The sequence below is a fragment of the Barbus barbus genome (genome assembly GCF_936440315.1).
Source record: "Barbus barbus genome assembly, chromosome: 37".
In the NCBI taxonomy this organism is placed as follows: Eukaryota; Metazoa; Chordata; class Actinopteri; order Cypriniformes; family Cyprinidae; genus Barbus; species Barbus barbus.
The window spans coordinates 23,637,318-23,923,603 of record NC_136715.1 but is presented as its reverse complement, the minus strand read 5'-3'; the positions used below and the strand labels follow the sequence as shown (position 1 = coordinate 23,923,603).

General features: G+C 37.8%; 22 protein-coding genes across 43 annotated transcripts in view; 12 read left to right on the top strand and 10 right to left on the bottom strand.

The window, feature by feature from the left end:
- The window catches only part of LOC306856925 (phosphatidylinositol 5-phosphate 4-kinase type-2 gamma-like), a 15,884-nt gene extending 8,966 nt beyond the window's left edge, over positions 1-6,918 (top strand). The window contains exons 7-10 of the mRNA XM_079396481.1: positions 3,164-3,277; positions 5,110-5,374; positions 6,108-6,211; positions 6,415-6,918. Of these exons, the coding sequence (XP_079252607.1) occupies positions 3,164-3,277; positions 5,110-5,374; positions 6,108-6,211; positions 6,415-6,495 (564 nt within the window). The 3' untranslated portion in view covers positions 6,496-6,918. The remainder of the gene's footprint in view (positions 1-3,163; positions 3,278-5,109; positions 5,375-6,107; positions 6,212-6,414) is intronic.
- A 6,413-nt stretch (positions 6,919-13,331) lies between these two features.
- On the top strand, positions 13,332-25,812 carry LOC306856796 (ubiquitin-conjugating enzyme E2 variant 1-like). Its single transcript, XM_079396271.1, has 4 exons — positions 13,332-13,458; positions 15,568-15,716; positions 22,103-22,228; positions 24,640-25,812. Exons 1-4 carry the CDS (start codon positions 13,389-13,391, stop codon positions 24,784-24,786), a joined length of 492 nt encoding a protein of 163 aa, XP_079252397.1. The 5' UTR covers positions 13,332-13,388; the 3' UTR covers positions 24,787-25,812.
- Positions 25,813-28,262: 2,450 nt separating this feature from the next.
- LOC306856453 (casein kinase II subunit alpha-like) lies at positions 28,263-42,078 on the top strand. Its single transcript, XM_079395747.1, has 13 exons — positions 28,263-28,378; positions 32,155-32,361; positions 33,522-33,633; positions 35,091-35,192; positions 35,344-35,394; positions 35,476-35,535; positions 35,949-36,032; positions 36,340-36,450; positions 37,937-38,038; positions 40,293-40,393; positions 40,476-40,624; positions 40,757-40,846; positions 41,689-42,078. The coding sequence occupies exons 2-13, from the start codon at positions 32,261-32,263 to the stop codon at positions 41,802-41,804; spliced, it is 1,179 nt and encodes a 392-aa protein (XP_079251873.1). The 5' UTR covers positions 28,263-28,378; positions 32,155-32,260; the 3' UTR covers positions 41,805-42,078.
- A 2,199-nt stretch (positions 42,079-44,277) lies between these two features.
- Positions 44,278-48,392, bottom strand: slc2a10 (solute carrier family 2 member 10). Of its 2 annotated transcripts, XM_079396027.1 has the most exons (6): positions 48,191-48,392; positions 47,702-47,773; positions 45,670-46,884; positions 45,327-45,449; positions 45,093-45,228; positions 44,278-44,918 (listed from the first exon to the last, which is right to left on the bottom strand). In XM_079396027.1, the coding sequence occupies exons 2-6, from the start codon at positions 47,712-47,714 to the stop codon at positions 44,825-44,827; spliced, it is 1,581 nt and encodes a 526-aa protein (XP_079252153.1). In that variant the 5' UTR covers positions 47,715-47,773; positions 48,191-48,392; the 3' UTR covers positions 44,278-44,824. The 2 variants fall into 2 exon arrangements, with proteins under 2 accessions (XP_079252153.1, XP_079252154.1); XM_079396028.1 differs by lacking the exons at positions 47,702-47,773; positions 48,191-48,392 and having other exon boundaries at positions 45,670-47,350.
- Positions 48,393-49,825: 1,433 nt separating this feature from the next.
- On the top strand, positions 49,826-55,013 carry LOC306856722 (EKC/KEOPS complex subunit TP53RK-like). Of its 2 annotated transcripts, none has more exons than XM_079396138.1 (2): positions 49,826-50,090; positions 51,383-55,013. In XM_079396138.1, the coding sequence occupies exons 1-2, from the start codon at positions 49,862-49,864 to the stop codon at positions 51,865-51,867; spliced, it is 714 nt and encodes a 237-aa protein (XP_079252264.1). In that variant the 5' UTR covers positions 49,826-49,861; the 3' UTR covers positions 51,868-55,013. The 2 variants fall into 2 exon arrangements, with proteins under 2 accessions (XP_079252264.1, XP_079252265.1); XM_079396139.1 differs by having other exon boundaries at positions 49,831-50,179; positions 51,383-52,311.
- On the bottom strand, positions 52,771-60,079 carry serinc3 (serine incorporator 3). Its single transcript, XM_079396140.1, has 10 exons — positions 59,861-60,079; positions 58,820-58,981; positions 58,425-58,618; positions 58,144-58,223; positions 56,918-57,055; positions 55,042-55,211; positions 54,759-54,849; positions 54,344-54,545; positions 53,655-53,882; positions 52,771-53,508 (listed from the first exon to the last, which is right to left on the bottom strand). The coding sequence occupies exons 1-10, from the start codon at positions 59,891-59,893 to the stop codon at positions 53,370-53,372; spliced, it is 1,437 nt and encodes a 478-aa protein (XP_079252266.1). The 5' UTR covers positions 59,894-60,079; the 3' UTR covers positions 52,771-53,369.
- Positions 60,080-60,280: 201 nt separating this feature from the next.
- dgkab (diacylglycerol kinase, alpha b) lies at positions 60,281-74,852 on the bottom strand. 2 transcript variants are annotated; one of them, XM_079396328.1, is made up of 24 exons: positions 74,577-74,852; positions 74,060-74,141; positions 73,825-73,901; positions 73,181-73,325; positions 72,256-72,330; positions 72,006-72,055; positions 71,758-71,832; positions 71,105-71,221; positions 70,457-70,574; positions 69,936-70,024; positions 68,680-68,790; positions 68,447-68,536; positions 68,239-68,322; positions 68,052-68,125; positions 67,829-67,903; positions 67,529-67,614; positions 65,923-66,012; positions 64,312-64,472; positions 64,137-64,201; positions 63,927-64,017; positions 63,472-63,646; positions 62,997-63,117; positions 62,641-62,701; positions 60,281-61,436 (listed from the first exon to the last, which is right to left on the bottom strand). In XM_079396328.1, the coding sequence occupies exons 2-24, from the start codon at positions 74,124-74,126 to the stop codon at positions 61,362-61,364; spliced, it is 2,172 nt and encodes a 723-aa protein (XP_079252454.1). In that variant the 5' UTR covers positions 74,127-74,141; positions 74,577-74,852; the 3' UTR covers positions 60,281-61,361. The 2 variants fall into 2 exon arrangements, with proteins under 2 accessions (XP_079252454.1, XP_079252455.1); XM_079396329.1 differs by having other exon boundaries at positions 74,696-74,852.
- Positions 74,853-74,869: 17 nt separating this feature from the next.
- nabp2 (nucleic acid binding protein 2) lies at positions 74,870-79,018 on the top strand. The gene is made up of 7 exons (XM_079396327.1): positions 74,870-75,075; positions 75,259-75,370; positions 76,117-76,255; positions 78,026-78,097; positions 78,339-78,414; positions 78,519-78,567; positions 78,710-79,018. Exons 2-7 carry the CDS (start codon positions 75,292-75,294, stop codon positions 78,883-78,885), a joined length of 591 nt encoding a protein of 196 aa, XP_079252453.1. The 5' UTR covers positions 74,870-75,075; positions 75,259-75,291; the 3' UTR covers positions 78,886-79,018.
- A 6,276-nt stretch (positions 79,019-85,294) lies between these two features.
- On the bottom strand, positions 85,295-112,115 carry ankrd52b (ankyrin repeat domain 52b). 2 transcript variants are annotated; one of them, XM_079395931.1, is made up of 28 exons: positions 111,954-112,115; positions 110,388-110,471; positions 110,107-110,185; positions 108,775-108,845; positions 108,502-108,702; positions 108,261-108,348; positions 107,591-107,733; positions 106,576-106,788; positions 106,424-106,502; positions 105,173-105,287; positions 104,501-104,583; positions 104,273-104,336; positions 102,538-102,606; positions 99,958-100,098; positions 99,023-99,070; positions 98,819-98,930; positions 96,795-96,866; positions 96,248-96,449; positions 95,800-95,887; positions 91,632-91,749; positions 88,809-89,028; positions 88,600-88,687; positions 88,435-88,518; positions 87,794-87,939; positions 87,585-87,667; positions 87,410-87,492; positions 87,237-87,328; positions 85,295-86,550 (listed from the first exon to the last, which is right to left on the bottom strand). In XM_079395931.1, exons 1-28 carry the CDS (start codon positions 111,978-111,980, stop codon positions 86,357-86,359), a joined length of 3,087 nt encoding a protein of 1,028 aa, XP_079252057.1. In that variant the 5' UTR covers positions 111,981-112,115; the 3' UTR covers positions 85,295-86,356. The 2 variants fall into 2 exon arrangements, with proteins under 2 accessions (XP_079252057.1, XP_079252058.1); XM_079395932.1 differs by having other exon boundaries at positions 85,612-86,550; positions 87,798-87,939.
- An 881-nt stretch (positions 112,116-112,996) lies between these two features.
- Positions 112,997-115,769, bottom strand: LOC306856958 (protein canopy homolog 2-like). 3 transcript variants are annotated; one of them, XM_079396539.1, is made up of 6 exons: positions 115,692-115,769; positions 115,383-115,488; positions 115,047-115,162; positions 114,750-114,947; positions 114,465-114,561; positions 112,997-114,235 (listed from the first exon to the last, which is right to left on the bottom strand). In XM_079396539.1, exons 2-6 carry the CDS (start codon positions 115,480-115,482, stop codon positions 114,192-114,194), a joined length of 555 nt encoding a protein of 184 aa, XP_079252665.1. In that variant the 5' UTR covers positions 115,483-115,488; positions 115,692-115,769; the 3' UTR covers positions 112,997-114,191. The 3 variants fall into 3 exon arrangements, with proteins under 3 accessions (XP_079252665.1, XP_079252666.1, XP_079252664.1); XM_079396540.1 differs by having other exon boundaries at positions 112,999-114,235; positions 115,587-115,716; XM_079396538.1 differs by having other exon boundaries at positions 113,270-114,235; positions 115,056-115,162; positions 115,692-115,741.
- A 2,695-nt stretch (positions 115,770-118,464) lies between these two features.
- On the top strand, positions 118,465-126,598 carry LOC306857103 (uncharacterized protein). 4 transcript variants are annotated; one of them, XM_079396795.1, is made up of 5 exons: positions 118,465-118,834; positions 121,533-121,644; positions 121,756-121,875; positions 123,634-123,830; positions 124,009-126,598. In XM_079396795.1, exons 2-5 carry the CDS (start codon positions 121,533-121,535, stop codon positions 124,180-124,182), a joined length of 603 nt encoding a protein of 200 aa, XP_079252921.1. In that variant the 5' UTR covers positions 118,465-118,834; the 3' UTR covers positions 124,183-126,598. The 4 variants fall into 4 exon arrangements, with proteins under 4 accessions (XP_079252921.1, XP_079252923.1, XP_079252922.1 ...); XM_079396797.1 differs by having other exon boundaries at positions 118,784-118,834; positions 121,456-121,644; XM_079396796.1 differs by lacking the exon at positions 118,465-118,834 and adding an exon at positions 119,315-119,686 and having other exon boundaries at positions 121,456-121,644.
- nab2 (NGFI-A binding protein 2 (EGR1 binding protein 2)) lies at positions 126,440-137,230 on the bottom strand (the record flags this gene model as incomplete). Its single annotated transcript, XM_079396793.1, has 7 exons — positions 137,112-137,230; positions 133,561-134,478; positions 132,633-132,766; positions 129,940-130,003; positions 129,494-129,602; positions 128,963-129,148; positions 126,440-126,519 (listed from the first exon to the last, which is right to left on the bottom strand). The coding sequence occupies exons 2-7, from the start codon at positions 134,464-134,466 to the stop codon at positions 126,440-126,442; spliced, it is 1,479 nt and encodes a 492-aa protein (XP_079252919.1). The 5' UTR covers positions 134,467-134,478; positions 137,112-137,230.
- Positions 137,231-141,838: 4,608 nt separating this feature from the next.
- LOC306857105 (uncharacterized protein) lies at positions 141,839-155,561 on the top strand. 4 transcript variants are annotated; one of them, XM_079396799.1, is made up of 8 exons: positions 141,839-142,180; positions 143,135-144,452; positions 148,160-148,258; positions 148,349-148,455; positions 149,202-149,321; positions 149,426-149,586; positions 149,684-149,786; positions 152,512-155,545. In XM_079396799.1, the coding sequence occupies exons 2-8, from the start codon at positions 143,340-143,342 to the stop codon at positions 152,813-152,815; spliced, it is 2,007 nt and encodes a 668-aa protein (XP_079252925.1). In that variant the 5' UTR covers positions 141,839-142,180; positions 143,135-143,339; the 3' UTR covers positions 152,816-155,545. The 4 variants fall into 4 exon arrangements, 2 of the variants coding, with proteins under 2 accessions (XP_079252925.1, XP_079252926.1); XR_013783070.1 differs by having other exon boundaries at positions 141,842-141,909; positions 149,202-149,305; XM_079396800.1 differs by having other exon boundaries at positions 141,846-141,909; positions 152,512-155,561.
- A 387-nt stretch (positions 155,562-155,948) lies between these two features.
- Positions 155,949-166,836, bottom strand: LOC306856905 (inositol polyphosphate 1-phosphatase-like). 2 transcript variants are annotated; one of them, XM_079396449.1, is made up of 7 exons: positions 166,595-166,836; positions 164,410-164,651; positions 163,447-163,659; positions 163,282-163,342; positions 161,666-161,866; positions 159,479-159,653; positions 155,949-158,067 (listed from the first exon to the last, which is right to left on the bottom strand). In XM_079396449.1, exons 2-7 carry the CDS (start codon positions 164,410-164,412, stop codon positions 157,566-157,568), a joined length of 1,155 nt encoding a protein of 384 aa, XP_079252575.1. In that variant the 5' UTR covers positions 164,413-164,651; positions 166,595-166,836; the 3' UTR covers positions 155,949-157,565. The 2 variants fall into 2 exon arrangements, with proteins under 2 accessions (XP_079252575.1, XP_079252574.1); XM_079396448.1 differs by having other exon boundaries at positions 156,786-158,067; positions 164,410-164,648.
- LOC306856904 (microspherule protein 1-like) lies at positions 166,654-192,774 on the top strand. Its single transcript, XM_079396447.1, has 15 exons — positions 166,654-166,993; positions 167,233-167,292; positions 167,755-167,917; positions 168,009-168,147; positions 169,236-169,400; positions 170,410-170,519; positions 172,475-172,583; positions 172,720-172,858; positions 172,947-173,022; positions 180,393-180,421; positions 180,524-180,616; positions 180,735-180,817; positions 181,533-181,620; positions 183,401-183,528; positions 192,212-192,774. Exons 2-15 carry the CDS (start codon positions 167,283-167,285, stop codon positions 192,296-192,298), a joined length of 1,419 nt encoding a protein of 472 aa, XP_079252573.1. The 5' UTR covers positions 166,654-166,993; positions 167,233-167,282; the 3' UTR covers positions 192,299-192,774.
- A 1,312-nt stretch (positions 192,775-194,086) lies between these two features.
- On the top strand, positions 194,087-199,322 carry LOC306856903 (sulfite oxidase-like). The gene is made up of 4 exons (XM_079396446.1): positions 194,087-194,180; positions 196,233-196,299; positions 196,515-196,707; positions 197,714-199,322. Exons 1-4 carry the CDS (start codon positions 194,129-194,131, stop codon positions 199,190-199,192), a joined length of 1,791 nt encoding a protein of 596 aa, XP_079252572.1. The 5' UTR covers positions 194,087-194,128; the 3' UTR covers positions 199,193-199,322.
- Positions 199,323-204,675: 5,353 nt separating this feature from the next.
- Positions 204,676-208,154, bottom strand: LOC306856774 (tubulin alpha chain). The gene is made up of 4 exons (XM_079396233.1): positions 207,985-208,154; positions 206,318-206,540; positions 206,081-206,229; positions 204,676-205,962 (listed from the first exon to the last, which is right to left on the bottom strand). The coding sequence occupies exons 1-4, from the start codon at positions 207,985-207,987 to the stop codon at positions 204,982-204,984; spliced, it is 1,356 nt and encodes a 451-aa protein (XP_079252359.1). The 5' UTR covers positions 207,988-208,154; the 3' UTR covers positions 204,676-204,981.
- Positions 208,155-208,961: 807 nt separating this feature from the next.
- Positions 208,962-211,341, top strand: LOC306856860 (tubulin alpha chain-like). The gene is made up of 4 exons (XM_079396373.1): positions 208,962-209,039; positions 209,590-209,812; positions 209,901-210,049; positions 210,167-211,341. The coding sequence occupies exons 1-4, from the start codon at positions 209,037-209,039 to the stop codon at positions 211,145-211,147; spliced, it is 1,356 nt and encodes a 451-aa protein (XP_079252499.1). The 5' UTR covers positions 208,962-209,036; the 3' UTR covers positions 211,148-211,341.
- Positions 211,342-218,487: 7,146 nt separating this feature from the next.
- On the top strand, positions 218,488-228,754 carry LOC306856759 (plasticin-like). Its single transcript, XM_079396197.1, has 9 exons — positions 218,488-219,089; positions 222,639-222,699; positions 223,660-223,755; positions 225,050-225,217; positions 225,307-225,432; positions 227,036-227,256; positions 227,347-227,396; positions 228,119-228,189; positions 228,366-228,754. The coding sequence occupies exons 1-9, from the start codon at positions 218,596-218,598 to the stop codon at positions 228,444-228,446; spliced, it is 1,368 nt and encodes a 455-aa protein (XP_079252323.1). The 5' UTR covers positions 218,488-218,595; the 3' UTR covers positions 228,447-228,754.
- Positions 228,755-233,610: 4,856 nt separating this feature from the next.
- Positions 233,611-241,062, bottom strand: LOC306857084 (SAP domain-containing ribonucleoprotein-like). 5 transcript variants are annotated; one of them, XM_079396772.1, is made up of 11 exons: positions 240,144-240,405; positions 239,296-239,395; positions 238,737-238,774; positions 236,930-236,988; positions 236,738-236,789; positions 236,149-236,222; positions 235,562-235,599; positions 234,619-234,638; positions 234,458-234,520; positions 234,278-234,364; positions 233,617-233,801 (listed from the first exon to the last, which is right to left on the bottom strand). In XM_079396772.1, the coding sequence occupies exons 1-11, from the start codon at positions 240,210-240,212 to the stop codon at positions 233,760-233,762; spliced, it is 642 nt and encodes a 213-aa protein (XP_079252898.1). In that variant the 5' UTR covers positions 240,213-240,405; the 3' UTR covers positions 233,617-233,759. The 5 variants fall into 5 exon arrangements, with proteins under 5 accessions (XP_079252901.1, XP_079252898.1, XP_079252900.1 ...); XM_079396774.1 differs by having other exon boundaries at positions 238,737-238,771; positions 240,144-240,188; XM_079396773.1 differs by having other exon boundaries at positions 233,618-234,200; positions 234,245-234,364.
- LOC306857082 (cyclin-dependent kinase 2-like) lies at positions 239,608-268,992 on the top strand. Of its 5 annotated transcripts, none has more exons than XM_079396767.1 (8): positions 239,608-239,724; positions 241,315-241,487; positions 241,912-241,989; positions 242,236-242,356; positions 244,340-244,510; positions 250,219-250,320; positions 250,415-250,618; positions 268,077-268,671. In XM_079396767.1, the coding sequence occupies exons 2-8, from the start codon at positions 241,372-241,374 to the stop codon at positions 268,179-268,181; spliced, it is 897 nt and encodes a 298-aa protein (XP_079252893.1). In that variant the 5' UTR covers positions 239,608-239,724; positions 241,315-241,371; the 3' UTR covers positions 268,182-268,671. The 5 variants fall into 5 exon arrangements, with proteins under 5 accessions (XP_079252893.1, XP_079252892.1, XP_079252891.1 ...); XM_079396766.1 differs by lacking the exon at positions 239,608-239,724 and adding an exon at positions 240,215-240,292; XM_079396765.1 differs by lacking the exon at positions 239,608-239,724 and adding an exon at positions 240,267-240,644.
- A 7,070-nt stretch (positions 268,993-276,062) lies between these two features.
- LOC306857164 (matrix metalloproteinase-19-like) overlaps positions 276,063-286,286 on the bottom strand; it is a gene marked incomplete at both ends in the record, with an annotated part of 10,267 nt that continues 43 nt past the window's right edge. Inside the window, 9 exons of the mRNA XM_079396911.1 lie at positions 276,063-276,296; positions 277,911-278,038; positions 282,027-282,191; positions 282,358-282,486; positions 282,556-282,801; positions 283,046-283,255; positions 285,394-285,527; positions 285,827-285,918; positions 286,231-286,286. The exon at positions 286,231-286,286 is cut by the window's right edge and continues 43 nt beyond it. Coding sequence (XP_079253037.1) covers positions 276,063-276,296; positions 277,911-278,038; positions 282,027-282,191; positions 282,358-282,486; positions 282,556-282,801; positions 283,046-283,255; positions 285,394-285,527; positions 285,827-285,918; positions 286,231-286,286 — 1,394 coding nt within the window. The remainder of the gene's footprint in view (positions 276,297-277,910; positions 278,039-282,026; positions 282,192-282,357; positions 282,487-282,555; positions 282,802-283,045; positions 283,256-285,393; positions 285,528-285,826; positions 285,919-286,230) is intronic.

Here is a 286,286-nt window from a genome sequence, read left to right as displayed (position 1 = left end):
CATAATGCATGGTAGGCAAGCTTATAAACAAATATGCCATTCATTAACATAAATTAATTACTGGATCAATTAATTTCAAACAGCCTATTTATACATTCTCACAATCACAGTAGTAATCAGAATCAGAATCAGAATGAGCTTTATTGGCCAAGTATGTTTACACATACAAGGAATTTGTACTCCACTTGTGCAAACTGGTCAAGTTCTCCCATATTAAAAAGTTTCCTCCGCATTACTCTCCACAATTTTTCAATTAGATCTAGACTCCTAGCCACTTCAGAACAGTTTTTTTGACCTGATTTCATGCCATGCACACCTTACGGTCAGAGTTAGGGTTATCTTACCTCACCTTATCATCTTACCTTATAAAAGTAATTCTAAGATAGAATTTTATGCATGTGTGTATGCATGTGAGCCTGTTAATCAATATTACAGCACCACCATGAGGTTGAATTATGCAAGAAAGCTATTCCTCTGCCAAAAACAAAAATGTGTTCAACAATTAGAATAAGCCAATGCTATACCACCTAGAATTTGCCTCACTACTGATATCTTTAATTTGGTTCCATCTGTCCACAGTTTCATTTAATGAATCCTGGTCATTTTTTGTCTAGTCAAGTCAAGTCCCTTTATTTCTAGCGCTTTATACAATACAATGTCAAAGTAGCTTCACAAAGATAAATAGGAAATAAAATAAGCAATTATATAGCTACAGTACAGATTCTGCAGTAAACAGCTTTAGAAGACAATAGTGTCAGTATTTAGCTCAAGATCAATAACATTTAATTGTGTTAGCTAGAGGAAGTCAATTTAGCTGAAGTCAATTCAATATCACTGTCGATGTTGCAAGATGTGATTCAGCTGTAAAGAAGCTCTACAGAAAACAATAGTGCCATCATCAATTTAATTCAGTTCATCCAGCGATGTCAGTCAATGTGGTCATATTGATAAATTACTGAAAGTTACAGAGGTGGCCAAAATGATCAGAACACTAGTATTTTCACCAGCTCAAACATGATCAGTTATTTAGTCAGTTATTTCTATAATTTGCTGAAATGTGTCAGTAGGAAATATCAGTTTACATTCCCAAACATTCATTTTACCATTAATTGTAATAATCCAGTGAGACTTTTGTCTGACAGCAGCCAGCGCTCCACACAGAGATCTGATCTGATCATCATCAGTCTGTCTGGAATGACATGAAGAAACAGAACAAACTGAGACAGACTAAATCCAGAAGAACTGTGGCAACGTCTCCAAGATGCTTCAAGAAAGCTACCTGCAAAGATCCCAGAAAAACCAGGGCAAAAGCTGCTTTAAACACAAAGGATGCTCACACCAAATGTTGATTTAGTTAATAGAAGTTAATTGATGAAGAAACATTTTGACAGCATTTTTACACAAGTACCTAAAACTTTTAACAGTACTGAAGCGTTGCCACAGTTCTTCTGTCTCTAGTCTGTTTCTTCATGTGATTCCAGACAGACTGGATGATGATCAGTTCAGATCTCCGTGTGGAGCACAAAAATCTCACTGGATTATTACAATTAATGGCAAAATGAATGTTTGGAAATATGAAACTGATATTTCCTACTGACACACTACAGCAAAAGATAGAAATAACTGATTAAACCCATGTATATGTGGTGTGTAAATACTAAATACTAGTGTTCTGATTATATTGGCCACCACTGTAAGTGTATTTCCATCCCCAGCTAAGCAAACAGTGTAGGCCGTGTAGTCTCTACAAATGAGCTGATGAGCTGAATCATGTGATTAGTTTAATGTTGGTGTGTCTTCAGGAACAGGGTAGGGAAACACTATTGTAGACAATGCCAAATGCATTGTTTCCCTTGTTACAAAGCTCACAATTTTAGCAATAATGACTTCAGGTTTGTGCTTGAAGTCATTGGCAAAAAAATGAAAATGGTTGTTGCTCACTGTACAGTTCATGGAGAGCACCTCATTAGTTTGTGGCCATCGTTCACAGACATTTGGCTGTGTATCTGTCAGCAGACAGAAGTGTTCAACATAAACTCAACTATTGATGAATATTTTTTTGAGAGTTCTGTAGCACTATAATACCATTCTTTGTTGTTATAAACATACACAAGCCTGTGAGTCTTAGCAGTCAGTGTTGTGTCTCTGCTCAGTAGCAGTGTAGTAGCAACAATCCTTCATAATTCTTTCGAGCAAGGAAAGGTTTACTGAAAGTTCTTGCATAATACAGACAAACAAACTCCAGTTCTTACATTCTTAAAGGAAACACCCATTCTTAAAGACTCTAAAACAGAGCAAACCATTACAGAACAAAACAAGGGGGTTCTCAACAAATGTACATAGACAGCATAACCCTAGACATATTGAATAATATCTGCTTATATGTTTCTGCATTTAGTGTTACATTTTTAATTACGCAAATTATGACTCTTACAGGTTAACCCGTGCATTTAAATGGCGTGTCCAGCTTTTTTAGCCATTTTCTGTTCAAACAAACACGCATCTTATGCTGGGCAGTCAGATGGTGTTGAATACATTCTAGTTTATTGTCTGTGACGTGTGCATTGGAAAGCAATATTGTCAGCCTTTAGCCTAACTCAGATATATCTACACTTGTCACATTTTCTCTTGCGTTGCTTTTGACTTCGTATTTTCTCACACCGTGTTGGAAATCTTGTTTTTGTGAAATCTCAAAAGGAATCCTAAAGTGCATGGTAAATCTTGCCTTTGTCTCCCAACCATATTACGATGTATATTACAAATATACATTTCTCTTATCTTTTATTATATGTAAATTGTGTGACTAAACAACTTGGCTGTCAGACATTGTTTTGGTGACTTTTAGAGTTACTTCTATACCGTATTAATTTTCCACATTATCTTGTTGCAGAGGCATAAAATGTTGGATCCTTCATGTATTTCTTGAAGAAATTATGTTTACATGTGATCACTACAACTTGATGTTTTTTTCTTATGAATATTACATCTTTTTTCTTGCTGACATCTAAAAGAGTTTTGTCTTCTAATGAAGTATTTGCAGCATTGTATTAACTTGTACTTGTATTGTATGCGATATGCTTCTCAGTTATAAACTGAAATGGTTTTCTCAAAATGTAAAATTTGTTCTTGAATATAATTGTTTGAAAATCATTTGGAAACCCAGGTGAAGGAACTGCCAACCTTCAAGGATGTAGATTTCAGAAATAACATGCAGCGAGTGTATATCAGTGAAGAGGAGAAAGAAAAGCTTTTGGATAAACTGAACAGGGACGTAGAGGTGAGATGATTCACATATTATTACATTCGGCTCAAATGTACTGTTAACTATACTGCGTTACGTGTGAATATTTCTTTATAGTTTTTACCCGCTTTCAAACTGAGAAGCCAAGGTCATTCTTATACCCAATAAACCTTTTCACTTTCTTTTTCTCTGAAAACACGAGAAAGCATGTCTCAGTGTCCAAAACCTTAAGGAACATTTTCATCTGCAAATAGTAGTTTTTCATATGTTTCATATCAGACTATTTTTCGATTAGATTATGTATACAAATATGAAATTGTACCCTATATGCTGTATGCCCTCTTACATTAAGCAGAGGAGGAAATATTTTTTGTATTGCACATGATAGTATGTTCTGCTCAATTAACGCTACCTATATTATTTGCTATTGAAGAACTAGGGACATACTGAACAGTGGCGGAGCTAGACTTTTAAAACAGGGGTGGCAAAGGGGTGGCAAGGTATTATTTTGGGGGGTCAATAAGTGTTCAATTACACTAAAAATAAATTATTTTCCACAAAATGTATACAGATTAATTAAAGTTGTTTATTTTCCAAAATGTACACAATTATATATGTATTAACTATACAGCAAAAATAGAACAAGTATTCAAAGTGCTCCTTGGACTAATCAAGTCCAGTAGTAAACAAAAACTGAGGTAAACTTGGACCTGTCAAAACAAGGCATGCAGGACAAGGCAGTTGTACACATTCAAATATGTACCACAAGAATAATAATAGAACAACAATACAAAAAAAAAAAAAAACATAGCTCTTTAACACTGACTCTAATGATAAACTTCAAAAGTTGTACTAGGTATGACCTGCATCTACCCAGTGGTATGGTCAAAAAAAGAGAGAGGTTATTGAAGCCCTCGCCCCGCGGCAAATATCCAGATTACATAATTGTGACGAATTTAATCCTTTGTAAATTATCATTTTGTATTGTAAGATTACAGTTAACACCTTTAAATATTACATAAATGTATTATGTATTTTTATTAAACTTAGTGAGTGTATAAATGAGCAGCAAAAAGTAATTCGAAAAAGTAAGCGATTGAGTGAGTGAGGGAGGGAGGGAGAGTGAGTGAGAGTGCGTTCGCGAGCGAGTGTGTGTGACTGTGTGTGTGCGCGCGAGAGTGAGTGTGTGTGTGTGTGAGAGAGAGAGTGCGTGTATGTGAGAGAGTGTATGTGCGAGTGTGTGTGTGTGGGCTATATGAGTGAGCTTGTGTATGTGCGAGTGAATGAGTGTGTGAGACAGCTCGCGATGACTGGTCGGAAAACAACGTGTAGTCTGACATGTTTCTTGTCCACGATGTGACAAAATTTTTAGGAGTCAAAATCGTGTAATCTGACACAGTGACTATCGTAACAGACAAAAAAAAAATCGATTTGAATCGTAAATCGAGTTTTTTAGGGGAAAAAAATCGCCCAGCTCTAATTAATGCTAAGCACTACAGTGCAATGTCTCCCTTACTTCCCGTTAAAACAGTACTATTAAAACAGCAATACGCTCTTCATCGGTCCCGTGTGTGCTGCCGCGATGTTTTGGAGCCGTTTGGAGCACGAAAGAGCTGCGTGTCAGCTTAACCAATGAAAAGTGTAGCAGCAACAGCACGCTGCACTGCGTAAAAGGATGCATTCACGTCCGCTGGGAGATTTGAGAAATGTTCGTAAAAATCAAACAGTGTAATGTTTTCAGCGGGGTGGCAACAGGGGTGGCAAGGACTTCGTCTGGGGTGGCAGTTGCCACCCCAACTAGCCCTCTGGCTCCGCCACTGATACTGAAACTAACAGTCTGTTTGTATATCTGTATGTGTTTTGGCAAGTTTCTTGTGCGTTTGAAGATCATGGACTACAGCCTGCTGCTGGGCATTCATGATGTCGGGAGGGCAGAGCAAGAGGAAGCGGAAGAAATGAAAGACTCTTTAAGTGAAGAGGAGGAGGATTCAGAGAATGACCTATCCTTTATGGCTGTGGGGTCTGTTGGCACTTCCCCTGAGGGCATTGCAGGGTACATGAGCTCTTATAAACCTCTTGGTCCAGGAGAGTTTGACCCTTACGTTGATGTGTATGCCATCCAGAGTGCAGTTGGTGAGTCACATTCCAGTCTCAACACTGTAAATAAGTTTAATAGGTCAGCATTATTTGCATGTCAAGCTGTTCATGAAAACATTCAAAGAAATAATAGATCATGATAATTCATGCAAACTGAATAAAGCATAAATAAGTTTGGTAAGTTGTGGAACTTAAGTTGTTGTTTGGGAAGTTGTGGCCTAATGGTTAGAGAGTCGGACTCGTAATCCAAAGGTTGCGGGTTCGAGTCTCGGGCCGGCAGGGATTGTAGGTGGGGGGAGTGAATGTCCAGCGCTCTCTCCACCCTCAATACCACGACTGAGGTGCCCTTGAGCAAGGCACCGAACCCCTAACTGCTCCCCGGGCGCTGCAGCATAAATGGCTGCCCACTGCTCCGGGTGTGTGTTCACGGTGTGTGTGTGCAGTATGGATGGGTTAAATGCAGAGCACGAATTCCGAGTATGGGTCACCATACTTGGCCGTATGTCACTTCACTTTAGAGATACCATTCTCAACTTTTCTATAATCTTGAACCCATAAATCTTTTCATGAAGGTAATTATGAAGTGCTTTTAGTTTGTTGTTTTTTCATTCCTCCCAAAAAAATGTCCTTTACTAATTTTGTGTTCATTTTAAATGCCTGATGGATTTCGATGCAGATTCAGACTTGTTATCAAAGTGCATATCCTTTGAATGTTTTTAAATCCTTACATTTAATTTTTTATTCTTGTGTTTGTCTCTCCTTAATCTAGGTGCCCCACACAGAGAGGTATACTTCATGGGTCTCATAAACATTCTGAGCCAGTATGATACCAAGAAGAAAGCAGCGCACGCAGCAAAAACAGTCAAGCATGGAGTAAGTGACACTTTATGAATGGGCAACTGAGGTTTTATTGTGTAGTTATTTGAATATATGCTTTTTACACTTTTATTGTCAAAAGATTAAACTGAGCTGTAAATACTCTTATCGTTATTATTATTATCGGTATTGCATGTTACAATTTCTTTTAGTTCTGTTTTGCATTTTTCATTTTGCATTTTTTTTCTTTCAATTTAAAGGCTGGGGCTGAAATCTCTACAGTTCATCCTGAACAGTACGCCAAACGGTTTCGAGAATTCGTTGCAAACATCTTTGCCTAATTGACAGCATTTTAAATATATTCTTCCAAATCTAGTGGACAAAAAAAAAAAAAAACATTGATTTGGAGCTGGTGGTTTTTACGATTTCCTGATAATTAAATTATTTGAAAAGCATTATGTAATTATTAAAATGTTTAGCATTTTATGAATGATAAAAAAAATTCATAAAATCATGATCAATTGTCATGAATTGTACTTTAAAACTCTGATTTGCAATAAAAATGTAATAATGCAAATATAAAATTTGTACAATAAAACTGACTCCTGATATGGTCCAAGAAATGGATGTGCAGTCATACTGTGAAACATTACAATTTAAATAGTTTAAAATGTCACATTTTAGTCTGCAGGTTTTTCAAATAGTGAATATTTTAATTATTTGCATTTTCACAAAATAAATATGAAAGCTTATGTTTGTCATTTAACCCTTTTTGACTTTTTGATGTACTGCTCATATTATAGTCTTGAGTGTCCATCCAGTAAAATGGTTTTACTCTGTAGTTCCAAACTTCCACGAAGCAAATCTGCCCTTAATACTGTACTTTTCTTGTTCTCCCACTTATCATCTTTTCACTGACTATTACACAATTACTGGTCAGTCTCCAAGAGTATGTTTTTGGCACAGTACTGGAGAGAGTGGTTCCCTCTCAGCTACAGAATCACTTTTTTCTTATGTCAGGCGTTCATCCCCTCTACAGCACTGAGATGCATTATTACAATATTAAACAAAACAGAACATTCATAAATGCAGCAGATATTATTAATGTTCTTAATGAGCATTCAATGTAACAACATAATTCAAGATAAAGGACTCTGATTCAACAAGGAATATCAGAAGGCCAAGTCCTGACTGTGGACCAGAGGAGGAGCTGGCGGTGGAGGACATTAATTAGCTCATATGATAAAGCTGCTTAGTAATACTGAATATATATATATATATATACAGTCATGGCCAAAAATATTTAAAAATAAAAATAAAATAAAAATCACAAAAGTCTAAGCTTTCGTTGGAGAATAAGAATTTAAAATGGGGGGAAATATCATTATGAAATAAATGTTTTTTTTCTCAAATACATGTTGGACACAATTACTGGTACCCCTAGAAATTCTTATGAGTAAAATATATCTGAAATATATTCCCATTCATATTCACAATTTTGAGCACACCAGTGTGATTATGAACATGAAATTATCCAGCCATGGCTTTCTGTTTCACAGAAATATAAATAGGAGGGAAAACCAAGCCCAAATTCCCTTAGTCATCCATCACAATGAGAAAAACGAAAGAATATATTTCTGATGTGCAGCAAAAGATAACTGAGCTTCACAAATTAGTGAAGTGGCTTTAAGAAAAGAGCTAGAGCAGTGAAAATTCCAATTTCCACCATCAGGGCAATAATTAAGAATTTCCAATCAACATAAAATGTTACGAAGAACTGCCTGGAAGAGGATGTGTGTCTATATCGTCCTAATGCATGGTGAGGAGGAGAGTTTGAGTGGCTAAAGACTCTCCAAGGACCACAGCTGGAGAATTGCAGAAAATACATTTGAAGGAAAGCTTTTCCTTCAAATGCCTCCGCCGACCAGTATGCGGAGGTTAAGAGGGAGATCCTCGCCCGCGTGGGATTATCCCCTATCTGTGCCGCTCAGTACTTCCACGAGTGCGAATATAAGTCCCGTCTGCCAGCCCGTGCCCAGGCCGCCGAACTCACGTGACTTGCGCAACATTGGCTGTTGGAGGGGGCGTCATCAGCCAGTCAGGTGGTGGAACGCATGGTGAAAGGTGAAAGTGGGGCAAAATCAATGTAAATAAAAATGTTATTTATGTTATAATATGCAATTATTGGTACCCCTAGAAATTCTTCCATTGAAAATATCTCTGAAGTATATTCCCAATCATGTTAACTTTTTTTTTTTTTTTTTTTTTTTTTTTTATCACACCAGGGTGACTAGGAACGTGAAATTATCCAGCCTTAGCCTCCTGTTTCACATATTGTTCACATGAAGGAACGCAAAGGCCAAATACCCTTTATCGTTCAATACAATGAGTAAAATCAATATACAATATATAATATATTTCTGATGTTCAGCAAAAGATTGTTGAACTTCATAAATTAGAAAGTGGCTGTAAGAAGAGAGCTAAAGCATTTAAAATTCCCATTTCCACCATCAGGGCAAAAATTTCCAATCAACAGAAAATGTTACAAATATGCCTGGAAGAGGATGTGGGTCTATTATGCCTAAAGCAAGGTGAGGAGATAGTTTGACTAGCTGGAGAACTGCAGAAAATAGTTGAGTTTATTTTCATTTGTTCAAAAAAATGAAAAACATTTAACCGACCAGTATGCGGAGGTTAAGAGGGAGATCCTCGCCCGCGTGGGATTATCCCCTATCTGTGCCGCTCAGTACTTCCACGAGTGCGAATATAAGTCCCGTCTGCCAGCCCGTGCCCAGGCCGCCGAACTCACGTGACTTGCGCAACATTGGCTGTTGGAGGGGGCGTCATCAGCCAGTCAGGTGGTGGAACGCATGGTGATAGATCGTCTGCTTCGAGCCCTTCCCCGCTTCCATCTACAGGCGGTTGGAATGAGGAAACGAGGGGGGACGAGTTGTTGGACCGACTGGGAAAGGCCCGGTATATCTCGACGTTGGACCTCACCAAAGGTTACTGGCAGGTACCCCTCTCTGAGAATGCCAAACCTAAGACTGCTTTTACCACATCTAGTGGCCACTGGCAGTACCAGACCCTTCCCTTCGGCCTTCATGGGGCACCTGCCACGTTCCAGCGGATGATGGACATCCTATTGCGGCCCCATCAGTCGTACGCCGCCGCTTACCTGGACGACGTGGTAATCCATTCCGAGGCATGAGAAGACCACCTGGACAGGTTACGGAGGGTGCTCTCGGAGCTACGGAAGGCTGGGCTCACCGCCAACCCTCGCAAATGCCACCTTGCCTTCTCCGAGGCGAAGTACCTGGGTTTCCAGGTTGGTCGGGGTATCATTCGGCGACAGGAGAAGAAGGTGGAGGTGGTACGTTCCGCCCCGAGGCCCAAAACCAAAACCTAGGTACGAGCCTTTTTAGGGTTGGCGGGATACTATCGCTGCTTCATCCCTAACTTCTCCTCTTTAGCCGCCTCCCTGACAGACCTGACCAGGAAGGGGCAGCCGGAGAAGGTACTGTGGACACCAGCAGCGGAGGAAGCCTTCCAGAAGGTGAAAAGGGCTCTCACCTCGGAACCAGTCCTCCGAGCCCCGGACTTTAGCTGCCCCTTCCTGCTGCAGACGGATGCCTCCGACACAGGACTGGGAGCCGTCCTGTCACAGATCCAGGAAGGTGAGGAGCATCCTGTCATTTATATTAGCAGGAAGCTGACCTCGGCCGAGAGAAACTACGCTGCGGTGGAAAAGGAGGCCCTGGCCGTCAAGTGGGTAGTCCCAAGGACACCAATGCCAGGGTGACCCAATGGTTCCTCGCACTCCAGGACTTCCACTTCGTTCGGGCTGGTGCCGCGAACGCCAACGCTGATGGCCTCTCTCGGATCTGGGCAGCTTTCACAGGTCTGTCAGGGGTCACTCCCCACCCACCCCCTAAATTCCCCCTACTGCCTAATATTATCAACAGGACCAGGGAGACGCTTGGGGGGGGTGGGGAGTGTGTGACGAGCGTCCCGAAGTGTCATCAGCGTCGCCCTGGAAACAAGCGAGGAACACCTGCCCATCCTCATCACAGGCTGATCGGTCACAGCTGCGGCTCATCAGGCGGTGGCAACATAAGCCACGTAAGCCCCACACACAAGGGCTGTGTCCAAATTCAGGGTCTGCATCCTTCGGAGTACTCATTTGAAGGATGTTACGTCACAGCGCCGCGACGAAGGCTGTCCAAATTCGTAGGATCCTTCAAATGCGGCCCACAAATACGTCCTCCTTTTCCCCGAATTGGAAGGATGGGTGTGGTGGATCCTTTCCCGTCCTACCTATCCCATAATTCTTTTCGGCAGAGCGTAATGGCGGACGAAGCGAGCGGTAGCGGAGTGGGAGAGGAGTTTCTCTGACAAAACAAGCTAAAGTTTATGCTTCGGCTCAATGAATTTGTAGGAGAAATTAGTAGAATACTTAAAAACAAATAAAAATAGGCTATAATGGCTTACCTGGATGTGACTGTCTTGTAGTCTGATATAAAAAACTCTCCGACAACGAGCAAAGAAAGTATTTAATTTATTTAATTGCTTTATTTCTTCCAAAATAATTAAAATGAGGAGAATAACTCTTTGTTTGTCCATTTTCCCGCTTCTTGCTTGGCGCTGTCACGGTTGCTAGGCGACAGGATATGAGCAACAGGTAAGGGAGGGAACTGAAAGAAGGGTAGGCTGTCCAAATTCACAAACACCGACTTCCGGGTTTTGCGGACGTCGGAGGATCCCTCCTCCTTCAACCGGGTAGGAAGGATCCTAAGGAGGATGCAGACCCTGAATTTGGTCACAGCTAAGGAGACTACTCCATGAGACCAAGCACTAACTCGCCTTCTCGTTTCTCCCACAGACAGCAGCATGTGACCGACCAGCCCCACTGGAACACTTCACGGATTCACGTGATACTGATATATATAATTGTGCTCAAAATTATTCATACCCTTGGTATTTATGATCAGAGGGCTGTGAAAATACATCTGCATTGTTTATCCATTTGAGCTTTCATTCAAAAAAAATAAATAAATAAATAAAATCTAACCTTTAATTCTAACGAAAAGGTGAAAGTGGGGCAAAATCAATGTAAATAAAAATGTTATTTATGTTATAATATGCAATTATTGGTACCCCTAGAAATTCTTCCATTGAAAATATCTCTGAAGTATATTCCCAATCATGTTAACTTTTTTTTTTTTTTTTTATCACACCAGGGTGACTAGGAACGTGAAATTATCCAGCCTTAGCCTCCTGTTTCACATATTGTTCACATGAAGGAACGCAAAGGCCAAATACCCTTTATCGTTCAATACAATGAGTAAAATCAATATACAATATATAATATATTTCTGATGTTCAGCAAAAGATTGTTGAAGATTTAACAGGTCTCCACAAAGACCCAGAGCAACAAGGAAATATGCCAAGCTGAGAATTAACAATATGATTAACAGGTCAGTATATTTATGATAGTGAGGGTGTCATTTAATTTTCGTTCATGCATTTCTCTCTCTGTCCCATGCATGCATCCTACAACTCAGAATAAAGCGCTCCACTGACTCCTTAACCTCTGCTTTACTGATATTAATTTGCATTTCATATGCAAATTAGTGAAAACACTCAATCGTGAACTTGAACAAACACTTATACACACATGCAACTCAACCATCTTGAACAAGAGCAGAAGAAGCACAAAAAAAATTCTAAAGTTCTTTATAATCTAAAAGAATTACTTTCATTTTATCATTTCATTTGATCAGATTTTATTCTTATTCCACTTCTGCCCTAAAAGAATCTTGACAAAAAAGCACCGAGACATCAACATGTTCATGTCTTACAGATATTTAGCAAGAGCAGAGAGATTTTACTGACACCAGGTGGTGCTATAACATATGAATTTAGTTTGCTGATTTAAAGTTTTCCCATTTCTGCCTCCCAATTCTTGGCTGTTTTTCTGATTTTCACAAAAACTGTCATAGAGACTCTTCAGAAGGAAAAAGAAAGAAAGAAATGTGTCAAATCATCCCACAAAAAAAAATTATAAAAATAAATAAACCAGGAATGTTCAATCCTGCTTCTGGAGGGCCGCTGTCCTGCAGTCAGATCCAACCCTAATAAACACACCTAAACCAGTTAAGCAAGGTCTTCAAAAAACTTTCAGGCAGATTTGTTGGCACAGGTTGGAGCTAAACGCAGGACTTTGACCCTCGTGACTAACCCATTTACTTTTTACTGCACTTTTTTTATGTCCTTTTGCTAAGCTGACATATACGTCAACAACAAACAAAACAACAACGACTAGGCCTACAATCATTTAGGGTAAAATAATGATCAAATAATTTAGCAACTTTAGACCAGTAATGCAGATTTTAAAATAATAAAAAAATTGACTGGAATGTCTGGTGAAATGACCTGCCCAACCCGATCCGAGAAGATGGGTCTTTAGCCATCTTCAAGAAACAGACATCTCTTCCATCTTGACACTCTATCTATTCTATTTCTATTAGATCTACTTGTTTTCTTTTTATTTATTTAAAAAAAATTGACCCTCTAAAACTAATACTCTCGATTCTATCTGTATTCTATCCCCTTTTTTATTTATTAAAAAAAATTACCCTCCAAAACTAGTGTTCCCTATTCTTTTTCTATGTATTTTTTTATGACTTTGCATTGCTATTTATTTTTAAAGTTATATTTTTGGGCTTTTTATGCCTTTATTGGATAGGACAGTAGGTCTAGTAGAGAGCAGACAGGAAAGCATTGGTGGAGAGAGGGGGCGGGATCGGCAAAGGACCTGAGATGGGATTCGAACTCGTGTCGCCGTGAACACAGTTGTCTATAGTTCGGTGCACTAAGGCTATTGGCGCCAACATTTATTTATTTATTTGCTTGTTTGTTTTTTAGCCTTCTGCGTTTAAAAAAAAAAAAAGTGTAAAATCTTATAAAATGGAATAATTATATTTATACCAACCTCTTCTCTTACTCGGCATATTGGGTGCTTTAATTGTTTTATTTATTTGTTTATTTATTTTTACTCTTGACTCTCAAATAATAAATAGCCTAAATAAAAATAATATGAACATGAAAAACAAAAGTGCACAGACATCAGCAATTAATTTATGATAACATTTACTTAAGTACATTTACAAACTTTACTACCGCTATAAACGCAGTGTCTAGGTTCACTGATTATTTATCTCATGCATAATTCATGAGGCGATTGTGCACATTTGGCGCGTCCCCGCTGCTGAGCAACAAGATGGCGGCCGCCGCCGGATCAGGTAAATTTATGAAAAACTGCTTTTGTATTAGATCGTTTCTTTCTTTCGTATCCAAAACGAGTTTTATGAAATGTTAAAACGCGGAAGAAATATACTTTCATTGAAGTATTCGCTCGTGTTGCTGTGTTTGGGGTCCCAGTATTCATGTGGGTGTGTTTGCACAGCATTAGCCTGTCAAATCAGTGACATTTAACGCGTTTAAAGTCGATGGTGCTTATATTGGAGTCTGTCTTAAATAGTTTAAGATCCATATACATCGTTCCTAATGTGTATGGATTAAAGTGCAACGTGGTTTTACTATAATCTGAGTATTCAGTTGGTTAGCCATGTAGCTTATTCAACTGCAGCGTCATGATAGAGAAACGACGCAATACACGGGCTGTGTCTCAAAACCTAGTGGCTGCCTACCTAGACTAGTTTTATGCCCCACAGGCGTTTTCCGTGTCAGTTGAACTTTGTTAGTGTTTTAAACATGCTTTCTTTGTTGGCAGATCGTTGGGTTTATAACATGTTTGCCAAAATGCCGTATAGGAAGGAAGCTCGCTAATTTAAGACACGACCATTGACTTCGGTGATGTTGAAAACCCTAACATTTCATAATGTCTTCCATTTAAACACACTTACTAACATTAATAATGTCAGTTCCTTTGCGGACCTCTTGTTGAACATGTAAAGTATATTTAGTCTTACTATTTTATCATTTATTCCTATCCGTTCCTGAACTCAGTGGTCTGTAGCACATAATATACACCTTGAAATATACTTTTTAAAAATACACTAAAGCCCACTTCTGTTGAAATGTATATATTTTTAAAAAACTTTTTGGGAGCTGATAATTTTCTCTTGTGTTATTGAGTGCAGCTTTTGGTAGTAAAAATGCTGTTAATTTTCTTCATAGTGGATGTGATTTTCAATGATAATTAATAAACCTTTAAAACATACCAACTGTGAGTTACGAGGTTGTTAATTGATACTATATGTTTATGTTGAAGCCATTAGTCTGCATTTTTAAATGACTGTTTAACAGTGAAGTTTCCTGCGAAAAACAATGTGAGTCTGCAAAGAAATCTCCGCCAATCTCTTATTGATTCAGTCTTTTAATCGATACACATAAATTACACCAAAATATATATGAAGCTAATGCCATGATAGATTCGGTCTCCTCATGTTGACACACTATTTAAGTATGTGCATATTTTGCAATAAATGTAACATTGTTTCTATACAGTCACCATCTTTAAATCAATAGTTTTATAAATAGACATTGTTTTTAATTTGATTGTCATTTGCAAGTCTTGTACCTTTTGTCTTTTTGTCCAGTTTTATTATTTAGGCCTATTGCTTGAAATCAAAGTTGTGGGACACCTCGTAGCTGGTTTGCATGGCTAATGGCTTATAACTCCTAAAGTCCCTATGGGAAAAATGAATGGGTAAAAAATTCCTCCAGAATCTGGGCCACTGAAAAAGTGTGCCGGCGTTGTTGCACTCTTTTGGGGCTCATATTTTGCTGCTGAAGAAGTCACTGATTGAGTATTGTGATTGACTGAGGTTGTCAAATATTTCAGGTCAAGCACTGCTGATCAAATCTGAGCATTCAAGTACCGCCTCGTCCCCACTATTTCCCATAGTTCACTATAAACCTTTTTCAGCATAGAAATTCATTTGAGCATCAAAAACACATACGCCACAATAGTAGCATTTAGTAGTTTGCAATCCATTTTAAGCAACAAAGGCCCATTTGCACTAAAAATAATAACTGTATCAGCATTTGACATGATGTTCTGTTAATATAGTTATAATTTAATTTATTGTTCTGCCTTTTTTGCATTAAACGTAGAGATTTTTTTAAATGTACACTGCCACTCAAAGGTTTGAGATATACAGAAAAAAATAGTAATATTGTGAAATCTTATTGCAATTTCTAATATTGGTTTCCTATTTTAATATACTTTAAAATAAAATGTATTACTCCAGTCTTCAGTGTCACATGATTCACAGTTGTCATTCTCTGGCTTTCTCCTGCTAGAGAACTGTTTCCCCGCTCTGTGGTGTCTGTTTTGAACATTATTTCAGCAGCAAATGTTCGTTATTGTGCCTTTGTTTTCACAGGCGTGAAAGTCCCCCGTAACTTCCGGCTGCTAGAGGAGCTTGAGGAGGGTCAGAAGGGTGTTGGAGATGGGACGGTGAGCTGGGGTTTAGAGGATGATGAGGACATGACCCTCACACGCTGGAGAGGAATGATCATCGGACCCCCTAGGGTCAGTTCTACTGGCCTACTTGGCTCTATTGAATTAATATTAGGGATGCACAATATTATCAGACCGATATCGGAATTGGCCGATAATGGCCTTAAATATAAATATCGGTATCGACTCAATATGAACAATTATGCCGATATGTCTTGCCGATAAGAGGAATAGGTAAACTCACATGTTCAGGGTGTGCTAGCAATTAGATCAAGTCAGCAGTGTGACTCATTTTTGAAGCAAAAAAAAAAAAAGTTTTGCCTGAATGGTGATTAGATTCACTGCTTTGGATCCTGCTTTTAAACCGTAATAGCACATGCAGCGGCAGCCTCCCCCGGGTCCTAATGCCCGTTAAGCAACCAGTTTTAATTCCCTGAGGGGCGCTGTTGGCCTACTTTTAATAAAATGAAAGTAAAATACACAAATAACATTTAGACTTTCTGATTAAATAAAGCAGTAATTGATGTCATAAAATCATGAGTATGTTTTGATGTAAAGGTCAGAAGCTATAGCTTACATGAATGACAAAATCACAAACATGACACTTAATTTTATATATACTGATTATTCATTGTGTAATGTTATATTTTTTTTAAACAAATTATGAGCCCTTTAATTTTTTTACGAATTTTTCTACAAATGTTAAATCTTAAAATAAAATGTGAAGTTTACTATTGCATCTTTCTGGGGAAAACAATTCAGCGATTGACAGTTTATTTATAGTTATTTTCAAAGCTTCAATGAACTGTCATTGTAAAAGAATTATAAAATTAATTGTTTATTTAATTCTAACAAATACGCACGTGGTCAGAATTGTTGGTACCCTTGGTAAATATGATCAAAGAAGGCTGTGGAAATAAATCTGCATTGTTAATCCTTTTGAACGATTATTTAAAAAATTCACAAATCTAACCTTTCATTGGAGAATAAGAATTTAAAATGGGGGGAAATATCATTATGAAATATGTTTTTCTCTAATACACATTGGACACAATTAACGATAACCGTTTATTCAATACTTTTTGCCACCTCCATTTGCCAGTGTAACAGCTCTAAATTTTCTCCTATAATGCCTGATGAGGTTAGAGAACACCTGACAAGAGATCAGAGACCATTCCTTCATCCAGAATCTCTCCAGATCCTTCAGATTCACAGCTCCATGATGGTGCTTCTTCTCTTCAGTTCACCTCACTCATTTTCTACAGGGTTCAGGTCAGAGGACTGGAATGGCCAGCAGAAGCTTGGTTTTGTGCTCAGTGACCCATTTTTGTGTTGTTTTTAAGGTTTGTGTTTAAATTGTTGTCCGGTTTGAAGATCCAAACATGGCCCATTATAAGATTTCAAACAGTCACATATTGATTTTTTTATCTGTTGGCATTTGATAGAATCCATGATGCCATGTGTCTAAACAAGATGTCTAAGACCTCCAGAAGAAATATAGGCTCACAACATCAAAAATACAGCAGTATATATCATTGTGCACATGGGGTACTTTTTATCTCTGTGTTCACCAAACCCATCTTGAGTGTTTGCTGCTAAAAAGCAAAATGTTTAGTTACATCTGACCATAGAAGCCAGTCCTATTTGAAGTTCCAGTTGTGTCTGACAACTGACTATGCTGGAGTTTTTTTTTTTTTTTTGGTGAAAGCATTTTCTGTTCTTGTTTTTTTTTTTTTTGAAGCCCTCACAAACAACATGTGGTGATGTAGGTGATGTTTTTTTTTTTTAGCTTTTCTGGCCCTGAAACTCAACCTTTTTCTGCAGTTCTCCAGCTGTGGTCCTTGGAGAGTCTTTAGGCACTCAAACTCTCCTTCTCACCGTGCATTAGGATGATATAGACACACATCCTCTTCCAGACAGATTCATAACATTTTATGTTGATTGGAAATTCTTAATTATTGCCCTGATGGTGGAAATGGGAATTTTCACTGCTCTAGCTCTTGTCTTAAAGCCAATTTAAGTGAATTTTTGAAGCTCAATTATCTTCTGCTGCACATCAGAAATATATTCTTTAGTTTTTCTCATTGTGATGAATCATTAAGGGAATTTGTCCTTTGTTTTCCCTCCTATTTGTATTTCTGTGAAACAGGAAGCCATGACTGGATAATTTCACGTTCATAATCACACTGGTGTGCTCAAAATTGTGAATATGAATGGGAATATATTTCAGATATATTTTACTCATAAGAATTTCTAGGGGTACCAGTAATTGACGTGTCCGTGTATTTGAGAAAAAACATTTCATAATGATATTTCCCCCCATTTTAAATTCTTATTCTCCAATGAAAGCTTAGATTTTAGTTTTTTTTAGTTTATTTTATTTTTTTCAATAAAAGATCAAAAGGATTAACAATGCACATTTTTCACAGCCTCCTTTGATCATATTTACCAAGGGTACCAACACGTACGTAAGTTCTTGTTAAAAAATAATTTGCTCACAGGAGAGACTTGGTGTTGTTTCCAAACAAAATGGAATATATCGGCTATCGGCCAAAAATAGTAAAAAAAAAATATCGGCATATCGGCTATCGGCAAAAATCCAATATCGTGCATTAATATGTTAATATGTACATCTTCTTGTGCATGAGTAAAACTATATTTTTTTTCTTTCCAGATGTTCCTACTCAAAAAATGTTTATTCTGTTAGAAACACTCTACATGTTTCTGTAACGAACCAAATGCCAGTAACAGTATTACTGGGGGGGAAAGGCACATTACTACGTTTTGCATGTGCTATATGTATTATCCCAGATAATATCATAATTGTTGTTTTAATGCACATTATCGAGAATGTCACTTACTTTGCAAAACCTAATGTCTTCAGAGTGCAGAGTGCTCTGTGTGATCCAGCATGTTAGAATGCCCCCAGTATTCAAGATTCAAAATGTAAGAGTGCAGGTTTTCACAAAAATGAGCACGATTACAAATGTTTACTGAACTATTTTATAAAATCCATATCACATGAATTTGTATCATGTAGTGCTATATTAAGATCACAACGATGAAGTATAATCCAGAACAGCCACAAGGAATAAACACAGGAGAATCAACGTATTGGTAAGCCCCTCCCCGTGAACGCAAATGAGCCAATGGCAGTTGAGTATTAGATGCACAGGGAGAGGAAGTCGGACATCTTGAGGTTTCAGCGCCAAGCACGCATCGGTTTGATGGTGTTTATGCTACAAAAATGCAAAAACGATATGCCTGGTGTACTTTAGAGGATAGGCAATAGAATTTATTTTATTACATTTCCTAAACACAAACAAAACGGAGCAAAATCAAGCATTCAAACCCAATCCCAATGAAGACAAAAATGTTAATTTTCTTGTTGTCATACTCTCATTAAGTTAGAATTTTCATCTGTTCAAGCAGAAAGTTAATGTCATCTTGCGTTGCAGCAAGGTTTCTTTGGCTAAAACTAACGTTAAAGTTAGTGCGTCCTTGTTAACGTACAAACCTAAATAGCGGACTGTTCTCACACCTTGTACAGTGTAGGTCAAAAACACATAAAGGTCTACATTTCAGTGCCTCTCCATATTACACTGGTTAAACGTACATTAATTTAATCGTACCCTGTGATACATGAACAGCGTTGATCCTGCATGTTGTCATCCACGATCGTGATGACCGACCGTAATGAGACTCCTCCCACTTGTATTGTGGTCTGTAAACCCTCGCTTCGAGTTACCCATTGTTTTTAATTCTAAATATTTTATAAATCACTGTTATTCTCTAACTGCTAGCTTTTCTTGAAAAACTAACTTTCTTTTTTTCTATTCCATCTTGTATTCTAAAAAAAAAAAAAAAAAACTTGCTACATGTACTAAGCAAGACTTGTCATAGCACTTGCATGCTGTTGCTCTTATGTTGGTTTTGATTGCTTCTATTGTCCTCATTTGTAAGTCACTTTGGAAAAAAGCGTATGCTAAATGACTAAATGTAAATATCCCTCCATGGAATATTTAATTCGCAGTTGAATAGTGGCCCTTCGGTGTCCAAAATGGTTCAAAAACATTGTAGGACAAGGTTTTCACACTGACGGCTGTAAAAGAGTGAGCAGCTCCGTTGGTTTTCCGAGGGAGCAACAGTAACTGAGGGGGGTGGTGCTTACCGATCAATTGCAGGAGCAAGCGCAGTGCACACAATTGTAAAGTAAATAACCGGCAGAGAACAGAACAAAACGGGGAGTAAACATAATGGGTAAATTAATGAGATGCCCTGAAACGAATACCCTAACAAAGAAACTAATGACAAGATCAGTAACTAAGAAGAAACAAACTAAACCGGGCAGAGGAACAGAGAACAAAGAAGACACAGATATTAAAGGGGTGGATTGCCTTTATTTTATAATGTTCCATGCAATCCACTTTTAATGTTTGCTATGTTTTTTACATCAAGAGAAGTCATCATTTAGAAATAATTAGCCATTTCTCTGTTTGAAAACTGCTTAAAAGTGTGTGCCTCCTTAAGCCTTTAATTTGTATACTTGCTGCTGTGATTGGCTCAGATCTTTGCATATAACACTGAACCATATTTGGTAACACTTTGGGATAGGGACCAATTTTCAGTATTAACTAGTTGCTTATTATCTTGCCTGTTATTAACATATTGGCTTATTATTAGTGCTTATTAAGCACATATTCTACGTCCCTAATCCTACCTAATACCTAACCTTAACAACTACCGCTCTAACTATTAATAAGCCACAAATTACAAGATCGAGGCAAAAGTCGTAATTAATGATTTGTTAATGGCGAGAATTGGACCTTAAAATAAAGTGTGACTCCATGTTCTGACTGATGAACTTTACTCTTTACATTACAGTAAGGAAAAGACTTTTGTGAAAAGGATTTTAATGAAGTGATTTTTTTTTTCTCAATATTTCATGAAGTAACGAATGGGTTTTAGAATCAGACACATTTTAAAAACCTCTTTTAAACCCTGTATCTATATATTTTTTCTTCCCATGAATATAGCCATGGTAGCTGGCATGACATTAAACTATAAACAGACAAGCAAGCATCTTTGCCTGTTAAATCATATTTATACATGTGGAACTGTTGAAAGTTAGTTAATTATATTATTATATTCAATTATGTATTTTGTTATATTAGGGCTGCCCCTGACCAGAGGTGGACAGTAGTGAAGTATATTTACTTTATTCAAGTAAATTCAAAAAGTATGTGTTTTTCTTTGGAAAACTTTTACTTCACAAGCATATCAAAACATAATGTTGTACTTTTTACTGCAATATATGTCATAAATAATACAGACATTGAAAAGTACTTTTACAGCTGAGTAAAAATGCTTCACTTCTGCCCCCGACTAAAGTTTTTCTAGTCAACAAGACTGATCACATGTTTATATTAATTTAATTAATTAAATATTTACTGGGGTGTAGGCAACTAAACCATAATGAGGTTTTAAAATATAGCCTGTTCCACACTCAAGCGCACATAAAGCTTGCCACAAAGCACCAGCAAACGTAATGAGTTGTTGGAAAAAATAGCAAGGAGACATTTAAATTATTTATTAATAAACTAGTGGTTTCTGAGTCGGTGTCCACTGCAAAGATGAAGTTAGTCTCCGCAGTTCAGTGACGCAAGAGAAATGCATACAGATTACATAATCATAGAGTATTTGTTTTCACCCTGTATTGTATTATTTATATATATATATATATATATAAGTGTGGATGGGGTGTGGACTACATAGAGAGAACCTTTTTTTGTTTAATTTAACTAATAATATAAATTGTTCATAGATTCGTTATGGGACTGGAATCATTAAATTCCTTACGATGCATCAGCAGAGAAGTAGCATCCAGCACTTATCAATTGAAGAAAAAGCTCGAGTTCTTTGAAGAATTGTGTAGAAATCTACATTTCAACCACCCATTAAAGCCCAAATATGTGTTTCCTTCTAGTGTGCATGAATCACTCTAGAACATGTTTTTATTGGAGGGGCATTATAATTCTGGTGGAATTAATGCACTTAATCTGAAGGGGGTTCAAATTCCTTGGCAGTTGTATATTTATGTAGACTAATCAGGGCATAATGTTTAACAGATGTTGTTATGATCGGTGAATGTTACAGGGCCAAACCTGGCATCTACATTGTTCAACATTTATTCTAAAAGAATAGCAGATTCCAATATTGTTGGAATCACTATCAGAACAATTTTTTCCCAGCTGATGTACAATAAAAACATTGACAGTCAATCCATCCTGCTTTAAAGAAGCGTTTAAAGCGTCAAATGACAAAACTGAAGCAAAGGAACAATATCATGCATTTGTGTGGATGCTGTTGTAGTTGTTATCATTCTTGTTTTGAACAGGTCAGTTGTGTTGAATTGTCGAATTGTACTTTATAATGTTTTGTTGTTGTTTTTCATGAAGACCATCTACGAGAACAGGATGTACAGCCTAAGAGTAGAATGTGGACCAAGATATCCAGAAACGCCTCCTTTTGTTCGTTTTGTGACAAAGATCAACTTGAATGGAGTGCATAACTCAAATGGTGTGGTAAGTTCAACTGAGTGCTGAATATTCAAGTTCTTCCTTATCTGCTGCTTTTATCATATGCATGTTACGTCTCATTAGGACCGTCAGAATTCCTTTGTTTATCATACTGTCTATGTCTACACTTTGATGGAAGGAATCCTGAATTGCTAATGAACTGAACCTGCCTGAAATGTTCACAACCTGAAACTTAAAGACAACCCAAATATTTCAGTTTAGTAGGAATGAAGAGTTTTGTTTTTCTTGTGAGATTTTTTCCCATCTTTTCACAACTAAGTGATGCCAGAGATACTTTATAAAATGTTGTGCCAGTTTCATTTTCCTGTTGAGTTGGAAGAATATACCACCATTTACTTCACTCAACTAGGAATGCAGTAGAACAGATAAAGGTTATTTTGCAGGGGCCAGTCTTATATCAAATTACATTTTAACATTGTACTTGTTTCAGATTACATTTCATACTGCAGTAATGCAAATATACACAACACATTTACACAAGTACAATACAAGGTTTTAAACGCGTTCCTGCTAAGTGTGAGTGTTTCTTCCCCCTCACATCTCACTCTGGTGCCATTGCCTATTTTGTTCACTCAAGTCTTCTGATCTCATCTTGTTGCATTTGAGACAACAGGCAAAAGGAGAGTGTTTTCTCTGTGCTGTTACATACATTGAGAAATCTACCCTCTTCCTGTGGAAATCTTCCCACCCGCATTCAGCGATTAAAACTTGTCTGGACGTTTAGCTGCGTCAGGTCCTGCGTATCCCGCAGGAATGCAGACCTCTGGCCCAGGCAGTTCAACCCTGGTCTGTAGGGCCACTGGTTAGCTCCAACCCTAGTAAAACTCAACTAACCAATCTGATCAAGGTCTTTATTACAGGCAAGTGTGTTTGATTAAGGTTTGAGCTAAAGCTCTGCAGGCAGCTTACAGTACTTCTGCGAAACGCAGCCCTGAAAGTAACAGTTGACAGTTTTTAGGGTGTATTCACACCAGGAAAGTCTGCTAGTTCACTTGCTTTGGTCCGGACCAAATACAATGTTGATTTTTTTTTTTTTTTTTTTTTTTTTTTGGTGCGGTTCGCTTTCACACTGCCCTTTTTGCAAGTGAACCAGAAACTGTAAACGCAACACATGTGCTTACGGTCATCCATTCATTGTTTCACCCATTCAACCATACCAGAGTTCGTTTGGAAGCGGACTGAGACCACCTCTTCAGCTGGGTCTCGGTACGGTTGTTTGGTTTGGAGTGCGATTGCTGTATTCACACCTGCCCAAAAGATCCGCACCAAGGGGGGAAACGAACTTGAGTTCGATTCAGTCGAACCAAACAAGACAGTTGTGAATACAGTAAATTCTATAAATAATGTATTGAACATTCACTTTCCAATTTGCAACCTTGTCACAATTTGTTGAACTGAGTAGCCAGGCCATTTATATATGCTGGGAAAAAAAATCTTTCTTTTAAAGTGAGGTAATTTGATTTATGGTTCTGGTACTAGATGCAGGCAAATGCACAAAATGTGACTCTTGACCACAAAACAAGTCTTAAGTAGCACAGGTATATTTGCAGTAATAGCCAACAGTACATTGTATGGGTCAAAATTATCCATTTTTCTTTTATTTCAAAAATCATTAGGAAATTAAGTAAAGATCATGTTCCAGGAAGATATTTTGTAAATTTCATACCATAAATATGCTAAGGACTTCATTTGGACAACTTTAAAGGCCATTTTCTCAATATTTCGATTTTTTTTGCCCTATCAGATTCCAGATATTCCAATATCCGTATCTCGACCAAATATTGTCCTATCATAACACACCATACATCAATGGAAAGCTTATTTATTCAGCTTTCACATTATGTATAAATCTTACTTTCAAAATATTGCCCCTTATGACTGGTTTTGATCCAAGGTCGCATATATTAATAGATATGATGTGACACATCTGATCGCATATCACTGCAGCAACTATAGAGGACAACTAATATTAACTTTTTCTTACTGTACTCCTTATTACTGATGTCAGAGACTTGTTTCTAGCACAAAGATGTCACTTATAGAACGCCTTATGAAATCATTCTAATTTTTCCCCCCAAATTCCATGTTTTCCATTTATATTTTCTGGATTCGTTATTAATGGTTTGATTAAGTAATCAAAAAGGAATTCTAATCAATTGATGATAATTTACTCCTGTTATGTTGTGAATGTACTCTGCTGTGCTTGTTCGTGACCTTTGACCATGAGTGTTTTCCAGCTTTGCTGTGTACCCTTTTTTTTTCAAATTGAACAGACGTATAGGTCAATTCTGAAGGACTATTTAGAAAACATCCAAAATAAAGCAAATCCTCTCTCTGTCTTTATTATTATTATTGCACTGTTTAATGCGACATCTTCCTGTCTGTGCTTGATTCAGGTTGACATGCGAGCTGTATCCTCACTGGCCAAGTGGCAGAATTCGTACAGCATCCGTGTGGTCCTGCAGGAGCTGCGACGACTCATGATGTGCAAAGAGAACATGAAGCTGCCGCAGCCTCCCGAGGGACAGATCTACAGCAACTGAGCTCAGAGCTTCTGCTTCATCCTCTCTACCTTCATCCAGAACACATTCACACACGCAAGGCTGAGCATTCCTTCTCCTCCTCCTCCTCCTCCTCATCCTGCTCCTCTCTGGACTCATGAGAATCCCTCCCTGTTCTCCTCTCTATTCCTGACCACTCCCCATGTGCTGCAGCAACCAATGAGCAGTCCTGCTTCAGGAGCTCCCATTGGACAGAAACGATGGATGTAGTGGTGTGCACAGCAGAATACTGTACATCATTCTAATCTTTTTTTAAATGTTTATTTGTTATACATGCAAATTGTAAAAATAACAAATGATCATATTGAGTGTAATTTGTGTGCCCTCATTTGAGAATAGTTCTGCAAGTGAAAATGAATTTGTGCCATCATGTATCATGCTGTGTGGTGGGAATATTAAGATTTTATCTTTTTTTTTCCCATCTTTTTCTAGCCTTAGAGTCAACAGTCTTGACTGTTTAATCCAAGGCTTCTAGCCTGACCAGTCAAGGTTGAATCTTGAATGGTGTCTCTTTACTTCCTTCAGGCTCCCAGCTTAAGGTCACTTCAGTTAGTTAAAAGCAAAATAATAACTTAAGCTCAATAATAGAAAATGTTTACAACAGCAACGATGAAGTGTGCGATTTGTATTTTATGATCTATTCGATCCCATCTTATTATGCTGAGAAAACAATAAGACAGATGCTTGTAGGTTGGTGGTTCATTATTTTATTATTATTTTAAGTTTGGTGCTAGGGCTGCAGATTACACACCGTTTATTATTATATGTTCCATTGAGCTGTTCAGAGCTTTGACACCATGGACACTAAATACATTTTGTGGTCAATACATTCTAGACAAATTATATAAATTGGTAATTAAGATCTGCAGCACTTTAGGTTTTATAAAAGCAACAAGGTGATTACTGTTCGGTTCTGCTGTGCTGGACCGAACAAACTAACAAAAAACGGCAAACTTTGTGGGCAGTAAGTTTATATAACCTTTGCAGAAACGGCAAGTTTTAATAATTAAAAAAAAGGGGGGGGGGGTGGAGTGCACTGCCTTAAATATTTTCACTATTTCCACATAACAGATGTTTGAATATTGGACATAAGGATAAATAACGAATAACTGAATTGAGTCTCACAACTGTGTGAAAAACTGATTTCAGTAGTCATTGTTTGAAAGGGATCAAATATGCAGAAGATACTGGAAAAACAATGAAAATGGGACCAGGAGGATTTTCCTGAAGAACAATTGGTACAAGGGTAATCGAGGGTCTCGTGAACAATCACTAAACATACAACCACTGATCATTCAGCTAACAACAGTATAAGTAATCAAAGGTATGTCAACTTTAACTAGTTTAAATTCTGTTATTTTGTCTTGTGGACTCGATATCTGTGTTGTGAAATAGCTTTTTTGTGGTTGTATGGAGTAATTTAGTTTGTATCAGAAACATTTGCTAGGTTCTTCAAAGGGTGTGTAAACTTACAACTGTATTCAACACCTTACAAAAATAATCACAAGTGAACTCAAGATGTCTGATGTTGAAACAGTTCAAACTAAAGTTCGTTTCTTCATCGGAACAGATTTGGAGAAATTAGCTTTCTCACTCAGTGAATGGGTGCCGTCAGAATGATGGTTTTGATTATAAAAACCACAGTAATCCACACCACACCAGTCAATCAATTAACGTCTTTTGCAGAGAAAAGTTGCATGTTTGTAAGAAACAAATTCATCATTAAGACATTTTTAACTTTAAACCATTGCTTCTGACTAAAATATGAGTAACTCCATAATATTGCTTTCTCCAGCAAAAAAAGGTCACCTCATCTGGATCAGTGGAGGAAGTGTTACTGTGAATTATGGACTGATTGGTGTAGATTACTTGTGGATCATTGTGATGTTTTTAATCAGCTGTTTGACTCATGCTGACCACTGCAGAGCATCCATTGGTGAGCAAGTGATGCCACTCCAAATCTGATAAAGAAACACTCATGTACATCTTGGATGAGTACATTTTCAGCAAATTTTCATTTTTGGATCACTTGATGCTCTAATAGGGGACCACTAACATTCATTGGATCACTTGATGCTCTAAATAGGGGACCACATGCACAGAATAACAATTTTGAAAACGAGGCTAAAAAAAGTTGCAGGCACACACACATAAGAAATGAACCACATTTCTTCTCACGGAAAGACAGAAATGTGGACCAATGTATACCTGAATTCATTAATTATATATATATATCGTGTTTTATCATGTCAAAATGTTCCAAGAAGCATGATATAATTTTTGATGCAATATGGTTTTGACATAAAAATGCAATGACGTTTCTGCCGTATAAGAAATGAATCACTTAAATCGTTTATGAATTTGCTAGATATGTTTATCTAAAGTGATTTACATTGCATTCAGGCTATACATTTTGCATCCACTGCAATCGAAGCGTTTGTTAGCGCCATGCTTGTTTGAGAAAGTCAGTCAGCATCTATTTGTGATGTTTGGCGCGTGCGCTCTCAAAGCCGTTATCAAACAGCCATATTGAGTCTCTGAGACAGAAATGACTCAATATCCCACTGAAATAAGGATAAATATCTCCACAACGGGCTGAACATTAGCGCGTCAACAGGGCTGTCATCGGAAAGGTAAATGCTTCTCTGCATGCAGTGAAATGTGTGTAAAGCTGTGGTAAAGACTGGTGCTGAGATGAGGAAGCCGGTTCTGCTCATGGGTTGTGTGGAGAAAACTCATGCCATTTATTACACTGTGCTTTCAGAAGTGTGTTTGCATCACTGCTGTAACACATGATATGATCACTGAGTATTTGATGCTAGTCAATTCTTCATTAGTTTGCAGGTGCTGTGTGCTAAATAGCGTGCATCATATCTTTTAACCAATGGTAGCCTATATCTTATCTTTTACTTAGAAAAAGCAGGTTCTAATCACTTGCAGAATGTGAATTATAATTAATATTGGGCAACTAAAAATATATATTTTTTTTTTTCTGGCAAAATGCCAAGTTAATAAAATGTGTGCATCAGTAAGAATTCTGGGTATGCCTAATGCATGGAGTTTATCCCAATGATTTGTATCTAAAATGCAATTTCTATAAAAAAAATTTAAAAACTTGAATTATTGATAACATTAACTGAATTTTCACAGTTTTCTATAATTGACTCAAAAAGCAATGAATGATATTTTTAATTACTTGAAATGTGACTAGCCATGCATCCAGGTTGTTGCCCTGCGTACGGCCCGAGATGCTGGGATAGGCCTCAGCATCCATGTGACCGACACTGGACAAGCAGTTTGGATGGATTTCAAAGGAAGTTCTTACTTGTAACATGTAGATGCCAGCTACAACAATTACTGCACTGATATTAAACCAGTTTTTGTAACTGTAGTGAAAACAGAATTACGAATGCTTTATATTAAATTTTAACTAGTGAAAACCTTTGAAAATCTAAAAGGAAGGTGGAGGTTGATGATTGCATGGAAATTTCTCCCAGTTCCCTTCCTGGACCATTGTGAGAAGAGGCATGCTTGCAGTTTAAAGGCAGTGGTGAGGGTTCTCCATTAACTTCAGGTGATTATTATTATTATTATTAACATTTTACATGTACATCTTACTAGCCCTTTTTGTCCCAGTGTCCCTCTTCACACACACCCACTCCACTCGGGACGCTGCCCAAAGGTATGAAGGGCTTCTGTTCAGGGCCATAGCCAGGATTTTTCAAATACCGAGGTCATTTTTTCTAACCCCCCCCCCCCCCCCCCCCCCCCCACACACACACACACACACACACACACCGGTGCGGTGGCTTCACTTTTATGACGTCATGAGCTATCCAGTTCTCTATTATAGATCAGTGGATTCTAATGACAAATGAAATTTAGCGCTTGACAGTGCTGAACAGTCTGCCACTGACACACACAGGCTCACCTTCTCTCCTACTCTTTCCCTGCCCTTCTGTTGTTGGCTTTTTAAAACTTAATTTAGTTTGATGCAAGTTCCTCTTCATGTCTGCATTTCGCTCAAGACCACACTACGATCGATGTACTAGCTTACGTGAAAAAACATACGGCTTTCCCGCCTCTCTGAATCTGTAGCCTAGGTAACGTGACGTCAAGTGCCGCTGCCTGCAAAGACAGATAGAGGCGGAGATTTCACCTGAGAGATTAGACGGAGAATGTGAATTTAATTGGGAGAAAATACAGACGACATATATGGATTCGGACACGGACCGGGTTCTGTGTTTGGCATTGATCATCACTGCTGGATTGACTAATTTGAAATTTCGGGAAAAAATACCGAGGACATGACCTCGGTGTCCTCAATGGTAGATACGGCACTGCTTCTGTTCCGTCACAAAGAAGAAAAAAAAGACTCCCGGGAAACACACTTCCTTAGAATGTCGTTATATGTTGTAGTATTGAGAGGTTGTTCTCACTGGAATTATTTCAGTAGCCAAACTCATTAATCAGAATTTTCACTAATTAGGCCTCATTACTCGTCATTAATCACTCATTACTCAGAATTTTGCTATCTATAATTTATGTCCTGTGATTGATTAAATGTTAAACTTTACCTGATCTTAGGAAAGTACATATAAATAGTAGGCTATGCCAAATAAAAATGAAAACTCATGGTATTGATACGCACAGATTGGCTTTGGTGTGTATTTGCTAAGCGATGGGTAGGATTAGGGTTGTGGGGCAGATGGGGTAGTAGGCTAAAACTAAGTATTATATGCACGCCAAACACGTTTGTATCATATATACGCCAAAGTCCATTTTTGCGTATCAATACTACGAGTTTTCATTTTTATTTGGCGTACGCATTTTCATGAGACTGTGCTCATATAACAGCATGGAGACAGAAAAGCCTTCAAATTCATTCAGCTGCATCTTTTGATATTTAATTCTTTAAAACAAGTTTATTCGTTGTATTTAAACATCACATATGCTCATTTACAAAACCTCCACAGTTTCATTTATTTATTTTTTATAAAACATTTTACTGTTTTTAAGCATTAATTGTGCAATAAATGAGGCAGATCACGTCTAAGCAAAACTAAATTTGCTTACATAAAATTGAAAGAAACACACCAAGCTCTTCAATAGCCAGGGCCTGTTCATACCCCTACTGATCTTAATATTTAGAAACCATTTCAGATAAGAAAAAATGAAACCCTAGAAATGTCAAATAAAAACTGTACAGTATTTTTTATTTCTTAGATGACTCATGAACAGAGAAACAAGAAAAACATTGATTGTTGGATTTGATCCAAACCAAAATAACAGAGAACCTACCAAATCAAGCATTCATAGACATGTATATTTAACCCACAATTCAGTGCTATATATGGAGATGGGTTGTGAATTAATTTCAACTATTTATGATGTTTCTTCCTGGTTACGTCTGTTGATGTGTTTTGGCATTGAATAATTTGCCGTGCTAATGGCTGCAAATATGTTGCATGAGTGGAAGAAGTCATGTGACTGAAACAGATGAATAGAGCTTTTTAATCTATTATACACTCGAAAAAATGGTACTATATAGCACTAAAAGTGGTTCTTTGGCTCGTAGTCATAGGGGAACCACTTTTGGTGCTGTATAGCACCAAATCTTGGTGCTTCAGTGGTTCTTCAGCGGTTCTTCACCGGTTCTTTGGCATGACTGAGGGGCTATATAGCACCGCTACCATATACAGAACCTGTTAAGCTCCTGTATGGTTCTTCAGCGGTTCTTCAGCGGTTCTTCACCGGTTCTTTGGCATGACTGAGGGGCTATATAGCACCGCTACCATATACAGAACCTGTTAAGCTCCTGTATGGTTCTTCAGCGGTTCTTCACCGGTTCTTTAGCATGACTGAGGGGCTATATAGCACCGCTACCATATACAGAACCTGTTAAGCTCCTGTATGGTTCTTCAGCGGTTCTTCAGCGGTTCTTCAGCAGTTCTTCAGCAGTTCTTCAGCGGTTCTTCAGCGGTTCTTTGGCATGACTGAGAGGCTATATAGCACCGCTACCATATACAGAACCTGTTAAGCTCCTGTATGGTTCTTCAGCGGTTCTTCACCGGTTCTTTGGCATGACTGAGGGGCTATATAGCACCGCTACCATATACAGAACCTGTTAAGCTCCTGTATGGTTCTTCAGCGGTTCTTCAGCGGTTCTTCACCGGTTCTTTGGCATGACTGAGGGGCTATATAGCACCGCTACCATATACAGAACCTGTTAAGCTCCTGTATGGTTCTTCAGCAGTTCTTCAGTGGTTCTTCAGCAGTTCTTCAGCGGTTCTTCACCAGTTCTTTGGCATGACTGAGGGGCTATATAGCACCGCTACCATATACAGAACCTGTTAAGCTCCTGTATGGTTCTTCAGCGGTTCTTCACCGGTTCTTCACCGGTTCTTCACCGGTTCTTTGGCATGACTGAGGGGCTATATAGCACCGCTACCATATACAGAACCTGTTAAGCTCCTGTATGGTTCTTCAGCAGTTCTTCGGTGGTTCTTCAGTGGTTCTTTGGGGAGATTAAGGTGCTATACACCACTGCCGTACAAAGAACCCGTTAAGCCCCTTTAAAACTTCTTTACGAGTCAAAGAACCACCGTTGGTGCTGTTTAGCACCATTTTTGTTGAAGAAATACAATAGCACCTTTAAAGATATATAGCACCAAAAGTGGTTCCCCTATGATTACGAGCCAACCACTTTTAGTGCTTTTTTTTGTGTACTGCAGTTATGCAGCATAAATAATATGAAAGTAACTTTGGTCTTAAATAGATGTAAAATGAATGTAAAATGTAAAATCAAATGAAGTATCCATGACTTAAAGTTTGAAAGTCTCCCATTGACTTGCACCGTTAGAAAGTTCAGCAAACACTTGGTGCCATAATAGCCTGGAAAGCTGATGCTATCATAATGTTTTCCTCTTCCTTTTCTGAGAAAAAAAAAAGTTTTTCTTTTGCTTTCTATCAAGTGCTGGTATGTTCTTGAGAAAATGCTAATTTAACTGCAGACTTAAAAAAATAGAGATTGACATGATTTTATACAATATACTGAAGCAAATGCAGTAGAGAATTCACCTAAAAAAACATTTCATCGTTCATTCAACCAAAATAATTAATGAATAAAACTGGGTGTTTAACTTTTAAGTCAGATTTCAAGTTTTTAGTTCAAACACAACCTAATTAATGCAAAGCTTTGCTGCAGATGACACAAAGTTGGTGCAAAACTTATTCACCACACACACACATAAAAATATAGCCTACATGTGTGTGAAGTGAATTAGCTTATAGTGTCCTCTTGACAAAGTCTCAGATTTTGATTTACTTTATTCACTTTTTTCCCCACAGCATTCCATCTTCTATGGCCCCTTCCCTGTAGCCGGCACTTTCTGCAAAACGGTTCTCATCTGATTTTAAATCGCAGTACAGTAAACACAGTGCTGAACTGTGTGTCATGTCAGGACCTGTGGCGAGTCACGCCAGAGTCTACGCTGAGGTCAACACACAACGGCCCAGAGAATACTGGGATTATGAATCGCATGTTATTGAGTGGGGGTATGTATAACTAAATATATCTATTATTATATTATTATTATGTTATACAGTATATGGTTGCAAATATAAGCATGCTTTTTTCTTTTATTTTACTGTGCATTTTGCTCAAGTAGTAACACATTTAAAGTGGCAAACACAATCGATTTGTTGCCTTCATGTTGTGTTTGTGCTACTTTTTTTTTCGCCCTTGAGGAAAAGCTCCAGGAATGTCACCAGATTCGAGCGGAAAGAGGCGATTATCAGGGGCCCTGCACACTTGTTTTGTTTTTCCTCATCAGTTCATTGATGAAATGCTTCTGCAGTTTTCATTGTGCTCTTTTCACTGATGTGGTTCAGACTTGCCTTTCTGTAGCCATTTGCAGTTAATGCTTTTAGAAGAGCTCTTTTGACTCCTTTGAATTTTGCTTGATATTGTTGGCTGATCACATGCTTTTTTTCAGTGAGTTTTTTTAACAGTTGCTTGGACCAATTTTTTCGATACTTGGGTCACTTTTTCAAAACTCCTTACATAGTGAGCACAACAGTTGTCTATATGGGCTTAACTGTGGATCATTTATCATCGCTTTAGCACAGAATACATTCAGTGACTACCACTAAAACTCTATGAACCTACAGGTCAGTTTGCACATTTACATACTCTTTCCAAAACTGTTCAACTTAAATTCAAAACATAATATGAAACTGAATAAAACAGCTACATTTGAGTAATACCATTTTGAAAATCTAAAAAATGAAATGCTATTAAAACAATTAGATGAAGCTAAACACATACACAGGTGTTAGTCTTTAATTCCATCTATACAGAAGGAGAACACTTAGGAATAATGTTGTACTGTAATTCAAGCATGGACCATATTCTGCAGTGAATTCTAAACAGTAGACTCTGATATTCTTGTTTTTAAAATACATTTTACAAAAGAAAACGTAATGCTACCTGTTTCTGATTTTAGGTCAGTGTTTTCCAGCATAATGGAAAAATGAGTTGATTTGATACATATATAAAGTATTTTGGTAGTTTTGTGCACTTTAAATGTGAATTAACCGCCGTGCTAAGCTGAAAACTGTGTGAAGAGTTTTGAAAAAGTTACCTTAGTATTGATATTGTAAAAGCTGTAAAATGACCTAAATGCTTATTTAAATACTTAACATATATTTTCCAGCAATCAAGATGATTTTCAACTGGTCCGCAAGTTAGGCAGAGGAAAGTACAGTGAAGTATTTGAAGCAATCAACATTACAAACAATGAGAAAGTTGTGGTTAAAATACTAAAGGTAAGAACAGTTCCTCCTGATCCCGTGGTTAACAGAAATGGGCAATGCAAATATAAAAATTAAGGCATTTGAAGCCATGTTTTACTTAATTTGTCAAATATTAATGTGGCATGTCGGTGTACCTGTCCAGAGTTATCTGTGCCTTTAAAGAATATATTGTTGTTAACACAAATGACCTGTCAATATAAAAAAAAAAAACACGGTAACACTTTATTTTAAGGTGTCATTGTTACATGTTACATGTACTTACTGTTATAATAACAATTAATTATGCATAATTACATGCAAGTAACCAAACCAAGCCATATAGTAATTATATGTAGTTAATTAAAATTACTTAAAGGGGTCATGCCCATTTTCCACAAGTTGATACGATTCTTTAGGGTCTTAATGAAAAGTCTATAACATACTTTGGTTAAAATTTCTGGTAACACTTTAGAATACTGTTTCTTACTTACTGCATAACTAATAAGGAATTACTGAAGAACTAACAGGTAATGATTCATTAACACTTAACTCACTACTGTTAACTACTAAGGAAGATGTGTTAACCAATCAGTATGTAATACAATTTTATGATTGTGTTAAGTAACAGTTAGCTAATCAATAACTGAAGTATTTTGTCATACCTCCTGAAGAACTACTATAAATTATCTACTAGTTAAGTTTCCTTTAGCCGTGAAACTGGCTAACTAGCACATTATTAGGAAAGGTGAGCTGCAAAGATTCATAAAAAACCCTTACACTCACTTCATCTGTAGATGAAGCTGGATCACGAACATAGAAGCATTTAGGCAGATCGGGGATCGGCGCATTCACTTCAAAGTGAAAGTAACGTTAATCCTCTGCATCTTCAGCGGCTCAGATGTCGGGAGTAAATGACGACTGCTATATTCATTATTACATCCAACAACAAAACACCTCAATCTCTTAATCAGAGACATCTTGTCTTCCCCTGCACCGGAGGCGGACAGCTCTCAGCTCACTCAGGGCGGGTCTAGGGTAAGACGGCCTTGTCAATCAACTATGATGGGAGGGGTCTGTACAGAACTACATCATTCTGACAGGACTCTCAGAACAGCCTGATTTGAGAAAGGGGATTTTAAAATAGGGATTTAAAAAAAAACACTGGCTGGATTTTTATCATTATCGGATGGATGTGTACACACACTTCCAACACACATTTATCTTCAAACAACTTGAAAAGTGAATTTTGCATCCGATGACCTCTTTAAGTGTGTAATTAACAATGACACCTTAAAATAAAGTGTAACCAAAAACACAGCCAGAGGTGCCAAAAGGTGACACAGATGTACAAATAATCTACTCTTTTAATTTTAATTGATTTGTTTTTTTATGTAATCCTTTCTATTTTGAAAAACCACTGCAGCTGCATTTAAAAAGTTGTTACAGACCTAATAGTTTGTGGATCATTAAGAACTCTCTCATTTTTTTAGCCTGTGAAGAAGAAGAAGATAAAGCGTGAAATAAAGATTCTTGAGAACCTTCGCGGAGGTCCAAATGTCATTACCCTCCTGGACATCGTCAAAGACCCAGTGGTCAGTACTCAGAACCCTTGCTGGTGGTGATATTTGCAATACAACAATAACAATCAAATTATCCTGTAAAAACAGATTTTAGCACTCAAGTGTATTTATTTTGTTTGATTTTACCAAAGGAAATAAAACCTTTTTTTTTAACACATTGCAGTCCAGAACACCAGCCTTAGTTTTTGAACATGTGAACAACACAGACTTTAAGGTAAAAACCTTATTCTCAATCTCAGATAACCTCAAAAACAAAAATCTGTAATGTAATTAGTTTCATCTTTGTTTTCATCAGCAACTGTATCAGAAACTGACAGACTATGACATTCGCTTCTACATGTTTGAGATTCTGAAGGTGAGAATTGGAGTACTTAAAACTCTTTTAAAAATAAATGTTCACCAGAGACTAGCTTATGTTTACAAATCATGGTTTCTAGTGATTTTTAAATGTATATTTCCTGTGAATTAAGTAAATAATTAAATGTTTGTTTGGCCATTTTTCTTACAGTTTAGTAAAAACATTTTGGTTAAAGGTTGAATTCATCACTACAATTTGTGTAAAAATAAGAAAAACTAAACAAGCTTATATACTTGTCTTTCCCACATTCTGTTATTAGCATTTTACATTTTGAAATATGCAGCAAATCAAACATTAGATACGTACATCAGATTAGAAGTCTGTTCTGTATTGTCGTTCCTGTAAACCATTTGGATTCCTGTAATAGCTTTAGAGGTTTTGATATGATCTTATGTTTTGTATGTCTCTAGGCTTTGGATTTCTGTCACAGTATGGGTATTATGCACAGAGATGTCAAACCACACAACATCATGATTGATCATGAGCACAGAAAGGTAGTCAATGTTTACTTCAAAAGTTAACCTGTCAACACTGCTTAATATTCACATAAGAAACAACAACATTGATTTTTTTAGATGAAAGTATGTTAGAAACAATTATTAAAAACTAAGTAAGAAATAATGCTGCATAGTTCTAGGAAAGGGACATTTGTATGCAGGCATAAAACAGAGCCTTGCTTGGAGGTTTAAAGTTTCAATAAGCCATTGACGTTTGCAGCATGTATACATATCATTAGCATTATGTATACATATGGACAAACAGGCCGATGTCAAATGACTGTTGAATGCTGTTGTGTTTCAGTTGCGTCTCATTGACTGGGGACTGGCTGAATTCTATCACCCAGGACAGGAGTACAACATCAGAGTGGCCTCTCGCTACTTTAAAGGACCAGAACTACTGATAGATTACCAGGTCAGACCTAACATCTATCCATATACAGAAGTCCAACTGAAAATACAGTGGGGAAAAAAAATATTTGATCCCCTGCTGATTTTTTACGTTTTCCCACTGACAAAGAAATGATCAGTCTATAATTTTAATGGTAAGTTTATTTGAACACTGAGAGACAGAATAACAACAAAAAATCCAGAAAAACGCTTTTCAAAAAGGTTATAAATTGATTTGTATTTTAATGAGTGAAATAAGTATTTGATCCCCGATCAATCAGCAAGATTTCTGGCTCCCTGGTGTCTTTTATACAGGTAAGGAGCTGAGATTAGGAGCACTCTGTTAAAGCGAGTCTCAGTTTGTTACCTGTATAAAAGACAACCAGTCCACAGAAGCAATCAATCAATCAGATTCCAAACTCTCCACCATGGCCAAGACCAAAGAGCTGTCCAAGGATGTCAGGGACAAGATTGTAGACCTACACAAGGCTGGAATGGGCTATAAGACCATCGCCAAGCAGCTTGGTGAGAAGGTGACAACAGTTGGTGCGATTATTCGCAAATGACTCTCAGTCTCCCTCGGACTGGGGCTCCATGCAAGATCTCACCTCGTGGAGTTTCAAAGATCATGAGAACGGTGAGGAATCAGTCCAGAACTACACGGGAGGACCATGTCAATGATCTCAAGGCAGCTGGGACCATAGACACCAAGAAAACAACTGGTAACACTACTCTGTGAAGGACTGAAATCCTGCAGCGCCCGCAAGGTCCCCCTGCTCAAGAAAGCACATGTACAGCCCGTCTGAAGTTTGCCAATGATTCAGAGGAGAACTGGGTGAAAGTGTTGTGGTCAGATGAGACCAAAATCCAGCTCTTTGGCATCAACTCAACTCGCCATGTTTGGAGGAGGAGGAATGCTGCCCATGACCCCAAGAACACCATCCCCACCGTCAAACATGGAGGTGGAAACATTATGCTTTGGGGTGTACCGTCAAGGTCAGGGCATTGAAGCCAACCAGGGCATTGAAAATGGGTCGTGGATGGGTATTCCAACATGACAATGACCCAAAACACACGGCCAAGGCAACAAAGGAGTGCCTCAAGAAGAAGCACATTACAGTCCTGGAGTGGTCTTGCCAGTCTCCAGACCTTAATCCCATAGAAAATCTGTGGAGGGAGCTAAAGGTTCGAGTTGCCAAACGTCAGCCTCGAAACCTTAATGACTTGGAGAGGATCTGCAAAGAGGAGTGGGACAAAATCCCTCCTGAGATGTGTGCAAACCTAGTGACCAACTACAAGAAACGTCTGACCTCTGTGATTGTCAACAAGGGTTTTGTTAAACGTATAAAATCAACAGGGGATCAAATATTTTTTTTTCCCCACTGTATAGCTTAAGGTTTTTTACTATAGATTAAAATGTCTAGTCAGCCACTTGAAAAGTTTTTACACCCTTTAAAACTCTTTAGCGTTTTGGAAATCTGAAACAAATCACTTTTATTCTGTCCTTCCAGATGTATGATTACAGTCTTGATATGTGGAGTCTTGGTTGTATGCTGGCCAGTATGATTTTTAGGAAGGAGCCATTCTTCCATGGACATGATAACTATGACCAGGTGAATATTTTTATAAAATGATAAGCCTCACATAGATGATACATGTACCCCCTAAACATTTTCCTTATTTACTTTAACAATTTGTAATAGCCTCACTCTAACCTTGATATTTGCTTTAAAAAATAATAATAAATTACAAAAAAATTAATTAGAGAACCAGAAATAAAGGCCCACTAACACCAAGGACAATGACTATAACAATAACGATAACACTTTGTTTTACAGTCCGGGGGGCTGTTCCATAAACCAAGATTAGAGTATAAGCCAGGCTTATTTCGGTTAGTCAGGCTTATTTTTGGTAGATTCGGTTTCATAAATCAAACTTAAAAAAGTTCAAACTCAGTTACCCCGGCAACTTATGCTGGCAAACTAACCTGGTCCGGAGCAGGCTAACTGTCAGGCTAAGCTGAGCTCCTCTAACTCTGACCAATAGGAACGCATCCATATTACCACTGACTCTCTCACATACAGTCAGTTGAATTTATTATCGGTCCAAAAATAAAAGTATACAGAAAATACACCTTAAATAATCCAATAAATAAAAAATAGGCTACAACCAACTGTATTTAATGTATTGTGCCCAAAATGTAGGCGAATGACATTAACATAGTTGCTACTTGTGCATGCAGTTGATCAGCAGTTTCTAGCCATGCAGCCTTTCTCTCTGAATTTATGACAGCTGTACCTTTTATGGTTATTAGAACATTAAAACATTACAATCTAAAATGGCTCTTTAAAGCATTAAAGCATAAAAACACAATCAAAAGTTAAAATCACTGAATTAAAAATGTAAATTTATAATAGAAATCAGAGTACATTTTAACTGATAAGAGGAACACACATTTAACTCATTTGAGCTAGTGATTAACAGTTGCTGCTATCATAAAAATACACTTATATGTAGTAAAATTCTATGCGTCACATTTAATGTCCAACAACAAATATTTTAGCAGAATGTATATTTTATTCAGAATTCTTGCGCTAGTATTCTATTCTGCTCCGTCTGTGTAGCGCGCATGCGCGCCGCGGCGCTCGTTCTCTCGCATAAGCCTCGCCCACTCCTGACAGCTAAATGGATATATTTGCATGGCTTTCTGACATTTACAGATGTAAAAAATATACCTGTGACGTATCAGTTATGCACTGAGGAAAACACAATGTTTCAAATGCGTTAAACAGCACAAATATTCGCTGTTTGCTACGGTGGATCGATTTGATCCATGATCGACATTAAGGGCTGCTTCAGAATAAGCGTGTACGTCACATTATCCTGACTCACTGAACCTGGATAGCATTAGTCAGATTGCGTGAACTTGAATTGTCGTTTATGGAACCGCTTTAGTCCCGATTGATTTGTTAGGTTAGTTCAAGTCAGGTTTTGGACTTTAATCCCCGCTTTTCTTAGCGTCTTTTATGGAACAGCCCCCTGTTCTGCTTGTTCATACTATGTATGTATTATAAAAATTATAATAATCTTGTAATAACTAGGTACTAACCCTGAACCTACCCCTAAACCCAGCCTTAACCATGTAGTTACCTTATATTACCCAGTACTTTCTCAGGTAAGTACATAAGTACATAAAGTGTAACCACAATAACTGTAATTATAAAGTTTTAATAATCATTCTAATTCCACGAAAATAACTACAAAGAGGAACAATTCGAAGGAATCGGTTTAATTTTTTATTTTTCCAGTTGGTAGAACAATAAAAACACTGACAGCCAATTAGAATCCACCTAACTTTGAAAAGCTCAGGCATTTCTATAAACTGCAGTGTGTGCTCATAATAAACAGAACAGTATTGTCCTTTGGTGTGGACACTAATATAATTGTATGGTTATAGTTATTGTTCTTGTCATGAACAGACCTTAACTGTGGAATAAAGAGAAATGAACCCTCAGCAGTGCTTGCAATATAACACTGTTTTGAATTTGCTTATTTTTTATATGATAATTTTAGTTAAAGGTGTACTGATTTATATGTGATTTTGTTTTCTTAAACATTACAAGAAATTTAGGATTAAAGTTTGAAAATGTACTTAAAAGCCACTAGTCTTTTTTACAGTGTCTTTGTTATACATATCACATTACTATTAGCCTATTAATTATTATAATAAAAGCAATAACAATACGTAAGTTCAAGTATCTCTCATATAGTAACATGAGCACTGTGACGTATATGAAGGCAGTTGTTGGTCTTTACTTTTGGAGTTGTATTGACTGAATTGATCACGATGTTCCTATTTCTTCAAAGTTGGTGAGAATAGCTAAAGTTCTTGGAACAGAAGATCTTTATGATTGCATTGATAAATACAACATTGAGCTGGAGCCTCGATTTAATGACATTCTGGGAAGGTGAGCCCTCCTTATAACCTGGCATTGTTAGCACTGTCTTCTGTAATTTGATTTTAGCCAATTTACATTTACCTCATGTTAGACATTCCCGTAAGCGATGGGAGCGGTTCGTTCACAGTGAAAACCAACACTTGGTCAGTCCTGAAGCTCTTGACTTTCTGGACAAGTTGTTGCGTTACGACCATCAGACCAGACTGACTGCACGAGAGGCCATGGAGCACCCCTACTTCTGTAATAGCATTTGAAATATTACATTAGCACCAGGTCTATTGAATTACTGTGAAGAGAATTGCATTTGATTCTATACATTTACACTAACAAATACTAGTATATTTAATTATGAAATCTTGCCCCTTTCCTTAGTCCCTGTTGTGAAAGATCAGATTCGCATCGCAGGATCAACTACTGTGCCAACAACTAACATTGCAGTGAGCACTGCCACTATGATAACAGGTGAGCTATACCGAGCATATATCAAACTCTTTGCCTGCTTTAAAATGTCAATATAAAATAATAATGATTCAAACACACACCCACATTTTTGTTAGATTTTGTCCATAGAACTTGGCATGCTTTAAATCTGGAAAATTCATTTAAGCACAGGTCACAGAATCAAGAAAAACAGAATTATGATTTTATACCAATTAAAAATAAGCAAATTTATTTGTACTTTACAATGTACTTTAAAATATGCATTAATAGATCAAATGACCAAAACATTTTTACATTGGTACCCGATGAATGCATTCTTTATGGAATTAAGCTTGTATTTTTCATCCAAAGGATGAAAAAAAAGTAAAAATAAACTTTTATAAATGAGTCTATATCTTCTGAAATTTTTTGTTTAGTTCTGAGTTTACATCTCGTAAAAAAAAAAAAAAAAGGTGATTGCTTGTATATCTTAATTCTGACTTTTTTCTTGCGAATTCACATCTTATGCAATTTGGGGTTTATATCTCAGGATTCTGACTCAGAATTGCGAGAAAGAAGTCAGAATTGTGAAATAAAAAGTCTTAATTACTTTGTTTTTTTTTTTTTATCCCTTGGCAGAAGTTTCCATAGTGCATTTAAACTTAATTCATCGAGCATTTTCTTCAAAGAGCCCTGAAAGAAAATGTATCATGGTTTCCAGAAAAATATAAGGCAGGAACTGTTTTCAACACTGATAATAATAAATGTTTCTTTAGCACCAAATAAGCATGACCAAATTTGAGGAGAGCTCACATGTACATCCAAGGAATTGCTTGTGTCACTAGAGTGTTTGAGATTCCTCTTTTTCCTGACTGCTTCACCAGGAATAGCGGCGCTTCCAGCCTCCACAGCTCTAGGGGCCCTGACGGGTTCCCCTATTCTCATGGCCCCCAGCAGCCTAAACACTCCAGTGCCTACAGCCACGGGGGCCGCTCAGTGACGTCACCATACCTGTCACACCAAACCTGCTGAGGATCTCTGGGACTGTTGTTAGATAGAGCTGCTCGGCACCACCACCCCTCAGTTTACCCCGCAGGCAGTGCAGCATGAGTTTATCTGAAACTGCATGCACTTCATCATGAGATGTTCACCTTCATGCATTTACCTCAGGCAGACGTGCGCTGGATGTGTTTGAGAGCTTATTCACAGAAAGAGAATCATCCTGTGTGATATTACATACATTGTCCTGCCATTAAACAGCTTAGCTTTACTTGAAAACAGATGGACTATTTCTTGGGGCAAGTGAAGCACGTGGTAGCACAGTATTTCTGTCAGCAGTCAATGAGCAAATCCTCTCTCAAGTGTGAAATGATACTGCCGTAGTTCGGAGTGTGTATTGGTGCTGTTTACTGTAGCTCACATCAGGTCACACCAATCGCCTTGACTCAACACACAGCAGTGTCTTTAGCTCCTCTCACTGTAGACGTCCCGTATAAATGGCAATGCTGTGGCATTTTTATATACAGTGGGGGAAATAAGTATTCAACACTTGAACAAATTTTTTATTAAATACATTTCCAGTGCAGCAATTCACATGAAATGTTGACCAGATGTTGGTATTAACTCAAGAAATCTACACAGAGAAAAAATATTGAATATTACAATCCATAAAAAAGTTGTGTAATAAAGTGAAATGACACAGGAAAAAAGTATTGAACACACTAACTGAGATTATACTTAGTACTTGGTGGAAAAGCCTTTGTTTGCAATAACAGCTTCAAGACGCTTCCTGTATGAACAAACTAATCGTTCACAGTGCGCAGGTGGGATTTTGGTCTATTCTTCTAAACAGACTGTCTTCTAATCTTGAATCTTGATCTTCAGTTCCTTCCATAAATTCTCTATTGGGTTTAAGTCTGGTGATTGACTGGGCCATTCCAACAACTTTATTTTCTTCTTCTGGAACCAATTCCGAGTCTCCTTTGCAGTATGTTTTGGATCATTGTCCTGCTGGAATGTCCATCCATGTCTCATCCTCATCATCCTGGCGGATGGTAACAGATTCACCTCAAGAATTTCCCGGTACATGGCTCCATTCATCTTCCCTTCAATAACATGGATTCTGCCAGTACCATGAGAAGAAAAACAGCCCCATACCATGATGCTTCCACCTCCAAACTTCACTGTTGGTATGGTATTTTTAGGGTCATATGCAGAGCCATTTCTCCTCCAAACATGGCGTGTGGTATTATTGCCAAAAAGTAAAATGTTTGTCTCATCTGACCAGACTACATTCTCCCAGTAATTCACAGGGTTGTCCAAATGTTTTCAACATGCCTTTTCTTTAAAAATGGAGCCGTCCGAGGTGAGCGTGCATGGAGGCCGTGGCGGTGGAGTGCATTGCCTATAGTTTTCTCTGTGACAACTGTACCTGCTGCTTCCAAGTCTCTCTGTAGCTCTTTCCGAGTGGTCCTTGGCTCTTGGATTACTCTTCTGATTATCCTTCTGACTCCCTGATCAGCAATCTTTCGAGGAGCTCCTTTGCGTGGCAGGTTGATGGTGGAGTTTTTTTCTTTCCATTTGGACCCAATGGTGCACACAGGAACATTTAGGAGTTGTGAAATCCGTCTGTAACCACTACCATTTTTTATGCAGCACAACAATCTTGTTGCGAAGGTCTTGGGACAGCTCTTTGCCTCTACCCATTATGAGATGTTTGTATAGTTGCATTCAGAGGTGGGTAAGGCTTTTTCTAACTGATTAACCTGCAATATTCTAATTTGCACAAATAGGAGGTTGAACTAATTAGTGAAATCAGCTGTTGTCTTGCTTTGTCTTGCCTTGGTGTACTGCTTTTTCTTTGTGTGTTCAATACTTTTTTCTTCTCCTATTTCACTTCATTAAATATAACTTTTTTATGGATTGTAATTTTATGATTTCTTTATCTGTGTAGATTTCTTGCGTTAATACCAGCATCTGGTCAAAATTTCATGTGAATTGCTGCACTGGAAATGTGTTTAATAAAAAATGTGTTCAAGTGTTGAATACTTATTTCCCCCCCTGTATATATATATATATATATATATATAAATACAGTAATCCATAACTTCTGTATACCCATAATCCAGTAATAAAGAATCATTGCTTATCAAGTCTTTGTATTCAGTTCATTTGACTGAACCAACATTAACAGTGTGGCTATGGAAATATACCAACAGTTTTCATTAGACAAGCAATTCTGATGGGTTGCAAATAAAGAAATATATTGTTAAGATTTAAATATCATACTTTGAACCTGTACAAATTAGAGCACTGAAGTGGGCAATCATGAACTGTTCAGTTCCCAGGGAATGCATGAAATGATCAAATATATATATATCCTGAATGCAAAGAAAGTGCCAACATATGAATGTTCATTGACCATTTTAAAATTCATGCAAAGTAATTATAGTATTTATAAATGCATTGCGTTTAATAAGAGAGGGACTTTATTTTGCACTATGCCCTACTTTTCTGAGTGCATAATTTCTTTTTTCATTGAGCTGCAAAAAAGTACATATCAATTTCAGAAACTTCATTTATTTAAACATCTACATGAAAAATTTAAGATGTTCCTGACATTTCTCAATATCTCTGTATATTTGTTCTGTGTGCAATTCCACAGATCATCACACATCATTTAAACAATGTTTAAATTTAAATTGTACATTTTTTAATGTGCTCTGACACATAGATTTTGTCACAGACTACAAAAGCCATACAATAAGAGTAAAGTACGTGTAATGTATACTTATTCCAAATTATAATTACAAAAGTATTCCATGATTTCATAAAAATGTATCACTAGTAAATATCACATGCATGTGAACTAAAAATGTGAATCATAGTTCAATACTTCCTACAAAAGAGAAAACAAAAATAGATAGCCATTATCATTAAAACATTGAACAATATTATCCAGTGAACAGATTGATCCATATTGATGGTCAGCAGAGGGATTTCATAACTTTCTGCTTCATGTCATGTTGTTGTGCTTGTCAAGTGAACTCTCTGATACCCTGGGGAGAAATGTCTTCTTTGGAAAATATTGCAGAATTCCTCTCTGTGAATAAATCTAAAACAAAGAACAGATTTTGAGTAATGCATTGACTGGATGTTGTCAGATATTGCTGAATTGCATCAAGCACAAGTCAGAATCCATTACTATTCCAGTTCATTCTGACCAAATTACTTTACTCCAAAGGAAAAACCTGCTTTTCTGGTCACAACAGCAAATATGTTCTCCTACCGTGTCTGAGAGAGTTCTCTGTCAATTTTATGAAGAGATTTTCCTTTGGTTTCTGGTAACACGAGGTAGATGAACACAACTGCTGCCATTCCAATAACTCCATACACAACGAATATTCCAGATAGACCTATCACATCTGAGAAAAATGTCATTGAAATATGATGAAAATTATTTGCAAATACATTTCATATAATGACGACTGACCTTGTGTGTGGCCGTGGTGGTTGTGCATACCTGTTATACTCAAGAAAGAAAAGGTAACTATGAGGTTGGCCCCCACATTGAAGCAGTTGATGAATGAATAGGCTCTTCCCCTGACTTCTTTTGGAAATATCTCACTTAGCACAAGCCATGTCACTGTGAACCAAATATGCAGTTTCATGTAATTAGTACTAGCTGTTGTGTAGCATCAAATACTGGTAGATTAAGGAATTTCTGTGCCAATAGGCGCACCAAGCAGCTATTTGGACATCATTGTTTAACTGTATCAAACTGGTAGACAATTTTGTTTGGTGCTGCCAGTGACACTGCATCTTTAATCACAGTAAATTTATAGAAATACTCCAAGAAAACTTACTTGGTCCAAAGCTGACTGAGAAGGCACTCACAACTGTCATCATGCAGATAAAAATAATCCACTTATACATGTCCTCTGAGTGTGAAGAAAGATTTGAACCTCCGTAAGCATCATGTGTTTCATGTCCAGCAGATGGAGCACTTTGATTAACCAAGTTGATGCCCACATTTTCTTGATTTTCAGCTGGTGAGGTCAAATTTGAATGTGGTTCTAATGAAGTGCATTGTTTTGTTGTATCAATCACGGACTGTCCGCACAAGACACCAGTAAGTATCAATCCTATAGCCAGCACTGTGGATCCCCCAATCAGAAGTGATCTTCGACCAACTTTGTCTGAACATACCATTGCCAAAAGAGTAGCAATGACTTTGACTATACCCAGACCCACCGATGCAAGAACTGCAGATGCATTGCTCTGAAATCCCACCGAGAAAAGGATGGTGGAAGCGTAGAAGAGGACATTCGGCTGACCTGTGAATTGTTGACTGAGCACCAGCCCAAGACCAATGGCGGTTCTTCTGCACATGTTGTCTTTGGATTTGAAAAGGTCAAAGACACTATATTTAACTTGTTCTGTTGGGTGCTGAATTGATATTTCTCCTGTTAATCTATCAGATTGCAGACTATCGTCCTCCGTTACGAGGCTTTCAGAGGTACCAGTTGTCCGAGGTAAAAACCCAATGGACACCAACTGCATGAGAGATGGTATAATAGCAAGTCCAAACATGTACCTCCATCCTGCTTGGATTCCAGATAAAACGTAGTTGACCGCATAGGCCAACAAGATCCCAACTGTAATTCCAACTTCGTACAGGGTAACCATCAACCCTCTGCGTTCGGGAGCAACCATCTCAGAGACAAAGATGCAGCAGCTCATAGAAGAAATGCTCATTGCAAAACCAATGATGGCCCTACCAACCACCAGTGCCAAAAAAGATAGGCTTGTAGTTAGGATAATGGTGCCTCCCAGGATGAGGAGATTACTCAGTAAAATGGATGTCCTCCTGCCATGACGATCAATCAGCCAGCCACCAATCACTGATGCTGACAACGATCCGATCAGAAGAGCGCTAACCACGGCTTCCTGCTGGACACAACCCAGATAGAACTGAGCTTGAAGCTGCGGCAGAGCGCCGGATATTATTCCGAGCTCATAGCCGAACACTAGACCACCAAGAGTGGACGCAATGATAGTGAGCACCAGGACAGAGCAACCTAGGAAAGAGAAAGTAACACACAAATAACACACAGCTGGGATGGCCTGCTCATATGCTCTTAAAAAAATAATTATAATAATTGCATGAAGAACCTTTAACATCCATGGAACCTTCACTGCACAAAAGGTTCTTCCGATTATTGAAATATTATTCTATGAACTGCTAACAGAAAGGTTCTTTGTGGAACCCAAATGGTTCTTCTATTGCATTGCTACAAAACCTCCCTTTGAACCTTTATTTTTAATAAGAGTGTGGTGAACCAGGACTTTTCTTGGTTTTCTGAGAATCTGACTTACCTGCTCAGGATGTCTGTCTTTCAACCAGCAGTTAAAAAGGCCATGTATCAAATTACCATCCAATAAATGTGTTAAAAATGTAAGTAGCACATCTCCTCGGGCTGCAACCATGGGTAGCATATTTTTATGAGGCTGGACTAACCTACAACCCTAACTTGACTCCAAATATAGTGAGGGTAGATCATCCTGATAGATAGGTCAGATTTTCAGAACACTGGTCAACTTAAAACATAGACCAGTGATCTTTAAATTACAAGAAATAGAAAACATACATCAGGCCATAAACTATGAACTGCATATTATAATTATTGCTACATGTTCTAGATCAAGTACAACGATATCACCTAACTATTTCTATAACGGGCTACAACCAATTCAAAAACAGCCAACTGATGTTAAAATATGTCGTATTTGTTTGCTATAGAGATAACCATTATCAATTACAATACTTCGTTTTGTATTTTTCTTACAAATTACATGCAAAAACACAAATAAGCATCGAAAAGGTCTGACACTTACCCATTTTAAACATTATTTACAGAAGCTGGCTCATCAAATACGCAACAAGTCTGTCTCGTCCGGCAATATAATCTATTTCCAAAACAAAAACATAAACATAGCGAATGTGATCTGCGAGTTTTAAAGGACAATCTGTTGTTTATCTGTCTAGTCGTCCGGGACTGAACGCTGTCACCATGACAACTCCCGCGTTTCATTAGAGCAGAGCAAGAGTGCGTTTCTAATTAGCTATTAATCATCTGCAGCTGATGTTTCTAAACTGCAGTCCTGTCCTCAGAACTTCGAAGCCTGTGGGATTTATCTATTGCTCCCTGTAAAGTTTTCGGAAGCCATGCGTGTCAAAGGGAATTATAGTACAGTAGAATAACATCTTCAAGACCAACCAGTTATTTTTAAAGCAGAAGTGAAAAAAATGAAGAGGCTGGCGACCATTTAAACAGTAAGTTACTTAGACACCTAAAAGTAGCTACCGCTAACCCGCCTTCTCACCTCTGACCGATTAACATCCCTCAGACCAGATGTTTATCCCGATAGAAAACTGACTGGATCAAAATGTACATTGTTTAAGATTATACGCGGTCCACATAGTCACTGCAAAAGGAAATCGCTACTATGGCGCATAATAATCTGCTTTTTTTCTGGCAAAGTTCCCTGGAGCCTTCTCTCAGTGAAGTCTGTTCATCCAGGAGTCGCAGCTACGTGGCAGGAGGCTGCACTCTTCCTTAAACTCAGCGAGCCTTTGTAAATAAAGTTCTGAAACCATTAATATTATAATGTAACTGCATGTCGTATTGAGTCTTACTAACACATTTAATATAAAATAATATAATTAATGAAAAAAAAAACAGACACCATCACAAATTTTGTATTGGTTTTAATGGAAACTGGACCCTGTGGGTCTCTACTGGTAATTGATCTCCTATTGGTGACTTGTTAAAACCAATAAATCCTAAAACACACTACAGAAAACCATTTTTTAATGGTTTAAAGTTGATGGTAATGTTTGTATTTGTAGTGGAAACCATTAGACTTGTCTGTGATTCTATTGTTTTGATTTGTTTTCAGCAGGGAGTATAGTAAACATCAAACTAATTAACAATTAATCTCTAATAAATAGCAGTGCTATCTTTGTTTTCGATCTTTCTAATTTTGGTCTGATCGAAGAAGATCGAAGAGTGATGATAATATCTTGAAAGTTGACATAAAAAGCCTATACCACACATACTGAAAGGTTTGTTTGTGCTAATGCCTCTGTCCTGCTTCTGAAGCGGTGATTGTTTATTTGTTTATTTATTCCACAGTTCAAATATTCAAATAGCCTATTAGACTCGGACACTACGCTGAAAAAAATCTAAATTGCTAAAACATTTGTGTCGTCAGAGTGTAATACTACAGCATTGGAAGAGAGAGAAGACTGGTTCTGTGGGTAACAAATGCACTATAATGGGAATTTGGGTGATAAATTACAGTGTTTATGTCAACTGTCTTTTTAAAGGTTGTTGGACAATGAATGCACTAACGATACTAAAATGTGGAGAAAGAGTAAGAGATTATAAATAATAATAATAAAAAAAGATTATGTATAGGATATAGTTATATGTTCTGACTCTTACGCAGCAATATCGAGCTTTGCAAGTGGAGTAAAATCATCAAGGCAAGACATGATATATGAGATTCTTGCAAGTTTAAGAATAAGTAATCCTGCTCATGTGGGAGTGGAGGCCAATGAAGAGGTTGATAAGCTCTTAAACACAGAGAAATAGATATTCAAGTGACTCTTAGTAAAAATGAGATTAAAGGGAAAATTAAAGAATTCATAAACAATGAATGGCAAGAAGTATGGAAGGGTAGACGTATACTATATTCAGCAGCAAGTAAGAAATGGAAGAAGTGTAGGAATAGGAAAGAAGATATAATTATTCCTCGCATCCGAATAGGGCATTCTACTTTAAATTTAGAGTTATAATTTACTAATTACTCATTTTAATAACTTTTTTTTATTATTATTGTTGTGCTTCACACTCCAGTCCAGTTGGTGGCGGTAAATGCATTAAAAGTTGGTTTGCCATCCGCCTTAAAGTATCATTAGAAGAAGAAGAAGAAGTAGCATATTTTTTTTCCCCGGAAGTAGAGAACTATGTCATAGCGTCAGATTGGAACATGGCTCACTCAGACTCAGTAAAAGCGAGTGTCCCGTCGTATTTAAAGGAGGCACAGATGATTAAACAGGGCGCAGAAGCCCGCGTCTATCGAGGCACGTTTTTGGGTCGGTCCGTGATTATTAAAGAGAGATTCCCAAAATTATATCGCCACCCTGAGCTCGACGTGAAACTGACGCGCCGCAGAACCACACAGGAGGTGCGATCCATACTGCGATGCAGGAGAGCAGGTCCGTGCACAACCACAGCTACCAGTGCTGGCATATACCCTTCTCATTTCAGTCAGAATATGCTCTCATATTCACAATAACAAGAATAGGTATTATTTGAAATTCTACATTTGTAGGGCAGCATCCAGAGCTTTATTTTATATGTATATTCTTGTTTGAAGAAAATATATTTGACTAATCAAAGACTGCACAACATAACCTTAATTACAATAAGAGTTCAAATATTTGAAAGTATTTGGAAATTAAATTACCCACCCTCAAGTTGTTCCAAACCTGCATTAATTTTAGCTGTTGAACGCGAGATAAGTTATTTTGAGGAAATGAACCAAGCAGTTGCTGGAAGCCATTGACTTCCATAGTATGGAGAAATAATACTGTGGAAATCAATGACTTTTGGCAACCATCAACTCTGGTAACCAACATTCTTCAAAATATGTTTTGTTCATCAGAAAAAGAACAGGTTTGGAACAACTTCAGGGTGAGAAGATGATGACCGAATTTTCATTTTGAGGTGAACTGTCCTTTTAATGCTTCAATAAGGAAAATAATAATAGAACTTTATTTATATAGCACCTTTCAAGTGAGCTTTACATGATCAAGAATACACCGTTAAATAAGCAACAACATTACAGCCAATAAAAGAAATACATCAAGCATAAAGATAAAAAAGACCTACATACAACACATTCAATAGAAAACAATCATACATTTACAAAATAAACTAAAAGCCAAGTTAAAATATAAGGTTTTAGCTTCCTTTTAAAAAGCTGAGTTTACTAGCTTCCTAATATCTGATGGTAATGTATTCCATAGTTTTGGAACATAATTTACGAAGGCTGAGTCACCTTTTTTTTTTTTTCTTCTGGATGCATCCTGTATTGGATGATCTTAAGTTCTTGATGTAGTACAATTAACAAGAAAACTGGTTATGGAATTGGGTCCTTGCCCATTACGGGCTTTATACGTAATAAGAAGGACTTTATAATCCATTCAAGCCAGTGCAGTGTAGCTAAAACTGGTGTTATATGCACTCTTTTTTTTTTTTTTTTTTAGTTCTAGTCGATAGCTGAGCTGCCGAATTTTGGATAAGCTGAAGTCTATTAACTGATTTTGTGGATTTTTGATCTAGTTGAGTTAAAAGGGTCCTGTGGGGTGACAAATGACCTTTTTTCCATCAGACTGCATATGAGTGCAAACATAAATGTTAAGGTTTTTAATCTGCTAAATGAACAAATTTAAATGTAATTAACATCTACTCTATATGATCGACTTCTTCGTTTCCTTTGTCCCAGGTATCAACGCACCTGTTGTTTATTTTGTTGACTACACCACTCATTGCATTTTTTTGGAGGATATTATTCACTCCGTGTCCATAAGAGACCACATTGCATCGGCTCAAGTCTCAGAACAAAACCCACAGCATCTCCAGACTCTAGCAGAAAAGATTGGAGAAATCCTTGCTCAGATGCATGATGAAGATGTCGTCCATGGTGATCTCACCACCTCCAACATGCTTCTGGTCAGTGGAGCTGAAGACCAGAACATTAAGCTGGTTCTGATTGACTTTGGGTTGAGTTATATTTCTGCTCTACCAGAAGATAAAGGAGTTGACCTGTACGTGTTGGAGAAAGCTTTTCTCAGCACTCATCCCAAAACGGAGACTTTGTTTGAGAGACTTCTGAAAAGTTACACCGCTTCATCCAAAAAGTCCTCTGTGGTCATCAAGAAACTGGATGAAGTTCGACTGAGAGGACGGAAGAGGTCTATGGTTGGATAAAGTGTGTATTCTGGCATTGAAATGGTTTCACACAGGATTTGCTACAAGCTTAGAGCTGTAGTTTGATGTTGGAAATGTAGTCATCTTTGTAGTACATGAATGTGTAGGGTTTTTTGACACACTGAATATAATGTAATGAATGGTTTCATCTCAGATACTCCAATTCAGTGTGGGTGCATAATAGACAAATGCAGACCCTCGACTGAAGACTGGTTCACGCTTGGAAATCCGCTGATGCCTGGCCCACCTGATCAATTCTTAATGAATGTTGGTCAAAGAGTAACTTTTTTTTTTTGTACTGTTTCATCTATAGTTCAATAAAATAATTGTAGTGAAATAATAATTGCCAAAACAATGGCAGTTGAACTTTTGGAGCCCTACTAAAAGTACATGTGATGTTAAACATGTAAAATCATCATGTTCAGTGTGCTTCCAAGACCTGCGAAAGAAACCAATAAAAATAAAAAAAACATTCAAGTTTTGCTTTTGTAATGTGCTTTTAAACCAATAATATACAGTTTCTGGACATTCATGACTGATGGTCAAGTCAAATTAGCATTATTTATATACAGTAGTTCTTTATAACATACAGACTGTATGAAGAATAGTGATAAAAGATGGAGATGGAGAAAAAAACCTTTGCAGACACCAGGTTCAGTCGAGGGACTAGTTCTTGTGATGCAGCCTCATCAACATAAACTCACAAGTCAGAATTGAGGGTTAATGTTATTCAAAGAAATTGCAACAGACACTACATTGCTTCCTTCTGCTTGAAAATCAGGGAACATCATACCAGCATTAGTTGAGGAGGAGTTGTAGTCTGTACAGCAGCTTGAAACATGACTGTAGAGCTGCTTCGATGGTATAAAATCAATGACAAAACCATGCAACTACAATAGTGTCCATGATCACTTATTTTCAATTTAATTGATCTTAAATATGTTAATTCATTAATACATTGTACATATAATACAATAATTTTCCTGGTTATACAACATATTTGATAACCAAAATATATTTGCATCCTCGATGTCCATTACTGCCTATTGTTGTATCAGAAATGGGGTTTTTGTCACTGTACTCCTTGATTTTATGATGAAATATAGCATTTTTAAAACACAGTAAAGATACAAATAATAGAAAGATTGGTACATTTTGCCTGACCAACAGAGATATAAAACACTGTTTCAGCAAGTACAAAAGTACAAACGCAGCATGATAAAAAAAAAAAAAGTTTTATCTAAAGCAGTAAGCAGACATGGAAGAAATATAAAACGCATTGTCATTCCAACCGATGGCACAGAGAACATCCTAACACATGCTGAGGATATTAGGCAAAATTGTCCAAAAATAAAATCCATAAAAACATTAAAACTCCAATAAATAGGAACAAAAACAAAACAGTATCTTTATAATAGCATCAAGGCTGTAGGACATTAAAGATTCTCATAGCAATGAAATAGAAGAACCTTTATTTTAGAAGGTGTTCTGCAGAAATGCATCTAGGTGAAGTCTCTGTTGGTGAGAATCATCGGAGCAACCAGAGTCCAGGTGTATAATGAGAGACAGACCCAGCTGGATGAGATTTTCACCCACACTGCCGTCCACTTGCTCATCATGGCATTGTAGTCTGCATCAGGACTGGTTTGACAATAAAAATCAGTTATCATTTGCATATAATTATATAGAGTGCCTGCTGTTGCGTGTGTTTCTACTTTTCTGTTCAAAATGTTAAAACAATAAAAATTCTCCATCCTACTTTAGTGATAACTGGGAAATGCACACACCTGTACCAGTTGGTGAGAGTCATCATGATGTAAAGGGATGCCAGGAACAGCATGAAGTGAAAGAAAGCGTAGCTGTACTGAACAGTGTCCCGTTCGTTGTCCTCCACAATTGGTGTTGTGACCTCCTCTTCTGTCTCAGGACTTAATGTGCAGCTTTCATCCACGACTGTGCTATCTTTAGCTGCTAAGGTTAGTTTATTAACTTGACTGGTATTGGAAGAGCGTATACTGTGAGGGGGAAAAAAATGAAGCTCTTTATGGCACAAGTATTAGAACTTTATGTCCCATCTGGATACTTGTGTTGTGTTCAATATAATGTCTTCAAGAATGTTTATTAATATATAGTTAAAAGCTTGGACACACATTCCCATGCATGCTTTAAGGTTGTTGGTAAATTGGTCCAACAACCTACCCATTAAAAAAGGTATATGGTAAAGGTAAATAATGTACATTTATTCAAATATGTCTAGAGTTTTTACTGGCGGTTATAACATATGCACATCTCCAAAGTCCTTGATGCTGCTGTTTCCACCATACATAATGTTATCATGAAGTTTGAAGCCCATGATGCAGTAGCCAACCTCACTGTCAGTGGCCATAAAGAGAAAACTTGAAAATTCTTAATTATTTGAAAAAAATTGCAAGAATGCCAGACAACGACTGCATATATCACAGTAAAAACACTATACCTTGAATACAAAATGCAGAGAACAAAAATTGCCAATCCGACGATGCTTTGAGCATCCCACCACTGCAAATATGGGGCAGATGGTACAGTTTCCTCTATGTCTACAATGATGATGGCTGTGTGGTTCTCGATCTCCAGTGGTGCGACAGTGGAGGACGTGATCTGCTGGAAGATGCTGATCAGACTCGGGTTGCATGTGCGGTCTGGAGATGAGGGATGGACACAAACAAACAAAAAAAAAACATCTTGAAATTAAGCAAATTTATCCATTTGATAGCAAACTTGAGAATTTCTGAAATACGTTTTTCCAAGCTTATTGGAAGCCGCAAGGTCAAACATTCTGAATATCAAGACATGGTCTAATTTAGCTAAGAAAGAAGACAAATTAAATGGATAAAAACCTTTGTGAAGCTAACCTGGCTCATTGGTCATGGCTGACCAGGTGAGGTACATGGTGTACAAAGTCATAATGGATGACTGAAGAAGACCAGATCTGGGCTGGTATTCCTAGAATTATACACAGTCTCATTTCACTGGACTATAAATCACAAACAGACCATAACTGATTAACGAATACTAAACACAAATGAAAACTGTGTGGCTTAATTATGTTTATATGACAGGTACAGAGAAGCAAATGTCCCAGAGAAAACACTTGTTCCCTTGGCTTTGTAAAAAAAATTTTTTTACTGTAAATACCTGAATTCTGGGCAGTACAGACAGAGCAGAAGCTCCGACACATAATAACATGTTGAAGCAGATGAAGAACTTGTTCAGCACGCATCCTTCTGGCTGAGTGTAGATGTTATAGCAGAGAACTGCAGCCGTGAAGGACAGAATATAGTTCACTCCTGTTACCGACAGCAAGGCTAGAAGGAAGGAGTATTGAATTACTCAACATACAGTGCCCTCCATTAGTATTGGGACAGTAAAGACAAAATTGCTCTGTTGGCTGTGGAGTCAAGACATTTACAAATATTATTAAAAGATGAATATGAAACAAAACTACAGAATGTCACATTTTATTATTGGGTGATTCAACACACAGATGTTTTTCCAGCTCGGAAGTTCAGCACTTTTAGAGTTTCATCCCTCTATCTGATGTGAGCATAAGTATTGGAGCAGTTGCCTCACAGGTCTTTCTAAGTGATCAGCTGTGTCCTGTTGCATTAATTCTTCAGATATTAAAAGCAGGAAATGTGTCGTATCAGTTATATCCATTACTTCTGTATTCTGAATCTTGCATTCGATGATGACACACACAAACCAGGATGAAGATGAGGGAGCTGACTTTGAGAGAAAAGCAAGCAATTTGGATGCTAAAAGAAAAGAGGAAGTCAGTTAGAGCTCTAGCAAAAACAAAGGGCATGGAGAAATCAAGAGTTTGGAAACCACCAGCAACCAACAACTACCTGATCGGCTGAGAAAACAACAGTAGTTGATGACAGACAAATCATAAAAGCTTTGAAAATGAATCCTAAAAGACGTGTCTGTAAAATCACCAACAACTCCCAGAAAGCTGGGTGATGCTCTGACAATCTACTGTCCTCAGGAGACTTTGACACAGAATTACAGATGCTACACAGCAAGATGCAAACCTCTGACCAGCACCAAAAATAGAAAGGCAAGATTAGAGTTTGCAAAAAAGCACAAAGGTGAGCCAGAAGAGTTTTGGAACTGTGTTTATGGACCGATGAGACAAAGATGAACATTTATCTAAGTGATGAGAAAGCAAAAATGTGGAGAAAAAAAGGGAACTGCAATGATCCCAAGCATACAGCCTCATCTGTAAAGCATGGTGGAGGTGGTGTCATGGCATGGGCATGCATGGCTGTCTCTGGAACAGGCCCTCTCAACTTTACTGATGACTTAATGTATGATGACAGTAGCAGAATGAATTTGGAAGAGTACAAAACCATCTTGCCTACCAATATTCAAGAAAATGCCACCAGATTCATTGGGAAGTGCTTCATATTGCATCAGGACAATGACCCAAAACACCCTGCCAGTTCAGTCAAGGAATTTATAAGGGCAAAGAAATGGAAAGTCTTAGATTGCCCAAGTCAATCTCCAGATTTAAATCTGATTGAACATGAATTTCACCAGCTGAAGAGGAGAGTAAAGGCAGAAACTCCCCAAAACAAGCAACAATTGGGATTGCTGTATTAAAGGCTGGGAAAGTATTTCAAAGGATGAGACCAAGAGTCTGGTGATGTCTATGGGTCACAGACTCACTGCTGTGATTGTGCTCAAGGGATCTGCAACTAAATAATAGCTTTTAATCTTTTATATCTGCCTTATGTTCAACTGTCCCAATACTTATGCTCCCCTCAATGAGTGGGATGAACTCTAAAAGTGCTGTTTTTTTTATTTGGTAAAACATGTATGTGTTGAAACGGCTAATAATAAAATGTGACATTCTGTATTTTTGTCTCATATTCATCTTTTAATCATATTTGCAAATGTCTTGACTCCACAGCCAACAGAGCAATTATGTCTTTACTGTCTCAATACTTATGGAGGGCACTGTACATATTATAACAAATAGGTTTACACACGTAACATATTTACCTACCTATATACCACCTCTGTCTGTTTTCTTTTTCCATTTTATCAACCCAGGATTCGTTCCACGAGTGGGCAAAGTCAATAAGCAAAACCAGCTGAATCAGAATAAAGCAAAATGCTCCACAGCTTCCCACAATAAACCACACTAAAGAAAAAGACATAAATTAACTTAGATTTCTTGCAAACAAAAATTGAGCTGGGCATAAAGAATGAAGAACATGTGATTCACAGAGGCCTCCAAAAACTTGCAAAAAGCACTGTTTGTTTTTCCTTTAACCATTGAACGGAACTAAACGATGAAAAGCAATGCCTCTAGAGGTGATGCACAGGTAATGCTTAATAAGTTATTACATTATTAATAATAAACAGAATTTAAAAAAAAAATCCTCTGCAAGTACAAATTGAATGCTAAATATAGTTTGAATGGTTGTTTGGTTGCTTGCTCCCATTAACAACATTAAATCTGCAGTGTGTAATTTGTGCAGAACTGATCCGTCGCAGAGCCTCACACTAACCCCATTAAAAACATAGATGCTTATCACAGTGAAAAGAGTAAAGTCAACAGATCTGGTCCAAAAACAGCCATAACGCTCACTATACTCTGAACTCTTTATATACTACTACCTACTAGTTATCTGCACACCTCTATCATAACCTAAATCAATATTTAAATATTTTGTAACAATAATTTACCTTAAAACAATTAATGTCTTTACTGATGGTATACATGTGTAATGAGGGCTGGCATACACTATACTGCCAAAAGTATTGGGTCACCCCCTTCTAATGAACACGTTTGACTACTTTAGTAATTTCTATGAGTACAAATCTTAATGTTAAAGCATATAATTATATTCTAGGGAATTGTGTGCTTCTAATTTTATAGCAACAGTTTGGACAGGACCCTTTTCTATTCTAACATGGCAGTGCCTCTGTGTATAAGACACGGTTCAAAAAGACATGATTGATTCAGTCAGTGTGGAAGAACTTGACTGGTCTGCAGAAAGCCAGCTGAACACCTCTGGTATGACTTTAAATGTAGACCTTGAGCCACAAACTCATCACCAAACACCAATGACTTGTACATACACTATATGGACAAAAGTGTTGGGACACCCCCTTCTTTAGAACAGAACAAGGCACTTCCAAAACAGTAGCAACAAAGATGGAAGCATAATTCACACATTTAAAAATTGTAGGTGATCAGATTTATAAAATGAGTTCAATTCTTACTTCGGGTAAAAGGCCCCTCTGGAATATAGAAGGCACCAACAGTGACAGCAATCATGGCTGCAATCTTGAAAAACCAGAACCTAATGAAATATAGAGATGTCTCAGTAGTTTCATAAAATGACCAAATACTATAGTATTAATTCCACAAACTGTAGTTTAGCAATAAACAGATTATATGTATTATAAATCAAATCAACAAGAAGAATGTATAGTTTGGAATCAAGTAATCGACAGCTTGATTTTGAACAGAAAATAGGTCCACATCATCTTAATGGACTAACCCATTGTGGATTGCAGCTCTGGGATCTCGGCTGTTCTTCACATTGAACGTGAGCAGAGAGAACGTGAGAAAGAACAAACTCATGCCACAACAAACCCGGTACACAGCCTTATAGCCCAGAAAAACCTCACACTGAACATTGGCCTCAATTCCTGGTATACTGGATCCTGCTCCTCCACTACAGAAACCAGGGATCTAAGAATGAAGAAATTAAAATGCTTTCAGCATCCCGCTAAACCATAAAACGTCATGAAACTACAAACAGTATTTTATCTCCGCATCAGAGACAAGAATCTAATAATTTCATCACAATGTAAAAACCCCTTTTGGTCTACATTACTTGAGTTATTGGATTATTTCTAACTCTACTAATGCTTCAAAATAATTCATTCTTACTCTTTTAAGCTGTTGTTCAACACCAGGTGACAACATGACACAGGCAATGATGGTACCAAGCAAAAGAATGAAGGCATACGTGATTCGGGTAACAATAGACTTCTTGATCTGTGGGCAGCATCTGCACCTAAGACACCCTGCATGGTTGCAAAGGCAAGAAACCTTAAGGAAAAATAAAAAAAAAAACATAAAGAAGAATTACATAATTCTTTTATAAAGAAGAATGACAAAAAAAAGACAAATCAAGATGATAGGCTCTTATGCAAAAAGACTTTCTGCTGCATTAAAAGCAAAAAGTGCTTCAGCGGAGCATTGGTTGAGAGGGGTGCACATGGAATTGATAGATGTTAATGTTAAGACCGTTAGTGCTGTTAAAACCTCTGTCTCCAGCAGCAGCAGCAGGTCTAACAGGCACAGAGACGGTTTATGAATTAGACACTAAGATTTAAAGCAGCTGATGTGAGATCTGAGCTCAGTCTGTTGTAAACAACTTAATACTACTGTCACCTTGAGAAGCCATGTTCACAACGCATGCAGCTAAACCATGTGCTTGATGTTATTATATGCCAACACCAGAATACACCAGAAATTAAAAATGATCTCTAGAGTACATGTGTTTAATAATCTCTAGAATATTCTTTATAGACTTGTCATATACATTCTATAGAATTCACACGCTTAATAATAAAAAAGTAGGCTATTATGTAGATTGCATGTGTTTAATAATATTCTCAAGAATTTACCTGTGCTTAATATTATTCTGTAGATTTCATCTGTTGTTATATTATTCTCACTTACCTTTATTTAATTATATTACATTATGAACCTTTTGGTACGTAATTGATGTGAGGTAACTGCTGACTGTCAGAGGAAACAATATAATCCACTTAAGCAGGATCTTAAGTAACAGGTGATTTTCTTGACCTGTCCTGCTTTCATTACACATCAGTCAAATTTCTTTGATTTCATGAAAAGTTTCATTATATTTCAATCTGAACAAAATGGGAATTTATAGGTACATAAAAAAGCAAAGCGACTTACCCAACCAGCCAGGGCCCCCAACACAGCACCCATAATCTACCTACTTTCAGCAAGAGACACAATACCTCCAATCTCCTGTTAATGTTAATAACGAGTCAATTCAAAATAAGAGGCAAATAAATAAAAACAGGACTCAGGAGCTATCCCTTAGAAATGAACACCGCATGCTGAAAAATGTCATGCTGGCCTTAATGCAGGTGTCAGCTCCGATCCGATGACAGGTGAGACCCGTCACGTGACCAAACATCACTCATATTAATGACGCTCCGTGACGTTTACCCAACTTACCTTACTGAGTGGCTGGAAGAGAGACGGCCCCTGAAAAACTAGCCAATTAGAAGAACCCTGAAAAGCTTAGCTCATGAATATTAACTACTCTGTGTCTGAATGCTCCAGTAAGATTATGTCAATGACCTCGTTAATATTCAGGCAATATATATTTATTCATTCATGCATTTAGTACAAATACAGTGGAATCATTTTTAAAATGTGTTAATTGCAATCTTATTCACTACTGTCACAGTAATACATTTAACTCACATTTTTCACGCCATTTGAATAATGCACAGAGATTTCAGTCACCACTGAATTAGAGAAAGAGAACAAATGGTAAGATTATTAAATAAAATCATCGGTTTCACTGCTACGAGGATGTGTGTACTTAAATATTACACAAATTAAAATGAACTACCAATTAATTTTTAATAACAATAAAGTAACAGCATAACGAAGAACTGACATTATCATTGTCTAACATCAAACAAGATGAAAAACCGTCTGAGAAGATTCATAAATACACTATACGTCATTTGTGTATGTGATTTTTAATACATGTTATATGTGCAGATGGTCATTTTTACAGCCTTGTTATAATGTCTTACCAAACACAAACTCGTTACTTAGGACTACTTCTGTAAAGGATTCTTAATTAACAGAAAATACATCATTTATGTTCCAAACAAATGAGCAGTAATACTAAACAAGCCTAGTGCAATGAAGGCAATAAAAAATAACAAAATGGTCCCACTTTGTATTAGGTGGCCTTAACTACTATGTACTTACATTTAAATTAATCATTTGATACAACGCACTTATTGTGTACATGCATTTTACATTGTACTTATATTTTTATCTATATGTAATTACATCTGTAATTAAATGTATAATTACACCCATCCCTTACACCTTAACCCTCCCTTAAACCGACCCATACCACCAAACCTGTCCCTAACCTTACCCGTATCCCACCTCAATAGCAGCAAAAGTGTTTTACAATACAATATGACCACAATAAGTACATTGTACTTATTTTTTGATGTAAGTACATAGTAATTAAGGCCACCTAATATAAAGTGTGAGCAACAAAATAAATAAAGATCTTAAAATCTTTACTATCATAGTACAATATACAGTGTTCAATTACAAAAGGTATAATATTCTAAAATATATTCTCATTTCTCATCAACTTTATCTTCTGAGCTGTGATCTTCAAGCTTCAGTTTTACTTGGGGAAGCATCCCAGTGATTTAGCAGGAGCCATCAACATATTAGCCTGATTTTTGTGTGTGATATGGATCTACAGATAGACAGAGAGCAGTTTTAGGTTAATTAGGAAGTACATATAGCTACAGTAAATATCACTTCACAGAATGCAGCTTGAAATACACTTTATCCCGTATATTTCATTCAGCAATAATTAAATCTGGAGTATGATTGTCTATGATGTCAGATGGTGCAAGTAGCTGTGGTTTAGAGCATGGTTTTCAAACCCTGGGTCGAAAAGGTTAATTTCTCCCATTACTAAAGGATGGTGCTTTTTACAGTAGTGTCCCCATCACTATACTGGGGCATTAGGACCCACACAGACCTCAGGGTGAGCACCCCCTGCTGGCCTCACTAACACCTCTTCCAGCAGCAACCCAGTTTTCCCAGGAGGTCTCCTATTCAGGTACTGACCGGGATCAACCCTGCTTAGCTTCAGTGGGGGACCAGTCTTGGGCTACAGGCTGATATGGCTACCGATGTGCTTCTCATGCTGCTAAGAGGACCAACGTGGTGAACACGCTGCAAAGTTTTGGGAGTGACATCTGCATATAAATGGGGGATTCCCTCTCAAAATCCCAATGAGTTACATAGTGATAATCATGACAATGGGTCGCATCAATTTAAAAATAGGGTCGGTCTTAAAAAAAGTTTGAAAACCGCTGGTTTAGAGATCATCACAGAATAATCATAATAATCAGCATGTGGTAATGGAGGGGACTTACTCAGTTATTGCAGTTCATGTGATGCTATAATTGTATCCTTCTGTAGGCATTATTTTTAGCTTCTTTGTGTTTTTATTCAGGTGTCTGTTCCCAGTTTCTCCTTTAGGTTTAGCATTCTTTGTTGTCCTAGTTAGTTTCCTTAGTTGCTCATTATTGTCACCTGTGCCTCGTTTAGTTTCCACGTTATCTCTTGTGTACTGTACACCTCTGGTTCTGTTCGGTTCTTTGTCAGGTCTCATCTTATGAAAATGTGGTTAGTGTTCTTTGGAACTGATTCTACATCATGGCTTGAAAGTCAGTAAATCATGGGGTAATTTTCATTTTTGGGTGTACCAAATGGTGACTTTTTTTGGCCAGGCAGTGTATGTGACACCCACATTTATAACATACAATTAACGCATAATGAAACATTTCAGTTAATCAGAAATCACTGTAAACAAATGAACATTGATACACTATGATAAACTGAAATCCTCACAGATCATCTTTTGTTTAGGTTGTCCAAACACTTACCGTACAAGGAGGCTGCATCCACGGTTCTCCATCAATCTGCATGGGCAGAGTTTTATATGTTCTAGTGAAATTAGAAGAAAAAGCAATGCTGTATCATGTAGTGCAGCTCAACATACAATATTTAAATAACTTGAAATCTACAATGTTTATTCCAGTACAATATATGGCAAAATACATTTAATGAAAAATCATCTTGCTTTACCGTATGAGGGGCCATATAGGCTGTAGTTGATGCATTTACTAGTGTTCGTAAAAAGTTTTTCATAATGTATATGAGTGATTTTTGCTAATGCTAATCAAGGCATTAATTTCTCTCGGGTTTGTAAGAGGCATTTCTATACAGCTCCTCATATTACCTGATGGTGATGTGAGCAGCCTGAGCCAGACGATGTGCTTTACTCTTCAAGCCGGTGTAAATCTGACCCATTTCTACAACACTCTCCAGCCCAACAACCTCCAGGAGTTTATCACTCGTGTCTACAAGTATAAAAAGCATTTAGAATAAAAGAATTGATTATGGTGACCTTTTGCCAACCATGAATTATACAGCATTTGAAATCAAAGTATACGACTATATTTACTTGATTAACAGACCCTCCTGGTGTTATTGTGAACTCACTGGTTCATCGTATTTAAAAGAAAAATGTTTATTCTGACTTTAAAATGTAATCATTTTCTCTGAAGCAACTTTATTTCAAGTCACATAGAGCCATTTATTTTACAAATGTAAGCATAACAGCTCAAACAATGGTAAACTAAGCCTCTTAAGTGAACATCTAACCTAAGAAATGTTGGTGAGTTCTTTTTTACTTGTAATAAGCGTTTGTTTACCTTGTGAGCACACCTCAAGAGCATCAGGATCAACAGTGACCTCCTGCCACTTCTTTAGTTTCTCAGTACTCTTTGTTTCTCCCCACAGGTTTGAACCACCGTGCATGCTGGGAATGTTCAGGACAGCAATGCCCTCCAATGAGAATCTGCTCAGTTCGACTGGAACTCCACAACACTACAGTGACAGACAATGACACTACAGTTCATCAACCCCATTGAGAGCGAGATACATGTGAAAAAAATAAGACGAGCAGGGTTAAATCAACTCTTATGTCATTTGATGGAATGTACCTTACTAAAATAAAATGCGTGACATGTCCTGCAAATAAAAGGTGTCCTTATTTTTCCTGGGCAATAATGGCGAAAACATTTAATACATTTGTTTGTAGACTTTAGGGTAAGAAAAGTCAATGGAAATCTTGTTTAAATATTAAACATAATAATTTATCATTTACCTCAATGGTGAGACATTCCATGAGGTTCCTACAGGAAGCTGAAATGGTCTCAGATGTTGCAAGTTGAAAATACCACAGCTTATTTCTTGCTCTTTCGTGTCGTAAAACAGATAAATGTAGGACAGTTGGAACTAAAATTATTGTAGCAATAAATGCAAAAAATGTTGTCAAAACACAAGACAATATACTAAGCACATTTCAGATCCTGACCTACTATTGAACTTCTGTGGATGCTTCTCTCTCATAACATGAAACTGGTGTGCGATAGATGCATCCTGTTGAAGGAACCACCGAAATTACTGACATGAATACAATTCACGTGGCCATTACAGAAAAATAGCCAAATGACTCAACATCCATCAAGAGGAAATTAAAAGGTACTCACCACACCAACAGAGAAATAGTTGTTGATAATGTCATTAGGCACTGGGTCGCCCTCGTCTGCCATATCCACAGGAATGACTTGCAAACTCCAGCGATCCATCTGTACTAGTGTACTCTCTTCAATCTGCGTCATGATTTCTGTCAGATCAGTGCCTTCATATCCTGTTTAATCCAACACGTATGGGAATAATGCTTAAATTAACGACATTTAATTAACGAGTACCACAGCATCAATCATCTGGTTTTGCCAGTGACCAATTTTATTGGAGGGCCCTCCAGAAGTAGGAAATGTACAGTAACTATGACCAGTGTTGGGAAGGTTACTTTGGAAATGTAATTGGTTACAGATTACAAGTTACCCTATTTAAAATGTAACAAGTAGTGTAACTATTTCATTTACTTTATTAAAGTAATGTAATTTATTAAATTTGATTACTTTTTAATCGCTTTTCTAAATTTCTAATGTTTTCAACTGTTAATCATTTTGAAACCAAAGCAGGCAGGGTTAACCTTACAGTAGCACTCAACACTGATTACTGTCAGACTTTCAAAATCCTGCTTCACTTGAATTAAGATTATAAAAAATTTTTTTTTTTAAAGCACAGCAACAACAAAATCAGACTTTAGCACCTCTTTTTACTTCGAGATCGTTCTGAGGTTAAATACAGATTTAAAAGCATAACAAGTATCATACTTTAATAGCTATGATACTGTTTTTGAAATCAACTCTTTGCATAGCTATGACAGGAAACACTAGCATCTAATGATGCTTTTGAAAAAAAATAGTTAATTTAAAAATGAACATATACACAAACATAGGTGAAACACAGGTGTCTCATATTTTAGAGCAGTTACTGCAATTTATGAAAGAAGTTAATTAAATCTGTATGTGGGTGTGTGTGTGTGTGTGTGTGTGTGTGTATGAAAAAAATTCAGATGTAACCCCCTTTGTAATCATTAACATTTTCACAAGTAACTGTAATTTAATTACATATTTTTTTCTTAGTAACTGTAACTAATTACAATTACATTTATTTTGTAATTAAATTACGTAATTCCGTTACATGTAACTAGTTACTCCCCAACACGGAGTTTGATATTTTTTCCCTGTCAGCTACTATTTAGTTTTAGTGAGTCTGATAAAGTACAGCTTCACAGCATGGGTGCAGTCATCGGTCACTTCGATTTCCCAACACATATTGTGCATTTGTGGTTTTTTGCCAGCATCTTAATAAATCAATAGCTGGCTCTAAAATATTTACAAAGTAGATACTACATTTGGTTTGAAATTTACTTCACAACGTTTAAAAAAAAAAAGCATGTCCCATATAGTATGGGTAATATGAATTCAATCTGTGGCAGTTCTGGCATATCATGGTTGGTTTGTTTAAAGTGTTAAAGTGAACAAGGTATTGTTGTTGTTATTAGTTGTGAGAACTCAACTGCATGACAGAGGTTGTCATGTGATATCAACCAAACAGCACCTAAGATGCAACCACTCACCCAGTGTAGCCTCAAACATGTGCATCATACATTAGCAGCATGAAGAGAGCATGTGGAAATACCCCAGCAGACAGTAATCATGGACTAGGCTGTTCAAGAGGAGACTCACCCCCTCCCCAGTGCAGACACCGTGCCAAATCATTTCCCGTCCCAAGAGGAAGGATTGCAACTGGAGGGCGAATCACCATATCAGCTTTATCTGTAGTAACAAACAAAACAACAGGTCTGCTTAAATCAACTCATTTACTTAATTATTACATTATTAAATACTGAGAAATACATACATTTATGACATTGTATTCTGTTAAATTTGTAATGAAATGCAAGATCGTTACTTTCATATTGTTATGTACATCTCATCTTATTAAAAAGAGGAAAAAAGTGTAGGGTGGGCCTTTATTGAAACAAAATAGGTGAGGTGAAAACAGAACGGTTAGTACGGAACAGTAGTGAGATTAACAAAGGCAGTGCAGATATAATAGTCCTTGCAGATTGGAAGTGGCAACACGAAGAATACAATAGTCAAGCAAACTTGACAAGGTAACAGGAACACAGAGATGAGAAAGACTGGAGTAGTTTGGATGAGACTAGTTTTCCAGGGGCCATGAGAGAAATCCACTCCAGAGGACCAGGACCTCCAACCCCGTCCATGCAGTGCAGGTATGAGATGGAGGAACCGTGTAGAAGTTGTTCAGTAGGGTCGGATCCAGGATGTCACCTCGAGGTACCTAGGAACTCTCCTCAGGACCATAACCTTCCCAGTCAATGAGGAACTCTAGATGATTCCTCTGATGCCGCGAGTCCAGGATCTCACGGACAGCACAGGATCGTCTAGAAGCAGCACTGGAGGAGGATCATTAGACCCATCAGGCTCAGTGAAGGGGACAAAGAAAGATGATAAGGCTTGAGGAGTAACACACAGAAAGTGGGTGCAATATGGTAGTATGCTGGGAGGTGTAAATGGAAAGGTGACTGGGTTGATTTGTTTCTCAAGAGTAAATGGACCAATATTGCAGAGAATCATCTTCTTGCAGGGCAAATGAAGACAGATATATCTAGGAGAGAGCCAGACCTTCTGTCCTGTCCTGTATGGTAAGTAGGTGTTGCTGTTCTCCTCTTGTCTGCCCAGCTCTTCTGACAGCCCGTTAGAGATGGAAGTGAGCTAAGATTGAACCTGGGGCCCAATGGCTCTCCGACCAGGAAAACAGGGACAGCCGAGTACGCATTGGAAGGGAGTGTGGCTGGTGACGGGATTCTTGCGAGAGTTTTGTGTGTGTTTGGCCCACGCAAGGATTTGGCTCCAGCTGTCCTCATGGTTGTGGTAGGATGTCCTCCTGATCTCCTGGATCAGACAACAGGCACCAGATGACAGGCCTTAGAGAAACGTTCGACCACGACCAAAGTCTTATTCCAGCATATCGGTAATGAAATCCACTCCTCGATGTGACCAGGGTCAGCGTGGCACTGGGAGCGGAAAAAGCTTGCCAACTGGGAGATAATGAGAATGGCTGGAGAACTAGATGACACTCCTACAATCCTTTTAAGGCTTACATGGCTCATGCACCTTACCAAATAAACTACAATAAAAACCTCAAAAGCTGACTAAACAAATGGGTCTAGGTTTTAATAGGCAACAAAATATTATGTTATTAAATAAAAACTATGTGCATACCATGACAAATCTACAGAGATGTGCATAAATTTGTGTTTCTCACCAATAGCATCCAAAATCCATCCAACAGTACCGTCTCCTCCACAGACCAGGACTCTGTATTTATGAAGATTTTGAAAGAACTGGAGCCTGAAATGCATACACATCCATACACACATAAGCTTTTGTACTGTATCTGTAAAAAAAACATTGCTACATGTACTTGCATATTATAGCTGTTTTGATTTGATTGCTTCTATTGTCAGCATGTGTAAGTAAGTCGCTTTGGATAAAAGCATTTGCTAAAGGACTAAATGTAAATGTACCTATAACAGTGTTTGTCCACACTATTTATAAGTCATACCCTGGATTTGGACCTCCATTGTCAAGATTGTACACCTGCCGTGGGTTCAGGAGGTACTGAAACTTTCTCAACACCCTACAACAACCAGATGATGATATTAAGCATGTAATTTTAATTGTAATTATGTAAATTTAAAAGAGGTTTTTGTTCATTTACAACACAAAACAGCCATGAGTAAATGTTTTAACGAACAGTTCTTTAAAAAGTCAATAGAGAGTATAACCTCTTTCCCTGTTTTCCGCCACTCTTTGGATTTACAAATACCAAGAGAGGATGTGTGTCCTTCACAGGAAATATCTAAATAGTCAGAGTGATAGGAAAATGCACATGCATACACATTTATCATACATTTTGTAATATAATTATAATATTTCAATTCAAGATTGGTTTAAATGTAAATGCCTGCTTGCCTGCAGAAAGTGTCCATCTGAATTTATGTTCACCAGGTAATTTTCTCCCAGACTGCTTCCTGAACTACAGTCAACTGGATCCATCTATAATTGAACATGAGGGGAGGAAATGCTATAATTATTGTAAAACTGAAAAACTGCCTATGTATCAACAGCAGCAGCAACGACAATAATAATAATATTTTATATTGTTCTAGTTGTTGCTTACAGCACATATGGCCCACGGCGGAAGGATGTGATGCTGTAATAGTCCACAGTCACAGTGTGATGAGCCCAGAGGAACACAGTCACTGTGGCGCTACATTCAACATCACAAGCAAAAAACATCAGCATCTAAACATTTACTGTATACAGTACCAGATCTCTCTAAATAAAACAACTAAATAAATGTCTAATAATAGTTCATTCTGGTAGATCTGGACAAAAATAATCTGCACTCACCATGCGATGACACCACGCGCAGCGCTTTCCTGTGAGTATTTTAATCTTTTTGTGGCAAATCTCACATTTGTTGGATTCACAGTCAGCACTGATCCAATCATGAACTAAACACTGGTGAAGGAAAAAAAAAACATACAAGCATTAACTTGCATAGTTCAACCAAAAATTTAAATTAGCTGAAAATGTGCTCACCCTCAGGCCATCCATGATGTAGATGAGTTTGTTTCTTCATGGGAACAGATTTGGAGAAATGTAGCATGGCATCACTTGCTCAACAATGGATCCTCTGCAGTGAATGGGTGCCATCAGAATGAGAGTCCAAACAGCTGATAAAAACATCTTGTGAAGCAAAAAGCTGTGTTTTCTTAAAAAATTATTAAGATGTTTTTAATTTCAAAATGTTGCTTCTGGCAAAAGATAAAGTAAAGCTATCTCCAGTGATAAAGTCATCGGTTTGAATCAGAACATTCACATGCAGATCAAGCACCCTTTACAAGCAAAAATAGTCCACTTATAAACAAATATGTCAGTGTATTTTGTTGTGAGAGGACAACAGGAGGCGGACTTTTTCACTGGAGGAAAGGTTATTATGGATTATGGACTTAGCCAGGAGCAACACTGTAAATTTAAAATTACTTAATGCTAGATTTGTTTCTTACAAACACTTCTCAGCTTTTCGCTTCACAAGAAGTTAATTGATGAACTGGAGTGATGTGGATTACTTGTGTTGTAAAGGACAGGTCTTGACCTCTTACCCCATTGTGTTAAATGGTTATTGGTTATATTGTGTTAATTGGTTATTGTATTTTGCTTTATTATTTCACTTCTTTTCTGTGAATGCACACATGTATTTCTCTTCTGTGAATCATCTTGTAAACACTGTTTTAAAAGGTGCTATACAAATAAAGCATTACTAATTTTTATCAGCTGTTTGGACACTCATTGTGACGGCACCCATTCACTGCAGAGGATCCATTGGTGAGACAGTGATGCTACATTTCTCCGAATCTGTTCCCATGAGGAAACAAACTCACCTATAGTACATCTTGCATGGCCTGAGGGTGAGTACATTTCCAGCAAATTTTCATTTTTGAGAAAAATATTGCTTTAATGCCTTTTGTGAACAAATTTAACACATTAAATATTACTTAATGCAGAACATAATATGATATTAGCCAATATTAGCTTGCAGGTGTATGGTACAATGTCACTTATGAACTGTGAAACCATTAGATGTTCTTTTTATAATTTCTCACCCCTATCTCTGATTTGGACCTGACAAAGGTCCTGACACACGGTGTGCGGTTTTTGTTGGCACAGCTGCTGTGGACGGTGTATTTGCAAACTAGAAATCAACACAAGAAGAGGAGCAACACTGACAATGTCAATAAATTACAAGTAAGCCACAAGTAAGGGCATATACAAAGACACTTGACAATCTGTTCTGAAATCAGACAAGATAAGGCCGTACATAATATATTCAGTGTCACAAGCCCAAAAATGTTTCAGAATGATTTTTTTTCCAGGTGATGAACAATAAAAACACTGACAGCCAATCAGAATCCATTCTGCTTTAAAGAGCTCAAGCATTTAAAGCATCAGATGACAAAACAGCAACATGCTTGTAATGAACAGAACATTGGTCTGGATGCTAATATATAGTTATCTTATAAATATCTTGATAGTTAACATTCTTGGTGTGAACAGACCTTAAACCTGTACATTGATATTAAATAAATATGCTCATGAATTAAATTAAAAAGATTAATTAACTCACAATTGCATGACAAGCCCTGTTTTCGTAGGCCCAACATCATGTTCTGACAGACAAAGCAATATGTGGGCCTGTTGAAGTTCTTCAGCCGCCAGACATGTTGGCCATCTTTATCAGCTACCTGAAGATAATGTTTTTTAAAAAAAACGAATTTGTGACCCTGGACCACAAACCCTGTCATAAGGGTAATTTTTTTTTAATTCCATTGATATATGGTTTGTTATGATACAGTATTTGGCTGAGATACAACGATTTGAAAATCTGGAATCTGAGGGTACAAAAAAAAAATCTAAATATTGAGAAAATCGCCTTAAAAGTTGTCAAAATTAAGTTGTTAGCAATGCATATTACTTACCAAAAATTAAGTTTTGATATATTTATGGTATGAAATTTACAAAATATCTTAATGGAACATGATCTTTATTTAATATCCTAATGATTTTTGGCATAAAAGAAAAATCTGTAATTTTGACTCATACAATGTTTTATTGACTATTGCTAAAAATATACCCCGGTGACTTGTGAATGCTTTTGTGCTCCAGGGTCACATACTGTATAATGAATTCCACACCATATGACAACATTGGTGTATGATTACATATATATATATATATATATATATATATATATATATATGCAAAACTTATTTACCTTTAATCCAAGCAAAACCAGTAGAGGAATGCTCTTCAAGCCACCTTGTATCCATTCTTGTTGGGTTACAGTACCACTGCTGTCTATGTCTATGGCTTTCAGCATGTCTCTAAGCATCTAAAAAATGAACAATGTATAAAAAATAAAAAATACTGTCCTTATATTTAGTGGGGTATTAAGACTGGGAGAGAGAGAGAGAACAGGACTTGATTTTCCACATCAGTTGTTAATGAATTGTGAATGGTGGATGGATGTTGTTTAAAAAGAATGAGTTAGCAGAGAAGACCCATGTTATAGAAAGAGAAATGTATGATATGCTGATTAAAGATTTTGAAGGTAAAAATTGTATAAAACATATGGATAGATGAACTATTCACAATTAGCACAGTAAAAATAAAGATCGAATCCGATTTACTGTGTGCCAGCTTAAAAAGTGCCACTGTATGTCATCTTCAAAGACAGCTTTATGTAGTATTGACTGAAAGCTGGATCTTTTTTCCCCAATGATGGTCACACTGATGAGGAAAGTGTGTGATAGAATCTGGTGTGGAGTCATCCATGGCAGATTAATTCAGATATTAGTCATTTTATTTTCTGTAATGCTGCTTTGAAACAATGTACATGACAAGAGTTACTTGTATGGATGAACTTACTGGCTTTAGTTCTGTCACATCCCATCCAAGGTATTCTGCAGCTTGCATCATCTGTGTAACAATTTTATCAACTTCCTTTTAAACAAACACAGACAAAAAAAATCATTTATTATAATAAATATTAATTATAACGTATTTTAAGAGGCTAATTAGAACCTAAGTAAGCTACAATGGGAATTAAGAGGGTAGCATTAGACAGAACTATCAAAATATACATAGACATATCAAAAAAGTATGCCAGTTGTTACCTTGCTATCAAGAAGTCCATTGTCATCTTTATCATATAACTTGAAGGTGTCTGCCAAATAGGTGTTATAGAATTAATTAATACTTTGCATGTATAGACTACATTCAATTACACTTGAAAGCAAATGGCAAGTTTATATAATAATTTAGATTATTAAAAAATGATTCAACTCATTTTACATTAAATGCGGTATTAGTGCATAGTGTTAGTGATATTATCTACTAGAGATTTAAAGTCAATGAATGTCTTACACTCTAGTTTGTCTCGTGGATTTCCATCCTCCAATATGGAAAAGTAACAAGATACAGCTTTAAGAGAGACACAACCTGAAAGAGGAGATCAAAGATTGACAGCAAACAAATAGCATTAAATATCAATGTAATTATCACCAAAAAAAAAAAAAACTCGATTTCACTTTTTTTCTGACTTTTGCAGCCCAAAATGGCTAAATTTGCTGCAGCTTTTCTCTAAAATTTGGTTGATATTTATGGCATTTTTATTTTGTAATGTAACTAATTTTATTTGATTACTTTTCTAAATTTCTAATGAATGTTTTTAACTGTTAATCATTTTCAAAAATTTTGTGCAGGCCATAAATGGCCTTTAAATGGCAGGAGGCATAGTGCAAATCAAAAACAGGCAAAGGAGCAAATTAATTTAATTCAACATATCCTAGCTTTTTATAGAAATTATTCAGATACAACCCCCTTTGTAATCTTTAGCATTTTCTTAAGTAACTGTAATTTAATTACACATTTTTTTCTCAGTAACTAATAGATTACAGTTACATTTACCTTGTAATTAAACTACATAATCCTGTTACATGTAACTAGTTACTCCCCAGCACTGGTGAAAACCCACAAATAATCATTATGCACTTGTGCAATTTAATGTTAGTGACCGTAAGAACACAATTACCTACTATAAATTTATTTTTGTCCATAATTACTGAAAATTATATTTCATAATTCAGAAGTGAGTTATAGATGCAGATGCTTGCACGTGCTGTAGAACATTATTATATTGTCTTCTGAAATATAATATATGTATATAATAGGCGTTAGCTCTCTCATGAAGTTTGGATGTGAAGAGGCTAGAAAGACAATAGACAAGTGTATTTTGAAACATTTACTGAAATTCTGTAGTTCAAGATGACTGCTTAAAAAAGCAGCTTACCATCTTTGGTGTGAAGACTTTGTTCGGGACAAGACTGCTCAGATCTTTGGAAATACAAGTAGAGACGCTGGCAGAGATCAGCTGGAAAATCTTCAACCTCAAGATAATTCTTGAGGAACAGAGAAAACCCTGTTGCATCTATGTGCTTTAGTGAGGAAAATGCAAAGAGAATGTCATCAAATAAAAAATAATCTTATTCATATTCAGCATTCTAGATAGTAATCTGTCCCTTGTCCTACACATTTTTTGCATTAAAAGTATAGTTCACCCCAAAAATAAAATTCTGTCATCATTTAATCATGTCTTTCCAAACCTGTGATAATGTTGTGTCGGACCCCATTGACTTTCACTGTATGGGCAAAAACTGATCTCTTTCTTCAGAAGAATACAAAGAATCAGAAAAAGAACATTATACAGGTTTGGAACAACATTGAATGAATGAATGAATTTGTTTCTGTTTCTTGTTTTCATTCTGGGTGTGAACTATCCCATTTACACTAAGCTATATACTTAAGCTACTTTAAATATAACCAAAATCTGGCTAAATATAAAACAATCCACCCCCAAACTTATATCATTTTTAACGTGATGATTATATTGTTCATGGACAAATTAACTATTATTGGAGCCATTGTTAAGCTTACATCTCCAAACCTGTGGCGGTCCAGCTTTCCACCAGCATTAAATTCCTTCATTGCATCTTTCGCCTTTATCCTGCTGTCTAGGAAATTCCAAGCAAAGAGGAAAAAAGAAACAAATAATGAACATTTTTTGCCAAAGTCTGTTCCATGATTTATGTTGTTATTCTATCATGTATGAGTCAATGAATAATTATTCCTCATAATATTCTGGATGTAGCTCTTTATGAAAGACACTTACATTCTATATAGTCCTGCAGCTGAATGAAGTCAACAGGACTAATCTCATTTTCTGAATCTGTGGCCATTTTAAAACACTCAACCTGAGAAATAAGGACGGAGAAGGGTCAATGTACATATATATGAATGTACTACAGAATAAAAAATTAAACTGCTGGTGTGTTGTTGATTTGCTACAAGACGTCTTTATTTCCACAAGTGAATAATTTCTGTAACATGCACTGTGGTGTTGACACCGTTACTGTAGAAGCACAATAGATGAGCAAAACTAATAAACATTAGCATATTAGTGTGATGTAAAAGTTTAATGCTGAACAACCGACGAGCGCCTACGAATTCGTTCAAGGGACTACATTAAAGAAGTAGTTTTTCAAATAAATTTGTAACATTTCTATTTTATTATTATAACTATTTTCACTTCTGAATAAGCCCAGCGATTTAAAGTTGACTCTTTATGTTGTGAAAGCGTGAAATATTTCAAAACGCACCCTAAACACACTTATTTTAATTAATCTTACCTTAAAAAGTCGAAAACTCGCTCGGATCAAATGAAAGAGGGATTAAACGCGTTAAATGCAGCCTACCGTTAGATATCCAACAACACGCATGTATATTACAAATATTTCACTAGAAGGACCGTACAGCTCAAGTCTCTAAAAAAATTACCTGTAAAAACCTAAATATTTTTCACATAAATATTACACATTTTCATTTAACTCTTGCAGATAATTCTACTTTCAAATTACGTGTATGTTGTGCAGGTCGTCTACGTGCGGATTACTACGTCATGACGTACGGAAAACATTGCGTCATGACGTTTAAGGAAAATAACGTCCACCACAGTAATCGGTAGTTGAATGCTTGCTCACGTTAACTGTGATGATTGACAGCTCGCGCATTAAACAACATTACGAGCAGTGAGTCTGTTCAAGATTATTCACACAAAGTGCTGCAGATGACGAGAAATAGTAGGCTACTATTAAAACAGAAACGGCAGTCATAGCTCAGTGCTAACCAGTAAGTGTTTACATTAGTTTCCTGCTTTAATAATGTTGATCAGCTGTCAGTGTGTTGCGCGTGCATGTATCATCACAGCGAAATTAATATTTGTTTGCAAAAAAATAGTTTGCATGCATGCATTCTTAATTCGTATTGTCTTACATGTGATTTGAACTAGTGAGTGTAAATGTTGTGCATCAGTTTTTGCAGCATTTGGGCAGAAGCAGACTGATCATGAGCACTGAGACTCATGTGAAGGACATTAAACCTGGACTCAAGAATCTCAATGTCATCTTCATCGTGCTGGAAACAGGTGTCCAAACAACACATTACATGAAGTGCATGAACAAAAGGAAGAAAAATTTGAATAATTTAACTGCATTAACATTGGATTATTTAGCAGATGATTTTTATTTAAAGTGACCGATATATCAGGAAAACCAAAAGCATTTTAACATACAGGAACCAACAATGGCGACCCCACAATACTGAATTTCGAGAATAACCGGAGTGCATCTAATAGTGGCTTAATGCATTATAGTTACTCAGTCCCTTAAAAACAAGTTCTGTGATGGTACTATAGTACACTGTAAAACTTTTTAATATTTTAATAAATGCCCTAGTGTTGTTTTAGATCTATATTCACAATGCACTCATGAAACACTCATGAATTTTTGTACTTTTTGTTATTGGCTCCATTTGTCATTGACATTGTTACTTTTTAAAATATATTTAAGTATATTAATTAATGTAGTATAAATAAAAAATCCATGAAATTAAACTGCGGATATGGTTGCCCGAATGCTAAAAATAAATGAAAAAAGACTGAACTTAATTTACTGTGATTGTATATTTTATGAACTGAAATGGGGTTAATATACCACATTACTATTTTTAACCTATTATAATATTATGACAACCACCATTATACAGGTGGTGAAAACATGACTCTAAAATAATGCAATAAACACTGTAAATGATCATATTTTCTTTTGTGTATTTAGCTATAAATACTGTAACAGTCGAATCATCTGGACTCTGAATCTTCTCTCATTCAAGGACGAGTGACGAAGACCAAAGACGGTCATGAGGTGCGCACATGTAAAGTGGCTGACAAGACGGGCAGCATCAGTATATCGGTTTGGGACGAAGTCGGAGGCCTCATCCAGACTGGTGACATCATCAGGCTTACCAAAGGGTGAGACTGTGATTGGTCAGTGTTACACATTGAAAGTCTGTCAAATGTTTTCTTTCAGACATTTGAACATATGCTGACTATGCTCAAAAGACGCATTCATTCAGCAATAATATAAACAATCGATTATAGTTTTATAGTAAATATTGCTAAAACTTGATAAACAGTGGATATAAAAAGTCTACACACCCCTGTTAAAATGCCAGGTTTCTGTGATGTAAAAAAATGAGACCAAGATAAATAATTTAAGTACAACTAAATTAAAAAACAAACTGAAATCTTCTAGGAAAGGTGGAGTAAAAATAAAAAACTAAAATAATGTGGTTGCATAAGTGTGCACAACTAAGGATGTGGCTGTGTTCAGAATTAAGCAATCAGATTCAAACTCATGTTAAATAGGAGTCAGTACACACCTGCCATCATTTAAAGTGCCTCTGGTTAAACCCAAATAAAGTTTAGCTGTTCTAGTAGGCTTTTCCTGACATTTTCTTAGTTGCATCTTACAGCAAAAGCCATGGTCCACAGAGAGCTTCCAAAGCATCTGAGGGATCTCATTGTTAAAAGGTATCAGTCAGGAGAAGTGTACAAAAGAATTTCCAAGGCATTAGATATACCATGGAACACAGTGAAGACAGTCGTCATCAAGTGGAGAAAATATGGCGCAACAGTGACATTACCAAGCACTGGATTTCCCTCCAAACTTGATGAAAAGATAGAAGAAACCCGGTCAGGGAGGCTGCCAAGAGGCCTACAGCAACATTAAAGGAGCTGCAGGAATTACGTAAGTACTGGCTGTGTAGTACATGTGACAACAATCTCCCGTATTCTTCATATGTCTGGGCCATGGGGTAGGGTGGCAAGAAAAACATCCAGATTTTGCAAAAACACATTATAAGTCTCCCAAAAGCATGTGGGAAAATGTGTTATGGTCTGATGAAACCAAGGTTGAACTTTTTGGCCATATTTCTAAAAGGTATGTTTGGCACAAAAACAACACTGCACATCACCAAAGGAACACCATACCCACAGCGAAGCATGGTGGTGGCAGCATCACGCTTTAGGGCTGTTTTCATTCAGCTTTGTCAATTAGTCAAGGTGGAGGGAATTATAAACAGTTCCATATACCAGTCAATATTGGCACAAAACCTTCAGGCTTCTGCTAGATGGCTGAAGATGAAGAGGAACTTCATCTTTCAGCACGATAACAACCCAAAGCATACATCCAGATCAACAAAAGAATGGCTTCACCAGAAGATGATAAAGTTTTGGAATGGCCCAGGCAGAGCCCAGACCTGAATCCAATTGAAAATCTGTGGGGTGATCTGAAGAGGGCTGTGCACAGGAGATGCCCTCGCAATCTGATAGATTTGGAGCATTTTTGCAAAGAAGAGTGGGCAGTTTGGGCAAATATTGCTAAGTCAAGATGTGCCATGCTGATAGACTCATACCCAAAAAGACAGAGTGATGTAATAAAATCAAAAGATGCTTCAACAAAGTATTAGTTTAAGGGTGTGCACACTTATGCAATCACATTATTTTAGTTTTTTTACTCCACCTTTCCTAAAAGATTTCAGATTGTTTCTTAATTTAGTTGTACAGGTTATAGTTTACATTAAAGGTGGAAAAAGTAAAATCACATAAAATGATTTATCTTTTTTTCATCACAGAAACCTGGCTTTTTGACAAGGGTGTGTAGACTTTTTATATCCACTGTACAAGACTAAAAGTAAAAGTCTACAGAACTATTTACAGTATATTTGTATTTTGCCGCAGTTATGCCTCAGTTTTTAAAGGCTGTTTGACGCTGTACACTGGAAGGGGAGGTGAACTACAGAAGATTGGAGAGTGAGTCGATTATTGATTATATTATTATTAAGAAGTTATTATTTAATCATTCTTTTTTTTTTGTAAATGTCAGTATAGTTATCATGGCAGTATATTTATTTCAATATGGGTTGTTTTGCATTCAAAAAACTATAATATCAATAAGTACAAATACAGACAAATATATATATATTAAGTAAACTTAATCTTGCCCAAAATATTTTATTTTTAATGAATTAATGTTTTGTATCCAATTTGTAAGATTCTGCATGGTGTATTCAGAGGTGCCAAACTTTAGTGAGCCAAATCCAGAATATGTGCCCCAGACGAATAAAACGGTATGTCTAGATGGATTTCTGTCTTAATAATGAATCAAATCCTTATTAAAATCTTTTAAATGACTGTTGGTCATGTTAATTCACTAATTCTTGTTACCTGTCAGGGACTGAATGACCAGAGCAACATGAACAGCAGCACTGCTACACCTGCAGGTATAATTTTAATGTGCAACGTGCTTTTTGCAGCTTTTGTAAGAATTATAAATCCTTTAGGGTTCCTAGTTATTTGATAAACCTATGTATATAATGTATTCCTTTAATGTATGTCTTCACAGACATTTTTTACTCTTTTAAGGTACTGACACTCCCAATGGAAATGGGGTGAATTCCCAAGGCTCTGGCAACTCTACTAATCCACAGCCAGGTGGACGAGCAAGTAGTGGAAATGGAAACAGGTCGACACCAAGTCCAGGTGTGGGAGGAAGTTCTGTGAGCAATGGCAAGGAGACACGGCGAACGGTCAAAAGATGATTTAGTTCAATAATGAATCAGAATACAGTAATAATTTCAAAAGGGTTGTGAGCAGCTATTTGTCATGTCTCTTTTGAAGACATGTATTGGTGAACTTTGAGCTTAATGCTTTTTTATATATATATATATATATATATATATATATATGTATACTGTATATATATATGTATGTATATATATACACACACATACCACAAAACCAGTCATAAGGGTGAATGTTTGGAAATTGAGATGTGTACATCATCTGAAAGCTGAATAAATATGCTTTCCATTGATGTATGGATATGTTGATGTGAAAACTTTTTGAAAATCTGGAATCTGAGGGTGTAAAAAAATCTAAATATTAAGAAAATTGCCATTAAAGTTGGCTGAATTAAGTCCTTAGGAATGCATATTATTAATAAAAAATTAAGTTTTTATATATTTGCAGTAGGAAATTTACAAAATATCTTCATGAAACACCGTTACTTAATATCCTAATGATTTTTGGCATAAAAAAAATCAATAATTTTGATCCATACAGTTGCTTTTTTTTTTTTTTACTAAATTATTGGCTATTGCTACAAATATACCTGTGCGACTTGTGACTGATTTTGTGGTCCAGGATAACACACACACACACACACACATATTTGTTCAACTCTATGGATTGTCCAGTCTTGTAAAGTCTGTTTTTGAGGTATTGCTTCCTGTTTTTGTTTTTTTTATGCTTTCCAGAATGAACACACTGAATGAACTATTATAGTTTCTAGCCCAACTTCTGATTGTTAGTCAAATTTTGATTATAAGTTTCAACATTAAACGTTTTTATAAGTTATAGTGCCCTCTAAGACCAGAATCTGATCACATTTGATATGTTTCCCCAAGATCCCCAGACGTTTTGAACTTAGAATATTGCATGGCAGTAATTTAGTCATTATGGGGTAAGGTTGACAAATTTCCACAAAAATTAGATAAGCATCCTGTGATGAGTTTTGGAAACAACTACAGCTAAACATTCTTCAAGCCAGAAATGGAAAACTATGTGATCAATGTTTGCAATTTGATAAGAGAGCCTCTTGGATTCCTAAACAATCTGATGTTTCACATGAGACCCACTCCAATTTCATAAACAGTTTACATTGTAAATGTTGTCCATCGCAAAGGAACAGAAAAGCCAAATAAAAAGAAGCTGTTAGAACATTTATTCCTAAACACTGAAAACATGCAACCATTAAAACTTTTTTATTTGCAGATTTTCCGCTATATTTTGCCAGAAAATTCTGATATAAATAAAAAGGAATGCAAAAAGGTTTGTTTCAACTCTTTTTTTCCCCTTGTTTTTTTATGCTTTGCTGATAGGACATTGACAAACATTACAAAAGATGAGATGAAATAGTGTCTAAAGCACTGATTGTTCACCATGATAAAGGTTGAGAGGCCATTTTCAGCCCATTTATGAATTTCAAGTGCATGGCATTACTGCGAGAAAAGATGGAAAATAATGTGAAAGGCAGTGCCTCTGTTACACTATGACTGGCTGATTATCTTAGTCTGATAATGCTCATCTATCCTATTCATAATAGGTCAGCAAACTGGCCACAGTGGGTCAAAGTGGAGGAATGTAGGGACTAATTGTGGAGCCAACAAATGGCTGTAACTCAGCAACTTTAATATCAGCAATTACTTATATTAACAGTACCAGGAATGAAGAACTAAACATGGCAAGAACAGGATTAGGTTTATTACTAATCTACTGTATACTGTATAAAGTGTTGTTGATGTGTTTTGAAAGATGCATGTTCCAGACACTTCACGTCAGTTCATGTGATATTTCATGGTGTAACGGCAAATGTGACCGTTCCTTAAAGCACATGGGATTTCATGTGCCTTTAACCTGCAAACTGTATAATTTGTATTCCAATATAAATTTCTCCACATTTCATAATTCTGCCATACTTTTAATGGTTTGAACCACAAAACTTTTGATCACTAGCCAAGAACCACTAGCCATTGAATCATGTTTGTGCACCTGCAAATCTTATGACTGAGGAGTGACAAGCATCAACACAGGTGCAAGCACAGTAGCACTGCCAGCTAAGCTTATGTAGTAACAAAGACGTTATATAGTAATGGAGATGCTGGAAAGCACCTTAGGTACATAACCTTACAGCCGGTGGGCCCAAACTCAAGGCAGGAAGTGCTCACTTAGAGCATTTGGAGGTCTCCTACTCACTTGACCAATGCCAAAGCCAAACAGGAGGGAGGTCTTGAGCGAAAGTGGCCGATCAGTTCAGCCATCAGATGTGGATTAAACAGGGGGCCTCTGAGGGCCCTGACCATGGACAGGTCTGGGACTGTGTAGAGGCGAGGTGATTTCAGCCTTCTAGCCCCCTTCAGGAACTTGACTATTAAATCAACTGAAATATAGTAGTCCACAATAGCTGCCACATATAACTTGAGCGTGGATGGGGTGCGGCCCTCATCTAGCAGCACTGGCGCCAGTGCAGGTCCACTAAAAGGATCAGTCCTCCCTGATTCATCTGAGGTAGGAGAGCTACATGGGGAGAGGCAAAAAGGTGCAAATTTGGCCACTTTTGTGGGCTAGCATGTCCTTCTCCCTGGACAAAGAACACTGGGCACTGAGAGGTCTCTTCTGAAAACTTCTGTTTGCCTGAAGATGCTCCAAATCATCTGAACCGTCTGGTGGTGACATCTGGCCCCTGGTTCAGTTTGCCCAGCATGTGCACTGCTCTCAGAGAGCAGAGGTTGTGATATGCCCACAGTAGGAAGCGCTTCCTAATGCCCCGATTTTAGCACCGATTTTCACTCACCGACAGGTTTTGTGAAATCACCAACAAATGGCAAAAATCGGAAGCAAATCAGTTCTCGTTCACGCAGTGTGAATTGTCGTGAATTATCAATCACGCAGTGTGAATTATCAAAGACGCGATCTAAGAAAATCGCAGACACGTTGCCGACGCCCATAAAATATTTGGCATGCTAAATATCTGGACCTGTCGGCGATTCAAAATCGCAGACACTGAGTTCTGACATCGGCGATGACCTATAGCCAATGAGAGAGCAAGATATAGGGCAGCGGGAAATTCGGGGAGGAGTTATAGACCACAATATCACAATAACCATTTGCTCCTCCATAATATTTATTTCTTTTTCGCCCTTTCGTTGCACATCAGTTCATAGAATCTTCACTGTCTCAGTCTCTCAAGCAAAGGTCAAGAAGGAGGAGGGCAGCAAGGTCCACTCCAGCTCTCCCGGAGCCCACTCCAGTCCTTGAATCTGCGCCAGAACCCGCTCCAGTTTATGAGTCTGACCCAAGTCCGGAGGTCTTGGAGGACCTGACTTCGGTGATCTCAAGTCAGGTGGTCCTGAAGGACCTGACTCTGGTGGGCCCGAGTCTGGTGGTCCTGGAGGATACCGACTCTGGTGGTCTCAGAAATCGCCACAGAACCACCCAATTTCACTGCTGCTGCCATAATCATTAAGGCCGTCTTTGCGTTTGGCCTCTAGGCTGTTCTGCGTACATGGGAGCATTCAGAGTCCACTCCAGAGCCTGCTCCAGCCCAGGAGCACTCTAGAGTCCACTCCAGAGCCCGCTCCAGTCCAGGAGTCTTCAGAGTCCACTCCAGAGCCCACTCCAGTCCAGGAGTCCTCAGAGTCCACTCCAGTCCAGGAGTTCTCAGAGTCCGCTCATGAACCCACTCCAGTCTGGGAGCCCTCAGAGTCCACTCCAGAGCCCGCTCCAGCCCAAGAGCATTCAGAGTCCACTCATGAACCCGCTCCAGCCCAGGAGCATTCAGAATCCACTCCAGAGCCCGCTCCAGTCCAGGAGTCTTCAGAGTCCATGCCTGAGCCCGCTCAAGTCCAGGAGTCTTAAGAGTCCACTCATGAACCCACTCCAGTCTGGGAGCCCTCAGAGTCCACTCCAGTCCAGGAGCCCTCAGAGTCCTCTCCAGAGCCCGCTCCAGTCCAGGAGCCCTCAGAGTCCACTCATGAACCCGCATAAGTCGTCGGCTCTGCCTTTGCTGTCTGCCAGGCTCCTGGCTCTGCCCTGGTCTCCTGCAGGGGTTGTTGTTGCCGGGCCTGCCCTGGCCTTATGCTCTGCCGGCCCCGTCCTAGCCTCCCTCTGTTTCTAGACCTTTCACTACATGGACCTGGCCCACCATCCCTCCCCCTGGTCCGCCTCCGTTTCGCTGCCCTTCGGGATTTCATTGACTTTTTGGGAGTGTCTGGTATCCGCTCTTTAGAGGAGGGGTAATGTCACAGCGTCTATTTGGTGTGCCCATGTAGTCACTAGAGGGCACGCTACTTAGTTTTGTTTGTTTCTCTGGACTTCAATTCCATCACCCTTTGCCTTGACTATCAAGCCTCATTACATTCAGCTGTGTCCCATTTACCTTGTTAACTCATCCATATAAGCCTGGTTTTCTTTGTCTTTGGTTGCTGGTTTATTGTTTACTGTTACGTGTTTTCTGTTGCTTTCTTTTGCCCTTATGTGGATTACTCTGTTTGTTTTTTGGACTCTACAATAAATGCTGCATTTGGATCTTCTCCTTTTGGAGCATTCTGTGACAGATCAATCATGCAGTGTGAACACAGCAATAACTGAATACTACCCCAGATAGTCGTGCAGTGTGAAAACAACGGTAATCTGACGACTTTGAAAAGCATGCAGTGTGAACTCGGCATAAGTTGTACAGTAGGCAAAACCTGGGACCCTCTCTGTAGGTTTATATAGGCTACCACCGTCATGTTCTCCAAACAGACCAGGACGAGGCACCCCTTCATATCTGGCAAGAAAGCTTACAGCGCCTCAAAACTGCCTTCATTTCTAGTCAGTTGATGTGCCAATACCGTTCCTGGACCGACAAGAACTGATCCTGAACCCCAGGCATTTCAAATGGCTGAGGAGCACGGACCTGTGCTCGAATAGCTTGCACTCCGACTGGGGTAAAACTAGCCAATCGTCAAGATAATTCAGGATGTGCAGTCCCCTCTGCACGGTTTTGTCAGGCTGCTGGGTCAATGAATGTCTTTCGTGATCTGATGCAGCTGACCTGCATAAGGGGTGAGATCTTTACCGAAAGTGATCTGCGACCGCAGTGATCACTCAGAGCTCATCCGAGACATGCGCCACACACTTGACACAACATCTTGCAAAAGATGTAGCAGGAAATATGCTTTAATGGTCTCGCTGGATACTAGCCACAGGGAAGAAGCACTGTTTTCAGCTAAAACCACTGTCAGTGCCATAATCCGCACTCTTCCACAGTGAGCAGGATGTCTTCTTCGTGTTCTTCTTCAGTGAGTCAGTGAGATGATCTTTGTGCTGAAGGAGAAAGATTATGATGAAATGGCATTCAGTGCTGACTCACATAGATAAATGGCTCCGCCCATTTTGCCAGTTGATCATGCAGGTGCACAAATGTGATTCAATTAGGCTTCAGCATTTCAGAGAAACTGAGTTTCCCCAAAGCATCAGCAACTTCGAGCGAAGCGTATTGATAGGGACCCTATCAAAGTGGGTTTTCAAAGGGAAAATTTCACATCAAAGTGGCTTTCTTCTGTAGTACCCATGTGCTTAGTAGTTATAAAGTACACAAATACCATCATGTTTCAAATCTATGTTGAAAAATGTTCCAGTTTGTATTTAGTATTAAAATGTGATTTAATGTGAAAATATGTTTATCTTTTGTTCAGTTGTTTCTGATAATCCACTGAACTTCACTAGTTCACTATTACTTAATTGAACTATTAAAACGAAATTTGCAAATGAAAAGGAAAGCAGCCTTCAAAAGGCAGAAGAACTGTTGGAAAAATTTGAGCAAAACACCTGGAGATATGCTGATATATAAAAAGGTAAAGAAGGTAGTAGTTCCCTATAACATGCAAATATTCACATATCGCAAATAATTTAGATATTTTTTTATCAGAATTTAAAGTGCCCCTATGATGGGTTATGAAAGGTTCATATTTTGGTTTTGGGAGTCCCTAACAACAGGTTGACATGCATACAAGGTCAAAAACACTTATTTTCTTGTAATATGCATTTATTTTTACCTTATTTGCTCAACGACACCCAAACGATTCGTTCAACGATTAACTTTTTCCAAACCCCTCCTTTGCGTGACGCTAATCTGCGGTGATTGGTCGATTTCATTTAAAGCAAGTGTTTGTGAGCACAGTGTTGCTTTGTGTACAGTCGTTACCGGGGAAACAGCTATTTTTAATGCTCCGAAAGCTGCACCTAGTGGCAAAAAATGAATTTGCATTTTCATTCACACCAATGCGAAAATCAAGTTTTCCCAGGTCTGCGCGCACAACAAGTGGGCGGGCAATATACTTATGTTTCATGTTGACATCAACATGAAACGCCTTGGGATTAATTTTAAAAACGACTCTTTCTTTTGAGAGAAAATAACTTTATACACGGTGCAATTTCAGATGTAAAACTTTGCAGGATGTTTTCATTCACTTAGAGCTGTGTTACAGACTGCATGAAAGGTAATTTTCAAAAATCTATAATAGGGGGACTTTAAATGTCTATATCAGGATATATACATTTGTTATTTGTTTTTCTGCAATATGTTTTTCTCCAATTAGTTTTACTCCAATATGTTTACTCCAATTAAAAATGTAAAAATTATTTTGCTTTAAAATACATATTGTGCAACTCTACTGAAGTTAACAGTATGAAATGATGATTAAAGTCTACTAGAACTGTTTACTAGCAAGAAATTATTATTTAAACAAATAAAAGCACAGTGCTGCTTTAGTGTTACAGCAAACACACATGAATGGCAAGAGTGATACGGTGGCACACAGTTGTCTGTGACAAACTGTACATTTGTGTAATTTAGTTTGTTTAGAAAGTGCTAAAAGTGTTATGAATTTCAGTTTTCATGGGTATGCATGCCTGTAAAACAAGATTCCAAATATGCAAAAACCTAAAAGCTCATAATCCGTGAGTGAGAAACATTTATTTTTATGGAATCACGTCTTGTTGTTTGCAGGGTGATTAAACATTGTTTACTTTATGCTTTTTTTTTCCTCAAAATTTGCCTCTTCAAAAATACAGAAAAAGTGTCCAAAGAAAGCTGGTAAATGTATCAGTAATAAGCTGAGATAAAAAGTTCATATTTAGAGTACCCACACATGCAAACACAAATTAATACATTTCTGTCCATGTATACTATATGATGCTAAAACAGTAGCAGATATTGTACTCTAATAGAAGTTGCTTTCTAAAGCTACATATAAAGGAGGAATTCAGCACATAATGGAATGGAGCAGTTAAACATGTACTGTATTCCAAATGAATATGTCACAGACAATATATACTGCATGATGCTAAAACAATAGTATTGTATAATATTGTACAAAAAAATGACATTCTAATAACTTCTGAATAGATAAAAGGAGTTCAAAGTCAGTGGCGGAGTTCAGTATATTGTTTGGTGTCCACTCAGCTCTATGGTTCCTCTGTAATCAGTTGTATAGGCACGGTGTTGGACAAGGGCTGATGGGATGCAGCAATGCCACAGTGCTTCATCAGACTGATGCCGCAGTTGGTGCCACCAGAAAAAGGCATCATTGTGGAAATTATAAGAGCCAAGCAGTCTGCCACATCTTTGTTTGGTGCACATGCCAAAGCTGGAATATGTCCTAAAATGTAAAATTAGTCAAATGTGATACCAGCAAAGTAGCATTCTTTTCACAATACATCGATACTCATTGGCCCTTATTACTGGAAATAACACAGTTGGAAAACAGCTGAGTTACTGTCGCAGTGCTGATAAAATGTAATTAAGTTAGTATCTTTGTTACTTTCAGTTAGTTTCTCCTCAACACTGACACTGTATTTAAAGAAGACAGAACAAATACACATTATTCTTCTAGTTTAAGTTCATATATTAAAGGCAATGTGACAAGTTTACATTAATCTTATCTGTAAACATTTTTCTTTCCACACTAAAAGCAAAAATGCTGCTTGATATGCAAAATTGGATTTTGGGCCAATGGGATTCCACTGTTTGAAGGGCTAACTAAGTTAATGTGGCAATTCAGAAAAATAAATAAAGTGACTAACAGAATGTATTGTCGCATTTGAGACAAAAGCTTACATTAACATGAAAGAAAATTGAGTACTTGTCACTTTAAAATGGCACAACACGTTAGGACAATGATGAATCAGAAAATCATTGAAGAGATTATTTAACTAGCAATTGGTGAACAGTTGGTTTGTGTGTCTCTTCACTCACAAAATCTACAGTACCTACTAGTCATTACTATTGGTAAAGTTAATAGTTTTGTCCCTCTCTTGGCAATGTGATGGGCATGGAGAAACTCACCATCTTGATCAATGGCCAGAACCGTTGCACCTCGAGTAAGCAGCACCTCAACCACAGTGGCAAGACCATTTCTTGCTGCGATATGGAGAGGTCTAATGGTATGGAGATAGAAAAACTTGTGAAAACAACCAAATAATTGATGCATATACACCTATGCAGATGTGAACGCTCACGTTTGAAGTGCACTGTTTGTGGTATTGATGAGAGTCGGGTCGTCAATCTCCGCCAGAATGAGAAGAGCACACATTTCATGACTCTGTTGAGTTAAACGTGATGATCAATTATAATGAAAACTCATCGCACCCAGCATGCTGTTTAATAGGACACTATGAGTGATGGGGTAATTACTCTTCTACAGGCGATATGAAGTGCTGAGTTCCTGTTGATGTCCAGCAGTGCAAGGTCTGCCCCAGCCTGATGAAGCAAGATATCTACAACCGAAAAAGTCTGAGCTGATCACTAAGACTACTCAATAAAGATTACACATCTTTTAAAAACAATGTTATATATTCAACATGATATAAAGCTCTTTTGACAAAAGATTTAACAATACAAACCCACAGCAGAAGTATGCCCATTCTCAGCAGCAACCATTAATGCAGAGCACCCTGTATAATCGACTGAGTTTACATCTGAGCCGCAGGTCAACGCCAAATGCAGTCCTGCGACATTTCCTGCATACGCAGATGCATGTAAGGGAGTCCTGCAGATAAATTACACAATAAACAGTGTTACGTCTGCCGAAGTATGTGTATGTATTTCTGAGTGTGTCTGTGCAGGAGAAGGTGTTAGGGAATTTAGAGGGTATATTAAAACCAGTTCTTTTTGTTTGTTATTTTGACCTTGTCCACTCCTGAATTTGTCCCCTTTGTTACTATTTTTCATTATAAATTTGTTAATAAATCTACTCTTTGTTTGATACTATTTTGGGAGTGAGTGCACATTTCATTAATGTTATGGATGGCCCTAGACAATGGTAACATAAATTGGAGGCTCGTCCGGGATTTGAACCCAGGACCTCTCGCACCCGAAGCGAGAATCATACCCCTAGACAACAGCAACCACAACAACAATAATAATTCTTAAATATTGGTGGCTTTTTGAAATCAGCTTTTAAAAAGGGAGCCTCTTATTTGTCCAAATTAGTTTTTTTGCTATGTTTGGAAAAATATTTGAAGTGGACAACAGACATACATACCTTCCTTTGTCATCTATGAGGTTCATGATTTTTGTTCCCATAGTTTCAACAAGCAGTCGAGCAGCACCATCATGACCAGCAATTCTGTGGCAAAAGGAAGAATAAACGGATCCTATCGTGGAAAGTGTACAGAAACGTTTTGAAGATGAGGAGAGGTTCACTCACAGTGCACAGTGCAGTGGTGTGAAGGTGTTTCCTTCCTGAAAGCTTGATGGCCTATATTCAAGTAAAGCTTCTAGACAGTCATTGTGCCCTTAAAATAGAACATAAAATACAGAATGTTTCCTTATTTTTATGTTGCAAACAAGAGATTTGTAATTCGTTAGTATAATTCTCAGCTGATGTTTCTGTACTGGAACGGAAAGGCATCTTACCATGGTAAGCAGCCCAGTGAGTAGGTGTGTAGGCACTGTAGTCTAGCAGAGAGTCAAGGGGGTCTGAGAGTGATGTTGCATCTAGTAAAGGACGCAACAGCCATGCGTGACCACAAGAGGCAGCCAAGTGCAAAGGGCTTCTGCCATAAACATCCCTGCACAGAGCGAAGGCTCCATGCACCAGCAAAGCTGAGACACACTCGTCACTACCAACTACTGCCTGAAACACACAGAGGAGACCGAAATTCAGTTTGCTGAATAATGCATTACAATTTTCAAGTACGTTTGGTAGTCCCACATTTGATTTGATCATATCGCTATAAGGAAACTACAAATCGTGCAATAAAAAGCAAGTCACTACTCAGGAAAATGTAGAAATACAATTCTGAAAGAATGTCTTGTTTGAGAAGCCATCTAAATTGAGACTTTTGGTCAACATAATGTTGATATAATTTAATGACTAAAAATAATTTGGCAACTAAATCTTTCATTTTAGGATCTACCTTATTGATTCCCACATGATTTACACACAGATAATATATGAAATTGAAAACACTCAGTGGAGGTTGTCTGGTCATGCTGGCTTAAATAAGAGTCAGCTGAATCTTCACACATTATACATCCTGTCCAAGATTAACTGATTCTCTGAGGATGATGCACTGGTCAGTCATTTGCATCTTCACATTCAAGAAAAACATGAATGCATTTCTTTACACAAACACACACAAAACTTATTTTAAGCTTTCATCCTCCCAATGAGATTTCAAGCTGGTTTGGTTCTGCAGCTACCTCATTTATAAAATGTTGCGCAGAAACCATCCTAAATTTGATCTTACATTCATCTCTCGAATATGCGTACGTGTGATTCATAGAATGAACTTACAAACAGAAAACGCACGTACGCCTCTCTTTCAGATGTGAAATCACAAATGATCTTGAACTTGCACGTAACTGAATGGTTTCAGCTCTCTGCCTTGTAAACGACTCCTAATTAATGTCATTAACATAAAAGATCACCAATCATCATAATTTAGAACAGCGAACTGCAAGAACAGCTTATATTTGAAAAAAACTGCAGAACTCCGAAAAGGAAAAAGTGTGTACGTCTGCTTTAGACCCTGACGTGACGCTATGCACTTTTCCACGTCAAAGACAGTTATTACAAGTATGAACGTTGGCATGGATTTAAGCGTACGCACACTCTAAGATCAAATCTGAGCGTATGCACATTTTATAAGTGAGGCCCAAGTCACCACCTACTGTATTTCACCTATTTGAACCAGTTCAGAGCAGGTTGAGACATTCCTGTGACCACCTGATATGATTGCAAAGCGCTTTGGGTGTACAGTAGTACATAAAAAAGCACAATATACTTCAAATGCGTAATTCATTCATGCAACCTAATTATCAAAGACAACCTTTTTCTGGTGGCTCATAAAAAGGATATGGATATTCTGGAGTATGTTTACCAAAGCAATGGCACAATTCAGCTGCTGGTGTATAGCCAAGGAATAATATACTACTGGCCAATGTGACAACTAAATAACTTATTATTATTATAAGAATGTATTATTGTATTATATTATATTAGAAAGCATAATTTAGTAAAATAAAATATTTTCTGACATTCATTCAGTACCTGCTGACTGTACCCTCATTTTATTATAAAGCTGCTTCTCACTTTGGCTGGTAATGACAGTAGGCGAAGCAAATCTTTACCATGAATATGAATGAATGTTTCAGCTGTCATCACAGAATAGGAAGTGGCTCGTAAATCCAGTCTATTTAGAGGTCAGTAGACCTATTTTTGTCTTCAGTTCAGTCAGTAGTTGCAAAGCACTCCTATAATAGGTTGTGGAGTCAGCATGGCTAGTTGAGCTATGGTCCTACTTTGGCATGTGTCAAATGTCACTGATTGTGAAAAAATATGCCCTGTTGATCCTGTAGATGAATTTAATCTAACCTACCTCCTACGTATGAACAGTATGTTACTGTAGGTTACACAGCAATAACAAATTACCTGTTCTTGATTTGCATGTCATGTAAAACCCTAGAACTGCATTCTTCCACCAACCAATTTAATGAAATAAGCTAATATAACTGAATACAAGCAACAAGGCACACAAGACCTTTTAGTGGAGCAAAGATTTTGTGAATTTTTTTTTCTTCATCTAATATATTATTTAGGAATTCAAAGAAGTTGCTCTCTGTGCGAAGAGAAATGAGAGGAACAAGAATCTATCAAAATAGATTAACAATGTGAGAAATAAATGGATATTTCACATTACAAGAGCAACCTATTACATATGACATTTGTAGCTGTGATATGTGGTCAGATGAGATTCAATCGTGATTTGATCACAGAAAATACAGGTCAGTGTTTTTCACAAACACTGAAGCACCCCTTCAAATCCATTGCACAGCCCATGACTCCTATAATTAGACCACATGTGTTGACCTGTCCTCACTACAGAGCTTAGATCTGCTGACACCTTTCCCACATTTAAACCCAAGTGTCCTAAGTTAAGTTTGGAGATGATTCCAATTCACAATGTGTTGCCAAATGTGAAACATAGAAGGGCTGTTCAAATGAAATGGATATCTCGTAGGGATTAGTTAGTTGCAATGACTGAACTCTGGGGTTGTACAGTATAAAGACCAAAGAATATGATGCCCTTTTGCAGACCCAGATGTATTCAGTGCTGCCAACACACCTTAAATTTCCTTACAATATTGCCAAATTCCAGCACAATAATGTGCAAATATTCATATACACAAACCAAACACATGCATACGTACTGTACGTGCAAAACATAAACTTACCGCGCGATGCAATGCAGTGCGGCTTCTTCTGTCTCCAGTGTCTGGATTACTTCCTCTCTCAAGCAGCATGTGGACACAGTCAATGTGACTGCCCAGTGTAGCCAACATCAATGGAGTCCTACAGATAACATCAAACTATGTTTACAATAGCAATACTTCAAACTATTCAAAAAAGGAACAAAGAGAGAAAAATGGGTTAATCAATACATTCATGGATTCTCACAACATTCTGATCAAGCATATTACTGAATGTTGAGCTGTGTCATCAAACAGGAAAATGAGACTTGAATGTGCAGTTTTGAATGCTTGGCATTGCACGTGGATATGTGAGGCTTGCATGCAGCTGCTCGGCCATGGAAACCCATTCCATGAAGCTCCCGGCGGACAACTTTTGCCAGTGGAAGTCTAAATCTGCAGAGCATTGGGGACTTTTACGCACCATACGCCTCAGCACTCGGTGATCCCGCTCTGTGACTTTACCTGGTCTTCTGCTTCATGGCTGAGTTGCTGTTCAAAATGCTTCCACTTTCCAATAATACAGACTGTGGAATATCTGGCAAGGATTCAATTTCATGAACTGACATCTTGCAAAGGTGGTATACATGCCTGAATTCATTGAGCCCTTCAAAATGAACTATTTTATTCACAAGTTTGTAAATCCAGACTGCATGGCTAGGTGTTTGATTTTACCTGTGGTAATGGGTGTGATTGAAACACTTGAATATATATGTATACAGCGGTGGCCAAAATTATTAGAACATTAGTATTTTCACCAGCTAATAAATGGTCAAGTCAGTTAATTCTATCTTTTGCTGTAGTTTGTCAGTAGGAAATATCAGTTGACTTTATCAAACATTAATTTTGCCATTAATTGTAATAATCCAGTGAGATTTGTGTTTGCACAAGGAGTCTGACAACAACCAGTGATACACACAGAGATCTGATCTGATCATCATCCAGTCTGTCTGGAATAACATGAAGAAACAGAACAAACTGAGGCAGACTAAATCCAGAAGAACTGTGGCAACGTCTCCAAGATGCTTCAAGAGACCCACCTGCATATCTAATTTGTGCTCTGCCATTTTTGCAGCGGCACCCGGAGAGCAACTGGGGGTTCGGTGCCTTGCTCATGAGACTGGTCATTCAGTTCACCCACCTACATTTCCTGCCAGTACTGAGACTCAAAACTGCGACCTTTGTGTTACAAGTCCAACTCTCCTACCATTAGGCCACAACTTCCCCAGGAACCGCAAGATTATTACCTAAGACTAGCAACATGGGCACTATCTTCTCTAATACATTAGAAGCTGTTGCCCCCCTCAAATTGAAAAAGGTTAGAGAAAAACGTACTGTGTCATGGTACAACAGTTACACCCATTCTCTCAAGAAAGAAACTCGTAATCTTGAGCGCAAATGGAGTAAAACTACTGTAACTTAGAAGTTTGTAGAATTGCGTGGAAAAACAGTATGTCCAGCTATAGACAGGCTCTAAAAGCTGCCAGGGCAGAGCATATCCGCAAACTCATAGATAATAACCAGAACAATCCAAGCTTTTTATTTAGCACAGTGGCTAGATTAACAAATAAACAGACACCACCCGATCTAAATATTCCCTAACAGTTTAATAGTATTGACTTTATGATTTTCTTTACTGATAAAATAGATAACATCAGAAATACAATATCAAATGTAGATTCTACTGCGTCCAGTATTTCAGCTTCATTCATCGCACCCAAAGAAAAACTGCAGTGCTTTACAACTATAGGACAGGAAGAGCTAAATAAACTTATCAGTGCATCTAAACCAACAACATGTTTATTAGATCCTGTACCCACTAAACTACTGAAAGAGTTGTTACCTGTAGCAGAAGAACCGCTTCTCAATATTATTAACTCATCGTTTTCTTTAGGTCACGTCCCAAAACCATTCAAGCTGGCGGTTATTAAGCCTCTTATTAAGAAACCACAATTAGATTATAATGAACTGGCAAATTACAGACCCATTTCAAATCTTCCGTTTATGTCTAAAATTTTAGAAAAAGTTGTGTCTGCTCAATTGTGCTCCTTCTTGCAAAAAATTATCTCTATGAAGAATTTCAGTCAGGTTTCAGGCTTCACCATAGTACAGAAACTGCACTTGTTAAAATTACAAATGACTTGCTTCTTGCTTCAGACCAAGGCTGCATCTCATTGCTAGTATTACTTGATCTTAGTGCTGCGTTCGACACTATAGACCATGACACACTCATAGATCGATTACAAAACTATACTGGTATTCAAGGGCAGGCTTTAAGATGCTTTAGATCCTACCTGTCCAATCGCTACCACTTTGTTCATTTAAATGGGGAGTCATCTCAATTATCACCAGTAAAGTATGGAGTACCACAAGGATCTGTCCTCTGCTATTTTCAATATACATGTTGCCGCTTGGTAATATTATAGCATGCTACCTGTTTCTGATACAGAAAAGCTAGTTCATGCATTCATGACCTCTAGACTGGACTATTGTAATGCACTGCTAGGTGGTTGTCCTGCATCTTCAATAAACAAGCTACAGATAGTAAAAAATTCAGTGGCTAGAGTTCTTACCAGATCAAGAAAATATGATCATATTACCCCAATTTTACAGTCTCTGCACTGGCTACCTATTAAGTTCCGTATCATTTACAAAATATTATTACTTGCCTATAAGGCCCTAAATGGTTTAGCTCCTGCGTACCTAACTCGTCTTCTACCACGCTACAATCCAACCCGCTCCCTAAGGTTGCAAAACTCTGGACTTTTGGTAGTACCTAGGATAGCAAAGTCCACTAAAGGAGGTAGAGCTTTTTCACATTTGGCTCCCAAACTCTGGAATAGCCTTCCTGATAACGTTCGGGGTTCAGACACACTCTATCTGTTTAAATCTAAATTAAAGACAAATCTCTTTAGCCAAGCATTCACATAATGCATCTTATAATCTTGCACTGCAGTTATATCTGATCAAATGTACATTATTATTATTCTTTAGCTTGGGTTGAACAAATTTTTGCTTAGATGGAACAGCAGCTACGCTAATTATGTCTCTATTTGTTTAACATCCCGTGGTAACTAGGAATTACAGAAGCTTCAGTCTGGATCCAACCCTTAAATGATCTGGGATGACCGAACACCTGAGAAAAGATAATGCCAACCCCTCAGAGGATGCCGATGCTCAGACAACATACAGAATTACCAAATTTTGCCATAAGTTAAATATATTAAGGTTCTGCAATATATAAATATATTGTGGAAACTTAATTTCCTGTAGAGCTGCTTTGCAATGATTTGTATCGTAAAAAGCGCTATACAAATAAACTTGAACTTGAACTTAATAACCCCTTTCTCAGATCAAGCCATTCACAGATTCTAGCCTGATGAGCGTCACACAGGCCAAGGCCCCTCCCACGATTATTGACACGATTATTTTAATGTAGACCCGCCCAGAGTGAGCTGTCCTCAGTCCGCCATTGTTTTGACACTGGAGCAGGAGTAGACAAGAATGACTCCTAAGCGATTGAGGAGTTGTTGGATGTAATAATGAACATGGCAGTCGTTATTTACTCCTGACATCTGAAGACGCAGTGGATTACATTTGTTTTTGAAGGGAATGCGCCCCCCCCCGATCTACCTAAATGTTCGCGCAAATCATTCGTGATCCAGCTTCACCTCCAGAAGGAGCAAGTATAAGGTTTTTATTTATTTTTGCAAATCGCCTTTCCTAATTATGTGCTACTTAGCAAGTTCCACGGCTAAAGTTAACAGTCTCTCAAGAGAACTTGTCACCCCACAGAAGAGAGGGGCGGGGTGAGCAGAGCTCATTAGCATTTAAAGAGACATGCACTGAAACAGGTCGCTGTGAACAGAGCTGTTTTTGACAAGATAAAAAGGTTGTTTTACACTACCATTGAGAACTTTTAACCAAAGTATGTTATAGACTCTTCATGAAGACCCTAAAGAATCATACCAACTTCTGTAAAATGGGCATCCGATGTCCCCTTTAAAGCAGTACTGGGGTGATGCTCACTGACTCGTAAACTTCCCTCTTCAATTTCTGTGATGTTCTGCTTAATTTTGTAAATGCGGTGTATGATCATGCTATATATATTGTGATGCTATATCACTGAAATGGATGTTGAAATTGCACTTACTGTCCATATATGTCCAAAAGGTCAATTATGTCATTTTTTTCGTCTCTTTGCAACATCATGAGCAGGCAGTCAGTTTGACCATTGGCAGCTATGAGGATAAATCAATGGGTTAAATAAAGTTAAAAATGTGATCTACAGTCTCTTGTACCAATTCATAGTTTGGCCCTCCCAAAGCTCTGCAATGATGTACATCTAACTGAGCTTTAACAAACCAAAATCATCAAAAAATGTTTTAAAAACATGAAACAATGTTTCAGTTATACAGCACATCATTCCCAAGAATACATAAGAGCCTTGATAAGACTATAGCACAAAATATAGCACAAATTTGTAATATTATTATGCTATGTTAGTAGAGTGCCTTTACTGATTGAACCTTTTAACTAACTTTTCAGTCGTTACACTTTACAAATTCTTTGTTCCTTTACACATTAATATCTTTACACACCTGAAGCATGTAATGGTGTCCATCTGTGGATGTGCTCCCTGATGGCATACGAGGCCCCTAGAAGCAGAAGCAGCTCCACACAGGGGCCGTGACCTCGCAGAGCAGCCATATACAGAGCTGTATGGCCCCCGGGATCCTGTATGTCTACATTAACCAATGTTTCAGACAGCACCTGAAGAGCTTCACTGTGACCATTATATGCCTGATAGAAACAATTTATCAGGGTTGGCCAAAATTCATATCTTGTTTTACTATCAATTCATGAGTAATTTGAATAGAATTGGCTTTTCCACACAGAATGGTTTTTGAATTGAAATGATAGAGAGAAGAATTTACTGAATTACTTCAACTGGCAATGGTTTATTTTTATGTTTCAAGCTAGGCTCAAAGTATGCCTTTGCCAATTTCCCTTTGCTAGTTAACAAAAAAATACATTTGTAGCAGTTCCATGAATTTAAATTCATTTTAATTCTACTTTTAATTTGTAATAACGACTGCATCAGAGAAAAAGAGAGAAAGGATATATGACTAGAGACGGAGTACTCACCGCTAAGTGAAAAGGGCTCACAGGAACACAACTCTCCACATCTTCCACACATTTGAAAGACATTTCTATGAGCTAATAAGAAATGTTTATTGCCAGTTCACTCAAAGTGACATACAGTACAAGGTAAAAGTAAGGAGAGCACATCAGTTTCTCAAAAAGCCTTGTTAAGTCTTGTTATCGACAAAGAGAATATGCGTAAAAAAAGTCTACAGTCTACAGCCTGTTTCCATCCAACTGGACTTTTACAGATAAAATGGTGTGCGTGATGACGTCATCCCTAAAAAAAACGAATTGTCGCATAAGTTTTGGTGTATTGAGCTGTTTCCAAACATTATTTCACCTATTGCGTAAATTAGCCTGTTCTTCATTTGAAACAAAACTTAATTCTATAGCCTATTATTAAATTGTATAGGCCTACATAAAAATTTTTTTAACAAGTGTGAGTTTTTTTGTTTGTTTGTTTTGTTCTTTTTTATAGATAATTTAGATACTTGATCATAAAGCAATAATCCTAAACAGGTGCAGTTGTATTATTATTATTTTTCTGATTAACTTTTATTAGGAAATAGGAATGTTCATTTTTGGTTATTTTATTTCTCCTAACCAACGGTCGTTAAGCCATTATTAACCATTAACTGACAAGATTATATTAAATTACAATTTGAATTAATAGGTGGCTATGACCCATTAAAAATACCTAAATTTGAGCAACACCATGAACACGGACGCTGCCTATAGGCTAATTCTGTCATGTGACAACACATTTATTTGCGTTAAAGCCCCTTTTCTCGATGAAAAGTGTTTCCAAACAAATTTTTGTGACATTTTAAGTATCGATATAGAATTTATGCGCTAAAGTTAAACAAAAATATTGTGTCGACACATGAGAAATGTTATCGATAAATGGCTTTTGGCTAATGTGTGCCAGCCAGAGCATTAGATAACAAAATACCAAAGAAATTGGCATCAGCAAACAAATGATGCCCAAAGAGATTTTCTCAGACATAACTTTGGTAAACTAAGCCAAGCTACTCGGTTCGCCTCAAGAGTAACCACAGAGTAGCAGAGTAACCACAGTTATAGTTTACCTTCGCATTAGTTATGGGCATGTTTCATTAATGTTTGACAATAACAATGTGTCTGAATTCTTTTTGTATTCAAAAAACAATTATGCGCCTGTGTTATTAGTAGAATACACTCAACTGTTTATCATCAGTTCTGCTGTAACCCTAAAATTTTGCATTTCTGAATGATTTCGAGATGATTTCCAATGATTTTGTTATGGGATTGCAATCTCATGCTAATGTATTTCTATCATTTCAAACTTAAGAAACTTTTTTGGTTTCACTTTATTTTGATGGTCCCTTTTGCTCATTCTGTTGACTATATGTAATGCTGCACCTAGATGGCGCATTAGTTGACTGGTAGAGTTAGGGTTAGAATAAGTTGACATGTACTTGCAAAGATACTGATAGTCAGTGGAATGTCTGCTGGGAGACCATCAGTATAAGGTGTTAGCAGATATTAGACAGGCAGTCTACTAATACTATAATAAGTGTTAGTTGGCACATAGGTGCAGCAAAACTTATAGTCAACAGAATTTTCAAAGGAGACCATCAAAATAAAGTGTTACTGCTACTTTTTGTGAAATGTTTTACTTAACATTTGTGCTTGTGCTTTATTTATTTAAAATAAAAGCCACTTTATTTAAAGTCGGCATGGAAAGGAAATTAATAATGTATTTTCTAATTGCATTCTGCTAATCTCTACTGTGAACGATTCATCCATGCATACAGTTTCTTTTCTTTTTTTTAATCAAAACTCAGTTCTGACATTCAAAATGTCAGATCTGACATATGCTGGACTTCTTATATGAGTAATATTATTCAGTTTTTTTCCACTAGACAAAACTGGCAGGTGTGAAAACATCAAACTACATATCGAACTAAAAGCCACACAAAATTCTACTCACATGTCCCATAATTCACATAATATATGGTATACCATTAAAAGAGTTTTCTTACCAATTTTAGGTTGTGTCTGTCACCACAGGCAGCTGCGTAGTGGACTGGACTGAAGCCTTTACTGTCACGCAGTGTTGGATCGGCACCACTATGCAAAAGAAACTCCAGACACCTGTGAGAACATGTAACTCATAAGGGGTCATGTACTATTAAGCTTATTAACAGTTATGTCATTTTATTTTCAAATCCCAAAAGATGCTTTACCACTGAGCTTCTTCATCAGTCTCACTGTCAGGACAGTTCTGTTCAACTCTATTGGGGGGAAAATATACACTAAGGTAAGTCATATTTGAAATTATTGAATAAATAAATATGAATTTGTATATACATCTCACATTAAATCGTCAACGGTGGATTTAAAGGTTTTCGGAAAATAATTAACATTTTAGATCTTTTCCTATGGCTTCTGAAGACTTTAAATACAGTGAATTAATTGTGTGGACTATTTATGCATTTATGCACTTTCATTGAGAGTTTTCCTTCCACAGATAAAACACACAAGTTTATTATATTATTATTATTATATAGGTTGTATTATATATTATTATTATATAGGTTGTATTTTAATTTATGATTACACATGGACAAAATCAAAACACCCAAATAAATTAGCCCACTGATTCTACTCATTTCAGCCACAGTCCTGTGTTTATTGAACAAAAGACCAGGTGAGTCGAGGACCAAAATTAAGGGTCAGTATGACTAAGAGAGCTACCAGAGTGAAATCGCAAAGGGAGTGCAGTATCTGGGCACATGCACATGTCTATAACCACAAGGCGTGACAGACCAAGGCTAGAGGAAAACTAGAGAATGGACAGAGAATGGCAACAGAGATGTACAGGACTGGGCAAGACACGAATAGACTGGACTTAGTCTGCAAAAATAATCTTGTACAGACACAAAAGACAAGATGGTAATAAAAAGCAGAGAGGATCAACATGAAGAAAAGACAGGTGACATATTATTAGCACATATTCAAAGTTCTCACAAATCTACTCTGTCATCATAGGGTATGGAGTGTGTACCGATGTGATGAAGCATTACAGCATAGGGCTGACAGAACAAGAATGTGGAAAAATGCAGGGGTCTGAATACTTTCCAAATCAGCTGTACGTAGGGTAGTGATATAAATGTTATACCTGTGTGAGGTTTGGGCAGCAGCTGCATAGTGCAGTGGACTGCATCCATTCACATCCAGTTCATTAACATCAGCTCCAGCTTTCACCAGAGCCACTGTACACAGATATGAGCCGTTCACTGATGTATAGTGCAAAGGAGACCTGTGAAGAATTAAATTAAAGATTTTACACTCTTTCTTTGTAACTAAGCCAACGTGAGAAACTTTATGACACTGTCCATTTAAAAAAGAAATCTGATTTCCTTTGTATTGGTGCTATCAAATGATTAATCGCATCCAAAATAAAAGTTTTTGTGTATATAATATATGCATGTGTGCTGTGTATATTTATTCTGTATATATAAATACACTCACATGCATGTATATATTTCAGAAAAGTTTATATATGAAATATATTTATTTATAATTTAAATGATATTAATATAAATATAGACATGTAAATACATGTAAATATTTTCAAAATATATACTGTAATGCATGTGTATATTACGGTTTGGTTTCGATTTAGTTCCTGTTTGTCCTTATTTCGGTTTCCTGTCATTAGTTAATCATCGTTTATTCCTTTCACCTGTCTTGTATTAATCATCTTGTTTCCTCATTAGTTTGTGTTCTTTATAAGCCTTGAGTTCTGTAGTAGTCTTCGCCGTGTCTTAAAGTTATGTTTATGCGGTTATCTCTGTTGTTGAATACATTCGTACCATTAAAGAACCTCATTACTCTGAATCCCTCATCTTCCTGCCTTCTACTGCAGCAACGCGTAACAGAAGACACGACCTACACAGAAGATGAGGAGGCGGGCTGATTTTGGTTCCCCGCAAGGGAGGTCCGGGGTTCATCAGCCTGCTTCCGCCGCCCGATGATGGTTCCGCCACTCGCGACGATGATGATGCCGCCGCCCGCGGCGATAATGGTTCAGCCACCCGCGGCAAGGTTTACGCCACTGCCCGTGGCTCTCCCAAACTCAAATTATTCCTAACTTGGAGCTTCTGGATACGGCGATACCCCCTGATTTCCTGGCTCCTGTCCTCTCCCCAGAACCCGCTCCTCAACAGCGCCCTCCTGTGCCCGCTCCACCCCAGTGCTTTCCAGTGCCCGCTCCTAGTCAGCATTCCCCAGTGCTCGCTTCTCCAGAGCCAGTCTCTCCAGTGCCCGCTCCTCCAGGGCCAGTCTCTCCAGTGCCCGCTTCTCCAGGGCCAGTCTCTCCAGTGCTCACTTCTCCAGGGCCAGTCTCTCCAGTGCCCGATTCTCCAGGGCCAGTCCCTCCTGTACCTATGCTGACAGAGCGCCCCCAAGAATTAGCGCTGCCTGAGCGCCCCCAAGAGTCTGTGCCTCGCAAGTGCCCTCCAGTGCCTGCTCCTCGCAAATGCCCTCCAGTGCCTGCTCCACGCAAGTGCCCTCCAATGGCTGCTCCTTGCAAGTGCTCTCCTGCGTCTCCACTGATCCCGTCCAGCCCTCCTGCGTCTCCTACATCTCCGCTGGTCCCGTCCAGCTCCGTGCTTCCAGAGCGCCCTCAAGTGTCCGCGCTTCCAGAGCGCCCTCCTATGTCTCCGCTGGTCCCGTCCAGCTCTGCGCTGCCCAAGCGCCCCCAAGTGTCCGCGCTTCCAGAGCGCCCTCCTATGTCTCTGCTGGTCCCATCCAGCTCCGCGCTGCCCAAGCGCCCCCAAGTGTCCGTGCTTCCTGAGCGCCTTCCTATGTCTCTGCTGGTCCCATCCAGCTCCGCGCTTCCAGAATGCCCCCAAGAGTCCGCGCTTCCAAAGCGCCCCCAAGAGTCCGCGCTTCCGGAGCGCCCTCCTATGTCTCCGCTGGTTCCGCCCAGCTACGCGCTTCCAGAGCTTCCCCAAGTGACCGCGCCGTCAGAGCACCCTCTAGTGCCCGCTCCTCCTCAATGGCTCCCAGAGGGGAACTTCCCCAAGAAAATTGGGGGGGGGGGGCGGGGCATACAGTCACAGCCAAGGGCCAAGGCCACGGAGCTCCCTGATGAAAAAATAATAGGGCCATGGCCTCCCGAGTCTCCAGTCCCGCCATGGCCTCCTGAGTCTCCTGATCCGCCCTGGAGGCTTTCCTTGTCTCCTCCATGTCCTCGCCCGCCCCCCCACGATATCTGTCACGGTTTGGTTTCTGTTTAGTTCCTGTTTGTTCTTATTTGGTCGGTTTCCTGTCATTTAGGTATTCATTGTTTATTCCTTTCACCTATCTTGTATTAATCATATTGTTTCCTCATTAGTTTGTGTTCTTTATAAGCCTTGAGTTCTGTAGTAGTCTCCGTCGTGTCTTAAAGTTATGTTTATGCGGTTATCTCTGTTGTTGAATACGTTCGTACCATTAAAGAACCTTATTACTCTGAATCCCTCATCTTCCTGCCTCCTACTGCAGCAACGCGTAACAGTGTATTTATATATACATAATAAATATAAACAGAACACACATATTTTATGCAAACAAAAACGTTTATATGTAATTAATCGCGATTAATCGATTGACAGCACTAGTAGGTAAATATATATATATATATATATATATCAAATGTGCACAAGATTCACACTGTGAATATATAACAGAATTTCATTTATAAAGATTTTACCTTCCAAAGTTGTCCTTTTTATTCAAAGCAGCGCCACTGTTTAACAGCAATTTAAGACAGTCAACATTTCTGTCAGTGAACAAAATGGAAAACAAAGGATGAATAACTAAATTGTATATTAAATACAATATTGTATATTACATATTTTGTGTCTTTTCATGTGACAACACTGAAGAAATTACACTTTGCTACAATGTAAAGTAGTGAGTGTACAGCTTGTATAACAGTATAAATTTGCTGTCCCCTCACAATAACACACAGCCATTGTGTGTCAGCCAATGTCTAAACCGCTGGCCACAAAAGTGAGTACACCCTTAAGTGAAAATGTCCAAACTGGGCCCAAAGTGTCAATATTTTAGTTACCATTATTTTCCAGCACTGCCTTAAACCTCTTGGGCATGGAGTTCACCAGAGTTTCACAGGTTGCCACTCGAGTCCTCTTCCACTCCTCCATGACGACATCACAGAGCTGGTGGATGTTAGAGACCTTGCGCTCCTCCACTTTCCATTTGAGGATGCCCCACAGATGCTCAATAGGGTTTAGGTTTGGAGACATGCTTGTTCAGTCCATCACCTTTACCCTCAGCTTCTTTAGCAAGGTAGTGGTCGTCTTGGAGGTGTGTTTGTGGTCGTTATCATGTTGGAATACTGCCCTGCGCCCCAGTCTCCACTTCAGTAAGTCACAGTACATGTTGGCATTCATGGTTCCCTCAATGAACTGTAGCTCCCCAGTGCCGGCAGCACTCATGCAGCCCCAGACCAAGACACTCCCACCGCCATGCTTGACTGTAGGCAAAACACACTTGTCTTTGTACTCCTCACCTGGTTGCCGCCACACACGCTTGACACCATCTGAACCAAATAACTTTATCTTGGTCTCATCAGGCACAGGACATGGTTCCAGTTATCCATGTCCTTAGTCTGCTTGTCTTCAGCAAACTGTTTGCAGGCTTTCTTGTGCATCATCTTTATTAGAGGCTTCCATCTGGGATGACAGCCATGCAGACCAACTTGATGCAGTGTGCGGCACATGGTCTGAGCACTGGCTGACCCCCCACCCCTTCAACCTCTGCAGCAATACTGGCAGCACTCATACGTCTATTTCCCAAACACAACCTCTGGATATGACGCTGAGCACGTGCACTCAACTTCTTTGGTCGACCATGGCGAGGCCTATTCTGAGTGGAACCTGTCCTGTTAAACCGCTGTATGGTCTTGGCCACCGTGTTGCAGCTCAGTTTCAGGGTCTTGGCAATCTTCTTATAGCCTACGCCATCTTTATGTAGAGCAACAATTCTTTTTTTCAGATCCTCAGAGAGTTCTTTGCCACGAGGTGCCATGTTGAACTTCCAGTGACCAGTATGAGAGAGTGAGAGCAATAACACCAAATTTAACACACCTGCTCCCCATTCACACCTGAGACCTTGTAACACTAACGAGTCACATGACACCGGGGAGCGAAAATGGCTAAATGGGCCCAATTTGGACATTTTCACTTAGGGGTGTACTCACTTTTGTGGCCAGCGGTTTAGACATTAATGGCTGTGTGTTCAGTTATTTTGAGGGGACAGCCAATTTACATTGTTATACAAGCTGTACACTCACTACTTTACATTGTAGCCAAGTGTAATTTCTTCAGTGTTGTCACATGAAAAGATATAATAAAATATTTACAAAAATGTGAGGGGTGTACTCGCTTCTGTGAGATACTGTAAGTGGTAGACATTTAGCATACCTGCCTGAAGCAGCTACATGCAAACATGTCCTTCCCAGGCTGTCCACGGTGTTTATATCAAACCCTGCCAAGAGAAAATGTTTGTTAGACAAACATACATTTTTAGACGGGTGACATAAATCTGGTTTAAAAGCAATGGGGTGGATTCTTGTCAAAGCAATGGGATGGTGCTTATGCATTGTACATCATTTTGGACATAAGCATCTGCCATCTGTATATGATTTTTACCTGAGGAGAGTAACTTTTGACAACAGTCTGAAAATCCGTAAAACACCGCCAAGTGCAATGGAGTCGTGACATTAATGTCTTGCCTATATGGTGGACAGTTATTGTAAAAGCATATTACAATTTAAATAGGCATTTGTACATTTTAAACATATTCTCAAGATAAACTGAAGATATGTCATGACTGAAACCATCACATTCGTACTGTAGCCAATAATTACTTTCAATTCATTCAAAGGCTCATTCTATAGAAATATAGCAACATATTGTTTATTTTTTTCTTCATAAATGCTTAAATTTAACATATTAAATACTGACTAAAGGCCATTGGACATTGAGTCGGAAATTTTCACATGTTTAAAAAAAAAATATGACCTCACGTTGTGTCAATCATGTTTACACACTGCCTCCGAAACTTTCCTCCGTCATAAAAAATTCGGATCAATTTCGATTTTCTGCATTTTCGTATTTGTAGCAAGCATTTTGATAGGAAAGAATGACGAATACAAAAAACAAAACAAATAAAAACGCATAGGAACTCAAGGACCTTAAGCCCGACTAAACTGCTTGAATCCACATACATGCCAACTACAATAAATGGAAGTGGACACAAACTCTAAAGTGTCTGTTCTGCTGCAGTAGTCTCTGTGTTTGTATGGGTTTGTGAAGACACACCTGGCCACATCCGCACCGTTATTCAAGAGTATAGTGATGAGCAACTCATGACCATGTTTAGCAGCAGAGTGAAGAGGAGTATTACCATACTTATCAGCACACTCCACCTCTGCACCTGAAAGAGAAAAAAATAAAAGACTGTTATTACAAGATTGGCAATGGCTTTAACCTTACAACACCAACTTTGACAAACAAACTGCAGACTAGTAAGCATGTGATGCCATCCCTACCAGAAAGCATGATGGCAGCTTTCAGTTGCTTTTTTTAGCAGCACGAAGATTTTATGAAATCAGTGACAGAGCCAGAGAGGTGCCACCCCAACATATATCTTATTTTACCTCTTGTTGAAAGAAGCATTTATTTTGACATGCAGTGATGGTGAGGCACATTGTTAACAAATATTAACGTTGAATTTTAATATAAACTTGAGTATTATTTTGGTATATTATTACCCACTCAACTTTTGATCCATTAACAGAGAGGTAATCAGACAGGAGAGTTCCTAACATACATTGTGTTTGGCAATGCAGTGCAGTCACAGTGTCATTGGTGACAGTATAAGAATGTTTAGTTAATGCGAGTTAACAATATGAAGTAACCCTTTACAGTTACTAGCGATTATCGTCAATTTGATTTCACAGATACTATTTAAACTATTCAATAATGAAAAGCCTTTAACTGAAAATTGAGTGTTTAATCGTATTATTATACATTACTGACACTCTATCCTCCAATTTGATACTGTTAAGTGCTTTGACACAATCTGTATTGTTAAAAGCGCTATATAAAATAAAGGTGACTTGACTTGACAAAGCCTTAAACAGCATTGCTATACTAGTCCACCAGTGAGTCAAGTAAAGTCATTTCGGTAACACTTTAGAATAGGGAACACTTATTCACTATTAACTACGACTTTTCCCTCAATAAATTCCTAATTTGCTTATTAATAGTTTGTAAGGTAGTTGTTAAGTTTAGGTATTGGGTAGGATTAGGGATGTAGAATAAGGTCATGTAGAATAAGGCATTAACATGTGCTTAATTATTACTAATAAATGGCTAATATTCTAGTAATTTGCATGCTAATAAGCAACTAGTTAAGAAACCCTAAAGTAAAGTGTTACCGTCATTTCTAATCGTACGGAGCTTTTTACAGTGTACTTTGTAGCTCAGTCGCTCAACAGGAAAATACTGCTGTAAAATCTGGTCTAACTTGTATTAAGCTTGACATTTGTGCTTTGAGCATGGCTTTACCATTTTGAATGAGTATCTGGGAACGGGTGAAGTGTCCGTGAATGGCTGCCATATGCAATGGACTCTTCCCGGCTTTATTCTGAAATCAAAACAAGAAAGGTCAGAGAAAAACACTGCAATAATCACCTGCTCATTTCGAGTTGTCTACTGACCAGAATGTTAACATCTGCCCCGTTATTGACCAGCAGCTCCAGACACAAGGCTCCATCAGCGGAGGCAGCAGACAGGTGCAGCGGTGTGCAGCCATGCACGTTTGATCGGTTAACACTGGCACCACAGTTAACCAGCTCACTAGCTACAGCCCTTTGCCCAGCGTAACAAACCATGTGGAGAGCACTGTTACCAGAGCCATCTGCTTCATCAATCTAACAGACAAAATGAAAGACAAAACAAAAATCACAATGGCTTCTGTCTCTGGTGCACAATTCATGAGTTTACATTACTCCAAAAAAAAAGATTTGTAGCTTACTGTGGAAAAAATTGGGTTTTAAAAATGCAACTAGTTTTTATAATTAACTCCTTGTTCTGTTAAAACCTTAAAGCCATAGCTCACCCAAAAATGAAACTCCCCCTTGGATTGACTCAGCCTCATGTCATTTCAAACCTGTATATATTTCTTTCTTCTTACAACGGAATGTTTTTTTCTTCTTCTTCTTCTTCAGTAGAACAGAATGTTGGAACTCACTGACTTTCATTGTATCGATAAAACAGTTCACATTCTTTAAAATATCTTCTTTTCCATTCCAGTGAAAATAGTCATGCAGGATAGGAACAACATGAGCTAAGTAAATGATGACGCAATATTTGACTGTCCCTTTAAGAATTGATTTTTCATGATATGACCCCCTAACAAGATTAAGCCATAGTTCAATTAGGACATTTAGGTAATTTTTATAAACATGCCTTAGAAAAAAGCATTATTGGCATGCATCTTAAGATAAAACAAAGGCACTGACATGTTTTAAGATCAGTCAGTGCAAGTTTCTTCTTTCATTTTAGTCTAGGACTAGGCTTAAGCCTTGTCTGTGAAACCAGGGGCTAGTATTTTTCTGTGGATGCTCAACCATTTGGGGATCGGCGCCCATGTGACAACACAATGACCCGATGAAAACGTGACACATAAACAAGCAGGAAACAGAGATCTAGCACTAATATATGATCCCTCACCTCTGCTCCATGTTTCAGGAGGTACTTGACCACTTCAGTGTGTCCACCAAGAGCAGCCGCATGTAGAGGAGTAAACCCCTGCTTATCCCTGCAGGACACATCAGCACTGCAGGCTACTAAGAGCTTGACAACCTCCAGATGCCCTGAGAAACAGACACAACCAGATAACACACTAGTGAAATTAAATATATTCTGATCAGACGTCTATATGTTACTCTGGACCACAAAACCAGTCATAAGGGTCAATTTTTTGACATTGGGATTTATACATCCCCTGAAACCTGAATAAATATGATGTATGGTTTGTTAGGATAGGGCAATATTTGGCTGAGATACAACCGTTTGGAAATCCGGAATCTGAGGGTGCAAAAAAATCGAAATATTGAGAAAATCGCATTTAAAGTTGCCCAAATGAAGTTCTTAGCAATGCATATTACTAATCAAAAATTAAGTTTTGATATATTTACAGTAGAAAATTCACAAAATATCTTAATGGAACATGATCTTTACTGATTTTTGACATAAAAGAAAAATCTATACTTTTGACCCATATAATGTTGGCTATTGCTACAAATATACCTGTGCTACTTATGACTGCTTTTGTGCTCCAGGGTCAAATATAATAAACTTATTAATTGAGGCAGGAATTCAGAGTCAGAGGACCAGATACCTAGATAAGCAGCCAAATGGATAGGCTGCCTGTCCTTTACGTCTCTGGCACTCATGGTGGCCCCTTTATTTAGGAGCAGGGTCACTGTCTAAGAACATTATTAATTAGTTTAAAAGAAAATACATTTTTTTCTTCTTCTTTCTTAACATGCACACCTCAACTATAATGTTTAAGGAATAAAGTGTTTCAGATAAATCTTCTATGAAATGTCCACCACATTCAGTGTCAGCTCTTGCCGAACCTCTGCATGTCCACTGTGGACTGCGTGATGTAAAGCGGTTCTCCCGAAGCGATCTGTTGCATTCAGACAGCTCATGTAAGGAATCAGAATATCGACACACTTCATGGCTCGGTTGGCTGCAGCTACATGCAGCGCCGTCTGACAGAACCTGTCCTGCGCGTTCACCTCAGCTCCCTTTCTCAGCAGCAGCCCAACAGACCCCTGCATTTAAAATAATACAAAATGAGAGACGACAACGCAATAAACAGCAAAGAGATTTTTTTAAATCCTTACTTCATTCTGTGAGGCAGCTGCCCGATGCAGAGGAGTCAGCCACTCCTGGTCTTTAGCGTTAACATCAGCACCTGAGACCACAACATCACAGGCAATCAAAGACAAAATACAGTGTTAAAGACTAAATATTGTAACACTTTAGTATAGGGACCAATTCTTGCTATTAACTAGTTGCTTATTAGCATGCCTATTATTAACATATTGGCTGTTTTGATTTGCATAACACCGCCCAAATGTATACCCAAAGAAAGAAGGCGTTTATTCTCGCTGTAGTATTGTTGCTGTCGCCGGTGCCATGTCCTGGAGACGCTGTGTTTCATTGTGAAAGCGAAACTACTTTGTTTGAGCATCCAAAAGAGGACTGAGAAACGGCATCACTATATGGTGAGGGGCGTAACATTTCCGTCTCACGCTTGAGGTATTCAGCCAATCACAACGCACTGGACAGCTGGCCAATCAGAGCACGCCTCGCTTCTCAGAACGATGAGCTTTGTAAAAATCGGCGCGTTTAAACTACATAAACACAATGCATTACACCAAATTCACAAAATAATGTTCCTTTTAGCAACGTCATATGACCCCTTTAACAACTACCCTACTAATTTTTAATAAGCAGCAAATTAGGAGTTTACTGATGCAAAAATCATTGTTAAAAGTTATTTAGTGGTGAGAACTGGACCTTAAAATAACATGTGATCCAAAATATTCTACAATGAATGCTTAGTTTAAAATGAATTTAAATCACTTATACACATTAAATAATAACTTTTTTAATGAAGAAGTCTCTTGTACTCACCAAGGCTGTATTTATTTGATCAAATGCAGTAAAAAGAGTACTGTGAAATACTATTACAATTTAAAAGAGACATTCTCTATTGATGCTATAACAAAGCTGAATTTTCAGCATTACTCCAGTCTTCAGTGGCATATGATCCTTCAGAAATCATGCTAATACGCTGATTTGCTGCTCAAGAATTATTATTATAAATGTTGAAACAAGTTTTCCTTGCTCTTTGGAGTGTTACAAGCTGTTTGTGCATAGACAAGATCCCTGAAGTTGCAAAGACTAAAGTCTCAAAAGCAAATAAATTTTCTTTATAAAAGTTAAGACTCGACCACGCCCTCCTAAAACAGCTCATTCAAACACACCCCACATGTCTACGTCACGTGTGTAAAGATTTGCAAGTCACCGCCCAAATGTTTACGCAAAGAAAGAAGGCGGAACTATTATTCTCGCTGTAGTATCGGTTTGCTGTTCATGTCTATAACTGTAAGTCCGTATTAAAACCTCAGTATGCAATATTTTGCACAACCTGAAATTCCTGATCTCACCTGAACTGATGAGGAGGTCCATGATATAAACACCACCAACATAAGATGCAGCATGCAACGCAGTGCGCCACTCTTGGTCCTGCAACAACAAATGACTGTACCTCACGTTGTAATTTCCAAGAAAAATTAGAGTAATCACTCTACAATTTTAATAACAAGCATTTCATAATTTTAGTTATCAGGTATGTGGATGTATGCTTTAATAAAAGGAGTAAAGGAATTTTTAAGAACCATAACGTTTCTTCAAATAAGACTATTTCTTCAAGACAAAACCCACGTACCAATTCATTGACTTCTTCATTTTGCTCCAACAAAAATTCTACCATTTCAGCATTCTGGCTAAATACTGCCTGGACAAGGAGTGACTAAAAGAGACAAAGACAGAATCAGGATCAGTATAATTACACTTTAGAGAAGAAAGTATTAGGGGTAGGAATTCTGGTTCAAAAACATTGCCTAAACATTGCCCTGGCTTTAAGTATCTGAAATATAATGGAAGTCAAAATTGGAACTTTTTATGGTCCTAAACTTGTATCTTGTATTCCATATGGTATGGTATTTTCCTCAACTGTTTGGTAAAATATCAGAAGTGTTCAGCAGAAGAAAGAAATTTAGGTTTGGAACAACCTAAGTTTCAACCAAGTTTCATTTATGGATGAAATATCCCTTTAAGCCTTTGGTCAGTTTCATTTCTGTCTGTTTGTTTGTTTGTTCATTTAAAAGTAGTGAATCAAAAACAAATGTTTTGTAAACGATAAATACAAGTATTTTGCCCAGGGTGTCCGTGGGTCCTTAAAAAGTCTTAAATTCAGATTCAATGGGTCTTAAATGTTTTTGGTCACATTACCGCTAAAAATATCTTCAGTCTGACGGACCTAATGACCGTTTACATCATTGAACATCTCCCCCCAAAACTGCAAAGTATGCACCCCCCCCAACATTTCTTATTTGTATATTCATAAATGTTATTTAAAACATTATTTATTGCAGTTGTAATTTTACAGTGTAATTTATTTAATCTGACTGCTAACATTATTGCAATTTATTGATAAATTGTAATAATTTGACATAAAATGTGATGCATACATTTAAAAGGTTTTTAAAAATATGCAGATTTAAGTATGTAAAAGCTGATAGAACACTGATGAAAATATTGCTTCAGAATAATTGTTTACACCAGCAGAAATCTTGGTGATGTGATAGTTTTGTGGGGATATTTTGTGTGCAATATTGTCTGCTGATATGAAAAGTCCAGTGTTTATCATAGTAAAAAAAATATATATAATTTATGACAATGATTTTTTTTTCTTCTTTTTTACATTAAACATTCAATATATGTATGTAATATAATGTGCATTTCCATTATAGGTTTAGGTCTTAAATTTAAAATAAGGTGGTATTAAAAAGTCTTAAATTTGACTTCATATCTGTAGAAATCCTGTTGCCATTTTAGAGGCAAAATTAGTGTAGTTACATTTTATAATTTGTCTCAGCATTAAGTAAACATAGACCAAAAACAAGTCTTAAATAAACATACTCAAAATATCTGCAGTGTTGAAAATGTAGCACTTCTCCCCAATGCAGGGATACACACTTAAGTTACTATATAATGACTTCAATCCACTAACGTTACTAAAGTCAGCTAATGACCGACATGTGGTTTTTCACTGACAGCGCAATAGGTTACTATTACCAGGACCTGGGATATAACTAGTTTTGCAGTGCCAGTTTTCCTCTGGCTGTGTATATAGGAAGTATATTAAAAATCTAAATGAAGCACACTAGAGAGAGCAAGTCCTTCCATGCTGCTGAGAAAACTAACGCGAAAAGCATTTCTAGACGCTTACCTGCTCGCTTATCTTTAATGCTCCCATCTCCACAGATTAGTCAGGTCGGGGTTTATTCATTAGGATATGATCATGAAGAAATGATTCCGTTTTTAGGCCGTTAATAATGAACGGTAACTAGTGAGCGGATTCACTAACGTTAGAGCAACTGCGCTGTAATATGAAGCTGCTGGTTTACTGCGCCATCTACTGTTAAACAGAAATAATACCATATAATTCAATTATATAATTAAACATAACACTAAACATAATTTCAGATACAGAAGTCCCACTGTTACGTGTATGCATCAATGTGAATACATTTAGTGGTTTCAGGGCTATATGTTGATATACGAAGATATATATAATTGATGATATAAATTATCGGATAACACTTTATTTTGATGGTCCCTTTTAAGCGTTCTGTTGATAATAAATAACTCTGCACTTACATGTCAACAAACTGCCATTAGAGTATTAGTAGATTGATTATTATCTGCTAAAACTTTATTATGATGGTCTCCCAACAGATATTCTTCTGACTATAAGTAACTTTGCATTCTACTGACTATAGGTCAACTTTATTTTAACCCTAACCCTACCACTCTACTATGGGCATGTAGGTGCAACGTTACTTATATTCAACAGAATGTTTTAAAGGAACCATCAAAACATAGGACCATAGGAAACAGCGTTCTAGTTAATGAAGCAGGACCACAGCAGGCAGGGGATGAAAACCTGAGGGCAGTCCACAGGCAAAAAAAGAGGGAGAGTCCTTCATCAATAACGTTTTACCTATGTCCTCTCCACCCCCAACAGAAAACAGGCAGAAGAGAGAGAGAGAGAGAGAGAGAGTTGAATGACAAAAAAAAATGTAATTCCAAAGAAAAAAAAGCCTTCAAGCATTTTTTTTTTTTTTTTTTAATACAAAACCAGCAACACCAAGTTTTGTCTGTCATCAAAAAGCAATAAACGCTGAATTTTGTCTGCTTTCTGACACTAGTCATGTCAACTGTTCTATCGGTATATAAGGCAGGGAAGAGCAGAAAGCAGGAGATGAAGTTATGATAAATGAGCAGTTTATTGAATAATCTCGGTTGCATCTTTCCTGATGCTCCATTTGACTTTTTGCTTAACAAAAACGAAACAGACAAATAACATAAAATGAACATAAGAAGTAAATTAAAGGAGTTAAAGAATAGAGAAACACAACTAAGTTATAATATGAAAGATTTAAAAACAAACAAACCACATGTATAAGATTTAATGAGTATTTTGATGCTCATCCATAAATGACTACAAAAGACATACTCCCGAGACATTTTTCTTTTTTTTTTAATGAAAGTAGCAATTACAGCTGTACGTTTCTTTTGGTAAGATTTGTTTTGCATTGTACATCTTTATGCTTGAAATATCGTCCCTAAAAGTTTAGCCAAATTGAGCTCAAGTTCTAGGTTTTTCTAGTTTAAAACTTAGGACTCCCCAAATTGAGGAAAATATGAAAATATGTAGATTTTTACCCATTGACAGCTATAAGGCTCGATTGTGTAAACTGGGTAAACAAAAAAAATTGTCCTTAGCACACAGATTCACGCTTGACCACTGGCTCTCTAATTATTAAAGTACATTACAATAATAAAACAAACAACTACAAATTAACATGGTCCTCAATGGATACATAAACAAACGAATGTTGACAAATCTGGAAGCAATAACCAGTGCCATAATGTGTGAGAAGAAAACAAGTGAATACATAAAAGTGGGTTAACTGATGTTCACTTCCATTCAAAACGGTGGTAACCTAATTGGTTAAGACTTAAGGACTAGTAATCTGATCAGATTCATGACCTGAAAAACATCAAGACACAACATCACCACTAGATCCAGGAACTCCAGAGTGCTTATAATAAATATACTGCAAGTTATCTTCTAAACTAAGAACTAAGTGCATCCAAGGACATTTAAATATAAAAGTGTACCATTGGAGAGACTCATAGAGATCTCATTTTTAGCTGTAGAAAGTCAGTTTTAATTTATGACAATGAACAGTTTTGATGGTAACGCCATTAATACAGTTGAACATGTCAACAGTTAACCCATAGGGTCAAGTACATATGCAATGCTTTGCCTAACATCACTTAAGTAGATCTCTATGTTCAGCGTCCTCAGCAAGTAAGAGAATCAGACTGTTTACTGAAGTTGAACAGGTGAACGCATTGTTTTCCAATGGTAAAGCTGTCATGGTGTGCTCGGCTCATGTTATAACTCGTCATGAGGTATCTTCAGGGCATGGTCACAGAGATCTGTGGAAGGAGTTCAAATAAACTATTACATATGCAAGTGTAGTCAGAAACTTCTGAATATTTCTTCAATATTGTACGTGTTAGCTACGCTTGAAAAGATGTTGTCAATGTTTTTAACAAGTAAATGCACGTAGCTTGTGACTACGGTGAAATAAAAGAACTGTCATGTGAAGTTCATAGATAGGTTTGAAATGAAAGAATACTGAATCAAATGTGTTTACAGCATTACCTGTCCTCTTACTGCAGAGCTTGTCTTTAACGTTGTCCGTCTCATGAGCAAAGAATTCAATAAGTTCATCCTCATGCTGCTCAACGATTGTTTCACACTGTGAAAACACACACATGAAGAAAGACCATTTCTAAAACCCATCAGAAAATTCTGACGTTTTTCAAACAGCATTTCATAAACGGTGTACAATTATTGCATCGAATCAGCAGTGAATTGCATCATAAATGCAAATACAATTAAAGGTTAGACTTGAAAAATAAAGACATGAAAAAAAAGCATTCTCACAGCAAACTTTAAACTAGAGCTGACTCTGGAGTCAAAGGCCACATCAGAAAGGTCCATGGCAGTGCCATCACGGGATGTATGTCTCACGTATGTCTTCCGATTGGTGGCAGGGTCAACCAGTTCACCGTAATCCTTCATCTTCTCACAAACCTCTTCCATTAGTTCCAGCAGATGACTCTCAGAGCGGGAAAAGGGAACCTGAGCACATTAAAACAAATGCATACAAATCTGTAAGTTGGTATCAAAAAACAATCAAAACAAACAAAATGATGTCATTATGAAACTCAAATATGTCACCTCTCTTACTGACTGACTGCCATCAGGATTAATCCTAAATGATCCGGTCTGGATCATTTTCTTGGGATCTATTTGTGATATGGCCCAGTCCATTTCATCAACTAATGCCCTGCACGCTAGGGGGAAAAAAACATGTGCATGATGCAATTCAGAAGTACTCCTTAATCACAAAGCACAACCATTTATTAAAACTGTTTGATGATGCATTTATGAAGGTGTGTAACATTCCTGATGTTTCTTTGTCCTGCAATACAACTAACCCACAATGCTTGTCTAGGTATAAATATATATATATATGCATAGTAAATTATAAAATGTTTGAAAAAGTTGAAATACCTCCACATTTTATGTCTTGACCCTGTCTGGCTCCTTGAACTAACAGTAGGTGCAAAGACATCAATGCACAGACGATAAACATGTAAAAATGTTTTTCCATCCCCACCTACAAAACCAAATACAAAGCAATGTAAGGTTCTTGCATAAAATTTATTTTATTGCAGCCTTCGATAAGACACAGAGTGGCCGGTTAGCAGGACTTACCTTTCACGAAATACAATCAAGCAATAAAATCATGCAATGTAATAATGTATTCATTATCGAACTGAATTGCATGCATATTTTAAGACAGAGCGTGAACTTACAAACCTTTTACTTTAAATGCACCGCACACACGCGTTCACGAACTGATGACGTGCACACAGGGATAATTGTAGTTTAGGAGCTGACCTGAGATCTGCCGCGAGCCTTGTTTTTCTTCTTGAGATGCGTTGGCTGTCTTTGGTGCATTACCGCCACCAGCTGAACTGGAGTGTGGAGCAGTGAGAGGAAATGCACGTGCGCCCTCTACAAATACCCCTTGATAAATCTGACCCTGGACCACAAAACCAGTCATAAGCAGCACAGGTATATTTGTAGCAACAGCCACAAAACATTGTATGGGTCAATATTATTGATTTTTCTTTTATGCCAAAAATCATTAGGACATTAAGTAAAGATCATGTTCCATGAAGATAATTTGTAAATTTCCTACTGTAAATATATCAAAACTTAATTTTTGATTAGTAATATGCATTGCTAAGAACTTCATTTGGACAACTTTAAAGGCGGTTTTCTCAATATTTGGATTTTTTCGCACCCTCAGATTCCAGATTTTTTGCCTAGTTGTATCTCGGCCAAAAACAGTGCCCTCCACTAATATTGGCACCCTTGATAAATATAAGCAAATGTTTCTATGAAAATAAATCTGCATTGTTTATCCTTTTGATCTTTCAATAAAAAAATTCACAAAATTCTAACCTATCACTGAAGTAAAACAATTGAAAGTGGGGAGAAAATCTATGAACATTTATGATGAAATAAATGTTTTTCTCCAATGAATGTTGGCCACAATTACTGGAACCCTAGAAATTCTTATGAGTAAAATATCTCTGGAGTATATTCCCATTCATATTTACATTTTATAGCACACCAGTGTGACTAGGAGCATGAAATTGTCCAGCCATGACTTCCTGTTCCACAGGATTATAAATATGAGGAACAAAGGCCGAATTCCCTTAATCATCCATCACAAGGAGTAAAACCTAAGAATATATTTCTGATGTGCAGAACAAGATTGTTGAACATCACAAAATAGAAAGTGGCTGTAAGAACAGAGTTCAGTATTTCGATGGGGAAATAGTTTGTCGAAAGAGTGTCATTCTCCTCTGGCCAGACAAAATCAGCAGTTTAAATCTAGGCTAAAGCAGAGTCAGATTATGCAAAGGACTCATCTGGTTCCTGTGGTCTTGTCCCGGTGGCTGTCTTGGAGACAGGGTCTTCACTGGGGATCAGTCTCTGGGCTCATCTAGTTGTCCTGGTCTCTGCTGATCTGGATACGGACCGGATCCTGGTGGCTGCAGTGACCATCTGATCTGATCCATACACAATCAATCTCTGTCTGCTACCCAGTGTCCCAGACAAGGGTGCCCACTTCTGACTGGCGTCAAAAAGAATGAACAAATGATTGTCTTAAAAACGCATTGCCATTATAGAGAAAGCGAAATTTGAGAGAAATCACCATCAGGTGCAAAATGCTGACAGACATGGTTTGCGATAAGCTGTTCTGACTAAATTTGACCTTGACAAAAAGGCCTTGTGTTGGAAGGCAGGGTTTGGCCATAGACCAATATGGTTGTCCAAAGGAATGCTGCTAAAAGTGTATAAAAACAATTGGCATAGGGTTCTGGTTCTGGTTGTATGATACAACACTTACAGGAGTAGTGCACCCAAAAATGAAAATTCTGTCATTTCTCAGCATGTTGTTTTAAATCTTAACAAGATTTAAAACAAATCTTAAAAAAAAACCTTTGAAACACAAATTAAGAGCAGCCCAAAGATGAGGAGGGACACGGAAAGCATATCAGCCCATGATGAGTATTGAGTGAATGGCTCATCTACACACAGATGATGTTGATGAACTTGGATCTTTGCTATAGCCAAACTCTTCTCCACTGAGAGAAAAGACCAGGTCTGATTGATCTGGAATCCAGATCCATGCCCTGAAAATGTACTGAATGATGCGGAAAAGGTAACCAGTCCACAGATAAACTCTCAGCATCTGACTTTTGCTGAGATGTGGACATTGACTCAAAGTGGAGGTTTAAGCAGACTAAATGATTGGAGAAGTCCTGCATACGTCACCAGAAAGAAGTCTGTTGTTTTCACCAGAAGGTCCAGTTATGACATTTTGATTAAACATCATTTTTTTTAATTAGCTACATAGACTATGCACAACTGAATCCTTCACAACAAGTTCTACAACATGGTTTTATTAAATATGTAAGGTGAATTTTCATTTCATTCTTGGTTTGTGTGTATAAAAATATTGCAAAATGTTGAGCTTAACAACTAGTTTAGCCTATTGAGGACTGCATCTTGCACGTGTAAAATAGCGCACCCTATCATTTGGGTTTCTCTTGATGAAGGTTCTGCACTGGTATTTCTGCAGAAAGTTATTTCAGAAATGATAACTGTGTGAGCAAATAAATTAATGAAAGGCAGGTATCTATCAATTCGATTCAGACTTTTCTTCACGCTGTCATTGGTGAAAATGAAGAGGAGACACAAACATAGGCATAGGCTCAGTCAAATAGTGGCATAAAGTTGGCTTGACGTTGGACGTTCGATATTTGCATATTTAGGGACCGTCTACATATTGGTATACACTTTTCTAACTTCAAGAGCATGAGCAGAATGATTTACAGTCATAAAAACAGCTGTAAACTGTTCATCTAGGTGCCAACTATAATGCACACCTTTTACATTTTTATATGTTTATTAAAATAAAGTAAATCATGTGTAAAAAAATGCTATTTTTTATTTAAATGACACAATTTTGCCACCCTACGACGTAACCTTATTTACGCAAGCAGTAACGCCTGGAGTGTGGACTAGGGGTGACCCCGAATAGTCGACGATTCGATGCTTCGATGGGAGGAGCCTGATTCGACTCCCAATCTCACAGTCGCGGGGTGTTATGATCATGCATTTTGGAAATATGGGGGTGCTCAAATCTTTGATTTCACATAAAACTACCAGTTTTCTCCCAATAAGTTAATATAGCCTGCTGCCTATTAAAATAATGTTGTAAATAAGAATCTGAAAAGAAAGAAGCTTCAAATAAATATTTTAACATGCGTGAATAAATCCAATCACCCCTAGTACAAATTTAAGTTTCACTTCCATAATCCGTGACCGACAGAGGAGCATTTTGACACAGGCAGACTGAAAGACTGTATTTCTTCGATCAGGTAGGGTACAATTTACCGAAACATTTCAGCCGGTTAATATATCGTGTATATATTATTTATCTCGTTTATGATGCATTTGGTTGAGTTGCCCTGCAGTTTAGCGCTTCATTGAGGTGTGGTGAATATCTCTTCAGCGCGCGCAGGACAAACAACAATGAATGCAGAATATGAATAACTGGGTCTGGGATGTCATATACATAACGTTATAATCGAGCACTATTGTAAAAAAAAAAAAAAAAAAAAAAGGTTGTGAATTCTTAGGGTTTCGCTGACGTTTAATGCTAACTATTTTTTTATCTAAAAAAAACAAACAAAAAAACATGACACTTAATAAAAATTATTTTATGTAGGCCTATACAATTTAATATAGGCTTTTTTTGTTTCAAATGGATGAAGAGCCTAGTTTATAATTTACACAATAGGATAAATTATGTACACACCAAAACTTATGCGACAATACATTTTTTTAGGGATGACGTCATGACGCACACCATCGGTAAAAGGCTGGATGGAAACAGGGTGTAGACTGTAAATTTCGCAACGTTTTTTTAACGCATATCTCTTTGTCGGCAACAAAACAGCGCAAAATCTGGATGGAAATTTGAAAAACCTTAGTGTGGACTCTACTTGAGTTGCAGCTGTGCTCTGTGTCTGTGCTGGTCACTTTAAAAACAAAGACCCAGGGGGAGGTTCCTGTTTGAGTTCCTGTTTTTGATTTCCTGGCACATAAGTTACTGATTGCTTTTTTTAGTACATTTTTCGCTGGAGAGCATATACGGCATCATCATCAGAGAGTGTCAGACGTAAATATATCTTCAGCTGTATCGGGTTGATCACGGATGTTTGGATATAGTAAGCATGTATATATTATATAGACTGCTATAAGTTCTTCCTCTTTATGCTTTCATTCTGTGGCCACCGCAGTGCACTGTAGAAACCTACTGCGATGACAGCACAGAGCACAGCAGCTGAATGTTTCTAGGAGAAAGTAACGTGTTTATAAGTGTTGATATAATTATAGTGATACTGAATCTATTTCCGAGGACGTACGCAGAGTTGTTTGCTACATATTGTTCTTGAATGTCTAGTGGTACAAACAAAGGTTACAAATGCTACTGTGTAACTTGTGGTTTCGGTTGATACCTGTGGTTCAAGTATTGTTGCGCGACAGATTTGAAGTGTGCCAATGCTACTATCTATCTATCTATCTATCTATCAATCAGTCCACTGCATTCATCCAGCAAGAAAAATCACCTCCTCTGAAAATGCAAAAGTGAAAGATTGAAAAGTTGTTCTCACCTGACAAGTTGTAATTTATTCATGTCAAATCAAATGGGTAATCATTCAGAGGTTATTTTACAGTACCTGGTCTCCTATATTTCTTGATGGTAAAATAAACAAAAGAATTATGTGACACCCAGAAACCTGCAATCTGTATGTTTAGGCTATATTTTGTATATTTCTGTTTACTCCCTCTTTCTCAAGTAATTTAGTTTTGTTCCATAGAGAGTACCAATGCATTTTCAAAAACTCATAATTGTTTTATTGTTATGAGTTTGGAAAAAAAATAACAGGCTTTTTAATGACAGGTTTCATTGAGTCAGCTTGCCACACTAATCAATGAAATGTAATTTTGTACTTTTTCTGAGATGGTGCTCACTGCAGAACACACGATCCAGGGGGCGTGGCTGGATCTAGATCCAACTCCTCCCACCTTACATATACCTAAACCTACCCGTCTCCACCCCCTGATCCCTGAACCCACCCATATCCACCCCTAACCTACCCATCTCCACCCCCTGATCCCTGAACCCACCCATATCCACCCCTAAACCTACCCATCTCCACCCCTTGATCCTTAAACCCACCCATATCCACCCCTAAACCTACCCATCTCCACCCCCTGATCCTTAAACCCACCCATATCCACCCCTAAACTTACCCATCTCCACCCCTTGATCCCTGAACCCACCCATATCCACCCCTAAACCTACCCATGTCCACCCCCTGATCCCTGAACCCACCCATATCCACCCCTAAACCTACCCATCTCCACCCCCTGATCCCTGAACCCACCCATATCCACCCCTAAACCTACCCATCTCCACCCCTTGATCCTTAAACCCACCCATATCCACCCCTAAACCTACCCATCTCCACCCCCTGATCCCTGAACCCACCCATATCCACCCCTAAACCTACCCATCTCCACCCCTTGATCCTTAAACCCACCCATATCCACCCCTAAACCCACCCATCTCCACCCCCTGATCCCTAAACCCACCCATATCCACCCCTAAACCTACCCATCTCCACCCCCTGATCCTTAAACCCACCCATATCCACCCCTAAACCCACCCATCTCCACCCCCTGATCCCTAAACCCACCCATATCCACCCCTAAACCCACCCATCTCCACCCCCTGATCCCTAAACCCACCCATATCCACCCCTAAACCTACCCATCTCCACCCCCTAGATGTAGATCCAACCCCGCCCCCTGGATCTTTGTTCTGCAGTGAGGGGCTACTGCTTCTTCTTGCTAATAATTATGAAAATTTCTTTCAATATTTTTTTTTAGTGAATAGTTTTCCTCATTTCTATATGATCTTCCTGTACAGAAGTCTTCAAGACTGCAAGCTCAAAGACTTTTAAGTAAGGTTTATTTTTAATTTACTCAACTGATAACCGCTCTTAGATGGAGGAGGCGTATGCAGCACTGTACCAGCAGTTTGTCCGTCTCCAGTCACTCTGCTTAAAACAAGCAGCAATAATACAACATCTCTCTGACACACTACAACGACAGCAAGGTTAGAAGACTTTTGCAAATAAACTACTGCTAATTACTTCAATATTAATGTCACCGTGTATTAAATTAGTGTATACACTATGATATGTGATATAGTAATGTTCACTTTCAGGTTTGGCCACGGCTCCAACTAGGAACTTTGAAAAGTCAGGACACCGACCCCATCCTGCAGAACGCCATGAGCAAGAACCTCTCAGAGATCTCAATGCACCACACATACTGGGCTTTCAAAGTATAGTATTCTCCCTGTGTCTGTTGAAATTATCACTTCTGAAGTCTACCATTGACTGAAGGCCCATTTACACCAAGGACCATAACTATAACTATCCACCTTGTTCTCCACGTAAAAATGGGCCATTTGTAAATTCTACGAGTCTTGCTTCCGGTCTCATTTGCTCCCAGCTATTTTTGGCTGTACAAATCCACTCGTTTTGCTGCTTGATACTGCAAATTGTTGCATCTTACCATATTATTTTAGTGTATTATCTTAATTACAAACGTTTATTGCACATTGTTATTCTCGTTATTTCTTTATATAGCGGCTAATGGACCGGATGTCTCGCTCATGGGCTTCCGCATTTAGGAATAAGGTGGATATAGTTTTAAAAATCATTCTAAATGTAATTTTAAGAATAGCAAATTCTTCATCACAAGTATAATGATAAAAGCACAGGGGACTGTTATCGTTGGAATAACTTCCAGAATGATTTTGTTTCCGGTTTATAAGGGCAGTCGTGGCCTAATGATTAGAGAGTCGGACTCGTAATCCAAAGGTTGCGAGTTCGAGTCTCAGGTCCGGCAGGGATTGTAGGTGGGGGGAGTGAATGTACAGTGCTCTCACCACCCTCAATACCACGACTGAGGTGCCCTTGAGCACCGAACCCTCAACTGCTCCCCGGGCGCCGCAGCATAAAATGTCTGCCCACTGCTCCAGGTGTGTGTTCACTGCTGTGTGGTGCACTTTGGATGGGTAAATGCGAGTATGGGTCACCATACTTGGTCGTATGTCACAAAAAGTTGACAGCCAATCAGAATCTATCGTGCTTGGCTCAAGCATTTAAAGACAACAGAACTGCAGTATGTGCTTATAATAAACAATGTTATTGTGCGAAGGTGTGGATGCTAATATAGTTATCGTTATAGCCCAGCCAACAATGACCTGTCGGTCAGCCAGAATTTTAAAAATAAAAAAATCATATTGTTTTCTAAACTGTTAATCATTTTCAAACATTTAAAGCAGGCAGGGTTAACCTTACAGTTGTACTCAACACTGTTTACTGTCAGATTTTCAAAATCCTCCTTCATTTGAATTAAGATTATAATAATTTAATTTTAAAGCACAGCCACCACAAAATCAGACTTTAGCACCACTTTTTACTTTGAGATCAATCTGAGGTTAATTGCCCAAAAAATAGCTATGATACTGTTTTTGAAATCAAATCTTTGCATAGTTATGACAGGAAACACTGACATCTAATAATGCTTTTGGGGGGAAAAAAACAAAAAACTGTTAATTTAAAAATAAAGCATAAACATAAACCCAAATAGGAAATAAAACCTATTCTTGTCCTATTCTTTGTCCTAAACTCCTGAAACATTGGTGTCTCATATTTTAGAGCACTCAATGCAATTTTGGAAAGAAATCAATCAAATCTGTATGTGTGTGAAAATATTCAGATGCAATTGTTAACATTTTCATAAGTAACTGTAATTTAATTACACATTTTTTCTCAGTAAACGAAACTTTAACCGTTATTTTGTGATTAAATGATATAACTGTTACATGTGACTAGTTACTCCCCAACACTGGTGGCAAGCAGATAGTCGGTCCAGTTATCTTCATTGTTGTTGTTCTTGGTGTGAACAGGCCTTAACACTAATATCAGTTTTCCATTCCAAATCAAACTTTCTCACTTTTGTCTGCAATTCTGCATCATTCGACCTCAAGCATCAAAACAAGGTTTCTGCTATGCATATGTTTGTTTTTCAGCTGGTAATGACCTCGGTCATATTAATAGAGGACTAGACAAACTGCATCTTAACCTGGACATGCTAGATCAGAAACAGGATAACCACGATAAAGCAGTTTTCCACAATCCAGTAAAGATGGCAGAAAGCAGTGCCTGGGATGACCTGAGGAGAGTCGAGCAAAATTATTATGCAAACCAGCCTTCACAAAGACTGCGGGTTCGTATCACACCTGTGTTTAGTGTGCGTTGGTTCACTTCAGTTTCTTTTCTTTAAGCTCCCAACTTGAAAGACTTAATTTTTTTGTGTCTAGTCCTGCTTGTGATAACACCTGCACGTCTTACACAACATAAGCAACATCTGACATGTGTGAGAAGGCTGTTTCTCTGTCCCACAGAGGCCCTGGTCATCCTCGTTTCTGGACAGTGAGTTGGTCAGTCAAGCCGGAGGGCTGTTCATGTCTGGAGTCACGCTGCAGTCGCAGGTGTGTGAGTTCTGTCACGCTGTGTTTCCTGGACACACAAGCACCCGTGGAGAGTTTCTGCGTCACCTCACTACACACATGACCTGAAGGAAAGCAGTGCTGGGACTCAAATTCATCAAAAAATGAAGATGAGGTGATAAGTGAACACACCGATAATGTCAGTAATGGACTATCATATGTTTGATTTTGAAACTATTGGAGGTTTGGTCAGTGATGATCTAGATTTTTTTTTATTAAATTGTAAAGCACACACAAGTTGTAGTGCAAGTACTTAATATAAAGTGAGAACAGCAACAAAAAATGTTATGCGTGCACATGTATTTGTTGTTTCATTTTATAATTTTATGATTCATCGCCTAGTTTGATCTTGTAATTATTTGGTTCCATCACAAAAAGTGTCTGTTTTGTACCAGTAGAAATGTATGAATATATCATTTTTTTAGAATGATTTACTGTTTTTGCCCAAATGCTGAATTCTCACTACCATAAAGCACAATATGAGTATAGTGCTGTCTAGTAATTAAATAGTAAATAAATTAAAAAACTTTACAATGTAGAGCATCAATGGACCATAGCAACTGGTAGCATGAATGCTGTAAAACCTCATTAGTTTATAAGTGGTTATGTTTAAATGAACACCAGTGCTATGATAATCGACAGAAAGGCATTTTTACATGACATGGGCAAATCTCTTTACATCCTACTTAATGTTACTTTTTAGTGTTCACAAAAAACTGGTTTGTTGCCTTGAAAAAGGCCACATTCAAGGCACTCCAGTACACAAGGATATGCTCTTACACAACACTTACAGTGTACCTGTTTCAGGTTCTTGCAAAGAAATATCCTTAAGGGATAGTTCACTCAAAAATCTGTCGTTCAAACTGTATGATTTCCTTTTCCTTTTCGCAAAACACTTGAATTTTTTGTCACAATGGTCCGAAACAACTCCTTTGACGTTCATTTAATTTGAACAAAAATAAAGCAAAGTATCTTTCAAAATATCCTCTTTTGTGTTTCACAGAAAAAAGGAAAAAAAAAAGATCTTTTTTGGTTATCCCTTTAATTATAGGCCTTCTCAAGCATATTACTCAAATGAAATCAATTTATTGATTAGCGATTAACTGATTGAGTAAATTTGCCAACAGTGGCACCAAACAGGCAACTGAAACAATAACTATTTTTTCCAGACAGTTTTTCTTTTTTTACTTTTTCCCAACCACTTCCCCATCTGTGAGATTGACGATGACGATGACGATGATGATGATGGCAGGGTAGGGCAAGTGAATCACAGGCATCGTCTGTCTTGGTTTGTTGCGATGAGACTAGGGTGAGTGTGGGTGGTGGAACCGTGTGTCAGAAATGAGACAGAAACATCAAAATTGTCCATACATTTTCATGTACAATACTTTAAGTACCTTAAACAAAAGCATTGGATAAATAAAAGTTGTTGTAATACACAAAATTTCTGTTTTTACACTGTTAGCAAAATAAAAGTAACAATCTAGAGAAATAAACACGAGAAACATTACAATATAATTTATTGAGAAATTAAAAAATAAATAATCTGTCATTAAAGAGGCCACAGATCTATTTCTAACATTGTAATGCACAATTCATACTTACTATTCTCATTAGCCATTCAACCTTTAAACAGTGAGAATATTATTCCCCCCCCCGTGATTCATTTGAATCATTTACATTTTGTAATTTATGAAAACTCATTTGTGCATTTAGAGTTGATATATTCATATTTACTGCATTAGTATGTTACTAGTGTAAGGGTTCTTAATAGTCCATTTCAGGATTTCACATGTTAATATAATCCAAAACTTGTAAACGTGTTTTGCTCGCTGTGCATAATAATGTATTTGAGCAGTTTGCTTATTCTAGCATTGTGATTGGTTGGATTAAATAAACATGTTCCTTCCAAACTTTTCTTAGAACTCCACCAAAACAAGAAACTGAGAAAATGGAAAATGTCTCACAGCTCCGCTTAGAACGAGAAGCAAGTCATCTATCCTAATAAATTAATGTTTAGATAATGCAATTTCATTCTAGAATTAGCTCGACACAAAATTAGCACCATTGAAGCTTTTTACTGACATTATAACCTGACAGAGAATATGGAATGTATTTGTAACACTTGTTGCTTGGACTAAGCTGTATGTGCTTCAAATTTAATTTGTCAAGACACAAGAACTTTCCGCCACTTTCTAGAAGAACATTATAAGGTGCATACAAGTTTTGTAGAACAGGACAATTCAACATAGCGAACCAAACACCACGGCTGCATTTAGACATGATATCCAACCTGAGTTCAACATGGAGACTTGCAGATTGTCAGTTATGGATCATCTTTTGTGTTTGCTGGACTGCTGCTTCTGTTACTCGATGCTGTCCTCTCTGACACTTTCTCCTCCATCTCTATGAGAATATAAACAAAGTTTTTGGATTTTAAATTTGAGAATTAATTTTTTTAAATAATAAAGAGTGTCAGGAACACAATACGGTACTTTATGGTTTTTTATTTTCATGTCGCTTCGAGCTTAAAAATCTTTTCATTTGAACAAATTTGGAGACATGTAGCATTCCATCGCTTGCTCAGCAATGGATGCTCTGCAGTGAATGGGTGCCGTCAGATGAGAGTCCAGTCAGCTGATAAAAACATCACAATAATCCACACCACTCCAGTCCAGCAATCAACTTCTTGTGAACTCAAAAGCTGTGAGTTTCAAATTCATTAAGACATTTTTAAATAAAACCATCGATTCCAGCGAAAATACGAGTTCTCTGTGCAATATTGCTTTATGCAGTAAAAAACGTACTCTCATCTGAATCAGGAGAGAAATATGCACTGCAGATCAAGCACCGTTTACAAGTGAAAACAGTCCAAAATAATCCTAAACAAATAAATTGGTAGATTTTGATGTGAAAAAGGGCATGGACAAGTTATGGCCTGTTACTTATGGATTATGGACTCATATTTTAACCAGAAACAATTATTTAAAGTTAAAACGTCCTAAAAATTGATTTGTTTGAACTTTTGACTTCACAACCGTTAATGATGGACTGGAGTGGTGTGGGTTATTGTGATGTTTCTATCAGCTGTTTGGTACCCATTCATTGCAGAGGATCCATTGCTGAGCAATTTTTTTCTCAAAAATGTGTTCCTTTGAAGAAACAAACCCATCTACATCTTGGCCTGAGGGTAAACTATTCCTCTAAATATGATCTGCTCATTAATGCAGTTATCAAGAGACTCGAATTTGGAACGGGGAGAATCAGCATTTGCATCATTGGGGTTTCCCACTGCATTTTTGAACATCGCAATTCCCACACTTCGGCAGACATTAATAATACATTACAGCAATGCAATAAAACATGTTAAAACTCGTATTATTATGTGAAGCCAGAACAATGCTGAGAAATGACTGTGTAACTGCAGAATGACTGACAGTGCAATGAAATGAGGAACTTGCATTTTCGCTTGAAAGAGACGACACAAAAAAAATACAAAGACTGATTAAAGCTCATTTTTGGCCATTCCACTGAACTGAAGCACTAGTGTTTGCTCATTAAGATCGAGAGAGAGAGAGAGCGGCTGCATCTTTCACTGCCCACATGGTTTATTTTTACTCCTTCTCTCTGAGTCAAAGCGACGCCCTTCTCACTCCCTCCTACTCATTCACCCCCTCTTTCTCTCCATCCATCCATCCGCCCTCTTCTCACACATTTTCATAAGCTTTGACGTCAGACAGGGAAGGGGGGCTCCAATTTATCACCCACACAGCACTTCCTGTGGCCCCCACCACCCATTCGCATTTTCTCTTCTCCTTTCTCTTTTATTCTGCGGTCCCCAATGACGACGTCTGACTGAGATGTTTGCCTCTGAAAGAGCTTCTCGAATCTGATGATCTCTGATTCATTCCATCCTTAAAGGCTAGCTAGATTAGCTCTTATATATTCCTCAGAGACACTTCAAGGTGTGCTAGTCTCTGCACTATCATCACTATCAACCCTACAGACTTTAAAGGAAATTTTCTAAAGGGGAAAATTCTGTCATAATTTATTCACCCTCAAGTTGTTTCAAATGGATTTTTTTTTATTTTAGTGCAGTGAAAGTCAATGGGGTCCATTGTTTTTGGAACTCAAACATCATCTTTTGTTACATAGAAGAAAGACATACAGGAACAACATGAGGATGAACTGAACTGTCCCGAACCGATCTGTCCCGTTCTTAAGAGAATAAAGGCACACATACTTTGTTCTTTAGACAGCTTGACCTCTTTAACATGAAAAATACCTGGGAGGTTTTGAACTTGACTGTATCCAAACAATTACAATCATACAATGCCATTATTCTGACAGTTGTGAAACCCAAGAAGTAACACACTTATGACCCTTTCTATAGTACAATAATCTCTTTTAAATAAAAAATCTAATTTTAAATAAATCTTTAAATAGCCAAGCTTGTTAACAGTTCTGACGTAGCATTTTGTACTGTAACTAAGCAGCAAAAATACACACTTCTTATAAATTATACAGAAAAAGTTACACTTTATTTAAAGGTGATGTTGTTACAGTGTAATTACACATAAGTGGAGAGTAATATTACTAAATTCTTAGGGTTATGGTTTAGTTTAGGGTTAGTTGCATGTAATTATGCATCATTTCTTGTCATTACCATAGTAAGTACATGTAACTACGTCACCTTCAAATAAAGTGTTACAGAAAAAAATGAAGGTAAGCATCTCTTATTTTTCTGACCCTAAGTTTACAATGGGGATGCAAATCCAAACTCTGTCTTGTTCCCCATTTGTGGTAGGTGCATGAGAAGTGTGCGTGTTATAAAGCATCTAGCATTCACCTGAAATCTGTCTCTTTTCTGACCCTAGGCTGACTTTGCTTGCGTGGTCACGTGACACCATTCTAGCCAATCTGAGGCCCTCATCCATGAGAGTTTGTTGCATGAGCTGGCGACTCCAGTTGATGAGGCCAGTGGTGTCGGTGAGGGGGTGAGGGGATGAGGAGGGGTGCAACTGAGGGCTGATATCTATCAAGACACACAGAATCAGACAAACATGCCTCTCAATCACCTGTTACGGTTTCTTTCAGCAATGATGTTTTTCCCTGACATGAGTATGAATGGACACAAATTTGCTTTCTTATCTTCTGCTTGATCTTCACATCATCTCAGAGAGGGAAAATAACCCACTGTGATCACTTTTTACGTGTGAAGTGATCCTTCATGGCTTTGCCATTTGCAACAAATGCAACATAGAATGTGGGACAATGATGGTTTGAGGTCACTAACTGCACCAAGATTTACTGACATACACTGGACATTCATAAATATATCAATGTTTAAAATAAAAGCAATGAAAATAAGGAATCTTACCTTGTGATAAACTATCTAGACTTTCTCCAGAGAGGCTGTTGTCATCCGCTGTAGATCTGTTGTCACTGTTGGCTACTGGATCCTTAGACAGTCTGTCAGAATCTGTGACCTGAAAGAAGTAGTACTTCTAATGAAAACGTTACTCGTTTTGTCAATTGTAGTGGGTTTGTTACACTATAATTACAGATATGAGTGCAATAGTACTACAAAAGGAGTTCACAACTTGACATCCAATGTAAGCTCCAGTGTAACTCTCAATCCAGCGATTTACATCTTTATTTTAATCCTATAAGGGAACCAGTTCGTTTTCTTATCATTTTGTAGCTATATACTCAAATCACTATTAAGTGTAAGCATCTGCCCAAGCTTCATCTGAGTATATTCCTCAAAGTCCTGTTTACCATCTATACAGATTTATATATAGATACATATCTTGATGTACTTACATCAAGCTTGATTCTCTTCTGAGCAGAACAGTCAACAGCGGCAGTACAATCATCTGAGTATGTCCTGAGATGATAATACAAAAAAACCAGCTCAAATTCTGATCAAATAAGTTTAATTGTAAAAAAAAGTCACAATATTGAAGGAAACAACACACAAGAGGTGGCAGGGCTAGCTTTCACACGGGTATTTGTGAAAATGCTTATATCTCAGTAACTTCAAGAATTTAAGTGAAATGTCCAATTGGCCAAATGTGTTTCTCCATGAGCTGAAAGATTATCAGATGGATTTATTTTAAATATTTGGTAACACTTTATTTTAAGGTGTCATAATGCAAAGTAATTACCTAATCACATACTTGGTAGTAGCCGTTGTATTAACATGAAATAAAATGTACTTACCATGTGACTAAGTTATGGAACAGCCTGTACTTACGTTTGTAATTATGTAGATGTAATAGGTAGTTACTGTTACACACATGTAACAGGCAGAGTCTGTTACACAGCTACTTGTACACTTAAGTACAATCTTGATACACTTTATTTTAAGTAGCTTATGTCTGTGTACTTACATTTGTAATTACGTTGTATAAAGTCTGCAACACATAAGTAACAATCTTTTGGTTACATAAGTAGCTGTGTAACACACTCGGTCTGTAACATGTGTGTAACAGTAGCTGCCTATTGCATCTACATAATTACAAACCATAAGTACAGTCTGTTCCATAACTTAGTTACATGGTAAGTGCATTTTGTTTCATGTTAGTACAACGGCTACTACTAAGTAATAACTAGGTAATTACTCTGTATTATGACACCTTAAAATAAAGTGTTACCAAATATTTTCTTATAAAATGTAGCACATCTGTTACCAGCCATAAAGGTCTGGTCACACAAATAAGAACCTTGGTCCAGAAGAACCACGCTGCACTACTACCTCCAATAAATTCTTCTCTGCACAAGGACCAGTTTTATGTCTTGAATACATTATAGATTTTGCTCAGCTAAAAGTCTAACGCACTGGTTTTGAATGTACTACATAATCAATTATATATAATCAATTCCACTATCATCATATTTTTGCTTGAGCTGTTGAATAAACAGCTTGAACTCAAAAAGAAAGAACTTTATGGTAAATGTCTGATCTTCAAATTTGGGGTCTCTTCCTCAAACAGTCTCACACCACCAACAGTTCAAATTTGCACTTATATTTTTATTTCTCTACATGGACCTATGGACATGGTGCTGATGACACATACCAGGTTTCATCATGAATCGCCAATGCACTGTGGTAAACTGAACAGTCTCATTGCATGTCTCTTTTGTCTCACACACCCATTTTGGAACCACTCTTTTAGGCCAAAACAATTGTGAAACAAACCTTGTTTTTTTTTTTTTTAGATTTCATCGCCAGTAGGTGGCGCTGTCTCCAAACTGCTCAGGTACTCTCAGCTTGGTTGTGATAGCAAACCAAATTTCATTGTTATTTATAGCATTGCGAAACTTACTTTGTTTTTTGTGTGCTTTCTGTTGAATTACTGTTTTGTCTGATGAATTGTTACATAAGTGTTTGGCACATGAAAAAACCTTTGAAAATGATATGAGCCAAGTTTGGGGAAGATCGAATTAAAATTCTTGGAGGAGTTTATAAAAAAAAAGTCTGTTTTTCAGAAAAGTTGGGTTGAAAATAAAAACATTTGCTTTTGTCTTGGCATGAGCCTAGGTATCAGAAGAAAAATGTATTTCTGTGGATTTATTATTTATGTGATTTATTTCACAAATATTGATTTTCAAACTCTTCCCAAGTTAAAACAATAGTATCAAGGTCTGAAAGCACTGTATCGTTAATATTTTGACCCAAAGTCATTTTCAGCAAATGAATGCTATAAAAGTTGTGTTGATTAGTATTATTTGAAACAGTATTTTGTTGAATAAAACATTTACTTAAAGGGTTACTCCACCCCCAAAATTAAAATGTTGTCATTAATCACTTACCCCCATGTCGTTCCAAACCCGTAAAAGCTTTGTTCGTTTTCGGAACACAATTTAAGATATTTTGGATGAAAACATATTATGAAGCTAAGAGAATACTTTTTCTACGCAAAGAAAACAAAAATAACGACTTTATTCAACAATTCGTCAGCGTAGCGCCAAAGCGTAAATAAATGTAAAAGACCAAAGTGGTGCGACGCTGAGGAGACTAATTGTTGAATAAAGTCATTTTTGTTTTCTTTGCGCACAAAAAGTATTCTCGTAGCTTCATAACGTTACGGTTGAACCACTGATGGCAGACTGACTATTCTGACGAATTCTTTCATACTTTTCTGGGCCTTGACAGTGGTAATTGTTTGGCAGTCAATGGGACAGTCACAAGCCTCCCGGTTTTCATCCAAAACATCTTAAATTGTTTTCAGAAGATGAATGAAGCTTTTACAGGTTTGAAATGACGGGGGTAAGTGATTAATGACAAAATTTTCATTTTAGGATGGTGTAACCCTTTAAACATTCCTGTAAACAGTATATTCAGAGAAACGGCCAATTTTGTAGTGGTCTCTTAATTTTTTCCATTGCTGCATATACTGTGTATATGTGCATATTTTAAATATGCCTGTAAATATCTAAAAATACCTGTAGCCACCTCATCTGGATGCAAAATCGGAAACAATTACAAAATCAAGATGAAAGTAGTTCCTGACCTGTTATGTTTAAATGTTGACGTGTAGGCACATTCTCTCGCCACTTGTCGTGCTAAAGAGAACAGTTCAACTCTACGTAACAACAGAGCATTGTCACGAATACAGAACTGAGCAGCAGCCTCATTGATGAGCATCTGAAAGTGGAAATATCAAAATTAAACCGGATCATCTGAGCTCTATGAAAGTCAAGGCATTTTGACAACTATAAATGCATTAAACAACTCCTGTAATGTTTATAGTAGCCTAAATATTTACAACTGGTCATTTAAAATTACAGTATGCTATCAAATATTACTGTGAAATCTAGGAGTTGCAGTTAGTTCTTTAAAGTTCACCATAAAAAGTCTTGTCAAAACACATCCAAAGACTTGTGGAATAATAAAATAAGTCCTCTGGAAATGAACCGAAGGAATTGCTGGATTCATCTAAACCAGTGATGTTTTTTAAAGGTTTATAAAATGGGCTGTAATCAAAAGATTGTAGAATCAAATCTTGCTTTCCTGTGCAAAAGTCATCGCCACAATGCTGTGGGTGGTTGCCATGCAAAGCAGTTGCTTAACTTTTCTGTGTTTTATGCAGTTGCTAGAGTGTTACAAGTCGTTGCTTTGGGATGGAAATTGCCCCATTTCATTGTCTACGATAAAAATTGTAAATCTAATTGCTTATTAAAGTTATAGCACACCTCTCCTTCCTTTGAGTTGTGTATACTATAGTAATATTGTTTACGGTTTTATATACTGTAACAGTAGTCATTTTCGAGTACTAAATGCACAATGTCTACAGCAGATTAGCTTAGTTTGAATTTAGCAAATTTCACTGTAGAGATACAGGATAATACTTTAGTTGTGTGTTTATTACAACTAAACTTGAGAAAAAAACATTTTTGTAACATCTGTGCAATTTGTTCAAAATGTTCTCTTCAACAAACCTCATGATGGGTGAGCTGTTTCCCTTCCCTCCTCTTGGAGTCAAAGCGGCCATAGATCAGGCTATATTTGCGAATCTCTTCCTCTTTGCTCTTGTTTTGAGGTTCCAGGTTGAAAATGTGTCCCACCGTCTTGGCCATTTTCTTATTGAGTCTCAAAAGCGTCTTCACCTCGGTTTGATCTGCTTGCGGCATGGTTCTTAACAGCCTATCAATGCTTTCCTCCACGGCTTTAATGGTCTCTGGGTCCAGCTGACCTCCAGGCCACGGAGAGGTCATAGTGGAGTAGGATGAAGAAGAAGTTGGCGTCGGAGGACCAAGAAGACGCGACTGGCAAGCGAAAGGCAGAGGGGTAATGGGCTGTTCTTCATCTAACTCAGCGGCTCCATACATTTCAGGACTGAGCCAGTGGGGATCCATGGGGGACAGTTTTTCTCTGTACAGATGGTCTGAAGGTACAGGAGAAGCCTGTGAGCAGGGGCTCTTTGGACTGTTATCCCTGAGCGGCGTAAGGCAAGATCCTACTTCCTCTCTTTCACACGGAGAGCCTGGCTGACCGTTGCTTAAAGATTTTCTGCCACCTAAAACCCCTGAGCCAGCAGCGCCGGCGCTGTCGATCCTAAGGAGAGGGATTCCACAAGGGGCCACATTGGTGGCCAGAGGTTGGTTGAACAGCGTTGGGTTTGCCGCCCAGTCGCGCAGAGCCTTCTGCAGACGTCGCACATGCAGGGGTTTTGTGGCCATGCCGACTAGTGCCATGATCTCCAGAAATTCCTCTTCGCCAGCCTCGCACAGCTGTTGGACATCATCGCCTCCCTGCTGGATGAAGGTGTCATAGTACATCAGCAGGTTGGCCCTTTGTAAAACTCGGTAGAGCTGTAGCTCGCCCAGCGTCCGTGGTAATGACATCCTGATGCTCGGCTACAACAGGATTGCCACAAAGCTTGTCATTAGTATCCTTTAAAAACCACACACAGTATATAAATAAATTTTACACACAGTAGTCAACATTTGAAGTGGATCAAAAGCTTACATCAAAGTTGTCCTAAAGCCCAAATGTGCTCTTGTCTTAGGACAACTTTGGTGAAATTTTTTGATCCACTTCAAATGTTGACTACTGTGTGTGTGTATTGATTTTTCTTTAATGCTAAATATCATTAGGATTTTAAATAAAGATCACATTCCATGAAGATATTTTGTAAATTTCCTACCGTGAATATATCAAAACTTAATAATTTTTTTGTACCCTCAGATTCCAGATTTTCAAATAGTTGTATCTCGACCAAATATTGTCCTATGCTAACAAATCAATGGAAAGCTTATTTATTCAGCTTTCGAATGATGTATAAATCTCAATTTCAAAAAAATTGACTTTCCCTTATGACTGGTTTTGTGGTCTAGGGTCATTATATATATATATATTGTGTGAATGTATGTATTTATGTATACAGGGCATATGAAGTTCTAAACAAGTAAGAAAACATGATATCTTACAATAAAAACATAATGAATAAATGTCAAACAGCCGACACATTTTGTGCACTGTTAGCTCTATTTTAGTTCATGACTGAATAATATTCATGAATACAGTTTTGAAGATGAATGTGCCATTCACCTCACTGCTGCAGAGGTCTGCTCAGCAGCAATAGAAACGGTTTCTATTAATAATAAATTACAGTAGTTTCTGAACAGACTTTAAAATAACTGCTCCATGAATGAGCTTAATTTAATATCTGTTTAGTGGCAAACGGTGTTGATGTAATATGTCGTGGGTGTTGTTTTCTAATAAAGAGTATGTATTTATCCATAATAAGTAAAAAGTAAAAGCGATAGTAAAAGTGAGGTAATAAATCTCTATCCCAAAACGTTTTAACTATACTAGTCAACATTTGAAGTGGATCAAAACCTTTCATCAAAGTTGTCCTAAACCCTAAAATGCATTCTTGTCTTAGGACAACTTTGATTCACTTTTTTGATCCGCTTCAAATGTTGACTACTGTATATACACAGCCCTATATCTTAACACTACATGATTCTTTTTCTTTTGTGGTTTTATGAAAATTAAATCTGAAATTACCAAACACCCTCATTTTAAAACCTATTTTTACTACCTATTTTTAAATGAGTAATAAATGAAGTATGAGATATTAGTATGGGATAATGTAGTGAGCCAGTCAACTTGGATGCCCAACACAAAGTAGAATAACCAGAAAATACAAGAAATATTGACTTCATATAATGATTTCATCTGACTTCAAGTGATTGCATGGTGTAAGAAGAAAGAGTGGAAATGTTGACTAAAATGGAGTTTCGGAGGGGTTGCAAATAAAATGAGACAGTTAATGCAAAGCCGTTAATGTAAGCACAGCAGAAGCATAACTATGGTGAGAAAACCTCTGGGTCTGAATTTTTCTGAATAGATACTACCATTTTAGTTAAAGTGAGAATCCACCACCACCAACAAAAGCACTATTTAGCAAATGTGCAAAACACTAAATCAACACTTTCTGAGGAATAAGTCACTCTCTGTGTCCATAACATCTTCAAGGCTGGTTCACACAGAACACATTTTTGCGTTTCACATCCAGTGGAACACAAAAACATGTTCTGAAAAGAAAGAAGTGTAACTTCAAGACCCTGCCTTCTTTTCCATTCATCAGTGCTGTGTCTCAGTTGGATATTGTTCAGTGTCTCGTGTTTTTAAAAGCAAAAACACGTTTCATTGAACAGTTCTTGAAAGAACCATTGTGTGAGTGTGTGTGTGTGTTAAGAACAATAATAATAATCTAAACAACCTTGAAAGTACAGTTTATGCTAAAGATTCTATGGATGTTAAAGGTTCTTCATGGATCCATTAATGCCACAAAGAGCCTTTGTTTTTTAAGGTTCTTCTATGGCACTGCTGCAAAAACACCTTTTGGAACATCTTTTTTAAAGACTATCCAAGAGCCAAGTTGAGGTGCAGTCAAATTTCCTCCTCCTGCAGTGTAATATGAAGCCTCTTAATCTGCAATAATGGATCTCTTATTTCTTCCACTTTTATCTCTCTCTCTTAAAAATAATAGCTGGAGACAGATTTGACATGTGAAAGTTCCATCATTGCATCCTCCTTCAACTACACTGATGATGAATATAGCATCTAAAAATCGAAAAGTTTTGGGTAGTCCTACAGAAAAAGAAAGAGAGAGAGAGATCTGTTTTAATAAAGCTTTATCAAATTAAATAACAGCGTAATGTTTTATCTATCTATATATATATATAAACTCTTAGCCCTAAGTTGCATGTCTTGTGCATGCCATATAAGCTACAGCGAAAACATTTTGCAGTCACGGTAGCTGTAGAATGTTTTATTTTCAAAACACACTCATATCTTTTTTTCAGCTTGCATGTTATTAAATTTCACAAATAATGCGCTTTATCTACGAAATTCCCGCATGAGGTGTTGCGGAGTTAAATATAACCCGCAGTAGTAGCTTTCCTCTGATCATTTATAATGAAGAAAAGTAGCTAATTGCTCAATGTAGATGACTCGTCAGTAGTTGTGTACCACTCACCTCGAGAGGTTTCAAGACAGAATCCAGGACAGGATCCAGCAGAACACTTAAGCTTCCAGCAACCAAACGACCGACTCTGTCAGATTCTGGAACTCAACTCAAAATCAGACAAACTTTTCCTTCTATTCAAAGATCTTTGCGATGTAATTTATTTTTGTTTTCTGTGCTTGTTAGACCTTATTCTACAGATGTGCGACTGGTCTAAAATGTTCTTGAAACTCTGGTGTTGTCTCGGCAATGCTCTGCTGTGCTGGCAGTAGCGGTGAGTTAATGACGCTGCTTTCGCTGCCTATGTGGGCGCGAGAAACGCGTGGGCGGACTGCGGCACGCCATCTGACCGAATAAGAGCCTTCCTCTCCGGTCTGAGCGCAGGGGGAAGCGCCTCTCGCGTCAGGATGTGGATGGACGGGGAATTCTGTCCATTTCACAGTTTAAGCTCAGATCTGTATAATGTGAAAGCCAGCCGTTTAGGCGCTAAACAGCACGACGGAGCCCCACTATAACGAGTAGCAGATTTAATGCATGAACAAACATGATTACAGTCAATCGGTTGTGTGGAAGAGCGCCGGAGATCACCGAGTCTGTGGGCGGTGATCGAGCTCAGTGACGCGGCTTGAGCAGCGGGATTCCCCGGCACCTCAGACTCTGACTGGTTGATGTGTGTGTGTGTGTGTGTGTGTGTGCGCCTTACAGTCTTTTTTTTTCATACACCATTCTTTTTTATCCTTTTCATGTGGTGTGTTAATTATGTATTCATTATGTATTAGTTTTAAATAGAACTTTACAGAATATTCATAGAATACGAATAGAATGGTTTTATTTTTGCGTTTTTGTATATTTAGGACACATACCCACAGAATGGGTATGTGTCCATAGATACATTAATCAATAAACTCCGATACATTAATCAATAAACTCATTTAATCAAACTCTTTTTACTTTGACTTTATGTTTTCTTGCCTTTTAGGCTGAAAGAGGAGTTGACAGTTAGGATATCAGAAAAAAAAATGTAGTGTTGACCATTTTGGGGTATCAAAGCCTTTTGACTGATTTTGAGCATCAAATAAAACTTGGATGCAGAACTCTGTTAATAGGTTTTGATTTCCAGGCAAAATGTGTATAGCCTATGTTCTGACAGGATCTGAAAAAACAACTAGATTCAATCTTTATGTCTTCTGTCCATATTAGTTCAAGAAGGCTGTAATCCAAAATAATTTCTGTATTTTTGTGAATTAGCTCAATTATTTAAAAAAGTTATCAATTATATAATTTTCTCTAACCTAATATACTCAAAGATTAAGTTAGTAGAAATATATTTTGTACTATATGTCATTTGAACATATCTTGAAATATTGAGTAAACTAAGTATAATTTGAGATTTTTAGGGAGAAAAGAGGAGCAGTCGAAACACGTTAAATAACTTTTTTTTTGCTCCATGTGTTTTAGCATCCTCTTCAATCATATCAAATTACAAGGATGTTCTCCAGACAGAAACATAGGGGTAAGAATTTTAACTTCTGCCTCTCTTTCACACTTCTAGTCCTTTCATGACTGTAAAAGTGAACACTGATATTTCTTTAATCTGTGCTCTATAAAGAGATATTTCATAACATGGTGTCATTCAAGGTTTCATGCAATTTAGAAAAATGTGTCAGGTGCAGTAGAACCCCATTGCTTTAGGTGCTGTCAACCCAGCGTCTAAGAAGAGAAGCAACAGTCATATTCAATAAATTAATGAAGACAAATTTAAACTAATGTGGATATTTGTAATCTTTCAACACTTCTAACTGACATGGTTGAACAATGAAGCACTTTGAGAAATATGTCAAATGAATTTAATAGTATTTATATTTTATATTCATAAACTCTGCAGTTTATTTAGAGAGCGAAATTATGAAATAAAAATATATGTCGGCAGATGTAGGGAAAAAAATGCTGTGATAAAATAATTGATCAATATTGTAGTGATTAATTATTCTTAATTTTAATTGTTAATAATCCGTGGGCTGTTGTTCTGCTAGGAAACTTTCCACTGTAGGTAGCAGGCTTTTATATGGGCTTGAATAAAATGAGGAGCTAAAATGAAATTGTCACAGATCACCAGTCAATCACAGCGCACCCCCTCACCTGAATTCTAATCACCTGCACCTGTATCAATGGCAATCATCCCGCACTCCTCAAATACTCAACACTCCAGTGTCCTGTCTTGTTCCTATATGAAGAGGACTATAGCGATCACATCTCTATGTTTGATACGGACTGTCTTGTTTACTTACCTGCTGTGTTCCATCCCAAGTCTGTCAGCTCCCGAGTCTCGTCCTGATCCACTGTGTTGGTGAGGTGTGCAGTTACTCCGTTTCCGTGTCTCCTGTTTGGATAAAGATATTCAAGTTCCCATCCCTCCTGAACACCGAAGAATCCTAGTATCATCACTTACCCGATTCATTCCACCACCTCTAGTCTGTCAATAAAACCCTTTCACATTACGTCACTCTGTGTCCTACTTCTGTAACAGAAATATTCATGTAAAATGGCTTTTTAAGGCATTTTAACATTTGCTGTAAGTGCTATTGGTTTTAGGCTACATTAATGCATTATGGATGAGTGGACTGGAACAAATGCACTTGTATTTATGACCAATTGTGGGAAATAAAAGCTATTTGTAGACATTATTGATCAATTTTATTTTTAGGCAAGACAAGTTTATTGATATAGCACATTTCATACACAATGGTATATTCAAAGTGCTTTAGGAAGTAAAGTAATCATAAAAAATATAATCACAAGGAATTAAAAACTTTTTTAAATTGATTTAATATGAATTAAAACCGTTAAGAATAGAAAATGCTTATACATGAAATATAGTGCAGTCAGTTCAGACGTAGCACAGCGCTCATTCAACAAATGCACAGCTAAACACGTGTTTAGAGTCTGGATTTAAATGTGACTAATGTTTTAGCACATCTGATCTCTTCTGGAAGCTGGTTCCAACTGCGGGGGGCATAGCTAAAAGCGGACTCCCCTTGTTTTGTGTGAACCCCAGTGTTGGGGGGTAAGTAACGCGAGATACACAGATTACTTTTTCAAATAACTAGTAAAGTAACCCGTTACTTTTTAATTTGCAAGAAAATATCTGAGTTACTTTTTCAAAAAAGTAACGTCAGTTACTTTGTTTTCCCATTTATTTACTGACAAGTCTACTGTCCCCGTGTTGGGAGAAATCAGAAGTACAGAGGCGTTGTGTGTGAACATGATGTTACTGTAGTTCTAGACTAAATGTGAATGTGCATTAATTCTTCTCACTCGCAAAAAACAAAAAAACTGATTTAGTATTCATCAAAAAGAAACTCAGAATATGACGCAAACCTGCAATAATTAAACATGTTAAATAACACAAATGTATCTAATCCCATTTTATTAACCAGTGTCTTTGCTGCTGATCCAGTTCAACCATACTAATAAGAAAAAATGACTTTAGATAAACTAACAATTGTGCTTCATTGTATTTTATTGCTGAAGAGTGTTGAACTTCCTTCTCCTGCGTTCTACTGTACAGACATGGATTTACTCTTCCTTCAGTCTGAGGTTTATTCATTACACTTTTTGGTGTGAAAGGGCTTTTACATATGCTATAAATAGAACTTCTTATATTAAAAACAATCAAGCCCGGCTAATATTTAAAAAGTAACGCAAAAGTAACGTAACACATTACTTTCCACAAAAAGTAACTAACGTAATTAGTTACTTTTTTAGGGAGTAACGCAATATTGTAATGCATTGCTCTTAAAAGTAACTTTCCCCAACACTGGTGAACCCTTGGTATTTCTAACTGACTCGATCCTAATGATCCGAGTGCTCTATTAGGTTTATATTCAGGGAACATATCCGCAATGTATTTAGGTCCTAGGTCATTGACTGACTTATAAACAAGTAAAAGTACTTTAAAATCAACCCTAAATATAACTGGAAGCTTTTAATATATTAATATAACTGTCCTTTTAAATACAACATTAAAGTATTGAACATTTACACATTTTTGAACAATTACAATTTAATTTTTTTTTTTTTTTACTACACATTCTGAACAATTATAGCTTTAAGCAGTGAGCAGTTTAGTTAGTATGCTACACTTTAGTTAGTATGCTACACTCTAAGAAAAGGCTGTACAAATAGGGCACAATCTATGTTTATATGAAGGAATTTTGCATATTGATTTTTCACAGGTTTTCACCTGTATTTTAAATTACGCATTGTGTTTCGTGTGGTCGGGTTACAGGGTTAAACTGGATAATGAACAATGGATAACGGATAATGTCCTGGGAAATTACTAGTTCCTTTTCCATTTTTCTAGATATTTTTCTTACAGTGTACTAACTGATCAATAGTCGCAGGTACGAGCAACTAACAAGGTGTATCATAAATGAATAATTATTAATTTATTATTATTATTAAATTGAATAATTGCAAATAACTTAATTCATGTGATGCGTGTACTGCATCTTTGGTTTCCTCGCGTGTAATTTAGATGGAAAATGTGTGCCTATTTTATCAAAAGTTGCTATAAGTAGCCAAATAAATGGTAAAAATGGCAAAATTTGGTGCTAGGTGCTTTTGGAAGTAAAAGTTGCAAGGGTAGTCTGAAAAGTTGCTAAATTTGGTAACACAGTGACCTGCCCATCCAGTTAACAGAAGACAGGAAAGGGTTACTTAAACGGAAGTGACGTCTCGGCGCTTGTGCTGTACTCGGAAGTGAACAAGAATGAAGAGAGAAGGACAGTGTGAAAGCAGCTAAAGATAGGTGAGGAGATAGGCTGAGCTGCTTCAAACTCATCTTACACCCGAGATAAACTTTCCTGTCTGTACACTGCTCTTAGAGAAGCAATGCAGCAACGCTTGCTGTGGATGCTCTTCTGTTAGCATGCATGCTAAAGCAAAACAGCATCGTAAAGGAAGAGATTAAACAAAGATTATTAAACATAAACATTTACAGCAGCAAGCGCCGTCTGTAAACCTCACTGAGCAGCTTTTGAGGAGTCGATGCTTTGCACTTTATCAGGACGGAGTGTTCAGTAAGTTACAGACATGTGATGTTTGCATGTTTACTTGTCATTCTCTGGTACTTCCCTCATGGGTGTCATATGCTTTTATTGCAAACAATAGGAATGAATGTTATGTAGTCTTGACATGTAGGTCAGCTAACTTGCTGACACTAAAGTGAAAGGTCTTTTGATAGGAGTCACTCATCAAACTGCTAAATTACCTCTTTAAATTCTATAAACAACAATTTGTTAATTTCACAAATTGTAAATGCATTGTTTGGTTGTAAAAACACACAAGCCAGTAGGTTTCATGTGTATATTCGTATTTGTAACACAAAATATACCCATATTGATTATCCACAAATCTGAATATAGAAGGCAACAGTAAATGAAGCATCTTCCATTCAATTTTCTCTGTATGATATTACAAAATATCTTCAAGTTCCAAGACATGAATCGAAACTCTGAGATTATCACAAACATAGAATCGGGGGGAAATATAAAAAAGTATTTGGAAAATGAGTCTGCTCTGTGAACATGCTCATCGTGATCGAATCACAATGGTGCGATATAATATTTTGATTATAGGGTAAAAACAGTGCTATATCAAGTGTATTGCATCTCTTCAGGAATATCAGCTTATTTCCCATTCAGAATAATTAGAAATTACTTGTGGTTTCTACAGAAACATCTATCAGTGCGTAAATCACAATCTGGATGGTAAGTCTTTGTTGAAAAGTTGATATGTTATCATTAAAAATTCTGTGGAGGAAATAAATGGGATTTTTGCTTTTTGTTTTTACCCTATGGCTGTGTTGATGTTTGTGTTTGTTAAAAAAAAAAAATATATATATATATATATATATATATATATATATAATTTTTTTTTTTTTTTTTTTAAATGTATGGTTTAAAAAAAATCAGGACTAGGTTCAGATGAGCTATTTAGTGTACATTGCTAAAGTTTCTTCTTCTCATTTGCAGGGGTTCAGAATGCCGCCGTGATTTGGAAACGTCTCTTATCGTCTGCCATGCTGGACTTGCTGAAGACCCCATATTGTGTTTCTTTTGTAAATATGAGACTGTTGTTAAATACAGTGCATGCATGTCTAAGTTTGCTGCCACCCTGAAGCTCATGATGGATCTCCTCATGACTGTTTTAAGTGTGACGGAGTGACCCTTTGGATATATGAGCAATATGGAAGAAGACATGGCTGTACAATGGGATACAGTGGAGCCGCCCATTGTTTCTCTAGCCAGTCCGTGTTATGGAAATGACAGCCATGTGTTATCGTCTCAAACACCTGAATGTGAACATGAGACGCTTGATGATTTTGATTGTGAATTCCCTGAAGAAGACTTTGATTTGGAAGTAGACGAGAATGAAGAGCAAAATACCAAAACTGAAGATTTGAATGATGATCAGGTGCAAGATGGGATTTCCGAGAAGGACAAGGAGAAATGTGAAAGAGGAGGAAAATTTGAGCTGGAGAGTGAGTTTACAGGCAATGGGGAGTCTAGATCTCGCAATGCTGGAGCCGGTAGGAAAGGAAAGTCCAAAAAGAGTGGATCAGGGCAGGGGCCTTGCGATCAAACACCATCGTGGACATCTCCATCTTCCATGTCTCACAAATCCTTCTTTGCATCCTCTGGGCCCAGCAGACACAAACAGGTGAAGCGACGAAACCACCATCTGCACAATCATAGCCGCGTACGAAGGGAAAACGGGATGCAGCTGGTCGTGGTGTGTCGGGATTTTCTGGCAGATTTCGTCAGCCCCTGGTGCATTTCCTGCATCCATATTGTCGTGGATCTCATCATCTCTTTGACCCACCGCTGTGGGGTTGCTGTTGAATCATCTGCACTTGCACTATACGACTTTGGAGCACACATGCTTTCCAAAGTCACAGATATTCCAGGCATGACGCATGATTTGAGGCGAATCCTGGACTGGAGCTGGTGTTCAGGTGTAGCTGTAGTAGAGAGCGTTGGCAGGTCTGCTCGTTGTGCTCGACATGCTCTACTTTCTTGTTGGAGATTTGTTTGTGCTGCACTAAGCGCTGGCTCTCAGATGTTGAGGTGTATTGTGGGAAGGGTGGCTGGAGAGAGAGGCAGGAAATGGTGGCTTGCCCTTCAGAGCAGCAGAGTTTGGAGGAAAGTGTCAGATCTGACCACAAGTGTTCATGGGTGTTTCTTTAAAAAAGGCGTCGTGAATGAAAACTCGAATCCAGAGTCTCCCAATAGGGGGGCAGACAAGTGGCAACCTGGCGAAGAACTGCAGAGACTGCTGGCACTGGCCAAGGTATTGATGTGTGTGCTCACAGAGATAGAAGCATGAATATCTGATAATATAAAAGTTATTTTAAATCAGAACTATATATTGATGTCTTTGAAAATGAATGATTCTATTTTGATTTGGGAGAAAACTGTATCCTGATCTGAATGATCTTATGTTCTAAAACGCGATTGCAGCATCTGAGCAAAGCTTATGGCTAAGTATATAGTATATATTTACGAGTATACATGTCTAAGTTTATACTTCCTTAGTATAAAAGGTGTTACCTGTGTAAAAACTATTTATACACACACATATATAAAATATTTCACACACACACACACACAAGTATATATAGTATGTGAAATGTGTGTGTACAAATTGTCACTATATATATATATATATATATATATATATATATATATATATATATATATATATATATATATATATATATATATATACATATACACACACACACACACACCCCTTTATCTTCAATGTTAGAGGATATTATTTTTATTTATTTTTTTACATTTTTCTGTCACACCATAGGAAACATTGATATGTAAATTACCCATATACAGTATATAGTGACATATTTATAGTGTGATATCCTAAATTGTAACCCCAGTTATAGTACATTTATATTTATTATATTTTGTTGCACAAGCAAACAGTTTCAGTGTAACAAGAAATCTACAAATCTATGCGTGTTGGGGGGCCCTGCGATAAGACGATGGGGTGCGAAACTTTCTCATTGTTTTCAATATGTTCGGGCCACAAGAGAAACATTAAGGAAATAAATAAAACAGTTTTATGCCGCATATTAAGTAGGAGATTAGTTTCTCATCGTCTCTGAATATGCGCCGTTAATGCATACGTCGACAAATGCCGAAAACGCCGCCAGTGAACGTCTTTCAACATGAAAGTGAAAGTAAAAACTTTCGGCGGAGTGTGTGACTTTTACTGGAGGGAGGAGCGGATTTTTTAAAAAGCCGGCGTGTCGTGGTTTTCACTCGCTCCAAGAGTGGTCCACCCTCACCTCGTCACGAGTAGCATGCCAACGAGTCATAATATAACTGCATATTTAGCAAGAATTCGCATGTTAAACATTTAGCTTGCGTGATAGAGAAGGATCGCTCAAATCAGAAAGAATGTGAAGGACGGCAATGGACATGAACGGGAAGTTATAGTTCAAGGAATTTGTTTGTTCCTTCTAGATACTGAATATTTTCAAGTGAAAGCATCATTTAAACAGGTACCACACTTATTCACACGCAACCGCTCTCTCAGTAATCATTCAAACAAATGTAATTACAGTGCTACTTCATCTATATCCGATTTCGAATGAGCAGAAATCTGTAAGAAATGCAGCGATCGGTAGGTAAAATAACTGATGAAAACAGTCATTTTCATCACAAACAAAATTTGCACTGCAAAAAGCAGCAATTATATATTTTAATGCTGACAACCATGTTATTAGATTGGCATGTGAAAAATTTTTGCACAGTGTTCCAATAAAACGTATTTTATTTTATTATATGCTACGTTATGATATTTCAAACATAGGCTACTTTAGACGCGGAGAATACAGAGCAGTATTTCTGATATCAGTGAGCGGGAGCGATTATTATGCACAGAGGGTAAATTGTTCTGACCGGCATTAAGTCTTGCACAAACTTTGTACGTTGCTTGTGTGATATCCACTGACTTGCCTTCACGGTTTAACCCTTGTGCATCAAAAAAAAAAAGTTACACTTAGGTCCAAAGTGGACAAAAATGTCCATGTAAAAAAAAAAAAAACTGTCATAAGTCTGTGCTCCCAAGCTTCCAAATTTTAAGTTTCGTCTAATTTTAAAGAAGACCCATGGCAGATTATTGTTGAAGTAAAAAAAAAGTTTAAAAAGTGAAACCAAAAAAAAAAAAGTTATACAGGTTTAAGTTTATGAAAATGATTTATGAGCAATATTTTATTTTATGAATATTTTATATATAAAACATGTTGAACTCTAAACCTGCTAGAAAATCAAAGCCATAAATCTAAAGAAGTTGTGTTCCAAATTTGAGGTTGATGTCTCAAAAAACGAGCTCTCAGTAAGATTTTGTTTGGGCGCAGCACCAAATTTTCCCCATTAGATGCCAGCAAAACTCTGCTGGTGCACACAGTGGTTGGATTTGTGATTTACAGTAGAGTTTTTCTTTCTCAAATATTAGAAGCACACACAATTTTTATTTTTTATGACACACATACAAACCACACTCTAACATCTATACCAACACACCCACACAGTTATAGCTGCATTATTTATCCAATTGGCTCTATAATATGCAGAAAGCAGGACTAAAGCGAGTATTTGCTTTATAGACCCTTTATAGACCAAACCTGAAAAAATGGCACCACCTGGTAAAAAAAAAAATAATTTTGAAGCCTTGCCAACAGAATGAAAGCCTATTAACAAAAAATGTCATCATTTTACAGTTAAACGGCACTGCGATTTAAAAATAGCGGTTTCAATGGGGACATTTTTGTCCAAAAGGTGCTGAGTGTTTCACTTTTTTTTGTGCCTAGTGTAAAATAGATTTAAAGGAAATGAGGGTGGAATATTAAAATTCCAATAAAAATACACACCTGAGCCAAACATTTATGCAGTTAGCATTAACACAGGCAAAATTATAAAAAAAATAAAATAAAATGGACAAAAATGTCTATACGGGTGCACAAGGGTTAAGACAGAAATATTTCCAATATTGCGACGCATCCCCGCAAATGCAACGCAACCCCCAAACAAACACCCCCCACCCCCGGACCGGGTGGGGGCCTCTGACTTGTGGTTCACGGGGGGCCCTGCAGATTTGCGCTACGCCACTGATGTACATCACAATATGGAAAAAAGATCTTTCGCTACTTCCTTTTCATCATGACTTTTACAGTCATATTTTCCGATTAGTAATGGATAATGTACAGTCAGCTTTGTGATCCATGTGAGGGTTTGCTTTATTATTAAAGACTGACTGACTGTCTGTACTTTATCCCACTTGCACAGTTACTTACCAAACAAGTGTATTCATTGACATAAAATACTGATTTGAGATTGTTTTAGTGCAGAATGATAGGATAGACCTGAAACTAGCACAGCGGAGTAGGAAATGTGCTTGAATATACCAGAAACATTGACCGATCACAATCACATACCCTGGAGAGCCACATTATGATATTGCATTCACATCATTTTAGACTGACACCTAATTATGACGGTACTCAATTACGGCACCTAATTTGTTTGCTGTTTGACTGTTTTCGTCCTCCGACAGAGTGCTGCTTGTTGTTGTCGATATACTTAAGCATTATATTATTCACTTTTGTGTGAACAAGGCAATCTAAAGGCTACTGTCATATTTCATAAATTGAAATATCAAGCAGAAATATGTAGAGGTAGCTATTTGTTGCCATTTTTAGTTGTTCTTGCATGATGTCACACGAGTCTGAACTTTTATAAAATCCATTTTACAATTTTAATGGTATGTGTTTGAAAGATTTTTTTTTTTTTTGCTATTTTGTGGGGACAGAATCTGTGCAAGCCTGTAATCATTCAGTAAGACCTTTGAAATGTTGAAATATTAATGTGTTGCTTAGTGATTTGATGTTGGAACTGTATAAAGACAGGTAATGAATCTTAGAAACTGAAGTGCACCTTAACTACTGTATATTATCAACTCTTGCTCTGGTACAGATCCCTGAAGAGGAGTTGGACCCATTTAATGTTCTGGGAGTGGATATTTATGCCACTGAATCAGAACTCAAGAGAGCTTATAGACAGCTGGCAGTACAGGTGAGATGACATAAAATCATTGCCCTGAAACATGGGATGAGTTATGGATGGTATTGATTTGTCCAGGTTTAATGTATTGTTTGTGTACAGGTTCATCCAGACAAAAACAAGCACCCAGGTGCTGGCGAGGCCTTCAAGGTGTTAAGAGCAGCGTGGGACATCGTCAGTAACCCAGAGACTCGGAGAGAGTATGAATTGTGAGTGCTGTTAGATAAGAGCAAGTAGATTGATCTACATCCTAAATTAAATGTTTTCATGAAAAAAATGGCTTCTGTTATTTTGCATTGACAATATTTTCATTGTGACAATTAAACACTTTTACCTACGCATTCTTTTTCTAATGCAAAACAATTTTGTTCTCTTAAAGGCTTGTGCAGTGCTAAAAGTCCTTTACCTAATTTGGTGTTCCCAGTCAAAAATAACCAGCCTTTTATAAATATCTTGTAAATCTCTCATTATGCTATATTATCATTTAATCTTAAAAAAAAAAAAAATACACTTTCCTGGTCAAAATGACTGTAACATAACTTGAAAGTTAATGTAATGTGGAAAACAATATGGGAATGGGAATATACAAATGGGAATATGTTATATTGCATTTCATGCTGAATTTAATCCCCTGGTTTCACAGAAGGTTTAAACCTAATCCCAGACTAAAATCTAAATATGATCTGTTTCACCTGAAAGAAACTTGCTCTGACTGATCTTAAAATATATCAGTGCCTTTATTTTGTCTCAATGCACACCAGTAATGTTTTTTTCTAAGGCACGTTTATAAAAATGACTTAAATGTCCTAATTGAATTATGGCTTAATCCTGTTTTAATCTGTGAAACCGGGACAATATTACTCAATATTACAAGAATTTTTAGAAAGGTGACCTGGACATGTTTCATGTAACTATGAGTCTTAAGCGATTTTATATTTGGGTTCTGTGTCTGCAGGAAGCGTATGGCAGCTACGGAGCTTTCAAAGTCCATGAATGAGTTTCTCACCAAACTGCAGGATGACCTGAAAGAAGCCATGAACACAATGATGTGCACTAAATGTGAGGGCAAGCACAAGTGCGTATTACAGATCATCGTTTCAGCCTTGTCATTTCATACAGATCTTGTTTTGCATTCTATGCTGCGTTTCCATGTTCATCTGAGCATGGCCTCTTCCACAGGCGCTTCGAGATCGACCGCGAGCCTGGTGAGGCCCGTTTCTGTGCTGAATGTAGTAAGTGCCACAGTGCCGAGGAAGGAGACCTGTGGGCTGAATCCAGTATGCTGGGACTGCGCATCACATACTTCGCCTTCATGGATGGCAAAGTCTTTGACATCACTGGTAGTTCATTCACATTCCCGCTCTCGGATCGTTGCAGTGTTCGTATGTTGTTATGCATCTGTTCAGATCGTTGAGACACATCTCTATGTTCACACAGAGTGGGCAGGCTGTCAGCGTATAAGCATCTCTCCAGACACGCATCGCGTGCCATATCACATCTCTTTTGGCTCTAAAGGTAGCAGCGGAACCAGCCGCCACAGGTAACCACTCTTTCCTAAGGCTGATGATACACGAGGCAACTTTTTCAGCAATGTTGCCGGGCAGCTTTGGTTAATGTTGCCATCAACGGGCAACCAGGTGAGACACAAGGGCCCAAAACCGATCTGAAGTATCCAGATAGAAATTTGTTACCCATTCTTAGTGAGAAAGTGCCCAAGCAACATTGCTCAAAAAAAGTTGCCCAGCAAAATTGCTCAAAGTAGCCCCGTGTATCATCAGACTAAGACCCTGTTTGCACTAGTGCAGAAACGATCTCTGTTTACACTACACGACTGAAAACGCATGTCACATGACCACTCATGCAGGTACAACCATAGATGTGTGTGGGTAGATTCCTTATTATTTAGATGGCGGACACTTTTAGGTGCTTTGAACGGTCGAATGGGGCATCTACCTAAACTATGAGTAAAACTATGAGAATGATTTTCACTTTATTTGTATAGCACAATTCAAACATGTTGACCAATGTGCTTTACATAATTTGTACAATAACATAAATCACACCACACTAAGCCACATAAAAGTCAATTAATGGTTAAAAGCAATATAAAACAAGTTTCAAGCTGTAATTTAAATATGTATTCATTAGTCAAGTCATCTTTATTTATATAGTGCTTTTAACAATACAGATTGTCAAAGCATCTTTCCAGTATCAAAAAAGGGAATAGTGTGTCAATAATGTAAAATGACAAGATTAAACACTGAATTTCCAGTTTAAGGCATTTCATTATTGAATTCAGTGATGTCATCGTCCAGCTCAGCTCAGTTTAAATAGTATCTGTGCAATCAAGTCGACAATATTGTTGGAAATGAAGTGTCCCCAACTAAGCAAGCCAGAGGCGACAGCGGCAAGGAACCAAAACTCCATCGGTGACAGAATGGAGAAAAAATGGTAATGGTTAAACTATTGACCGATTATTTTGCTCAGAAATATAATAATGGTTAGTAATCATGTATATTGACATTTGAAGCTTCTTTTTTTTTTCCTTTACATTTGATTAGAATTGTTGCACTTTTAACTCGCATGGTTTGCTTGCAGATTTAGTTGCAGTTGCAGCAAACAAAAATAACCATGTCAAAGAAAACAGACTGGCTGTATTACACTTTTATTTGAGCAATGTAGAGAGAGAGTGTGAGAGCGCATGCACATGGTTGCCAGATTTGGAAGCTTAAGTAAACCACTTGGAAGAAAATGTTTCAATTTATAAAATGTATTTATGCATTTTTTTTAATTTTTTTTTTGAAAGCTTGCTACTAATGAAAAACGCAAATTTCAAATTAAAATGCAACATTTTCAGCATAAATGACCAGCGGGCAAATATGTCATATGATTATGCTTAAAGGATTAGTTTACTCCAGAATTAAAATTTCCTAATAATTTACTCACCCCCGTGTCATCCGAGATGGTCATGTCTTTCTTTCTTCAGTGCAGTTCAGTTTCAGTGCAGCTTCAAACGATCCCAGCCAAGTAATAAGGGACTTATCTAGAGAAACAATCAGTCATTTAAAAAAAAAAAATAAATAAATGTATGTACTATTTAACTACAAATGCTTGTCTTGCACTAGCTCTGCGATGCACGTCCACGACTTTATGCGTTACGTACCGACTCTTATTCCTCAGCTGGGATCACGTAGAGCAGGGATGCCCAATCCTGTTCCTGCAGAGTTCAGTTCCAACCCTGATCAAACACACCTCTCTGTAATTATCAAGTGCTCCTTCAGATCTTAATTAGTTGGTTCAGTTGTGTTTGATCAGGGTTGGAGCTGAGCTCTGCAGGAAGGTAGATCTCCAGGAATAGGGTTGGGCACCCCTGATGATTGAATCTGCAACTTGGACCTTCAACTCGTTGGTCCCTGTTGAAGTCCACTATATGGAGAAAAACTTGACAATGAAATTAAAACATTTATTAATCTCAATGTTAATTTTTACTAATACTAATTTACTAATACAATAAACTAATAATAATAAAATGTATTTGTTAATATCTGTGCTAACATGAACTAATAAAGAACAGTTGTATTGTTTTATCAACAAACGGCTACAAGTAGTCTTGACAAAAAAAAAAAAATAATTTTGAACATAAAAATATTTGGGTTGAAATTACCCATTACACAATAGACAAAGTGTTTGAATGAAGGTCTTTAAGATCATGAGAAACGCATTCAGTCAGGTGTAACCAGACTGGAAATATTTTTAATATGCAAATGTTTAATAATATATCTCATAATGTAAGTGGTATATGTTGCCTACATTTGTAGCATTTACATTTACAAAAACTTGCACATGCTTTTATTTTTTTAACTAGACTTGTGCACTTTTCTTTGTGATTGATCAATGTACAAAACAACGGTTGAATGGTGTCTGTGAATATATGGGTTGAAAATATAGATGTAGAGTTAATGTCAACACTTCATTTTGGTGTTAATATACCAAAACCCTGCAGAAATACAGCTTCAGATCCAGACAGGCATCAAGTTTGATGATATGTTTTACAAAAACAGCATGAGATATCAAAAAGTTCTTAATTATAGAGGTAGAGACCCAAATTTGCTGCAGTTTATGTTCTGGCTGTCCTCTATCCATGTGCCATATTTCATAACTTTCCCACATGAAGTTCTATGGGCTGCCATAGACTCAAGAGCAGAAGACTAACAAAAATGTGTGTTACTGTAATGACAGTCTTCATGTTAAACCGTGTCCTCTAGATCCCCCCCAGAACACGCACCAGGTGGTGGCTCACCTGCAGACCTACAGGACTTCTTCAGCCGCTTCTTCCAGGGTGGAGCTCCCAGTGACATGTCTGCTAATGGAGGATTCTTCCCAACGGGAAACCCACCGCCTCATTCCTCCGGAGCAGCTGCAGGGACTTCAACAATGTTTTCAGGATCTTCTCCACAAACAGGGTTCTTTAGCCCAGGGGCCCAACGGGGCGACCCCAGCGAACACTGGACTGACGGAGGAAAGCCCCCACGCCGGCGCAAGAAAGTCCGCAAGCCATTCCAGCGCTGAGCAATGCAATGTTGTGCAGAGATGGAGCGCTGTCTGTTGCCATGTTCTGACAGGATATTGGCCAACTAGACGAGGACAAAATCTTTTGACCTCTGTTGAGCATTTCAGTGTTGGCGCTTTGAAGCTTCCTGATACAGAATGAAATGGCAAAATCAAATTGCTTAGAAGGGCAAGCAAAGATGGATGCAAGAAGATCTTTGCTTTTCATGTTTGAAGTCCTTTTTTTGTTTTTATGTTTTTTTTTTGTTTGTTTTTTTTTTGGCACAAATTAACCTACATTCAAGCATTTGAAATAACATTCTTTCAAGAAACAGAAGGACTCATGAGTCATGAGTAGATTTTCTGGTGTATCTGAAGAATAGTTGACCCAACGTTAAAAATGGTCACTATTTACTCACCCGCATGTTGTTCCAAACATTTACGCCTTTTATTTTGTCATCACAGCTTTTTTTCATTACAATAGAAGTATAGAAAATATCCCAACATCATAAAAGTAGACCATGTGACTTGTACATCAGTTAGCTTTGTGCGACAACCAAAGGCCCAAATTAAGCAAGTCACTTCAGATTATGTTCTTCTCCAACTTAGGTATTAAATTTGGCCCAGGCTTGATTTGATGGATACATGATAACCAATGGTGTTAAGTATTCTGAGCGTCAGTGGAGGGGAGCATTACCAGTGGATATTTTTATTTTATTTTTTTTTATTTTTTAGATTGACAGATGTGGTTACTATGAACCGCATGAGATTCTTAAATTTTACCACAAGAAAAAAAAACAGTGGCAGAGTTTGAAACGACATGAGGGTAATAATGGCATTTTTACTTTTGGGTGACGTTTAAAAAAGTTTCTGGTTTTGTCAGGCTTGAAATGGTGAATCTGATGGAATATTTACACGATGTGGCTGAATGTTTTGTAGTATATTAACACGCAGACCTCAGGGATGACTCTTTCTTCATCTGCTACTAGTAAGAGAACAGGGAAAAGACTTCGCTGAATTATCGTATAGAGCTCATGCAATCCAGAGGAAGCATTTTACCAGTTGCTCAAGCAGTTCATCATAAAACCAGATTTTTTTTCTTCTGTTCACTTTTTTTAGGAGAGAATTACTTCAAATATGTACAAACATTTTACTGTACAAAACAATACACGATATGGCTTAATATTCCACAAATTGGTCCTCAATCGTTCATGTGATCTGAATGGAGCTTCAGAAGATGAAAGAATCTAGAGGGATTTTCACATCAAATGCTCTACCTGTTCTCTGGAGCTCTTGATTGATTTGGTTTGTTTTTGTTCATGTAGTGCATCTCTAGAGCTGGAACAGCCTCCAATGTGCATTGTATTTTAGAGTGAGGGAAAGAAATGATTAAAAATTGAAATTTGACTTAAAGCACAAATATAATCATGTGAAAATCTTATGTCTTGATGAGTAGAAGTTTAAAAAATGGGTTTTGATGTGAAAATCCCAGAGCCTCCCTTTAAGAGGAAGTCCTCTTGTCACTTTTGACCACTTTTTATTTTTAACACTCAGGAATCATTTTAAAAGAAAGTTGCTTCATTCATCCACTGGAGACATTGTTCCAGGCCGACAGATTAATTCGTGTCCAAACCTGACGTTTTTGGCTCATGTTGTTTTTTTCGTTATTTTACAGTAGACCCAATATACTTTAAGACACAAGACTGTTTTCCCTCTGTACAGCCGGACATCATAAAACCGTACTAATACATGCGTGTTCAGTTTTATGTGTTCTCAGAGATGCTTTCCGGAACTTCCTGTTCAGTTTGACTTAAAGCTCCTGATAAAAGCGCTTGTATAACAACAGCAATTCCAAGAATGGAAGATTTAAAGAGACTCCAGAAATAAAATCAAATGGTTGTTTTGCTGTTTGTCAGTGATCTTTCAGCCAGTGGCTTCAGATGGAAGAAGCAGAAAGATAAAGGGTATAATGGTTTAACGTGGTTACTCAATCATTTAAAATCTGTGCATGGTAAAATAGCAGCACGTTTACCTCTGAAATGATCTCAAAGGCTAAAAATGGCTGGCCACGCTACACCTATAGTTGACCCAAACTCAATGCTTCTTCCGATTACGTCATTACTGAATCTTTAGTGTAAACTTGAGTTCTGTAAATGTTTACCTTCAGTCCGATTTTCAGACTATTCTAATGATGTTGGGATTTTTTCTTTACAGCAGAAGCTTTCTGTTGACGATGGCAAGTGTTATTTAATTTCTGTGCACAGCTGATTATTGAAGTGGTATAAAAGAAATAAAACAGACAGTTTATTATTGCACTAAACTTCCTCCTGATGTTAAGGTGTTACTGACCTTTTGAACAAAATAATGGGTTGCTTTAAATCGACTGGTGTCTAAACATCAACAAAAATGAGTAGCTCGTATATTGCTTTTGTTGTTTGATGAATGCATTTGTAAATTTCATTATATATGTGACAATATTCCACTCGCTGTTTCAAGAAATGATGGGTATTGTATTCATTACATACACTGTACTTGAGAGTTTTAACAGTCTATTCGAGGTGCTGCATCGACACAAATGTATTTAGGGATTACATGAAGGTTTATTCCAGACAGATGTGATCTAAAAATGCTCTAGATCACTCTAGATTCAGACAATCATTATAAGGGTGATATTGCGCAGGACACTTTTTCCATGATTTGGTATGTTGTTGCCTCTCACCCTAACACTCCTATATTAAAGCTGATTTCCTCAAATGCTGTGCTCTTCAACATGTACAAGTGTAACATCTGTGCATTTAACTCCAGTATAAAGTTCATGTTCACCACAGCAGCTGCTCAGTGGTTTCAGCCATAGATGCTGCTCTAGAAATATTGTTTCCATTTCTATCACGTTCCATTTTTAGTTACAAGTTGACAGAAATGTGTGACCGTGCAGAAGTTGTTAAAGGTCGTATGCAGCTCACATTTTTTGATTCTGCTCAAGATGTCAAAATACACCTTCTTAAGGGTAATATTTATTAGTTTCACCAAAATTAGCTTATTGATGGAAGCCATATGATTTGCGCTACCGCTGTGCAACACTTTAGTGACTGTAACAAGAAAAGAGTAAGATAAAATCTTTAACACTTTTTTTTTTTTTTATATATATATTTTTCAGCACTGTTTTGCGGTGTGTACACACACACACACACACATACTATTTAATGCCTTCATGTCCATGGTAGCTCATGGTTTAATGAAGGTAAATGTAAAACTTTTTAAGACCAAATAAAGAACATTTAAGGAGCACAATACATCAATGTACTCCCAACAGATACCCATTACTTTTTTACATTTCAAGTACAAATAAAAAATAGCTAAAGGCATGAATTACTGTTCCCAACCACTAGAATATGGAAATAACTTGTATTTTCTGATCACATGCACTGAAAGTGATGTTCTTCCTCAGTACTTATTCAGTATTTTCTATAAATTCACTCGAGTCACATGACCTGTATGTGTACAGTGTGAAGTGACACTTTGGATCCTTTTCTAGTCATTAGCACACTGGGAAAGACACAAGACCAAGAGGGAATGAAATGAGGATCTTTTTAAACAGCTTTTGCACATAAAAGGGCATCCATGATCATCTCTGTGCTCTTTAACACACTTTCCCCGTCAGCCCCTTAGCTCTCAAAGTTTTTCCATCACAACAAATACTTTTCAAATAAAAAGATTTCATTATTTAGTATTTCAGTAAATGAAGACTGTTACAGATTATGATGAGCCAACAAGGGTTGCAGTATATAAAGATATTAAGGCTGCACATCTGCTTTTGTGTGTATTTTGAGCCACACTGCCAGTCAAAAGTAAATTATTAAGAATAATTAAGATTTGTTAATGTTTTTGAAAGAAGTCTCTTATGCTGAGCAAGGCTGCTTTTTTGCTCATCTGATTAATTCTGTTACAATTATTAAGCAGAAGAAGTTGTTTTCAGTAAGGATAAGTAATTGAGGACCATTGAGCAGCAAAAGATTTATTTCTCAAACATTTTTAAAAAAAATCATAACTTTGGACCAGTACTGTATTATAACAGACCTAACTGAAGAATCTAAAAATGTACAATTATTTTATTACAGCATTTACTGAATTATTTTGTAAAACAAAAAAATATATATAGTCAGTACCTTAAAAGTTTTGGGTTTGAAAGATTCATAAATGCCCGTAAAGGTTTAGAATGAGACAGAAAAGGACAACTCAAGCCAGTCGAATGTCTTTCCTGTGAGAGACTTTCACGGCACCCGTTTTCTCGTGATTCTGCCAGTCTTACAGTAAAGTATGGGGGGGGGGGGGGGGTGCAGATTACCAAAAACAAAAGGTTCAAAACCTTCACCATAAAAGGGCCTAAATGTCCATGTAATATGCATGATAGTTTAGATACCATGAAACCCTGAAAAGTTTCAGTGTATGGGTTTTCTTTTATTTCAGGTGATCATCAGAAACTGTAAAATGTGATATTATCTGTAACATTTACACAACATTACAATGAGAATGAGGCAAAACAGTAATTGCTTTACTTTTTGTCTTCCAAAAATAAAACTTACTGATATATACATTGTAGATAAGCATTATAATATATATTTTGTCCTGAAAAGCTACAGCCTTAAATTAATATTTCAATATGCCACTACATCTTAACATAAAAATAGCATCGTAAGGGACATAAGATTATGCATACAAAAATACACTTGCAAACACTAAGCTCTTGCATTTCAGTTTCATAACATTTTTATTATATCTTTCTAGCAAGTGCTGCCACGACTTTATCAATTACGCTGGAGTCCAAATACGCGATTATTCCTCCTCGGTTCGCCCATCTGTCCACACCTTGACTTTGGTTGTGCGGCTGATGGTAGGTGAGTTCAGCGGTGTGTCCCTTGTTTCCAGAGACATGGGCACGGATGCACTCGCTCAGGTCCGAGACGCCGCCGCCCAGCGCTCGCAGGAGCGCATGAGGAGCGCACGAGTCCCACTTGAACGTGCTGCCCTCAGACAGCACATACACATCCACCAGACCCTGGACCACGCACAGGATCTTGTATCCCGCACCGGACGCGTACATCAGCGAGCTTCTGGGAATGGCTGCTAGAGCGTCCTTCACAGCCGGCCTCTCGCTGGAGCTCAGCAGCACAGACAAATCATCTTTCTTTTGCAGACATGACGGCCTGCAATGCGTGGAGGAGCAAACGTTCACATCTCCATAAGAAACGCCCCAGAGGTGCCTTCCTTTCCATCTACAATCACGACAACATGAGGACATTAAGAAATGCAGTGACTTACAGAAACAACAGGTCAGGAGAGACCTAGTAACTAATTACAAAAACGTCCGTTACAGTACTTGAGTACATTTTTTTTTCTACTTCCATGAGGAAAAGAGAAATCAATGGCACTTTTACTAGAGTTGAATAAAAATATTATTCAAGCACAACATAAGGACTTTAAGTAATACGCAACAGGTCAGGATTGCTTCAATCGGTCTTATTGCCCAGGTTAAAAAATAAAAAAAGTACACTTCCATAATGTACTTAAAGTGCCCTATTTCCCACACTAATTTTGTACTTAATATACTAAAAAAATATTCTTTAGTACTTAAACGTAAGATCATCTAAATGTACTCAACTGTGCTATTTTGGAATTCCATGAATATGAATTAAAATGTGCTTTTAACATACTACCTCTGTATTTAGTTATTTAGATGGCTTCCCGTCTCATCCACGTCCAGTTATTTTTAGCTGTACAAAACAACTTGTTTTGCTGCTTGATATTGAAAATTGGTGTGTCTTACCATATTATTTTAATGTATTATCTTAGCTATGAACACTGGTTTGTAGAGCAAACAGTTTTACCATTTACTGCACGTTGTTATTCTTCTCGTTTATTTCCCTAAAGAACTATAACGTCACTTTGTAGGCCAATCGGCTATTAGCGTCACTGGTTCAAAAGCCAATAGGATTTTTCCAAAGGTTTTTGAATTATTGCAAAAAATAAGCTCGTGTTCAACCATAGTTCATGATACTTACACGTTGTCCATCAAGATAATCCTCACAAAATAATATAACTAATGAATTTTGAAGCCTAAATACAAGGTCAATTTAGGCTATAAATGAACTACACCACGGTCTCTCGCCTTCAATGTCACCACCACAGAGCTCCCAACAACTTTCAAACTTATTTTTAGAAACATATTCAGTAAAAAGGATTTACTCTGTGGATGAATTTATCCACGTTACACGAACCTTTTCATATCAAAACTATAAATAAATACAAAACTAAAGCCAAACTAAGACTGAAATGAAACAATAAATAGTAAGCAGTGAATAATTTAAATAATCATAACCAAAGCACATATGAAAGCATTTATTTCTGTCCATTTTGAAATAAGCATTAATTGATGTGTTTTATGTCATATAATAAAACGTTAAAGTATCTTAAGCTTGTGTTAACCACAGACCTTATTTTAGGGGATTTAACCAAACTCCCATTCAAAAAAAAACACTGACTGGGACGATGGAACCGGAAGTGCTAAAATGCTAACTCGCTTCTGGGTTTTGTGCTTTTTTTTTTATATTAAAACTATATTCTCAACACATTTTTGTGGACCACATCTGAGTTTTCTTTTAAACACTGCAATAGCAGCACTCGTACCTTTTACCCATGGTGTCTTTGCGGTTGAACGGCTGGTTTATGACACCCATGACTGGTTGACCAGTGGACCGCAAGTAAACCCCAATCAGAACCAGAGCACATGGGAGACCGAATGGACAAAAGCCCTCATCTGGCTCTTCTTCCTCTTTCCCTTCAATGTACTGACTTGTTCCATCTATCAAAATAAAATAGACAAATACACGTGTTGATAACCTGAATAAGTCACACACCAGGAAAAAGAAGTCTGGCAAGCATAACTGGTTCGGTTTGTTCATTGTTCAAAATCGAAAAATATTTCCAGTTTTAGCTTTCACAGCTCCCGTTTCACTTTAACGTTTTTCACATGAAAAATAACTGGTTCTGCAACTACTGATAGGGCTGGGTATCGTTCAAAAATGTTCGATACCGATACCAATTTTATGAAAACCGTTTTAACAAGATTACATTATCTAAAAAAACTTTGGTTTTATTTTTTTCAGCTTGACATGTATACAGACTCAAAGACTCATCTCCTGAGCCACTGCACAAAGGAACAAAATATAGCCAACACAATAAATCAGTGCAAATTATTTTAATAAAGCTCAAATAGTTTTCAGTTTACACTAGTGCGTGCTCGTTTTAAAACGCATAGCTCAGACAGAATCATCATTTCTATTCATTTATTCTAGGTTGTTAAAGACTTCAAGAAATTTAAAATCTTTATCCACTTTCATAAGTGGATGTTTTATTTTCTTTCACAATATGTTTTATTGTTATTAAATTCTATGTTGTAGTATGTCTAATTATTTGAATGCATAAAACTAAGTTTATTCAAATTTATTCTTAAAACAGCCTTATGAAATGTTTTCCTTTTCCTCAGAAATTCTGTGTTCTGTATCTGGTTTTCAAATGAAGGCATAAAACATTCATTTAATTTCTCTTTTAAATTATTGAAAATAAAACTATTTTGGCAAACAAAATTGTACTATTAAAATTAAAACATGGAAGAAATGTTGTGTGATCATTAATTAAAAAAATAAGAGTTTTAATAATTTAATAGTAGCAGTATGTACACTCTGCTGAACAATATTAATATATTTCTGCCGCAGTGTTTTACAAGTTAATCCGAACTTTTATTTTGACGGGTTTCCGGGAATACCTTTACAGTTCTGTGTGTATATGATATGACGCAAGTTTTACTCGAATCAAACGGTAAAATGCTCATGAAGTGACTCTCAGAGCAGTTCTAGAGCTGTTGTTCATGTGTTTATGTCCTCATTTAGTGAGACGGCAGACGCTGAAATGTCACGCGAGCTTCAGTCTGTGTCAAGTAAGCGAAACTGCGCCATATAGAGAGCAGACTGCTCCGTACGCTTTCGAATCGCTCTCGCGGATATCAAACACTGATCAATCAGCACCGCGTCACTTCTAGTCAAACACACCTAGTGCTGCAGGATTATTGGCTCACTGACGTTAATGAGATTAACCCCTTAGGTATCGAAATTTTGTACCGAACGACAAGACGTTTTTCGATACTCGGTGGTATCGAGGCAATTCGGTCTGTGCCTAAAAAGTATGGAACTCGATACCCAGCCCTAACTACTGACACACAAAAACATACGACTTATGTACAACCTCAGATCTATCAGCAAATATCACCCCCTTAATTCTTTGGTTTATTAAATCTTTATTCCATGCTATATTGAATGTGGAATAAATATAAAATGTAATGTTGTTGGTTATACGCTGAACAGCTTAATGTGTGTTTAATGAGTAAGCCCACAATGACCCAGCACACTTTACATGATCTGTGCTGATTTCAATGCTGCTGAGAACACAATCAAATTAGCCAAAATATTTCATAAGAATGTGAATGACGGGTGTTTTAGCGGAGTCACGATATGGCAAACGCCAACATTTCCATGCCTATTAAATTTTTATTTTTTTTGGCTGATCTTAGTGCTTAATGTACATTACAAAAAAATGCAACAATACCAGTTAGGGCACACACGTATCACACTTTTGAACTGAACATCTTACAAATTACACTCCCCTTGTATATTTTGTTTAGTAACCTTGTGTACAATAAACATGATACTGTGAACTATGAAATGTTGGCTCTCTTTTTTTAAAAGTCTGCTAAATGAAATGTAAAATTAAATAAATTAGCCAAGTAAAAAGCTGGACAGAAAATAACAAATACAATACCAATGGGATCAATCCAGATGCCTACATCGGCTGGGCTGATTGACAGCTGCAGAGATTCAGCCATCTCATCTCTAATCGGAAGGTCCTGGTGGATCACCTTGGTCAGGAGAGACGCTGCATTTTGATCCCCATCCAGAACTTTAGCCAACAGAGCAGTTGTGTCCTCTTCCTGAGCGCATACTGTCACAGTAACACTCTCCCCTGAAAGAAATACAAACACAATCAACTTCAGTCAAATGGTGTTATTTATTTGATTAATGCATTGCCTAGCTCTGAGTTTGAGTGTTCATGGCCATCAGAGAGGCATAAACATACAATATAAGAAGTAAAAGCATACCTGCAAACTCCAGACTGAAAAAAAATATTTAGAAAATACATGGAATGATAAACCACACATTTCAGCCTAAAAAATTATGTTCTGTGATTAACCCTGTACACCAACAACGCTGAGCTTATATTTTTTCTTTATTAGGCATTGTAAAGAGGTAAAATGAAAAGAAAATGCCATTTAATCTTTTCTGAAGACTCTCAGTTCTCTTCAGATAAACTTTCATATAACCATCTCCCAAATAAAACCTCCTTGGATTTACACAAATCAGGTGAATGGCCTATTTCAATGTCAGAAGCACGAATTTTCGCAAATTCGATGAGTTTGCATGTATGAAAAACAGTGGAAGAAAACCTTAATTACACATTATTCTGTGGCATATCCTGAACACCCCAAAACAAACAAGCATTTCAATCTCATGCCAAGTATTTCTCAGCTTCTATTTATTATAATCATGCAACCATTTGCCTAACAGGTACCACAGCCACAACCTAACCACTGGCTTTATCCCATCTAATTTTAAAATTGTTTGCATAACCCCAATTCAAATGACGACATGTTCACCCCCTCAACCCAGGATAAAAACTGCTTGAACCCAAATTGACAGCATCTTCACTGTTCTCATTGTGTTGGATCTGTCTGCTTCAATTCACCCACCGCTGCTATAAACGGAGAAGCAAATATTTTTGGTGCTTTTAGACTGCCTATCCTATTTGATAATTGGACCCATCAAATGCTGTGGTCATGTAGTGAGCAAGATCTTAAAAACCCCTGTGAAAAAAAAGCAGATCAGAAAGCCATTAATTCCAATTTAATGTAAACAGGGTCTGTCGCTGCAGTTGCAAAAGATTTCTTTTCTACATCTTGCATCCTAATAGAGAGTCCCACAGGGCTCTGTACTTAGCCCATCCTATGTTCTCTAAAACAGAATGCTTGGCTCCTTTAAGAAACCATAGTTTCTTACGCCACTGCTTCAAGGACAGCACAGCTCAACACAACGTACCTCAACTATAATAAAATTATCTGAATATGCTTTAACCTTTAAACAGTTTTAACGTTAACAATTTATCTGATTTTACTTTTCCGTGTAGTCATCAAAAACAACATCTGCCATGCAAAGAAACATGTATTTATGTTGTTACATGATCTACAGCTTTCCATATTTCAATGACGCTGAAAGTCAAATAACAACGCAACAAAAGTGGTGAAAATTTGAATACAATTGAATTGCATACTGAAATCCTTTCAAATGCAGCACAGAATCAAAGCTGTTCTTGGGGTGACTTACCAAGTCCATTCTCAAACTTGTTTGACTCCTCTCCATGAATAAATCCAGTCAATTCTGGAAACTATAAAGAAAGAATGGAATTTTTAGCCATCAAGATGACAACAGAAACAGACAAACTTGACTAAAATTCATTTTGATTTTAGTGAAAGCTTTATACTTAAGAACCTGGGCACAAATATCATGGCGAATCATTTCCTGTATCAACACATCAGCAAGCGTCTTAAAGTCTTGGACAAATTTCTTGTTTTTGTCAGCTCCTGTCTTTTCTTGTACCAACAGTTCAAAAAGTGGTGCTTCCTGTCGACAGATCCGCGCCACATTGGCGGCTTTTTCTGCCACGCTCAGGACCAACCGCAGCAACTCTGCCATACCGGAGGCCTGTGAATCACATAATAAACAAGCCTGGTTCTATATATTGGATAGGCAATGGTACAGTTTTACAAGTAGGTCAGTAACATTTCAGCTCACTTAGGAACTAAAAAGGTCAAGTGAAAATCAGGTCAAGTTGCAAAAATATTAGTAACCTAAAAAAAAAGACTCATTAACTAAGTGGGACACAAAGTTTAAGATTAAAGCACCATGATGAATGCCATAATAAAAATAAAGATTGTTCTGCAAATCACAGCTTGATAATGAAATGCTTCAAAGAGGTCCACATAAACACAGAGTCTTGAGTATCATGAAGCTTTGATTCAAGTCATAACCCTGAAAACAAATGTTATGTGAATTTGGAAATAGTGAATGTGTTTGTATCAATGTTCAACTTTGGACTCAGATACAGTGAATGGTGCAAATATATGCAAATAGACACAAATGTACATCAATGGACGTCCTCTAAATTACAGGGATAATGAAGGATAATGTCTACTTAAAATTATATTTTGATTATTTATTTTGCTAAGAATACAGCTTTGATGAATGTTACAAAGTTCACATCATCTCTGTGGTTTAGACCTGACACCAAGGTCCAGAACACACACAGAGGCAAAATACATAAACATTTATACGCTACATGAAGCACAGATACAAACAAACAAAAACACACACCTGTGGACAGATTCAAATGCTTTCCTTAATAGAAGACAGACCTAACAAGCAAAGGCAAGACACGATAATTACAGCTCATACCATTGAAATAATTCTGCAGTGGTTAGGTGTCCTTGAGTTGAATGTGAGCGCGTCCTGTACGTCACAGTTCTGTGCTGGTGCTCTGTCTGTAAGCGCGAGCACACTTCATCTCTGCTGCTCGACGCCAGCGTATTTAACGCAGAAGATATTTTGAATAACAGAAACGCCTCGGAAATGAGAGCATTCCCCCTCTCATTGCGTCACAGTAGAAGGTAGAGTTTGTTCATGAATACCGCCCTCTGCTGGAGTCAAAGATACATTTCAGATAAATAAAAATCAAGTTTTAATATACCATGTCAAACAAAAGGTTGCACATCCTCTGCTCTCCACTTACTTTTGCCTGACTTTTGCATATAGCATATAACTTTTTGCATATAACTTAGCATATAGGACAATGCACACTGAGCCATATTGTGCCATCAGCCCATTTTTCTCGGCCGTGACAGAGTATACGTTAAAGAGACATAAGGCCTTGAAATATGACATAATGCCCTAATAAAAGCCACATTTTGAACACTTTTTCTACAATAATATTATTTATATAGACCCTTGAACTTGGCAAATAGGACAATGCACACATCAGCCCATTTTGTGTAATGGTTTGTCCGCCGCTGCAAAGAATATGCTAAATTGGACATTAGACCTTGATATTAGAGGAAAACCAAATTTTGAGCAGGTAGATCTCTATTAATTAATATGCATCCATGCTCTCGCTTCATTCATATGTGATGCACAAAGGAAATAGGTTATATAAAACTAGAATTTGTAATGCATTTCCAAAAAAATTCCCATGCGCATGTGAATATAGATTCTCGTGGGCACAAAAATGTTTCTTGTGTGAATGCAAAAGTCTGTTTTTTTTACTATTATAATTTATATTTTAGGGGCTCTGTATGTTGCCACTTTAATAAAATCAATGAAAAAAACCCTGAAAAAATACAAATATTTACAGGTGACTGTACTATGTACCACATATAAAGCTTAAATAGTGCTGTTATGAACCATGTTAAATATGGTCCGAAAATCGAGTTCGGAGTGGTTCGGAAATTTGAGTCTGGAAAAGTAAGGAATATTGAAATGGAAAATGCGTAGGAACCCTGTCATGTGTACAACAGTAATCTTGTGGGGTAGACTTGTGGGAAGTACCGTAATCATCTGGATTTAGCCAAGTTTCTGTCAAACAGAACACATCTAGGTTATGATCAGTGATCATAAGAGTGACACCACCCTTGGAGGGATGATGACATTCTCTTTTTAACAGGTCAGGTCTGCCCCAAAAATCTGTCCAATTGTCTATGAAACCTATGTTATTCTGCAGGCACCACTTAGACACCCAGCCATTGAGTGACGACAGTCTGCTATGTATCTCATCACCCTAGTAAGCAGGGAGTGGACCAGAGCATATTACAGTGTCTGACATCATACTTGTAAGTTCTCACACCTCTTTAATGTTATTATACGGACCACCACAAACTCTCAGCCTTACCATTTTGTGCCACTCCTGAATTTTTGACCAGAGAGATTTGCAATTTGTGATTTGTTATAGTTTGTGTACATTTGATTGATGTTTTTTTTTTTAAAACCATTTTTGGATCATGAGGACTTTGTCACAGAGACACAGCATAAAGTCCACTCCAAAGGGAGATATTCTCTGTATCAGGGGTGTATAAAACAAGGCTAATTTACGGTCACATACAGCCTGATCTCTCCGTTGTTTAATCAAAAACTTGCTTATTCAAAGTATGGCGGTTTAAAAAAACACACCTGGGAATAAGTTGTCAACCGAGTTTTCCCACAATGCACACACAAGCCATTCTCAACAGAACGCCAAACAGATGGAAAAACGTTTGACGAGGGAAAAACAATTATTAAAAATAGTAAATGATGTTTATCTGAAAGTGTAACAATGCAAACAGGTTTTCTGTAAGGGGTTGGGGATTGAAAATATCTTTGGTAATAAAAGTCTATGGAAAGTCCCCACAATTCACAGAAACAACCGTGAGTGTGTGTTTAATTGATTTAATGAATTGTAATACTTATAGTAATGCAAAAAGGAGAATTAGATTGAATTGCTTCTAATTTACATAGTTTGCCAAGCCCTGTCTAAATCACACAAGCACTCTATATTAATAAAAGAACACAAATTTTACAGACCTTCATGTTTAATTATATTTGATTAACTTACCTGAAAACATATATTTGGGCTGCGTATTCGTTGCATTCACACGGTTTTGACCAGCAGGAGGTGTTTTGAGCGCTTCGAAACCGAAGCAATTGGTTTATTTGATTTAGAGCTTCGAAAAGCTTCGTTTCTCTCATCACTAAAGTTTAGGATATTTAAAAATGCCATACATTTACCCTATCACAACAAATGCAGTCACGACGGTTTGGCAGAGCTTTGTTATGCTCTGACGACATTTCCTTTCTAACCCGGAAACGCTTCAAGCTGCACAGAAGCCTCCAGTTAGCTTATCCTGATTTAGCATTGTCGCTTTATTTTGTTAATCAAATAAAGGAATAAAATATTAAGTTATTTTTGAATTTGATCAGAGTCAGAGCGCAAAGATAAGTTACTCATTCTAAGGTAAAGCCTGCATTGTCTGAATTCTCGATTTTAATGTAACTTATAACCTGAATATGTTGTTGTGGTGTCACGGTTGAGCTATTAGAGCTGATAAAGCATTTAAATCATAACAATATACATCTAATGTAGAATTACCCGATATATAAGAGCGTAGTATTGCACTAGTTTTAAGGTTGTAGTGTCTGCACTGCACATGTATTAATAGTGTTTATTATTGTTCATACTCTGTCTGCCTCCAGTATTCATGATTCATCGGGTTTCTCAGTGTTAAACAGCTGATCAGGAGATCATGGAGAAAGGTAAGACAACAACCAGCGATTGCTGAATATACAGTACAATAGCAGTTTTTATTTCAAAAAGATTTTTGGTAGCAATTTTCACTCAAAAAAAGGGGGTATTTTCTGTGACCTATGCTATCCCTGCTGAAAAAAACAATAGACACTATCACAAAATGTGTAATGGTTTTACTGGTTATGATGGGACTTGTATTGGTTTTAATGGAAACTGGACCCTGTGGGTCTCTACTGGTAATCGGTCTCCTTCTATTGGTGGCTTGTTAAAACCAATAAATCCTAAAAGACACTACAGAAAACCACACTACATTTTTTAATGGTTAAAAGTTGATAGTTTGTAATGGTATTTGTAGTGGAAACCATTAGGATTTTCAGTGATGGTTATATTGTTTTTTTCAGCAGTGTAGATGAACGGACAGTGTGTTTAGAGTCATGATGTGTTCTGATGGATAAGGTGTTGTGTTGCAGATGTGAAGGCAGGCATCCCCTCTGGCGTGGCTGCAGAAGCGGCGGCCGGACATCTGGTGTCCCAGAGCCGATCCGAGGACGAGGAGTCCACTGCTGTCAAGAGGACAGCCGCTCAGGCCTTCAGCGGAGCCGGAATGATTCCCAAACGCAGAAGCTCCTCCAGGTGAAGAGGAGTCATCTATTACCATAGCAGGCCTCTGGTTCACTGTGGTCAGTTACATATGTCTAAAAGCTGTCCAATCATTATATTTTAGATCGATAAAGAGAAAGAAGTTTGATGATGAACTGGTTGAGAGCAGCCTTGCGAAATCTACCAGTCGGGTCAAAGGTCAGCCAGTCATCGAGCCAATCAGATGCCCTGGGAATGACCTTGCATCTAGTGACAAGAAGAAGGTAATGAAGGTTATTGGATTGTATTTCACAGATCTCTGGAATATTTGATTGCGGTGAATCTTACCTATATTTTCTGGCCAAGAACCACTGTATGATAGACCACTGAAAATGTATGTGTGAGAAAGGAGAAGAATTCTATAGCTACCTGTCAAGAGTTTAAAATAGTTATGATTTAGGGTTCCATTTGTAATGTATTGCTGTGATCAAAGCTGAATTTTCAGCATCATTACTCCAGTCTTCAGTGTCACATGATCCTTCAGAAATCATTCTTAATATGCTGATTTACTGCTCCTCAAGAAACAGTTGAATACAGTTTTCGTTTTGATACAATATCATTTAAAAGTTTGGGATAAATATGATATAAAAACGAAATGATTACTTTCATTCCACAAGGGTGCATTAAATTGATCAAAAGTGACGGTAAAGACATTTATAATGTCTGTTAAATGCCGTTCATTTAGAATCCTGAAAAAAAGCATGGTTATTTTGAACTGTTTTCAGTATTGAAAATATTGAGAACCATTATTAATAATTGCGGACAAATAATAAAAAATAATTTAAAAAAGCTGAGCTTCAAATCAGAATATTAGAATGATTTCTGAAGGACTGTGTGGAAATTCAGCTTTGCCATCACAGGAATGCATTATAAAATATATTCAAATAGGAAACAGTTCGAAATTGTAATGATATTTCAAAAAACTACTGTTTTTACTGTATTTTTGACCAAATAAATGCAGCCTTGATGCGCATTTGAGACTTCTTACAAAAGCATTTAAAAAAATCACATTTTAAACTGCAAACAGTAAGCAACAAATTCTCTGCATAGTTGAAATAAGACCTTTCGCTTTTAATATAATAGAATCATTTTAGTTCATATATATTTCTTTTCTATACTTGCGTATGTGTAATACAGTCATTACATGTTTTATATACAGCGATGGTGTGTTTTTCTGGGTTTTAAAGTAAACATGCATGTTGCTAGTAGATTTGTTTTACTGATATGTAACATCTGTATTTTAAGTGTGACATTAAACATTCTTTACCTTTTAAGTTGATCTGCTACTCCAAAATTTGTCTCTGAACCATAGGGTTTAAAGTCTGGCAGCTCTCTTACGCCTCCTCTTGCCATGGTGATCGCGCCTTCATCAATGACCAAACGAATGAAGAAAAGCAAGCAGCCGTTACAGATCACCAAAGACCTGGGCCGCTGGAAACCCACTGATGACCTGCTGCTCATCAATGCTGTTTTACAGGTCAGCTGCCAGGTTTTAGCAGCTTAATAGTTTAGAGAAGTTCTGCTGAGATGAATTGGATTGACGTACATGTACAGTTGAAGTCAAAAGTTTACACCCCCCTTGCAGAATCTGCAAAATAAGAGGGATCATACAAAATATGTTATTGTTTGTTTATTTAGTACTGACCTGAATAAGATATTTCACATAAAAGATGGTTACATATAGTTCACAAGTTGAATTTATAAAAATTAAACTAAATGTTCAAAAGTTTACAATCCCCTTGATTCTTAATACTGCGGTGTTACCTGAATGATCCACAGCTGTGTTTTTTGTTTAGTAATAGTCATTCATGAGTCCCTTGTCCTGAACAGTTAAACTGTCTGCTGTTCTTCAGAAAAATCCTTCAGGTCCAACAAAGTCTTTGTTTTTAGCATTTTTGTGTATTTGAACCCTTTCCAACAATGACTGTATGATTTTGAGATCAATCTTTTCACACTGAGGACAGCTGAGGGACTTATATGCAGATATTACAGAAGGTTCAAACGCTCACCGATGCTCCAGAAGGAAAAACTATGCATTAAGAACCGGGGGGTGAAAACTTTTTGAATTTGAAGATCAGGGTAAATTTATTACTTTATTATTTACTTATTTTGTCTTCTGGGAAACGTGTAAGTACCTTCTGTAGCTTATGAAGGGCAGTACTAAATGGAAAAAAATATGATATTTAGGCAAAATAATAAAAATTTATTACATTTACATTTATTCATTTAGCTGACGCTTTTATCCAAAGCGACTTACAATTGCTATATATGTCAGAGGTCGCACGCCTCTGGAGCAACTAGGGGGTTAAGTGTCTTGCTCAGGGACACATTGGTGTCTCACAGTGGATTTGAACCCGGGTCTCTCACACCAAAGGCATGTGTCTTATCCACTGCGCCATCACCACCCCAGATCTTCATTTTGTTCAAAAGTTTTCACCCCCCGGCTCTTAATGCATCGTTTTCCCTCAACTGTACTTTGTGTTCAGACTACAGATCTTACATCAGTTCACCTGGGAGTGAAATTCAGCTGTCGCTTCACGCTGCGGGAGATTCAGGAGCGCTGGTACGCTCTGCTGTATGACCCTGTCATATCAAAGTGAGTTTCTGACCAAGTCATTCTTCTCATACAGTTATAGTTCCTGTTTTAATCTGGTAGAAAAGTGAAATAAAAAAAATGCCATCACCCTCATGTCATTCCGAACCCCAAAGACTTATTGGTTCCCCAGAACACAAAACATTTCAAGAATGTATGCCATGTTCATTTCATAATAGCATCATAAAAGTTATACCTCTTTGTACTATTCATTCATTCGGTTCATTGTAATTGAACACCAGGGACAATATATAAAATAAATACAGTTGATATTTGGCTTTTTTTTTTTTTTTTTTTTTTTTTTTAAAGGGGTCATATGATGCGATTTCAAGTTTTCCTTTCTCTTTGGAGTGTTACAAGCTGTTTGTGTATAGATAAGATCCCTGAAGTTGCATAGATTAACGTCTCAAAACCCAAGCGATATTCTTTATAAAAGTTAATACTCTTCCACGCCCTCCTAAAACGCCTCATTTAAACACGCCCCACATTTCTACGTCACGGTGTGGGAAGATTTGCATAACACCGCCCAAATGTATACACAAAGAAAGAGGGCGTTTATTCTCGCTGTAGTATTGTTGCTGCCGCCGGCGCCATGTCCTGGAGACTCTGTGTTTCGTTGTGAAAGAAAAAGTACTTTGTTTGAGCGTCCAAAAGAGGACACAACTAGAAATCAGTGGTTAAATTGTATTTACAACACTGTTCCAGAACAGTTCAACTCAAATATTAGAGTGTGTGCAGCGCATTTTACGGAGGACTATTTCCTGAACCTGGGAGTAGCCTACAATGCAGGCTTGCACAAAGGCTGTTTCTATAAAGTGGGGCAATTCCAACTTTACAAGGACAGTCTGACACTTCTGACTCGCAGCCTGTAAGTACGTTTCTGCCACTGACTATTCAAACGTGAGTTTTGAGCAGTGTAGAGTAGTGCTTTTTGTTTGTCGTTTCTCCGATCACAAATGCAGACATGGTAATGTTTACGCAGCGCGATGCAAAGCCACGCGTAAAAAGACAGTAAGTCATTATAATCAGTAATTATGTCCTCACTGGATGCAACAAATGCCTCGTTTATAATGGGTCTTATTGTTTTTGTGTCGTCGCGCCGGGACACGGCATCACTATACGATGAGGGGCATAACATTTCCGTCACACGCTTGAGGTATTCGGCCAATCACAACGCACTGGATAGCTGGCCAATCAGAGCATGCCTCGCTTCTCAGAATGATGAGATTTGTAAAAATCGGCGTGTTTCAGAAAGGCGGGGCATAGAGGAGCAACAATAATGTACAGTATGTGGAAAATAATGTGTTTTTTTAACCTTAAACCTCATAAACACATTGCATTACACAAAATACACAAAATAATGTTATTTTTTGCAACGTCATATGACCCCTTTAATGACTGTATCCACCAATACTTTGGTTTGGTCAGGTAGTGTTGGAAAAGGAGAATATTATTTTGATGCCGAGAAGCCCCAAGGCAACTATCTACCTCTTAATTAGTTTCCTCTCTTGAACGGTTCTACCTAATTCTAAAAAAGCAAACGCTTGAATAATTGATCATGTACAATTTTCAATTACTCTCATACAGTCTGCAAATGAGCAATTATTTAAACAAGTCTTAGAAAATATTAATCTAATAAAATGAATTCCATGAACCTCAAACTCTTAGTTAGTTTTTTTTCTTAATCATGTTTTGTGAATTTGTTTTATTATAATAGGATTCTAGAACAAAACCAAGGAGAAGTTGATATCTGAAATGTAAGTCTGTGTGTATTGATGCTTTTAAATCGATTCATGTTTAAATGAAAAGCTCCTCAGATTTTCTTCTCTGGAAGGGTTTGAAATGACATGAGGGTTAGTAAAAAATGACAGAATTTTAGTTTTTAGTTGAGTTGTTTTACTATTACCTGAACATACGATCTGAAAGTACATTTTCGAAGGGTTTTGTCTGTTCCTCAGGCTGGCGTGGCAGGCCATGAGACAGCTGCATCCAGAGGCTATCGCTGCTATTCAGAGTAAAGCTCTCTTTAGTCAGACAGAGGAAGCCCTGCTCGCTAAGATCACCTCAGTGAGACATTCATTCTTGAAAGAGATCAGCATTTTGATGACGTATTAGAGTGAATGCTTTCTAGATTTTATTGTTGCTGTTGTTGTTTTAAATGTCACCGCTGTTCAGTTGATCCTTGCTTCATGTTTGTGAGTAGAGCAGTCAGCCTAAGCTGGAGGTGTTTCAAGATTTGCTCAACAAGCACCCGAATGTGTTTTACCCATCACGCACTGCTAAGAATCTGATGGTCCATTGGCAGCTGCTCAAGCAGTACTATCTGCTGGAGGATCAGAGCGGTGAGATGCTCTCGTGTATCAGTTCAGTCTGGTGTTCCTGCATGCGGTGATCATTATCATTTACACAACTCTTCCGATGTGTTTCTAGTTCAACCTCTGCCTAAAGGAGAGCAAGTGCTGAACTTCTCTGATGCGGAGCAGGTGGTCGATGATGCCAAACTCAAGTAAGTAAACCGTTTTTTTACTTGTGTTATAAGTTAATTGACAAATATTACTTCACAATAACACATTTTTTTTTATATCAGTTTTTATACAACAACAAAAAAAGCAGATCAAACTGAAATCTCACATAATATATACCACGAACAGAACAACCAAAAAATACACATACCCGAACACACTCCAGATACAATAAATATAATCACCTAATACAAAACCGTTCATGATCCTAGGCAGCTACAATATTGAAAATGAGGGGAAACTGAAGGGTAAATTCTGTTAAGTTTAGCATTTGTACTATAATGTAACCTATGTATCACTTTATCCAAAGCGACTTACAAATGAGGACATAAGAAGCAATCAAAACCAACAAAAGAGCAACAACGTGCAAGTGCTATTACAAGTCTCAGTTAGCCTAACGCAGTACAGATAAATACTATTATTATAATTTTTTTTTTTTTTTTTTTATAAAAAGACATAGATAAAATAAAATTAGAATAGAGAGTGCTAGAGTTAGAACTGAATTCAAGTTGAATATTTTTAGTCATGCTGCAGCTCACTGTTCGAAATGCCACTCACTAAATGTGTACATGCACATTAGAAAACTGTTTATTGTGAGAAAGCTTCTTTTCATGCATATATGTGACCCTGGACCACAAAACCAGTCTGTTACAACCTCTCATTAAAAGGTTCAAAAAGGGAGAGATTATGTAACATAAACAAGAATGAGTACGATGTAACTGTTCAAGACTATTTATTCACTCACTCAGCATATAACAATTGGGACCAAGTAACAATTTAACAGAATGGACAACAACTAACAAGAAAGGCAAAACAAAACAAAACACACAATAAAACTCAAAGATGCTGTTTGCTGGCCGGCCCACAAGAAGCTGTCATATCTCATTTTCTCCTCCTCGTTGGAGTCTTTTAACTCCTTTCAGTCAATCACTCTCGACAACGAACAGGTGCGTCCACCTACGAGAAAGAGAGCACGCACATACACGCTCATAGAGTAAACTCGACGCCAAGAAAAACAAGGGAAGGGCAACAAAAAAGGTAAATAAGACACTGTTCAAGCCACCGACCGCAACACAGTCTTAAGTAACACGGGTATATTTTGTAGCAATAGCCAACATACATTGTATGGGTCAAAATTATCGATTTTTCTTTTATGCCAAAAATCATTAGGATATTAAATAAAGATTATGTCCCATGAAGATATTTTGTAAATTTCCTACCGTAAATACATCAGAACTTAATTTTTGATTAGTAATATGCATGGCTAAGGACTTCATTTAGGCCGCTTTAAATGCGATTTTCTCAATATTTTGATTTTATTTGCACCCTCAGATTCCAGATTTTCAAATAGATGAATCTTGGTCAGAAATTGTCCTATCCTGATAAACCATACATCTTATTTATTCAGCTTTCAGATGATGTATAAATCTCAATTTTGAAAAAGTTTTGTGGTCCAGGGTCACGTATGCATATTCGCGGTGTATTCTCAACTCAACTATGATTCTTACACATTTTGTTCATCAGAAAAAAAAACACTGACTTCAGGATGATGGAACAAGAAGCGTCAAAATATTGTTCCCTATCGATACTCCACTCGTACTGCGTCTTGCTAAAGACGCTATGGGAAAAAGCCTTTTTTCTCCTTTACTGAAGCCTTATTCAATCACGCAGTGAAACTGCACGATCATTGGTTCGTGCAGTGTGTTAAAAACGAACCAATGTGTCGGCAGCGGAGCTGCACGAGCCTATGGCGACGGAGCCCGCCAGATCCCGCCAGAATGGGCGGGGTTATCTGGCTATATAATCGGCCATCTCGCCATAGGATCCTCCGATTTCTTCTCCTTCAGAGACGACATCTCGCCTTCGCTGATCCCAAGAAGCCGCCCCGCCGTTGACACGCCTCGCAGCTGAGCCAGAGACCTCCTGCCAGCTGAGATGCCGCTTTCACCACGCTCCAACCCCGCAGAAGCCCCGGTCTGTTCGCTGCCGCCATCATCAAGCGCGGACAGCGAGCGGGAAGAGCGAGACTCATACTCGAGTGCTATAAAAATTTATATTTCTCGGCGTTGTTGCAAATGCCGCAACAGCGAGTATGGCTCGTGCAGGGAATCCTGCACGATGCAGAAGAGCAGTGAGCGTGCGCCGTCTGTCTGGGTCTCGCCCACGCACTGAATGCGCGCTTACCGAGACGGAATGCTCGTTCGAGTATGAGTCTCGCTCTTCCCGCTCGCTGTCCGCCTCTGTGGAGGCAGCTCCGCTCTCCCGTTTCTCCTCTCTCAGCAAAGCTCGGAGAATGAAACATCAGAGCCACGGAGCTTCCTGCAGCGCTCTGATCCGCCGGTGTTCACACGTGAGAATCAGAGCTCCTCCTTCATTGAGCGGCTCTATTCTCTTTGGCAGACCGGAGTGGAAAGCTATGTGTGTGCGTCATTGAGACTGCGCTCACACAGGCAGCCTGCTTTCACCGAAAGCCGGGCTTTGCCCTGATTTGCTCGCGGTCCTCTATGTAGCAGGCCCCGCCTCCCCCGCTTCTCTTCTCCCAGTCACCTCGGAGACAGGAACAGCAGCTCGCGAGGCTGAGCAATCAGGTTTGAGTGATTTTTCGCGCCGGCATAGCCCCGTGTGTTTCACTCTGCATACAGCGCTTGATGAATGAATGAATGATGCATTTATATAGCGCTTTTATTGTGTATTGCTGTACACCCAAAGCGCTTTACAATCATGTGGGGGGGTCTCTCCTCAACCACCACCAGTGTGCAGCATCCACTTGGATGATGCGACGGCAGCCACAGGACAACGGCGCCAGTGCGCTCACCACACACCAGCTACAGGTGGAGAGGAGAGAGAGTCATAGAGCCAATCAAGTAGATGGGGATTATTAGGAGGCCATGATAGACAAGGGCCAGTAGAGGGAATTTGGCCAGGCTTGATCTGCCAGCGCATGTGGATTAGCGCCTCTCATTACATTGAGTGGCTCAATCCTTCTGCGCGCATTGTAAAATGCTGCGCTGGGCGCCCCCCCCCCTCCCTCTCACGTTTCTTTTCTCCCAGTCACCTCGGAGAAAAAGACGGTAAAATCGCGGGACTGGGCGTTCAGGCTTGAGTGATTTTTCGCGCTGGCATAGCCCCACGTTTTTCACTCTGCATAGTCTTTGATCTGCCAGTGTGTTTACACTAAGGATTAGCGCCTCTTGCAGCTCTTTGATCTGCCAGCGCTACTTTCATTATGAAAGCGTCAGTCTGTCCCTGCCGTGCTCACGGTCCCTTTCTTTAGTGAAGATGGCCCCTTCCCCTCGTCCACTACGAGCGGATCTGAGAGGATGCGCGCTGCATTTTTGATCTGCTGGTGTGTTTACACAATGGTAATTAATACCCCTCTTCTAATGGCAATGAGTTTGTGGTAATACTGTTGTGAACACTGGGCCCTTTCAAAAAGCGACCACACAACTGATCGCTGTTATAGCAAGGAAATAAAACACAAATATTTTAAAAGAGAGCACATTCCTCTCCCTCTTATCACAAGCTTCCGTTCCCCGCTAGGCGGCCTGCCACTCGAAACAAATTCAACCCCTGACCACACGGGCCGAGGCCTGGCAGGCCATCCGTGTCAGAGTGGGATATAAGGATAATAGAACAAGGCTATGGGTTTCCTCTTCCTCCTCTCACAAGCTCCCTGCCTCCGTGCAGTCGATCGCTCAAGTTTATCCAGCCCCTTGCCACGCGGGCCAAGGCCTGGAGGAATGGAGTGTCAGAATGGGTTATACGGATAATAGAACGAGGTTACTCACTCCAATTCGCTCGCAGACCCCCACGCTTCAGTGGCGTGGTCTCCACTTCTGTAGACGGCGAGAACGCTCACGTTCTACGTTCAGAAATGATGACGCTGTTGGAAAAAGGAGCCATAGAAATGGTTCCTCCAGCCCAGAGCGAATCAGGCTTTTACAGCCGTTACTTCCTCGTTCCCAAGAAGGATGGCGGCCTCCGGCCCATCCTCTATTTCAGACGCCTGAATCGCGCCCTCATGAGAAGGTCGTTCAGGATGATCACACTGAAGCAGATCCTCTCGCAAATTCGCTCCGAGGACTGGTTCTGGTCCCTGGACCTGAAAGACGTATACTTTCACGTCCAGATAGCCCCCCATCACAGACGATTGTTGAGATTCTTGAGAGGGAGTGGCTTATCAGTAAACGGTCCTTCCCTTTGGACTGTCCCTGGCCCCACGCACTTTTACGAAGTGCATGGAAGCGGCTCTTTCCCCTCTCAGGCAGATGGGAAAAAGCATTCTCAATTACCTCGACGACTGGCTCATTCTGGCCCAGTCAGAGGTACAACTACTCTCACACAGAGCCCTCCTCCTCAGCCACCTAGAATGCCTGGGGCTCAGGGTCAATTTTGCCAAGAGCGCGCTGTTTCCCAGCCGACGGGTGTCGTTTGTGGGAACAGTTTTGGACTCAGCTCAGATGAGAGCTGTGCTAGCGCAGGAACGCGCTCTGGCCATTCAAAAGCTCGCAGCCTCCTTCCAGAGCAGCACCGCTCGCCCCGTTAAAGCGTTTCAGAGGATGCTGGGCCTCATGGCCGCAGCATCGCCGGTGCTACAGTTGGGCCTGCTTCGCATGCGGCCCCTTCAGCGCTGGTTGAAACCACGGCTTCCGCCCCACGCATGGCGACACGGTCGCCTACATATCAGGGTGAGCCAGGCCTGTGTAACAGCCCTGGCCCCCTGGAAGAACCCACGATGGTTCAGAAAGGGTGTGACCATAGGGATGGTCTGCAGCAGGAAAGTTGTCACGACAGACACTTCTAACATGGTTTGGGGGGCGCTGTGCGAAGGCAAACCGACCTTTGGCCTTTGGTCGAACGAGGAGCAGAACCTCCACATCAACTGCTTAGAAATGCTAGCAGTGTGTTGAGCCTGCCAGTTTTTCCTGCCAGAGCTAAAGGGACGACATGTGCTGATCCGCTCAGACAACATGTCAGTGGTGTCCTACGTAAATCACCAGGGAGGTCTCTCCTCGAAGCGCCTCTTCCTTATGGAGCTACTTCTGGAGTGGGCTCAGCTCAACTTGCGCTCGCTGAGAGCAGTACATTTGCCAGGCAGATTGAACCGAGGAGCGGATATGTTATCACGGAGCAACGTCCCCTCAGAAGAGTGGATGCTCCATCCGCAGACTGGTTCGAATGATCTGAAGAATCTTTGGCAAGGCCGAAGTAGACCTTTTCGCCTCCAAAGACAACTCTCACTGCCCAGCCTATTATTCGAAGGTCAAGGACGCGTTGGCCCACGACTGGCCCAACCTCCTCCTATATGCATTCCCTCCGATCGCTCTGATTCATCAGGCGAATCAGGGAACAACGACACAAGGTCTTGTTGGTGGCCCCCCTGTGGGAGAACCAGCCTTGGATGTCAGAGCTGACCCAGCTGCTAACCGCAGCCCCCTGGCCCGTGCCCCTGAGACGAGACCTCCTCTCTCAGGCGAACGGTTTATTGTGGCACCCTCGTCCCGAATTGTGGGCGCTTCACCTCTGGCCGCTCAACGGGAGCCTACCAGCCTCCCGAGTGCTAAATACCATTTCTGAGGCTAGAGCCCTGTCTACGAGACGCCTCTATGCCCTTAAATGGGCGGTTTTCTCCGAATGGTGTCTAAACCGCGGTGAGGACCCCCCTACATCTTAGTTGGCAGTGATTCTGTCCTTCCTGCAGGAACTGCTGCATAAAGGACGCTCTCCACACTCAGGGTGTTCGTATCGGCTATAGCGGCCTTTCACGCCCCTATCGCGGGGCAATCAGTGGGCAGGGACAATGTTGTCGTCCGCTTTCTAAGGGTATGCCAAGAGGCTGAATTTGCCTCGGCCCCTTACTGTCCCTACGTGGGACTTACCCACTGTGCTGCTTTTGAGCCGCTCCAGTCCACGATCCTTCGGTCACTGTCGCTGAAGACTGCTCTGCTACTAGCACTAGCGTCAGTCAAGCGAGTAGGAGACCTGCAGGCGCTCTCTGTGAGCCCTGCCTGCCTGGAATTTGGGCCAAACGACTCCAAGGTCGTCCTAAAACCAAGGCATGGATACGTACCTAAGGTACTTTCCACTCCGTTCAGAGCTCAGGTCATCACACTCTCCGCACTTCCTCCCTCCGAGGAGGGCCGGGAGTTAATTTTGTTATGCCCTGTTAGAGCCCTACGGATCTACTTTGAGCGTTCCGCCTCCTTCAGGCACACGGAACAGCTCTTTGTTAGCTTCGGTAACCGCGCCAAAGGGCTTCCGGTCACGAAGAAGAGACTCTCTAAGTGGATAGTGCATGCCGTTACGCTGGCTTACTCTTCCTTGGGCCTTCAATGCCCCATTGGAGTACGAGCCCATTCGACTAGAGGCATTGCCTCGTCATGGGCCTGGTCTAGCGGTGTGTCCATTACAGACATTTGTGCGGCGGCCGGCTGGGCCTCGCTGTCCACATTTGCAAGGTTTTATAAGCTGGATGTACTGGCCTTGCAGGCCAGGGTTCTATCTGCTTAGATGAGTATGACTTACGTTGTGGGAACAACCCTAATGGAGAACTCTTGACTGCACGGGCACTCAAGCTCTCTGATGGGTTCCTTACATATCTCAGCCCTGAAAGTGCTGAGTATGCGAGGAATACATGGAATGACCCGGGCCGAGCTCAGCTCGCTTTAGCCCCGAGTATACTATTATACTTCCCTCTGAGCATGGAATGCTTATGGAGCTATTTTACACAGTCGTTCCTCTACCATAGCACGGCGTGATTGAATTGTGTTCCCATAGCGTCTTTAGCAAGACGCAGTACGAGTGGAGTATCGATAGGGAACGTACTCTGTTACTATCGTAACCTCGGTTCCCTGAGATACGGAACGAGTACTGCGTACTTTGCCATGCCAGGTAGCTGCACCACTCAGTCGTCGCTTCAGTCGAAGTAAACCTGAGGATCCTATGGCGAGACGGCCGATTATATAGCCAGATAACCCCGCCCATTCTGGCGGGATCTGGCGGGCTCCGTCGCCATAGGCTCGTGCAGCTCCGCTGCCGACACATTGGTTCGTTTTTAACACACTGCACGAACCAATGATCGTGCAGTTTCACTGCGTGATTGAATAAGGCTTCAGTAAAGGAGAAAAAAGGCTTTTTCCCATAGCGTATTTAGCAAGACGCGGTACTCGTTCCGTATCTCAGGGAACCGAGGTTACGATAGTAACCGAGTACGTTTTCAGGTTACAGGCCTACAAAAAATGTCATCCCTGCAGAACTCAATATTCTGCTTCATAATGTGTCATTAGCCCCCTTGCAACCTTCTGTGACAATTATGTATGACTGTCTAGTTCTGATCATATATTCTGTTTATCAGGGACAGCAGAGATGAAGTCTTAGAGCACGGTGAGTTATTTCATACAGCATCTTGTTGTTTTAAACGTGCTTAAATATGTTTCAGTACATTTTCTTGTGTCTGTCTATGAAATGTTATTGCATTTCTTGTAGAGCTGATGATTGCAGATAGACACCAGAAGCGTGAGATCAGACAGCTCGAGCAGGAACTTCCTCGCTGGCAGGTTTTGGTGGACAGCATCACAGGTCAGATTTATTCCACTGGCTTTTTGTGTAGTTATCAGAAGGATGTGATTGCTTTGTCTGATTGTGTGACTGTTTGTGTTTTGACTGATTGCTTTGTCTGATTGTGTGATTATTTCAGGCATGAATTCACCAGACTTTGATAATCAGACTCTGGCAGCTTTACGTGGACGAATGGTCAGATATCTGATGAGATCTAGAGAGGTCAGTGAGCATTTAATGTCATGCATGCATGGGAGCTGGATCTGGCAGTCTAATGGTGGAGTCCCTCACTGAATGTACTCAAACCATAAATACACTGGCTTGGGAAATGTTATGAAAACCATTACCAATGCATGCCAAATGTTTAAAGAAGTTGTAGTCCTACATTTTTTTTTATCTTTTGGGGAAAAGGACAAACCACATATACACAGTGACCCCAAAACATATTTTTACACTACATAAAATTGCAATTGTAAAATGTCTGAAAGTCGCTGTATTAGAGAACAAAATATTGGCTGCACTTCATTTTACAGTTTGTGCACTTACAGTGTACTTACCCAAGAAAGTACTGCATGATAGAATTGCACTCAACATGGGTTCTGGTTTAGTATCTAGTTATAACCCAGGTATTGTGATTTAATATAATAAAGTAAGTTGTTTGAAAATGCAGATCAGGACTGTAAAATAAAGTGCTACCAAAATATCTTCTGCTTCTGCTGTACAAGCTTTTCTCAGAACCAAACCGTGATCTGTCTGTTGTTTTAATAACCAGCAGACTTTTTTTATGAAATGCTTCACTTGAAATGTGTTTGTGCTATTTAAAAAAAAAATAAAGGCACTTACTTGCTTTAATATTTAGTTGTTTAATACAATATGAGGCAGAATTGTTTTAAAGGAAGAGTTGACTGATATAACAAACTCTTTTGAACCGTTTCAGATCACACTGGGACGTGCTACTAAAGACAAGCAGATAGATGTAGATCTGTCTTTGGAGGGACCTGCATGGAAGATCTCCAGAAAGCAAGGTCAGATGGTTGAACATTCATGTTGCGCATGGTGCTGTGTGATCAGTCCTGCTCCTTGATGCTAAGTTTAGCTTTGCATCACTAAATTTTATTACAGCATAACCCTTGTTTACCTTTTAAAAGGGAAGGCGTTATGTGATTTACTGATTTTGAGTTATCTTCAGCACCCGTTAAACAGTGCACTTTCTTCTACCATTCAAGTGTCACATTGCCGCTGGCTATCGGTAACAGCATCCCGTTTGTTTTTACTGCCGTTACGTCAAAGGTTTCTATTTACAATAGAGATGTGAGGATCAGCTCAATCCTTGAGAAGTTGAGATTGTGTAATCCACTTTGATGGTGCTTGCATTATATTGTTCGGGTTTTTTTTATTGCATATGCTGTTTGTTTGGGTTTCATTTGGGAATGCATATAAAGTCTCACGCGCTTTGTTACATTGTTATCGTTTACAAGCTTGGAGCATATCTCCATCTCAGCAGCTCGGTCCACACACTCTACCTGAATTCGTTCATCTGCGAAAACTCACTAGATTTATAAAGTAAATCTTTTAGAAGCCCATGCAAGCACAGGAGAATACATCAGCATATTTCTATATGCGATTTGTTGTACATCGAGATTTCAAAATAAAAGTTTAAACCCTCGCTCTGAGTTTGCATGTGACCAAATATTTCAATTATATGGATTTAAACGTCATTGAATCACGCTGCAAAGTGAAACATCACCTGGTGCCCTCTGCAGGTGTTTGTTATAAACTTATAATACTTACTTTAGTTGGTTATGTTCATATTATGTAGTATAGGCATATTGCTTTGTATTTTAACAGTGTTGTTCCAAATAGAATTCTCCCTTTTTTTAAAGGGGCAAAATCCATTGTTGTAACACCACAGACATGAATTTGGGGGAGACAATTTTTTTCTTATATATATATATATATATATAACAAAATATGTATTCTTTAAACAATTTAATAAAATTGTACATGTTAAATAAAATCTATATTAACACTTTATTTGTGTTAAAAATGTTATATTGTTGCAATTACATTCCATGATACATCTCTAAGGTATGGCGGGAACATCCATATTTTGTTACAAATGCAATCTCTAAAACGCAATTAAATATGTATTTAAAAATTTTTTTTAACTTAACAGTGCATAAATTGTTTACCCTACAGAATACAAACATGCAAACATTTATTGGTATTTAAAGTTTATTTGAACTGTTGTAAAGTAGAGGGACACACCACTTGCCACCACAAATGAAGAATGACCCTTATTATATATAAATGTAGTCAATATAAAGCCTGTTTTTCACTTAGGCCTATTTTTATTACTTAAAAATATCAGATTACTCAATTGTCAAAATAATTGTTAGTTACGGCTATAAATTAGTTTAAATACTTCAAAATACAACTATATTGTTTCGTAGAGCTCCGCATTTTGCTTTTTGTGATTAAAAGACAAATATTTTGTCATTGAAAATTTCTTAAAAATAGTATTAAAATATTGTCTTGTTCTAGTGAACCAAGTGTCCGCATTTTGATTGATTTAATGATTATTGATTAATGGTTATTGATTAATGATTGGTCTTATACACTTGTGACCCACCTGCAATTAATCAGAATGTATTTTTTTAGTTGTACAAGCTAACTAGTTGTTACTGGGCCACTAGTAAGATGCATGACTGATGCAACACTGCAGCTCTATGGATTTTAATTTAAACATTAAAGTAACATTTTAACATTTAAAGTAATGAACTAATGTTTGTTTTCTAACTCCAGGGATCATTAAACTGAAAAATAATGGAGATTTCTTCATCGCTAATGAAGGCCGAAGACCCATTTACATTGATGGACGACCAGTTTTGTCTGGAAACAAGTGGAAACTCAACAACAACTCTGTGATGGAGGTATGGGTCACAAGATCACCGTTTGGAAAAATGACTGTCAAAAAAGAATGATTTACCACATTTACACCGCATATTTTGTATATAGTATATAAATAAATGACTTTTGTATGTCTACATCTTATCAGTATATAATATTTATGAAATTTACAACCTTTTTATGATTTTTTTTTCAAGACCCTTAATTGCATGAAAAGTACATAAATTGTTCTTCCAAAAAAATATAAGCATTGAAATGAAATTATATCCACACACAAGTTTTAAGCAAGGCATTTCTCATTTTGACTAAAAATATAATACTTTTAATTGGCATTTCATTACCAGTGAATGTGATATGTATTTGTTTTATGTTATGCCCACTGTAAAATATTTTGTCAGCTATAACTGCTCTTTGTGTGAAATCTCTGTAATTTGTTTTTTAATCTGTCATGACTCTCTCCATGAAAAATCATGGAAATTAATTTGTCAAAGGGGGTAGGAATAGTGGAATTTATTTACTGCCCCTGATTCATTTTTGTATACAGTTCTAGAATATTTATAGTATCAACTCCTAAATATCAGAGAACAGTTGCTGTCACATTCTCCTCTATATACAGCTACTGTTATAATCAGTCACCAAAAAAGTAAAGGGGTTCAGTTAAAGCTCAGTTATTATTGTGGAGGCCATTAGAATAATTTTGAAACTGATTCACATCCAGATTTTTCAACAGCAAAATGTTTGCAACTTTGAGGCCTGCGGGCTAAATCCGACCCGCCACCTCATTTCATGTTGCCCATGTGTTCATTTCTGAAACCTGTAACTGAAAAATCTCAGTTAGTCAAGTCACCTTTATTTATATAGTGCTTTTAACAATACATTAATTGTGTCAAAGCACTTAACAGTATCAAATTGGAGGATAGAGTGTCAGTAATGTATAATAACAAGATTAAACACTCAATTTTCAGTTAAAAGCATTTCATTATTGAATTCAGTGATGTCATTGTCTAGCTCAGTTTAGTTTAAATAGTATCTGTGAAATCAAATTGACGATAATCGCTAGAAATCAAGTGTCCCCAACTGAGCAAGCCAGAGGCGACAGCGGCAAGGAACCAAAACTCCCTCTGTGACAGAATGGAGAAAAAAAACCTTGGGAGAAACCAGCCTCAGTCGGGGGGCCAGTTCTCCTCTGGACAGAATTTTATTGTTTATTTATTGTTTAACTATTGATTTAATTAAAATTTAAAATTTATTATATTTCTATTTTTATATTGTTGCAATTTCTAACAATAATAGTATTATGTAGTTAGGTTAGTAGAGAATGAGTGGAATTGTTCCTCAGAGGATCTATAGTGCACTATCTGATGCGATACTGTAGCTGACGGCTGCATGGTTACAATTTTATCTCTGATAGAATCGATCTTGGAAGTAAAGTAGTTCATAAAGTCATTACTGCTGTGCTTTTGGGAAATGCCAACACCTGTTGATGCTTTTTCTTCCGTTAATTTTGTGACTGTATTGAATAAATACCAGGGGTTATGTTTGTTTTCTTCTAGAAGAGACAATAAGATCTAGTAATAAGATCTAGCAGTTTTTAATGCTTTTATGTAGGATAGGGTACTTTCCTGCCAAGCTATACGAAATACCATCTAGTTTTGTTTTCCTCCATCTGCGCTCCATTTTCCGGGCTGCTCTCTTTAAGGTGCGAGTGTGCTCATTATACCACGGAGTCGGACTGTTTTCTTTGATCTTCCTTAAGCGTAAAGGAGCAACTGTATCTAAAGTGCTAGAAAAGAGAGAGTCCATAGTTTCTGTTACATCAAGTTGTTCTGAGCTATTGGATATGCTGAGGAATTGAGATAAATCAGGAAGATTACTAACAAAGCAGTCTTTTGTGGTAGAGGTGATGGTTCTACCATACTTGTAACAAGGAGTAGAATTTACAGTTTTAGCTATATGGAGTTTACACAAGACTAGATAATGATCTGAGATATCATCGCTTTGCTGCAGAATTTCAACCCCACTAACATCAATTCCATGTGACAATATTAAATCTAGAGTATGATTTCGACAATGAGTAGGTCATGAAACGTGTTGTAACCCCAATAGAGTTCAGAATGTCTATGAATGCTGATCCTAATGCATCTTTTTCATTATCGACATGGATATTAAAATCGCCAACAATTAAGACTTTATCTGCAGCCAGTACTAACTCAGATAGAAATCAGCAAATTCTTTAATAAAGTCTGTGTGGTGCCCTGGTGGCCTGTATACAGTAGCCAGTACAAACATCACAGGGGATTTATCACTAACACGTGTTTCTCTAGATAATGTTATACGCAGCACCATAACTTCAAACGAGTTATACTTCAAGTAGGGATGTAACGATTACCGGTTTGACGATAAATCATGATAAAATTCCCCGCGGTTAGTATTACCGTTTCATATTTTAATTATCATTAAAACCGTATTCGATTACCGTGATTTGAACAACTAGCGATAAATAAATACTGTCCAGCATAAAGCAGAGTTTTCAGTAACAGTCTCACGTGCGCACAGTAGTTTCGTTCTGAGTGAAAACAGGGCGGAAAAGCTGGGAGGTTTTAAAAGAGTGCTGAGGGAATTATACAAATGAATATATCAATGAATTAATTATATGAATGTACCTCTGAATGTTCTGACTGTCTTCAGAAACGATTTGATGGCATTTTGTTTTCATCTTCGCTCCATGTAATACCTAAAGGAAGTGTTCGCGGAGTTCACGGGAATCAGCTGTAATTCAGCTTTTCCGTATAAAGCGCCACCTGCTGTCAGTGAGTGGATTTACAGACACTTATTTACATTCAGCTTGTGTGCAGTTTCTGGCTGGCCAAAAAATGGACCAAATTTGCATGACCTGCTGTAAATTTTAACCGGTTGATGAAAAACAAACTTATGTGGATTCTACACATTTAAACAATTCAGATAAGCTATATAGAATTATTTATGGCGCAGATAAAATACATATAATAATTTATTAATCAATTATCATTTTGACTTAACTCTTTTCTTTAAAGGCTGAAATGTGAGGTTTACCTTTATATGAAACTTTTTCAAAGCTTTATTAGAACATTTACATTATTTATTTGAACATGCTATTAAACTGTTGTCAGTCAAATTGTCATTTAAAATCCAGACCTCATTGGTAATGTTATTGTTTTAGTGATTATGCAAACAAAAAGTCATTTTATTTGCTGTTTGTTGATTTTTAAGTATGAAACTTGGTGAAGTGATTTATGTGTCGGTACTTTTTGAACATCTCCAGCACATTTTAACAATACCGTGATAATACTGATAACCGTGATAATTTTGGTCACTATAATCGTGATTAGAAATTTTAATACCGTTACATCCCTAACTTCAAGCCTGCCCTCTGAGAAATACTGAGAAAATTGCTGTAAATTGTAGCAACACCTCCCCCTTTACCGTTTGGACATGGCTCATTTTTATTGCAGTAATCTTGGGGGGTAGACTCATTTAAAGTAATGTATTCATCTGGTTTTAGCCATGTTTCTATCAAACAGAGCACATCTAGGTTATGATCATTTACAAAAAGTGCTTTTGTAGAAAGGGATCTGATATTCAGTAAGCCAAGCTTTATCAATTGTTTCTCTGTATTGTAAACATTTTTTATTTGTTGAACATCAATTAAATTGTTACTGTAATTGTAAAGCTGCCCTGCTGCACGGGCTCAACCGGAACCGAAAAATGTACAGGACTCCCTGAGCTAGTCGCATCCAAAGCAGTATCTACAGCCCTCACATTCTTACTGTCCTCAACTACAGTTTGGATGTGTGTCTCTAATTCTAAAATCTTCTCTGTCAGCCTAACTATTTCCCTGCATTTATCACATGTGAATCCCTCATCGCCGACAGAGAGAGATAAACTATACATGTGACATGAAGTGCAAATAACAAGAGAAAGAGCAGCCATTACTCATCGTGATAGAGGAATGATTTACTTACCACTGTTGTTTGATGAACTCGCGAGTTCAAACGGAGCGAGAGAAATGAAAAGGAGCGAGAAAAAAGAAAACGATAATAGGCGCGAATAGAAATGCAAGTGGAAACGCGAACGACTAACAAATTCTAACACATGGCACACGTGTTGCACTCGCGGTTTTAGATTAAATGCGAACGATCAAATTAGTCAGATTAGTTTGATAGATAATATCAGAAATATGGAGGGAATTAAGTTTTAAGTTCTATATATATATATAGATAATATTCATCACTTTAAACAACAGAGAGTAATAGTAAAATTCAGCAGAAAGCGAAGCTACACGGAGCTACAATAGCAAACCTCTCAGCAGATAGGAGCAATCAGTGCTTTCCTTGTGAATATGAACCCATTTGATGTTTATGATCACACATTAGAATGTTCAGCGCATGATGTGATCCAGCAAAAAATATTGGCAATATTTGATATTTTCGCTTCTGGTTTAGTGATGGTGATTAGTTTTTGTAGGTTCATCTCTTTCTTTAGGTTCTTTATACCAGCAGTTGACAAACAGACTTTTTTTTTTTTTTTTTTAAGCAATGAGTATTTTAGTCATTACATTTTTAAAAGGACTGCAGCAAACAGTTAGAATTTTTTGACAGCTCAACAAGACTTGTGTCTTAGAAATAAGAAGTAAATGAACACAAGAACAGAGATATCTTGACATTTCAGGAATTCTGGAATCAATCAGCCTTAGCGACACGGTGACGGTGTTTTTTTTACAGAGAATGCACACACTAATGCACATGAAAGTGTTTGACAGCTGCCAAGTCAGTCAGGCACTAGTTCCTCCCACCTCTGCTGATTTTCAGCTCCCCGCGAGCGTCTGGGCGTGAAGGAGGTGTGGCTACTGTCTTCGAAGACAATTTTAAATGCTGACTTTTATCTAGAAATGATTATTCTTGTTTTGAACTACAGTTATTTTTAATTGAGTTTACATGCCCTGTGTTATGTGCTGTTGTTTACCGTCCACCTAAATACAGTAAGAATTGTTTTCAAGTGTTTTCTGAGTTTTTAGCTGATGTTGTCCCTAAATTTGACCAACTCCTGATTTGTGGGTATTTTAACATCCATGTTTTCTGTCCGTTTGATCAGTTGGCCACTGATTTTAAACGACTCCTGACATCTTTTGATTTATTCCAGTTAGTGGATCGACCCACACATCTTATTGTACACACTTTGGACCTTATTATTTCTCATGGGCTCTCTTATCTCCCTTACTGAAATATCTGAGACTGCCATCTCAGATCACTTTATTGAATTATTATTGAATTTCCAGTCCCACCATCAACAGCCAGCAGGTCTCCTGCTTCACCGTGTTATCGCCGCGTTCTCACCTCCTCAACAGCTGAAGAGTTTACTGCTGCGTTACTTTTATGGACTCTAAACTTTGTGCCCTCCATGGATCTGTCTCTCCTGCATGCCCTGATGACCTTCTTTCATCTTTTTGCTCCACTTTTTTTCTGGAATCTTGGACTCTATTGCCCCTTATAAGCACAGATCTTCTAAGCTAAGAGCAGATCCCTGGATAAATGATGCCACCCGTGCCCTTAGGCAACATTGTAGACAGGAAGAAGGACAAATTATATGTCTCTGGAAATATTAAGGGGCCATCTTTCTGATTATCAGAGGGCTGTGAAGGAGGCAAAGTCCATTTTTGCCTGATATTATCACCAACAGTGGGCTTTGTCCCAGGGTGATGTTTAACACAATTAATTCTGTTGTGAACCCACGCACCTGTCCTCTGATTGATGCCTCAGTCTCCACTTGTGAGAATTTTTTTATTAATAAAGTGGAGTCTGTCAGACAACTCACTAGTGAGAGCTCTGGAACTGACTTAGCTGTCGCTGCAGCACATTCTGTGGTGTTTGAACAGTTTGAAGCGGTCTCACTATCATTTCTTAATGAAGTAGTGCAACATATGAAAATTACAAACTGCTCCTTGGACCTTGTTCCAACCAAACTGCTAAAAGAGGTTTTTACCACTGTAGGGCCTTTTCTTTTGGCTTTTATTAATATATATTTTAGCTCAGGATCTGTCCCTGTTGCTTTCAAACATGCTGTGGTTAGGCCTCTTCTTAAAAACAAATCTGGATCCCTCAGTCTTGTCTAATTTTAGACCAGTTTCCCACCTGCCCTTTCTTTCAAACGTTTTAGAAAAAGTTGTTTTTAATACAATTACATTCTTTTTTTAGAAAATAACTCTATTTTTGACAAATTTCAGTCTGGATTCAGATCGCAATATCTGCACTGTTAAAGGTGCAGAAAGATATTGCTCGGTTTGTTGATGCTAAGTGCCCTGTTATTCTAGTGCTACTTGATCTCACGGCAGCCTTTGATACAGTGGACCATGAAGTCCTTCTGTCTCGCCTTAATCATGTTGTTGGCATTTGGGGTACTGCACTATTTGATTAATAGAACCTTTTCTGTAGTGATTGGGGACGTGTCCTCTTCCACCACTTTTCTCTCTTGCAGGGTGCCACAAGGCTCTGTTCTCAGACCCGTTTTATTTTCACTTTACCCGCTTCCCCTCGGGTCCATTATAGCCAGGCATAATATAGCTTTTCACTGCTATGTTGATGATTTGCAAATTTATTTGCCTATGAGAGCAAAAAATGCTGACGCAGCTGGATCGGTAATTGCATTCATGACATTAAATTATGGTTAGAGCAAAATTTCCTTTGAATATATTTTATTTGGAGAGTCTGTAACAGCTGACTTCCAAGCTTAGACTAACTGTCAGAAATCTCGGTGTGACTTTTGATAGTAGCCTGAAATTTGACAAACAGATTGACATCTTTTGTCCAAGGTCAAACCTTTTTTGAATCACTCTGACCTTGAGAAAGCTATTCATGCTTTTATCAGTTCAAGATTAGATTACTGTAATGCACTTTATGTTGGTGTCTCACGTCCCTCAGTTGCCTTCAGCTGGTGCAGAATACTCCAGCGCTGCTGGAGGCGGGCTGTAGATTAATGTAAACATGTGTCACGACGCTTGCGCGTCTGCCCTAAACACAACAACGATGCAATGATGGGTCTTTTATTAAACTTGATAAATTATTACACGTTTTTAGATGTTATGTATTGTCATAATTTGATAAAAACCAAGGTTTATTATTGTATGTTCTTTTGGCATTTCATTTATTGTATACCTTTTCAATTTGCTTATTGAAAGAACAACAGCAGCAGTATGATGTAAAATTTATTAGAAACGCATATATTTGGTACTTGCTACCTTATATCTTTACTCTTTCGTTTCATTCTTTTCATGGCTTTGTAAAACTTGCATCTGATTCTCTGCGTCGTCGACACCAAGCTTCGTTGCAATTTCTTTCTAGGAATTAAATGCTTTCTCTGAATCTTTAAAGTCTCTCCGTAAGCGATCGTACAGGTGCGGATATACTTGTGGCAGCTCAGCTATTTGACAGTGTATTTATGTTGCTAGTGACTTGGAGATGTTGTTCCCCTGCCTGACCTTTTGTTGAATGAGAAACGAACCGGGAAAAAAAAATTGCACGTCAAAGAAGCTGGAGCTCCAGAACACACCCACCGATTGCGTAATCGCCACGGACCAATGGTAGCTCAAAGGCGTTTAGGAGCCAAAACGAACTCCCCCAGAAAGTTCGCTTTGGTGAGCTGCCGAAACAAACTCAAAAACAAACTTTGTTTCGGCCTGACTTTGTTTGAAATGACGTCATATCAATTCCTGCTTCGATTTCGTTTCAAGTTTATCGGGGCCTTAAAGCTAAGCTTAAAACTTTTATTTATTTACACTGGCTTTTAATATCTAGCGATGTTGTGACATTTTTGTGTATTTTAAGTATTTTTTTTTTGTTGTTGGCTTGTATTTTTTTTTTTTTTCTTGCTCTCTTTTTATTGGAAAGCACTTTGGTTCACCTTGAGTGTTGTAAAGGGCTGTATAAATAAATGTTGATTGATTGATTGAATATAATTACTTGTGCCTCAGAGCGAGCAGATGAAACCCAATAAATGCAGTCATTGCTTTTGGAGGTGGATGCCTGCAAGACAGTTCTGGGAGACAATTATACAGAAATACTTTGATGACAGACTTTGGCTTAAGTATTTCAGAATGACCAAAACAACATTTTAGATGCTGTGCAACAAGGTCAGGTTAGTCAAGTTACGTCATCCGATCGCACAAAGTCACATGCCTTTTTTTGATGCACATCGTGGAATTTATTTGGCAAGTACGTTTCCATCTCCCATTATTCACATTAACAATTTTTCACACAAGTCAAAGGACACCTCAAGTGAGTGTGAACTTTTTTTTGCGAATTATGGGGATTTTTTTTTTTCAAAATTTTGGCATTTTCATCACTTGTTTCTGATGTGATACTTCAAAATGTGCATAAAAACAGGGTGACGGAAACAGCTGTTGTGCTGGTACCAGTTGCTACCAAGGTTATTATAGTTTTGGTTTATTTTGTTTTCTATATCAAAATATAGAAAACTTGTCTTTACATATTGTTTTTATAATAAGTCACAATGACCAAAATTTACTATGCATGATAAAATGTCAGAATGTTGTGCCCCTTACCCTTAATTGTAATAATGGTATTGCATATAACATGCTCAGCAGTTGTTTGCACAGTGATTCTCTAGAAGGAATGAAAAGCTGGTCAGTAAAGCACGTGTGTTTGTTTTATCCAGATTGCAGGTCTTCGCTTTGTGTTCCTGATCAATCAAGAGTTGATTTCTCTCATTAAAGCTGAAGCTGCCAAGATGAATCAGCCATGATACTGAAGTCACCAGTTCACGAGCGGTCAAACACCATTCAGTCTGAACACACAGCAAGACAGGAGCTGGACTGTCTTATCTTTACCTCCGAGTAAAGTCATATACAGGAGACCTTTCAGCACAAGATTATAGTGGCTCTCATGGCAACAACTGAGCTCTGATCTGTAGCTCAGATTGGAGGAAAAAAATCATTTGCAGAAGAATTGGACATTTATATGCCTGTTATTTAAGGCACATTTGGACAGAAAGAACTGAATGTTTTTGTGTGTGCGTGTGTGATTGTAGATTTCCTTTTTTTTTATTATTTGAATTAGAGAAACTGTTACTGTTTTGTTGACTTGTACATTTTTTTGGTTGTTTATACTTAAAACCCAGTAACCTTGTATTGCCTCATCAAAGACAGTTTGCTAATATTCTGCCATGACAGAAATGGTGTAAAAATATTCATAAAGACTGATTAAAGTGATTCAATGATGTATCTGTGTATAAGTCTAGTAATGCACTGTGCGATTCTTTGTGTTTGTCATTGACTTTAGCAACCACTGAAGATTTTAGAGTCAAGAGAGGCGATCTGGCGATCTTTGCATGCATTACTTTGGCCCTTGACATGAACTAATGTTGCAAACCCAGAGTGGATACAAGTAACCAACAATGCATAAAAATACATTTAAACTAAAGCTTCAGATCAAATTATAATGCACAATTACTAACTAAACTACAGGGCAAAATATTGTTTGTTTTAAGTCTTTTCTGCTCACCAGCTGCATTAATTTGGTGAATCATTTTTTAATAGTTATATTGAATTTTATTACATTTTAAAATTATTTTCTATTTGATCATGTGACACTGAGGACTGGATGTATGTACACAACTCCATTACTTGAGTGAAAGTACAGATACTGCTGGTCAAATATTACTCCATTACAAGTGAAAGCTGTAAAGACAGATTTTTACTTGAATAAAAGTACAGAAGTGCTTAAAAGAAGAGAAAAAATTAAACCTGCTTTAAAACCCAGCAACACAGATGTAGCTGTATAACTTTACAACTGCTTTAACAAAACAGCAAGATTTATTTCACATCAAAACAAACATTTTAAAAATGCAAATTTGAAAAATTTTGCAAAATCAGACATTTTTGTGTCTAACATATACCTAACTTCTTACTTTTGAATTGTTAATATTACATTTGCAACTGGTTGGTGTTCAAATTATGCTGGGAAATAACTTCACGTGATTACTGACAGACTGAAATAAAGTCACGTTATAAAGAAAAAACTGACTTTCAAAGCTTTCTACTTCGAGGACCTTGATAGAAATGTAGTAGAGTGAAAAGTAAGATATTTGTCTTTCAAACGTAGTGAAGTTAAAGTCATAAGTTTCCAGACAAAACAATACTCAAGTAAAGTACAGATACTCAAAAAGTGTACATAAGTACAGTCCTCAAGTAAATGTCCCTCGTCCACCTCTGTGTGATACTACAGGGTCAATAATATATTATTATTTTTTTGAAGGAGACAGTCGTGTTTGCATAGTTGCAAATGAGTTTTAGGTCAAAAGCAGAAGAAAGTCCAACAACGGGAAGTCCCTTAATATTGTAACCCCCCCCGACATCAGCAGCTGAAGCCGACCACTTTCACTTCAAAAATAACCAGATGCGAGAAAGGCTACTGAACATATGTATACCTATACAAATATGATCTGGAAATCTGATGTTTTGGGATGGTGTAAGCAAAGTAAACGTGGTGCTTGTGATGATGCGGCAGGCTGCGTCCACCACGTCACGCTCGTGAGTCTCGTGAGGTTTCCAAGCGGCTCGCGCAGAATCTGTAGATGGACATCAGTTCATGGACGCTGCTTCTCCGAGGACTGCATGTTAATTACAGTAAGATCACAACTCTCCTAGCAGTTTATAGATCGGGAAGCCGGCAGTGTTTGGAATTCAGAGCGGCGCTGTGTGTGTGCGCGTGTTTGTAATTCATTGGGTTGGGTTTGTTTTTGTATGTGGCACCTGACTATTTTTTAGCCTGCTGTATACAAACGATTCGATCATTTTCTAATTTAATAAGGGTGCTAATTATTTGATTGGCATATCAATAATGGTGCATTTCTGTTTATTGTATGATTTAACTCTTTCTTGTTTACAAAAGCATATGTTTGACGTCTTTGATTGCAAACTACTGCAGATGTGGCATAATTATATTTGTTATCAAACCGCAGCTTTTTATAACATGCATGCTATCTTGTTTAACAAGTCAATGAGATTCAACTCTCATAGAACCTCCTCAGGGTTTAAAACCATGACCAGTGCATCCTGTTTGGGCAATGAAACCAAAAACAGATTTAATTCATTAACATCCACTGAATGACAAGTGAGGGTGTGTTAGATGCACAGTTCTAGAAAGATTCACTGTCACTGAATAGCAACTGTAATATTTCCAAACCACTGGTTGCACTTTTTGTTGTTGTCAGTAAGACAATTCTTATTTGTAAAATTAAGCATTCGAATGCATCCTATCTTTGCACCACAGTTACAGAAATGTGGCAAATCTTATTACAGGATTACACATCGAGTTCCATCATTTTAATCCATTGTAAAGCTGCCTAATAATAGTCTCACAGTTGGCTTTAATTTTGATGGTTATAAAGCAATAAGCTGAAATAAAGTCAGTAGGATTTGTTATTGGTCCTTTCAATGAAAAGACTGAGAAGATTAGTTGGTCCTAACAGCAAGGTTCATGTTTTCTGTACACAAGAACTGAATGGACCAAAACATGCATTATGACGCAATCATGTCATTCCAAATATTTGAGCAACAGTGACTCATTTCAAACCGTGAACCATTCTTTGGTTACATGACTGTTTGGTGGTTCGTTTACAACAAGGCTCTAGTTTCATAGTTTTATTGCCAAGAGATTGTTTCTATGCAGAAGTCTTTATGCCCCTCTTCTTATCTTGCAAATATATGTTAATGACAGGTCATAAACCGTTTTAAAACCAGTAGCTCATGCAGTGCATGTATCGCTGATATCAAGCTAATAGACTGCAATCTTGTGAGGTCTGGGCTGATATGTAATGCTGGAGTCCGTAAATACATGTTATGATGTTTACTGGGTTTAAATCATTTTGAGGCGCAGTGAGATATACAAAGTTTTAAGAGACTAGAGTTTGAATTCTCTTCTCTTTGGTCATTTTAGGACCAAATGTCATTTAGGGCGTTTAAGGATTTTTTATTTTTTGGTCATTACCCAGCAGCCTTACATGTGGTTGCAGTGATAAGACAAATGTTTAGGTTTTGATGAGTCATGATGGTGGTTAGTCTGAAAAGATCCATGCAGTATATTTTAAATTCACCAGATGTCTCATATTTAATACATTGCTAGTAAACTGAAAGTGAAAAGAAAAAAAAAAATACGCTATAAACTTACGCTATAAATACTTGCAGCTGCAGGGGTCTTAAGCTACTAAAGTTTTCCAGACAAGAAAAACATGTCCTGTGTACCTTGTACCTTGCGTTTTGTTAGTTTTACTGCCATGCATCTTGTATTTTTAAATGCAGTCAGTAATCATGTTCTGTGTTAGTGACTTCTTTGACAGCAAACTTTTTTGATGTCTTTTTTTTTTGGCCTAGAGAACTGACTGTTTGCATAAAATTCACATATTTTTTTTTTTTTATTATATATTTGTATTTTTTCACTAAGATGCCTTATTGAATTTTCCATGCATTAAAACAAGGCTGTGAGGGATAGACTGAAAAATGTCAAATATTAGAAAAAATATTACAATCCTTATGTGTCCATCTATTATTTTGTTCAGAACAAACGCTTATTTTATCCATTGTATAGCGTTTGACTGGATTCACTCTAGTCATCAAACTTTTAGCTTTTAGACTGTCATCGTACTTTGAAATTTTATTCTTCTTTGTCTCTTTTCTCAGAAAGAGCAATGCAGCACCTAAAGCATTGCCAAGGTCTTGCTCAGGTCTTCCTTACCAGGAGTCAAAGGTAATTCTGCCATTTCATAAACCTTAAACTGTTGTTCCTTATCATTTTAGCATTTCCAAATAAGACGCATGAAAGTTCATCTGTCACTTAGTCTGAATCCCCCAAATGATTTGCTTGAAGTGAATGATTGAAAAGACATGGCCAGATTCTGTCAAATGCTCTTTAAGAAACTTGAAAATGTTTGTTATAATGAAATTCTTGCTTAAACGTCTCAGTTCCAGACTTTCAAAGAGCGTTATCCCATCACTGTACGTGTGGGATGGTCATCTCTCTTGTCGCTGGAGGAGCACTGGTGGACATGGAAGACAGAAATACTTTAATAACAGGCTGCCGAAGTTTAGATTCGCTCTGGCAGGGCTGCTGGCAGGTACTGGAGCTGTTTTAGCCTATAAGCTCCACCAAGACAAGGTGAGACACCTGATATGTTGATTCCTAAATATGAAAAATCTCTAAAGGTGTAACCAGGGGAAGATATCTACAGCAGTGGGTGCTGCAATTTTCATTGGTTGTCAGACATTGTTGTTATTTTTAGTAGATTATATAAATCTCACACGACCAATGAAAATAACCTTTCCACTCAGGGTTGATTAATTTGTTAAAAATGCACAAAATAAGTCACAAAAAAGATCGCTTTGACATTCTTTGTGTTTCAAACACATTTGGAAACAGTGCTTCTGTTGCTAAAGGCTTGTCATATTTTTCTCAGGAATAGCAACAAATTAAAAAACGAATAAAGATGTAAGTGCGCATTGTCATCACTCATACTTGTTGAGAATGAGGGTGAAGATTAATCATGTTTTGCAAATATATGACTTTTTTATGCAAAAACTTTAATAACAACATAAGTGAATTTTAAGAAACACATTCAAATGCCATGACCCCTTTAAATTTAGTGTGTAAATAAGGATGTCAACACAGACTGCAAAGTCAAACCCTGTCAGGGTTATTACTAAAGTCTTACAATATCATACAGACATAAAAGAACATTGATGCCTGTAAGATCTGTAAGATCTCACCGGGCTCATATCAAACAGTCTGACAAGCAACAGTTGTAAAGGACATAAAAATTGCAGTGTGCCTAGTGCTTTATACGGTGGCTGAGAGAGCACCAAGTGGCATAGAAAAAGGATAGGTGGCATAGAAAAAGCACCAGCAAATCAAGAAAACATCATCAGTTTGACAGCAGGTGCTGCAAATGCTCACAATACAATCAAATAACGAACTTTATTTGCAGCATGTTTCTTTGTTTGATTGTGTTGTGAGCATTTGCAGTGTGTGTGTTGTAAAATTGACAATGTGTTGTTTTCTTAATTTGCAGGTGTTTTTTCTCTTTGCAGCGCGGTGAGCTCTCTCGGCCACCGTAGCTTTAGTTGTCATTGAGCAATCTTTTTTTTTTTTGTCAATTTTTGTTCAGGTTCAGTGGGCTGCTACCTCAGCACAGTTACGGGTAACACAGACTTCAGATCTTCCCGTTTACACCCTAGAAGAAGTCACAAAGCATTGTTCCCTTGACCGTGGTGTGTGGGTCACCTATAAAGGAGGAGTCTACGATATCACTGAATTCGTGTCCATGCACCCTGGTGGTGACAAAATACTTCTGGCTGCAGGTGGATCTCTGGAACCGTACTGGGCTTTATACGCTGTTCATCAGCAAGACCATGTCCTAGAACTCCTCTCTGAGTATAAAATTGGTGTTCTTAATCCAGAGAGTTACAAGAAGCAAGAGAGTGCCAACCCTTTAGACCCTTACTCTGCTGAGCCAACACGTCACCCTGCTCTTCACATCAACAGTCTGAAACCTTTCAACGCCGAACCACCTGCATCTATACTCTCTGATAATTATATCACCCCTTCAGTCATATTTTTTAAGCGTAATCATCTTCCAGTGCCCAGGGTGGATCCTGAAGCTTACAGGTTGGAGATCGAGGGTCTCCGTGGTGGAGTGGTATCACTTAGTCTAAGTGAGCTAAAGTCTCGTTTTCCAAAACACACCATTACAGCGACGCTTCAGTGCGCCGGGAACCGTCGTTCTGAGATGAACAAAGTCAAGCAAGTCAAAGGACTCAATTGGGGCATCGCCGCAATAAGCAACGCTACATGGACAGGTGCACGTCTGCGGGATGTACTGTTGTCCTATGGCTTTAGACCAGAGGTTGCAGCAAAAGCTAAACATGTCCAGTTTGAAGGGTTAGACAGGGACGTGACGGGTACAGCATATGGTGCATCTATTCCACTGAGCAAGGCTGTGAGCGAAGAAGGTGACGTTCTCCTCGCGTATGAGATGAACGGCGAGGACCTCCCACCTGACCATGGCTACCCTGTCCGTGTAGTTGTACCTGGAGTTGTTGGAGCCCGCAATGTCAAATGGTTGGGGAAAATTGTTGTAAGTGACGAAGAAAGCAAGAGCCACTGGCAGCAGAATGATTACAAAGGCTTTTCTCCAGGCACTGATTGGGACACTGTGGATTTTAAATCAGCACCAGCCATCCAGGAGCTCCCCATACAGTCAGCCATCACTCACCCAGCAGAGGGAACCTCAGTAGACCGCAGTGACAGGGAGGTGACTGTGAAAGGCTATGCGTGGAGTGGGGGAGGAAGAGAGGTTGTGAGAGTGGACGTCTCGGTAGATGGAGGGAAAACGTGGCATGTAGCCCAACTTCGCACCAGTGATCAAGGAGAGCACCCTGCTCCTCCTCCTCCACCTGGAAGAGCCTGGGCTTGGAAGCTGTGGGAGATAGACGTCCCAATTCCTCAAAGGGCTCAGGAGCTGGAGATTGTGTGCAAAGCAGTGGACAGTAGTTACAACATGCAGCCAGACACTGTCGCTCCAATCTGGAACTTACGAGGAGTGCTTTCTAATGCATGGCATCGAATAAAGGTCAAAGTGAGCTAGGATCTCAAATACCAAAAATGAACTTTGTACATGAACGTAAAATGCATATAAACAAAATTGTTGGAATTTTCTTTGGTGCAGGTTGGGTTGTAGCTTTGCAACTGTTTTGAGCTTGTGGGTTCTTGAAAGTGCTTGAAATTATTTAGATTTTACTTGCATAACTGGCTTGATGGATAATTCCTGGTGTTCAAGACCAGGACACTTGGTCAAATCTGACTGTACCAAACAAAGTTAACAATTGTCATTCATTCCCAGGAGAAAAAAAAAACTTCCATAATGTGCTTAAATTGCACACTCTAATTTTGTACTTAATATACTAAAAATTATTCTCATTACTTCTTAAGATAATCTTAAAAACATCTAAGTGTACTCAAATGTGCTAATTTGGGACACCATGAATATGAATAAAGAATAATTTTGAATATATTAAGTACAAAATTAGTGTGTGAAAATAGAGCACTTTTAAGTACATTATGGAAGTGCATTTTTTTTTCTCCTGGGTTGCTATCATGAAATCGTATATATGTAAACCACTTGGTTCATAATTGCATCAACATAGGCTTTTAATGATGAAGGCCTGCATTTCCACTAACAGCTGATTATGTTACATAAACTGCCTACAAATAAGGTCTGTTTAAGAATTGTATTCTTATTTTTTTAATATATATATATATTTAATTTTTTTTTTTTTCTTCAATTAAAATTATTTAACCCCCAAAGCCTGTATAGCAATTTACAAATGTAAGCTTTTCTGAAGTTTATATGTTTAATGACATACTGAAAGTGACCAATATGTAATGTAACATCAATATGTAATATTTTTGAGTTGTAGGTTATTTTTTTCCCCCCCTTAATGCAGCTTTGTTTGAATTATTTAGCCCGTTTTAAAGGAACACTCCACTTTTTGGGGAAATAGGCTCAACTCCCCTAGAGATAAACAGGTCTTAGTGCACGATGTAACTACAGAAGACTCAAGTTTTAAATAGGAAAATTATCGAAACTCTTTAGTCATATTTGAAGACCAAATGCTAATGGTCTAATCCAATTCAATGATCTATGCTAAGCTAAGCTAAAAGTGCTACCGCCAGACCCGGAGATCGGCTGAATGAATTCAAAAACGGTAAAACTCAACTGTTTATCTCTAGGGGAGTTGTAAAATGAGCCTATTTCCCAAAAAAGTGGAGTGTTCCTTTAACATTGCTGTTCTTTACATCACTTACTGGTATTGCAAGGTGCAAATTCATAATAAAACGAATTCAAATTTTGTGACCTCTGTTGCAACACTTACTGACCTTCAACTGTGACACATAAAATTAGCCCATGAATGTTGCAAATATGGCCCTACATGTGGGAATTCATGTCATCGGTCACATGGCCAAGACATCTTAATCCTAGATTTGATTCCTAGCTCCTAGAACATATTTTATATTTACATTTAGTCATTTAGCAGACCCTTTTATCCCAAGTGACTTACAAATGAGGACAATGGAAGGAATCAAAATCAACAAAAGAGTAATGATGTGTGTCAACCTCATGGTGGGACATTGAAGAATCTCGTTTCTCCACACAATATAGAGCATTTGGTTTTTGCTGGTGTCTTGCTTAGACAATGTAAACTTCATTTTGGCCCTATCATAATTTTATTAAGATATTACATAGAACGGTTGGAGAACGGGTGACCAGGAAGATGGAGGTGGCATCGTTATTCACCTTTGTTCCACAATAATAATTTTTTATCAGGTAAAAAAACATTTTACTGTCCACAGTGGGTTAAATGTAAAGTAAATTCCTTTGGTGACATTTATGATGACAAAGGCCTGAAATCATTTCAAGATATTAAGGCTCTTTTTAACCTACCAGGAACCTCCTTTTTCATGTATCTTCGCATTAGGTCAGCACTTTGCGCATATGGAGTTCCCTGGGATGCACGAGTACCTGTACATCGCTTGCAAAAAGTAATTCTCCCAACTGATAATTCTGTTATTTCTGCTTTAATTATTTACTCTTTTCTCCTCAAACAATCATACAAACCATTATCCATAACTATCTGGTCTAAGATATCAGTGGTGACTTCCAAACTTTATTTTCTGATAAAATTTTGGAGACAATAACATCATCCTCAAAAAACCCAAATCATCAGATGATCCATTGGAAATTACTACATATACTCTATTTGTCCCCTTTAAACCCTTCTATATGCATGTGTCACCTTCCCAAAATCGCAGTTTATGTCCGCAGGGGGCACATATTTACATTTTTTTTAATGGGAATGCACTTTCTCCTTTCTGGTCTCAGCTTGCTCATGACATATCATTCCTATTAGAAAAGGATGTGGTTTTGACTGCAGATCTTTTCTTCTTAAATAACTTTTCTGAATTGGCTCTGTCTCAGCAACAGAGAAACTTACTTTCAGCTGCAAATAAAATGTTAGTCAGTCGCTGAGTTTACATGCATCATCACTTTAAACTATTCAGCACTCGTGCGCTCTCCAGTGTGCGCTCTCGACAATTGCCCCATTGTAAAAACAAAAGTACATAGCATGATCAAACATTTAATTACATATTTTTTTTGGGGGGGGGGTCTCAAAATTCCCCCCTCCACCACTCAAATAATAATAATAAAAAAATCCTCCCTCCCACAAGAGTCATCTAAGAGGGAAATTCACCCCATTTTCAAAAATGAAACTCAGGACCTGAATGAATGTCTGTAAAAATCCTGAGTGGAGAATCACTATAAATAAGTCTATATGTTAAAAAGAAGCCTTTTTGTATCATGTAGATAAAAACAGAGATAATAGAGTCCCTCTAAAACATAGAGGGACACTCTCTGTTAGGAGAAATCATGCCTGCTCCCTGAGAAAGTCATTATTTAAATCTTCTTTAATAAAAATAGGAAATCTCTCTCTCTCTTTGAAGGGCCTTTTTATTTGAAAAATGTGCTTTATGTGCCTTTTTCTGTTTGCTTGGAGGGATTTGTAAACTGCAGTAATAAAATAACTTGAAATTGTCAACATCTTTTTACATCATTTATTTTTGCACAAAATTATAGAGAGTAATATGGATAACTGTATTGATAAGTATCGTATCAGTATCGGTAAAATGTAAACGATACCCATCCCTACCCCAGAATCGATTGTAAAATCCACCGATGGGGGCCCCTCCAGGAACACTAACGCCCGTCTTTGCTGGACATTGTTTCTATGGAACTATCTACAGCTCGTATTCATGGAGCAAAGACAAAAACTTTGAAGACCTGGAGTGCCACTTTTGACATTGTTAAATCTTGTTTCTTCTTTTTGATGTACAATTTATTTAGTTTTTGTTTTTTCTTCTTGTGATTATTACACTTTGTACTTTTCTCCACTGCAATGTTTTGTATTTTCTTCAGCACAATGTGGGTCTGCCTGGTGGGTTGGTGGGTGGGGGGTATGACTGCAGTCTAGATTGGAATTGGTGTGTTGTGTTTTGGGCTATACTGAACTGACTGCCAATAAAGTAATTGTTCACAAAAAAAGAGCAATGATATGCAAGTGCTATAACAAGTCTCAGTAAGCTTAATGCAGTACACGTAGCACGGTTTGTTTTTTTAATTATATAATAAAAAGAAAACAGAATAGAAAAAGAATAGAGCAAGCTAGTGTTAGATGCCTTTTTGCGTTTGTTAATTGTATAAAAAATAAAAAGCTAGTGTTAGTATTTTTTTAAGAATAGAGATAGAATAGAGAGTGATAGAGTTAGAGGTTCAAATAAAGATGGAGGAGAAGTGTTTTTAGCCGAAGATGGCTAAGGACTCGGATTGAGTTGGGCAGGTCAGTCCACCAAGGAGGGAACATTTAATTTAAAAGTCTGTGAAAGTGATTTTGTGCCTCTTTGAGATGGCACAATAAAGCGACGCTCACTTGCAGAACGTGAGCTTCTAGAGGGCACATAAGTCTGAAGTAATGAATTTAGGTAAAGGGGTGCAGAGCCAGTGGAGGTTTTGTAGGCAAACATCAATGTCTTGAATTTTATGCGAGCAGCTATTGGTAGCCAGTGCAAATTGATGAACAGAGGTGTGGCGTGCATTCTTTTTGGCTCATTCAAAATTAATCTTGCTTAATTGTTCTTGATTAATTGTAAAGGTTTGATAGAACTGGCTGGAAGACCTGCCAAGAAAGCATTGCAATAGTCCAGTCTGGACAGAACAAGAGCTTGAACAAGGAGTTGCGAAGCAGGCCCTTTCAGAAAAGAAAGGGCCTGATCTTCTTGATGTTGAATAAAGCAAATCTGCATGACCGGGCAGTTTTAGCAATGTGGTCTGAGAAAGTCAGCTGATCATCAATCCTAACTTTTTGAAGGAGTTATTTGAAGGAGTTATGTTTGATGAGCCTAACTGGATGATGAAATTGTGATGAAACGATGGGTTTGCTGGAGCCACAAGCAGTTCTGTCTTGGCAAGGCTGAGTTGAAGGTTATGGTTCTTCATCCAGCAAGAAATGTCTGTTAGACAAGCTGAGATGCGAGCAGCTATCATCGGATCAAGATGCAATGAGAGGTAGAGTTGATTGTCATCAGCATAACAGCGATATGAAAAGCCATGTTTCTGAATGACGGAACCTAGCGATGCATGTATAGTGAAGAGAAGTGGTCTAAGAACTGAGACCTGAGGCACCCCAGTAGTTAGATGTTGCGATTTAGGTACTTCATCTCTCCAAGATACCTTGAAGGACCTATCTGAGAGGTAAGACTCAAACCACTGGAGTGCGGTTCCTGATATACCCTTCACCACTAGGGTTGACAGGATGATGTGGTGGTTAATCGTGTCAAAATGTTTTATTATATCAAGTAATTATATTTTTATACCATCACAAGCGGGCTTTGATTTAGTTTTTTTTTTTTAAATACATAGTTAAGATGTGTAAAATTGTATTACAAAATCTGAATAATTAATAATTAAATGTTTGGAATGAAAGGAAAAATAAAGTGGCTATAGAGGCTGTTCATTGTGGTTAAAATAGAAACAAATGTAGAACCACATTGAACTGGCTTCAGAACCATGTTATTGGAGTATACTGGACTAAAATTTAGAGTACGACCGTGGCATATCATGACAAATGTAGGTTGCCTATATTAAAATTACATTTTACAGTCCCACTTTTTTTAATACTTAAGTAAAATGACATTTGAAAGTTTATTTTTTAACCATTTAAACGTATTGTATTGTAAATGCAAACCTTAATACAATTTGTAATGTGAATGTAAATGATATTTCGTCAATACTTAGAAGTAAACACTCAAATGTGTTAAATGAATTTTGTCTTATTCTTTTGTGATATTAATTTTACAATATGGTATACTTCATGTTAAATGTTTAACTGCAGTATGTCATTAGGGGGAAAAGAAAATAGACGTTTATTCATATGTTTTTGAAGATGTCTATATATATTGTGTGTGTATATAAAGTGAATGTTTTAATGGGGTGTCAGTGAAAGCATACGCAACTCGTGTCTTGAAATGATAAATTTATTGCAGACGTCAGGAAGATCAGTGCATCATTTTATTTGATCTACATACACTAATTGGAGGAATCACAAAATATGACTCAATCTCAGTTGACTGCAACATTAAATATGTGATTGACATGATCTAAAGAACAAATGTTTACTACACATTCTTTACGTCGCAATAGATGAACTGAATACTCACTTGACACGTCACTTGTCACATTTAAAGCCTCATATCGTTTACATTTCTGACTAAAACTGATTAATGACACAAAGCTGTAACTGACCTGGAGAAGAAAAAAATATCTTAATACTCCTCTCCCTCCTCTTCTCCTTCTCCCTCGACTGAATCTACACCCACCTCCTCATAATCTTTCTCCAGGGCTGCCATATCTTCTCTAGCCTCAGAGAACTCGCCCTCCTCCATACCCTCACCTACGTACCAGTGCACAAAGGCACGCTTAGCGTACATCAGATCAAACTTATGATCAAGCCTGGCCCAAGCCTCCGCAATAGCAGTAGTGTTGCTTAGCATGCACACAGCTCGCTGCACCTTAGCCAAATCACCTCCAGGTACAACTGTAGGAGGCTGGTAGTTGATACCGACTTTGAAACCAGTTGGACACCAGTCCACAAACTGGATGGAGCGCTTGGTCTTTATGGTGGCAATAGCAGCATTTACATCTTTAGGTACAACATCACCGCGGTACAACAGACAGCAAGCCATGTACTTGCCGTGACGTGGGTCACATTTGACCATCTGATTAGACGGCTCAAAGCAAGCATTCGTGATCTCAGATACTGAGAGCTGCTCATGGTAAGCTTTCTCAGCAGAGATCACAGGAGCGTAAGTTGCTAAAGGAAAATGGATACGTGGATACGGCACCAAGTTGGTCTGAAACTCAGTTAAGTCAACATTCAAGGCGCCGTCAAACCGTAGGGAGGCAGTAATGGAGGAAACAATTTGGCTGATCAGCCTGTTAAGGTTGGTGTAAGTGGGACGCTCGATATCAAGGTTTCTACGGCAGATGTCATAGATGGCCTCATTGTCGACCATGAAAGCACAGTCTGAGTGCTCTAGGGTGGTGTGGGTGGTTAGAATAGAGTTGTAGGGCTCCACCACAGCAGTGGACACCTGTGGAGCTGGGTAGATGGAGAACTCGAGCTTAGACTTCTTTCCATAATCAACAGAAAGGCGCTCCATCAGTAAAGAAGTGAAACCAGAACCAGTTCCTCCTCCAAAGCTGTGGAACACCAAGAAGCCCTGAAGTCCAGTGCACTGGTCAGCCTGGGAAGAGGGGGAATGGAGAGATACAGTTATCAAATCTATCATATTTCATATTGAGTTAAAACATAAACAAGTGTTGAATAAAAACAGGCTGACTGCGATTACAAGGATGCCTTACGAGTTTGCGAATCCTGTCAAGAACCAGATCAATGATCTCTTTGCCAATAGTGTAATGGCCACGAGCGTAGTTGTTAGCTGCATCCTCCTTTCCGGTGATCAGCTGCTCAGGGTGGAAAAGCTGACGGTAAGTTCCGCTGCGAACCTCATCTGAACCACAAAAAAGAGGGTGGAGAGAATGAAAGCTGTGAAGCTCGTGGACTAACCATAAGAGACTACTAATCAGGCAATTACTAACCAATCACAGTGGGCTCCAGATCTACAAACACTGCCCTGGGAACATGCTTGCCAGCTCCTGTCTCACTGAAAAAAGTGTTGAAGGAGTCATCCCCTCCACCAATAGTCTTATCACTGGGCATCTGTCCATCCGGCTGAATCCCATGCTCGAGACAGTAAAGTTCCCAGCAGGCATTGCCAATCTGGACACCGGCTTGACCCACATGAATGGAAATACACTCACGCTGTTGTGGAAAAGGAAAATAATCGACTCTGTCAAAAACATTTTCCTGAAAATTATGATAATTTCCAGTAATGAGACACAATGAAGCTTTATAAAATCTAATTTCAAATGATATATTTAATTACACCACATTTAATTCAAATTCATATACATTTTCTAACAAAACGTTATTAGGTAAACATTTTAAGTTGTGCAGTGTAAAAATATACCAACACCATTTTCAGTGTAATTTCCCAAGCTAGGCAACAGTGGCATGCAACGTGAAAGGCCAGACGATATAAAATAGCTTGCCCCACGTGAATGGAAATACACTCACACTGCTGTAAAGGAAAGCAACAGTTTTATTATATAATAGTTAGTTGCAGCCTTACATAATTTACTACATTACTATAAGATATAAATGTACATACTTTGCGAATGTAAATTGGGTGTTGCAATAAATTTGACATAATAACATGCCATTATGCTTTAGGTATAAAACTGAATATGGCCAAAGAGGCAAGAGCAGCCATGAATGCCACCTAACTCCTCCTCTCTTATTTTAAAACCTCAAGCTCCACCCGGCTGTTCCCGATCTCTTGCCTGGCAGCATGGGTTTACTTAAAGAACTACAAGCCATCTTATCAAATGGCAGCACTATGTTTCAATCTACAGTCTATGCAATATAAATTAATTCTATACCAAGCCAGAGAACCGTATTTTCATTCTGGGTTTATACATAATCCTTTGCTGATGGGAATAACTGGATGTGTTTAAAGCACTGTTACACTCATTAGGCTACAACATATGTTTCCTGGGCTTAGCTGGTCAGAGTAGATTATTTATTCAGAGTGGCGCATTTAATGAGATTATGACAGTCTGCATATGCTGCAGTGTGCATTCACTGCTATGCCTTTATTAAAATTGCAATAAATGATTCCTATAATAAGCAAGGATAGTTCTAAACAAAACCAAAAGTCTTTAGTTTAAACATAAATAAATACCTGTCCCGGTGAATTAAAACCTTTGTTACTTAATGCAATGGATTTGACGGTCAAAAGGTCTAATAAATTTATAACATAGTCTATTTGACCACAATTGTGTTATAAATCGTATAGATGTTTATCGCTGTTTAAATAATCATCTTCGATTCGACGTCAAGTATTATGACTGTGAACATCTTAACGATTGAGTGAACACCTAGATTGAAAACTGAAAATTAAGCAAGAAAGCATGTACTAACACACTGTTCATCAGCATCTATCAGACGGAAAGTGGTCCCGATACAAAATAGCAGAGACTAAACAATAATCACCAGAATATTCCGCAGGAATATATCGAGCAGATGTCGTTTATTAAAGCGATGGCACAGGTGTAGTGCGCCGCAGACTACTGTAACCTGCCTCATCTATCCAATAATTATAATGCACACAAGATGCAAAATGTAATAATACAGCTATACTCACCATTTTTGTATAATTTGGAAGGATCTGGAAACAATATTTTGCTGTACTGCGTTACTGTTGTCGACGGCGAAGAGTCGATGTAGTAACTGCGCGCAATCCTCGAGTCGAAGCGCTTTTATAGCGCGACAAAGCGTCAGGATATGTGACCTACTTCATGCATTCTGAACATACTCATTTCATTGCATCACAACACTTGTTTCATTCAGGCTTTTTGCATGCCGTTGATTTAAGAATAATATCTGGGGATAATTTGAAATAATTATTACTTTATAGAATTCCCAGGGTATTTTATGTAGGCTACACTTTAAAAAAAGAAAAAGCTATGACATTGAGTCAGATCAAGCTGTCTTTCCAAATCAGAAAGACTGATTTTACTTTCTATAAATGCTTGGTGCTTGTTGTTGAACAGTGTCTTGGTGGTCTGCTGCATTGTGACGTCATCTGCTGCAGCAGACGGGCGGTGGCCCTGATGGTGCCTTCAGCTCGGTACCCTTATTATGCCTAAAAATATTGTCTAGGCAGCATATTAGGTTTTAAAACACATTATGTTTGCATGGATCAGAATGATAAGGTGCGGCTGCATCAAAGCATCTAAAATGCGTCTATTGTTATTCATGTGTAACTATAATAGTCTGTTCTGAATGTGTTATAAGACCTGTGTTCAGAATGTTTACTGAAATTTACGGGCAAACCCAAGACGAAAGACATAATGTTCAAATATAATTGGAAATGATTTTTAGGATAGAGGTTTGATTCAGTCTAATAAAATTACACAAATGCCACTTTGTGTGGTGTTTGTAGATCTGTGCGTTTGACATTTTATTGCAAGCATAAAATCTTTTTTCTTTTTTTTCACAAAAAGATTGAACTTTTAATAAATGATTTAACCTCACTCAGTAAGACTCGGTTTTTTTGTTTGGAGTGTTTTCAGATGTTTGGTTATTCATGAGCCACTCCCTCCTGCAGCTTGCTCTGTCATAGCGACATCTCCATCTTCTCTGCAGTGAGATCAGCACATATCAGCGTCTGCAGCAGCTGGGAAAAAACACAAAATGGTGAGTGAATACTTTAATTTCTGCCTTATAATGTTCACCTTATTTAGCTGTTTTGCGCTTTAATCGGAGGGGTTTGCACAGTTCTTGTAATCTATTGTTAGAAGAGGAGTCAGAGAAGCATAATGAGCTGTCTATTATTCATGAGACAACATTTCTGGCTCGAGAGCCTAAAAAGCTACAGCTAAATAGCTGTTATATATTTTTCAAAAACTGATTTTGCAGTTCTTGAAATATAACGGTGTGACATTTGCACATTGCATGCCATTTTTGCCCAGCTTATCTGGATAATTACGCATCTGAAAATGTGCTGATATTTTATTTTTATACAGAATATTAATTTCATAATACAGCTTAGAAAGATTTGAATGAATATTAATTCGAATTCAATGTGTTGTGTAATCAAATATAGGCTATCAATATAAAATTACATTTTATACAGCTTCATTGTGTCTCATTACTGGAAATTATTCTGATTCAGGATAAATAAGAAATAATTAATTTCAGGAAAAATGTTTTTGACAGAGTCAATTATTTTCCTTTTCCACAACAGCGTGAGTGTATTTCCATTCATGTGGGTCAAGCCGGTGTCCAGATTGGCAATGCCTGCTGGGAACTTTACTGTCTCGAGCATGGGATTCAGCCGGATGGACAGATGCCCAGTGATAAGACTATTGGTGGAGGGGATGACTCCTTCAACACTTTTTTCAGTGAGACAGGAGCTGGCAAGCATGTTCCCAGGGCAGTGTTTGTAGATCTGGAGCCCACTGTGATTGGTTAGTAATTGCCTGATTAGCAGTCTCTTATGGTTAGTCCACGAGCTTCACAGCTTTCATTCTCTCCACCCTCTTTTTTGTGGTTCAGATGAGGTTCGCAGCGGAACTTACCGTCAGCTTTTCCACCCTGAGCAGCTGATCACCGGAAAGGAGGATGCAGCTAACAACTACGCTCGTGGCCATTACACGATTGGCAAAGAGATCATTGATCTGGTTCTTGACAGGATTCGCAAACTCGTAAGGCATCCTTGTAATCGCAGTCAGCCTGTCTTTATTCAACACTTGTTTATGTTTTAACTCAATATGAAATATGATAGATTTGATAACTGTATCTCTCCATTCCCCTCTTCCCAGGCTGACCAGTGCACTGGACTTCAGGGCTTCTTGGTGTTCCACAGCTTTGGAGGAGGAACTGGTTCTGGTTTCACTTCTTTACTGATGGAGCGCCTTTCTGTTGATTATGGAAAGAAGTCTAAGCTCGAGTTCTCCATCTACCCAGCTCCACAGGTGTCCACTGCTGTGGTGGAGCCCTACAACTCCATTCTAACCACCCACACCACCTTAGAGCACTCAGACTGTGCTTTCATGGTCGACAATGAGGCCATCTATGACATCTGCCGTAGAAACCTTGATATCGAGCGTCCCACTTACACCAACCTTAACAGGTTGATAGGTCAGATTGTGTCCTCCATTACTGCCTCCCTACGGTTTGACGGCGCCCTGAATGTTGACTTAACTGAGTTTCAGACCAACTTGGTGCCGTATCCACGTATCCATTTTCCTTTAGCAACTTACGCTCCTGTGATCTCTGCTGAGAAAGCTTACCATGAGCAGCTCTCAGTATCTGAGATTACGAATGCTTGCTTTGAGCCGTCTAATCAGATGGTCAAATGTGACCCACGTCACGGCAAGTACATGGCTTGCTGTCTGTTGTACCGCGGTGATGTTGTACCTAAAGATGTAAATGCTGCTATTGCCACCATAAAGACCAAGCGCTCCATCCAGTTTGTGGACTGGTGTCCAACTGGTTTCAAAGTCGGTATCAACTACCAACCCCCTACCGTTGTACCTGGAGGTGATTTGGCTAAGGTGCAGCGAGCTGTGTGCATGCTAAGCAACACCACTGCTATTGCAGAGGCTTGGGCCAGGCTTGATCATAAGTTCGATCTGATGTATGCTAAGCGTGCCTTTGTGCACTGGTACGTAGGTGAGGGTATGGAGGAGGGCGAGTTCTCTGAGGCTAGAGAAGATATGGCAGCCCTGGAGAAAGATTATGAGGAGGTGGGTGTAGATTCAGTCGAGGGAGAAGGAGAAGAGGAGGGAGAGGAGTATTAGATTTCCTACATTGTCATGCCTTCTCCAGAATGAAAATGAATAGCAGGTAGCCTTAAAAAATAGCTACTGACATAATGGTCTATACGTGGTGTTAGCTTGAATGTGTGTAATTTGCTAACAGATATTTCAACGAAAGTGTTCTGAAAAATGTTCTTTGTGCATTTTTTTGGTTTTAAGAACTCAATAAAAACCTTAAAATGAACATTCATATGCTTTTGTTCACTTTTTGAATAAATTTCAGGGGACATCAACAATAAAATCACCTTTCATTTTGCATTTTAAGGGGTAATGAGAAATCAGTTTTTCCTTTATCTTTGGAAATAAAACAGTTTGACTTACTGTGTAGAAAAACTAACTTTCAAAATGTCCTCCTGTTTTTCACTTGGTTTTAACTAATGACAAGAGTAACATTTGGGAAAGTCTGCATGTCAAGCTTTTGTGAATGACAAATGTTTCCGTTTCCAAATCACATAATGCAGGAGTTAAAAAAAAAAAAAATCTTTTTAAAAGCACATTTTTCAAAACTTTATATGACTATTATTAATACTAATGAATGAATTGGAAATGATTTGTAATTTTAGGTATATTTATGCTACTCAAGGTATTATAATGACTAGAAGGAAAACAGGGATAGTTTGTAATTATGCTTTTTCATTTTTTTTCATTTTAGTAAAGTTACTGTGCAAGTATGTGTATTGATTGATTGATTTATGTGGTACTGATGTAAAAGCACATCACAGACAAATCTGACATTGTTACATTTGAAATATCAGAATATCATAAATAATCCTAATCTTCACATAATCCACGCATATGTTAAATATTTTTGTTGTTAACAAAGTGTCTCATACATTTTACTTTAAACTCCAATTAAATGTATCAGGTAGTGACAATTATTAAATGTTTTTAATATTTCATATATTTAATAAAAGTATTATGTAGAGACAATAAAAGAGATATTTTAAAAAAATCCCTTCTTTTTGGCAAGACTAATTGCCTAAGAATAAATTATAATTGTTATATATATGCAGAATCCTTATTTTATGGATGCCAAGTATTTCTTTAGAAAATATGTCATGCTTGACTTTAGACTACTGTTTCAGTGATGATGACTTTATTGACTGAGCAAAGGAGAAACATGAATTATTGTAGCACTGTATGTGCTTCAGTCTGCAAAATAATTATTCATATTCTACATCTTTTGTAGAAAACATTGATTAACAAGCATTATAAAATGTTATCTCATGTCAAATTCTCACATTTAATAAATTAGAACAATGCACTCATGTACTGTATATTTAGAGGTACAACAGTTTGTCAATACTGGGGCACTACCCTCAAAGGGCCATTTTTGTACCTTATTTACTCCTAAAATGTATCACCTTAAGGGTACAAATGGATAATTCATGGTATATATAGGCTACATAAGATGAAATCATATACTTAAATATTAGGGGTGTAACGGTACAGTATTGTGGCGTGGGGGGCATGGTTCAGCGGGATCTGCAGCGGGAGAGAGGTTTGGGAGACGAGCGGTGAGTAAATGGGTCAAGTGCAAAGTGATAACACCTGTGTCTGATTGCAGTGATGAACATGGAGAGCCCGGATAAAAGAGAGCGTCTGGAGAACGTGCGGGAAAGAGAGACGGGACAGAGGCAGAAAACCAAAGAGATCTAAGGAACTGAGTAATTGGGAGAGTGAAGACTGCCTGGAAGCGCAGAAAGCGCGACGTTGTGTTTATGATTCTTTTTGTTTCGTTGCATAAAAAGCACGAGTCTCCGTAACCCGACCCTGCCCTCTTCCTTCTTTCACACGAACGGTTCGGGGGCACGGTTCGATGCGATTTCTGTACAACAAGAAAAAACAACAAATCTACTGTGGTTTCTTTTCATATATTTTGAACAGACAGTAGTACAAGTTACAATAATTTTTTTCATCTAGATGTGAAAATACTATTATATTAAATTGTTATATATATATACAAACCCGATTCCAAAAAAGTTTTGACACTGTACAAATTGTGAATAAAACAGAATGCAATGATGTGCAGTTTCAAATTTCAATATTTTATTCAGAATACAACATAGATGACATATCAAATGTTTAAACTGAGAAAATGTATAATTTTAAGGGAAAAATAAGTTTATTTTCAATTTCATGGCATCAACACATCTCAAAAAAGTTGGGACAAGGCCATGTTTACCCCTGTGTGGCATCCCCTCTTCTTTTTATAACAGTCTGCAAACGTCTGGGGACTGAGGAGACAAGTTGCTCAAGTTTAGGAATAAGAATGTTGTCCCATTGTTGTCCAATACAGGCTTCTAGTTGCTCAACTGTCTTAGGTCTTCTTTGTCACATCTTCCTCTTTATGATGCGCCAAATGTTTTCTATGGGTGAAAGATCTGGACTGCAGGCTGGCCATTTCAGTACCCGGATCCTCCTTCTACGCAACCATGATGTTGTAATTGATGCAGTATGTGGTCTGGCATTGTCATGTTGGAAAATGCAAGGTCTACCCTGAAAGAGACAACGTCTGGATGGGAGCATATGTTGTTCTAGAACTTGGATATACCTTTCAGCATTGATGGTGCCTTTCCAGATGTGTAAGCTGCCCATGCCACACGCACTCATGCAACCCCATACCATCAGAGATGCAGGCTTCTGAACTGAGCGCTGATAACAACTTGGGTTGTCCTTGTCCTCTTTAGTCCGGATGACATGGCGTCCCAATTTTCCAAAAAGAACTTCAAATTTTGATTTGTCTGACCACAGAACAGTTTTACACTTTGCCACAGTCCATTTTAAATAAGTCTTGGCCCAGAGAAAACGCCTGCGCTTCTGGATCATGTTTAGATATGGCTTCTTTTTTGACCTATAGAGTTTTAGCCGGCAACGGCGAATGGCACGGTGGATTGTGTTCACCGACAATGTTTTCTGGAAGTATTCCTGAGCCCATGTTGTGATTTCCATTACAGTATCATTCCTGTATGTGATGCAGTGCCGTCTAAGGGCCCGAAGATCACGGGCATCCAGTATGGTTTTCCGGCCTTGACCCTTACGCACAGAGATTGTTCCAGATTCTCTGAATCTTTGGATGATATTATGCACTGTAGATGATGATAACTTCAAACTCTTTGCAATTTTTCTCTGAGAAACTCCTTTCTGATATTGCTCCACTATTTTTCACCACAGCATTGGGGGAATTGGTGATCCTTTTGCCATCTTGACTTCTGAGAGACACTGCCACCCTGAGAGGCTCTTTTTATACCCAATCATTTTGCCAATTGACCTAATAAGTTGCAAATTGGTCCTCCAGCTGTTCCTTATATGTACATTTAACTTTTCCGGCCTCTTATTGCTACCTGTCCCAACTTTTTTGGAATGTGTAGCTCTCATGAAATCCAAAATGAGCCAATATTTGGCATGACATTTCAAAATGTCTCACTTTCAACATTTGATATGTTATTTATATTCTATTGTGAATAAAATATAAGTTTATGAGATTTGTAAATTATCCTATTTGTTTTCTTTATTTTACAAAAGCACAATGTTTTGATTTCATTGTGAGTGTACACAAATAAAAGTAGCCCTTTTACAGTAATAGGACAATAAGTGACGGAGTGTTTTAAGTTGATTCTGCTGGTATAAGGATCAGTTGAAGCCGACACACACGCACACACACACGCACACACACACACACACGCACGCGCACACGCACACGCACACACACACGTTGGTTTTTGTGGTTTATGGGGACTCTTCATAGGCGTAATGGTTTTTATACTGAACAAACTGTGTGTTCTATTGCCCTACACCAACCCTACACCTAAACTTAGCCCTCACAGGAGACTTTGTGCATTTTTAGATTTTCAAAAAAACACCATTTAGTATGTTTTTTTTAAAGCCTTTTGAATTACGGGGACATAGGCAGTGTCCTCATAAGCCACCTTCATATTGTAATACCTCTGTCATACCCATGTCATTATACAAATTTGTGTCCTCATAAACCACATAAACATGCACACACACACACACCAGTTCCATCATTGCTAACTTGACAGAGCAGTTGATACTTTATCAAAATAAAATATAGTGAAACAAACATCAGCTTTAAAATTTGATACTTTGTGTCACTGTTGGAACGTGGTGGAAGTACAAAGACTATAATTTACATAATATATAATAGCTTTGCATTCAGATTCATCGTAAATATGGAAATATTATGGAATATTTGGATTTGTGCCGAATGAGAGAGGTATAGGATACATGAGCACAAAGCTCAGTTTCGCAAACAGTTGAGTGCGCAAGCCTTTAAAGTATACTCCTTTATGTTTCACCTTTGTGTCACTGTCTGGTGGGCTTTGTTTTCAAATGTGCAACTCATGGCATTCGCTGTTCTGCTGCCGGTTATCAAACAGCGTTGCATTACTGTGGGATTCACCTTCTGGATTGAGGGTGAATTGCCTGTATTCGTTGTAAGGCCTCATGCACCAAATCGTGATGTCCGTGACGGTTTGGTACGAATACATGTATCGTTACACCCCTATTAAATATGAAACAAGTCACTGTCTTAATGAGTCACTGAACTATTTAGGTTGAGTTATTCAAAAAGATAGCTGTTTGCACAAATAATATTTAAAGCACCAGAAAATTTTATCACAACAAAGAGCAACATTTCAAACCAGTCAGGTCTTTCTTAGACTTTTTTGACCGGTTAGGTCTTCATCTATCTTTATTATAGTTTGTTTTTCTTTTCCTGTACTTCAGCCCGGTTTGAAATGCAGAATGACACACCTGCACAAAAACTGCCCACACCTCCCAACGACCGGGCGCTCTGTCTGTCTCCAGCCGACGTAAGGAAGACCCTATCTAGGATTAACCCACGCAAGGCTGCGGGTCCTGACAACATACCTGGCCGTGTTCTGAGAGACTGTGCTGCACAGCTGACAGATGTCCTAACAGATATCTTCAACACCTCGCTGAGTCAGGCAGTCGTCCCCACGTGTTTCAAATCCACAACAATCATACCGGTACCAAAGAAATCACCTGTGTCCTGTCTCAATGACTACTGTCCCATAGCACTGACTCCAATCATGATGAAGTGCTTTGAGAGGCTAGTCATGCATAACATCAAAACCAACCTCCCCAACACACTCGACCCGCTCCAGTTTGCATACAGTCCAAACCGCTCTACGGACGATGCAATTTCCTCCACCCTCCACCTGGCTCTTACCCACCTAGAAAATAAAGACTCCTATGTTAGAATGCTGTTCATTGACTTCAGCTCGGCATTCAACACAATAATCCCACAACAGCTCATAAATAAGCTAAACCTGCTGGGCCTTAACAATTCCCTCTGTAACTGGATCCTGGACTTTCTAACTGGAAGACCTCAGTCAGTCCGTGTCGGCAACAACACCTCGAGCACTACAACACTGAGCACAGGTGCTCCACAAGGCTGTGTGCTCAGCCCGCTGCTCTTCACACTGCTGACCCATGACTGCACTGCCAAGTTCAGCTCCAACCACATCATCAAGTTTGCTGATGACACAACAGTGGTAGGTCTCATCAGCAACAACGATGGAACGCACTACAGAGAGGAAGTGGCACAGCTGGCTGAATGGTGTGGCACAAACAATCTGTCCCTCAATGTGGAGAAGACAAAGGAGGTTGTGATGGACTTCAGGAGAAACTCCGTTGACCACCCCCCACTGACCATCGACAGCTCTACTGTGGAGAGAGTCAGCAGCACTAAATTCCTGGGGGTGCACATCACAGAGGATCTCACCTGGACCACCAACACCATGTCACTCTCCAAAAAGGCACAACAGCGCCTACACTTTCTCCGCCGGCTGAAAAGAGCAAGTCTCCCTCCACCCATCCTCACCACATTCTACAGAGGCACCATTGAGAGTGTGCTGACCAGCTGCATCACTGTCTGGTACGGGAACTGCAGTGCTGCTGACCGCAAGACCCTCCAGCAGACAGTGAACACAGCTGCAAAGATCATCGGTGCCCCTCTCCCCTCCATCCTAGACATCTTCCTTACACGATGCTCCAGCAAAACCAACAGCATCGTGAAGGACTCCACCCATCCCTCCCACAGTCTCTTCCAGCTCCTACCATCAGGAAGACGGTACCGGAGCATCAGAGCCCGCTCCGCCAGACTGCTCAACAGCTTTTTCCCCCAGGCTGTGAGAGCCCTGAACTCAAACCACCCCGCCCCCCTCTGAAACCCCATGCAAACCCCTACCTCCTGAACATGGACCACCCCCCTCCCCAAACCTTACCACACCAAAGAAAAACTGTATGGAACTTTAATTATTTTTTTATTTATTTTATTCTTATTTTTCTTTACACTATGGACACTCTCCTCTATGTGCACTATGGACACTTTACACTATGGACACTCACACTCTACACTATGTGCACTATGGACACTTACACACACTGCTGCGTGTGCACAATCTCACAAAAAACTCAGCAATATATGCATGTTTACATGCTCATGCACTACAAATCATTCTGCTCTGTTCCCCAACCAGCTGCTGACTCAAATGTCTCTCTTTGCACATGTACAGTATTTGTGAAGCATTCGTATAGTTTGTATTTTTTATCTTCTATTTTTTAGTTTGTATAGGGTAATATTTATGTGAAGCATTCGTATAGTTGTATTTTTTATCCTTTTAGTTTGTATAGGGTAAATACTTATATATATAGTATACTTATAGTTAAATCTGTTAGTAGTGTATAGGTTTATAGTGTTTTTTTACTTCATTGTTGTAATGTCTGTATTTATGTAGCACCGTGGTCCTGCGAGACATGACATTTCGTTCCACTGCATGTCCCCACATGTAGCGGAATGACAATAAAGCTCAACTTGAACTTGAATTTGGGCCCAGTCTAGCCCAGTGGTAAGTCTGGCCGTGGATGTTATGCCAAGTCCTGGGATCAGTGGATGTTTAGGAGATTCATTTTGGTTCTTTTGCATTTCATTTAACTTCCACCATAAATATTTAAGTTTTTATATTTAATATTTAAGTATTATAAGTATTTAAAATGCTTCATTCAGTCCTGTTAATATTATAAATTAAATAATTGCACATAAAGCTGTTGATGATCAGTGTTTTGTAGCAAGAATTCACTTATCAAATTTTAAAGTGTCAGAGTAGTGCCCAGGTTGGGCTTGGGAGGAAGAGACTTTAGGGATGGATTAATGATAGATACATAAAGGAAGATGAGATCAGGGTCTCTGGAGACTAGGAATGGGCTGGGCTGGGTGGAGCTTAGATCAACTGGCCAGCTTCATGTATAAAAGCCACAGTCTCACATCCTGTTGTGACTCAGCTTTGATCAAAACTACTGGAGACAAAAAGACCAGACGAAGAGGAAGATACAACTAGGCATATCATTAAATAAAAGGTTTAAACAACAATTAGAAGTAAACCATGAGTCACTCTACATTTCGCACCTCTTATCACCGCACTTATGGGACACCTGTCTATAGCCCTGTGTCCAGTCGCATAGGGGGCCGCTACATCTCCTCCTCTGTTCCCACTCGCTCTGTGGACTTCAGGAGCCGCTCCAGTGCTCCGGCCACCCGTCTCTCTTATGATAAAGTGGACTTCTCACTGGCAGAGGGCGTCAACCAGGAGTTCCTTGCCACACGCAGCAATGAGAAAAGAGAACTACAGGAACTCAATGACCGCTTTGCCAGCTTCATAGAGAAGGTCCGGTATTTAGAGCAGCAGAACTCAAAGCTGACTCTGGAGCTGGGTCAGTATAAGGACCAGCAGCAAGGGTCATCGGGCCGCATCAATGAGCTGTGCCAACAGGAGATGAGAGAGCTACGCAGACAGCTGGATCTGATGGCTAAAGATCGAGACCAGACGCAGGTGGAGAGAGACAACCTGGCCGAAGATGTGGCCCTGCTGAAGCAGAGGTGCGTGTGCTGACTGATGCATGCTTGTATGAGAGAGATTCCAGATAAGTCCTTTAAATATATATAGAGAGAAAAAACTTGCACTTTTATATTATATGCATTTTTAGAAAATTTCTGACCTTTAAAATGTTTGACACAGGCCAGTGTATTAGTGGATTGTTCACCCAAAAATAACGTTTCTCATTTACTTATCTTCATGTCATTCCAAACCTTTGTTTTCTGTAATTATATCTATGCATGGACATTGACTTTCATTGCATTGACAAAAAAAAGTTCAAACATTCTTCAAAAGTGTGAACTGCTGAGAAAAGACAGTCATACAGGTTTGGAGTAACACAAGGGTGGGTAAATAATGAGAGAATTTTAATTTTTAGGAAATTTTAATTTTTTACTGTTAAGAGTAAAAATTCTAATGGGTTTTACACTGTTAAATGTGCCAAAGTTAGAAATGTCTTTGGGCCCCATTTTCAATGATGTTATAGGCCTAACAATCCATGTTGTATCTTATTATTCTGAAAGATTAATCAATTTAAGATTTTTTATTAATTTGGTTACACTGGCAATATGGATATAGAACTGAACTGAATATAGGCTATTTTAAGTTTGTTCAGGATGTGTTTACAGAGAATGTTTATTTTGATACAGAAGTGATATTATGGTTGAATTAACATTAAGATTTGATCTTTACAAATAACAGTAGGCTATGTCTGCATAATGATGTTCATGTTATATGGGTGTGGCAGCGAATGAAATGAACAGAGACAAAGAAACTGCAGCAGGGACCCTCCCACCACCACCACCATCATCATCATCATGATGTCTAACGTGGTTAGGCTGTGTTTAATGGATGAGGCATTTACGGCTAATGCTCCATATATATATACACACACACAGCCATATTCAGTCTTTATGATGAAGGACATCATGCTACTGTGCGTGTACTTTGAAGTAGGCTACTCATTAAACGACTTTAACAGACACTCCTAGAACTTTACACCCATTTCACACCGTACACGAAATCGGTGCATGCGCAAATTTGCAGCCTAATTAGCAACAGTAACTAAGAAGGGCGGGTCTGTGCAAAAGGGTCTGTGTGCCCTGACAGAGCTGCGCTGCGCCTCAGTGCTGATGATAAAACCATCTCCGAGCAGGGCGTTTTCTCCAACTAGAAGAGAAAGTAAAACAAGTAGCTATTACAAAATATGAGATCAAACAGTGTGTGTAAAGCATTTATTTTAATAGAGCAACTTTCACTTAAAACATTAATTTATATATCAGAGACATTAATAGACAAATTAGGTTAAATGATAGATAGATAGATAGATAGATAGATAGATAGATAGATAGATAGATAGATAGATAGATAGATAGATAGATAGATAGATAGATAGATTTTTTTTTGCATGTTTGTCACACTATGATGTTTCAGATCATCAAACAAATTGAAATATTAATCAAAGATAACACAACATGCAGTTTTTAAATGAAGTGTTTTTTTTATGAAGGGAAAACAAAATCCAAACCCACATGGCCCTGTGTGAAAAAGTGTTTGCCCCTTGTTAAACCATAACTGTGGTTTATCACACCTGAATTCAGTTTCTCTAGCCACACCCAGGCCTGATTACTGCCACACCTGTTCACAATCAAGAAATCACTTAAATAGGACCTGCCTGACAAAGTGAAGTAGACCAAAAGATCCTCAAAAGCTACACATCATGTTGAGATCCAAAGAAATTCAGGAACACATGAGAAAGAAAGCAATTGAGATCTATCAGTCTGGAAAAGGTTATAAAGCCATTTCTAAAGCTTTGGGACTCCAGCGAACCACAGTGAGAGCCATTATCCACAAATGGAGAAAACATGGAACAGTGGTGAACCTTCCCAGGAGTGACCGGCCGACCAAGATTACCCCAAGAGCGCAGCGACAACTTATCCAAGAGGTCACAAAAGACCCCACAACAACATCTAAAGAACTGCAGGCCTCACTTGCCTCAGTTAAGGTCAGTGTTCATGACTCCACCATAAGAAAGAGACTGGGCAAAAATGGCCTGAATGGCAGAGTTCCAAGACGAAAACCGCTGCTGAGCAAAAAGAATATAAAGGACTTGTCTCAGTTTTGCCAGAAAACATCTTGATGATCCCCAAGACTTTTGGGAAAATATTCTGTGGACTGACGAGACAAAAGTTGAACTTTTTGGAAGGTGTGTGTCCCATTACATCTGGCGTAAAAGTAACACAGCATTTCAGAAAAAGAGCATCATACCAACAGTAAAATATGGTGGAGGTAGTGTGATGGTCTGGGGCTGTTTTGCTGCTTCAGGACCTGGAAGACTTGCTGTGATAAATGGAACCATGAATTCAGCTGTCTACCAAAAAATCCTGAAGGACAATGTCCGGCCATCTGTTCGTGACCTCAAGCTGAAGCGAACTTGGGTTCTGCAGCAGGACAATGATCCAAAACACACCAGCCAATCCACCTCTGAATGGCTGAAGAAAAACAAAATGAAGACTTTGGAGTGGCCTAGTCAAAGTCCTGACCTGAATCCTATTGAGATGCTGTGGCATGACCTTAAAAAGGCAGTTCCTGCTCGAAAACCCTCCAATGTATCTGAATTACAACAATTCTGCCAAGATGAGTGGACTAAAATTCCTCCACAGCGCTGTAACAGACTCATTGCAAGTTATCGCAAACGCTTGATTGCAGTTGTTGCTGCTAAGGGTGGCCCAACCAGTTATTAGGTTTAGGGGGCAAGCACTTTTTCACACAGGGCCATGTGGGTTTGGATTGTGTTTTCCCTTCATAATAAAAAACTTCATTCAAGAACTGCATGTTGTGTTTACTTGTTATCTTTGATTAATATTTAAATTTGTTTGATGATCTGAAACATTAAAGTGTGACAAACATGCAAAAAAAAAAAAATCAGGAAGGGGGCCAACACTTTTTCACACCACTGTAGGTAGATAGATAGATAGATAGATATTTAAATAATTTCATAGGCCTATTTATATACTCAAAATGTTACATTTAAAACCTTAATCTCATAACTTGTATGTTATGATGCCTATTTTTAGCTGAACCTTAAGAATGATCATACATTGATGTTGTTAGTGTATGATAACATATCTATTTCTGCTTTAGTCTGGATTTAGTCTTTTTTCTTTGAGCAATATATTATGATACGGACAAAGCAGAAGTACTGTAGGACTCATGCTACACGTTTGGCTTATGCTTTGAATAGATGATTAAATTTGCAATAAGAACATTTCACCCAGCCGGTACTAATGTAATCTCAGATGCTTTTAAGCAAATCAGCTAATTGCTCCTCTGACTCTCTGCCAGATAAGATTTTATATTTATATTTCAACCTTCGCTTCAGACATACAGTCTTCAAGGGCCCTCTCTCACTCGTCCCAGTATCAAATAAAAGATGGATTACATTATTCTAACAGCACACTAATGTATAATTACATTTTCTGTTACTCTGGGAAAAGGTATTAAACCTTGTTTTTTTATTATTGAAGTGGACTTTTATTTTCTCTTGTGTGCAGGTTAAATGAGGAGATGCAGAAAAGACAGGAAGCTGAGAATAATTTGACTCTCTTTCGTAAGGTAATGTGAGAATGGAAAGTATTTTACAACATATTGCATATTTCCACAACGCTGTCTCTGAGGCTAATTACTTTTGTCATACAGTAACAAGACGTCTACTCGCCTGTCACAGTGTCAAGATCTTTGTGTTTAACTTGTGCTTAATTTAAAAAAGGACAATGGAATTAAAAGTGCTAAAAAGCTAATTGTTTCCAGGTTCTGCAGAACACAAACAATAACTGACTGAGTTCACTTAACAATCATTAAAAACAAGGGTTTCTAATTCTCACCTACAGTATCTTTAATAATTAAAGATGATAAATTAATACGTTCAGATTCCAGATTCAAGTCCATTAAACTTGCATTTAACCCCTTAACACGCCGAAAATTACATACCCAAAATGAGCTCAGTTTTGAAAGCAAAATAAAGAAGACATTGGTAGCCATTTTTTTTCTTCTTATGTTCTTTATATAAAGATTCAAGGATTTAAAGAATTAAGACTCCAGCATCAATGTTTGAGTGAAGACAGAGCATAGCTCCGTATCTTTTATTTTGGAATACACTCTGATTCTGTTTTCTAAGAATCATTCAAGCCAAATTTTCCAAATATCAGTCAAATAAAAAAATCTGTGATCAATCATTAGGCAAACATTAGAGTTGATTTCCGAGTTCCCCAGAAGATGCTCTTCACTGAAAAGGATGAATGTGCTCATTTTGTGATTGACTCCCATCCGTTCTTTCACACACACACGCACACACGCATGCACAAACATGTTTTCAAAGTGAATTGAAACACACGTAAATCTTTGAAAATCTCTATTTTTTTCTTCTTCTGACATTATTTGCACCCTTATTATTACATAGTCAGCTAAAGATCTTACACAAAATCACAAAAATGCAATGTTTAAATTTTTGTACGTAAAGTATGTAAAAAAAAAAACCCAGATATAACAGTAGTAATAATCTGTTTATACCTGAAGGATGTGGATGATGCTACACTTGCTCGTCTGGAACTGGAGAGAAAGATTGAGTCTCTGATGGATGAGATTGAGTTCCTCAAGAAGATGCATGATGAGGTGAGACACTAATATTTAATTAAGAAATAATGAATTTGGTGAATGTGAAATTCAAATTCCTGTCTATGCTGAAAATATATGGTGTAGAAACCATTTTGAATTGCTGAAAAGCTGAATTGTTACATTTATAAGGATAGTATCTAAAATACATGCTGGTGTATTACCTCAAAGAAGCTAGTATTTGTGGGGGGAAAGTATGTAACAGGCTCAATAAACACAACTACAAGCCAACTACCCAATAGTATAGGATAGGATAGATAGGACTCAATAGAGGATAGTACTTACCCACAAGTCGTTGGAAACCTCTGAGTTTTGTTCTTCTGCTAAAGACAAAAGATGTTTTGAAGAATGTGGGCGACCAAGCAATTTCTGGTTCCCAATGACGGTCGTAGTATGTTTTACCATACACTTTCAAAATATCTTCTTTTATGTTCAACAGAAGAAATAAACTATTTGGAACAACTTGAGTAAACTTGAGCAAACCATTTTTGGGTGAACTGCCCCTTTAATGATATTTAGAAAGTATATCTTTATCAAAGATTAAGTACAATTATAGGCCAAATACACCTTTCTGTGTAATTATCAGTATAAACTAACAACAGGCAACACTAAAAAATGCTGGGCTAAATACAACCCATCGCTGGGTGAAATATGGACAAACCCAGCTATTGGGTTGTTTTGAGGGTGTTGTTTTCACTGGGTCAAAACATCCCAATAGCTGGGTTTGTCCATATTTCACCCAGCATTTTTTAGAGAAAATTTGTAAATTTATTCCAGTGGGCATGTCCAGTTTGTTATTTGTACTCAGTGGTTAAGAAATGAGAGGAATACATTTGAAAAATTGCTTTTATGAAAATAAATATTTGTCATAAAATCTTGCGAGGATTTAATGAGGAAGCTTTATCCTTACAAAATGTTACACTGTTAAAAATAAAGGTGCTTCACGATGCCATGGAAGAACCTTGTTGTCTAAATGGTTCCATAAGGAACCTTTAACATCTGAAGAACCTTTCTGTTTCACAAAAGGTTCTTTGTGGCAAAAGAAGGTTCTGCAGATTATAAAAAGGGTTAGGAGAGATGGTTCTTTAAACAACCTTTGACAGAATGGTTCTTTGTGAAACCAAAACTCTTTTGAAGCACCTTTATTTTTAAGATTGTATGGCAAATAATTTTTTGTTGTTGTTAACCTTTCCATTTCGACCCTGCCCTTTTAACCTCATTATCTGTATACTGTTTTCAACAAATAACAACAACACGCAAGCATTCAAAATAACTGTGTATTTTCAACGTGTAGGAAATTCAGGATGTACAGGTGAGTGTTCAGAGTCAGCAGATGAAGATGGAGGTGATGGAGACGTCCAGCCGGCCTGATCTGACAGGAGCACTTCGAGACATTAGAGCTCAGTATGAGAACATCGCCTCCAAAAACATGCAGGAATCCGAGGAGTGGTACAAGTCCAAGGTGAGAAGCCACAGTGTGAGTGTGCAACTGATAATACACTGGTAAAATGCTGTAAAACTTACTGATCATCTCTGTGTTTTCTCTGTTAGTTTGCTGACCTGACTGATTCGGTTAAGCGCAATGCTGAGGTCATGAGACAGGCTAAACAAGAGAACAACGACCTGAGGAGGCAAATTCAAACCCAGAACTGCGATATCGATACTCTCAAGAGCACTGTACATACATATAATAAAATATTCATCTTTTTTTCAAGCTGCCTAAAGCTTTGTGTGTATATATATATATATATATATATATATATATATATATATATATATATATATATATATATACTTTGTGTATATAACTGAAATTGATGCTGGGTTAAATACAACCTATCACTGGGTAAAATATGGACAAACCCAGCGATTGGGTTGTTTTCAACCTACAGTTGGGTTAAATGTTTAACCCAACCTTCTGGGCAGTAACCCAACAGCGCTGGGTTGTATTTAACCCAACATTTTTTTTGTTTATTATTTAGTTGTGTCAAATGTGTGTGTATTATATACTTTAGGGTTGCCACCCGTCCCTTAAAATACGCAATCGTCCCGTATTTAAAGGTAAAATGATGCGTCCCATATCAAAGGCCAACAAGCTGAATCAACAATTAAGTATTTTGCACCCTTTATAATGCTAATAGAAATTATAATGAAATCAATTTCATAAGAAATTAGAGAAGCTCATCTTGGCGTCTTGTTTCCATGGCGATGATGCAGTCTCTGGGACTCCAGGGATGGAGACTCCAGCACAGCATGCACTAAATCTGCGTGGTTTAAAACATTGAGGAGCTCACGTCCGCCCTTTGAACACAAGATTCTCTCAAGATGTAGTGCTGAACGGGAAAGTTATCAATGCGTCGTCCTGTAACTAATGATGAACGCTCAGTTTGCAGAGAAACATTTGCGGTGGACTGTCTGACTTAAAGGGATAGTTCACCCCAAAATTTTAATTTTGTCATCGTTTACACTCCCACAAGCTGTTGCAAACCTGTAATAATTCCTTTCTTTTGTTGAACATAAAAGAAAATACTTTGAAGTATGTGGGTAACCAAACAGTTTCTTGTCCCCAATGACTCTGATAGAATTTTTTTAAGTTACTGAGGACCAGCAGGTGTTTAGTTACCCACATTCTTTAAAGTATATTCTTTTGTGTTCAACAGAAGAAAGAACTTGCAGGTTTTGAATAACCTACATTATGACAGAATTTTCATTTTTGGTGAACCATACCTTTAAAGTGACCTTTAAACACATCTGTGCTTCTAAAGGCATAATTCTATTGTTTTATTAAAATCTGGATAGTCTGTTAGAGCTTGATAGACATAATTATTGTATTTTTAGACATTATCAGACAGAAGAATTAATAGATTATAATTAATGTTAGACCCTATTTATTAATTTATAATTTATATTAATCATAAATATATACATAATAAATAAGCATATATGTCATATACAATTTGACATTTTAAAAAGTAAAAAAAAGCCTAATTTATGTAGTCCTAATTTAAGCAAATGAATAAAAAAATTAAAGTTAAATTAAAATTAATCCAGGTAACAGCTGCAGAACTGTCAAAAAAAGACTAATAAGAATAAATAATTTACATATATGAGCATGTTTTCTCATGGTGTATTGTTGAGCTATGAGTTCCTCGCTGATTATTTGTGTCCTTATTTTGGCTCGCTGAAATTGGCAACCCTATTATAGGTTGCTTTATGTAAAACAATATAAATGTATGTTATTCCCTTATTTAGATAAACGATTGTGTATTTGTGATGGTAGAATGAGGCTCTGCTGAGGCAGATGAGAGAAATGGAAGAGCAGTTTGCAGCAGAGGCCGGAAACTATCAAGATGCTGTGTCTCGTCTGGAAGATGAGATACGACACCTGAAGGATGAGATGTCACGCCACCTGCGGGAATACCAGGATCTGCTCAACGTTAAGATGGCCCTAGACATTGAGATTGCCACTTACAGGAAACTTCTGGAGGGAGAGGAAAACCGGTAAGAGTGATGCCATTGAGCCACTTTAATAATTGTGTATAGTATTTGTTTTACTCTGGTAACTGATGACCTTCAAACTGCACCTTTCAGAATTGTGGTTCCTATCATGAAAATGCCTTCAATGGGTGGACACCATGTTGGTGAGTCTATCATAACATATAAATAAATACAATAAAAACTGTTGCAAATGAAAGCGTTTCTTATTATTATTATTATTATTTAACCCTTAAAATAAAAAGAACAATTTAGGTTTTTTTCAGGGTTAGGGTTAGTGATGGAATAGCTGAAGGTTTTCACGGAACAGTTCACTCAAAATTAAAAAGAGGCTTGTAGAATCACACACACAGACCAGCCAAGCAATGTTTTCAGTATTAATGCTTTGAAATATTAACTTTGCTCATACAATTTCATTTGCATTTTGATTGGACAACTTGATTGGAATAATCTTAATATATCATATTTCAATGTATGTGACATCAAATAAACAAATCATTTAAAACGTAATCAACAGTTGTTCTCACCTAAAACCAATTAGATTACTTTGGAAGACATGATACATTACACTTGAGTTGTATGTTGGGTGAACTATTCCTTTGTGTAAATGGTCAAATTTCCTTCTGCTGAAACTGAGTCTGTTCCAAAGAAGTTACCTTTGATTGCTACTGTAGTTGCTCATGATAATGATGACAACGATGGACAGATACAAGGGGTAAACAATTGTTTCCATGTCTCCACTCATATCATATCCTTTTACATTACAATGTAATTATGCATCTGTGTCAAGCTGTAACATTTTTTTAATTCTCTGTACTACTAAGCCACCTTTGCATCTTATCATCTGAAGTGTGATGTCTTTGAACAGAGTATGGTCAGTTTTCTGATACTGGAAAAAAGAAAGTCGTAATCAAGACTGTTGAGATTCGTGATGGAGAGGTGAGACACTTGAAACAGACATCTTAGCTCCTTTAACAATAAATTGGGCAGTGAAAAAACACTGTATGCACAGTATTCTTAGTGTTTAACATTATATCTTATTAGATTTTTTTTTTTATATTTGTAATATATGTTGCATATACTGTATCTGATTGATTCTTTTGTTTATTGCTCAGGTGGTGAAAGAATCTACAAAGGAAAAGAGCAGAGATGAGAAAAAAGATTCCCATGGTCAAGGAGAATCTGACAAAGATTAGAGCGTGCAGATAATGCTTGATGAGTTATCAATTGTGTGTTGCAGTTTTAAATGGACTGTAACGGTAAAATTATTTATGATGTTGCATGTAGTGTAGTGAATAATCAGCAAATATGTGACTCAGTATTGTGAATAATATGGTGCTATTACTATATATGAGCATACCATGACAATGCCTTAACTAATAAATCATGAATGCAGACCTAAATAAAGTCATTAACAAGATGCCCAACAAGCAATCACTTACAGACAACAAAAACAATATTTCAGAAGTTCACGTCAATATAATCTTCAAATAAAAGTGAATGGAAACAGAATTTGGCTTCTTGTCCATAATTAAGTGTTTGAGTCTTGCCACAAATCAGAGGATTTTTAATCTGCTCCTCGGGACCAACAGCACCACACATTTTGTGATCTGGATCATTAACTCATTAGGAGATCATTAGCTTGTTAAAATAGAGCTCCATGAACTCACCTGTGTCAGATAAGAAAGACAAACACAATGTGCATTGCTTTGGGTCCACACACTGACATCTCATGAGTTTGTGGTGAACCAATGACTTATAACATATTAATAGGTCATTAAATTCTAATGACACTTTATTTAGAATGAATTGTTCTGTACATGCAAGCAACATGCACAAGTCAATTGTAAATATAGTAAGAAAAATATTTGTAAGGACACTGATAAGGGGCCATGAAAATATACTAAATATATTTTCAAAAGTCTTCATACCCAGATTTTTTGTGCTGCTTTGCAGTAACAATTCCACAATATTCGTTACATGAAGTTAGTACTAAGGGACAGTAAAAGCACAATTACTTGTACATTTATATTTTTTCTATATTTACAAATAATTGTAAATTGTATATACTGTAATAAATAAATATAAAAAATAGAAATAAATCAATTTTTAAAAAGATTTTACATTTTTCAAGATTTTGTTTTTCATATGAGCTTTAAGTATACTTCAAGTTCATTTTCTAAAATAGACTTTCCAAATATACTTTATGTAAAAATATTGAAACAGTACACATACAAATACTAGTGCATTGATGTTGTCATAGTTACATACATATGTACTTACTGTAGTAAGAATCTATAGTCTGCCTCGACCCAGATTCCACTCCATAATATATGTTTGATCATGCTCATTTCCCTGCAGTTTATATAGCGCTTTTCTGGGTACTCAAAGCGCTTTACATGGAAGGGGGGAATCACCTCAACCACCACCAATGTGCAGCATCCACCTGGATGATGTGACGGCAGCCATATTGTGCCAGAACACCCACCACACACCAGATTATTGGTGGCAAGGAGACAGAGTGAAGAAGCCAATCAATATATGGGGATGATTAGGATGCCATGAAGATGGACAGAGGCCAATGGGCGAATTTGGCATTTTTAATGACCACAGAGAGTCAGGACCTCGGTTTAACCTCTCATCCGAAGGACGAATTAATTATTAAAAAGAAGAGAGTCGACAGTTATGTTGTTTCTAGACCATTTGGGATGATCACATTCTGAGCAAATGGTGACCAATTGTAGGATGGGAATGGGTGTAGGACACCATGAACCATCTCAGACAAAGGGGTGTCAGAACTTAATTAATATACAGACCACAGCTGTTACGACAGGAGCAACTTCACTTACATTAAGGGTAGTAAACTGTAACTGTATAAAAGGTTTGAGCTAAGGATGTTCAGGGTTAATTCTGTCTCGTTGAACCCAAGGTACAACATTTTGTCACTTCTATGCTGCAATAAACATTTTCATTGAGATCTTAATGTCATTTTTTCTTACTCCACATATACATAATAAATGAAATTTACTTCAGTTTATTTAATAAAATGAACTTGAATGTGAAGGGTGTTTTTTTTTTGCGCAATTGAAGCTGTTCCACCCCAAAGCTGACTTATAAACTTGAACTTATAAGTTTGTATGATAGTTTGAAAACATATGCTGGAGTACTACCTCAGAGAAGCCAGTGTGTGTGATGTAGTATTTAATAATAGGCTGCCCAATCACTGAAACAGTCATCATTTGGCAAGAAGCAAAGAGGTACACCACATACAATGCAGATAATAGGGTTTTCCTTGTGGGAAAATCTGTACTGTTCAAAAGCCTGATCTATTTTGGTTTGTGACAGCATGTCTTACAGAAAGCGGAGAAGCAGGAGGAGGAGGCATCCAGTCAACAAGCTCCATAACCAGAGCTTCCAGAGGTCCAACGGTGGCCAAATATGAAAACTACTTTCCAAAGATATAGGGCTTGTAACAATTTAAGCTCAAAAGGGAATTGTATAAAAAAAAAAAAAAAAAAAATTTAATAATTACGATTAATTACAATTATTTATATCGACTGCCAGTAATAACTGTCACAGAATTAAATTGCCATCAGCTGATCTGTCCGTCCAGCGAACATTCAGTGCAAGTTCGTATCAACGCTAAGAAAGGATATTTCCTTGGCCACAGAAAATACTTTCCTATTAATGCATTAGAGCATGTAGTGAGGGTCAAAATCGGAAAGGGACATTTAATATGCAAGGCAGAATCAGAAACTCATGTAATTTGTGCACACAACTTTTATTAACTAAACACTAACGCAGACTAGTCTAACAAACAAACAAACATACAATCACTCATACATGGGAAAGGCTAATGAGCGTTAATGGATGAAACCATCAGGAAAATCAGAGAATGCAGTTATGGGAAAATCATTTAACCACCTGAGTAAAACCATCAGCACCATTTATAATGGGGTCTATAACTTATACTAAACCTCTGTTTCATTAGTTAAATGTTATACTTGCACTGCATTTGGTCGGGTCGAGTGTCCGGAATGCAGTCTCAGATGAAAGTCTTTAATGGTTTCAAAGTTTTGGACTCCCGATCACGTTCTTCCGGGTTGAAGAGTGATGAATTCCAAAGATGTTCTGAGGTAGAAATGTTCTTCCAAGTACTGAATGGAAAAAGAGCTAAGAAAGAGATCTACTGAGGTCCAAGGAGCTTGGTTGAATGGAAAGACAAGGCCGCAAAGGCCTGGCACAAAAACTTAAGAGGGTACAGAAAAAGTTCTAGCTCACATCCTCTTAGCATCTAACAAAGACTGCCCAGGCGTCACTTACCTCTGGGGTGTCAAAGAGCCAATGGTGTCCTGAATTTTTGGAGGGAAAGTTTTACGATTCTTTGTCTCTGGTCATGGTAATTTACACAGGTAATTCAGCTGGGTTAATGCACAAACTTCTAAAGATTCTTAGGACACTAATATGTTGCATAGGTATCAACATGTAATATTCACTCTCAATTAGATCATCTGAAGACGAATTGATAGAGACTAAACATGATACAGCTAGAGTGATATTAACTAGTGATCTATCATAAGCATGCATAAAATGGTGTACAATAGACAAAAAACATATACAAGAACAGTAATAACATACACAATGAACTGAAGATATGTGTGTTTATTCAAAGAAAGGTTTTTCTATGAATTAATTAGAGAAGATTCCATTTTATGACGTAATGTGTCTGTCCTATGAGGAAGTGTTGCTCTACCCTCATTCAATTGAGCAATAAAACAAGTGTTATCAGATGGGTTGCCATGAAACCAGGGGTCTGTTCTACCTTCTTAGGTGTTGGCCTTTTGGTTAGGTGAGGGGGCATAAGAGATTATTTGTTAAATGTAACAAATAGTTGTGTGTCTGATTGGTTCAAATGTTACAGGCTTGTGTAGAAATTAATTTGTGTTCTAGAATAATACAGTGGTGTCAAAAAGTGTTGGCCCCCTTCTTGATTTTTTTGCATGTTTGTCACACGTTTCAGATCAAACTCATTTAAATATTAATCAAAGATAAGTAAACACAACATGCAGTTTTTGAATGAAGTTTTTTATTATGAAGGGAAAACAAAATCCAAACCCACATGCCCCTGTGTGAAAAAGTGCTTGCCCCCTAAACCTAATAACTGGTTGGGCCACCCTTAGCAGCAACAACTGCAATCAAGCGTTTGCGCTAACTTGCAGTGAGTCTGTTACAGCGCTGTGGAGGAATTTTGGCCCACTCATCTTGGCAGAATTGTTGTAATTCAGCCACATTGGAGGGTTTGAGCATGAACCTCCTTTTTAAGGTCATGCCACAGCATCTCAATAGGATTCAGGTCAGGACTTTGACTAGGCCACTCCAAAGTCTTCATTTTATTTTTCTTCAGCCATTCAGAGGTGGATTTGCTGGTGTGTTTTGGATCATTGTCCTGCTGCAGAACCCAAGTTCGATTCAGCTTGAGGTCACGGACAGATGGCCGAACATTGTCCTTCAGGATTTTTTTGGTAGACAGCTGAATTCATGGTTCCATTTATCACAGCAAGTCTTCCAGGCCCTGAAGCAGCAAAACAGCCCCAGACCATCACACTACCACCACCATATTTTACTGCTGGTATGATGTTCTTTTTCTGTGTTACTTTTACGCCAGATGTAATGGGACACACACCTTCCAAAAAGTTCAACTTTTGTCTCGTCAGTCCACAGAGTATTTTTTAGGGTACAGGGCATTTTTTCCACAGGGCCATGTGGGTTTGGATTTTGTTTTCCCCTTCATAAAAAAACCCCTTCATTTAAAAACTGCATGTTGTGTTTACTTGTGCTACTTTGATTAATATTTAAATTTGTTTGATCATCTGAAACATTAAAGTGTGACAAACATGCAATAAAATAAAAAAAAATCATGAAGGGGGCCAACACTTTTTCACACCACTGTATATAACAGTCTCAAATATGTAATAATGAGCCTACTGGCGTGCTAGTGAGAGTTAACAGCTTTAAAGGAATAGTTCTTCAAAAAACAAAAATGTGCTTACTCATTGCCTCAGGCCATCCAAAATGTTGGTGACTTTAGTAGGATAAAGATTTTTTTTTTTCCAGCTAAACCCATGCATGCTTTGAGATCTTAAATACATAATTTTTTTTTATACTTTGCATTGATACATTTCATTAACCATTTAATTCCATGCATCGATCCAGATAAATGTAGCTTTACATCTCTAGCACCTAGTAGGTACACCTTTCCTGATCTACTTCTGAAGGATGCATATTAATACCTAAAGGATCCACACACACTAATGCCAAATGCAAATCATCCATCACCTCAAGATTAAAAGACAAAAGAGAGAAATTAGTAAGTAACTAGGGTACTTTTAATGTAAATAGCAGATAAACAACCATGGTACTACAGGGATTACAAGCTTATCACAAAATGAACTGCAAAGAACACTTGAAAAAAAATTAATAAAAGTACAAAAAGGGTAAGAACCATTTTTTTATACATTTCCAAACCGCTCGGCACGTTTTCGCTTCTTTGCCTGAAAAAGAATGAGAGGGTGGGGTGAGGAGAAGGGTTATACAGTTAGAAACAAGATTGTAACGGTCAATAATGATATAAATAAGAACATCACTTGACAAGGTGTTGCCACAATTTACAGCGGTTAACTAGCAGATCAAATTCAGTTTTATTCCTCTGATGTGAATGTGCTCAAAGTGTTGTCTGACATTCAAAAAAAAATAAATCCCTCCTGTCGTTTGTCAGAATTATACACTACATTTAATCCGATCATATGGAGATGCTGAAAACGTAGTCTTGCCACAAAGTGACACTACCTTGTCTCTTGTAAGGTAGGCAATGTTAGTCACCCCACACAATGTTATCAGATTTGTAGAACCATTATTTCTTCCAACAAAGATAACCGGAATAATTAATGAACCTTTAATTAATGAAATTATTAGGTTCATTAATAATTTAATGAACCTTTTAAAACCAGTTTACCAGCAGAACCCATACCTCTGAATCATTGGCTCCAGCAGACGCTGCACTTGTGACGATGCCAAATCTCTCCTTCCTCTTCTTAAGCTTTTCATCATCCTCAATCTGTGAACACACAAAATAGGCAACAAAACATTCAAATAGCTACTATGCAAAACAATGTCATTCGTAAGTTTTGAAATAAGAAAAAAAAGGTACCTTTTTAGAAACTGAAGAGACATTTATGCCAAAGCGTTCTGCTCTCTTCTTTAATACCTCAACCTGAAAGACGAGCGTCACGTTTATCAGTGGTTTTGCAGAGATAAAGTTGTTTCACATTTCAATTTGCCCCCACGAAGATGTGCAGCTAAACTACTCACATTTGGTTTGACTGAAGTTCCTAAAAAAATAAAAAAACCAAATCAACATGTCAATGAATGGAACTTTTCACTGTAGCTTGAAACCTTAAGTTTAAAGATAAATATAGTGCTCACACAGACAACACAGCTTACTGCACACAACAAACACAGAGCAAGCACTGATGTCCAAAATCAAATGACTGACTTATGTGCCGGTTTTAAGTCAATAAATATTTTATGAAAAGATTAAAATGAACAAATTTGAAGACATTATCAGACTAAAAATGTAAAAACTGACTTGCGGAGTCATTCATTGCATCAAAGTCACCACAAAAGAAAGTCAGATTAAAACACTGTACTTAGTGACGGGTTGTTCAAATGTTATGTCACGTCTTTCATTTGCAACTCATTTTTAAGTACTTGTATGATGCTATTTTAATCCACCTTATTTTTCCTGAAAGAGTGGGCACAGCCATTTGTAAATTTAATGTGTCTGGCTTCTGGGGCCCGTTTCATAAAAAGTTTACCAAATAAGCCAGGTTTATTTCAGTTAGCAGCTTGCTTTGCTAATTGATTTCGCAAACTGGCGTTTCTTACCATAATATTTAAATGCATCGAATCTTAATTATAACACACTGGTTTGTAGCACAAAACATTTTCACCATTTATTGTACTTTGTTATTCTCGTCATTTCTCTACAGCAGCTAATAAAGCGGAAGTCTCAAACATTCACAGAAAACAGCTTACTTCCACCTTGAAAAATAAGGTGGATAGGAGAAAGTGAATAAAATGGACAAACAATATGTGGCAGTAAAAGAAATACGCGGCACAAAAATACTATCATGGTCTTACCCATGACAACAGCATCATAGCGGCACAACAAAAACTTAAAGCAGCAGTATTTTAACTAAAGGATTTTTGAAAACCGTTTTGAGATGCACTGTACACACATCTGTCAACTCACCTTTGGACAAACCAGATTCAGGTTCTTCCAAACCAAACCTATTAAAACAAGAATAGGAATTAAAGACATATAGAGGTTTCAAAACACACAAAATAACTGGATTACAGAAATATTATAACTGAGAGATGATACCCATGTATACTTCCCCATTTGACAGGTCCCATTTTACAATTACAAGTCTGTTTGTTTCTCTAGAGTGCAGGTGTAATTTACTTTTTTATTTTTTATTTTATTGGAATGTTTGACAAACAGTTATGTTGATTTGTCTTAGTGACAGAAAAAATGTGAGAATCTGGCTCGTGAGATCCACTTTCCTACAGAGTTTAGATCTAACCCTAATCAAACACACCTGAGCATGCTAAACAATGTCTTCAGGATCATTAGAAAATCACAGGTAGGTGAGTTTGATCAGGGTTGGAGCTAAACGCTGCAAGAAAGTGGATCTTGCGAGCCAGATTTGAGCATCACGGCATAAAACCATTGCACAGCCCCAACACTGCATTTCACTCAAAAGAAATTCTCAGAATTCTTCAGTCTTTGTCTCTTCTAATGACATTTCATGTAATCTCTCTCTCAAACAAGCAAACCTTGCTGCTCGTGCCACCTTTTTGCTGTCCGCATTCGGTGGAAGACTGAAGCGTTCCGCTCTTTTCTGAAGCCTCTGCAATGAAAATAAGAATTTAAATACTACTACTAGGGCTGGACAATATGACCAAAATTTATATCACGATATATTTCTTAATTTCGGTCGATACAATATAATTCCGATATCGATAGGAACTATTTTTAAAAAAGCCTCATAAAAACTGCCAAGAATGGCTGCAGATGTCTGTACCCACAAACTTATGAAAAATTCATTTGCTAAGTCTACGAAACCTCCTCCTATAAAGCTATACATTTTATATATATAAAAAAAAAAAAAAAAAACAATGTTCACCCTTTATTTCAGCCTTCATTTAAACAAGAAATGTGAAATCACTGTCAAATAAACATCTCAGACTCCCCTTATTAATATTAATTTATAAATAAATGTTTAATAGTAGCAAAGCAGAATCAAGGGCTGTAGTGTCTAAACTCAGTGACATTACTTTTTTTTTTTTTTTTTAAGATTCTTACCATAAGTATGACAAATGTGGTTTGACTAACACTGTATGTGGTTTCAGTAAAGATCATTACCTCATCAACTGCATCAGGAGGGTTTATCTTGACCAGTTTTTTCTCAGTCACCCTGAAATCAAAAGCACAGTAAATAATCCCATTTCAAACACTAATCCTCAGGCAAAGCTAGAAAAATTGTACGGCATAATTTTTTTTAGATATGCTGTGTGCAATACATGCTGATGTATAAGTGAAAGGGGAATGGCATACTCTTCAGGAGGAGTAAGCTCTTCCTTCTGGACATCGGTCTCTTCTTTGGCAAAGGCCTCCTAAAACACATGCAGTATGTTACATCGAGCAAATCAAACACTATGTCTGTTGTCCCATCTGGAACCTGACACAAACACATGTCTGTTTACACCTATTAAAATACACAAAAAATCCATCTCAGGTGATCTGATTAATTTAACCCCAAAGAGAGATCGTCAGAGAGGCAAGTGACCATCTATTTATCTGTCAATTATCGACTGCACTGTAGGGATGCAACGATACCATTTTTTTCAGAACCGATCCTGAAAATTCTGAGTATCTGCCGATACCGATACAAGCACAGATTTTTTTTAAATCGATGTAGAATTTCTATACTTCTGTGTGTTAAACAATCTACTACACATAGATATCTTAATTTTAATGAAAAAATATGTAATCATAATCTATGACAAAAATACTATTATAAACTTGGTTTATAATACAGCAAAGGATACTCTAGAAAAATCATGGGTGCACAATAATTTTATAAAACCTAGTGAAACATTTTTATTTACAAATAAGTGAATAAGTGTAGGACTAAATCTGGTGAAATTATACATTGCTCTTTGAATTGATGTAAAATACATTCATGAAAAAACAAGCAAATACATTTATATATAAATATATAGGCTACTATAAAATTAAAAGACATTTCTTTTAAATCTATAGCACGGTAATGAAGGCAGCAACATATGATAGGACAGAACAAGAAAGACTTAATAATCGTTCATTGCGCAAAAGTATTATAATAAGACTCCAATATAGAGCAGCAGAAAGAGTCCGCATAGAAACGTTCAAAGTACAAAGGGAAGAGATATTGATGCGTAGTGTATTAAATCTGTGCGCAAGTTTATTAATCCTTTTCTTTTAACAGTTTTAAACCTCAGTAACTGTGCGCTCTTGAAGAGAGTTTGACTGTAGTAACCGAACGCGACACGCAGTTTGATTGCTGAATGGAGGATGACAGACAGCCGCGGCGGAGAGAAGAGTTTACCTGAACTTGAATTTAAAGACTTAAATATTCATCTGTACCTCAGATTAAACTATGGCACTTGAAATATAGTGCACAAAAACTTTATGGTGCTTTCTAATGTTTTTGTGCTTTCGTGGAGCTTAACAACAACACACAATAGTATGCGCACAATATCGGATTTGGATCGGTCTCGTCTGACCGATACCCGATCCGCAGAAAATGACCGTATCATAGCCGATACCGATCCTGAGTATCGGATCGATGCATCCCTACTGCACTGTGTTATGCTTTAAATAAAATTATATCAGTGAAGTTTGTAAAAGAAAAACTAGGGCTGTATGATGAGACAATGATATAAAGTATGTATTGATCGTTTTGTTTAACCGTTTATATCACCATGCTACAATAAAAGTAGCACTGAAGAATGAGAAAACTGCACGTGCCTGATGTTAAAAAGGGTTAAATGCAATGAACATTGAAAAAACAAAACAAAAAAAAAAAACTCAATATGGTACTCAAAAACCACACTGTCTGACTATTTTCTTAACCATATTCAAAAACATTTGTTGTGAACACAACCACTGGGCACCAAGCGGCAAGCGCTGTACATCATGCAACAACATGTAGATGAATGTGAACTGGATAGCAACGTTTAGGGTTCAACAAACAGAACTTTAGGAAATTGGATTCATTCCAAACGGATTACAGATATTAGTGCTTGTAAACACAAGGTGCGCATCTAATAGATTTTGCCCTGAAGATTCCAATGGAAACACATTACATCTGAGAACTTACCTCACCATATTCTTCCAGAACTTCTTCATTCACTTCTTCTGAAAACACATTTTAAAATGTTAAACAGGCATCGTTACGGTTTCTGAATTTGTCCTAAATTATTTTTACAAAAATTATTTTTATTCTCATTTGTTAAAGGAATAGTTCAAACAAAAATTAAAATTCAGTCATCATTTACTCATCCTTATGTTGCTCCAAAGCTGTACGAGTTTGAGTTGAACACAAAAGAAGCACGCAACCAAACAGTTGCTGGTACTTTTCCATATTTCCATAGTATGAAAAATAAAAATACTATGAAGTTATTGGGGACCAAGCACTGTTTCATAAATATGGTCTTTTGCGTTCTGCAGAAGAAAGAAACTCATATGGGTTTGAAACAATATGAGGGTGGGTAAATGTCAAATTCTTTTCATTTCACCTCTTTAAGAAAAAAAGGAAGGTCATTAATAGGAGACATCTAAGAACACAATTGTTTTCAGAACTGGTCAAGAAAAAAAAAACCAGCCCTAAAGTAAAATATCTAAAAAGGCTGAAATATCTCGCTTTAGCAAATGCATACCATGCTCTTCCAGGTAAGCCTGCAGCCGGGCAATCAGATCAGCTTTATTTCCTTTGGCATCCAGCCCACGAGCAGTACATTCCTGCTTCAGCTCTGCCAACTGTGGAGATTATAGGAGTTATAATGACTGGGGTTACATTTACCACAAACAAATCACACATCTGCAGTGAGAAACCGGTTGTGTCAGTCCACAAAGTTGACATCTGAACAAACAAGGCTTGTTCTAAAGATTAATGTATCATGACATTTATATATATAAAAAAAGAACAAGAGGAAAAAAAAATCTCTTCCATCTTTGTCTACGTCTATGTCTAACACGTCGTTTACACAAATTAAGCCGCTCACTAGATTTTCAGACCATTAACTTTACGCCCAAAGATGCGGTTTAGGACGGCAGCTAGGTGTTGATGGACTATGATGGCCAAACAAGTAAGCAATTAACTTTTTAGGAACTTGTATAAGAACTCGTGCTGATTGGGTTTTATTTTTAGAGTGAATTGTTTGATAAACCACTTTAATTTAACGTAGTGCCTGAGTGGCGAGGGAACAAAGTAAAAGTCGCATTTAGTCTCTTAAAGATTGAGCCAAAATGATTTTAAGTAACGTTAAACCGGTAAATGTTGTGCATGGAGGAACGAAAGGTACACAGCTCGCTATGTTTGAGGCTAGAGTCGAAACGCGGTCTTGTCTAAAGGAAGCGGGCTAGATTTTTGAGCAAAATGAGTGCTGAGTGACCTTCAACCGCTAAATATATTTCGACTTATTCATCATACCCAACTTAGCACAGCTTGGTTTTACAGATAGATCCAAACATTAAACAGAAAGGTTATTTACGCCTCGTTTCTTACCTTGAGTTTATGCAGGTCCACGACTTCCGCCATTTTGTTGAAGAGGTTTGTATTTTGAAATTGCTTCATTCCGGTTTTAAAGTCTTTACGGCCATTTTCGCGCTGCAGCACCACCGGTCGGTCAGGAGACCGGGACTAACCTAACCTCGGTACAGATTGTAATTCATTACATTTCACTAAACGGTTAAAAGACACAGTTTGCCAGTTTTTTTGGATCCTAAATTAATTCCTATCGAGGGGAGTAGCAGAGCTATTCTACTTTCACAAAATCTCTGACGAAACACCTAAGTTAAATATCCAACAGTACAATCGGTCTAATATACATTTAACGCTACAATTTCAAGTTTATTTCATGGAATTTCACAATTAATGAACTTTGCAACATCAACACTGTTACTTTACAGTTAATTATTATGAAGCTGCTTTGGACTATATTGTATTACGCACTTAAGTGTCTCTACAATGGCACGTTAGCGTTCGGAAGCAGCAGTCTATCGCCGGGTAAGTTAATGATGAACAGAGTCGGCCAAATCAGTGCATCAGCATTTGTGCTTTTATTATCGTTTCAACTCGGGGTTCTTGTGTTCGTTTGGGCTCCAGCACCCTTCGTAAACCATAAGAGGGCGGACGTAAATTTTTCCCCCTCAGTACATCGGTTTAGACAACGAAAACGAAGTCGCTGTTTTTTGTGGTCGGTTGGTTTACAGGGTTGCCAGGTTTTCGCAACAAAACCCGCTCAACTGCTACTCAAAACTAGCCCAATCGCGTTTCGAGGGGGGGGGGGTCCCTGGTAAAAATCGCGTTCCCGGGGGGTAAAATACATGTTTTTCTGGCGGGGTTCCCCTGATACAATTCGTATTCCTGGGGCTAAATATCACGCATGAAAAAAACCAACCCGCGGCAACAAGGCCGGAAACCCGCGAACTTGGCAACACTGTACATCAAGTGGGCGGGCTTTGTTGTTTCTCTCAGTTGATTGGTGCAGAAGCCGGTATGTTCTTCTGTCTCCAGAGGGCGGGGCTTGTTTTTGTGTGCTGTATGAAACGCGGGAACTGGCGGTGCTGATAATAAGTTGTGACATGATTTTCAATCGTCAGTATTTTTAAGATCAAATATTTGATTTTAATTCTTTTGATTGTCGTTTGATACTAAAAGCACTCTCTCTATACAGCCGCTGTTTTAAGTAGATTTAGAGTGGCAGTTTTCCCCGGAAAAGGGGCAGTTTGACATGGAGTCTTTCCAGAAAGTGGAGAAGATTGGAGAGGGAACATACGGGGTTGTTTATAAAGCCAAGAATAAAGTCACCGGAGAGACAGTTGCCCTGAAGAAGATTCGTTTAGACACGTAAGTGTTTGTCATCACTTTCTTTTTCTTGTGTTAAATTTGTCATTAGTGTTAGATTTAAATATCTTGCATACAGTCACAATCTAACTTAGTGCCTGCCTCTAACGTTAATGTATATTAATTATGATTCATAAAACGTATCTGTTACGTAATTTACGTGTTTTAGTAACGTTACATAAAACAAATTCACCTCTTAATAGAAAGGCGTTGTGTCAAAGCTGTGGCTGATGTAGATAATCCAGATTTACTCATTTTAATGTTCCTTTACAAACAGATGAGGAAGTTTCACTTCGCTAACGCATACGGTGTCATTAACTTTAAAAGTATTTAACGTTAGAGATGAGCTGATGTTCATTAGTCATGTAAACAGACGTTTGTCTTAAATGCACGTCTTTGATTGACATGATTATGTGTTTGATTTCAGAGAGACTGAAGGTGTCCCCAGCACTGCCATACGTGAGATCTCTCTGCTAAAAGAGCTCAATCACCCAAACATAGTCAAGTATGTACAGGGACTTCAGTCCTGGGCTGCATTTCCCAAAAGCAAGGTAAGCCTAAATTGATAGTAGAACTAATTGTCACCAATTAAGCTACGATCAATTTAGGATTATGATGCTTTTGGGAAGCTCAGCCCTGAATGATTGAATTTTTCCTCAAATGCATAACTTGTGTTCACATCATAACATAGAGTCAGTGTATACAGGCAGTGTTAGAAAAGCTGCCCTAATGCTTGTTTTCTCACTTGCAGGTTGCGTGATGTGATACACACAGAAAATAAGCTTTACTTGGTGTTTGAATTTCTTCACCAAGACCTGAAGAGGTTTATGGACTCGTCGTCTGTCACTGGCATATCCTTGCCACTCGTGAAGGTGAACTTTTGGAGTTATTACACAGATTTTTGAAGACGAAATGGGGCTAAAATGTTATTTGAGGACTACCGGACATTCAAAATGCATCCTATAGGCTAAGTTAACTGTCTTGTCTTTCAAAATGTGCATCTCTGTCATTGGATAAGGGGCATTTTCTTATCTAGTCTCAGTATGGCAGCCGCAGTGGACGGATAGGCTACCAAAACGCGAACTAGCGATCTGAAACAATGGCCTCAGTACCCAAAGGGTTAGGGTCTGGGTGACCAGACGTCCCGTTTTTCCCGGGAGTCACAATTTGTTGTTGATTAACTTAGTTAGTGAAGGCGGGATAGGCGGAATCGCACTAATAGAAGAGCTCTGTCTCCCGCGCGTGCTCCACTTCTTCAGTTCTCAGCACTCAAATACACACACATCAGTCTGTCGTGTAGAGTTCAGAGTATCTCATGTAAATACAGTCGGTCATGGCTTAAGTGAGCGTAAGGCACAGAATTCCTAATTATCTGTGTCATAAATGTTAACCAACAAAAGATGTTAAATGTATACTTTTTAAGTAAACCTACTGTATCTGAAAAATGAGTTTAATTTGTATCTCTAGCAAAAAATGAAAATTTATTCCAGTTTTTCCAAATTCAATCCTTTATTCAAATTTCTCATAAGCTTAATTGATTTGGTCTAAAGAGAGAAGAATTGATTACTATTTTTGTTTGAATACTACATATAAAATATCTACCAAATATAAATGTTGGTAACTGCAGTTTGACTAAAAGTTGACAAAAATGCGATGACTTTTTGTCGACTAAAACTATGAAAGACTCAAATGACTAAGATCAGTAAGTCTCAAGAATTTCCGTCTCAAGATAAAGACTAGGACTAAATCAAAAATGCCTGCCAAAATTAACACTGCTGTAAATATTGATTTTAGCAAAGTTAAATGTTTGCCAAAATTCATATTAAAAAATCTTTTTTTTTACCCCTCAATACAATTTTAGCAAATAAGTGTTACACAAAAGTTATGAATTTCATTCCAAATCACATGATTGTTATTCTCTTTTGTTTCAATATCAGTTCATTTGTACATATTTCAGGTACGTGTCATTTTATTTCTAAGAAGAAATGCTGTTAACCAGTAACCAGTGGTTTTCAGTCCTGATTCTGGGGACCCACAGCACAGCACATTTTCTGTGTCACTCTCATATGACACTCAATTTAGTTCACGGATCAAATCAGGTGTACAAAAACAATACAAAATGTGTAAAGTGCTGTGGCTCTCTAGGATTAAACATTCTTGCTTCATTATAATTGTGCTTAATTATAGTAACTCATTATAATTAATAATTAATATATAATTATATAATAATTATCTTAAATGCTTGTTTTATTTTGCTATGTTAGTTTTAATATTGTACCTGGATGCTAGATGCTCTATTTCTAATGTACTTCATGCTCTATTAGGCAACAAGACATTGGATTTGGAGCATCCTCTTTGATGCGTCCAGTGTATCCATTCAAGTCAAGTCACTTTTATTTATTTAGCGCTTTATACAATACAGATTGCGTCAAAGCAGGATTACATTGTTAAACAGGAAAATATTGATTCAATTATACAGATAAAATTAAGTTCTGCTGTAAAACATCTCTAAAAAAGGACATTAGTAAACAGACAATTTTCAGTTAAAGTCAGTTCATTGTAGAGTCAATGATGCCATCATCCAGCACTGTTTTCTTTTTATTTATTATTAAAAAAAACTTGCTATGTGTACTGTGCATTTTTGAATTCAACTGTGCTATGTTAGGCAAGTTTATGCACATCAAGTTGATTTGTATAGTGCATTTCCCACACACTTGTTTATAATAAATGACACTATAAAAATATGGTGGGCTAATGATGCTGTTAACAATTGCAGCCCGCATTTGTTAAAGCATCCAAGGCTAAATAGTCTGTCTAATGTGTATTGGTCTAATCGCTTGTCTGTATTTGTTCAGAGTTACCTGTTCCAGTTGCTCCAGGGACTGGCCTTCTGTCACTCTCATCGTGTTCTTCACAGGGACCTTAAACCCCAGAATCTCCTGATCAACGCTCAGGGTGAGATCAAACTGGCTGACTTTGGTCTGGCCAGAGCTTTTGGTGTTCCTGTGCGGACTTACACACATGAGGTGAGAGTTTTTCTAAATGTTCAGTGTGTTTCTACCTTAAATAAGGTGTAATCATCTAAAACATACTGTCATGGCCAAAAATATCGGCACCCTTGATAAATATGATCAGAGAAGGCTGTGAAAGTTAATCTGAATTGTTAATCCTTTTGATCTTTTATTAAAAAAATTCACAAAAATCTAACCTTTCATTGGATAATAAGAATTTAAAATGGGGGGAAATATCATTATGAAATTAATGTTTTTCTCTAATACACATTGGCCACAATTAACGACCTCCATTTGCCAGTTTAACAGCTCTAAATTTTCTCCTATAATGCCTGATGAGGTTAGAGAACACCTGACAAGAGATCAGAGGCATTCCTTCATCCAGAATCTCTCCAGATCCTTCAGAATCACAGCTCCATGATGGTGCTTCTTCTCTTCAGTTCACCTCACTCATTTTCTACAGGGTTCAGGTCAGAGGACTGGAATGGCCATAGCAGAAGTTTTGTGCTCAGTGACCCATTTTTGTGTTGTTTTTAAGGTTTGTGTTTGGATTATTGTCCGGTTGGAAGATCCAAACATGGCCCATTATAAGATTTCTAACAGAGTCAGTCACATTTTTTTTTATCTGTTGGTATTTGATAGTATCCATGATGCCATGTGTCTAAACAAGATGTCCAGGACCTCCAGCAGAAATATAGGCCCACAACATTAAAAATACAGCAGTATATTTCATTGTACACATGGGGTACTTTTTATCCCTGTGTTCACCAAACCCATCTTGAGTGTTTGCTGCTAAAAAGCAAATTTTTTAGTTTCATCTGACCATAGAAGCCAGTCCTATTTGAAGTTCCAGTCGTGTCTGATAACTGAATATGCTGGAGATTGTTTTTGGATGAGCTAGGAGAATTTTTCTTGAAACCCTCTCAAACAACGTGGTGATGTAGGTGCTGTTTGACAATTTTTTTTTAAGCTTTTCTGACCCCGGGACACAACCATTTTCTGCAGTTCTCCAGCTGTGGTCCTTGGAGAGTCTTTAGCCACTCAAACGCTCCTTCTCACCGTGCATCAGGACGATATAGACACATGTCCTCTTCCTGGCAGTTTCGTAACATTTTATGTTGATTGGAAATTCTTAATTATTGCCCTGATGGTGGAAATGGGAATTTTCACTGCTCTAGCTCTTTTCTTATAGCCACTTCACTAATTTGTGAAGCTCAATTATCTTTTGCTGCACATCAGAAATATATTCTTTGGTTTTTCTCATTGTGATGGATGATTAAGGGAATTTGGGCTTTGTTTTCCCTCCTATTTGTATTTCTGTGAAACAGAATGCCATGGCTGGATAATTTCATGTTCATAATCACCCAAAATTGTGAATATGAATGGGAATATACTTCAGAGATATTTTACTCATAAGAATTTCTAAGGGTGCTAATAATTGTCCAACGTATATTTGAGAAAAACATTTATTTCATTATGGTATTTCCCCCCATTTTAAAATTCTTATTATCCAATGAAAGGTTAGATTTTTGTGAATTTTTAAAATAAAAGATCAAAAGGATTAACAATGCAGATTAATTTTCACAGCCTTCTTTGATCATATTTGATCACAAGGGGAAGTCGTGGCCTAATGGTTAGAGAGCTGGACTTGTAATCCAAAGGTTGCAAAACAATTCCGGCCGGCAGGAATTGTAGGTGGGAGGAGTGAATGTCCAGCACTCTCTCCACCCTCAATACCACGACTGAGGTGCCCTTGAGCAAGGCACCGAACCCCCAACTGCTCCCCGGGCGCCGCAGCATAAATGGCTGCCCACTGCTCTGGGTGTGTGTTCACGGTGTGTGTGTTCACTGCTGTGTGTGTGCACGTTGGATGGGTTAAATGCAGAGCACAAATTCCGAGTATGGGTCACCATACTTGGCTGAATGTCACTTCACTTCATTTACCAAGGGTGCCAATATTTTTGGCCATGACTGTAACACTGTGCCCTAACCAGGTATGATAAGATTCAAAGACAAGCAATTTGTCTGTCCATACCAGATGCGACCACAGCTACAAGACGCACCAAAATCAATGAAAAATCACAACCAATCAGAAGAGAAAATGGGCGGGCTATTTTTTTTAAGTGCAATGCATTTGCAACTAAATGGTTAAAGGGTTAGTTCATCCATAAATGAAAATTAGCCCATGTTTTACTCGCCCTCAAGGCATCCTAGGTGTATATGACTTTCTTCTTTCACACGAATCCAATGGGAGTTATATTAAAAATTATCCTTGCTCTTCCAAGCTTTAGAATGGGAGTAGGTGGGTGCTTTTTTTTCCCAACAGTCCAAAAGATGTCAAATAAAGCGAGCACATCCATAATAAAACTTGCCTCACATGGCTCTGGGGCTTGAATGAAGGCCTCCTGTAGTGATTTGTGAATTAAAACAACAAATGCAAACAAAGTCGCTTTTATCATGTTCGTTTTGTGATCTTGCTATTTCTTTCTGATAAGTTTTCCCATAACTTCACTTTGTTGGTGAAATGATTGGGTTGCGTGACATTGTTCCAGAGAGGCGTGTAAAGGGCGTTTAGTTTGAGGGAAGACGCAGAGTGATTTTGTGTTTTTTTTTCCCCTTTATCGTGTGTCGTGGCATCGCATTGCATTTGGTTAGGACACAGTGTTAAGCTATAAGCATGTCAGTCTGTATCCTTTATCCTTTCTCAACCCCATCCTTTACAATTAAAATTTATGAAAACTGGACCACTGTTATCACTGCATAATATTGCACTTGTGACAGCTCAGTTTCAATATGTGCCTTACGTTTCTCGTACAGCTCTGGGACGGCAAGTTGAGAAATTGTGTTGTGTTATGGTATTAAATACTACTTTTCAAGCAACTGGATTTTTTTTTCTTCGTTTTTTTCCCCTTTGTACTGCATTTAGATCTTGCTTTGCACTCATCATACAAAGATTTGTGGTGACTGTTAGTGATGGCAATGGATGCGACTGTATTAGGTCTTGGAGTGTAAATGCTATTATAAAACTTAACTCACTAAACAGCGCTGTGAGATCCAGTGTGAAGCGCTTGAATTCAGAAAAGAACACAAATGACACAAATGATTTTGTGAACAAATGAACACAACTGATTTTGTGGAAGAAATATGGGATATTCACATCAATAGTAGTCATAAATAGTAGACACTCAAGTAATAGAAACACATTAGCTGAGCTCCCACACATTTGTTTCTAGATAATTATGGGCCATTATTTGAAGCATAAACCACAAGATATGTCCACCCTGTCATGGACATATATGTTATTGTTAAATACGTTTTCATTGCAAAATTAATACGCAAATTATTTTCTGAAAGGTATGATGTCCCTTTCCTAAACAGGGTTATTAAAGAAATAATCCCCCCCCCATTCGTTTTAGATTTTTTGCAGTATTAACTACACCCGGTCATGTATGTGTCATGAGTCTAAGTGGCCGACAGGGTGGACATTTTGAGCTTAAATTAGCATATTAGCTCACAACAAACTGTGACTAGCTAAATATTTAGTCTGGTTGTTGAAGAGAATCTGGTATATTTAAACTTACATACTTTGAAAATACTGTATTCTGATCACTTCTGATTAGAATATTTTATGCCGACAGGATGGACATGTTAAGCTTTTGCAAAGCAAGTAAGCAAACTCTCAATGAAATGCCTTTAACTGAAAATTGAGTGTTTAATCTTATTATTATACATTACTGACACTCTATCCTCCAGTTTGATACTGTTAAGTGCTTTGACACAATCTGTATTGTTAAAAGCGCTATATAAAAAAAAGGTGACTTGACGTAGAAAATTTCTTAAAGGGGTGGATTCCCAATATGACAGGGTGGACAACCAATCAAGGGACATGGACAAACTCTTCTTTTTTATTAAATAAAAATATAGTTTTTATTACCGAATGACCAATACACTCAAATTGAGTAATCTCTTATTTAACAAAAATATTAATAGGATAATTTTATTTATTTTATGATTTGTTCTACTCCCATTCAAATTTAATGAGCAGTGCATGGGACAAAGCAAAATCAAAGCATCCTCTTACACAAAACTAAAAACAAACAAACAAAAAAATATAGAAAATGGATCTAAAGAGCCAAGTAATGCTTTTGTTATGAATATAAAAACCTAATATAACACACCCTGTCATAGTCATTTTTATGTTAAGTTATCATGGCAAATGAGTTATGTACAGGACACCAAAAGGTGTTTTTTATTAATGCAAGTCTAATTATAGTCAGTTAACAGCTACTGCAGAAATTGAATAATCTAATGTAAAATAAAATAGCATAGTCTTCACTGTTAGAATTAAGCTTCCTTTGATTCTTATTAAAGCTACAGTCCTTCAGTTAAGAGCAGTGAGTGATTTTGTCTGTCTTTTGTTGTTTGATTAATATCAAGCACACAGTCAGAAGCTGGAATAGCCTGCTGTCACTTTAAGAGCTGCACGGATCCAATTTACTGTTACACATTGACACATTTTTCCGTGTATTTGATGTTTAAGCACGCACCTTGAGCTAAAAGATGACTTTACATGTCCGTGTTCTGTTCCTTCCGTCTCTGAGCGTATAAACAGAAATAATACTGAGGTTCTCTTTAGCGCTTTTAAAAACATCACCTAATCACCTTTAATAAATCAAGCACGTCCCATTTTGCAAAAGTCACGTTGCATGATTTTACTGATTCGCACGTGAAATAATTTTTCTCGATTATTGTAGTTTCATAATCGTTGGATGCCGAAATCGAATTAATTGTTTATTAATCGATTAATTACACAGCCCTGGTTTATCGTACCATGGCTAACTTCTGAGGTGTTTTTGTGTAATTCACATCTGTACACATCTGTCTGATTATTCACTGAACTTCCAATCATTGTAATTTCAGTTTATTTTGTCCTGCCCGGAAACACGGGTTATTTATTTGACGATTGAGTAAGCTCTTGAATAGGCAGGAAGTTACAACATGTGATCTACAAAGAAAAATGGAGTAGTTTTATAATTGTTATAGTTTATTCAAATCTTCCTCACCCTTAGAAAGCACAGATTGACATACATCTGCTGCATTCAGAAGCCAAGAGTAAAAATCTATTTGGCCTGTTGATGAGATTAGCTAGACAACACAGTTTAATCTGACTATACTTTATTGTAGTTTCATTGTTATTTAAAATAAATAAATTTGATTCATATTTTGAAATAAAACAACTTTTCATAGTGTATAGGCACAACTATATTTGCCCTATAGCACCATCTAGCGTCCAAGCAGTATGTTTTAAAATATCTGTATCTCCTGTATTAATATTCAGCACATATTTGCATGAATTGTAAAAACTCAAATACTAGAGTGATCAAACATTTTGGTTAAAGGATTTTTTTTTTAAGTTTGTATAAAATATGACCCCCCACCACCACCTCTCCTCTCTCTCTCAAAAGAATTCCCCCATCATGTTTGCTAGCTTACAGCAACGGAGGAGGATGAAGGATTTTAGTCTAAAATTTGAATTCTTAATAGTATTAAGAATTCAAATTTTATACTAAAATCCTTCATAACTCTTATATCTTGTAGTTGTAAAATTCAATTGTTAATTGTTATTGGTAACCAATTTTGTGTGTGGATGACCATGCAAACAAGCTACCAGCAAAGGCCCTAATTGATCTTTAACAGCTGCAATTTTATCTTTTTTTTCATAGGTTGTAACTTTGTGGTACAGAGCTCCAGAGATTCTCCTGGGATGTAAATATTATTCTACAGCTGTTGACATCTGGAGTTTGGGCTGTATCTTTGCTGAAATGGTATTTCTTTTTTTGAATGTACACGGCATCTTTTACTTTTATTGATTACTTGTGTTCTTTTACTTTTGACACACTTTCTGGCTTTTCATACCAGATCACTCGGAGGGCTTTGTTTCCTGGAGACTCTGAAATAGACCAGCTCTTTCGGATATTTCGGACACTTGGCACTCCGGATGAAACTATATGGCCTGGAGTCACCTCAATGCCAGACTACAAACCCTCCTTTCCCAAGTGGGCACGACAGGACCTGTCTAAAGTGGTGCCACCCCTGGATGAAGATGGCAGAGACCTACTTGGGGTAAGAGGACAACAGTGTTTATCTAGTATTATGCGATGTTGAACAGCCTCAATATTTCAAGTCTAAAATGTGAACTTCTGAATGCTGAGCAGGGATTGCCTTGTGAGTCAAAGTGCTCAGGTTAACCTCAGTACATTGCAGCTTTGCACCAATCTGGACTGGACACCATTTTTCATCTAGTCTTATTGGAGACTTTTAATATAGCTGTTTTTCTTTCACTGTAGTGCTGGGCAATATAACCAGAAATCTGTATCTCAATTTTAAGATTCTGGTGGTTTTGTTATAATTTTTTCTTTACCTGACTGGACCCATATATAGGTTTATAGAGGTTTATTGGTAGCACTTTATTTTACAGTCTTGTTCTGTTTACACATTGTGGCAATTAAAATAACTGGGTAGAAACTAGGTATGAGGCCTAATCCTGAAACTACCCCTAAACCTAACCTTGACCCATGCAGTTACCTTAGATTACCAGTAGTGCTGGGCGGTATACCAGTTCATACCGTATACCGGTGTTTATTTTTCTTATGATATGAATTTTTTAAATACCGTCATTTACATAACGTTTGGAATGCGACACTGTTAGAGAGAGGTCTCTTTTCACTATTGCTTTGTGGCGAGGACACAGCTCTATGTGTTACTAAGCGTGAAAGTTCCGAAACTGAAGCTGTAGAACTAGTAGAACATGATGACACAGAAGAACTCATCCACAATATCCACCGCACGCTGCCATCAGCTTCTCTCACACACGAGCGCGACTTTAGCACTATATTTAGCAACTTTCAGACCCTTTTAGCTGCTTTTTTCCATAGAATATACAAACTGACAAACCTAGCGACATTTTTGGATAAACCTTATGGTTCAGTTGGAAGATTCAGTCGCCAGTGCTGCCCCGCGAGCGCGAGATCTGACTCTCCTGGCGCAGTTTCGCCTCTCTCTGCGGCTGTTCTGTGCAGTGAGCGGCAGCAGGGGTTCCCAAACTTTTCCATTCCACGACCCACCTAGACAAGTAGAATCTATTTCAAGACCCACCAACATATTTGAGATAAAAAACAGTTGACATTACTATAAACTTAATCTTAATTAAAAGCATAATATGGCAGAAATTAAGTATTTAAGAAAAATAGCCATTTTATTTTCTAGTACCGCTGTAAAATTTCACTACTAATATTTACGTTTTAATTTCTTCATTTACAGACGATAATGAGTCTATGAAATATGTCCATAAAACCTCGAAACGCGCTCACTCCGGTGCGACTATGAACTGTAATCCGCGCTGCGAGTTTTGTTAAACTCATTGCGGGGTTCAGCGCAGAAAAGGCCTTCACAACCCAACACCTTTTTTTTTTTTTTTTTTTTTTTTTTTTAGCAAAGCATAAGAAGAGAAGCAGAATCTCAAACAGTTTGGAGATTAAAATAATTGTGAAATTGTAAAAATAATAAACAGATGTGTCTCATTTTAAATAAACACCAAAAACCGAGATGACAAATTTACTTCAGCCGGAAATTTACTTTTGCAATGGTTGAATAAATGTTCAGCTATATCTTCAAAAGATTTTTTAACTTTGGCACATTTTTAGCCCGGCCCTAGCCCGGCCCTGTCCCGAGACGCTCAGGCGCTAGCCCGGCCCTGTCCCGAGACGCTCAGGCGCTAGCCCGGCCCTGTCCCGAGACGCTCAGGCCCTAGCCCAGCCCTGTCCCGAGACGCTCAGGCCCTAGCCCGGCCCTGTCCCGAGACGCTCAGGCGCTAGCCCGGCCCTGTCCCGAGACGCCCAGGCCCTAGCCCGGCCCTGTCCCGAGACACTCAGGCCCTAGCCCAGCCCTGTCCCGAGATGCTCAGGCCCTAGCCCGGCCTTGTCCCGAGACGCTCAGGCGCTAGCCCGGCCCTGTCCCGAGACGCTCAGGCGCTAGCCCGGCCCTGTCCCGAGACGCTCAGGCGCTAGCCCGGCCCTGTCCCGAGACGCTCAGGCGCTAGCCCGGCCCTGTCCCGAGACGCTCAGGTGCTAGCTCGGCCTTGTCCCGAGACGCCCTAGCCCGGCCCTGTCCCGAGACGCTCAGGCCCTAGCCCGGCCCTGTCCCAAGACGCGCAGGCGCTAGCCCGGCCCTGTCCCGAGACGCTCAGGCGCTAGCCCGGCCCTGTCCCGAGACGCTCAGGCCCTAGCCCGGCCCTGTCCCGAGACGCTCAGGCCCTAGCCCGGCCCGTGTCTTGACAGCTTGTCAGAATTACTGGCCCGAGTCCGACCCGAGCCAGTCTTTTTTTTCCCCCTTCTCCCAAAACGGCTCATGTTTCAGCTATTAAAATAGTTCAGTTTTGTATGTAATTAAACAAACAAAACTGAAACTAAATGTAGTTAATTTAGAAAAATATTTGGAGCTTTTTTTTGTTCATTAAATAGGCCTACGTTTTTTTTCTTTCTTAAAGTAACGACCAAGTGGCCAGCGGCAGACCATATGTTTGATCAATTTAGCCTTCTCAAATTTGCCTAAAATAAAATCTACAGATATACTAAAACAGTTCAAGCATATATCAATGTTTATACGTTAATCATCATCTTCATCTTTGCGACACTGACACAGAAAACACTAGTTTATTAGTAAATAATTAAAATATCGCCTTACTATTTCCCCCGGACACATTCATGGTAATTACTTTTGCTGGGGCTTTACGGCAAGCTTTATTGAGTGTATTTGAACGCATAACTCTTCAGCTGCTCTGATGGCACTCGCTGCTGCTGCGGGACTCTAAACCCCATCGAACCCCGCACGGACTCATGTTGTTTCCACCAGCGTGGCAATTATTTTCATTAGGCTACTAATTGATGGATGTCGAAAATATAAAAATAAGGAGAAGCCTAAAACAGGCCCGAGTCTGAACTATGACATGAAAATTGGCCCGAAGCCCGGCCCTAGAGGCGTAAAAAAGTCGGGGCCGGGCCGAAATGCAAGGCTCTATCACAGAGTTCAAACAGATGATAGAAATGAATGAACATAGCCTACCTGAAACAGTTTTCGCAACATTTGAATTTTCCGGTGTATGCAATCTCATGCAGCACACAGCACAGTGAAGTGAGCGAGTATCTTCTCATTAATAATGCTGACGAGCATTTTAATAATGAACCATCGCTCTGAGACCCTCACTGTTATTACAACTCGTGCGCGCCCGCGCTTCAAAACACACAACGCATGTTTTAAATCCTGGCCTTTGCGATTCGAAAATCGTACTGAGCAATATCGCAATTCGTAATTGATCTTTGTATATAGTCCCGCCCTAGGAACTGTGTGTGTGTGTGTGTCATTTAGCTGCCGCCAAGTGGCTTTGTGCGACCCACAGTTTGAAAACCCCTGAGCGGCAGAGAAGAAGCAGTGCATTCAGCTGGCCGCACCGCAGCAGACTCAGTAAATGAGTACAAAACAGCATTTCCAAGCACCTGTCACTTACTGACAGTTAGGAATTATAAATATGAGCATAGTTTGTCTGTTAATATTATGCACTTTTTTTGTTTGTTGTTTTTTTTAGTTTGTTACTCTACTTTTTTGTTACTCAGTGCGCTGCATGAGACAAAAAAGAAATATAGCCATATAACATAGTGTAACGTTAGATGCATGTTGATTTTATCAGATGATGTCGCGATTATAAATGAGAGTGACTCCTGGTTAACATGTAGGCTATTAATGGATTGTATTTAATCACTATTTAGTGTGGAATTTTTCTACAATATTCGCTCATCATGACAGTAAAATAGGGCCTTCCAAGTTAATCTACTGCAGTATTTCCACTTTCAATCAGTAGAAAATGTGGTTAACATCCAGGTCATGCATGAAAAAAAATAATACCGTCATATACCGTGAAACCGGAATGATTTTGAAAAATACCGTGATATAATTTTTTTTGTCATACCGCCCAGCACTAGTGTACACTCACAGCTAGTGTAAAGGCTGTTCACACCAAGGACGACTATAATGAAAATAATTTAGTAATCGTTCTAATGTTGGAGTAGTGGAGTGCACACAGCATTTGTGACTGAAAACTACTGCGTGCGACTATGAAAAACCTCCTACCTACATTTCACTGCTGGTTATACTCTGTATAATTGTGTATGTGACAAATAAAAAACTCTTGAATCTTGAATCTTGAAAAATATTTAGGAGCACCAGTGAGACTGACCCGATCAGCAAATTGCTGAGGGAGCTTTAAAGGTTTCTAACGTACTTGCGTGTTTTTGCAGCGTTGAGTAATGTATCATAGACGTATTCTCTCATTATAACAAAAAAAAGTGTAGAGCGAGTGTAAATTCATTGTGCAGTGTAAGGAGCTTCGTTGATTATAATGGAGTTTTGTGAGATCGCGATGAACTAAGATGAGTGACAGCTTTTAATTATTATCAAGGGAGTTTGCAAATGTGATACTGATTTAATACAACAGTTCGTTAAACAAGAAGTTAATATTAAGTGACTTATATTGTCTGACAACAACACTATTGCTTTATTTTGCTCCATTTCATCAACAAAAATAGTTTCAGCCGCTGCGCATCTCCATTCAAACACAGTGGTGTTTCGTTTATGAATGAACTGCATTTTTAAACGAATCTAGCGAGTCAATGATTCAATTACCCATTCATAAAGAGAGTCACGTACTTCATTCCTGAATGAATCAGCCGTTCGAACGAATCAATTAAATGAATGATTCAGTGATCAAATCAGTGACATACCGCCACCTACTGGCAGTTTGTTTCATTTTTCTGAAATCTTTTCTGTTATTTAAATAATTTAATAGGCCTATTTCTACATTCAAAATTGTATATTTAAAACATTAACCTCAACATGAATTTAATTACACTAATGCAACTTCTGAGCCTCATTAAACATCTGAAATACACCTACAAGCCACTTGTGTTCTTCTGTGCCACCTCTGTAGTACAAATTTATTTCTTAAATACTGATTTCATTTGATTGGCATCTTATTCTACTTCTTATTCTACTTGTTTTTATTCTGTTTTGTTTTAATTTGAAATGATAAAAAGCTTATAAATATATATTTTTTAATTTGACAAAAGATGACATACTTTTAATAAAAGTTAGAAAAATGCCATTACAAAGGTAAAAACTAAATTAATGGGAAGGTTAATGTTTTTATTAGAAGTTTTGATTATTGATTTGAAGGTGCTCCTAAATGTTTGACCGTGCTCCTAAATTTTTTTAAATTAGGAGCACAAGCGCTCCTAAAAAGAAAAGTAAGCGTAGAGCCCTGTGGCACACTATAATGAAAATGACACAGATTCCAACACACTTGGCCGATATTTGGCATTTTTTTATTAATCGGCATCGGCCGATTGTGCTGCAAATTAGGCAGATTAATATACAGGTGCGTCTGCAAGCAACACGTGATGCTGCCTCGTGCGACAAGCAGATTGCCATTCCACTGGCACAACGGATAACCCTGTGATGTCCCCCTCTACCTGCTAACTTTTTGAAGAGAGAACTACCTGGTAGAGCTGTGCGATTAATCGAATCGCAATCACGATTTGAGACGTTGCGATTTGTGCGATGTGGACGCGATATTACTCTGATCCAGATCATATGCAGGACTGCCAGCCTTGAGTGACAGTCTTACTAACCAACAGAGTGAGCGCACCTTCTCCCCGATCAGCACTGCTCTAGCCAACTGTGTAAACACCCACAGTTTAAAAAGGGTCAGATCAAAAGTTAGGCAAATTAAAACTAAAGAAAGCATATATATATATATATACTGCATGTTCGCTAATTCAGAAGATCGCACACACAGCCCGTGTCTCTGAATGCTTCTCATACTCGCTCCGCTCTGCCCCACACTTTTATACTCACGGTCTCGTGCCCGGTTCTGCTCTGCAAGTCTCTCACGAGCGCATCTGACAATATGGACGAGGCCTGACGCACGCACGCAACCTGTGTCCACTCCCGCCTGGCTCCGCGTTTAAAACGAATGTAAATCAGCCTAAATGAATTTGTTTTGGCTTGTCGTTTATAGCTAGCTTCTTATATTTTTAATTCTTGTTCTTTTCTAAATCCTGTTAATTGAAAGCATTTGTTGTGGAGTGAGGGGAACTAAAATAGCCTAGACATGTAGTTGCAAAGTTACTTACTGTTAGTAGAATGTCTAAAGTGGACTATCGAAATAAAGTGTTACCAGTTTGTTTTCCAGAGAGCGAACAATTGAGAGCATGAGTGTTGGAAGAGCCGGTCTTGTGGGGTTAGCTCTTAGCCTAGCTCGTATACCCCCGCGCTTACCGCGCTTCCGTCCTCTCTCACACCGCTTGCGACGCTGCCTTGTGCGGTTGGCATCAGCAGGCGAGGCCGCGGTCTCGAGGTCCGGCTCCAGCAGTAAACAAAGGCCTCGTAGCTTCTCAGTAGCCGCCGGCGAGAGTTGTTGTTTGTATGCGTTGCCGATATCCAAAAAGACTTTGGCGATCATAGATGAGTTTTGGGGTGATTTCGGTAGTTAACGGTAAACTGACACTATTTGGAGACGAACAGACGACATTAAAAGACATAAAAGCACCGTCTTTGGGACCCGGAGTCTGATCGCGCCGCCATCTTGGATTAATTTTTTTATTAATCCAATTGAATAAATTTTTTACATTTAATTATTCCTCTTGACAATACCTCATAGATTCTCTATGGGGTTCAGGTCAGGCAATGAATCTAAAATATATTACTTAAAAGAAAAAAATTTACTTTTTCACCACTTTCTAATTTATTGTGATGCACCTGCACATAATAAATAATATTTTGGCATTCAGATACATCGCGAATACGGAAAAATTAGATTTTGTGTCGAATGAGAGACCCAACGGCAGGTTGGGTCTCTCATTCGACACAGTCGTTTCGTTTTAGCCTAAATGAATTCGTTTTGGCTTGTCGTTTATAGCTAGCTTCTTATATTTTTAATTCTTGTTCTCTTCTAAATCCTGTTAATTAAAAGAATTTGTTGTGGAGTGAGGGGAACTAAAATAGCCTAGCTATGTTTACAGTGTTTATTATAATGTTTATAAACATTTCACGTCGGCATTAGGCCTATTTCTGAATGAAGTAATAAAATGCGACCTATATGTGACTTTTCTCTCTCTCTCTCTCTTTCTTTCTTTCTCTCTCTCTCTCTCTCTAAAAAATGCAATTTGTTATACGCACAGCATATTTTAACCATGCAGCAAACCTTTTGAAATATTTTGATAAATTACTGAAAAAAAATGAACATCCCTGAGATGAAGGGGGAAAAAAAAAGAAAGAAAAAGAAAATCGGCCAAAAAAATCGGCATCATATATCGGCCATCGGCTGCCCTGATCTCTAAATATCGGCATCGGCCAGAGAAAAAACCCATATCGGTCGACCTCTAAATCTCAATGGATGCGCAGTGCACCTGTATTTATACCGTGAACTCTAGTGTAACGGGGCACGACTCGCCGTCGCTTTGGTGAGAGCAGAGAGAGAAAGAAAGAGTGTTACATACATGCAGAATTGACACGCTACAAGTAAATGATATTCCTTGTTGTATTTTCAGGTCAAAATAACAGTTCCTTTTGGATTTTTTCAGCTTTTAAGAACTGCCGGGTTTTCCGGTAGTGGGCAGAACTAATGCACAAATGGCAATCTCATTGGCTGGTGCTCACCTATTATCGTCCCTGTTTTGATTTAAGCGAACCAGTTCGAGCGAACGCAAACAACCTGATTAATATTCATGAATCCAGCAGCTCATTAATTAGTACATTTTATACTGTTCTTATGATCAGAATTCGTATTGTTATAATAATTATTATTATTATTATCATCGTCTTATCAGTGTTATTGTTAGTTTTTTCCCTTTTTTTTTTTTTTTTTTTTTTTACAAAAACACTGAATGACCAAAAAAGTACCACCACCAGTCCTAAATTCAGTTAAATGTCTATGCATTCATACATGGTCACTAAGTTTTAATTCTAATTACTAAAGTTCTATGATTAAGTAATACTTCATTATCATAATGTCATATTATAATGCTTGACTGACTTCAGATATATAAAAAGCTGTACCATTTTACGAACATATACAGTATATATATATATATATATAGGCCTAGTATTATCAGTCTAGTGAGTAAACAAAAAAATGTACTAGCCAGTGGCGATTCAATTACCAAGGTGTTGGTAGAGGGTTGTCAGGCCCGTCTGAAGTTTGCCAATGATTCAGAGGAGAACTGGGTGAAAGTGTTGTGGCCAGATGAGACCAAAATCCAGCTCTTTGGCATCAACTCAACTTGCGTGTTTGGAGGAGGAGGAATGTTGCCTATGACCCCAAGAACACCATCCCCACCGTCAAACATGGAGGTAGAAACATTATGCTTTCGGGGTGTTTTTCTGCCAAGTGGACAGGAAAACTGCACCGCATCAAAGGGACGATGGACGGGGCCATGTGCCATCAGGGCATTGAAGCCAACCAGGGCATTGAAAATGGGTCGTGGATGAGTATTCCAGCATGACAATGACCCAAAACACACGGCCAAGGCAACAAATGGCTCAAGAAGAAGCACATTAAGGTCCTGGAGTGGCCTAGCCATTTTCCCATACAAAATCTGTGGAGGGAGCTGAAGGTTTGAGTTGCCAAACGTCAGCCCTAAACCTTAATGACTTGGAGAGGATCTGCAAAGAGGAGTGGGATAAAATCCCTCCTGAGATGTGTGCAAACCTAGTGACCAACTACAAGAAACATCTGACCTCTGTGATTGTCAACAAGGGTTTTGTCACCAAGTAATAAATCATGTTTTGCGAAGGGGTCAAATACTTATTTGACTCATTAAAATGCTAATCAATTTATAACTTTTTTTAAAATGCATTTTTCTGGATTTTTTTGTTGTTATTCTGTCCCTCACTGTTCAAATAACCCTACCATTAAAATTATAGACTGATCATTTCTTTGTCAGTGGGCAAACGTACAAAATCAGTAGGGGATTAAATAACCCCCCCCCCCCCCCCCCCCCCCCAACTGCATAGGCATATGGCTTTATTTTAACAGTGTTGTTCAATAAAGCCATGTGATTACTTGGTTTTGATTCTTTATTTGAACCAATTATTATTGTTGCATTGTTAGTGTAACATATACATAAATGTAGTCATACTAAAACCTGTTTTTCACTTAGGTCTATTTTTATTATTAAAAAATATCAGATTACTCAATTGTCAAAATAATCAGTAGGTTACTAGATTACCAAAATAATTGTTAGTTACAGCTCTAGATTAAATCTAAATATTTCAAAATACAACTACATTGTTTTGTGGAGCTCAGCGTTTTGCTTTTTGTGATTTAAAAGACAAATATTTTGTCATTGAAAATTTCTTAAAATAGTATTAAAATATTGTCTAAAGTATCTGTATTTAGTCTCATTTTAGGAGCTAAGCGTATTGCCACACGACTCCTCGATTGTCCTCGAGCGTGATATAGTGTGTTATGATGCCTTTGCTCTTCAGGTTATTCATTTATTCATGAAAAAAAAGCACTTTTAATAAGGAAATCGATAACTTTGGCAACTTTAACATTTGAAAAGATACTATGGTAGAGTCTTTGCATGTGCTGCACATTATTTTTTACAATTTTGTTTTATTAGTTTATTTATTATAATGTAAAAGATAACGATTTTGTGATCTCTAATTTTAGTCCTTGAAAACAAAAACAAAGTAGGACTTGTAAAATCCTTGAAAGTCCTGGAATTTCATTTTTCATCTTCTCTATGAACCCTGGAATGATTTTGCAGCTGATGAACAATAAAAACATTGATGGCTAAATCTAATCAGAATCCATGCTGCTTTAAAGAGCTCCATCATTTAAAGTTGCAGATGACAAATGCAGTGTGCTTATAATAAACAATGTTATTGAACTCTAATGTGGATGCTAATATAGTTATTGTTAAAGTTATCTTCATAGTTATTAGTGAGCATTTTAGACTTTCTTCCTGAAGTTCACTGACAAGCTGCACAAAACAGATTTCATAATCACAGACCGTTTTTTATTGCCTGATTTTGAAATCGAAGAAATCGGTCTGCGATTATGAAAGCTGTTTTGCGCAGCTTGTCAGTGAACTACGGATCTGTGTAGTAAATGTTGCTCCATCTGAAAGCACAGCGAGTTTGAGTCTTTTATAACGTGCATTTGAAAAAGCAACATGCGTCAAACATCTTTCCAAATATGCAAAGCATTTATGAACCTCTTGGCCAAAAAAATACTACATTTAATAACATGGTTTTACACTAAACTCACTTAGCATTGCATTATAAATATAGCATTGCATTATAAATGAATTTTACAAACTAGCCTTTTATTTAGTATGAAACCCCTTTAATTTTGGTGAGGAATCTGGCATTTTGAGTGACATTTGCACATCCCCTCATGACTATATGCCACTGCAATAGACACATTTTGCAGTATTAAGGTTAACAATTAATTGATTAATTGATTGTCAATTTAAATGACGATAGATCATGGAAATGATCGAAAATTGACCCTAGTTGGGATGCTTTCACACTACAGGCTCGTGTGAGCCACATCTCTGTGAGTAACTGTTGTAAAGTAGTACAGTGTTTCCTCCTAGGATTTTTTTTTCCAGCTGTGGTGTCAGGACTATTTCCCATGGGCTATCCCCCCCCCCCCCCCCCCCCCCCCCCCCCCCCCCACTCAAGAATCACTTGCACTCAGAATTGATTTTATTATAACTAAAAAAGATAACTAAATAGTAAATAATAAAATATGAACGAATAAATTAATGACAATCAATAGCACAAACAAAAACAAGATACAAATTAAATTTGTAATCTATTCAACTGTAAAATAACACTGGATAGTCTTCACTGTATAAATAGACAGTAATGACAGACAGCAGCAGGTTTATTTGGGCTACTGTCTCTTTAAGACCTCATGCAGGGATCTAAAATACTGTTACACAGGGCTTACACAGTAAGCATACTTTTCTTTTTAGGAGCACTTGTTCTCCTAATTTAAAAAAAATTAGGAGCACCTTCTGATCAATAATCAAAAATTCTGATCAAAAATTAGCCTGCCTAATACGAGGTGATATGACACCTTAAAGTGATTAACAGGGGCATTTACTTTTTACCTTTGACATAGATGACATACTTTTAATAAAATTTGAAAATTACCAAATTCAAAAATTTTAATTTATAAGCTGTTTAGAATTTCTAATTTAAACAATATAAGAAGTAGAATAAGACATAAGTTAGCAATCATATGAAATTCGTATTAATAAAAAATTAATTTGTACTACAGAGGTGGCACAGAAGAACATAAAAGTGGCTTGTAGGTACGTTTAATGAGGTTCAGGGGTGGCATGAGTGCAATTAAATGCATAAATTCATGTTTTAAATATAGAAATATTAAATGATTTAAATAACTGAAATTATACTTTACAAATGAAACTGAAACCGCCAGCAGGTGGCTGCATGTCACTGATTTTTATCACTGAATCATTCATTCAATTAATTCGTTCGAACAGCTGATTCATTCAGGAATGAAGCAAGTGACTTGTTTATGAATGGGTAATCATGAATCACTGACTCACTAGATTCGTTTAAACGCAGTTCATTCATGAATGAAACACCGCTGTGTTTGCTTTTAAAGATGCGCAGCACTCAGCTGTTACTTTATTTGGAACTATTTTCCTTGATGAAATGGCATAAAATCAGGCATTAGTGTTATATTTAGACAAAGTAAATCACTTAATATTAACTTCTTGTTTATTGAACTGTTGTATTAAATCAATATCACACATACTCCCTTAATAATCTTTAAAAGCTGTCACTGTTTATCGCAATCTGTAGGCTCACAGAAAACGGTCTATAAGATTGAGTTCTCTTTCATTTTAAATAAGCAAGACTCAAAAGCACATGCAAATGATACATTGCGTCATCTGTCATTGCGTTATATGCACAGAACCTGCGTGAATTAGTAGAATTATTATTAATAGCTGCAAACCCTTGCCGAAATTCAAGTCCTGTTATGTCACTACTGAGAAGCTGCAGCTGTGGCGGGGATGATTTTTGGTGTGGCGGCCCGCCACGGCTGAATGAATGTAGTGGAAACACTGTAGTAGGTGTATTCGACTTGATGCGGCATTGCGCAGACCGATTGGTGTATTACAGTACCGCAAGAGCTATAGGGAGCAGACTGCTCTGTATGGTTTCGATTCGCTCTCGCGGATGTCCAACACTGATTGAACACCCCTAGTGCTGCAGGCTTATTGTCTCACTGACGTTGACGAGATTATCGTGATATCAGCATCTCAGAACATCTGTGTTCACAATCAATCAAATTAGCCATTCTAGGACACTGAAACATTGTATTATTCATGAACTTGCACTCCTGTAAATGCCACTCTGAATCCGGTGAAGCATGTGTGTGTAATTGTATCACTTGCACAATTTGAAAGTCGCACTAAGCCATATCACAAAATATCTATTTAATTTTGATAAATCGTGAAACCCTGTGCTCTCATGAACAGACTATTTTGTTAAGAGAGAGTGAATAGCAGAGGAAGAATCTGTAACCAGCTCTCTTGTCTCTCTACTGTTGTACTTGTATACAAAAATCTGAATGGATTTTTGAAACGCATTTTTCCAAAAGCACCACCTAATGTCAGAGAGTGAATCTGGATTTTCTTTTCTTTTTACCTCGACACATTTGGCTGAACAGACAAATCACATGTGAAAATTTGACAGGATTTTTATGCCAAACATTTGTTACGGTGTGAAAACGTCTTGTCCTTTCAATTCCATGCCCCTTTCCTGAACCTGTGTCCTTATGCTTACTCAGATGGACTCATCACCGAGGAGAGAAAGGTCATGTCCAGATCCAGATTTGCGACACAACTTTGCAAAGTCTGCCAGTTCTGTGGTCTCTTCCCAGAATCGTACTGTACACTGCTCCCTTCCCAGAATCATGCATGGCTCACTCCTTTTGCACCAGAGCAGCAGCAACAGCAGCATCGGTCACAAATATGGGCTATGGGGTAGTGGTCCTCCATTGCTCATGACAATATTCACCTGAAGTTATGAACATCCTAAACACACAAAAGGATATGAGATCTGTGGTCGTTGTAAATTATTAGTTCTTCACAAAAAATTGCTATCATTTTGAACCAATATTACAGATCAATTATTCAGTTTGTGGCAGGTGGCGCGCTGTTGTGCAGGGGTTATCCATTTATTGGCAACATGCTTTATGTTTAACAGCACAGTTTGTAAAAAAAAAAAATCTTCATTTGTGTTCATGTGAAGAAAGGTCATATACAGTGCATATATTTTGGAAAGTGTTCCTATCCTTAACTCAGTGTTTTGGTGAAGCACCTTTAGTGGCAATTTGTAATTGTATTTGCACTCTTGGATTATGCTCTACGGATCCTCTCAAGCTCTGTTGGGTTGGATGGGTACTGTCACTGGATAACCATTTTCAGTTTCAGATATTTGTTTGGGTTCAGGTTTTGGTCGACCGATATATCGGTCGATATTTGGCATTTTTACAAGTTTTTCTGTTTGGCCGTTGCGTTCGAGGCGGGACTTTTATTTTGATGCAGCTGATAACGGCAGCACCTGAGCACACAGTGCTCACATTCTCCCTCTTGTTCGCTGTAGTCGTTAAACAGTTCTGTCTAATAATCAGATATAACTGTTAAAATGTATACAAAAAAGTATTACAATTGCTTTTATGTTATTAGTAATAGAAAGGCAAACATTATAATACTTTCTTTACAATACATATTAGGGGTGTAAAGATAAACGTATTCGTATTGAACTGTTTGGTACAAGGTTTTTAGTTCGGTTACGCATTACAAACCGAATGATTCATTGGACTAATCCTATTACAATTGGAAAATAAAAGTGAAAAATAATGTTCTCAGTGCCATTGCACTCAACAAGGCAGCCCAAACGACGTAACAGGCAACGTGCTGTCTGCCCCGTGATAACCTCCTCTTGCTGGGGTGCATCAAAAAATGGTGATCTTGTATCGACGATAGCCAGAGATATTGGCAAAAACATCAATTATTGCCAATATTTTTGGATTTGGCTTTTCCAATTAATGTAGGCCTGTAGCATTCGTATTTTTATTAGGCCTATTATTATTATTATTATTATTATTATAAGTTACTTTTATTAATAAATTAATTTATTATAATTAATTTGCCCCGCAATATTACCGCATAACTGATGTGCCTCGAGGATAATAAAAGATTAGGCGATTTACTCCTCAATTAAAATGTTTTAAAAAAGGTCTTTTAAAACAGGTCTATTATACAATGAATTATAATATAAAGGCCTATAATTAAAATATTAATACTGCAGCCATCAATAAAAATAAATGAAATAAAGCTTTAGCCTATTTCAAGCACCGACTTTCAAAAACAACCCATTTAACACGAAATCCGTTTCTTCTCATTTTCTTTCACTATGTACAGGCCACAAGAGAAATATTAAAGGGAATAAATGAAAATGGTTAGCTATATACCATTATCAGCATATGTTGAAGTATTCGTCGTTCCGTTTTTACTTTCACTTTCTGCATAGTGAATTAACCGAGAATAAGACGTTCACCAGCATAACACTTGCGAAAACGTTTGCACGTTGCTTATGTGATATCTGTTGGCTCACCTTCATGGTTTAAAACAGAAACATTTCCAACATTGCCCCCCCCCCACCCACCCCAACTGAACCGTGACACCACTGTGTCGTATCGAACCGAACCGTTACATCCCTAGATGTTTGCGATGTCAATGCGATGGCCTTTGTAGATATTTAAACATGGTCATATTTAAGCTTTAAGCATATTTAAGTTTGAATTAATATGAAATAACACTTTACAACACTTGAGATTCCATTCCAAAAAAAACGGTAAAAGGAGTTTAGTATGTGTATTTAATTCAGTATTTATATTTAAGGAGTTTTAGTTTTAATTAGGGCTGCCACTAACGACTTTTTATTTTGATTAATCTATCGACAAATTTTTTCGATTAATCGATTAATCTAAACGATTAATTTCCTGCAAAATCAACAATTTTACTTAAAAATATTTTATTAAACCAAATGAAATCCAAATTTCTATGAAATCCTTTTTTAAAGCAAAAGTGAAGTGCAACAGAGTGCAAGAAGCAAGTGTCCATCTCAGTCCAGATCACTGAAATCACAGTTCAGTATTATAGTGTGAGAATGACAACATATACACATGTTCTAGTCTAATAATACAATTATAATCAAAAAACACTCTTTATTTACCAGAGTATTTACCAGAATTTATTTAGGTGAAAAATATAAATGTGCAGTATTTCTGAAAAATACTTTTTTTAATATAATATCAATTAATTGGATTAAAAATTGCTTTTTATTATTAAAATTTAATGGAACAATTAAAATGGAATCCAGAAAATAATGGAAAACAGAATTTGGTACAGATAAAACTGTAAAACTCAATTAATTAGGCAGGCTTTTTGATTAATAAAATAAAAAAAAACTGAATTTGGAAATAAAATGGATTTCATAGGGCCCTATAATTATAATATTTTTTTGTGGTAATAAAAATGGTTTCAAGTCAATAGATTTAAAAATTTCTTAAAGTACATATATAATAGCAATGATGTAATAATAATTAGTTCAAATAAAGTATCAAAAGCAAGAAATCATATGGTTTTATTGAACAAAACTGTTAAAATAAATAATGTATAATAAACAATAGAGCTAATGTAGATTACGCATTACAACAAAGGCCTGCAGAGGCGCCGACGGCCGGATGATTGATTTTACACATTACTGTTTAATATTGACCAAGCACCAATTAATTCAAACGTACAAACGTGGACATCTATCTGTGTAAACTCAGAGTGAGGGTTTGAGCTTTTATTTTGAAATCGTGATGTATTCTTCTGTGTTTGTGTGGATTTATAAATGATTTACCTTACAAATCTGATTAAATGGCACACATTGCATTCCCAGATGATTGTTATAATAAACACAAACTCACAACAACATGCAGAGATGGAGTATGAGTCGCTCCACACATGTAAATGATAACAGTTTCTGTGGAGCCCCTGTGAGACGCACGTGCTTAACCTACACGCATGGAAATAATTACAGCGCATGTAACGTTACTGTGTTAGAACTGCATCGCATATAATTATTTAATTAAATCATAGCGGTTGTGAATTCACAATTATGCTTAATTATGATTTTTAAATGCGTTTAATATATTATGCAGCCTTGGAAAATAGTCTAATAATGTGTTTTATGGATTCTCGGCTGTGAAATGCGCCACTTCCGGTATTTTGGTGCTTAGTCAACGCAGCAAAATTAAGTCGACGATTTTTAAAAATTGACTAGTCGACTAAAATCGACGAGCCCTAGTTTTATTTATTTTGCCTTAAAGATTTTTACCATTATAGGCTGGCTGCTTTCACACAATGTGGCCACACAACTGTGTTCAAACACCTTACCTTATACTATTCTACTTTTTCAACCATTTTGCTTAAAATCATGTCCAGTTGTCTTTTTGTCTATTCACTAATTTTTGCAGTTGATCTGATGCTTCCTGCCATGCTTAAATACTCATTCTGACTTTGTTGTGCTTGGGCCCTTTAATTCCTGCTTGTAGCTATATTTTATATGCTGTATACTGTATATAAATATATTTTATATACTGTATACTGTATACATATTTTATATATATTATATGATTGAAGTATATAGCTTATACATGATTCATTATAGTGGTATATTTGCATATTGAATTATACTGTTTTAGAACTATCTATAAATGAGATCAGATATATTTTTGTAAACTGACTTAGTTTACATGTGTTAGAAGATTGATGGTTAATGTGCTTTAGAAGGAGTAGTAATCTGTACGTAGACACTGATGATGGTGTGACATCAAAATGTTTGTCTTTGCACTGCACTTTTTTATATATGGTCTCTGAATAAAGACTTTTTTTCCTTGAAGGATGTCACTAAATACCCCCTACTGATTTTTCCTATGCCAAAGCATGCCTTGTGGTACTGTGTGTATGGATTCTCAGTGGCCACATAGCAAGCTTAAATTAAATATCTTTATTTTAATAATAACAACAATTCAGTAAGTGAATGTTTTCCACTAGGGAAGTACACCGTTACCAGAAGACTCAGTTGTCACCAATGATCAATCAAGTATGACACATCTTTATTGAATTTCAAATTGGATAACTGTACAGAAAGTATCAAAATTCATTCTTAATTTTGGGATTGGTGATGACTGATAATCTGATTTACAGGAGACCCACTCACGTCCCCGGTCCATCCTCGTTTTCGAGTGAATATGATTGTATTTTACATCTCTACCCCACAGTTTTTACCTGAAAACAATATTGATTTTAATTTGAATATTTCTAGTTTTTAACATTTTTTTTTGTTTTTGTTTTTTCCACAGCAAATGTTGATCTATGATCCTAACAAGAGGATCTCAGCAAAGAACGCCCTTGTTCATCGGTTCTTCCGTGATGTCACCATGCCAGTGCCCCCCTTACGCCTCTGAAGTCACCTGTGATGGGTACCTCAGCAGCACTGGAGTTTGGGTCCACTTTCTGAGAGTTATTTCCCATTTGTTTGGAAATTGATCAGTTTTATATTATGACTTTTTTATTTCATTATTCTAAGATGTTATTGTTCTAATTAATGATTTTAAACCTAATTTTTGATGGATTCATAAAATAGTTGTTTCTGCAACTTAATAAACTTGTTGCATTTTGTTCACATTGTGTAACATTGTTTCCATATTCAGTTTTTTTGCACATCTTTATCAAAGCACCAATTAACACAGCAACAAACATATAACAGAATGAATGACAGTAAGTTCCATTTAAAGCATTATATTGAACAGAATCTCCTCTGTGTAAAAAATAGTGTTGATGCTAGTTAGCCAAGTTTAGTACAAGTCATGCATTACTTTGGAGAACTCATTTATTCTATGTAAAAATCCTTCTTTGTTTTCCTTTGTACTTCTTGTTTAAAGGAATAGTTCACCCAAAAAAGAAAATTCTGTCATTAATTGCTCACCCTTAAGTCGTCCAAACCCATAAGACCTTCGTTCATCTTCAGAACACAAATTAAGATATTTATGAAATCTGAGAGCTCTCTGACCCTCTATAGACAGCAAGATATTACCACGATCGACACACAGAAACATGGCAAGGACATCAGTAAAATAGTCCACGTGACATCAGGGGTTCAACCATAATTTTATGAAGCTAAGAGAATAATTTTGTGTGCAAAGAAGACAAAATATATTCAATGATTCTTCTCCCCGAGTTTACCATCTTCCTTAATTTTGGAGAGTAACCCAAAACGTAATGAACATAATGCTGATTACATTGATTATATTCTGGGGTACTCTCCAAAATGGTGGAAGACGGTAACTCTGGGAGAAGAATGGTTGAATAAAGTTTTAGATCATGGTACCAACACTGGGTTTTTTTTAACCATGAAAGTGGGTTGACTTTCATGGTTAAAAGCCTCTGAAGTCACCTGTGATGGGTACCTCAGCAGCACTGGAGTTTGGGTCCACTTTCTGAGAGTTATTTCCCATTTGTTTGGAAATTGATCAGTTTTATATTATGACTTTTTTATTTCATTATTCTAAGATGTTATCGACACACAGAAACATGGCAAGGACATCAGTAAAATAGTCCACGTGACATCAGGGGTTCAACCATAATTTTATGAAGCTAAGAGAATAATTTTGTGTGCAAAGAAGACAAAATATATTCAATGATTCTTCTCCCCGAGTTTACCATCTTCCTTAATTTTGGAGAGTAACCCAAAACGTAATGAACATAATGCTGATTACATTGATTATATTCTGGGGTACTCTCCAAAATGGTGGAAGACGGTAACTCTGGGAGAAGAATGGTTGAATAAAGTTTTAGATCATGGTACCAACACTGGGTTTTTTTTAACCATGAAAGTGGGTTGACTTTTACTATTGTTCACCTTATAGTAACATGGCTAATCTGCTGTGTAGGTTTTGTTCTGGGTAAAATAATCTAAAAAACCAAAAACATTAGCCTGGCTTAAAGAAAGATTGACTTTGTTTCTTCATCGGAACAGGTTTTAAGAAATGTAGCTTCACATCACTTGCCCACCAATGGATCCTCTGCAGAGAATGGGTGCTGTTAGAATGAGTCCGAACAGCTGATAAAAACATCACAATAATCCACACGACTCCAGTCCATCAATAAACATCTTGTAAAGCAAAAAGCTTATTTAGTGCTTATGGCAAAAGGAGGCATCCAGTGAGGGGGCCTCTGTTCTTTCTTAGTTTATAGTCCCTGTTTTTAGTTTCTGCTTCCTGAGATTCCCATGTCTTTTGTTTCTGTAGTTACTCATGTTCACCTGTGCCTAGTGTAGAATCAGAAAGAGCTTAATTGAATTTGTGTGTGTAAAAACATACTTTGCAAAGGAATTTTTCTTGGTGACAGGAGCTTTAGTGCAGAACAAAGTACAAGAGTAGTTCAGACATATATACAAATTAAGGCAATTAAATAAAACACAATAAAAAAAGAAAACTTTCGTTATGTCGAGATCACGAGAAAATTAAGTCGTGATAACGACAAAACAACTTTCGTTATGTCGAGATCACGAGAAAATTAAGTCGTGATAACGACAAAACAACTTTCGTTATGTCGAGATCACGAGAAAATTAAGTCGTGATAACGACAAAACAACTTTCGTTATGTCGAGATCACGAGAAAATTAAGTCGTGATAACGACAAAACAACTTCCGTTATGTCGAGATCACGAGAAAACAAGACAGAAAAATTATAATAATGTATGGCCGCTTAGAACTTCCGTAAACAAAGAACAATCGAAAAGAATAAAACTACAACTAGGTTGATAATTGAAAATTAAAGAGAAAAAATATTTTTTTTTTTTAACTATTGATTGTGAACCACTAATTTGATAATGTTTATGATCAAAGATGACTATGATAATGATGACACAGTCATTTATATATTCTGACCAATCAGTGACCCTGGAGCACAAAACCAGTCTTAAGTCGCTGGGGTATATTTGTAGCAACAGCCAAAAATACATTGTATGGGTTAAAATTATAGATTTTTATTTTATGCCAAAAATCATTAGGACATTAAATAAAGATCATGTTCCATGAAGATATTTAGCAAATTTCCTACTGTAAATATATAAAAACTTCATTTTTGATTAGTAATATGCATTAAGAACTTAATTAACAACTTTAAAGGTGATTTTGTCAGTATTTAGATTTTTTGCTAAAGCCCTCAGATTCCAGATTTTCAAATAGTTGTATCTCAGCCAAATATTGTCCTATCCTAACAAACCATACATCAATGGAAAGCCTATTTATTCAGCTTTCAGATGTATAAACCTCAATTTCGAAACATTTACCCTTATGACTGGTTTTGTGGTCCAAGGTCACATTTTATAGATGGTATACATGGATATATATAGGACTTGGCTGAATACAATTTAGTGACTGCATCTTGAAACTATGGTAGAATGAAATCAAACACTGTGACTCTTGTTCAATGTACGCTGCTCTCAGTGATGTTGCATTTTTAGCACTGGTTAAACAAGACCAGTTTTACATGGACACCAAAGATTTGACACAGAATATTGAAAAATGCTGTCTAAAAATGTGTTCTTCACAATTGAATGATGCTTGTCTAGTCAGTTACAGTCACTGAAACTAAATGTTTTCATTGCATGTTATAATGATCTTCTGTTTTTGAAACAAAGCGCAGCAGTATGATCTTTTCACTTGAGTACTTTTACAGGCAATTTGTTCAAAAGCAAGATACATGTCAAAGCTTTATATTGCTGAATTAAAGACGTTACAGTAATACATTTGACATATTATACACATCTCATACAAAATAAACTTACAAAACTTAAGTCATTGACTACTGTCTATTGAAGCACTGAGTACTGAAGTAGATGTATGGAGGTTAGATATAAAAGTTAATTCACTTGACTCTAAACAGCATTGCCAATAACTGAGTTAGACACCTTTTTTTCTCTTCTCATTCAATTTAATACATTTTTCAATCATTCTGTGTAACTGAGCTTAATTATTAAATCAATTTGTACAGCTATATTTCTCAAATGAATAGCTGAATATAATTAATTATTGTTATAAGCAGTTAATCTCACTTAACTGCAGTTTAATGTTATTGCAAATGTAGTTGCAATTTCTGAGCAAAGCAGGATCTACGTAGAACAAAAAAAATGAATAAATATTAAGCTACAGTAGGTTTAACGTAGTAAGAATAGGCCTTCTACAGAAATGGAATCCAGTGTATAACTAAAACACTGCATAGTCTTTACTGCATGAATCAAATAGATCCTGTTTTGTGTTCATGGGAGATGAAACACTCAATTACTGTCCATTAAGTTAATTAGAAACACATCAGAAGGAGGCAGACAGATGCCATGTAATTATTGCATCAAATACAGGCATTTTACATTACATATGTCATGTGATGCTGTAAACAGAAGCCTTACCGTGGTAGAGACTGCCACATTACTTCACCCTTCACATGGTACAGTAAGAACATTCACTGCATTGGCAGCAAACTCTGTTCACAAAACCTCATGGTAGTGCTGAGGTTTTGATCATCACACCTTTTAAAAACGCACCAGCAAGACACAATTGGAAACATTATGGATTTTATGTCTGTTGTGTAATGTAAGTGTATTGAAACATGAATTTTGCATTGTTTGCCAACGAGTGAACTGTTAAAAGTACTCAATTGTATTCTGATGATTAAATGAAATGGTCTCATGATGTGTTCAAAGGTGTTTTGAAACAATGATTATGTGGAAAGGAAATATGTACAACTGGAATGAAAACAGATGAGATCAGAAAGAAATCAGAATCAAACCAGAGATCAGAAATATATTCTGAAAGAATGACTATAAGAAGTGTAAAAGTGTTACAAGTGTGATCAGAGTTTTAACAATGTGCACCTTATTTGTGAAAATAGTACCAAAGCAAATGGAGAAAAACAACAACAACAACAACTGTAGTCTTACATGAAGATATTGCAAATTACTGTAAATGTAAGCTGCACACTCACACAAATATGGGAACAAGACATGTTACTTTATAGTTTGGTCACTTAGCAAACTAACTGTGATTAGTACTGGTTTATTTGGTTTGTAATGCATGTTGGTGGCATCTTGAGATAAAAAAAATATTGCACTCAAAATATCAGCACATTTCAGTCGCTGATGTGTGAACAGTTCAGATTGAACAGGCTCTTAAAATATCCAGGACTTTTTTTTCCATATGAGCACAGTCTGCTTCAGACGCTGACAACTCAGTGTGAAGAATGAGCCCACACAGCTGTGCATTTGTGCATCAAACACTCATATCAAGTATAGAGTTTCACATGCATATCATAGATAATGAATCATTTTTTGAACATAATTTTCATAAAACAAAAAACAAGAGTCAACCAACACTTTATTATAACAGATAAAGGGATATCAGATAGGAGTCAAGGAGCCGCTGAAATATTTGTCTATAAGCTGTCAGCTGAGGTGTGATTCAGGACACTTCGTTAGAATCTGTGCAAATACTCCAGCAAAACTTAAAGAGCTGTCTAACACAGGTCTAATAATATACAACTCAAATACGTTATGCTAATAGTACTTAATAACTACTAGTTGTGTCTGAATGGATGATGACTTAACTTATTTTCTGCTATTTTTATGAAGCGTTTTATTATATAAATAAAATATACAATGCAATGCACATGTACAATGCTATTTATAGAGTGCACCAGTCCAACTAATATACCCTGATCAGCCAAAACATAAAAACTACCTGCTTAACATCACGTAGTTCCCCCTTGTGCTGCCAAAACAGCTTTAATGCTTCGAGGCATGGACTTCACAAGACCTATAAATGTGTCCTGTGGTCTCTGGCACCAAGACATTAGCAGCAAATCCAGCAAGTTGTGAGGTGGGGCCTCCATGGATTGGATTTGGATTCGTTGGTCCAGCACATCCCATAGATGCTCAATCAGACTGAGATCTGGGGAACTGGAGGGCAAGGCTACACCTTGAACTCTTTATCATGTTCCTCAAACTAGATTTTTGTAGTGTAGCAGAATGCTCAAAGAAGCTTTCTGACAAGCTTTCTGGTCCTGTCCTGTCGTGTGCCCATTACAGTTGTCAGAAGTCAAAGTCACAAACAGTCACTTCATGTGCTTCCAATACATGAAATTCAAGAAATTACTGTCCACTTGCTGCCTGATATATCCCACCCTTGACAGGTGCCATTGTAACAATATAATCAATGTTATTCATTCATCTCTCAGTGGTTTAAATGTTGTGGTTGATCAATGTAAAGAAAGCCCCCCCCCCCCTCCAAAAAAAAATTAATCTTTAATTTTCCATTGTAAACAGTATAGAAAAGGAAAACTCAGTTTTTTTGGGCTTCATTTGAGCTCAGAGAGAGAGATGCAATGAGGGTCGTCGCTAGTGGGACGAATGGCGGTGACAATTTTATCAGCTACAGCTGTTTACCTAAATTAACCCTACAAACTATGATGAATTATTTTTAGCCAATAATACAAGATTCATTGTACTGATCAGAATTTATCATAACAAATCATAAGCAACTTGGGATTGTTGAGTAACTATCCATCCAAGCTGAGTTGCTTGTTTCTTGTATTGCAGTCTGGTACATTTTATTTTAGCAGACATATTACAAAATAAAACTGTCTCCTTTTGTTGTTTCTTTGACAATTACAATCTTTTAAAGAATACTATCAAATCTTATTTACACAATACATTGGATTTTTGTCATGTTAAAATGAGAAGGTACAATATAAAAATTCATGAAACTCACAACAATATTATGTTATGTGTTGCATTAAATCTCAAAACGGACTATAAAATGAACTACAGCTATACAAATGAAAAATAAATGAATACATTAACATTAAACTTAAAATCATTAATTCAACATACTGTAAGAGCCACAACATGTCTAATAAAGCACAGCTCCCAGCTGTTTGGTTTATATATATATATATATATATATACAGCACCTTGTATTCAGCCTTTTTTTTTTTTATGTTGCAACCCTATGCTAAACTACTTTTTAACACTCCAAGTCAAAAACTGATTTGTGATAACTTTGTAAATTTATCAGTAACATATAATAATAATTAAAAAAAAAATTGCATAAATGTTCAGACCCTTAACTCAGTACTTAATGTGGATGAAGCACTGTTCTTGGCAATTACAGGCACAAGGCTTTTTTTGTTGTTTTATGCGACAAGTTTTGCAAATCTGAATTTGGGGATTTTCGGCCATTCTTCTCTGCAGATCGTCTTTAGCTCTGTCAAGGTGGACTGGGACCATTGGTGGCAATTCACAACAGGTGCATACACTCACAAATTTGTTCTCATGACCCAGCAGGCACCGGACGTCTATATAAAGTCAGGTTGACGTCGGACAGACGTTGCATTTTGGTTGAAAATGAAAATCGGGTTGATGTCAGTATTTGACGTCATTGAAATTTAACCAAATATCGTCTTATGACGTTGTGTGCCTGCTGGAGAGAACCACTGTGCTATTTAGACAGGTGTGTACCTTTCTAAATCATGTCTATAATCAATTGAATTTGCTTCAGGTTAAAATATCCTTGAGATGGTCCAGCTTCTGGACAGCTTCTGTTTCTGACCCAAAGGGTCTGAATACGTATGCAATGTAATTATTTCAGTTTTTTTTCTATTGTGAATAAACTTGCAAATTTATCTCATCAGTTTTTGCTTTGTCATCATGGGGTATAGAGTGTAAACTATATGAAACAAAAGCAATTTAAAGCAGTTTAGCCTAAGGCTGAAACAATGAAATGTAAAAAATAATCATTATTATTTTCCCAAAAAGGATGCTGTTTAAAGTACGTAAATGTTAGATACAACCCTGTTTATGTTTATTTGTACACAGAATAATCCTATATTTTCAAATGCATCATATGCAATCACATGCATAATATAGATAATCAAATGGATTCAACTCTCTTAGTGTATTAACAATGTATTTAACAGAAGCTACACCATGCAACTTTTTTGATCATAAATAACAAAATGTTATTAATGAGAGTGCAAAAATAAAACATAAATAAATAAAATAATAATTTTCTAAACAATGTCTTTAACCAATTACACTTTGATAACCCTACAATAATGATTTATATTTTAGAGCTGTTGGGATGAATTTTACTGGAAATTGCATATGTCATTCACTCATGCATGTTACATAGATAAGTAGCTTTGGCTGTGGGTAGTGTGAAGCTGAGGGCAAAAAGTTACACAGTGTAGTTTAAAACGTTCACTGAGTTTAAAGGGAACATTGTTGCAAATTAGTTGCACCTCATCCAGCGGACACGCTTGCTGAGTGGGTATCCAGAATCAACAATTAATTGCTTATTTAAGCGCCAGTACTTGTCACCTTTGAAGAAATACATCTTCCCATTGGTCCATGTGAAAGCTGCATCAGGATTTGATGGGATGCCAGTAAACAGATGTGAAATGGGTTTGGGATAAATGCTGAGGTCATTATAAACCATTTCATCCCACTGCCAATAGCCTGAGCCCTGAAAAAAAAAACAAATAAATCAATCAATGATCAATCAATAAATTTTAAAGTGGTCATGAATTAGAAAATAAAACTTTCCTTGATCTTTTGACACATAAAAGGTCTTTGTACTATAAAAACACTGTACGTTTTAGAAATCAACACCTTCTTGTTAATCCAAAACAGCTTTTAATGAAACCAAGCTACCAAACCGACTCATTTTGCATGTCTTTATGATGAAAACGTCAGCACAAAACTGCCTGCACAATACCTACTTCTTCATGCATGTGGGCATGCAGCACAGTAAGGTTCGCCAAGATGACCAACAAAGTATAAGTGGACCAGAGCACAATGTCTGGCCAAAGCAAGGTTATGGTGATTTCCGGATGGAACTTCAAAGTCAGTGCTTTGGCTGAGGGTAGTGTGATGCTGAGGGCAAAAAGTTACATAGTGTAGCTTAAAACGTTCATTGAGTTTAGAGGGAAAATTGTTGCAAATTAGTTGCACCTCATCCAGCAGACACACTTGCTGAGTGGGTATCCAGAATAAAATGACTCATTTTGTCCTTCCATGTCTTTAAGATGAATACATCAGCCTGTACAATACCTACTACTTCATGCATGTGAGCATGCAGCACGGTCATGCTCTGGGTGAGAGGAGGAACCATGACCCTGTTTGGCTACTGTGGGCCATACCTCCTTGCCTGACAAACTGGACCAGCCACAGTGATGTTACCAGACTCATGTTTGCCTCCAAGATTTTGGCCAGCATGTACAGGAACTGGTCTTCGCGCCATCTGTAGCGGACTTGTGTCAATGTTGTTTTGGTGGCAGATAATATGTGCTACAAACTTGGGTTCTTGGAGTTACCAATTTGGCAGGACTCCTCCAAACCACAAGACAAATGTAGGTTCCGAGGACTGGGAAGGGTGTAAAATTTAAAGGAGACCTATCATGCAAAAATCACTTTTATAAGGTGTTTGAACACAGTTGTGTAGCCGTAGTGTGTGAAAACAACCAGCCTATAATGGTAAAAAATCCACCTACTCATTTTTTTTATGATCCCAATAAATCATATTGGGATTGGATTGTTGTTGTTGCTGGTATGCCGCAGCATCAGATCTTGAAGCTCCACCCTCTCCTTAAAAGGGGGCCGGAGGCACCAACTCATTTGCATTTAAAGGAACAAACAAACAAAAAACGGCTCGTTTTGGCTCATACCTTAAAAGTGGTGATTTTAACAAGCTATAAAAAATTATCTGTGAGGTATTTTGAGCTAAAACTTCACATACACACTCAGGGATATCAGAGACTTATTTTACATCTTGTAAAGAGGGACATAATGGGACACATTTTAAACAAAATAAAATCAAATTCTATAAATAAGTTTCTTGTTTTTAGACATTAAATCCACTTAAGTATTTTCTAATTCACCGAATTGACTTTTTAAAAATGAATTCACAAGACTTGTATGCAGAACAAATTTTCAACAGGATCAAATCAACAGGAGTGTTTGTTTATATAGAGATAACTTTGTACAGACATGAGGGCTAAAGAATTTATCATGAATTTTTGCTTGTTTTTATTTCTCGTAAGCATAGGTTGTGTATAGTAATGTTAAAATCACACTATACCTTAAAAAAGAAAATTTTCTTGTTCTTCTCATAATACAAAGCAGCGTCGATGTTGGCAGGGATTCTTTTTAGTGCTTTGGGGTATCGATAGTCAAGGCGGTAATTTGTGAACCTCCAGACTTTTTCACCTGTGAAAGAGGAGAAGGTGGGTAGAAGATAATTATTTTATACTGCAGTTAAGTACATTTGTAAATCTGCGTTTTTCCATCTTAAAAATATCTCTCAATTATGACATATCCTCTCAATATTCAATGCATAAAAGTTAGCACCTCCCATAACATCTGATGAACTTGTTACATAGTAAGAAGAATGGCAATTATGCTTATATTACTCTCTGTTTCATCCTTATTTTGAGGATAGAGGATACCAGCCAGATCGGGTCCATATCGGTATCCAGACCAGATGGTGGGCCTGCACTCAGAAACAACCTCAACACAGCCCTTTATGGTCAGTGAAGACCTCAAAAACAAGCATTGATAAAGTAAAGTAAAGTAAAGTCGTGACGTATTGTCAAGTATGGTGACCCATACTCGAAATTGGTGCTCTGCGTTTAACCCATCCAAGTGCACACACACAGCAGTGAGTAGTGAACAAATGCACACACACACACACACACACACACACACACCGTGAACACACACCCGGAGCAGTGGGCAGCCATGCTGCGGCGCCCGGGGAGCAATTGGGGGTTCGGTGCCTTGCTCAAGGGCACCTCAGTCGTGGTATTGAGAGTGGAGAGAACGCTGGACATTCACTCCCCCCACCTACAATCCCTGCCGGCCGGGGACTCGAACCCGCAACCTTTCGATTACGAGTCCGACTCTCTAACCATTAGGCCACGACTTCCCCCTTACTGGGCCTTACTGATAGGGCCTGCATGCTCCTATGTACTACTGGCTAAAGCAGCAGCTCAACCTTCATATTTCAATGTGTTTAACAGACAACAACATTTCCTTACCCACCTTATGCTGGTGTGTATACCATGTTCAAAACTATGTGATGTTTTATTAACAAATTTCGGGAGGAGCACGCGCAGATAATTAACACGGCCAATTCACCATCAGCAATCACTCAGTCTATCCTATCAGCCGAGAGAGAACTTCTATAAATAGACCAAGCCATCTTACCTTCATTCTCTCTACAGTTTCTAGCATCCCACCTCCACCCCAACTCCTCACCATCAGCCCGTTCCTACCCCAGCGGAGATGGAGGTGGGCACAGAGAGCTGTGTGAGTTTGTCTGAGAGAAGGTCAGGCATGATGGTATTGAAGGCCGAGCTGAAGTCCACAAATAAGATCATTGCGTAAGTCCCAGCTTTCTCAAGGTGTTGCAGGATGTAATGCAGTCCCATATTGACAGCGTCATCCACAGACCTGTTTGCTCTGTAGGCAAACTGAAGAGGATAGAGCAAGGATCTAGTGATGTCCTTCAGGTAGGCCAGGACCAGTCGCTCAAATGACTTCATGACCACAGACGTGAGAGCGACAGGTCTGTAGTTGTTAAGGCCAGTGATTTTGGGCTTTTTGGGGATGTGAATGATGGTGGAGCGTTTGAAGCAGCAGGGAACTTTGCACAGCTCCAGAGATCTGTTGAAGATCTGTGTAAAGATGGGGGCCAGTTGGTCAGCACAGACTTTTAGACAGGCAGGTGAAATACCGTCTGGTCCTGAAGCTTTCCTAGATATCTGTTTTCTGAAGATCCGTTTCACATCCTCTACACAGAGTTTAAGCACAGGTAAAATGGTGGGGAAGGGAGGGAGTAGGTGAATGTGTGGAGTGCAGATCAGAGCGGGTGCTGGGTGTCAGTCTGGCCTTTTCAAATCAACAGTAAAACACATTCAGATCGTCAGCCAGTTGTTGATTCTCCAGAGAATGTGGGGGTGGTGTCTTGTACTTGGTGATGTTCCTCAGACCAGTCCATACTGACGCCGGATCGTTGGCTGAAAGCTCTCTTCTCTGCTTTTCAGAGTAGTTCTTTTTAGCCACTCTGATCTCCTTTGTTAGTCTGTTCCTTGCCTGGTTATACAAGATTTTATCCCCATTTCTGTAAGCATCCTCTTTGGCCTGACGAAGCTGTTTGAGTTCCCCAGTAAACCACGGTTTATCATTATTGAATGATAAGAATGTCCTGGTGGGGATGCACATATCCTCACAGAAACTGATAAATGAAGTTACAGTCTCTGTGAGCTCGTCCAGATCGGTGGCAGCAGCTTCAAAAACAGTCCAATCAGTGAGAGAGAAACAGGCTTGTAAATCCCGCTCTGATTCATTAGTCCATCTTTTAACAGTTCTTAATACAGATCTTTAAATTTCTGCCTGTAGGACGGAATAAGATGAACCAAACAGTGATCAGAGAGTCCTGAAGCTGCTCGTGGGACAGTGTGATATTTTTTTATTGCTGTGTAACAGTGATCCAGTATATTACTGTCTCTGGTGGGACATGTAACGTGCTGTCTGTATTTTGGCAGTTCACAGGAGAGATTTGCTTTGTTAAAATCTCCAAGAATGATTAAAAGAGAGTCTGGGTACCGTTGCTCTGTTTCAGATATTTGTTCAGCCAGTTGTTGCTCACGCATGCGTCCGGAGGCACGTAAACATTCACAAGAATGAAAGAGGAAAACTCCCGCGGCGAGTAGAACAGTTGCCTTATGTCCAGTAGTTCGTCTCTGGTAAAACTGATAGTAAGAGAATGACTAAACACAGAACAAACAAACAAAAACAACAAAAGAATGGAAGCGTTCCACACCACAGCAGCCATCCGCGGCGCTATCTCAGTTTCATCTTTATCCCTAAATCCATATTACTGAAACTCCTGCACTCAGCACCTGGTTCTGGTCATCCAGGGTTATCCAAACTTCCAAAAAAAGAGTTTGTTAGGAGGAACTACTGGTGGCAAAATCAGACTGCTGAAGTGAACACGTGAATATGTGTGGAAAATGTGTGGAAAGTTTCTCCCATCTTGAAAATTTCAGCCTCTTCCTGTCCCACAATAGTCCCACACTGGCATGGACTTTGTATCCACTCTCCCCTCCAGCTAAACCACAACATTCTGGTGGCAGTGGATCAGTTTTATAAGGCCTGCCATTTGATTCACTTCAAGAGGCTTCATACAGCACTGGAGATGGCAGAGGCCCTGTTCTATCATCTGTTCAGCACCTCTGGCTTGCCAGAAGACATTGTGACAAATCAGGGCCACAGTATATTTATGCTCCTTCTTTAACCTCCTGGGGATTTTCTTCAGCCTCTCCTCTGGTTATTATCCCCAAACCAATGGTCATACAGAGCACACAATCCAAGAAATCTCCAGCTTCTTGAGAACCTACTATCACAGAAAGGTTCAGAACATTCTGTGACTGTAACTGGACTCACCTCATTCCAGTGTGTCATTCCAGCCTCCACTGTTCCCATGGTCAACCCTCCGATGTCCCCATCATTGATCATTGGTTCAGGGAGAGTGAAAGTACACAGAACTATGATCAGCTCCAGAGGGCAGTGAGGTACACACCAGATCGATGCAGATGCCTTGCGTTCAGAAACCCCTTAATACCATCCAGGAGGTCAGGTCGTCCACCACAGTACAAGATCAATCCCGAAATTCATGTCTTACGACTTAAACCATTCACTCTTTCTCCTTCTGCTTCCCCAATTGTATTTCCAATTGTAGCACAGATTCCAACAAACTGCTGGTCAAACTACATGCTTTTTTTCTATAATATTAATAATTTAAAGCTAAATAAAATCAATATATTTGTTATATGTTTCGATATATTGATTGTACCATAGCTTGCAATCAACTATCAGTATTTATAATGTAATACAAGAGAAGCTGTTTACTCTCAAAAGTTTTAAAAGAGACAGCCCATACAGTATATACATTCTCATACATACCTGAATAGCATAAATTGGGATGCTCAATATGACTGATGTAGCAGAGGGTGTGGACTATCAATTATTTTAATCCATATCCCCTGCTACATCCACCATTTTGAGCATTTCGACTTCTCCCAATTTTTTCCCAAGCTTCTCTTGTGTTGCATTAATTATTGTGTTTACAATTTTCCATATATTCACTTATTTTAAAAGACATAAAAACCTTGTGCAGAGAATAATAATCTACCTTTAAAGAAGTATGTCTTGTTGGTTCTTGGGGAATATACAGCTGCATTCAGGTTTCCTGGCAGCCCCTTCCATAGCAAACTTATTTTTACCGGAGAGTTATGGCCCATATCTGTTATTGTCCACACGTAATCCCCACTAAAAGCATATGTTTTATGTGAGGGACCTAACACACAAAAAATAACAATATTTTATAACATGTTTACAAAATGACAATATTTTATAACTTTACATGATATTTTTAGTCGTTGAACAAGCAAAACTACTGCATTTGTCTAACTTGAATGAACTTAAGTCATGTGCACTGTTACTACAGTACATGGTTTTCTTACCCAGCATTATAGCATCAAGTTTAGCAGTGCATGGATCTAGCATATCACCCCTGGGGAACGGGGCCGTGGTAGTGGGATATGTCACGGCATATATATCATCAGCAGTGGTTGTACTAGAGATCCTTTTACCTGAATTCATAAGGGTAATTAACATTAAGTCATCTGCAAATATTCAATTATTTGTTTAGATTATCTTACCATATATTGCTTGGATTCCTCTTATGTCATCAATGTGCAGTCTAAAATTGGCTTGGTAACCAGTGTAGTGTGCTGCCATAAGAGCACTGCTGTACTGAGAATGCCCCAAGCCAAGAGCATGCCCGATCTCATGAGCCGCAACAATTCGCAGATTGGAACCATAATACTTCCCTTCAGTCCAGAATTCATCTTCATCAAAGTGAACTATTCCTGATGGAGGGGCTTCAGCATGGGCAAGAACATGGCCTAACAAAAGATTATTGTTCTAATTTGTAATGCAACAGTACATAAATCTGGTGTGTCCTGAGTTTACAGTTTGCCAGGTCTTGGTTGAAAGAATAATAACATACCATATAACGTTAGATCTTATTAATGTGTAAAACGACAGGAGTAAAATAAATACATGTAAAATATGTTCTATTATTTTTTCTATTGTATAATTTTTAATATTATAATAAATAATATAATTAATTTGGTGAGATTTACTTACCAGGACCATCAAAAGGTGAAGGACAGCCATCTCTCTTGTGAAATGAGATTCGAATATCAGCAAGTCCATGGTTAATCTCTTTAAAGCTGAGTGGGGTGACATCACTCCAGTATTTAAATGCTGAGCGTATGGCTGTCTGTGTTGCAGTGTTCCCCATGTCAGGTGTGTAGTTGTGAATGCGATATGTTAAGTTTTTCTTTCGCCAAAATCCTACGAAAGAAGAAAGAGAAAAAATTAAAAAATCCAAACAGCTGTTTTCTCCACTTAAAGAGCAAACTTATTTACTTGGTTATGTCTACTATTCTATTTTATCCTTTATTGATTATCCTTAGATTATTTATTATAATATAAACATTTCATTGTATTTTTTGTAGCTGTATTTAGTTGTTTTTATTGTAAACTATCAAATGTTGTATGTTAATCACAATTCCAATGTATGTTAGCTAATACAGAGAAGGTCATAGCCCATAACATTTCTTTAACTCAAAATGCATTTCAATTCAGCTGCTTTTCCTAGTATTTTAAATAAATTTTTGGTGAGACTTTATGTAAATTATAAGAGTATTCTTAAGGCATTATAATACACACATAATTCCTTGCGTTATTTCATAAATAATCATAACAACAGCTACATTTTGTAATGTATTATTGAACAAACTGTTGTGTATAATACATTATATACAACAGTTAGTTCAGGTCCTCAAATCTGACTTGCTGAGAGGCTTTCCAGGAGTGCTGATGTTTCATCAGTATCAGTAATTGGACTATTCACAGTTTGTATACTCCACTTCCAGACAGGCAGCAGTGAGGATGAAATCCCGTATAATTTTCAAATACTGCTGTTATGTTAAACTATCAATGGCAGATTTGAAACCTTGGTTTTATTAGTATTTACACAAAGACAAGATGGAGATACTTCTTGGTTTTTCGTTATCATTGTATAAAAGCAATATCAAATTAAATTATATAAAAACTGAATCACAGTCGTGCTGATATAGAGATATATAAAACTCCTGTAATATTGATTATTTATCAGCATGATCTTCTGCAATACAGACATTCAAGATTTACACATTTGTGTCATGACAACTTTCGGAGGGCTTGGCATTGTAATGAACATGACGATGTTAATGTGTTTGGTCTTGGCAGAATAGATCTGCTATGCTGCTGCTTCTATGCGGCAGAGCAAGTACCGAGACTTGCTACTGCCAATACATTCACAACATGCTGCTATGAGCATGTAAGAAATACTGCTGCTGCACATATAACATCTATGGAATAACCCCCATATAGCATACATGAATCACCCCGTAGCAGATCTATACAGGTGGAGCTGGGGAAGGTGAAGGGTTTCTGAAGTGTGCTACTACAGCTACAACAAGCACTAGTTGTCACGAGTCCGGGTCCTGCACTTCTCCCTGGCGCCACAGGAGGCCGCCATCTCCCGTTCTCCCGGACTCCTCTCCCATATCACATACACCTGCCACATAACACACACCTGCCGCATCATCATCACACTCAGTACACCCACAGCTGTTTCGGGACAACGATCTGACAAAGGGATATGGGAGAGGAGTCCGGGAGAACGGGAGATGGCGGCCTCCTGTGGCGCCAGGGAGAAGTGCAGGACCCGGACTCGTGACACTAGTCATATTTTTAAATGTTGAGCAGCGAGCTAATTGGCTACCGATACAAGAGAGAACTAATCAGGTGTGCCATGTGATTATGTCAATGTCAGACTGAGTTATACCTATCAGACTGCACTATCTAGAGTTTCATGCCAGAACTTTGTATTTCAATTACATGTCAAATTTCTATTAAGCTAAACAGTGGTTTGTGGGAGTGGGGACAGAGGGTAAGAGGGCTTTATGCCCTTTTTCTTGGTTTGGGTCACTACATGTGAACGGTCTTGATTTCAATGTGAGGTTTTTCAAACTCACTGACAAGCCTTTTACATAAGAAACAACGTAATATGGTTTTGTTGATATTCCAATTAAGACAGTAAATATGTCACATAGTCCATTCATGATACTGCAGTTTTCAGTTCAGTTGTGTCATTCCTTGTCTGTGCATTGTGGATTATAGCCGTTTCAATTTGCGTTTATTGTTCCGTATATTTTTGCCAATGTTTCTAAATAAAATGTTTTTGCTCCAAATAGATCCTCAACTCTCTCCATGACAATAATGCATATTTTTACAAGTTTTTTCTTTTTTTGATAAGGCACTGCACATGCACTGAAATACATTAAGAATAATCTTCATTATAATACAGACTTTACAGAAAATGTGACCAAATTTGGTAGAGATGGTTGACTGTATTATTAAACAATCAGTAAGTAGATGCTCACCACCAAATCTCCTGTATTTTAAAGACTTTTGGTTAAAGGGGTCCTCAACACCACACCGCGGCTGCCTCATTTTAAGAAGAGTAGCTCTGTCAAGATTTCCAGTGACTGGCAGCCCTGACATCCTCTGAAAAAGACTTTAACAAATATGACAGTTCAGACGTGCACAAAAGTAAATAATAAAAAAAAGAGATTACAATGTGTCTTCCTCAAGAATTTTGATTAAAGCAAGCCACAAAATGATTAATTTCAGAAACTGTAGCAATATCACGAATTAATATATACACAAAGGGGAAGATGGGAGATTTATTTTTAAATTGTAACATTTATTTAGATACATGTTTAGTATATGCACATTGTGCAGGATCCAATGTGTTATTAAGGGAAATAAACAGAAATGTCTATATATACACTACATTCACTGTGACTGTTTTACCTGAGAGCCCCTTTCATAGCCCACTCACTGGAATCTCTCTGAGCTTCTGGGTTCAGTGGAATATCTAGATATCCAAACCGCCTCAGGTACATCTATTAAAGGTGAATGCAATGTAATAAATTATACCAATTATCCTGTTGTTAAATATTAAATTATAAACATTTTAAAAACTACATGATTAATGCAATATGATAACTACCTAAAGATTTTGAGTCAAATGTTCAATTAAACATTTTTTTTTTTACTTCAATAAAAGCATTTTCGTAAGGGTCATGTAACCAAACAGAAAAAACTCTAAGGTTGGTTTATTGATACTTTGTAGAATTTCAAAGGTACATTTATATCAAAACCTAAAAAGTAGCATAAAAGTACGTAGGCTATACAGTAAATCACGTTAATGTTACCTGCGCTTCTGTGAACTCTCGTCTTCTGCTAGTCTCAGTAGATGACCATACACGCA

What these genes read in the sequence shown, in the direction of transcription:
- LOC306857084 (XM_079396772.1), bottom strand. Translation starts at nt 240,212, where the DNA reads ATGAAGCAATTTCAAAATACAAACCTCTTCAACAAAATGGCGGAAGTC. An exon ending in TGGACCTGCATAAACTCAAG is followed by an intron (nt 239,396 to 240,143) that starts GTAAGAAACGAG and finishes TAATCTCCACAG; the next exon opens with TTGGCAGAGCTGAAGCAGGA. An exon ending in TCTCTTCAGTTTCTAAAAAG is followed by an intron (nt 234,365 to 234,457) that starts GTACCTTTTTTT and finishes GTGTGTTCACAG; the next exon opens with ATTGAGGATGATGAAAAGCT.
- nabp2 (XM_079396327.1), top strand. Translation starts at nt 75,292, where the DNA reads ATGAGCACTGAGACTCATGTGAAGGACATTAAACCTGGACTCAAGAAT. An exon ending in ATCATCAGGCTTACCAAAGG is followed by an intron (nt 76,256 to 78,025) that starts GTGAGACTGTGA and finishes ATTTTGCCGCAG; the next exon opens with TTATGCCTCAGTTTTTAAAG. An exon ending in GAACTACAGAAGATTGGAGA is followed by an intron (nt 78,098 to 78,338) that starts GTGAGTCGATTA and finishes CCAATTTGTAAG; the next exon opens with ATTCTGCATGGTGTATTCAG.
- LOC306856796 (XM_079396271.1), top strand. Translation starts at nt 13,389, where the DNA reads ATGAGGCGATTGTGCACATTTGGCGCGTCCCCGCTGCTGAGCAACAAG. An exon ending in TGATCATCGGACCCCCTAGG is followed by an intron (nt 15,717 to 22,102) that starts GTCAGTTCTACT and finishes TTTTTCATGAAG; the next exon opens with ACCATCTACGAGAACAGGAT. An exon ending in TGCATAACTCAAATGGTGTG is followed by an intron (nt 22,229 to 24,639) that starts GTAAGTTCAACT and finishes TGCTTGATTCAG; the next exon opens with GTTGACATGCGAGCTGTATC.
- LOC306856759 (XM_079396197.1), top strand. Translation starts at nt 218,596, where the DNA reads ATGAGTCACTCTACATTTCGCACCTCTTATCACCGCACTTATGGGACA. An exon ending in CTGGAGGGAGAGGAAAACCG is followed by an intron (nt 227,257 to 227,346) that starts GTAAGAGTGATG and finishes TGCACCTTTCAG; the next exon opens with AATTGTGGTTCCTATCATGA. An exon ending in AATGGGTGGACACCATGTTG is followed by an intron (nt 227,397 to 228,118) that starts GTGAGTCTATCA and finishes GTCTTTGAACAG; the next exon opens with AGTATGGTCAGTTTTCTGAT.
- LOC306856958 (XM_079396539.1), bottom strand. Translation starts at nt 115,482, where the DNA reads ATGGAAAAACATTTTTACATGTTTATCGTCTGTGCATTGATGTCTTTG. An exon ending in TCAAGACATAAAATGTGGAG is followed by an intron (nt 115,163 to 115,382) that starts GTATTTCAACTT and finishes TTTTCCCCCTAG; the next exon opens with CGTGCAGGGCATTAGTTGAT. An exon ending in GCTCTGCAGTAAGAGGACAG is followed by an intron (nt 114,236 to 114,464) that starts GTAATGCTGTAA and finishes CTCCTTCCACAG; the next exon opens with ATCTCTGTGACCATGCCCTG.
- LOC306856860 (XM_079396373.1), top strand. An exon ending in TCTGGAGCCCACTGTGATTG is followed by an intron (nt 209,813 to 209,900) that starts GTTAGTAATTGC and finishes TTTGTGGTTCAG; the next exon opens with ATGAGGTTCGCAGCGGAACT. An exon ending in TTGACAGGATTCGCAAACTC is followed by an intron (nt 210,050 to 210,166) that starts GTAAGGCATCCT and finishes CCCTCTTCCCAG; the next exon opens with GCTGACCAGTGCACTGGACT.
- LOC306857082 (XM_079396764.1), top strand. Translation starts at nt 241,372, where the DNA reads ATGGAGTCTTTCCAGAAAGTGGAGAAGATTGGAGAGGGAACATACGGG. An exon ending in AATCACCCAAACATAGTCAA is followed by an intron (nt 241,990 to 242,235) that starts GTATGTACAGGG and finishes TCTCACTTGCAG; the next exon opens with GTTGCGTGATGTGATACACA. An exon ending in ATGGCAGAGACCTACTTGGG is followed by an intron (nt 250,619 to 268,076) that starts GTAAGAGGACAA and finishes TTTTTTCCACAG; the next exon opens with CAAATGTTGATCTATGATCC.
- LOC306856774 (XM_079396233.1), bottom strand. An exon ending in TCTGGAGCCCACTGTGATTG is followed by an intron (nt 206,230 to 206,317) that starts GTTAGTAATTGC and finishes TTTGTGGTTCAG; the next exon opens with ATGAGGTTCGCAGCGGAACT. An exon ending in TTGACAGGATTCGCAAACTC is followed by an intron (nt 205,963 to 206,080) that starts GTAAGGCATCCT and finishes CCCTCTTCCCAG; the next exon opens with GCTGACCAGTGCACTGGACT.
- LOC306856904 (XM_079396447.1), top strand. An exon ending in TCATCAATGCTGTTTTACAG is followed by an intron (nt 169,401 to 170,409) that starts GTCAGCTGCCAG and finishes CTTTGTGTTCAG; the next exon opens with ACTACAGATCTTACATCAGT. An exon ending in ATCTGATGAGATCTAGAGAG is followed by an intron (nt 180,818 to 181,532) that starts GTCAGTGAGCAT and finishes GAACCGTTTCAG; the next exon opens with ATCACACTGGGACGTGCTAC.
- slc2a10 (XM_079396028.1), bottom strand. Translation starts at nt 46,987, where the DNA reads ATGTTAAAGGTTCTTCATGCAATTATTATAATTATTTTTTTAAGAGCA. An exon ending in CTCAGTCAGCTTTGGACCAA is followed by an intron (nt 45,450 to 45,669) that starts GTAAGTTTTCTT and finishes TTTGGTTCACAG; the next exon opens with TGACATGGCTTGTGCTAAGT. An exon ending in TTCTTTCTTGAGTATAACAG is followed by an intron (nt 45,229 to 45,326) that starts GTATGCACAACC and finishes CATTTTTCTCAG; the next exon opens with ATGTGATAGGTCTATCTGGA.
- LOC306857103 (XM_079396795.1), top strand. Translation starts at nt 121,533, where the DNA reads ATGGAGGAGGCGTATGCAGCACTGTACCAGCAGTTTGTCCGTCTCCAG. An exon ending in ACACATACTGGGCTTTCAAA is followed by an intron (nt 121,876 to 123,633) that starts GTATAGTATTCT and finishes TTTGTTTTTCAG; the next exon opens with CTGGTAATGACCTCGGTCAT. An exon ending in AGCCTTCACAAAGACTGCGG is followed by an intron (nt 123,831 to 124,008) that starts GTTCGTATCACA and finishes TCTGTCCCACAG; the next exon opens with AGGCCCTGGTCATCCTCGTT.
- LOC306856905 (XM_079396449.1), bottom strand. An exon ending in GCCATGATATTTGTGCCCAG is followed by an intron (nt 163,343 to 163,446) that starts GTTCTTAAGTAT and finishes CTTTCTTTATAG; the next exon opens with TTTCCAGAATTGACTGGATT. An exon ending in CAAGTTTGAGAATGGACTTG is followed by an intron (nt 161,867 to 163,281) that starts GTAAGTCACCCC and finishes TATTTCTTTCAG; the next exon opens with GGGAGAGTGTTACTGTGACA.
- LOC306857105 (XM_079396800.1), top strand. Translation starts at nt 143,340, where the DNA reads ATGAGCAATATGGAAGAAGACATGGCTGTACAATGGGATACAGTGGAG. An exon ending in ACTCGGAGAGAGTATGAATT is followed by an intron (nt 148,456 to 149,201) that starts GTGAGTGCTGTT and finishes CTGTGTCTGCAG; the next exon opens with GAAGCGTATGGCAGCTACGG. An exon ending in AAATGTGAGGGCAAGCACAA is followed by an intron (nt 149,322 to 149,425) that starts GTGCGTATTACA and finishes CCTCTTCCACAG; the next exon opens with GCGCTTCGAGATCGACCGCG.
- ankrd52b (XM_079395931.1), bottom strand. Translation starts at nt 111,980, where the DNA reads ATGGGAGCATTAAAGATAAGCGAGCAG. An exon ending in GCACTGCATTGCATCGCGCG is followed by an intron (nt 89,029 to 91,631) that starts GTAAGTTTATGT and finishes TGTGTGTTTCAG; the next exon opens with GCAGTAGTTGGTAGTGACGA. An exon ending in TGGGCATACTTCTGCTGTGG is followed by an intron (nt 87,668 to 87,793) that starts GTTTGTATTGTT and finishes TTTCGGTTGTAG; the next exon opens with ATATCTTGCTTCATCAGGCT.
- LOC306856722 (XM_079396138.1), top strand. Translation starts at nt 49,862, where the DNA reads ATGGCTCACTCAGACTCAGTAAAAGCGAGTGTCCCGTCGTATTTAAAG. An exon ending in ACTGCGATGCAGGAGAGCAG is followed by an intron (nt 50,091 to 51,382) that starts GTCCGTGCACAA and finishes CCTTTGTCCCAG; the next exon opens with GTATCAACGCACCTGTTGTT.
- dgkab (XM_079396328.1), bottom strand. Translation starts at nt 74,126, where the DNA reads ATGGCCACAGATTCAGAAAATGAGATTAGTCCTGTTGACTTCATTCAG. An exon ending in TGGTTTTGCTTGGATTAAAG is followed by an intron (nt 70,575 to 71,104) that starts GTAAATAAGTTT and finishes CATTATCTTCAG; the next exon opens with GTAGCTGATAAAGATGGCCA. An exon ending in CGCCGTGGGCCATATGTGCT is followed by an intron (nt 68,323 to 68,446) that starts GTAAGCAACAAC and finishes GTTCAATTATAG; the next exon opens with ATGGATCCAGTTGACTGTAG.
- serinc3 (XM_079396140.1), bottom strand. Translation starts at nt 59,893, where the DNA reads ATGGGTGCTGTGTTGGGGGCCCTGGCTGGTTGG. An exon ending in TTGAACAACAGCTTAAAAGA is followed by an intron (nt 58,619 to 58,819) that starts GTAAGAATGAAT and finishes CTTCATTCTTAG; the next exon opens with ATCCCTGGTTTCTGTAGTGG. An exon ending in CTGTACTGCCCAGAATTCAG is followed by an intron (nt 54,850 to 55,041) that starts GTATTTACAGTA and finishes GTATAATTCTAG; the next exon opens with GAATACCAGCCCAGATCTGG.
- LOC306856453 (XM_079395747.1), top strand. Translation starts at nt 32,261, where the DNA reads ATGTCAGGACCTGTGGCGAGTCACGCCAGAGTCTACGCTGAGGTCAAC. An exon ending in TGAACAACACAGACTTTAAG is followed by an intron (nt 35,395 to 35,475) that starts GTAAAAACCTTA and finishes TGTTTTCATCAG; the next exon opens with CAACTGTATCAGAAACTGAC. An exon ending in CATGGAGCACCCCTACTTCT is followed by an intron (nt 40,625 to 40,756) that starts GTAATAGCATTT and finishes CCCTTTCCTTAG; the next exon opens with TCCCTGTTGTGAAAGATCAG.
- LOC306856903 (XM_079396446.1), top strand. Translation starts at nt 194,129, where the DNA reads ATGGACATCAGTTCATGGACGCTGCTTCTCCGAGGACTGCATGTTAAT. An exon ending in TTCCTTACCAGGAGTCAAAG is followed by an intron (nt 196,300 to 196,514) that starts GTAATTCTGCCA and finishes TAAACGTCTCAG; the next exon opens with TTCCAGACTTTCAAAGAGCG. An exon ending in ATAAGCTCCACCAAGACAAG is followed by an intron (nt 196,708 to 197,713) that starts GTGAGACACCTG and finishes ATTTTTGTTCAG; the next exon opens with GTTCAGTGGGCTGCTACCTC.